Genomic DNA, 288,358 nt, shown 5'->3' on the forward strand with positions numbered 1-288,358 from the left:
ATCCTAAGGGTAAGTTCAACTGATCCAGTATATTCTATTTACAAGAAAAATTCAAATTCCTAAAAGGTGACAAAAGTTGAAAGTAACATACTGGAAAAACATAAACCACACAAATACCAGCCAAAAGAAAGCTACTGCTTTAGTTAAGTCAGGGTTAAAGGACCTTGAGGAAAAAAGCATTACCAGGGAAATTATTAGACAGAAAAAGTAGTCCTGAACTTTATGCACTTTATACCACAAATTCAGTATTGACGGAATTGCAAGAAAAAGACAAATTTACAATAAAAAGGGGAGAATTTAATGTGTTTGTCTCGAATTAATAGATGAAATAATAAACACACATACAAACACATGCATACGTAACTTTTCAAACACACATACAAACACATGCATATGTAACTTTTCATTAGAACACTAGAGAATTTTTTCAAACCCAAATGAAATATTTATAAAAATTAATGCAATGTTAGAAAAGGAAGCAGTCTCAATAACAAAAGAATTAATATCATTCAAACTTCAACTCTGACCATACTACAAAAATATCAAAAATAAATCTTGAAAATAAAACCTCCCAAAATGACTTTTAAATCTGGAAATTTAAAGATACCATTAAACAATTAATAGGTTAGAAATAGATTATGAAAAATTCCCAAATATTTTAAACGATGATAATAAAATGACCACTAAACATCAAAACATTAAAGACTTAAAAGAAAACCCAAGTAAATCGTGAAGCTCTCTTTTATTTTAAAACAAAGTATATTAATTTGCCCCAATTTTTTAAAATTCAGTGAAATTCCAAACAAAATGATATTGGACTTTTTTACATTTGTCAAATTAGTCCTAAAGATCATGGAAGAGTAAAGAGCCGCATAGCCAAGATGACGCTGTGTAATAAGAAATGCATACTCCCCGAACCAGATATCAAGACTGATCATGAAGCAAGAGCACACTTCAGATAGTGTGGTACTGGTGCAGGTAAAGACAAAGACATCAAAGGGAAAGAGCAGCATGTAGAAATACCATGGACATATACAGAAGTTTATTCATAGCCTAAGTGAACTAGTATTTGTTATAAAACAGTGTTACTAATCAGAAGTAAATAGATGAACTATTTAATAAATGGTGCCTGGGAATTAGACAAGTTGTATTGAAAAGAGATTAAACTTGACCCCATATTGTGCCTCAAATAAGCTAGAGATAAATAAAATATCTAAGTGCAAAGAAAGAAACCCATACACACAACTATAAAACATCTAGAGAAAAATGAACACGTGCTATAAAAGATTATTCATTTTTTTGGAGTTTCCGTCATAGCTCAGCGGAAACAAATCTGACTAGGAACCTTGAGGTTGCAGGTTCGATCCCTGGCCTTGCTTAGTGGGGTAAGGGTCCAGCATTGCCATGAGCTGCAGTATAGGTCACAGATATGGCTCAGATCTGGCATTGCTGTGGCTGTAGCATAGGCCAGCAGCTATAGCTCTAATTCAGCCTCTAGCTGGGAACCTCCATATGCTGCGAGTGTGGCCCTAAAAAGCAAATTAAAAAAAAAAAAATTATTCTTTTTTTAAAAGTATGTGTTTCATCCCTTTATTTCATGATATAATTATTGTAGATGAGCTAGCCACCTACCTAAAGCGAACATACTCACTAAAACCTACACAATTATGAAGATGCTGGACGAACATACATGCAGAAGCAATTAAAATACCAAAACCTGGCTTTTACTCACTAGAAATAGTAATACTAAGGGAAGCTCTATTTTCAGTGCTCCAACTTTGTCATTACCTTCAAAAAGTCAGAAAAAAGTAGAAAGCTGCCAAGAATCCAACAGCAAACTGTTTCATTTCCTCTTGTTACATGAGTTTCCTCCCACCCCTCTTTACTAGGTAAAAATATTATGGCATTTACTAACATCACTTAATAATGTGAGAAAATACACACAAAATACTGTAAATTTTAAACATCAGATTATAAAGCAGGAAATGCAATGTGCCCTCAAATTTTCATTATCTGTAGTATATGCATAAAAATAAAAAGTTATATCTGAAATTGTAGAAGACTTTCATTTTCTCCACCAGGCTCTTCTGCTCTCCCAAATTTTCTATGAGTATATATTATTTCCATAATCAAGGGAAAAGTAATTCAAAAAAGAAAGAAAAATTGCTGTTTAATAATAAGTAAAGTACAATTTAGGTTTTTGAGACATTAACATACTAAAAGTTACTATTTTCAGCAAAATTTAAAGATTTAACTTTGGGAGTTCTCACTGTGGTGCAGTGGGTTAAGAATCTGACTGCAGGGACTTGGGTCCCTGTTGAGGCACAGGTTTGATCCCCAGTCCCACACAGTGGGTTAAAGGATCCAGCAGTCCTACAGCTGCAGCTTAGGTCGCAGCTGCAGCTTGGATTTAATTCCTAGCCTGGGAACTTCCATATTCTTCAGGTGTGGCTGTAAAAATATAATTTTTTGAGTAAAGTTGCAACTTTAAATCACTTCTGGGATTAAATTGTCTTAGAGGAAAACAAAGGAGCATTTGCTCTGGTTGCCAGAGCCACTGGTACACCCTCTCAAAACGTTTAGGACCCAGGGGTTAAAGAGTACTTATGTGGCAGGCTGATTTATTATTGATACAAATTTCTAACATGAATTTCCATTGGAGATGAAAGCTTTATTTTTGGTTTGCCCCCCGACCCCAATCAGCTGTCATCTGGAATTGGGGGATATTTGCCTATGGATTCTAAGAGCATGATTATAGCTCAGAGAGGAATAATATTTGAACTAATTTAAGAAGAAATAGCTATAGCAACTTCTATGTAGACAGAAAATGTTGGTGAAACACTGGAAAAAAGGAATATTGAATAGAGATATTCATGCCTGCATTTAAAATGGCTTCCTTGTTTTGAAGACTATGGTCAATGGTCCAATAAAAAATATAGTCCAATAAACCATGTTACCTGTTTTAAGAGGAAAATCTGAGGATCCTATACTGATGCTTAAATGAGATAAGCCAGAGGTGAGTTGGGAGTAGTCATTTTTAGAAAGGAGAGAAGTGGGAACAAGGAATTTTGAGTGACTTGTTTTGTTTGAAAAAAAAAAAAACAGTGGAATAAATCATGGGAAATAGGGTATGCCGGATGAAGGAAATATCTTGGATACTTACGTACATCACTTTAAATTGACTGTTTCTCTTTATCATGGAAAATGAAAAAATAGCAGCCTACAAGTTCAGATTAAGCTAATATGCACCATGTATTCCCTCTGTACCAAGATCTTTCAGGTATGTTTTGTTAATCCTCACAACAACCTCAGAGTACTGTTACCTCATTTTACGTCATGCTCATGTGAAGTGTCCTACTCAAGGTTTGTGTGCAAAAACCACAGAGCTAAGACTGAATTCTAAGTCCCCTGACTCCAAACAATTGCTCTTTCAATTAAAACGCAGTAGTTCTCCATAAAAACACCTCACCAGTAATAAGAATAAAGCTGGAAGAGGACAAGAGCACAGTAGGCTTCCATGCCACAGTCCTATAAATGATTAGAATATGCAAGATAGCATGTTCTAATCTCCCCAAAGCATCTATTGCTCAGACAAAGGCTTCTACAAAGAGCTTAAATTTTCAGCTGTGTTCTCAGCAACAGAGAATTCCCCTTTGTACCCACACAGCAATGTTAGTTTAAAAACTTAGAATTCTGAAGACCATGTGGAAAAAAGAGAAGAGGATTTAATTTTAATTCCTTCAATATTGCTTATTATCAACTCCTTTTAGGGCTCCTAGAGGGCAATTTACTTGGACAAGCATTTAGGATCTCCTGCCAGGGGTCTGTTATACGGGAAAGACAAAGTGCTTATGAACAGTAGCAAAGAGTGGATGAAGCAGGATATAGAATGCAACAATTAGTGCTGAAAATTTCCACTTGAGGAAATCTTCCATGGTGAGTGTGCATCAAAAAAATTCCTTGGATTAATATTGGGGAATCTCAGTGTGTACATGTTCTTTACAAACCACTGCCCACTCCTGCCTGTAAACATGGGGAGAAGGGTGAATGCTTCATGACCCATATGCTCAGGCAGAGTTTGCTTTCTTTCTATAGGTGATGGCCAGTGGTAAGAACCAATAAGGACCAAGCCTTTGAAGAAAGATGAACAAAACCTGGAGATTCAAGAAATTCAAATTTGACCTCTTTGCTAAAATGGCAGAAAGTAAAAGCCTGAGGTAACAGAAGCCCCTGATGTTGCCCATGCTCCCTCCTAAGATCTCCTCTTTCCTTCTCTTGTGTGATATTGCTGTTACTTTACAGTGTATCCTATCTCCACTGCTAAGATTGTTTATATTCTAAATGGTGGGTTATGGAATCATTTTGGAATAATTCAGCCTGTGTCTCTTTATCTGCTGATGATGGATATATATGTGAAATGGACTGGCTGAATTCAGAACACCAAATGGCATTAAATCAATCTATGTGATATAAAGCCACATAAAGTCCCACTCTAATTTCCTCTTCATTGACTGTTTTACTTCCTAATTGAGTTTTAGAGGAAATTGAGGCCAAAGTTCTGAGTTTCTTTGCCACTATTCTCTTACAAGGAAATTTTTAAAATATTATTTCTGATATTTATAACCATGCAATATAGGTTAAGAATTACGTGGAAAATATCAAGAATATAAAGAAAATTATTAATGCCCCAAATCTCATATTCCAGAGGAAGACAGTTGACATTTGGGTGTATTTTCTTTTTTGTTTGTTTTCTTTTGTTTTGTTTTGTTTTGTAGGGCTGCAAGTGATATATGGGAGTATTTTCTTTAGTGCCATATATATATGTTATAATTACATTATATTAGTAATGTGAGTAAGTGAAGGAGGCTGGCAGAGCTGAAACTACAGGGTTCTGGGATAGCACATAGCAGGGACATCCTATTTGGACCAAGAAGCATGAAAATCCTCCTAGAAAAGTTCATACCTAAGTTAGGAGAAGTCCCTCCAGCTTAAGAAAACACCAGGTACAAATGAATAAAGAAGAAAGAGTGTTTGGAAGAGACTAAAAGAAATTCAGCATGGCCATTTCAGAGTACTGAGGATATCACTAGAAGCTTCAGAAGAAAAGAGAAAAATAGAGCATTAGAAAATTACCCAAAAAAAGTTGGGAAGAAAGGTAGCACTAAGTGACATATATTAAAGGAGGGCAGATTCCAGGCCTTGACTGCCAGACTGTTAACTTTTCAGATGGGTAACATCTATCCAGTTAAAACTCTGAGAGGCAGATTGCTTCTTGGATCAGAAAATATTCATGTTCCATAAGTTATAACCCCAAAGTTCAATCCTCTTGCCATACAATTAAAAAAAAAACCTAATTTTTTCCTTTTGAGTCAGTTAAGTAGATTTAAAAGTTATAATTTATAATATATATGAGCATATAAATACTTAATATTGTTAATGTTGTACTATATCTCTTATTATATTGTATACCACCACTATACATGTATAATTTTAGACAACATGTGGGAACAACCTTACTCTTTTGGACACTTAATATTTATCTAATTTATTTCTCAAAACAAACTGCCACATACATAGTTTTCTTCCCATTTGACAAGCTGAGGTAGTAGTTGATCTAGCTGAGACTAAAAACAGTTAAGTAGTTGAAAATAGTTATATTGAAGATAAGTGGCCTGGTATAGAAATCTATACAATATTTTAAATCCACCATAAGTAGAATGCAGTTTTATTTCAAAATACTCATTAATAAATTGATTCTTATATATCCAGATTTGAAAGTAGTTTCTCCTTAGATTTTATTTAATTAGAAGCCTGGAACTTTTCCCCACAATTCCAAGTCTCAGCTACTGTGTGAACCTCAGTAGTACTGATCTCATGGTGCCTATTTAATCACTGATGAAATTAAGGTACTATCCTAGCCCTTGCTAATTCCAGGGGCCATCCTAAGAACATTACAACACAACAAAAGTAAAAATGATTTGATAAACACATCAAAAATTCAAATTTCCCTGAGTCATGTTTTTTTCTAAACCCTGAAGGTGACACTAACACTCAGAGATGAGGAATTACTCAGCTGTGACCGAGTTCTTTCTGGTGGGACTCTCCCAATACCCAGAGCTCCAGTTTTGTCTGTTCATGCTCTGCCTCATCATGTACATGATAATCCTCCTGGGAAATAGCCTCCTCATTATCATCAGCATCCTAGATTCTCGCCTCCACACCCCCATGTACTTCTTCCTTGGGAACCTCTCATTCTTGGACATCTGTTACACATCATCCTCCATTCTTCCAATGCTCATCATCTTTAGGTCTGGGAGAAAATCCATCTCCTTTGTTGGCTGTGCTCTGCAGATGGTTGTCTCCCTGGGGTTGGGCTCCACTGAGTGTGTGCTCCTGGCTGTGATGGCCTATGACCGCTATGTGGCCATCTGCAACCCCCTGAGGTACCCCATCATCATGAACAGGGTGCTGTATGTGCACATGGCTGCATGGTCCTGGATCACAGGCTGTCTGAACTCCTTAGTGCAAACAGTCCTGACAGTGGTGTTGCCTTTCTGTGGGAATAACATCATTGATCATCTTACCTGTGAGATCCTGGCCCTTCTTAAACTCACCTGCTCAGATATCACTGTCAATGTGATTGTCATGACAGTGGCAAGTGTTGTTTTATTGGTGATTCCTCTGCTGTTGATTTTCATCTCCTATGTTTTCATACTCTCTTCCATCCTGAGAATTAATTCTGCTGAAGGGAGAAAAAAAGCCTTTTCTACCTGTTCGGCCCACCTGACTGTGGTCATCTTATTCTATGGGTCAGCCCTTTTTATGTACATGAAGCCCAAGTCAAAGGACACAAAAGCATCTGATGAGATCATTGGGCTTTCTTATGGAGTGGTAACCCCGATGTTGAACCCCATCATCTACAGCCTGAGGAATAAGGAGGTGAAAGAAGCTGGGAAAAAAGTCCTGAGCCGACACTTGCATTTATGGAAAATGTGAAAACACTTGAGGAATGTGACATCCTCAGTGTGGGGCCAGATCAGGTCATTTGCATTCTGAGATGAAGTCACAGAACCCAGTGTCAAGAAAACTTAACTGCTTATAAGTCCAAATATGGGACTCCTATTCCTTTTTGTTTCTTTGTTTGTCTTTTGTCTTTTTAGGGCTGCACCCACAGCATATGGAGGTTCCCAGGCTAGAGGTCAAATCAGAGATGTAGCTGCTGGCCTGCACTGGACGTGGATCTGAGCCATGTCTGCGACCTACACCACAGGTCATGATAACACCAGATCATTAACCCACTGAGTGAGGCCAGGGATGGAACCCGCATCCTCATGGATACGAGTCAGGTTCATTAACCACTGAGCCACAGTGGGAACTCCTCCTATTCCTTTTAACACAGAATATTCATGTAAACCTTCTGAACACTGTCCTGTTGGTTTCTAGTTGTTTTCAGCTGAGACAAATGTGCCACTTTTCCTCAAGATGAATCTCTCCTCTCCGCTCCCTTCTTTTTCCTTGCTCTTCTCTCCTTTTTTTCTCTCTTTTCCTTATCTTCCCTTCCTTCTTGTCCTTTCCACTTCTCCATCTACTTCTTCCTCTCTCTTTTTTCTGAGGAATGTTTACATGTTCCAGTTTCTGGTTTTTTTGTGCCAGACTATTGTTCTACATTTTTCCATAATTCCTCTCCATTAATCTGTATGCCTCTATGTTGTTTAAGCTCTCAATAATACATTTTTTCCCACAAATATTAGAGATAAACAATACAAAATTATCATAAAATATTGACTATATTCCTTGTGCTATATATTACATCCCTATGACTTATAACTAGTACTTTGTATTTCTTAATGGTTGTTGTTGCTTGTATCCCCATGTAAGTTATCAAATACCCTACCGAAGGCCTACTTATCCAAGATAATATTGACTTCAAAAAAAAAAAAAAAGACTAGAAATAAAATCTCCCAATACCCACATTCAAAAGGTCAGTATTTTTTAAATCTTTGGTTAGACTTTAAAATAATATAGAGACAATGACAATTAGCAAAAATAAATTGATATTAAATATCATTGTTCCTGGTATCTATTAGCCATTCCCCTTCACGTGAGCCCTCGTAAGTCCATTTTCCTATTTGGTTCCTGTCTTGCTACAAGATTGACAGTAGCACAAGAATAAGCACTTATCTCAATAAAAGGGAATGGATGCCTAACTCAAAGCACTTCTTAATATGATTCTTTCCAAAAAGGAGAGTGAATGGGCTTACCCCCAAAACAAACTGCACCTTTTGCTCTGAGAGCTGCAGAAAAGAAATACAGGGAGTTTTAAAAGAGCAGTTTCTTCACCAACAATGATTTAGAAATACTGAAGTCTAATCTATAGCACCTTGAGTAATGTGTTCTATTTGCGAAAATACATCAAACATGATTCCACTTTTGGTCTCCTATAATCTATTCTCTGCACAGTAACCAGAATGTTCTTTTCAGAAGAGTATATACTAAAGTTCAATAGTAGGTAAAATTAATCAATGGTCTTTTAAAAGTCAGAACAGTGGCCATCTATGTGGGGGAGTGGTCAGAGTAAATATCAGCTGGGTAGGGGCATGAAGGAATTTTCCTGAGGTTACGTTTATGTTCTATATGTTTTTCTGAGACATGTTAATTTTTAAAAATAGGAATGCATTCATTTAATTCAAAAACATAAAAATGTTTACAGTAAAAATACTCCTTCCTACCTTATGCCTCCATTTGCCTGGTTCCCACATCTCTTCTCCCCAATGTTCTATATCTTAATAGGGATTTGAGTGACACAGCTGTACATATGTCAAAACTGTGACTATTAAGATTTGTGAATTTCATATAGGTAAATTTTTAATTTTAAGAAAAAACTGTAAACACAGTTTTAAACTCTAGTTAATAACACATACACTGAAGTATTTAAGGGAAAGGATAATGATTTCTATAATCTACTTTGAAATGCATCAAAAATGACATGGACTTTTAAAAAATGATATGGATTTAATGGGGGAATTGAGAGATGAACAGACACATAGACATGAGATAAGTAAATCTAATAAATACTAGTGGTAGAATCTAGTGGTGAGTATTTGACATTCAAGGTAAAGTTCTTTCAGTTCTACTTTAAATTCGAAATGTTCCATAATACAGTGTTGGGAAAAAAATTATACAAAGCCTGTCAGAAATACAGCTCTTGAATAAATCTTGCATCAATGAAGGAGGCAACTATTTTGACACTAGATCAAAAATAGTGTCATTACAAATTCTCTTAATTAATTTGGGAACAACTTCCATGATTTTAAAAATGCAAAACTTTTTAACAGGTTATTTACATCTCTTAAAAGAGAAATAAAAAATTAATGTTAATGGTCCCTATGAAAGTTAATTTCCTACAGTGAACTCTTGTCAGGGTTTCAGTTGTTATTCCTGAGGGACAGTGCAAGGGGAGAAGAGAGAAAGAAAAGAAATACATCAGAAGATTTACCAGAATCAGGTTAAAAGGTAATAAGTAAAAAGAAAACAGCAAACTTTTTTGGTATGATGTGTTGTTTGCCATATTCTTTCAAGTGCTTTTGAGTATTTCTGATTCTCCAGGAACGTCAGATTACATAGATCTTAACAAGAGAGATTCCATTCTTTCTACGGTATTTATTCTACAAGTCCCCCCTTTCAATGCAATTAAGGCCATAAAATTTTCGAAGCCATTCTTATATATTCACATGATAATCATTTGTGTATCTTCTAACGTTGCTGCTCTTAAAACAATCCATTTACATAATCACTCACATTTCCCAGGGCCTTTTTGATCCAGAACTTTACTAAAAATTAAGAAATTGAAGTTCATTTAAACAATTAACCTGTAAATTCATTAAACTATTTCCTTACTATTAATTTTCCCATAACAGATGTGGAACAAACAACAATTATAAATGTGAAAAACTATAGGTTAAATATAACATACAGTAGTGGTTGTATTATAATAATGATTCAAGTTTTACAGAATATAAGTGTTGATGTGTATAACGTAATATACATACTATATAAAATGGAGAATGACACATTACTCAATGTTATGAAACCACGGGTATTAGTGATAAAATGACCATTGAAAATAAATCTTGGAGTTCCCGTCGTGGTGCAGTGGTTGACGAATCCGACTAGGAACCATGAGGTTGCGGGTTTGGTCCCTGCCCTTGCTCAGTGGGTTAACGATCCGGCGTTGCCGTGAGCTGTGGTGTAGGTTGCAGACGCGGCTCGGATCCCGCGTTGCTGTGGCTCTGGCGTAGGCCGGTGGCTACAGCTCCGATTCAACCCCTAGCCTGGGAACCTCCATATGCCGCGGGAGCAGCCCAAGAAATAGCAACAACAACAACAACAAAAGAAAGACAAAAAAAAAGAAAAGAAAAGAAATCTTATGGTTCTGATTAAAAGATTTAACTTTCAAAGAATTTTGAAAGATACCGTAAGTGTACAATTCAGTGACTGATGAACAAATGAGAGAAACTATTGAGGTAAATCAATCAAGACAATCAGATTACAAAGACTATGTATCATGCTGATCTTGGTTCAGAAGGAAATAACGTCCTCATAAGAGATAAGTGCACACAGATTTGAATATCTTTGTGTTTTATGTCTTTTATTTATTCATATAATAGATTAAAATTCAGGAATTCATGCAACTATGGTCAACTAATCTGTGACAAAGGAGGCAAGAAAATGCAATGGAGAAAAGACAGTCTCTTCAATAAGTGGTGCTGGGGAAACTGGACAGCTGCATGTAAAAAAAATGAAATTAGAACATTCTCTAACACCATACACAAAAATAAACTCACAAGGGATAAAAGACCTAAATGTAAGACTGGATACCATAACATTCTTAAATGAAAACATAGGCAGAACACTCTGAGTCATAAGTTGTAGCAGTATCTTTTTGGACCACTTCACCCCCAGAATAATGAAAATGAAAATAAAAATAAACAAGTGGGACCTAATTAAAAGTTTTTGCACAGCAAAAGAAACCATAAACAAAATGAACTCACAGAATGGGAGAATATCTTTGCAAATGAAACAACTGACAAGGGGTTAATCTCCAAAATATACAAATAGCTCATGCAGCTCAATATCAAAAAAAAAAAAAAAAAAGGCGGAAAATCTAAAGGAACAATTTTTCAAAGAAGACAATTAGATTGCAAAAAACACATAAAAAGATGTTCAACATCACTAATTATTAGAGAAATGCAAATCAAAACTACAATGAAGTATCACCTCACACCAATCAGAATGGCCATTATTAAAAAGTCTATAAACAATAAATGCTGGAGAGGGTGGAGGAAAAGTAACACTCCTACACTGTTAATGGTGCAACCACTGTAGAAAACAGTATGGAGGTTCCTTAAAAAAGTAAATACATCCTGTGAAATCAAATTGTTATGATCATTATACAACTACACATGTGATAAATTCATTTGAGTAATAACAAAGTAAAAAAAAAAGTAAATACAGAACTACCATATGATTCAGCAATACCATTCCTGATCATATATCTCATTATGTCTTTCTCTAAACCATAATTCAAAAAGATATATGCACCCCAATGCTCATTGAAGCACTACTTACAATAGCAAAGACATGGAAGCAACCTAAATGTCCATCAGCAGAAGAATGAGTAAAGAGGATGTGGTACATATATACAACGTGATATTAAGCACCATAAAAAAGAACAAAATAACGCAATTTTCGGCAATATGGATGGACCTAGAGATTATCATATTAAGTGAAGTAAGTCAGAGAGAAAGACAAATATAATATCACTTATATGTGGAATCTTAAAAAGTGATACTTATTTACAAAACAGAAATAGACTCACAGACTTTGAAAACAAACTTATGATTACCAAAGGGGAAATGTGGGTGGGTAATAAATTAGGAGTTTGGGGATTAACATATACACACTTCTCTATAAAAAATAATCAACAAGGACCTACTACACAGCACAAGGGACCTCTACTCAATATTCTGTAATAATCTACATGGGAAAAGAATCTGAAAAAGAATGGATATACATATAACTGAACCATTTTGGGGTACACCTGAAGTTAACACAACATTGTAAATCAACTATACTCCAATGTAAAATAAAAATTAAATTAAAAAAAGAAAAAGAAAATTAATAACTAAGAATCCAACTCAAAGATTTTTAAGAGGAAACAAAAAAAAATTGAAAGACAGGAAAAGACTGAAACAGTAATTTAAAATTTCACCAGGCCCAAACAATTTTTCTAGATATTCTAACACAGTTTCTAAAAACAGGTAACCCTTGTCTTACACAAATTGTTTCATAAAATATAGAAAGGGGATGGGACTCTCCCCCGAACTGTTTTTTATAAGCCTGAAGTAACACTGAAGTGAAAACTGAACAAGGACAATTTAAAAAGAGAAAAATTATGAGCCGGTCTCACAAACATAGATAGAAAAATTCTAAATAAAATACTAACAGAATCTAACAATGAACAAAAAAATAACACAACATCCAAGAAGGGTTTATATCAAGGATGCAAGGAATCTTAACATTATAAAAATATGTTAATGTAATTCACAACACCACTAATTAAAGAATAAAATCGACTGGAGTTCCCGTCATGGCGCAGTGGTTAACAAATCCGACTAGGAACTATGAGGTTGTGGGTTCGATCCCTGCCCTTGCTCAGTGGGTTAAGGATCCGGCATTGCCTTGAGCTGTGGTGTAGGTTGCAGACGTGGCTCGGATCCTGAGTTGCTGTGGCTCTCTGGCTTGGGCAGGCGGCTACAGCTCCGATTAGACCCCTAGCCTGGGAACCTCCATATGCATCAGGAGTGGCCCAAGAAATGGCAAAAAGACAAAAAAAAAAAAAAAGAATAAAATCAAAAGATGATTTCAGCAAATTCAGTAAAAGTTTGATAAAGTTCAACAGGCATTCATAATTTCTTAAAAAATTAAAAACTTAGCCAAGTAAAAACGGAAGAAAACTCCTTTAACCTGATAAAGGGTATTTATCAGAAGCTAATAACTACCAAGTTCCCCTAAAGTTCCAAATAAATTCAACATTGCACAGAACTCCTACCCATCATGAGAGAGGAGGAGGAGGAGGAAAGGAGAAATGAAGGAAAAAGGAAAGAGAAGGAAAGAAAAAAGTAAGAAGGAATGAGAGAAGAAAGAGCAGGAGGAAGAGGAGAAGGAAGGGAAGGAGAGGAGGTATGAAGATTAGAAAAGGAGAAATAAAATGGTCATTTTTTTTTACTTAAAATAAGGATGTCTGCATAGAAATTGAGAAAAAAAAATCTATAAAAGGAAAATCTTAAAATTTAAATGAATAAGAAGATGTAGCAAACCTGCTAAATACATAATCAATCTACAAAATCCACTGTATTTTGTGCACCAGTTACAAATGGTTAGAAAATGTATTTTTAAAAGGATCTCACAACACCACCAAAAGTATAAAATGTTCACAAATAAATCTATAAAAGCTATGTAAGGAATTTTTGAGAGGCGCTGAGGAGACGTATGGAGGAGCGCGCCCCCTGGCCGCTGCGGCCCTCTCCCCTGCGGTCACCCCGCTTCTCTGCGCCTCCTGCTGGACCTAGCCAGCCTGGGCGCTGCGCTGCCGCCGGCCGGCACCGGCCCTCCTGCAGCTTCCGGCGCCCAGGACCCTCGCCCGGCCACACGCCCGCCGGCCGCACTCGTCCGGGGAGCCGGGCCTAGGGCAGGCGGCTCGGCGTGCCTGAACTGGGCTCAGCGGCGTCCCCATGGCCGCGGCCGGCTAGCTGGACGGCTCCGGTTAGGCGAAGTACCGGCTCCTGGTGGTCTGTGGAGGCGGCGTGGGCAAGTCGGCGCTCACCATCCAGTTCATCCAGTCCTATTTTGTAACGGATTATGATCCAACCATCGAGGATTCCTACACAAAGCAATGTGTATTAAGATGACCGGGCAGCCCGGCTAGATATTCTGGAAACAGCAGGACAAGAGGAGTTTGGAGCTATGTGAGAACAGTATATGAGAACTGGCGAGGGTTTCCTGTTGGTCTTTTCAGTCACAGATAGAGGCAGTTTTGAAGAAATCTGTAAGTTTCAAAGACAGATTCTCAGAGCAAAGGATCGTGAACGAGTTTCTAATGATTTTAACTGGTAATAAAGTAGCTCTGGATCATCAAAGAACGCAGGAAGGACAGCAAGTGGCACCGCAGCTTAAAGTAACATACATGGAGGCATCAGCAAAGATTAGGATGAATGTGGATCAAGCTTTCCGTGAACTTGTCCTGGTTATAAGGAAATTTCAAGAGCAGGAATGTCCTCCTTCACCAGAACCAATACGGAAAGAAAAAGACAAGAAAGGCTGCCATTGCGTCATTTTCTAAGAATCCCTTGAATTTCAGCTACCAACTGCCAGGAAGAGTCCTCATCTTCTTCTCTCCTTAGGGTTTACATCATGTTGGTTACCTTTCTAGCCTTAGACAAATGATCACTGCGGTAGCCTTAGATCAAGATGCTGGCTAATCCTTTCTATGAAGCTAATCCAATGGTCATTTCAATAGAGACTTGAAGGAAACACTAAGGCTGCTTCAAAGATTATCTGATTCCTTAAAAAAAAAATATATATATACACACACACACACACACACACACACACACACACACACAGATACATTCTTTTTTAAGGGCTTAATTTTAATAGGGATGAATCAGTTTTGAAACCTAAGCTTTGCCAAGCTGAAGTCATAGGTTGTGAAATAACATTTAACTTCTGGAATCATATTGCCTGCTGTTGGTCTAAATAGAAACATAGGGAGTTTGTTTTTTTTTTAAGGTGAGTTTTTGCCTATCTCTAAAAATTTTGATGTCAATTTTAGTTAACCTTAAATACACTGAATTGAATCCATAAAAGTGAGACATCTCAGAACTTTACTGATGCTACAGACTTTGTTTTCCAGTGGCCAAGATACCAAATGCCTCTTGTATTTATAGATTAAAAATTGTGTGTAAAGCCTTTACTATTACTCCTATTCTTAAAGATAGTATTCTTCGTGGCCAAATATTTGGACTCATTCTGGACTTAGGTATTTCACTGTTCTTGGTTTCTTATTTTAACTCTTTGCACAGCCATGTTGAGAGTAAAAATAAATAATTTCTGTCTGTCTTCCTTTTCAAGTATTTCTGGATAAAGGATTTGAAAAACTAAAACTTTTTGTTTGTAATATAAAATATGGAATTGATCTTTCCAGGGTCAGGATGATTAATGTTTTTGCTATATATTTTTATACATTATTTTCTTATCTAACTAGTTAAGTATTTTTATATGTTTGAAAGCAAATATGCTTTCACAGCATACCTTGCATATATGTAAAGATAAGGATTTAATTCTCACTGTTCACTTTTAACTGACAAAGAAAAGAACGTGAAAACTACAGAAACTGTGGTAGAACCTTACTTGCTGTTCTGGTCCTGGTTGTACCCACCTTTAGCCAGTCACATAGCTACTCAAGAGACCTTCCCAATAGAGTACAATAGGATGAGAAGCTGAAATCACCTCCAAGAGCCCTTGCTAGATATTGACCGTTATGTCAAGTAGCAAGTGGTAAAACTTTTAATGACAATTAGTATAACTATGGATGGCTTCTGATTTTGCTTTTAATTCTGTGGATCGTGTTTAAACCATTCAAAATTATGTTCTTGACTTTGAGATACTAAGTGGTCTTGCACAGTTATCACTTTATTGAATGTGTACAACAGTCCCATGGAGTTTATAAAGCGTACCCTTGTATAGCTTCAGGTGCTAGAATGAAAACTGATCTGCTACCACAAAAAAAAAAAAAGGAATTTTTGAAGAAAATATAAACCTTTATTAAAACACATAGAAGAAAACCTCTTGCAAATTGAGGAGTTTTATATTGTTTACTTTTTTTTTTGTCTTTTTGTCTTTTTGCCTTCTCTAGGGCCACTCCGGCAGCATATGGAGGTTTCCAGGCTAGGGGTCGAATCAGAGCTGTAGCCACTGGCCTACATCAGAGCCACAGCAACGTGGGATCCGAGCCACATCTGCAACCTACACCACAGCTCACGGCAACACTGGATCCTTAACCCACTGAGCAAAGCCAGGGATCGAACCCACAACCTCATGGTTCCTAGTCGGATTCGTTAACCACTGTGCCACGACAGGAACTCCTATATTGTTCACTTTAAGAAATTCAAAAGTAACTATATTCATCCCAAATTTCTCTATAAAATTAGTGTAATTTTAATCAAAATGAAATTGGGATTTTTTTTAATTTCTGAAGTTTACTCCAAAATTCAAGTTGAATAGTAAGACCAAGAATAGCCAAGGCAGTGTTTGAATAAGAACTATAAATTTACTCTATGAAATGTCAAGATGGAGAGTTCCTTTTGTGGCTCAGCGGTTAATGAACCCGACTAGGATCAATGAAGATGCCATTTTGACCCCTGGCCTCACTAAATGGGTTAAGGATCCGGCATTGCGGCGACCTGTGGTATAGGTCACAGACACGGCTCAGACCCTGTATTCCTGTGGCTGTGGCATGGCTGGCATCCATAGCTCCGATTTGACCCCTAGCCTGGGAACTTCCATATGCTGTAGATGAAGCCTTAAAAAGAAAAAAAAAAAAAGCAAATGTCAAGATGGATGAATGATTAAGCTACAATAATTCAGATAGCATAGCACTGGTACAGGTAAAGACAAATATGTCAAAAAAAAACAAGAGTAGATAATTCAGAAATAGCCTCGGCATATGTGGAAGTTTATAGTCTAAATAAATGATATTTGATATAATATGGCATTGCAAATCAGTAGGGAATGGATGAAATATTTGATAAATTGCGCTTTGCTAATATTAAGGGAGGAAGATAAAATTACACTGCCACCCCACATTGTAACCAAAATAAAGTAAAAGCAAAACTATAAAATATCTAGAGGAAAATATAAGAAAATGTCTTCATGCACACGGATTGGAAAAATATATCTCAAATGAGCCAAGAAAAGTATAAAACATAAAGAACTACGAATTCATGCTACTCCACGCTTTTGTAAAGAGACTGCTCCAGTCTGTAACTGTCTGTCTTTTTCTTAACAACTTATGAGACTTTATATATATTCTATCATATATGTATATAAATATCAAAAAAAAGAACCACTAATTCAAATTTAGGAACATCTACATGGCAAAAATGCATCATTATAAAGATTTAAATATCTGTATATATGGAAAACAAATAAACCAAAAGAGGATTAGTATCCAGATTGTCTTTTTTTAAAGCTATCAAATTAATAAGAAAAAATAAACAACATAACAGAAAATTGGGCAAAGGATATTAACAGGGACTTCAAAGTAAAGGAAAACAGCATGGCCAATAAAATTATGAAAAGATGTTCAACTCATATGAAATCAGAGAAATGTAAATTAATAATATATTTCTTAGTCAAAAGATACAAAACTATTAAACTCTTAACAAGAATTGTCAAGAACATGGAGAAAGAGGAAATCCCATTCACTGTCAGTGAGGCTGTAAATCACTATTATAAAAAATGTAAAGTTGACTCATTAATTCCACTTACAAGTATAGAGCCAAGAAGATGCATACAGAGTTATTCAGTGAAGCATTATTTATTTTTAAAAAACATACGGGAACACTTAAATACCAAAATGGGAAAGAATAACCCAGTTATAGTATCCTGTAACCCTGATTACAGGAGAGCAATCAAAGTGAACAAACCAACTCTAAATAATTCATTTTGTTCCTGAAGCAAGCACTTAGATTCTTTGAGCTTCTTGTTTGCTGTTTTTATTTCAATCTGTAACGTAGAAAATCATCCTCCCAAGGTGAAATGGATGAGAATAAGTACATCTCTTTAAAAGTGAGAAAGGCAGCTAGGGAGGAATGAAGAAAGGAATTAACCGACCAAATGAGGGCTTGGCTCTCATTAAAGAGGTAATCATAAACAAGACTCGCCACATGAATCTACCAACATCCCTCATTCCAAAACATCCACAGGCTCAGGACCATTACTCAATGTAAAATATTATGAAATAGGAATTATACACACTTTGCTGTATAGTAGAAATTGGAGCAACATTGTAAAACAACTATAATTTTTTAAAAGATGGAAAAAAGAAAAAAAGGAATTATACTCAAGTAGCCTGTAAAGTTATGACTTTTCACTATTTTTAGTTTTTATTTTGTGCTGAGTGGGAGCTTCTGATGACTCCAAGGGTTGGAAAATCGGGAACCACCTTTCTTAATATTTAGCATCTATCTAAGAAGAAAACCATCCTGAATATGAAGCCCACTTCTAGGAGGCTATTAAGCTATCTTGAGAAGTCAAATTAGAACTTTTCTGGGAGAAATTTTAAACTAAGTAGTGCTGATTTCCCATAAACTATGAGTCTGTCAACTTCACAAGTGATAAAAGGACATATGAACTTCAATCATGAAGTGTGTTTGAGAAAATACTTGACTCTACTATAGCAGAGACTATAATGAAGGCCCTGACAAGGGGCAAAAGAAACAAGAGAACCCCTGGTTTGGACACAGCCTACAAGCCCCTTGCACTAATGCTCTGGCCATCAATACAATATTGAGAATAAATAAAACATAACAAACTATTAAGATGCTTCAGAAGCAATCATAATGGTCAAGTAAAGTGAAAACACATTAAAAAATGAGTTGATTACTCAGCTAACATCTATGACAACTTGTAGACGTGAAGAAAAATACATTGGAGAACATCAGACAAGGAGTGTTCATTTGAAGTAAAACATCATTTAAAAAAAAAGTGTCACAAAGTAAGTGCACTAGTGCCTAAAGCTAAAAGGTGTTGAAACTTATACCTAGGAAAGAAACCAACCATATTTAGTAACAAAAATACAAAACAAATAGCAAAAGGTCCAGAAATTCTTCCCCCATAACATTTCCTTCCTACTCCAGTTGTGAAGTACAAAAGATTATTCAAAGCAATAGACTTGCAAACCCTACTTTAGGAAATAATTGCTTTTATTATTGAGAGGTTTTAAATGTCATTGGTACCAGAATTCACTTTCAAAAGCAAAACATAAAGCCAATTAATATAGGATAACTAAAGAAGGATATAATAGATATATATTAAACTTGTATGTTTATGTGTTTTAGTAATAAAAACAATTTATTCTCTTAATATAAGCAATGTTAAATAAATTCATATTATATATAATATTGAGCTGCTCACAAGTCTTTCCTGTTAGTTATCCTAAGACTAGCAGCAAAGAGGCTGATACAGAAATATCAAGATGTTGAAAGCTCAAGAAGAGGTATCCAGTCTTATTCCTTCCCCAGAGCATTTAATTCAATCCTCAACACACAATAGGTCCTTAATACATATTCACTGATATGAGTAGCATACTTGTTAAGAAGCACTGAATGAAAATTTGTTAATGTATTACCACTTATTTTATGAATAATAATAAAGTACCTCATAAAGGTTTTAAATGTAATTCATCTTTACAGAAGTTTTTCTCTTCAATACACAATACTACATGACAAAAAAAAGAAGAAATGCAAGATAATTCCATTCTAAAGAAATATAGCTTAAGTTACAGGAACTCAAAAACAACAAAAAATAGCACACACTATTGGGGACCTAAAGAAACTAGTTTATACCACCACCTAGTGGCCATAGAACAGAGCACAAAGAAAGCACTTACCCAGGGGTGTCCTCCATAGTTTACATGTGGGGCTACTTCCCTCCTATGCAGCTCCGCCATCCTTGGATCCACCTCCCCTGCTTCCTTCTGCAGATTTGATGAGCTTGACCTATGGACAAAACCAAGCAGAGACATCATCAAGCAGACTGCTGCCTTTGCCTGCTTCCTATAATTCCCTCCATGCTTTAATTGATATCTATTTGTTCTGTGCAGTGTAAAATGCACTTCCACTGTCATGAAACAAGAGGGACGATAATTTTAAATTGTTCAGAAAAACCTCATACAGGATTACTAATGATATAAATTTATAAAACAGTTTGGTACCATTTAGTAAAGATAAGTATGATATATCTTACTAGGTACATACGCTAAAGCAGTGGTTCATAACCTTGTAACTGGAGGTTAGGGTCTATGGTCAGGGTCTATGGATAGAATTCAGAGAGTCTGATAACTTGAATGGGAAAAAGTTACATTTTTAATTAAAGCCATAAATTTTCTATCTGAAAATAAGCATCTCCTTTGATTATGAAGGTAGGCAACAACTCACAATATTATTAGCAAGACTAGTGACTCTGTGACCAATAAAACCATATTGTTAGATTCCATTAACAGATAAAATTTATGTTTATGATTATTACTAATTTAAAATTATATCTCATATCCACTGATAGATCTTAGTATCTTTTTTTTTTTGTCTTTTTGTCTTTTTGCCTTCTCTAGGGCCACTCCGGCGGCATATGGAGGTTCCCAGGCTAGGGGTCTAATCGGAGCTATAGCCACTGGCCTACATCAGAGCCACAGCAACGTGGGATCTGAGCCAAGTCTGCGACCTACACCACAGCTCACAGAAACACCGGATCCTTAACCCCCTGAGCAAGGCCAGGGATCGAACCCACAACCTCATGGTTCCTAGTCGGATTCGTTAACCACTGCGCCACGACAGGAACTCCAGACCTTAGTATCTTAATAAAGAAGGATGTCTATTTCTTTTTGAATAACTTGCTTTTATATTGTGCCAGCTTTTTTGAGAAATTATTGATATATAATATTGTATACATCTAAGGTGTAAAATGTGATGATTTGATAAACATATATATTGCAAAATGATTAAGGTTAGTTAACACATCCATCACTTCACATAGTTACCTTTGTGTGTGTGTAATGAGAACTTCTGAGATCTAGTCTGTTAATATCTTTTAAGTATTTAATATAATTCTATCTTGATAATTCTAGTCAAATTTGTTATCTTTGCATTTGTTTCTTCGTAATTTTTTCTCTGTGACCCTATTCATTTGTTGCACATTTTAAAACATTTGAAGTCTATAGATTCATAAGTTTTTTAAATGGTTTCTTGACACAAAAAAGGTCTGAAATGCAGGAAAGGATCAAGATGGCAGAGGAGTAAGACATCACACTCACCTTCTCCCACAAACACATCAAAAAAACACAATTACATATAGAACAATTCACAGAAGATCTACTGAATGCTGGCAGAAGAACTTAAACCTCCAAAAAGGTCAAGAAACCCTCCACATAACTCGGTAGAACAAAAGAAAAAAAGAGAAAGAAAAGGAATCAGGACAGGACTATCATTCCTGAGAGGAAGCTGTGAAAGAGAAAAGGAACCCACACCCTGGGGAGCCACCTAACTGACAGGGAGATCAGCCAAGAAGGAGGGATCTTAAAGTCACCAGGAAAGCATAGCAGCAGGTGGACTGAGGAGAGCAAAGCAAAATGAGAGCCGCATAGATCATATGCACCACAGCCCCTAATATCACAGCCTGAGATGCTCAGGTGGGGACTGGGCACTGAGACTCAGTCTCCAGAGGTAGTTCCAGGGAGAGGACTAGGGTTGACTGTGTGGAAAGATAGCCTGAGGGGCTGGGAAGCAGTGTTCCACAGCAGAGGGAACCCAGGAGGAGGTCTGGGCCTGCAGGAGAAGCAAGGCGCCATTGTTGGGGAGGGCGAGAGGAGGAGGGGTGAATCACCATAGGATCTCCCTGTACACGTGGGCTCTAAGAGGGCAGGGCACTTCTGGCATGGGCTACAGGTGGCAAGAGGCCACTTGCTTGTGCTATGGGAGACCAGGCACCTCTTGTGTGGCATAAGGGCAGCAGGGGACTAAGGGCGAATCGGCGTCTCATGTGTGATCTACAGGCAGCAGGGACAAACCACAGCAGTCATCTCAGAAACCAGAGGGAGGCATGGCCTGAGACCACTAGTGGTCTGTAAACAGGTTCCACCTGTACCCCCAGTCACCTCAGATGTCAGCAAAAAAGAGGACACTGCAACTGAGCAGCACCCATTGTTACTCTCACTCCCCTGGGAACACACTTGCCCTGCTGCTGCCACTGCCAAACACTCTGGGCAGTGCCTGCACATACCTAATCACTGTCACTTCCCAGGACCTTGCAACTAGGAGTAGCCTGTGCAGCACATCCTGCATGGGTTAAGCAGGACAGGGTGCCTCGTGCATGGCCTACAGGTGGTAGGGGCAAAACACTGCAGTTATCTCTGACTCCAGAGGTGGGTGTGGCCTGCAACCACTGGGGGTCTGTGAACAGGCTCTACTTACGGCCCCCATAACCTCAAAAGGAGGTCACTGTGACCAAACCCCACCCGTTGTTGCTCTCACTAGCCTGGGAACTCACACACCCTGCACTGCCACTGCCAACTGTTCCAGGCACCATCTATATCTGCCTGAGACTCATTACCACTTCCCAGGGCCCTATAATTAGGAGTAGCTTGCACCACCTCTCCAGCAAGTCCTTGCTACTGTCAAGAGCCCAGCAACCAGGCACTGACTACTAGCCCTGCCCGTTGCCTCCTTCTCCCTGGAAACACACTCAGGGGGATAAAAGCATACTCACCCAAAGAAAATACCAAAATCCCGTGTCAAAAATAAATATTAACCACCACCCTGCCCCCCGCAGTAAAATACAAAAGGTAACTCTTGCATAGAAATAGCCCTCCAAGACTACAGTAGTTGGTTTCCCTAAACTCACAGAAAGAGAAAAATATAAGTGAAATGAAGAAGCTCGGGAAGCATTCCAAGTTAAAAGAATAGGAGAATTCATCTGAAGCAGCAAACAATGAAACAGACCTCTGCAGTCTAATAGACACTGAGCTCAAAAGGAAGGTAATGAAAATACTGAAGGGATTAAGGATGAATATTAAGGGATTAAGTGCAGATATAAACAGTAATACCGATTACTTTAGAAAGGAAATAGAAAATATGAAAAGGAGCCTGGAAAAAATAGAAAATTGATTTGCAGAGACAAAACTAAGTTAAAGGCACTAAAGAATAGAATGAATAATGTGAAGGAATGAATTAGTGACTTGGAAGATAGAATAATGGAAATCACCCAATCAGGACAGCAAACAGAAAACCAAATGAAAAAAAAAAAAAAAACATGAAAGCAATATAAGAGATCCATGGGATAATATAAAGTGGGCCAACCTACACATAATAGGAATTCAAGAAGGAGAAGAAAAAAAAAAAGGAGATTGAAAATATATTTGAAAAAATTACAGCTGAAAACTTTCCAAACCTAAAGAATACAGATGTCAAGATACAGGAAGCAAAGAAGGCCCCAAACAAGTTGAATCCAAACATGCCCACACCAAGACATATTATAATAAAAATGGCAAAAGTTAAAGATAAGGAGAGAATTCTAAAGGCAACAAGAGAAAAACAAAGTGTTAATTATAAGGGAATCCCCATAAGACTATCAGCTGACTTCTCTACAGAAACACTACAGACCAGAAGAGAGTGGCAAGATATATTCAAAGTTCTAAAAGGGAAAAAAAAAATGCAGCCTAGAATACTCTACCCAGCAAGAATATCTTTTAAAACACATGTAGAAATAAAGAATTTCTCCAAAAAACAAAAGCTAAAAGAATACAGTAATCCTAAACCCATTCTAAAAGAAATACTGAAAAGGCTTCCCCTAAATAAAAAGGAAGTAAGAAGAAATAGGATGGAGGAAATCACAATTGGAAAGCAATCACTTAGGTCAGTGTACAGATCTAAAAGGGGAAGAAAAAAAAAACTATTGTAAAAGTAACAATAAACACAAGGAATAGCAAAATGAGAACATGAGGATGTTAAAAAAGGACTTCATGGGGGAGGAAAGTAAGAAAATCTAGATTCTTCTTTTTTTTAATAATGTGTTTGAGTTTATATGACTATCAGGCTAAAGCAAGCAGATGTAGGAAGGGGTTAACAAACTTGAAAAACAGGGCAACCACAAATCAAAACTAAACATTACATTCATAAAAACTAAAAAGTACACAAGCATAAAATAAAAGGAAATCATCCAACCAAAAAAAGAAAGGAGAAACATAGAATCAAGTGGAAAATAAGGTTTAAAATGGCAATAAATACATATTTATCAATAACTACCTTAAATGTCAATGGACTGAATGCTCCAATCAAAAGACACAGAGTGTCAGATTGGATAAAAAAAAGCAAGAGCCTACAAGACACTGTCTACAAGAGACTCACCTTAGGGCAAAGGACACATATAGATTGAAAGTGAGGGGACAGGAAAAGATATTTCATGCCAATGGAAAAGACAGGAAAGCAGGAGTTGCAATGCTCATATCAGATAAGACAGACTTTAAAATGAAGGCCATAAGGAAAGACAAAGAAGGACACTATTTAATGATAAAAGGATCCATTCACGAGGAGGATGTTACAATCATCCTCCTAATATAGGAGCACCCAGATACATACAACAAATACTAAGACATAAAAGGAGAAACTGTTGGGAATACGATAATAGTAGGAGACTTTAACAACCCACTCACATCAATGGACAGATCCTCTAGACAGAAAATCAGTAAAACCCCAGAGAGCCTAAATGACACAATAGAACAGTTAGATCTCATTGATATTTTCAGGATATTACATCCAAAAAAATCAGAATATACATTCTTTTCAAGTGCATATAGAACATTCTCAAGGATTGACCACATACTGGAGCACAAAACTAACCTCAACAAATTTAAGAGTATAGAAATTATTTCAAATATCTTCTCTGACCACAATGGCATGAAATTAGAAATCAACCACAGGAAAAGAAATGAGAAAAAACTGACTACATGGAAACTAAATAACATGCTACTAAAAGAAACCAATGGGTCAACAAGGAAATCAAAAAGAAAATTAAAAAATACCTCAAGACAAATGATAATGAAGACACAACCATTCAAAATCTTTGGGATGCTGCAAAAGCAGTGCTTAGAGGGAGATTCAGAGTGATACAGGCCTTCCTCTAAAAAGAAGAAAAATCTAAAATTGACAACTTAACCCACCATCTAAATGAATCAGAAAAAGAAAAAAAAAAAAAAAGGAAGGAAATCATAAAGATCAGAGAGGAAATCAATAAAATAGAGATTCAAGAAACAATAGAAAAAATCAATAAAACCAAGAGCTAGTTCTTTGAAAGGGTAAACAAAATTGACAAACCTCTAGCCAGATTCACTAATAAGAGGAGAGAAAGAATCCAAATAAACAAAATAATAAATTAAAAAGAAGGAGTTTCCATCGTGGCGCAGCAGAAATGAATCCGACTAGGAACCATGAGGTTGCAGGTTTGATCCCTGGCCTCGCTCAGTGGGTTAAGGAACAGGAGTTGCCGTGAACTGTGGTGTAGGTTGCAGACACAGCTCGGATCCCAAGTTGCTGTGGCTGTGGGGTAGGCCAGCAGCTACAGTTCCAATTGGACCCCTAGCCTGGGAACCTCCATATGCCCTGGGTGTGGCCCTGAAAAGACAAAAAGAAAAAAAAGCCAAAAATAAATAAATAAATGAAGAAGAAATCTCAATGATATTGAAGAAATATAATAAAACTATAAGAGTATACTATGAACAATTATATGCCAAAAAATTTCACAACCTAGAAGAAATGGTAAACTTTCTAGAGACTTACAGCCCACCAAAACTGAATCAAGAAGAAATAGATCAAGTGAACAGACCAATCACTAGAAACAAAATTGAATATGTAGTAAAAATGCTCCCTACAAATAAAAGTCCAAGACCAGATGGCTTCCCAGATGAATTCTATCAAACATACCAAGAAGAACTTAAACCCATCCTTCTTAAAATTTTCCAAAAAGTTGAAAAAGAAGAAACACTCCTAAAAACATTCTATGAAGCCACCATCACTCTAATACCGAAACCAAAGATACTTCCAAAAAAGAAAATTATAGGCCAATATCTTTGATGACTATAGATGCAAAAATTCTCAACAAAATTTTAGCCAACCGAATCCAACAACATATAAAAAAGATCATACACCATGACTAAGCGGGATTCATCCCAGGTGCACAAGGATGGTTCAAACACATGCAAATCAATTTACATCATATATGCCACAATAACAAAAGAAAAGCCAAAAACCACATGGTCATCTCAATAGATACAGAAAAAGCATTTGACAAATTCCAATATCCATTTATGATAAAAAAAAAAAAACCCAACAACCCAACTGAAAAATGGGCAAAAGACCTGAATAGACATTTCTCCAAAGAAGATATACAGATGGCCAACAAGCACATGAAAAAATGCTCAACATCACTAATTATTAGAGAAAAGCAAGTCAAAACTACTACAAGGTACCATCTCACACCAGTCAGAATGACCATCATTGACAAGTCAACAAATAGTAAATGCTGGAAAGGGTGTGGAGAAAAGGGTACCCTCCTGCACTATTGGTGGGAATGTAAATTGGTAAAACCACTGTGTAAAACAGTATGGAGGTACCTCAGAAAACTAAATATATACAACTACCACATGATTGAGCAATCCCACTCTTGGGCATATATCTGGACAAAACTTTCCTTGAAAAATATATATGCACCCATATGTTCATTGCAGCACTATTCACAATAGTCAAGAAATGGAAACAACCTAAATGTCCATCAACAAATGAATGGATTAAGAAAATGTGTTATACATACACAATGGAATACTACTCAGCCATAAATAGAACAAAATAATACCATTTGCAGCAATATGGATGGATCTAGAGACTCTCATACTAAGTGAAGTAAGTCAGAAAGACAAACACCAAAAGATATCACCTATATCTGGAATCCAATATACGGCACAAATAAACCTTTCCACAGAAAAGAAACTCATGGAGAACAGACTTGTGGTTGCCAAGTGGGAGCAGGAGGGAGTGGGATGGACTGGGAGTCTGGGGTTAATAGATGCAAACTATTCCATTTGGAGTAGATAAGCAATGAGATCCTGTTGTATAGCACAGAGAACTACATCTAGTCACTGATGATGGAGCATGATGGAGGATTATGTGAGAAAAAGAATGTATATATAAAAAGCAATTTCCCGAACTTGATGATGTTTGCCAAAAAAAACCAGGATGTTACTATAAATTTTCTAAACTTGTAATCAAATTTGTGAAGTAGGAAATCTGTACTTGGTTTCAGAAATATTGGAAACATACGCTTCAGGACCTAAATGAACTTGCTGGAATTAACGTGCAAAAAAGAAAAAAAAAAAGGAAAAAGTAAAGGTCTGAAATGCCTGGCTTAGAGAAGTTCTTCCACTGTAAACAGAAGACATCTACAAAGAAATTCAAATGGCTTTGTCCATAATGCCCAGTGGACAAAGAAATTAAGGTATGGAATACTAACAGCAGAGAAATGAATTAATTACTGTAATTGCTTAACACTGGTCCTTTTCAAAAGCCTAAAATTAAAGAATTATGTGTCAAAATAATAAAAACAATCTGATTTCATTTAAAGAAATTTCTAAAACAGACAAACCAAAACAATATATTGCTTAGTATATAGACAAATGTAAATTGAAAAAAAAAAACAACATAATGATCAACGCAAAATTCTGGATTGTGGTTACCTGAAAGAAATTATGGCTATGTATTGGAGGGAGGAAAGCATGATCAAGAAGGAATATGTATTGAGTATCTAAAGCTGTGGCAATATTTTATTTCTAAAACTTGGCAGGGGTACAAGCGTTCACTTTTTATTATTTTCTTTAAAGTGTACATAAATAAATACACTTTTGTATCTACAATAAATGCTCCATGTTACCTCCAATAGCTCATTTCTGTCTACCCACTCTATACAACCAACCAGTTTCTCTACATCACATCACATTAGCCCATTTTAATAATCCATTTTTTTTGGTATTATTTTTCTAGCTTTGGACTACCTGTTTTTTGGACTACTTGTCAGACATTAGGATATAAAACAATAATTTTCAAAATGCTTATCTTATTTATTTTCCAGGCATTTTAGGGATAAACAAGTAGTCACCAAAAAATATTCCTTTTTAAATGCTGTTTAGAGACTATTTACCACCACAAATCTAAAACTATCTTAGAGATCACACACTTTTTTTTTTTTTTTAATGGTAAACTGAACTAATTCTACAATCTGCCTTTAAATCCTGGCTGGACTACCTAGCAGGTATAAGCCTGAGAAAATAATTTAATCTCTCAGAATCTCACCTTTTTCTATTATAAAATGGAGATAAAGTTTAACTTATAGAATTCTGAGGATAATTAAATCCTGTGAGATACTAAATGGGAGATTGTCTTAGGCAACCAATGTATATCTATCTCTAAGTTGTAGCCATAAATTTTATTCCTATTTTGTAAGCATTCTCCTTTTGCAAATATTCTTGAAAGTCTCCTTTTTCTCTTGGTTGGATGAAATTAATGATGAGACTCTAGAGGATGGCAAAGCCACAGCATGGAAGAAATCTATGTCCTTAAGCTGTATAGGAGCGCTGCTTGTCAACAAAAAAACCCTACTTCAGATTCTCCTAAAAAATAAAATATGTTATGGAGTTCCTATTGTGGCTCACTGGTAATGAACCCAACTATAATCCATGAGGACATGGATTTGATCCATGGCCTCACTCACTGGGTGAAGGATCTGTCATTGCCATGAGGTATGGTGTAGGTTGCATACACGGCTGGGATCCCACGTTGCTGTGGTGTAGGCTGGAGGCTGCAGCTCCAATTCGACCCCTAGCCTGAGAACTTCCATAGGCCACAAGTGCACCCCCCAAAAAAAAGGAAAAATAATAATAATAAAATAAAATACAGTAATGTTTGAATTAGAATTAGAATTAGAACACACTTTTGGTGTCAATTTGTAACAGCAAATTAGCCTATACCAATTAATATATTCTTCAAAGATACTAACAAATACTAAGATCTCTGGCAAAAAAAAATAGTTTCCACCATGGGACCTAATCAAACTGAAAAGCTTTTGCACAGCAAAGGAAACCCAAAAGAAAACAAAAAGACAACTTTCAGAATGGGAGAAAATAGTTTCAAATGATGCAACTGACAAGGGCTTAATCTCTAGAATATATAAACAACTTCTACAACCCAACAGCAAAAAAGCCAATCAATCAATGGAAACATGGGCAAAAGACCTGAAGAGACATTTCTCCAAAGAAGATATACAGATGGCCAACAAACACATGAAAAAATGCTCAACATCCCTGATTATAAGAGAAATGCAAATCAAAACTACCATGAGATATCACCTCACACCAGTCAGAATGGCCATCATTAATAAATCCACAAATAACAAGTGCTGGAGGGGCTGTGGAGAAAAGGGAACCCTCCTGCACTGCTGGTGGGAATGGAAACTGGTACAGCCACTATGGTGAACAGTTTGGAGATACCTTAGAAATCTATACATAGAACTTCCATATGACCCCGCAATCCCACTCTTGGGCATCTATCCGGACAAAACTCTACTTAAAAGAGACACATGCACCCGCATGTTCATTGCAACACTATTCACAATACCCAGGACATGGAAACAACCCAAATGTCCATCGACAGATGATTGGATTCGGAAGAGGTGGTATATATACACAATGGAATACTACTCAGCCATAAAAAAGAATGACATAATGCCATTTGCAGCAACATGGATGGAACTAGAGAATCTCATACTGAGTGAAATGAGCCAGAAAGACAAAGACAAATACCATATGATATCACTTATAACTGGAATCTAATATCCAGCACAAATGAACATCTCCTCAGAAAAGAAAATCATGGACTTGGAGAAAAGACTTGTGGCTGCCTGATGGGAGAGGGAGGGAGTGGGAGGGATCGGGAGCTTGGACTTATCAGACACAACTTAGAATAGATTTACAAGGAGATCCTGCTGAATAGCATTGAGAACTTTGTCTAAATACTCATGTTGCAACAGAACAAAGGGTGGGGGAAAAAAATGTAATTGTAATGTATACATGTAAGGATAACTTGATCCCCTTGCTGTACAGTGGGAAAATAAAAAAAAAAGGAAAAAAAATAGTTTCCAAATTGAGGTGGATCTACTGAATGAGACACAATAGATGAAAAAAGACCTATTCCAAGGAATAGCATCATGAAATTTCAGAAAATCAGAGATAATGAGAAAAATACAAAAAATTTACAGAGATCAACAAGCCACATACAAAGGATCAGGATCAGAATGGGATGAATTACTTATTAGAAACTTTTATGCAATGGAGCAGTGCCTTTTAAAAAATGAGTAAAATTATTTCCAATGTAGAATTTTATATCTACCCAAACTATAAATTAAGAGAAGACATTTTTAGACATGCAAGTCTCAAAAGTTTACTTCCCACGTACCCTCTCCTAAAATGAGGAAAAGCAAAAAAAAGACATGAGATACTGGAAAGGAAAAGGAAGTCCAACACAAGGCAAATGGGATTCTGCAGATCAGTGAAAGGAGATCCAAGAATTACTACAGGGTCATCTTAAATGCTTAGTCGATACTGTACCAAGAGAAAGAAAAAAAAAAAAGATTCCTGAAAGATAACTCTACAAGATGAAATGATAAGCTGACTAATAAATTTAATCATTTTGAGTTTTGGCAAAGAATTTGGTGATTAATAGTGAAGACAAAAGGAAAAGAAGAGAAACAAATGAACAGAAATGAGTCATCTTCCCATTGATTAAGATCACAGGTGTGAGCCACATAGCAGTGACTTAAACTGGAAGGTGAATTCTCTTGTAAAAGATGTCCAGAGACAGGTACTCCAGGACTCCTAGTGTGGTATTCCATGGAGTCAGAACCTAGACCACTTCTCTCTGTTCTGTCATCTTTAGCATGTGGTTTCTACCACGTAGGTCAAGAACTCCAGCCATTATGTCCACATTCCAGCAAGAAGCAATAAGAAAGACAGAGAGGGCAACAATTCCTCCTACAAAATATCACTTACAGTGGGTCATAAATGCACTAACACATCCCACTGGCTAGGATTTAGTCACCTGGCTGCACCCAACTGCAGGGATTCTACTGTTAATTGTTTAAAAAGGTGGAGTGGGAGAAGATGGCTAGTGGGAAATAGCTAGAAGTTCCAGAGAAAGAAGAGTTCCCACTGTGGCACCTCCCTCCAGAACTTTCTTTTCTCCATATCCTACTTTTTTCCCCATGTATAATCCCAGATATATTTTTTCTTCAATTGTTTAACTGTTTCCCCTAACCTGGAAGTTCCAAGGAGAAAAAAACTTTGTCATTTATTCACTTCTGCCACCCCAGTTTTTGGAAAAGTGCCTGAAGCACAGAAGGAATTTAATTGATATGGGTTGAATGAGGGAATAAATTATTAATTCCAAGGAGTGAAAGTCTAAGAAAATAAATTTAAACATAAAGATCCAGGCTGGGTACAGATGATGCTTTGTTTTGTCTTCATTAGTTAGAAATGGATGCCCATCATAAGAAAAAAATGACTCATCCCTCTGGAATTACAAATTTTAAAAAGCCTGCTTTCCTCTGAACAGACGACTCAAGTCATTGCACAAGGCACAACTAATCCCCTAGTCCTAATAATATAAACAATATTACATTAATGTTTTACAATAATGTAACTACTGACAAGAATGTAAACATGATGTAAATAATGTAACTTAATGTGAATCAATTAATTGATTTTTTAGCGTAAATATTATTACATACATGCAGGAAGGAAAATTATTTGGGAATACTGCTATATTAGAGATTTATATCCTCTTCTTCCATAGAGGGAGTCACTATCGAAACCAAAAACCAACACACCAAGAAACAGTAGAATATGCCCATTACTTAAAAACACAGAAAACAGAACAAACAGCTCAAAAAGTTGAAGATGGATGTTCTGGTGAGCAATGTTCAGGTATAGGGAAGACTAGGTCAGAAGTTTTGCTTTCAAGGGGTTACAAATTTTTAAATTTAACAATGTATGTTCACCTTTGAATTTTTCATTATCTAGCTCAGTACCCCCATTCCCCTGAGCTCCTGGAAAATACGATGTAAACTATTAGGAGCCTTAAAATTCGCGCTGGAGGTAGTGAATTTCATGGGGAAGATGAATGCACTTAGAAAAGCGAAGGCTCCCTGGTCTTCAGCTATATGGACCTCATAACGACTAAAACTTAAGCGGCAAACGTGTCTATGATTTAAAAGCAAAGCACGCCGCACACGTACGCACGCTGCCTTCCCAATGGTCTCACACACTCGCATTCTACACGCGAAATTTTAGTGCATAAATGCTTTGGAGATGAGCTCACGGGCCCATAGAATTGGTACAGGAAGACCTCAGCATTCAGCTAATTCAAATGTCCCTTTTGACGTTGGGGGTAAGAAGGTTAAGAACGTTTGGGGAAACAGCCTGGGAGGAAAGGGCTGGGCTAACCTCCAAGGAGTCTGGGGCCCGGCCCACCACCGACGCCTCTAGGGCTGGGCGTCAGGCCGCACCCCCGGCAGGAGGAGGAGCCGAGCCTGGTCCGAGCCTGTGTTTTCCCCTGGTGCAGGCGCTGTTCCCTGCAGAACGGAAGCCATAGGAGGAGGAATTTAAGGTAAAAGACCGGCTGCTACCCCCTCAGCACTCCAAGCTGCGCCATGCTTGCTCTCCGCAGTGGCCTAACTAGGATTCTGTCCCCGCGGATGCTGGCTACTCAGGTATGGGCCCCTGGGACTCGCCCAGAACATTCCCAGGAGCAGGGAAGGGGAGGGGAGGGGCATCTGCGGGGGTAGCACGGGCCACGCATGCGCCTATTTCGCAAACCTGCCGGCCTGTTACAGACGTTCTAGCGCAAATCTTAAAATCCCCGAGGCGGGGACGTGGAGCCCGCAGGAGGAAGGGAGTCCTTAGGGGAAGACCTCCTGCCAGTGTTTCCTCTGGCGGCTGGAGAGCAACCATGGACAGGGGGCATTTCTAGCCTAGGTGCCTGGTGGTCCTAGGACACTCCTGAAACGCCAACTGCTGTGGCTTTGCCACCCCACGCGGTTACCATCACCGCACAGTGGGCTTTGCCAGGCCCTGGGGTACGTCCTCTCTTCGATTTGTCTTTTGACAAGCCTCAGGTCCCTCTAGACTGAAGGAGAGAGGAGTAAAAGGTCAAACAGCTGCTGGCTACGGAACACCCATACAGACACCACCTTTAAAAGGAAATACACAGCCTCTCAGCATTTTGCAGACGGAAAGCTTTAAAGAGGGCCCTGGGGCAGGTGGCAGAGCATCCGGCCCAGCTGCCACTGTCTCCTGCTCTTGGTGCCCAAGGCAGGCAGATTCAGAAATCGTGTAGGAAATATGATGATGACAAATTCATTTAATCAGGATGAGAAATGTACAAAATTGATTTTTGTGATTCAGCCTTACCTGTCAGGAATTGATCTATTCTGTGAATCTAACTTAGATTTTTTTTCCTTTTGATGTTTAGTCTTTTACCTCTTTCTCACAGGACACGATAAGGAGATTAATCTACTCGAGAGAGTGATTTTTGTAAAATCTAAAGAGACCGTTAAGGGCTTCTTCCCCCAAGATTAGCAATGCAGTCTTTTTGTTTGTTTTTCCTCTGTCCACTTTTTTAAAAATGATTTTTATTTTTTTCCATTATAGTTGGTTTACGGTGTTCTGTCAATTTCTGCTGTACAGCACAGTGACCCAGTCACACATATGTATATATACATTCTTTTTCTCACATTATCCTCCATCATGTTCCATCATAAATGACTAGATATAGTTCTCTGTGCTATACAACAGGATCTCATTGCTTATCTATTCCACATGCAATAGTTTGCATCTATTAACCCCAGACTCCCAGTCTATCCTACTCCCTCTTTATCCTGATTCCCTCTACTGGGACAGGGTCAAGAATTACTCCTTAGAATTTTATTCTCAACTTTGATGTTATTAAATGTCAACCAGATATTCTCTTAGGAGCAAACTGTAAGTCACTGCTGTCAAGAATAAGCGCTAATTTGGACCTAAGGGAGCCTGAAACATTGATGGTTCCTACCCCAGCATAGTTCCAGTAGCCCTGCAACAAAAATCACCTCATCTTCCCACAAACGCACACATCCTCTGCTGTTAACCTTTCCCTGAGCTTTCCTATTGTCTATTTCTTCTGCCAACAATGATAAAATGTGTGCTTCTGATCCCATATTTTGATCTCCAAATACAAATTCCCTGAAAAACAGCTTAAACAATTGTTACAAGTACCCCATTGGCCCATTTTGATATCTGATATATTTTACTTATAATATTTTTAAACTATAAATTCTAGGCAGTTTTTAGTTGTGTAACATTCTGTTAATAAAGTTTGGGCAAATGGCACAAAAAGAATGTCAGATGCAGGAGCAGCTGCAGTTGTTTTTGATGGCAGGCTTACTCGGGCAGGCAATAAGAATATTAATTCATCATAGACATGGAATGACCTCAAGATAGATGATTATAATTAAGCCTTATACACAATTAAGTAAAATATATACATTATTGTGTTTTGTAAACAAAGTATATAACGCTGCAAGAAGCCTACTGCTTTCCTTTGACATATCAGGTTGTTAGTATAAGGCCAAAATTCAATAGCTTTATAAGTACAAAAACTGTTTTAATAGATAACTCAGTGTAAACAGCTTCAGAAAATGTGCATGGGCTAACCAAACTTAAGTATGATGGCTATGTAAAACTAGAATGCTGTATCAGTGTATGTGTATACACTGATGTGTATACACATACATACAGAAACATATATTCCTACACAAAGGATAATATATGGCAAAGCATTTCCTACTGAAAGTTAAGAAGCAAATTGGAGAACCAAATTAGAAATTCAAATTGTGAGCAAATGACTATTGCAAAAATTAACTAATGGTTCTTCAGGGATACTCTCATCAGCCAGCTAGGATTGGGTGGATTAAATGCCCTTCTTCAGATGGCATCTGTAATTAAAACCTAAGAATTTTTCAGACAATTCTGACTTAATGATTTTTCCTTTTTCTAGCATTTACACAGGCTATCACTGTATCACAACTGGTTGGGTCATAGTTTCCTATTATAATAGTTATACTCCTTTCCTATTTTTGACCAGTGGTCTGCTTGATTAGATTTAGAAAATACTTGGCTCTGACCAGCAATGTCCGTTTCTTTAAAAACCTAAAAACCTAAAAACCTAAAAAAAAAAAAAAAAATCTTCTGCTAATAAACACACATTTTCATCATGCCAGCCAAAGTATCTCAAAATTTTACAAAACTGTTTTAAATGCTTGACTCTAACACATATACTATTCACTAAAGATGGAATAGTGGCTAAATAAGGGATAATAAACTTTTTGTAAAATTTATTAGGATCCTAATCATAGACTTTTGGTCAAGAATTGCCCCAGTGCCATCTTATGATCAACTTCTCATGAAAAAGTGACTAAAGGTGTACCCCCTGCTAGAAAACAGTAGCTACATATTTAGAATATTTAAAAGTAGTTATCTTTATTGACATACCTCTAAACAAATTTTATGGAGAGAGACCCAGGGACGTATAAACAGATTACGAGTCTAATGAGTGTCCCTTGTTTCCAGACTCAGATTTGGTTGTAATGTAATATTGTAAACACTTTCTTCCCCAAATATTTCAATTTGCCTTATCTTTCTTCAGGTATGCTCATCTTTTGCCACAGGACCCAGACAATACGATGGAACATTCTATGAATTTCGTACCTATTATCTTAAGCCCTCAAAGATGAATGAGTTCCTGGAAAATGTTAAGAAAAACATTCATCTTCAGACAGCTCGCTCTGAATTGGTTGGATACTGGAGTGTAGAATTTGGAGGCAGACTGAATAAGGTGTTTCATATTTGGAAGTATGGTATGAGTCATCATCAGCTTAAGTATTCAGTACAGATTTTCATTCAGTTAGATATTACATGAGACTTAGTTCTTGGATCTCCGTTACTATAAATACTTGAGGTTAAGTAAAACTTTAAAAAAGCAATACCAAAAAAACAAATTCAGTGATTACCACCCCCAGTGGTACACCTGTAATGGCCCATTGCTGGAACTTTTATATCATCATATGGAAAGTGATAGTGTGAAAATGCAGCGTCACACATTTCAAGTCATAAAATTTTAGTTTTCAGAAAAAAGTTTAGAATGGCTTTTTGTAAAGATTGGTTATGAAAAATGTAATGCAGCGATTGCAAGAACCCAAGTGGGTTAGGATCATAAAGGAACATGGAATTATTTTTCTTAATGTGGAAACCATAGTTGGATATCAGTGTTTTAGCAGAAATCATTCAAACATCTAGAGTCTTAGAAAAGGAGTTGATAGGGGATGATCTTTAACTTTGAAGCTCTCACCCATCTGTAAGATTTAATAATTCTGTTATGTTTCAAGACCACTTTTGGTTATTTTCTGCCCCCAGTGTTTCAAGGAATTCACTGCCATCATACTAGTCTAGGGAGATAAAGGAAAAGGAGTTAGAGTACTTCCCATACTGAGGCTGACCAACAAACCCCCCATTTAGGAGAAGAAGAACAGCTATAGGAATCTCTGGAATGTTTATTACTTCAGTGTCAAATCTTTGAGAAGTCGCATCAGGACATGATGATATCCAGAGAACTTTTAATAATTTCATTTAGCAACAGTTAATAGTCATAAAGTATTTTAATATGAAAAATTCGGAGTTCCTGTCGTGGCTCAGTGGTTAATGAATCCAACTAGGAACTATGAGGTTGCGGGTTCAATCACTGGCCTTGCTCAATGTGTTAAGGGTCTGGCGTTGCTGTGAGCTGTGCTGTAGGTCGCAGATGCAGCTCGGATCTGGCATTGCTGTGGCTGTGGTGTAGGCCAGCAGCTACAGCTCTGATTAGACCCCTAGCCTGGGAACCTCCATATGCCTCAGGTGTGGCCCTAGAAAAAGACAGAAAAGACAAAAAAGGAAAAAGAAAAATTCTCATTCTGCACTTAACATGGCCATAGTTTGGGGGTTTTCTCTATTGTAACAGAACTAACCCCATTAAAAAACAAGTTATGCTTTATTGTACCAAGTTGAATCATGTCCCATTAAGAAGATTATGAGTAAGATCCTGATATAACTTACTTAAGCTCTAACACAGGTGTTAATTCTTTATACATAAAGTAAATCCACAGAAAACTGTTTTACCGTTAGTCTCATAAGATCCTAATAGTAAATATAGTATACTAGGCCCCTGTGTTGGTAACATATGGGTAACAGAAGAGAAATAGAACTGGGTGAAAAGAATAGATGACAATATGTAAGAGGATCAGCACTATTTCTTTGCAAGCTCTGTTCAAAGGAGAGGCTGAGGAGTTCCCATCGTGGCTCAGCAGAAGTGAATCTGACTGGTATCCATGAGGACACAGGTTCAATGCCTGGCCTCGCTCAGTGGGTTGCCATGAGCTGTGGCGTAGGTCACAGACGCAGCTCAGATCTGGCATTGCTGTGGCAGAGCCAGCAGCTGCAGCTTTGACTCGACCCCTAACCTGGGAACTTCCATGTGGTGGGTGCAGCCCTAAAAAAGACAAAGAAGAGGCTGAAAAAGCAGATCTTAATTTCATTTATGTTAAATTGAATTCAGGGTGTACCATGACCTGACCATTCTTCACCATCACTACCAACATCAAAAAATCCTCTTTCTCTAAACTGGTACTATGACTTAAATGCCTCAGCTAAATTAATAAGAATAGTTAACATATATTGAGTACTCACTATATGCTAAATGATGCTACACACTGTTCGAAGCTCCTTTCATGTATTAATTCATTTAATCTTCATATCAGGAGGCAAAGATGCACAGAAAGGTTCAAGAATTTTACCTACATCTCACAACTACCTACTAAGTGGTAGGGCCTGTAAAGGCCATTACTATATGATACCATTTCTTGTTTACATTGCTATAACCCCTTACACCATGAACAAATTGGGGACAGATATCACATTTACTTATGTTGGTATCTCCAGTGATAATAACACAGTGTCCTTATGTGGCCTCAAATATTTGCTAAACTGAATAAAACCCAGAAAAAGTACAGGTGATTTGATTTTAAATCAAAAATTTTTATTTTTCTTACTCTTTTTCCTCCCATAGACAATTTTGCTCATCGAATTGAAGTTCAGAAAGCCTTGGCCAAAGATAAGGAATGGCAAGAACAATTTCTCATTCCAAATCTGGCTCTTATTGATAAACAGGAGAGTGAAATTACTTATCTGGTGCCATGGTGCAAATTAGAAAAACCTCCAAAAGAAGGTAAGTACTTCTCTCTTAATCACTTTGAGTTTTGATGGAGAAAATACTAAAGATTTTAAACTATGAAAGTTAAGGTTCTACTGGGAAAAAAAATTAATCTCTTACTTAATATAGGAACATATGTTGGTTGTTGAGACAAGATAAATTGTAACTATTAGCTTATCCTTAAAAAATAAACATTAAATAATGAAATGTTTTTCTAAATTGATATCTACTGATTCTTAAAGTATAGCTTCATTACAGAAAAAGTTGATATGGTTGGTAAAGATTGAGAAGTTGGGCTTTGGAAGCAGAGAACACATGTGGATAGATGAGGGATAGTGTATGCTTTTCTGTCATAATTAAAATAATATAAACTTCTAAATATTAAAAGTGTTTTTCCATAGATTACTACTAATCTCAGAGATGAAGTACAGATTTGCTTATGAAATTGGCTGTTTGGGGGGAATGAATGAATTGCAACTGTCAAGCTCTGTTACTGTAGTCTAACTTTTGTGTCTTCCTCTTTCTTATTTCTCAGTTTGAAAATAATTCCTAAAGATCTGTCTCCTTCCTGATTTCACTTCTTGCTGACTTAAAGAAATTATTACCTCAGTCCAGTTTTAAACAAAGGTCAGATTAGAAAAAGCATAACCTAATTTAAATTATATTTTATTTCCCCCATTATTCCTAACTCCATAATGCATTTTAGATTACAAGATATTTGAAAAGTCCTGTTTAGATCCTTATCCACTTAGATCCCCCCAACATACAACTTTTGGCATCATCTAGATGAACCTGTGGGCTTCAAAGACAATCTCAAATCTTGCTTTTCTTCCTCTATATTCATGATTCTTCAGTAACTTTTGCATGTTTTTCCTTTACTTCTGCAATCTACTTGTCCCCTAGTTTCTTTCACTCCACCCACCCGATACTTCCACCCAGAAGATAAAATGCTTTTCAAGTATTTACCTGAATATTTAGGAAAAATAAAACATCTTCTTTAGGCTTTGTTTTCCCTCGAAAATCCTGAGACAGTTGCTTCAGATCCAGTTTGCTTGCTGTTCCTGGTAGAAATGCAAACCTACAGGGAGAAATTATATAAAGCAAAAAGTAGTGGAAAGTTGGGAAGAACAGAACTACAAGAGATTGGAAAGTACTTCCTTACACATTTCTTTTATAAAAGTGTACACATAAGCAGCTAAAAAATCTTATTCCATTATAAATTCTATTTTATTGATAAATTTTATAGATTAAAAATATTTTATTATTATTATTATTATTATTTTTGTCTTTTTAGGCCCACAGCCACGGCATATGGAGGTTCCCAGGCTAGGGGTTAAATCGGAGCTGTCGCCGCTGGCCTACGCCACATCCACAGCAACACCAGATCTAAGGTATGTCTGTGATCAGCACCACAGCCCACGGCAACGCCAGACCCTTAACCCACTGAGCAAGGCCAGGGATCTAATGTCTGTCCCCATGGAGACTAGTCAGATTCGTTTCCACTGAGTCATGACAGGAACTCGCAGATTAAAAGTATTTTAGACAGTACTTTACCTATAGCTCCAGTCTCTTTTTCTTTGTTCCTTTATAAGCTTAACGACCAACCCTTAAACTAGGATAAGGACTTTCTAAACATAAAAGCATAGAAAAATAGTGCAAATTATTAACAAATATGTCTACATAAGCTTGCATACATGTATGATCTTCCAAATCTATATACGTAGATTAGCCTTCCACTGGAACCAAACTAGACAGGATTACAAATTGGTTGAATGTGTTCTATAAAATAATTATTGTTCTCTCTATTCTAGGAGTTTATGAACTGGCTACTTTTCAGATGAAACCTGGTGGGCCAGCTCTGTGGGGGGACCCATTTAAAAGGGCAGTTCACACTCATATCAATCAAGGCTATGCAAAATTAGTTGGAGTATTCCATGCAGAATATGGCATGCTCAACAGAGGTACAGTTGTCCTGTTTCTTCTTTTTTTTTTTTTTTTTTTGTCTTTTTGCCATTTCTGGGGCCGCTTCTGCAGCATCTGGAGGTTCCCAGGCTAGGGGTCTAATCGGAGCTATAGCCGCCAGCCTACACCAGAGCCACAGCAACGCAAGATCAGAGCTACATCTGCAACCTACACCACAGCTCACGGCAATGCCGGATCCTTAACCCACTGAGCAAGGCCGGGGATTGAACCCACAACCTTATGGTTCCTAGTCGGATTCGTTAACCACTGAGCCACGACAGGAACTCCTGTCCGTCTCTTCTGTGAGACTGCGAAGGCTATCTGTGATCTGCTGTTAAGTTCCTTGGGCCAGTTTGTCTCTCTTCTCATTATTAAGTATATTTCACTTTTTATTGCCAAACTTTTGTTTTTTGTGATTTTAAAGGTTGAGCAAACCTGTTTTACATCTTATTTATATAGAATATAATACCTTATGAAACCTTTTTCAAATAATGAACTGCTTTTTTCTTTGATACATCAAAATGATAAAATTTTGAAAACTGGAAAGAACCTCAAATCACCTATTCCTTTCATCATTTTTCTTTCCTGTGAATATATTTTCATCAATTTCTTTTTTTTTTCAGTTTTATTAGGATGTAATTGACATATAACATTGTATAAGTTTAAGGTATATAACATAATGATCTGACATGTGTTTATATTGTGAAACGATTACCACAGGAAGTTAACATTAATCACCTTACGTAGTTATAAATTTTTTCCTTGTGATACAACTTTTAAGATTTAGCAATTTATCTTATATGTGGAAGTGTGTACTGTTTGTACCTTTTGTTTGTGTGTGTTTTTTAAACAACATTACTTGATGTAGGGAAGTTATTTCTGGGTGAAAAAGTAATATATAGTTATTATTATAAATGTTAGAAACACCCATCTCTAAAATTACCCATTTCTAACTATATAGTATATATACCATAGGCTATATATTAATACATACAGTATATTAATTTATTTAATAAAATATCTATTTGGGATATTTAAAATTTAAAGTTGAAAGATATTCCCATCAGAATTTCACAGAAGTTTTTTTGATGGCAAACTCAAAAAATTCTTGTGAAGTTTATCTGAAAGGATAGATGACAAAGACTTTTAATATCTGAAAGACTCAGAATACCCAGTTGCCTCATCTTCTCCACTTCATGTCCAACAGACGTCTCAAACCTAACATCTCTAAAGCTGGGCTGATGGTTGCCCAGAAATTCAACTTCTAGTAATATATTATAAAAAAACAAAAAAAAGTTGAACTATACAAAAATAGATGTTTGTTCAAGTTGGAAAATACTTGAAGAGGAGAAAATTTACAACAATTATTAGATGTCTGTCTCACACCATATACTAAAATAAAATCAAGATGGGTTACAGATTTCAATTAAAAACTTGAATTCATAGAATTACTGAAAAAATATAGATAAATTTATTTAATAGCATACAAAAACAACATTTCTACACCAAAAGCAAATGAAGAAACTATAAAGGAAAAAAGAATCAACTGATGATTTTATTATACAAATACTCAACTTTGGTGCACTCCCAACAATAAAATGAAATCCTAAAGCAAAAAGAAAAACAGAAGCGTATGCATAGATGATACAGATGACTAATACATCTTAAAGAAGATGCAGAATAAAATAATAATGAGACACCATTTTTAGTGGCATTTTTATAATATTAGGTCAAGGAAAAAACAAGTGCTGTTGTACTGTGTAGGGTCCTATTAGCTTAGTCTTATCCCCCAGTAATTTGGCAAAAGCCTTGATTTTTCAACTGCTTTTGTCAATATTGTAGGAAATATGCATGTTTTTAGTTATACAAGAAAGAAATTTGAAAGGATATAAAATACAGTCATATTTGAATGATGAAATTAAAGGATTTTTAAGTCTAATTTACTTTAATGGATGTATATAATTTTTATTTAAAATAAAACTACTGAAAATGTGTGTATACACGTTTTAATCTTAAATTCATTCTCAGTGTACTGCAGTATGATAGTATGTTGAGTATAAATCAGTACTTCACATCTGGAGAACAGTGTATAATATATACACTATATATTAATAAATATATATGTGTGTATATATATATGAATGATATACTCCTTGGTTTGTTCAATTTAAATTTAGGAGTTTACATTAAGAAAATAATCAGATTCGGACTGCCTGGGTTGAATCCCAGCTCCACCACTTAAAACTTTGTAGCCCTGGGTAAGTTACTTAACCCCACTGTGCCCAAGTTTCCTTATCCATAAAATATGATGATAATAATAACCTACCACATAAGATCATTATGAAAACTAAATGAGTTAATACATACAGAAGGTAAAATCAAGCCTGGCATGTAGTAAGTATCCAATAAATATTAGGACTAGTTGTCACTGACATTGTTATTATATTATTATATTATTATATTATTATATTATATATTATTATATATATTGCTGCTCTAAGGAAGTTTATTTCAGGATTGTTTACTGTAAAGAAACTTGGAAACAATGTGGTATGACCTTCTTTACATAATACAGAAATAGATATAGGTATGTGTCATATATATTTATATTCTTATATGTGTTTATGTGTATAAATAAATAAATGTTAAAATATAAACAGGTATGCATAACTATGGAAGGGGATACACCAAATATAAAAGTGGTTATTTCTGGGTTATATAAAAATGCTTTGTATTTTCTCTTTATCTGATTTTTCCTACATAGCTAACATATAATTACAGAAAGTTTATAAAAAATTTATATGCAAGAAAAGTATCCCAGTATTTGATAGAATATTGAAATTTGGGGAATAATTTAATTGGTCAGTCATAAGGGATTGGGATAAAATGGTATATCCATAAGGAAGAATTCATATAACTATTAAAAATCAATGTCATTACCATAGAAAATACACTTGTGATTTTTTAAAATCTACTACTAAGTATAATATACAGCAAGGTCCTAATGTGATTTTACTCAAATTTTTTAGGAAGATACACTTAATATTAGTAGACATTCTCTCTAGGTGATTGACATAATACTACTCTTAGTTTTCTTCCTTTGTATCACCTATCTGTTCAATAGTAAACACAATTTTTTACACTCTTGCTTTTTTAAAATAAAATAACATGTATTAGGAAGTCATGAAATTTGGGTCTAGTCTTGATTGTGTGTTTAATCTGTGTTACTTGACTTCCCTTCTCTAGCTTTCTGTTTCTTCATCTACAAAACTACTTTAATTAATTTATAAATTTCTCTCTCAAATCTCTGACCCCTCTGAAATCACTAAAATACTTATTATTACTTTTTTGACACTCACTATGTTGATTTAAAAGAATAGGACTGCCAGCTGCTGATTCCTTATTTTAGTAATGGGCACAGGCTTTACAATCTATTTGTGGTTTCTCCCTGCAGTTCACGTTCTTTGGTGGAATGAGAGTGCAGATAGCCGTGCAGCCGGGAGACATCAGTCTCATGAGGATCCCAGGGTCGTGGCAGCTGGTGAGCTATTTCTCTAGACACGAATTAATCTTAGAACAGATTTGATTTATATGCCACCTTATTAATTTTTTTTCCAGTTCGGAAAAAAACTTTATATGCCTTATATGAATAACCTTGTATGCCTTATATGCCTTCTTATGAATTTTTTTTTTCCAGTTCGGGAAAGTGTCAACTTCCTTGGGTCTCAGCAGAATATGCTTCTGATTCCTACATCATTTTCACCTTTGAAATAGTTTTCTACTAAAATACAAAGCATTTCATGAACTGCTGCAAGATATGTCTGCTAATGGTGCTTGATTTTTCCTAAAAGATTCTCATTTTTATTTGAAGGAGGTGGTAAGCTATTGCTATGTCCCTTGCAGTTTTAAAAATCACCGCTGTCCACTGTCACCACCACCTCAAGAAACAGTCTATTCATTTTCCCCCTGACATTTTAGTATCTGCTAGACATTAAAAATAGTTGCTATTGGAGTTCTCCTGAGGTGCAGTGGTATAAGGATTTGGTGGTGTCACTGCAGTGGCTTGGGTCACTGCTGTGACATGAGTTCAACCCCTGGCCTGGGAACTTCCACTTGCCATGGGTGTGGCCAAAAAAAATAGTTGCCATTACTACAAGATCTTGATTTTTTTATTTGTTTCAGAATATCTCTTATACTCCATTTTGACAGCCCTCTATTTTTAAAGCATCTTCTAATATTCAAATGATCATGTTACATTTCCATACATGTGATAATATTTTTAAGTTATTTGAATACATTATCAACCTTTCATCATGTCGGTTTTTCTGAGATTTTAAGGCTTGATATTCATAAAAATATTAAGCATATTTCTTTACTATGGAAAAGTACAATATCATCAGTGTCATCTTATTAATTATAGTTTTTACATTAATAATCAGTTACTTGGAAAATAATACTGTTAGGTCCTGCTATTAAAAATCATTGATGACTCCTTGGTTTATATGCTGCAGTGTCATTACAGTTAATTTTACTAATTTTTACTTCATTTTGGATCACTGTTTAACAAAGGTACTTGGTCATCTGTTTGTTTTCATGAGTTATTTTTTGATATGGACATGTTTGCCCTAATAAAAGCCTATATATACAATCTGATTCTCTCTATTGTGTTTTATATTTTTATCCTTATCTCTGGAGCTGTTGTTGTGTTGCCAGAAGATAATGGGACAGTAATAATGTACTATCTTTATTGTAAACATTGTTATGTCAAGTAAATAGCCTGCTTACGACCTTACAAGGAGAATTTCTTCAGTGCTGTCACAGAAATACAAGGATTTTCCTACAAGACACTTTAGTTTTTGTTTTAGTAGTATGCCCCAGCCTTCTTAAACTAGGTTTGGTACTTCTAAGCTTTCCTGGTAACCTGTACTTATGCTATTTTATGTTTCTAACATGTTGCAAATACAATAAATTATCAGTTAGCTGTCTATGGGAAAACTGAAAAACAGGAAGCATGGTCACCTCTCCTTTACCTGGTCCTCAGGAGTTCAAAGGACGCATGAGTTCCTAGTGTGGCAGAGAACACCCTGACTCTGGAGGTTTCAATTTGCCAGACATGTTAGAGGCATTCATTTGAGTTTTGACTAGGAGTCTTCCACCTCAGTTTCTTTGCCAAGTTGTCACTCAGGGAATGAGGTGGTGATGGTATTAACTGCAGCCAGTGTGGACTGATTCTCTTTCTAATGTGATATTAGCTCTGTGCTCAGGACCGTCTTTAGCGACATAAAAGTATACAACTGCTTCTGCCTTTTCCTCTTTCAGTCTTGAGACCAGCTAGAACATTTCCTGGTAATAACCAGGAGCTCTTCCATCCAACCCAGAGCCCTGAGAGAGGTTTGTAAAGCAGCCATAGACCAGATTCCTACCATGTCCCAGACAAAGTTGGAGAGCCAGTAGAAGACAGGCTTCACTCTGCTGATGAACTGCAGGTACTTCTGTTTGCTGACCCGCTCCGGGATCAGAATCAGGACAAAGATGGCTGGGACGAAGGACATTGCAGGGAGGATACTGATGGACATAAGTATGTCCACTGACGTGCTCTTGCTGGAAAGAAAGTCAGTGAGACTCTGAGGGGTCACTGCTACAGTTGAGGACTCAGTGAAGGAGAACACACACATGCATACAAACACAAATGAATCTGAAGAATAGCTCAGGGGAAAACACTTATTCAAAAAATAAAATTACTATTTTTGGCTGCACCGACAGCATATGGAATTTCCTAGGCCAGGGATCAGACCTGTGCCATAGCAGCAACCCCAGCTGCTGCAGTGACAACACTAGATCCTTAACCTAATGTGCCACAAGGAAACTCCAAAACAAAATTATTGTATTCAGAGTTAGAACATCATTTTCAAGTCAAGAAGCCTGACAATTCAATTGCAAAACCAATTTCTCTGAGTTTGTAAGAGTCCAGAACGAGGAGTTCCTGTCATGGCTCAGCAGAAACGAATCTGACTAGCATCCATGGACACACAGGTCTTATCCCTGGCCTTGCTCAGTGAGTTAAGGATCCAGCGTTGAGGTGAGTTGTGGTGTTGGTCACAGACATGGCTTGGATCCTGCATTGCTATGGCTGTGGCATAGCTCCAATTCGACCCCTAGCCTGGGAACCTCCATATGCCGCAGATCTGGCCCAAAAAAGCAAAAAAAAAAAAAAAAAGAGTCCAGTACCAAAATTAAACTACTGAATTAATGGCCTAACGGTGTTCCTCTCTTTCTTTCTCTTTTGGCTGCCCTGTGGCATATGGAGTTCCCCAGGCCAGGGATCAGATCCAAGCCACAGTTGCAATCTAGGCCAAAGGTATAGCAATGCTGAATCCTTAGCCTTTGTCCTGGGCCAGGGATTGAACCTGCATCTCAGCACTCAAGAGATGCCACTAACCCCTTTGTGCCACAGCAGGGACTCCTTGGTCCACTGTTTTTGACCTTATAAGAGCAGCAGATTGTGAATTCTCACATACGCAATGGAATGCTTTGGCCTAAAAATGTAAAAATTGAAAAAATATCAGTGTAAAATTACTAAAATAAGTTAAATACTTCTAGCTGTAAATAAAATGGAAAACATCAATGTAGAGCATATTAATCTAATGAAAACAAAAATTCCAACAGATTGTTATAAGAACAGTCTTATATACCCATTAGAGAGGGTCTTGTAAAATTCCTAGTGACCTATATTGATATTCGGGAAGAGATAAGCAGAAACAATAATTGCCATTTTCCACATACAGGATCTACACTTTCAAGTATTAACTGTAGCGGTCTTGACAGGTATAAGACCATGAAATGCCAGTGATAACTTTGTTTTTATTTTACTTATTTATTCATTTATTTAGTTGTCTTTTGTCTTTTTAGGGCCGTGCTCGTGGCATATGGAGGTTCCCAGGCTAGGGATCGAATCAGAGCTACAGCCACCGGCCTAGGCTACAGCCACAGCAACACCAGATCTGAGCCACGTCTGCAACCCACACCACAGCTCACAGCAACACTGGATCCTTAACCCACTGAGCAAGGCCAGGGATCGAACCCACAACCTCATGGTTCCTAGTCGGATTCGTTTCCACTGCATCACGCTGGGAACTCTGATAACTTTGTTTTTAAAAGTCTTAATCAATAAACTTATGTAAATGTTCATCTGCCAGCCATTCCCATGTACCAGCAGCTCTGGGCCCATTTTTCTGACATGTCTTGGGATCCATACTGCACCTTGCCTAGATTTGAGTGTTCCTTCACCTCCCTGATGGCATCCTTAACTCTGACCGGAAGTGACTGACAAGCACTTGCATCCTGAGAAAACCCACCATACCTAAAAGATCAGCCTGACATCAAAACACTGAGAGTACAGAACACAGTATTTCTTTACAACAGACTCAGTGTGAGTATGTACATGTAGGTGAATTCCTTCTTTAATAAACTGCAGTGTTAGATTTGGGGAAGTTCTAGCTCAGCCTCCTCTATTGGGTTCTGACAACCTCTTAACTCCTATTGTTCCTGCCCAGAGTGGTAACAGAAACTAAATGGTGAAAGGGGTGGGTCCTGGGCTTTTTAGACAGTGAAACATCTGACATACTGAAGAAAGAATAGTCAATTCATCTCACAGATGCTCCTCCAGCCATGGTGGCTTAGTCCTGAACTCAGGTCTCAAGGCAAACAAAGGGGAATCAGGACACATAGTGAGGGACACTGACCAAAGAAGCCTGAAGGGCTTATACACACACCTTGGCTCTCTCCCAGCATGAGGGCCACTATAGGGGCCCCAGACAACTCCGCTCAGAGAGCCTAGCTTTGGGGCATCCATGTAAGTTAGCTCATTTTCAAAGAGTTATAAATGGATTTCAAGGATTCATCCTTCTTTTCTTCCCAAGTCCCACCCGTTCCTTCAAAACCCACAGGGACAAATGGGTTGAAAAGCAGGGAAAATGAATGGTTTTGATACCACTTCCCCCATCCAGATATTTCTTGGGTTCATATAAAAAGCCTAAAAAATCATCCTTAAATCCATAGGACCCTCTCGGAATCTGATGTGGGAGAAGAGGGTAACTAGGATATGAGACTCATACTTTGCATTAAAACAACTTAAAAACCACCATAGGACTTCCCACTGTGACTTGGGGGTTAAGAATCTGACTTTAGGAGTTCCCACTGTGGTGCAGTCGTTAACGAATCCGACTAGGAACCATGAGGTTGCGGGTTCAGTCCCTGGCCTTGCTCAGTGGGTTAAGGATCCGGCGTTGACATGAGCTGTGGTGTAGGTTGCAGACGTGGCTGAGATCCCACGTTGCTGTGGCTCTGGCATAGGCTGGCAGCTACAGCTCCAATTAGACCCCTAGCCCGGGAACCTCCACAGGCCACAAGTGCGGCCCTAGAAAAGGCAAAAAGACGAAATAATAATAATAAAAGAATATGACTTCAGCAGCTCTGGTTGCTGTGGAGGCACAGGTTCAATCCCCAGCCCAGTGCAGTGGGTTAAAGTATCTGGTGTAAGGGACAGCTGGGGCTCAGGTTCAATCCCTGGCCCCAGAACTTCCATATGCCATGGGTGTGGCCATAAAAAAAAAATAATAGATAAAAAATAAAACCCACCATATTTAATGAGATATGACTGAACTATAAGTTATTTAAATTTAAAAAGAACAAGCACATGTCTGTTTATGGGTCAAAATTGGAACAGAAAACAAATCAAGGACAACAATGACACTTGTCCCTCAAAACATGTACCACAGTGTGACTAGACTCTGCTCCCAGGGCCTAAGCACCTACATCAGCCACCACCAGGCCTGGCCCATTCTGCCCTCAGCATGGCCATTCACTTATGCCAAGCCAAGGGGTTCCCCAGAAAATTATTCTTAACAAGTAAGCAACAGACTAGGAAGTATCATTCTTCATGGTTACAGAAGGTTTTTAGGGAGCAGCATCAGTGACCATGCCTAGTGAATTCTTAGGTGCACTGGAGTTATACTGATGAAGAGATGTTATTTTCAGGAGAGGTAGCCAGGTCTACTTTAAGTTCTCACAACATTTAACATTACCTCTCTTCACCCTGCAACCTGGATGCTGGCAAAGCAGCAGAGAGACACCACAAGCAAGCCTCTTCCTAAAATCATTCTCAGAAAAAAAATCATGGCTCAGAATTGCTGCCGTCACTCAGAGTCTCAGGACGTCAGAGTTGTAAGACCCAGAGTTTCATTGCCCAGCTTCCCCAAATCGGCAGGGAGGAGACAGGCCCGGGGATTCAGAGTGGCCTGAACAAGGTCACTAGCTCATCTGTGGCAGAGGCAGAGATGAAGGGGACTTGTGACAGTCTGTCCTGTGACACTATCACTGTGCAAGAGGCCACACCGTGCGAGTACGCCTTCCACAGCCTACCAGTGCAGAGCACGGTGCTCTGGTTCTATCTCAAACAAGCAAGGCAAACTAGGCTGACTTCAAAATGTGTCTTCCCAGCCCACCCTGCACCCCCACCTGAACATGCATACCATGTGACTCACCCGTGGAGGAGGCACAGGCAGCATCTTCTTGATTTCGTCATGGCTACTATGGCAGGCAGGGGAGGGGTTCGCCATCGTCCAGTTCCCATTTTGGAAGAGGTCACTGATGGTCTGGGGAGCTGGGGCAGTGATCCACTCCTTCTCCCCCACCAAGCAGGGCTTGTCTCTGCCAAGGGACACCAAAGGTAGGATCACCCAGGAGGCCTGGCCTCTCCTGCTATTTCAGAGGACAGAACCAATCAATATGCATCTATCACCTCACCATCTAGTTATTTGATGCCCCCCTCCATGGGCTTCTAAGCTAAAATCTCATTTTACAGTTAAGGATGATGGAACACATATAGGGACTAAATGCTCATATTGGATTCAGTCAATCTAATTTACCACCCACGTCTTCACTCAACAAATATTCATTGAGCATCTACTATATGCCAAACACTGTTCTGCATATTTTAAAGTCTAGGTGAATAAGAAAAAGTCCCTGCCTTCAAAGAGTTTGCAGTACTATAGAGAAATTTGACATTAAACAAGTGTATCACTTAGCCATAAATAAAGCAAAATAAGGGGACAATGTATGGGGAGAAGAGAGACTACCCTCCCTGAAAGAGTGATAGCTTCTTCCAAGGCATAAATGATTAGAAAACAAGCCAGGGAAAGGTTCAGGGAAAGAACACTATGAGCAAAGGCAATAGAAAGAATAGGTACAAAGTCTCTCAGAAGAAATGAGCTTTCTATGTTTAAGGAACAACAGGAAGGCAATGGGGCTGGGATGTGATGAACTGTGAGAGTGATGGGAGATGAGGACCAGAAGGAGGGAGGAGCCAGAGGACACGGCCTGGGAAGGAGTCTGCATTTTATGATCGATGTGCTAAACAGTGATGGACAATTGCAGGATTCATTTTATGTCTTAAAATGAGTAAAGCAGTTCCCTTGTAGGACAGTGGGTTAAGTACCCAGCATTGTTATTGTAGCAGCCCAAGTCACAGATGAGGTACAGGTTCGATCCCTGGCCTCACTCAGTGGGTTAAGGATCTGGTGTTGCCGTAAGCTGTGGTGTAGGTCACAGACTTGGTTTCGATCTGGCATTGCTGTGGCTGTGGTGTAGGCTGGCAGCTACAGCTCCAATTGGACCCCTGGCCTGGGAACCTCCATATGCCATGGGCGCGGCCTGAAAAAAAAAAAAAAGGCTACAAATAACAAATGCTGGAGAGGATGTGGAGAAAAGGGAGCCTTCCTTTGCTATTGGTGAGAATGTAAATTGGTACAGCCACTATGGAAAACAGTTTGGAGGTTCCTCAGAAAACTAAGTATAGAATTACCATGTGACTCAGCAACCCCACTCCTGGGCATACATCCAGACAAAACTTTCATTCAAAAAAATATACACACCCCTACGTTCATAGCAGTACTATTCACAATAGCCAAGACATGGAAACAACCTAAATGTCCACTGACAATGGATGGAGTGGGAGGCTGGGGTTAGCAGATGTAACCTATTATACACGACGGGGATAAACAAAAAGGTCTCACTGGCAAAGCACAGAGAACTGTATTGTGTTCCTGATAAACCACAATGTACAAGAATATGTTTAAAAAGAATGTATATACATGTATAGCTGAATCACTTGCTGTACAGCAGAAATTAACACAGGATTGTAAATCAACTATACTTCAATTATTTATTTTTTTTCAGAAAATCACCATGCAGAGTTCCCATTGTGGCTCAGCGGAAAAGAACCTGACTAGTATCCATGAGGACACAGGTTCAATCCCCGGCCTCACTTAGTGGGTTAAAGGATCTGGCATTGCCGTGAACTGTGGTGTACGTCACAGATGTGGCTTGGATCTGGCATTGCTGCGGCTGTGGCGTAGGCCAGCAGCTACAACTCCAATTCAACCCCTAACCTGGGAACCTCCATATGCTGCAGTGCAACCCTAATTGGGAATGTCCATATGCTGTGGGTATGGCCCTAAAAAGACCCCCCCACACACACCAAAAAAAATCATGTAATTCTCTACTACATTTTCGTCAGGGCTTCAAATCACTAATATAAAGATGAGCAAAAAAAGTTCCCATTCTGGTGTACTGGGTTAAGAATCCAACTGCAGTGGCTAGGGTTCCTATTGAGGCATGCAGAGCAGATTATAAAGGAGCTGGTGTTGCCATAAGCTGCAGCGTAAGTGATAAATCAGCTTTGATTTGGTGTTGCCATGGCTGTGGCATGGGCCTCAGCTGCAAGTCCAGTTTGACTCCTAGCCCAGGAACTTCCATGTATCCCAGGTGTGGCTATTAAAAAATAAATAAATAATAAAGAGCACATAAGCAAAACTAGTGAAGTTGACTCAGTAACTCAATTTACTAGTTGTGACCAAAGAGAAATGTACAGTTACTCACTGAAACATTATTTATAAAATAAAGAAACACTTAAATATTGGAGTTCCCATTGTGGCTCAGTGGAAACAAATCTGACTAGTATCCATGAGTTCGCAGGTTTGAACCCTGGCTTGGCTCAGTGGGTTAGGATCTGGTGTTGCCATGAGGTGTGCTGTAGGTCACAAATGTGGCTCAGATCTAGTGTTTCTGTCGCTGTGCTGTAGGCCAGCAGCTACAGCTCTGATTGGACCCAACCTGGGAATCTCCATATGCTGTGGGTATGCACAAAGACAAAAACAAATAAACAACAAAACAAACAAACACTTAAATATCAATAGGGAAAAAATAAAGTTATGGTACAGATGTCCCTTGGTATTGGCGGGGGATTGGTTCCAGAACCCCTACAGATACCAAAATCTGCAATGATCAAAACCCATGCGTAGAACATTTTAGCATGTACATATAATCTAGGCACATCCTCCTATAAACTTTATCATCTTTGGATTACTAATAATACACCTACTTCAATGCAAATGATATGTAAATGGTTGTAAATAAAATGTAAAATGTAAATGCCATGTAAATTTGCCTGTGCATGGCAAATTCAAGTTTTTCTTCTTTGGAACTTTATGGAATTTTTTTTTAAATGTTTTTGACTCTCAGATAATTAAAACCTGAGAAAGTAAGTAGGAGATTGTGTTAGTCCCTACTAATGTCTTCCCTCTCTAAGTTATAGTCATGAATTTTACTCTTCACTATCTGGCAGGTGTTTCCCCCTCCCCTCAGAAATTCTCTTCCCCTTTCTGCTGACTAAATGCAATTGATGATGGGGCTCCAAGGATGGCAAAGCCACAGGGCAGAGAAGTCTGGGTCTTTAATTCACCATGTATAGAAGAGCTGCTTGCCAACAAAGATGTTCTTTAGATCTTCAAGGAATAAGAAATAAAATCCTATTGTATTTGAGATGTTTTGGTGTCTATTTGTTACAGTGGTTTAGCCTATCCTATTTAAAGCATTCTTGAGGTTAAAGCACATCCAGGAATACCAGATACAGCTGAAGAGGTCAAAACTCATCATAAACAAGAAAATTAAGCAAATGGCTCCCTACCAAACACTGAGTTATCTAGCCTTCTACCCTCCTCCAAGGAAATTGGCAATAAGGTTTATAACTCACAGATGGGGCCCTGGAAGTTTCCTCACCGTAGTAACTGAATAGGCTAAGAGAAATAATTTACAGGTGGTAACATATGGGTCTATTTCCCCTCAATGAAATACCCTAGGAAGAAAACTCTACAGTGAACCCCACTTTTTGACAAGCCCACCCATGCTTGAAGAGCTTTCCAAGTTCTATCACTCTTAAATGTTGGCTGATAGCCAAAGATCATGAAAACAAGAGTACTTTAGGAAAAACACCAGTATGAAAGCAGAAAAGAAATTACATGATAGAAAACATTAATAAAACTGTAAAGAAACAGAAATAAGAGAGGGAGAACTAAAATATTAATTAAAACACCTGTAATGAATGTTTTCAGAGAGAAATATTGAAACAATATTCAGGAAACAAAGAATATTATTTTTGAAAAGAGAGAAATAAAGAAATATTCTAAAGAAGGGATTTAAAAGAAAAGAGCTCTTGGAAATACTGTGGAAGTAGAAGTTTAAAATTAAACAGATGAGTTAAAAGACAAAACTGTGCTACTTTACCCCCTAGAAAACCTAGGCAAAAAAGAAATTACATGATAATTTGTAAATTACATGATAATTTTTACATGTATTGTAAAACAGTAGAAAGAGAAAATTAGAAGATAAAGTGGAGGCAGAATATCTGAATAATAGATGTTCCAGAGATTGCTAAGAGAAGAAAAAAAAAATCAAAGAAACACAATTTTTTTTTTCATAATTGCAGAGTGTCCAGATTAAGAGGGTATACTAAGTGAGGAACAATAGTTGGAAAAAATACATACTTGAGACACCCAATTGTGAAATTTCAGAACATTAGGAACAAAGAGAAAACCATAAAGATTTCCAAAGAAAGAGAAACAAGTCACAGACGAAGAAGCAGGAAGCAGAACACCATGAATTTCTTACTAGAAGCTATAATACATTGGAGAATTGGCTTTGAAAATAAAATAGAAAGAAAAACTCTTCAATGTAAAATTTCATACCCAACCAACATAGGAATCAAGAGTTTTAGTAGAACAAAACATTTTTAGACATGCAAATCTCAGAAGTTTAATTCCCATGTACCCTCTCCTGAAATTAGGTGTTTAAAAAAAGCTACCAAATCCTGGCAGCAGGAGTTCTAACACAAGGCAAAGGAGATCCCAGAATTACTACCATGTTATCATAGAAAATATTTAGTCCACACTGGAACAAGGGAACAAAGGACTCCCAAAAGATAACTCTAGAGGATGAAACTGATAAACTCATTAATGGGTTTAACCATATCAAAAGAAAATTTATTCTTTTAGTAAAGAATTTGGTAATTAATGACTGATAATGAAAATAGAAACACATGAAAAAGAGAAATTAAAAGAAACAGTCACTTTCCTATTGATTAAGAACACAGGTTTAAGCCATAGGGCAGTAGCTTAAACTAGAAAATGACTTCTCATGTAAAAAAAGAAATCCTGAGACAGTCAGTCCAGGACTCCTAGTGTAGTGTTCTGTGATGTCAGAACCTAGGCTACGTCTTTCTTGTTCTGTCATCTTCAGCATGTGGTTTCAAAGAACTCAAGCCATTACACCCATATTCCAGCAAGGAGAAATAAGAGAGGACAACAACCTCTCCTACACAACATCACTTATAGGAGGTCATAAATGCACTAACCCATATCACTGGCTAGGACTTAGACACAAGGCTGCACCAAGCTGCAGGGGGTCTATCGCTAATTTTTAAAAAGGTGGAGTGGGAGAAGAATGGCTATTGGGAAATGGCTAGCAGTCTCTGCTACCTCCCTCCAGCACTTTCTATTCTCTATACCCTACTTTCTATTCTCTATACCCTACTTTGTTTTTCCTCATTATATTTATTAATTTCTGATATATATTTCCTCCATTTGTTTATCTGTTCCCCCTAATCTGGAAGTTGCAAGAGAACATAAACTTTGACTTCTGTTCACCTCTGTATCCAAGTGTTTGGAAAACTATCTGAAGCATAAATGAACACAATTCATATGGGTTGAATAAGGGAATAGTTAATTCTAGAAATTAAATTAAATAAATTAAAACAAAGATCCGGTCCAAGTCCAGATGCTATGGACGTCCATGACCAAAAAAAACTTGACTCACCTTCTCAGGAATTACTAACTCTAAAAAGCCTCCCTTCCCCTGGATAGATGATTCTAAAGTCTTCACACCAGGCACAACCAAGACAACCACAATGGAAAGCCCTGTAATCATTCCCGTCTTAGTAACATAAGGAATATTACTTCAATTTGTGCATGAACGGGACTATTCTACAATTGGGTTTAGTTACATTATGCTTGTAGCTTTGTGTGTAAAAAGGTAATGCAGTTAGTAATAAAGGCGTAAACATCAATATAATTAAATTAACAATGTTATATTAATATTATTAATGTAAACATTATCAGATTGAGAAAGGAAGTGTATTTGAGGGGAGTGATATGTATCAGACTTAAATCCTCATCTTCCAAACAATCGACAAGATTTATAACTGAAAATATCAAGAAATGCCAGAAAACGCATACAAATTTTAAAAAGAAAAACAAGCACTACAAGAAACAGCTGAAAATGTTGAAAGTATTTACTCCAGGGCCCAATATCAGGAATAAGGAAGACAAGATCAGAGGTCTGCTATTTTGCTTTCAAGGCTATTCATAAACAATTTGACTCTGTGTATTAAATTTTGAATTTTCGAAGCCAGTTGGGGTGGTCCCCATTCCTCTGAGCCCCTGAGAAATATAATCTATATAATTTTTAGAAGCCTAACAAGGTCATAGCTAGCGGTGAAGCTAGGGAAAGAGAATGCACTTAATGCCCCAAAGTGAAGACTGACTGGTCTTTAGCCAAAGGAGAAGCACCCCCGAGCAAATAAACAAAAACACCAGCAAAACACGTCCACAATTTCAAAGCAAAGCATGACACAGGCACCCACCCTGCCTCCCCAGTAGGCGTACACAGTAGTATTCTACACAGGAACTTTTATCAATGGTAGGTAATACCACATGGAGATGAGGTGATGGGCCCAGACTGATGGTACAGGAACGACTCAGCATGCAGCTGATTCTAAAGTCACTTCTGACGCTGGGGCTAAAAATAGGTGGAGAAACAAAAAAGCACCTTAGGGCTGGAGGGGACACCAACCCGTCTGAGGCCCAGCCTTCTGCCGACTCCTGGCGGAAGGACGAGCCCGGCCACGCCCCTCGGCCGGAGGCGGAGCTGAGCCACCGAGCCCCGCCCCAGCCTGATCCGCCAGTCGCCGAGTCGCTGCGCCTGCCAGTCCGGAAGCCATAGGAGGAGGAATTTAAGGATGAATACTGGCCATTGTCCTTCTCAGACCTCCAAGCCGCGTCATGCTTGCTCTCCGAAGCGGCCTGGCTAGGGCCTTGTCCCCGCGGACGCTGGCGCCTCAGGTACTGGCCGCCGGGACGCGCCCAAAACGTCCCAGGGGGAGGGGGAGGGGAAGGGAAGGGCGTCTCGGTGGGTTTGCACCTTCCGGCTGGACCGCTCAGACGTGGGAGCCTTGTGGTGCTGCCCACGTTCTGTAGCAAGACCCAGAACCTGGAAGCGGGGACCATGGAGCCAGCAGCAGGAGGACGGGAGCCGTTGGGAGAAGACCCGCTGCTATTGTTGCCTCCGGTGGCTGGAAGGCCGCGGTGACAGTGGGTGTTTTTAGCCTAGGCGTCCTAGGACACCTGGAGCCCAGCTGCTGCGTGTTTGCGGCTTTGGCCTTTACACCCATCGCACTGGGGCCTCGACAGACTCTGGAACTCTCCATTGGTTTGTGTTTTGACCATCCATCCCACTCTAGTCCCCTATTAGAGGTTCTTTGCAAAATGCTCAGAAGTTTTGTAAATCCTTTAAAAGAGGGAGGCCAGTTCTGTTGCCGGAGACTGGCTGAACTTTTTTTCTCCTTCACCCTTCAGGATGGTCGCGCATCCTGCGAAAGGTGCCCACGTCAGACAGGGTCAGGAAGGTGCTAGCAAATGTGATGCAGCCTTTTTTAAAGTTAGATGAGAAATGTACAAAATAGATTTTTGTGATTCAGCTTTTTTTTCATCATTTGCTTGCCTTTAACTAGATTTAATCCTTAGGCTTTTACAAGTGGAATCAATCAGAAGGCAAGGGTGTAGGGGAATGATTTTCTAATACTTTTCTGGTAAACTCAATTTCTTCTTTGAAGTAGAGTAGGCTTTTATGTTCACAAGGTTATTTATGAGTTACGGAACAATTTTTCCTGTATGCCCCCATTCAATCTCAGCTGCCACAATCAGACAAACAGCAGCAGGACACTTTTTTCTTGCATCTGTAATGGAGTAATTCTTGAACTGTCTGGGCCTATTCTAGTAATCTAACCTAGAGCTTTGTTTGTTTAGGTCTAGGTCTGTACTTCTTAAGGGAAAGGATGAGAAGGGGGTTTACATAGACACTGACTTTCTGTGAAGACTAAAGAACAGCGATAAAGGCCCCTTTGTTGCCAAAGCCCAGCCTCTGTTCACCTAAGCCAAATTGAATCTCTTGGAGTCAGAGTTTAGGGCGAAAGAGAAGAGAATAGCTTCATTGCTTGGCCAGGCAGAGGGGTACAGGCATTTCAGGAGGATGTGGTAAGGAGTTATATATAGCAGTGGTTCAAGGGCAGGATTGCTGGTAAGGATCAGGGTTGCATGTAAGGCCTGTATTCCTTTAATCTGGCCTCAGATGTTCTCCTGATTGAGCTTTTGTAATTCTCAAGGTTATCAAATTGTGACATTCTCTCCCAAATGGAGAATGCTTCCTCAGGTAGTTAAAATCTTCCATTTTTTGGGGAGTTTTAATTCTGCAGAAGAGCTCCAATAGAGTATTGTTACCTGTATCCCTTAAGGGGAAACCAGGCCCCTGGCCCTAGGCTGCACTATTGTTTCTTGATTGCTCTCCCTTGTCTCTGCTGTCTTCAACCTTCCCTGATTAGCAGCTGCCCTCAGGGAGGGTCTTGGGGGAAGAAACTTGTTCCCTACAAACAAGAAAGTGAGAACACTTTGCCAGGAGCTGCACAGGGTCCTGCTTGGTTTTACCTTCACTCTAGATTAGCAATATAGTCTTTATCCTGAATCTCTGCTGGGGCAGGGCAAAGAATTGTTCCTTACAACTTGATTTTAAATTTTGATTTTACTAAATATCGATCAAATGCTCTCTTATAGGTGAATTGGAGGTTATTGCTGCTGAAAATGAACCCTAACTTGAAGATGAGCGAGCATGAAGCACTCATGATTCCACCCCAGCATAGTTCTAGTTTCTGGCTTGCAATAAAAATTGCCTCTCTCCATACACATAACAATTACCTCACTGCTGTTTAACCTCTCCTGGTTACTGTTTCTTACTCTTGTAAAAGATAACAAAATTATGTGCCTTAACCACATTTTTGTTTGCAAATACAGATTCCCTGATAATCAACTAAAAAAGCAGTTACAGTTAACCCACTGGCCCATTTCCTGGTATATTTTATAATATTTCTTAAACCATAATACCAGGCCGTTGTTTATTAAGATTTGATTAAAATGACACAAAAAAGCATGTCCATGAAAAGTAGGAGTACCTCTAGTTGTTTTAGGTGGGAATATCTGCTTTCCTTTTAAGCTTAGATACTTGGGCAACAGGAGCGTAACTCAAAGGGGCTCATTAATGGAATGACTCAAGTAGATAATTGTAAGTTTGACATACACAATAAAATATATAGGCAGTTGTGTGTTAAAACCAAAAACATGTCAGAGAAAGGAGCCTACTGGTTTCATTTGTGTATAGCTTTGACTGTACTGAAACTTGGAATAGATAATTCTGATTGATTAATATGCTTATATTGGTACATGACAACCAAACCTACCATAAAATGGGACTAATAAACACAAATGCCATAACACTGTGTGTGTGTACTTGTGAATATATGTATTTACACAGATACGCATAGTGGATAATTTCTGGCAAGGCATTTCTTTAAGTTCACTAAAACTCTAGAGATTAAACAGAACAAAAATTTACATAGTGAACATATATCTAAACAAAAAGAACTAATAGTTCTTAAGGGATATTTCCATCAACCTGGTATACATGGAGGGATTAAACACCGACACCACATTGCTTCTGTAATTAAACCTAATGATGACCCATTGATGTTTCCTTTAGAGCATTCATACAGTCTACCACCATGTTATTAGATTATGATTCTTTTATCATTAGTTACGTTCCAGTCCTATTTTGTATAAAACCAGTGATCTATTTCATTGAATTTGGAAAATACTTTGACCTGAATAGCGATTTCTGTTTTTAAAAAAGGTTTTTTTTATGGTAAATACATTTCCATTATTCCTGCCAAAACACCTGTATTTTTTACAGCATTCACTTAAATGCATAACTTTAACACATGGAGTGTTGACTAAAAATGGAATATGGGCTAAATAAGGTAAAGCATTTGTAATTTAGTAGAATCCTAATTGTAGTTCTTGGGTAAAGGACTCTCAGTAAGACCCGAGTGCCTTGTTAAGATTAACTTTTATGAGAAGGTGGCTAAGGGACTCCTGGTGGAAACAGTAGCTGTATATTCAGCACACTTAAGAGTACTTATCTTTATTAACATCTTTCTACACAAATTCTAAGGAGAGATGACAACAGAGGTACAAACATGGGTAATGAGTCTAATGAGTGTCCCTTATTTCCAGATTCAGATTTGCTTATAATATTATAAACCCTAAGGTCCCAACATATTTAAATTTTCCTTCTCTTTCTTCAGGTATGTTCATCTTTTGCTACAGGCCCCAGACAATATGATAGAACATTCTATGAGTTTTGTACTTATTGCCTTAAACCTTCAAAGATGAATGAGTTTCTGGAAGAGTTAAAGAAAAACATACATCTTCGGACAGCTCACTCTGAGTTGATTGGATCCTGGACTGTAGAATTTGGAGGCAGAATAAATAAAGTGTTTCACATTTGGAAGTATGGTATGATTTTTCCAGCTGAAGTATTCAGTATAGATTTTCATTCTGTTAAATGTTGCATGACCTGGAATCTGTATCATTGTAAATACACACAGGTTAAATTAAACTTTTAAAAAGAGGAACAACAACAAGAAGAAAAATGAATTCAGTGATTCCTCCACCTGCTGGTACCTCTAATTCCCCTTTGCCCAAATCCCTATGTATCATTACTAGGGAAATGTTACATCTCATATTTCAAGTCATGAAATTGTGAACTAGCCTTTAATGCTCAGGAAAAAAATATAGAATGGTTTGTTTCATAGATGATTTATGAAAAATTAAAAGCAGTGATTGCAAGAGCCCAAGTGGGTTAAGATCATAAAAGGAAGGGAGAATTATTTTTTCTTGTTGAATCTGTGGCTGCATATCAGGATTTCGGTAGAAACAATTCAAACAGGGAGGGGCTTTAAGGTAGTTGAGGTTGATGGGGATAAGTGTTAACTTATCATCCACCCAACTCTGAGGCTGAATAATCTGTTAAATTTAGGGAACAACTTTTGTTTCATTTGTGGACCCCGAGGTTTCGAGGAATTCACTGTCAGTATGCTGCGCTAGGGAAGTAGGGCAAAACAATCAGAGTTCCCCCCATACAGAGGTTGACTTTCAGCTGGTTTAGTAGATAACAAACAGGTTATGGGAATCCCCAGAATGTTACTCCAGCCTCTTGTCTTTCTGAAGTCTGTATAGGACTTGATGATGTCCAAAGAACTTTTGATAGTTTCATTTGGTCTCTGGTTGTCAAGTGTCCAAACTTGATAGTCATCATGTACTTTAATGTGAAAAGAGCTCATTCTGTATTTAGCATGGTCATAGTTTTGAGGGTTTCCCTCTTGTAACAGAACAAACCCCATGAAAACACAATGTGTGCTGTAATGTATAACAAGTAGAATTATGTCTAATAAAAATAACTACTAGTAAGACTGTGATATAACTTACTTAAGCTCTATGACAGATGTTATTCTTTATCCCCAAGATGAACCATAGAAAACTCTTTACCGTTAGTCTTATGAGGCTCTAATAGTAAATATATTATTGCAAAGCCTATAAGTTAGGAAATGTATATACCTGGTTGAGTAACAGGAAAAATAGTACTGAGTAAGAAGAATGGCTGACAATAAGTAAGAGAATCAGCACTATTTCTTTGGAAGCTAGTTCTTCACAGAAGAGGCTGAAAAAGCAAATTAATTTCACTTATGTTTAAATCAGTTGTACCTTAACCTGACTATCCTCCACCAGTATTACCAAATAAAAATAATCTTTCTCTAGACTGATATTATAATTTTAAGGCCTAAACTAATAAGGATAAATAATATATATTAAATATTTACTCGATAACCAAATTTTGCTCTGAGAGCCTTTCATGTACTAATTCATTTAATCCTCACAACAGCTCTGGATGTTGCACTGTATCATTAGCCCAGCTTTACAGAGTAAGAGACAAGCACAGAAAGATTCAGTAATTGACCTAATCTCAAACTACCTACTAAGTACTGGAGTCTTAACACCCATTATTAAATGACATTACATTAGTTGTTTACATTGCTACCCTGCATTTAGACCACAAGCAACTTAGAGGTAGGTGTCACATGTACTTATGTTGGTATCTCTAGTGATGTAACACAGTGTCCTTATGTATACTCATGAACACTTGCTGAATTGAATGAAACCCATAAAAAGTACAGATGCTTCAAATTGAACATCTCTTTTCTTACTCCTTCTCATAGACAATTTTGCTCATAGATCTGAGGTTCGGGGGGAAGCTGTGGCCAAAGATAAGGAATGGCAAGAAAAATTTCTCATCCCAAATCTGGCTCATATTTATAAACAAGAGGTTGAAATTACTTATCTGGTGCCATGGTGCAAATTAGAAAAACCTCCTAAAGAAGGTAAGTCCTTCCCTCTTTTTTTCTTTTTTTTTTTTTCTTTTTCTTTGCCTTTTAGGCACATATCCGAGACATGTGGAAGTTCCTAGATTAGGAGTCTAATCAGGGCTACAGCAGCTGGCCTACACCACAGCAACAACAACAAGGGATCCAAGCCACAGCTGTGACCTGTACCACAGCTCACAGCGATGCCAGATCCTTAACCCACTGAGTGAGGATAGGGGTTGAACCTACAACCTCATGGTTCCTAGTCAGATTCGTTTCTGCTGAGCCACAATGGGAACTCCCAAGTCCTTCCCCCTTAATCACTTTCAATTTTGATGGAGAAAATACTAAAGACTTTAAGCTATAAAAACTAATGTTCCATAATGGGGGAAAAAAGGGATATATTATGATTACAATGATAAAAATACATCTGAGCTCTTTGCTCAGTTCAAATTTATTATTTAAACAATGAGCATTAAATAATGAAATGTTTTTTGCAATTTCGGAAAACTTAAAATTTAGGTGTAAGTATACAAAATGGACATGGGAAGTAAAGGTTGGGAAGTTGGGGATTTGGAACATGGAAAACACATACAGGTAGGTGAATGATAATGTGTATTATTTTGTCATAGTTAAGTGTTTTACACAAATTACAGTTAATCTTAAAATCCTTAGTTCTGTCTTTGCTCATAAGACTTTCTGGAGGGAATGAATTAATTTAAACTGTTCAGCTGTGTTACGGTAGTTTAACTTTGTTATTTTTTATTTCTCAGTTTGAAAGTAATTATTAAAGATTTATCTTCTTGGGAGTTCTGATTGTTGACTCAGTGGGTTAAGAACTTAACATGGTGTCAGTGAGGATTGCGGGTTTGATCCTTGGCCTCCATCAGTGACTTGGGGATCTGTCCTTGCTGCAGGCTCCCACATAGGTTGCAAATGCGGCTCAGATCTGGCATTGCTGTGGCTGTGGCGTATGTAGGCCAGCAGCTGCAGCTCTGATTGGACCCCTAGCCTGGGAACTTCTGGCTGGAAAAAAGAAAAAAAAATGTGTTTTCTGGTTGATTTCACTTTCTTACTGACTTAGGAAATATTTACCTCACCCTTATTTTAAACAAGAGTCAGATTTTCAAAAAGCATAAACTAATTTCTTTTATTTGATTTCCCCCACAATCCCAACTTTGTACTGTATCTTAAATTACAAGAGATTCAAAAAGTCTTACTTGGATCCTTATCCACCTAGACTGTCCCCTCAGCCTTCACACTGTCTAAATGAACTTAAAGGCTTCTAGAACAGTGTCAAGTCTAGGTTCTCTGCCTCTGTGTTATTCATGATTTTTTAGTATTTGTACTTTTTTCATTTTATTTCTTTAATCTACTTGTCCTCTAGTTTCTTTCTCTCTGCCTGCCCCACACTTCTGACCAGCAGGTAAACTGCTTTTCAGTTGTTTGCCTGGATATTTAGAAACAACATGACTATCTCTCTCATTTTTTTTTTCCCTCTCAAAAACTAAGACATCACTTTGTATCCATTGTTTGTTGGGTATTCCTATTAGAAATGGAGTCTTATAGGGTGAAATTATACAAACAAAAAAGTGTTTCCTCTCACAATTGGAAAGAGGAAGGAAATACAGAGATCAGAACATAATTTTCTTAATCATTTCTTATCTAAAAGTGTAGGTGCAGGCAGCTCAAAAGTCCTAATTCTATCATATTCTCAATATTTTAAATGACTAATTTTATGGACTAAAATTCTTTTGGATAATAGTTGAATATAGCTTCCTTTTTCTTTGTTCTATATGATAAGCTTAACAACTCACGCTTACGGAGAAGGACTTTATAAACATAAAAGCAGAGAAAAATAATGCAAAGAAATCCTAAAAATGTATACATAGACATTTCTATACATTTGATCCTCCAAATCTATATATGTAGATTAACCTTAAACTGGAAACAGACTAACCTGATTAAAAATTTCTTAACTATCTCATAAAATAATTGTTTTTTTTCCCTACTCTAGGAGTCTATGAGTTGGTTATTTTTCAGATGAAACCAGGAGGGCCAGCCCTGTGGGGTGATGCATTTAAAAGGGCAGTTAATGCCCATGTAGATCTAGGCTACTCAAAACTAGTTGGAGTTTTCCACACCGAATATGGAGCACTCAACAGAGGTATGATTATGCATTTCTCCTATGAAGTTGAAAGCATCTTCCTATCTTGGTGATCTACTAATTCCTCCAGTCATTTTGACTCTGTTTTCCATTATGGCATTTATTTTAATTTTTTGTGCCAAATGTTGATTTTTTGTTATTTTAAGGGTTGAAAAAATCCATTTTACATCTTATTTATTTAGAAAGTTAACATCTTATGAAGTCTTTTCCAAATGCTAAGCTGCTGTTTTTCCATGATACATCAAACTGATGTTAAAAAGCTGCAAATAGCCTGAAGAAAATATCTATTTTTAAATTTTTTTTCCCTTTCTATATACTTTTACTGATTTTTAAAGATAGCATTACTTGGGGTTTAGAGACTGTCTCTGAATGAAACAAGAAAATATATTTTTGCAAATACTAAATTATAGGACATGCCCAAAGAGGGGAGCATTTTCTACTGAGATTAACAACTCTAAATGTTAATACTATTAACATTTTGGTCTTTATTTTCCTATGTCGTTTGTGTGTGTGTGTGTGAATAACATGAGAAAAAGGAGACCAAAACGTCATATATATTTATATATATATTATTTATATTATTTCTAATATATATTAGAAATAATGCTTACACATGATAATGACTTTCTAACACTTCAAATATATATAGCAGATAGATAAATTTATATACCTTTATTTAATAAAAATCTATTTGGGACATTTAACTTTTAAAGTTGAAAGTTATTATAGTGAGAATTTCAGACTTTTTTGTGTGGCAGATTCCAAAAAACTGCATGTGAAGTTAATCAGGAAGGATAAATGACTGGGAGTAGCTAATAAAATATTGAAAGACTCATTACATCCATTTGGCTCCTCAAACTTCCTTATTTGAATGTCCAGTGGCCATCTCAAACCCAACATATTCAGAGCTGAGCATCTGATCTTCACCCAGAAATTTAAAATTTCAAGTTGGAAATATGTATTACATTATAATTATTTTTAAATTTTAAAGAATTTAAGTACAAGAACATTTATTTCAGTATTTTATAGAATACTGTGAAATTTTAAATAGTATAACAATAAGAGATTGGGACACTTGTGGTGGAACATGATGGAGGATAATGTGAGAAAAAGAATATGTGTGTGTGTGTGTGTAACTGGGTCCCTTTGCTGTGCAGCAGAAATTGACAGAACATTATAGTAAATCAACTATAATAAAAAAAACTTTTAAAAAACATTGGGATAAAAAGTTATGTGTAAGGAGGAATTCACCAAGCCATTAAAATTACTATCAATGCCATAGAAAATGCTCATTGTTGGATTTTTAAAATCTATTACTATAAAATACAGTAAGACCCTAATTTTATTTTACTCCTCTTTTAAAAGAAATACACTAAATATTAATAGAGGTTTTCTCCAGGGGGTTAAGATTATGCTACTTTTATTTTCTTCTTTTTAATCAGCTAGTTTTCAGTAGTGAACATGTTTTTTTATAATCTTTTTTAAAATAAAAGGCTTCTGTTTCTTCATCTATAACATCAGTTTGACTAGTTAATTTATAAATTTCTTTCCAAAATCTCTGACCCCTCTGAAATCTTAATACTAACACATTCATGTTACCTTTTTGATATTCACTATTTTGGTTTAAAGAATAGGATTTCCAGTTGCTGATTAGTGTTTCTCTATTCCTTGTTTGTAGTAATGGGCACAGGCTTTACAATCTGTGGTTTCTTCCTGCAGTTCACGTTCTTTGGTGGCACGAGAGTGCAGACAGTCGTGCAGCCGGGAGACATCAGTCTCACGAGGATCCCAGGGTCGTGGCAGCTGGTGAGCAACTTCTCTAGATACGAATTATTCTTAGAACAAATATGATTTCATCAATAACCTTACATGCCGCCTTATGATTTTTTTTTCCAGTTCGGGAAAGTGTCAATTACCTAGTGTCTCAGCAAAATATGTTTCTGATTCCTACATCATATTCGCCATTGAAATAATTTTCCACTGAAACACGAAGCATTTCATGAACAAGCAAAGTGTGTCTGCTAATGGTGCTTAAATTTTCCCAAGAAAGTCTTAGTTTTATTTGGAGAAAGTAGTAAGTTAATTTGCTACATCTCTGCATTTTTAACGCTACCTCTGCCTTCTGTCACTACCACCTCAGGATAGTTCTCTTCATTTTCCTTACAGCATTTTGGTGTCTATTATATATTAGAAATATATATATTTATATATACTTACAGGGATATATAAGTATATTGCCACTACTTCATGATCTTGATTTTTCATTTTTTTCAGAATATCTTGTTCTCTATTTTAACAACCCTTTGCTTGAAAGTATTTTCTTATATTCATATGATGATTTACATTTCTGTGCCAGACAATATTTTTAAATTATTTATATACAATGTCTATCTTTTGATCATGTCTGTTTTAGGTGAGATTTAAAAAAAAAAAAAATTTGCCCAGTAAAATTTACTTCACAACATTAAATGGGATTCATCAGAATATTAGATCAAATGTATTTCTTTGCCTTGAGAAGGTACAGTATCACTTGTATCATCTGAATTAATTATATTTTCACATTAATTATTAGTCACTCATTTGGAAATAAAGTAACTAGGTCTGTGTTTTTTAAAAAACTTCAGAAGACTTGTATTTGCTGAAATATGTGCATTTATACTTAGTTCTATTAATTTTTGTTCATTTTGGATAACTGTTTAATGAAGATCCTTGGGACATTTATTTGTTTTAAAGACATCTTTATATTTATGGAAATGCTTGCCCTAATAAAAGCCTACATATGCATTCTGGGATTTTATTTGTGTTTTGTATTTATAGCCTCATCTCTGGAGCTTTTACTATGTTACTACAGGATGGTGACAGTAATAACTTACCACCTTTACTGTAAATGTTAAGTTACATCAAGAAAACAACATGATAATAATCCCAGGAGAGTTACTTTAGTATTGCTACAGGTATGCTAGGATTTTCCTTGAAATACCATTCATTTCTATTTTAGTTGAGGGCCTCTGCCTTATAAAACTAGGTTTGACACTTCCAAGCTCCTTTATTTCTATTTATTTATTTTTAATGGCTACACCCATGGCATATGGAAGTACCTGGGCCAGAGATGGAGTCCAAGCCACAGCTGCCACAACACCAGATCCTTTAACCCACTGCTCTGGGTCGGGGATCGAACCCATGCCTCCACAGTGACTTAAGGGACTGCAGTTGGATTCTTAACCCACTGCACCAGAGCAGGAACTTCTAAGCTCTTTTAATAGTTTACATTTACAGCTCTCTCATTTTAGGTTTCTAAAACATTTATTGTAAAATAGCAAACTATGAATTAGCTGTCCAAGGGAAATTTGGAAAACAAAGTTTGGTGTGTTACTCCTGATAGAAGAAATGTCTAAAGGATTAAAAAAAAATTCAGAAGGGAAATGGTGAGGTAGTGCCCAGGTACAGCCTATACTATTAACAGGCAAGAAATAAGTCCAAATGAAATTTTGTCATCCAAATCTTATGTGTTGTTTTTTTTTGTTTTTTTTGTTTGTTTGTTTGTTTGTTTGTTTTTTGCCTTTTAGGGCCGCACCTGCAACATGTGGAGGTTCCCAGGGTAGGGGTTGAATCAGAGCTACAGTTGTGGGTCTACACCACAGCCACAGCAACACTGGATCCTTAACCCACTGAGCAAGGCCAGGGATCGAACCCACAACCTCATGGTTCCTAGTCAGATTCATTTCTGTTGCACCACGATGGGAACTCCCTTTATCATGTTTTCTGTTTCTCTTCAAAGTAAAACCCTCTGTAGAGTTGTATATACTCACCATCTTCCCTTCCTTACTTCTTATTCTCCTGAACCAAATCCAGTTAGGTCTTCCATCTCTTGTCAATCTGCTGAAATAATTCTCTGAAGGTCACCAAAGTCCTTGTTCTTACCAAATTCAATGGCCTTTCACTGCCTTCACCTTGTTCATCTTCTCATTCGTATTGGACACAATTGACCACTTATGCCTTCTTGAAAGCTTCAATACATGGCAAAATACTCCTAGATGTTCCTACTCCTCACTAGTCAGTCCCTCTGTTTCCTTTGCTGCCTTCTCTTCTAAGTGTAGGTAGTGTCTCAGGCCTCAAGCATATTCTCTATCTTCCTTCTCTCTAGGTAAACTCACTCAGTCCCAAGGTTTAAACACCATATGTGTGTTGATGACTTAGATATTTTTATCTTCTTCCTCATCCTTGCCTCTGGGTTCCAGACTGAAATACCAACTGCCTTTTTTTAAAACACAACCATCTACTTAGTTTGGGTCACAAACTAGAAGTCCATTGATACCTCTCTTTCTCTCATCTCCTTCATGCAGTCTGTCAGCAGGACCTGTTGGCTCTCTAAGATAGATCCTGAATGTTACTGTTCCTTCTTAGATCTGTTGCCACCATTCTTGCTAAATCCATCATCATCTCCTACTTAGCCCCTCTTACTATCCTTTTTCCCCATAGAGCCAGCAAAGTTCGTTCTGAAACAAAGATTAGATCAAACCTCTAGGACTCTCCAGTGGCTCCTCATTGCACTAACAGTAAAACCCAATTACCTTTACCTGGCCTATGAGGCCCCATGGTTTCTGGTTCTTACCATCTCCGATTCCATTCCCTACAACTCCAGAGACACTGGAATTCCTTCCTGCTCCCCAGCTTGCCAGACTTTTTCCCACTTAGGGCTTTTGCACTGGGGTGTTTGTTTCTTCCTACCCACCTTTAATGTTGGCTCCTGTTATCTTACTCAGATCTGAGCTTAAATGTCACTCTGCAGAGACCTGACTCCCCTCCATGGTTATCCTTACTGTACTGTATTTTCTTCTTAGCACTTAGTGTTGTCTGAATTCATTATATTTGTTTGCCCACACATCCATTGCGAATATCAATATAACTTCTTCATTGAAACTGAAGTTCATTTGAGCAGGAATTCTGTCATCTTCAACACTGTATCCCCAGAACCTAGAAGGGTATCTGGCACACAACAGAATTCAGTAAGCATTTATTAACATTACTATATAATGATGCAGAACTAATTTTACAAGGACAATTTTAACTGATACCCGACTTCATCAAAAGAACCCTCTGCCAGTTACTAGCTGTGTCACTTTGGACAAGTTCCTTATTCTTTGAGCTACAGTTTACTCATATGTCAAATGTTACTACTTACCTTGTAGGGCAGGTATTGAGGATTCAGTGATGTGCTTGACACCCAATAAAACACTTTAAAAAAGTAGTTAATTTTCTCATTCTTTTTCATATTTAATGTATGCATTAGCATTCCAAAGGTCCCAGAGTTTTTTCGAACCTGTAAATGTTCATAGGGGCTTCCCCCCAACCCCAAATAGAATGATGTTTTGGTCAAGACTCATGAGTAACATCTTAATTAACTTGCCTTTTTACTTTTCCATATTTCCTTTTCTCCCTCATTTGCTATTTTTCATAAACACAATTTTCTGTCATTTCACTGAAGTGGCTGTAATGTGAAGTTGAAGAGAGACAGCTGTGATGCAGGTGCTGAGCGGTCAACCAGGCCCACTCAGAAAGCCAAGATCCTTCCACCCAAGATGTTCAGATCTGCACCTTATCAGAGGATTGCTTGCTACATGTCATGGCCATCCAGAAGAGGTCAGAAATAGAGCCACAACTCCACTGTGCTGCCTCAGAGGGCCTGTTTGACAGGGTTCCTCAAGCACCAAGATTAGCAGTCAGTCTCAGAAATAGTGTCTGCTTATGAAGTGTGAACAGTACTTCCACATCTCATCGTAGCATTACTTAATCTTGGCTGTGGACGGCACAGCACTTTTCACAGAAGGGAAGGCACCTCTACCATAAGGATCGTATCTCCGCCCATGTCTTCCTATTTTCTGCATACTCACCCAATACCACCACACCCAGGACCTTGCCGGTACACCTGCCACACTCCCTGTGTCTTGTGTTTTGGGCTGAATAAATAAAAGAGCACCGAAGGCTGCCTTTGTAGCTTCCTCAGTGCCAAATGAGGTAAGGAGGTTTTATTAAATGACTTAACTGCAGATTATTTGCAGAGATCTCTGCAGCTACATCATCATTAAGCAAAATAAATGTATCAAAAACCTCTTAAACTTAATATAAGTTACTACTGTAACTGGACCACCTAAGTGCAAAACACCCTTTATTTTTAAGTAGTCCCCTGGATTCTCTTTTCTAATTAACAGGACATTTTGTTTTTTCTTAATTTCTACTTTTGATCCAAATAGCTTCCCTTCTACAAGGAGACATTTCTTGCTTTTGCAATGATTTTATAAGCTTTAACAGTAGGTGGTGCTATGAACGCACGAAAATAATTGGTAAAGCCCACAACAGAACTGTCACAGCTTTATTTTGTGACTTTACAACATAGAAATATGCCTTTAATACTTCATATAAAGTTATTGACAATACAAAAAATTTTTTTCTTTTAATGAAAATGATTTAACTTAGAAATCTATTGTGAAACTTTTGTCTAGTTTTGCAATTCTCAGATATTCCAGTGCAAAAATAGATCCCATTACAGACAGCATAAAGTGCTTGGAATGAAGGGCCAATGATAAAGAAAAAGCATGAAAACCTAGTTTCATCCTAGGATACTGGAAGGGACAAAAGAATACTCAAACCTTATGAAGTATAAACATTCTATAAAAAGGGATGCAACATTTTTGAAGAGAATTAGAGCAGTATTACTATAGTACTATATTATTACTAGTAAATAGTAACAAGGGTAAAAAATAAAAATTACTATCTCAGTATCAAAGTAATTCTATATGACACATGGCTCTTTGGAAAAAAATTTTACCTGATATATACAACCACGAGAAGAAAACAGACCAATCCCTTTAGCAATGATTACAGTGAATGATGTGCAATATTTAATAGTCACAATGCATATGCTTTCAGCACAGATACTGAAATGCAGTCGTTTGAGGTCTGGCTATTTGTTATTTAAACAATGACCTATGCTGGGTATTTGTGTATAGAGGGCTTTGTTATTGTTTTCTTTTGTATTCACAGTTAATAAGGTTTAAGGTGTCCAAAAGAAGCAAAAGCTGAAGTCTTTGAACACTTGAGAATTTTTTGAAACTCACGATTATATTCCCACAGAGATTATACAGAAATTTTACATAACTGAGCAGAGATTTGGTAAAAATTTCTGCTATAATTAGGCTTACACACAAAAATTTTAAAAACTATTTGGATAGTCTAAAAGGTAACAATATTAATGAAGTAGATGAATAAATAGCTGTAGATTGTTTCTAGCTTAAGAAATCCTTTAAATCTGCATTGAAACATATTTTTTTTCAAAGTAGTTCACAGTGTCTTTTGATTTTGTTTTTAATATGGCCTTGAAGTAAAAGAAAGGAGCTGCTCATGGTTTATAGAAGTAGAACGTGATTCTAGGGAAATGAGAAAATAGAAACTTGATTTTGAAAAATATTAAGGAGAAACAATTATTCCATGAATTTTATATCATTAAAGATAGCATAAAATATAATGATCTCATGACAATAGGTATTAGGAAAAAAATGCCTTCATTACCTGTTTACTATTTTAGAAAATATTGGCATTAATTTCTAAAAGTCATTTTTTTCCGAACAATAAGTTACATAACATTTAGTAAATTTTAAAAGAAAAAAATAAAGACTTGGGATAGTTCTGAAATCTATATCTTTAGAGTTAATATTTAAATTTTCTTAAAGGAAGAGACATTAGTAATGATATTGAAAGATCATTTTAACTTCAAATAGTCATTCTCTCATATTTTTGTTGTCTCAAGACAGATGACATTAAGCACGAATGCAGTAACATTTTTAACAAGTGTTTACTGACTGAAAAAATAAAACTGGGTCAGAAAAGTCTGAAATCATCTTCGTGTGGGGGCATTTCCTGTGTTTTTTTCATGATAGGTTAAATGATTAAAGAGATGAAAAATCTAAGATTGTCAGAATCGGGTATCTGAGATCTTCAAAGCCAATTATCTGCAGGTACTAAATGCCGTAAGCACAGGTTTTGTGCTGTTCAACAAGTTTTGAAGCTAGCTGTCTTCTCTGTGAAAGTATTCATTGTTACTCTCGTACTTTTATGACACAAACTTTCTCGGCTTTTGCATTGTTGCTATTTTCAAAAAGTGGACTGCCCAATATTCTTTTAGTGGGTTCCCACAACCACACACACACACATACACACACACACACACACACACACACACAACTAACCTATATTTGTAAACCAGAGAGCTGAAGAACATGGCACAGGAAATCTACTGAGACTTAATTTCTCCCCACGCCATCCATACATACTCAGTTATACACTCAAAAAAATACTTGGTTAATGCACAAGATACTAAAAATATTCTAAACAAACTTACAGAAACATAAATATGATGTCATGAGATCTTAGCCATCACACTGTTTTCTAGTCCCCAGGCATTAGTCAGAAGATCCATTTGCAAACTTACATGAGAAAATAAAGCTAGAGAGGCAGTGTGGCCATATGCCTCTCTACCACAGGGTTCTATAAAGAGGCCATTCCAAGGTTTTAGAAGTCACTGACAGAACTTACAATTCTAAATAACATTAAAAGAACAAAGACTTTTGTCAAAATACAACTCTTATCTTTTCCTATCCTAGATTAATTCGAAAAGCCAGAAATAATACTACACTTGTATCAAATAACATCTTGAGGTGCGGGTACCGTGATAGTAGACAATCAGGACAAATGCACATAGGCCTCCCTCCCTGGCTTCCGCGGTTTGCAACCCCAACAATGTAGTCGCTGACTGTTCTTACCAGGATCTAAATATATTTCAAAAGCCCCAGAAAGAGAACCTTGGAGACAGATTCATGGTACCAAGCAAGGGACAACAATGGAACCAAATCTCACTTTTCCATGTTACCATGTAATTTGCATGTTAAAAGTTGCACAGGACCACCACCACAGCAGCTCGTCAGAGAGGGAATCAAAGCAGGGCTTACCCCACATATGGCACCATTTTGTCACCTGCTATTTGATGATGTCAGGTATAGACTCTGAGTAGAGCAGCTTTCATAAAAGTGTGCATGACATACCATGGTGCTTTAGCCCTTCCGAGCAACTTGGCACTCGTAATTCTGGTACACTCATTGCCAGCAGTGGCAGTGTCACCGGGAAGCCAGGCTCCTGGCATGGCACGGCTTAATGAACGAGGATGTGCATGCCTTTTGATTTTGATAAATAATCACTGGCCATGATTACTTGATGAATTATTGTTGCAATCCCAGTTAGAAGACAAAGGAACAAAAAAGTACGTCAAACCCATATGTCCACTGGGTTCCATACTAGCGTCTCACATGAGTCTTAAGGTAATAAACTAAATTCAAGTCTTTTTCACAAGCCATACAACACATAGGCTACAAAGGCACTGCCCTTGTAATGGAATTTTTTTTTTTCATTGCATTGAATTGCATTGCATTGAATAGTATCAGTACAGTATCCAGTTTGCTTCTTCCCACAAAATCTTCCAGCTCTTTCCTCTGGAACACTTCGCATGGTGCAAAGGAAGGCCTAGCTCCTCCTTTCTTTCAGTCGCCCCGTAGGAACAGGATTCCTCACACGTAACTTTCTTTCACTTTCTCATCCTGCAGAAAAGATGTGAGAACAGCAACGTCCACTACTGTCTGGTTTTTATGTAATGACAGGTCCTTTAAGTGGTCATCATCACTTTGGTCCTTGGCAAAGTTTACAAATACCTGTCAAAAGAAAGAGAGACCTTATAAATACCTCAGACTTGCGCTCTTCATTCTAGCTGTGTTTTTCTCCATATGGAAACTGGGTCAGGTAGGAGAACACCAGACTGTAAACAGATTAACTAGAAAACTCTGTGTGCGGGAAAGGGGAATACTTGAACAAGCACTGACCATTAAAACCTTACCTTCTACATTACCCCCCAAACCACCAACTGCTCGATCATCTATTTGCTTTGACTTATACAGCCCTGATTAAAGGGAAGAGGAATGAAAACTAGCATTTCCTGAATATCTGCTATGTGCCAGGACCTATTTGCTACCTGATGTTATCTAATTTAAATGGGATGAGGGGCCTGGCAAAATGCCTGGCCTATGGCGGGGACTCAATAAAGTGCAGTTTTTATGATGAGTATTGTAACTTATGCTCACAAGAACCCTGTGAAGTAGGTATTATCACCTCCCTTTTTGGATTCAGGGAGGTTAGGTAAAAAGCCTAACTAGTAGTAGAAGGTCAGGACTTTAAGCTCACTCAGTCTAACTGTTCCAGGGCCCTAATGGGGGAGGGGACACGTAAGGAGAAGGGGCAGGAATCCTCATCCCGAAAAGCCCATCTGTTTTGGACACTGAACACTTACTTGGTCAAGTGTTGTCTGAGAAACTGAGTAGTCTTCTATGTGGAGTCGCTTTTTGCTCTGGGAAAGGACGCTGAATATCCTGGCCAGGGAGGACAGGGACGAGGGAAGCTGGTACTGCAGCATGTTCCGGTGCTTCTCCTTCAGGACACTTCCCGGAAAGGCATGTCCAAAGAACTCCTGGACCGGCTGCAGGTCAGGGTTGGACCCTGCTATTCGTACAACTATCGTATAACCATCTCCAAACCTGAAAACAGGAAAAACAAAGTCCAAATGGAAGATCCTCAGGAAACGTCACAAAAGAACATTTGACTCTGAGAGCCTGACTCGGAACAGAAGAGAGGTCCCTGACAGACCCAGAAATAAGTTTCAGAGAGAAGGAACCAGTTACCGTACACCTGTTCTACATGACTCACCATGCGGCGTGCCTTGGACATGAGTTCATTGACTCCTCACTTGGACCTGTGAGCTCTGGCAGACATTACAGACAAACCAAAGCCCAGAGAGATAATCACTTGCTCACTGTACAAAGCTCAGAGCTGAAGCCTCAGGATGTGGACCTGATTTGTGTTTGACTCTAAAGCCTATGCTCTAACTTTACCTGGTATGTATAAATCTTTCCATTACATCTCTAGAACAAAGCTAGAAGGTAAAGCTATTCTGAGGACACTGACTCTCAGAGAGGTTACATAACTTGTCCAAGGACATACAACCATTAAAAGGTAAAGACTGGAGTCAAACGGTTACTTGCAAATTCTAAGCCCTCATTCCTTCCACTATACCATTTTGTTCCGTTTGTTTCCCTTTATTTTAGAACCACTATGTATACATTCACAAATGAATAAATACACCATTTCTCAGTTTGAGGGATCCCCCCCAGTTATCTTTGTTACCTATTTTTCAGATGTTGGACACTGCCAAGACATCTGAACCTCCCATTGACCATAATTGCCATCCTGGTGCAAAGAGCTTCACATTCTTCCATACTGTGGAAAAATAGAATGAGGTTTTAGTTTCAGAGAGATATTCCTATAACCATCAGAACATCACCATGACATCTGGCATTTCAAAGAAACAGATTCCTGGCTTCCCACGGCATAAGTGCATCCTGTTACAAATACATGAAGATGTGGGATAATGCTGTTCACTGCCATGCTATTTACACTTATGAAAAAAGTTGGAAACGGTCCAAATGTCTACACAAAAGAAGACTAGTTAAATAAATTTGGGTATATCCTAATGGAATACCGTTGACTAATAACTATAAGAAAGGATGACACAAATAAATTTAATGACTTGGAATAATGTTCTCAAGGTTGTTAAGTGAAGAAGAACTTGGCAGATATACTAAAGCTTGCATTTGCACTTGTTAAAAAAAAAAAACATACATTGTATATAGATTTGCATAGGAAAACTCTGCAAAGAAATTGCCCAATGATAGTGATGGTTGTTTCCTGACGATGACATTGTTAGATGATTACAATTTTTTTTCTCTTTGACTTTCTGCATTTTCTATTTTTACACAATGATCAAACATACTACTTGGAAAAATTAAAAATTACACAAACAAAGAAGCCAAAGCAAGTCCTTGCTACACACCTATGAGATGTAAGCAATACTGATCTTCCTTCCTTGACGATACTTAGGGCACAATTCCACAAGAATCGCCGGGCTTTGGGATCCATGCCTGTGGTCGGTTCATCCTGTAATTAGAAGAGAGTAAGTACTATTATATGGTAGAAAAGAATCAAAGATAGATTTGGTTTTAAAAGCAAAAGTATGTTTGAAACAGCCTAAGTTTTAACTTACCATTCTATTTATTTCTTGATGAACCAAAGAACCAGATCTTACATATAAGAATGTTTCATACTTGCAACCAGTTCACTTTTAGAAATCTATCACTTAAGGAGAACACTATTTTGTGTGTGTGTGTGTGTCTTTTTGTCTTTTCAGGGCCATACCCACGGCATATGGAGGCTCCCAGGCTAGGGGTCCAATCGAAGCTATAGCCACTGGCCTACACCACAGCCACAGCCACAGCAATGCAGGAGCCGAGCCATGTCTGTGACCTACACCACAGCTCACGGCAACGCTGGATCCTTAACCCACTAAGTGAGGCCAGGGATCAAACCCGCAACCTCAGTTCCTAGGTCGGATTCGTTAACCACTGAGCCATGATGAGAACTCCTAGAACACTCTATTTTCTTAAACCAATTTAAAATTCTCCAAATAAATAGAAAGGGAAGGGAAAAAGTCCTTTCATTTCAATCATCTTTTCATAACTGACAAATAGATACTAAAAACTATTTTTGACTGAAATCTCTACTCAAGTAAGTTTAAAATTTGGGTAAAACCCCTCTCTCTTTTTTTTGTTTTTTTTTGTTTTTTTTGGTAATTCTAGTTCAGTCTAGCTTAACCTGTTATAATGTTATATAATGTTATAACTTGCTTGTCTCAGAGTAACAAATTCCAGATTCAAATAGTCTGGAAAACCTTAAAGCCTCAGCCCAAGGCTTCGTCCTGTAATAACTTCAATGTTCTTCTCCTCTACAGAAGAAAAAGGGTCAAGGGCCACTGCCTAGTCTAACCGTCTATTTCCCATTTAACTATATGTAAGGAACTGTAACCCAGGTGCTACCTGGGGGATCTTGAAGCTGTATCTACACTCTCCATCTTCAGGGGATGAACACAGATGGCACATAGAATGGTCTGGAGAAAGATCAAATCACATATCCAGCCTCAGCCACACTTGTTGGGGTTCCCCATGCCAGAGAAATAAGGTCCCTGGGGTATTTCCTCTTCTGAAGCATCTGAGGGCATGGCCAAGCCACCCCAGTGTGTGTCAAGGAGAAGGTCAAAGGGAGCATCCCTCTGGTTCTCAGAGGCCACTCTGCTATCCCTCAGCAGGGGATGGGGGTTGCCATTGCCAAACCAGGCATGCACATCCCAGACATGAAGGACTTCAGAAAAGAGATGTCTTCCATTCAGGCCAGAACAAAGTTTTCCCTTCACAGTCACACTCACCAGAAAGACCACAGGGGGCCCACCGATCAAAGCCATGGCTGTTGAGAGCTTGCGCTTGTTGCCTCCACTGTAGTTCCCAGCATATTTCTCTCCATACTTCACGAGGCCCAGTTTCCGAATCGCCCACTCACCAACCTAAGAGAGATACAAAGCGCCTTGACTTTTGCTGCATTTTGGTAATTTAATCGCCCGTTCTTACACTTGCACATGAAAACTCTTTCACTGAGTAGGACCAGATTCTACAATTGTGACCCGGCAAGTGCAGAGGAGCCAACAGCAAGGGGAAGGGACTCTCAGAGTAGGAGCTGTGCCCTTCTCTGCCCTCTAGCATCAACCTGTCCACCCATCCCTGCCCCACCGCCCCCCAGATTCCCACCCCGAAAGTAGATGCTAAGAGCCCACGCTTCATATTGCTGCATCCTTGAGGAAGAAGAACAGACTGAACTGATGGTCATGTGTGCAAGTCACAGCCATAATGAATACTGTCGAGATGCCAAAGGAGGCAGGCCAGCTTTCTGGTGCCCACAGTACCTTGCCAACTTCTTTCTCCGGGACTCCTCTCAAGAGGGCAAAGAACTCCACATGTTCTCTTCCAGTCAGTAGCTCTGTGATGGCATCAAACTGAGGGCAATAGCCCATGTTCTGATGTACTTCGTGGATGTTTGATAAGATACTGCAAAGAAAAAAAAAAATTGGTCAGGTTTTAGGCATTTAGATACTCCCTGATCAGATAATCTTGCCTAATATTTCTATAAAGTGTGCATATGTGTGACAAAAATACCAGTGAGCACACTTGCTACAGCTTGAAGGAGGACCTTTTCTGCCCCCAGGATGCCAGCCCCTCCTGGCAGTCAGGGTTCCTGCCTCCTCTCTCCCCAGTCCCTGGACCTGGCCCCCCAACACCTCTATCTGCAGAGATGCATTTCTGTGTTTCAGAATTCCCAGGTCCATCCCAGTTGCAGCACCATCTTTTTTTTTTTTTTTTTTTGCTATTTCTTTGGGCCGCTCCTGCGGCATATGGAGGTTCCCAGGCTAGGGGTCCAATCGGAGCTGCAGCCGCTGGCCCACGCCAGAGCCACAGCAACGTGGGATCCGAGCCGCGTCTGCAACCTACACCACAGCTCATGGCAATGCCGGATCGTCAACCCACTGAGCAAGGGCAGGGACCAAACCCGCAACCTCATGGTTCCTAGTCAGATTCGTTAACCTCTGCGCCATGATGGGAACTCCAGCACCATCTTTATCAACCACCTCAGTCACTATCCTGGGACTTTACCCTTAAGTATCCATCCCTGACTTGAGTCTGTGGCCCACATATAAGCGCCAAGTGCTTTGTGGTCCCAAAGTCTCCTTCATGGCCATTCAGATCCAGGGGAGGCCCAGCTACTCATGGTGACCCCTTCTGCTTTTTGCTGCCCATTCACTGGCTTGGACACTCCATGGCCCAGACCCCCTGGTGCCACTAAATACCCAACCCAGGCACCCTCCTGCTCTTTAAGGTTTTTTTGATCACAGACCCTCTGAGAATCTGGTGACATCAAAAAATAAACGAACAGAAACAATTTTACATATATTGGTGAGGGCAGCTTTTAGGCCCTATGAAGTCAAGCTCAGGTTAAGAATCCCTGATGTAAGAGAAAGCTCTATGTTACATCTAATCTGATGGCTACACTTCAGCCACCTCTGGAGAGGAATGAGTTTGACCTGTCAGCAGTATTCATCCCTCTCTGCGTATCTGATAGTACTCCAAGGTCCAGCTTTTTCCAGAGTTACGGTTGTGGTGTCCACAGACACTGGGTATGCCTGGATCTCACAGCTACACAGCCCAAGCCACTTCTTAGAACCAGGCACTGTAGCCTGGGGTAGTTTTTGCTGCCTTTGCTGTGTATCCCAGGAGCTTGGGACTAGGAACAAGCCTGGAGAAGCAGCTGTGTAGCCTTAGGCCTGCTAGTCTAGAAATTCTATTCTCTTAAACCTCCTTTACACTGCTACAGAAAAAACTTCTAAGACGGAGAGATCATGGAGATCCAGCCGTGAGATCTCTAGATTTGCTCTTTTCAGTTTTATTGGCTAGTAGCTACATGTCCATTGTTTTCAAATTGTTAGTCACCCATTAGTGCATTGTAAAATAAATGTACTTTTTCAATGGCACAGTATAGAGCAGAATAAGAAACACCAGAGTGCTCTACAAGCAGCAGGAGTAGGTTGTGTTTTACAAAACTTTTATTTAAGCTCTATTGCGTTTTTGTGTATTTACTCGGTTGAGAGGTGAAATGTGTTTGCTATTACAGGTCGTGATCAGAAAGTTTGAAAGCCATTGCCTTGACCATTTCTGTATATAAATAGCTCAGAGAAGTCCCACAAATTTAGAGTATGATCTGTACATTCTCAAATAAATAGCCTAATGCTGATAACAGTAGTTGGCACACCCTTTAGAGAAGGCAATTTGGCAAGTATATAAGCTTTTACCTTGTAGGAATTTTCCCTGAGGAAATAATCAAGATGAATACGAGGGCATATTTAGCGAAAAACAGAATGTCCAACAATAAGGAATTGATGGAAAACTATAGGCGCATGTACACACACATTTTGTGCAGCAATGTAGAATTACACATCTTAGTGTATGTAGCTCATTAGGAAAGATTCATAATACGGTCATTAACAACAAAAAATTTAAAAATCTAGTTATAGTATGATCTCAATTTTGTACTGCGTCTATGTGTGTATATAAAGTAGAAAGATGTGAGGTGATAGGGATGTTCTACCCCTGTGTTGTTGACAACAGCTACGCGACTCTGTAAATTGCCTAAAAGTCAGGGAATTGTACTTTTTTTCTTTTTATGACCACACCCGTGGCATATGGAAATTCTCAGGCTAGGAGTGGAATCACAGCTGCACCTGCTGGCCACAGCCACAGCCACAGCCACCGCAATGGGGATCCGAGCCATGCTTGTGACCTACACCACAGCTCACCCAACACCGGACACTTAACCCACTGAGCAAGGCCAGAGATCGAACCCACCTCCTCATGGATACTAGTGGGGTCTGTTACCACTGAGCCACAATGGGAACTCCCTGCATTGTACTCTTAAAACAAGTAAACTGTATGGTATGTAAATTATACCTGAACAAAGTTGTTAAAAAAATAGAGTGAGACTAAAATGAAATGTAAATAGTAGTTATCTCTAGGTAGAGGGATTATAGATGATTTTTATTTTCTTCTTTATGGCTTACTGTATTTCAAAATTTAAAAAAAATTTTTTTTTGGCCACGCCTGTACCATGGCAGTGACCTGAGCAATGACAATGCTGGATCCTTAACCTGCTGTGTCACAAGGGAACTCCACATTTCAATATTTTTTCTTTCTTTTTAAGCTTCCCCGTGGCATATGGAGTTCCTGGGCCAGGGATGAGATCCGAGCCACAGCTGTGACCTATGCCACTGCTGTGGCAATGCCAGATCCTTTAACCCACTGCGCTGGGCCAGGTATCAAACCTGAATCCTGCAGCTGCAACTATGCTACAGATCCCCTTGCACCACAGCAGCAACTCCACATTTCAACATTTTTATAAACAATATAGTGCTGTTATAATCAGAAAAAATAACAATATATTCATTTAAATAAAGTTTTAAAAAAATCTTCAGGACAAAATACGGACTGATTTTCTCACCTATTTTTGTTAAGAAAAGCATCTCCTCCAGTAACAGTGGTATCCCCAGTTAACATCTTAAAAGTTGATGATTTTCCAGCCCCATTAACACCCAGAAGTCCAAAGCACTGAAAAAGATTGGGTAAGCTGTATAAGCAAACTACGGAAAATCTGAATATAAATATAAATATAAATCAGCTTCATTTTTATGTAACATGATCCTAAAACATCATTCTTAACAGAGTCAAATATTTACATGTTTTAGAAATCAGATAGAGATTTAAATATATGTTTTATAATGGGACCATTTTAAGTGATGGTGTATTTGTAAATATTATTTGAGTCATCAGGGTAAGGCCAAAGTTAATGTGTGAAGAAGCATGAAAGCCACCAAGTCAGATTTTGCCATCCATCTAATGTGGCTAAAGGGCATATAGGAATACAAACATGAATGAGAAGGGAGAAAAATCTATTTTTTTAAGTCTATTTGAATTTCCTTATCATCTTGAATGGATCATAAAATCTTTTTTTGGATGTGCATGCTTTTCTTAAATTGCCTGAGATTATCCAAAACCATTCACTTTTGACATCTGGGGTCTCCATCCTTTCAATGACTGATTGTGCAACATAGGTATAAACAGAGACCCCTTTTAAAATCACTTTAAACCCCTTATAGACCTTGTTGTTTGACTGGAGCAGAGACAGTCCGAATTATGAGGGGCAAATCCAACACAGACAAAGTGTCTTTACCTCGCCGGGAGGAATGCCAACGCAAATCCTGTCAACAGCAGGCTTCCTCTTCCTTCTATATATCTGCAACAAAAGGCAAAAATTCATGAGCCGCAGTCACTTACAACTGTCCCAGACAATGTGGAAGAGGGAATTACGACTTCAGCACACCATGAAATAAAACTCATCAGTAAGACTAAGTCACACATTTGATATGCTAAAGCTTTGGTCCACCTCTGTGGCAACTGGCTTCCGAATCACTCTGAAACTCAAAATACAAGTGAAATTTCTTTTTCTTTCTTGACCTAATACCAGCCTTTTAAAAAACATATTGGTTATTAATATCTACATAATTTTTTTGTCTTTTGTCTTTTTAGGGCCACACCCAGGGCATATGGAGAGTCCCAGGCTAGGTCAAACTGGAGCTGTAGCTGCCGGCCTATGCCACAGCCACGCATATCTACATAATTTTAAATTTAATATATAAAGATATTGTAGCTATTTAAAAAATTAAGTTCTACAGGGTAAAAGCTGGTTATTAAAACTTTGCAAATATTGAACATATCACAAAAAAGCGAATTGTTGGGATTCTGGCACCTAGAAAGGGCTGAAACAGACTCTCCTCTTAAGCAACTGAGATTTACCAGCTTTTTGGACCATGAAACTCAAAATCAATCATTTTATTCTCCCTACCTCAGCTTTGAGTTGATACACAATGTTAGTATGTTTTAATAACATATAAATGTGAGTGTGACTATTCACAATAGCCAAGACATAGAAACAACTTAAATGTCCATCACCAGATGAACGGATTAAGAAGATGTGGTATATATACACAATGGAATACTACTCAGCCATAAAAAAGAACAAAAGGAGTTCCCGTCATGGCGCAGTGGTTAACGAATCTGACTAGGAACCATGAGGTTGCAGGTTCGGTCCCTGCCCTTGCTCAGTGGGTTAACGATCTGGCGTTGCCGTCAGCTGTGGTGTAGGTTGCAGACGCGGCTTGGATCCCACGTTGCTGTGGCTCTGGCGTAGGCCGGTGGCTACAGCTCTGATTGGACCCCTAGCCTGGGAACCTCCATATGCCGCGGGAGCAGCCCAAAGAAATAGCAAAAAGACAAAATAAATAAATAAATAAATAAATAAAAATAAAAATAAATAAAAAAAAATAATGCCATTTTGCAGCAACATGGATGGAACTAGAGACTCTCATACTAAGTGAAGTAAGTCAGAAAAAGACAAATACCATATGCTATCACTTATATCTGGAATCTAATATATGGCGCAAATGAACCCTTCCACAGAAAAGAAAATCATGGATGTGGAGACCAGACTTGTGGTTGCCAAGGGGGAGGGGGAGGGAGTGGGAAGGACTGGGAATTTGGGGTTAATAGATGCAAACTATTGCCTTTGGAATGGATAAGCAATGGGATCCTGCTGTAATAGCACTGGAAACTATGTCTGGTCACTTGTGATGAAGCATGACAATGTGAGAAAAAAGAATGTACACATGTACGTATAACTGGGTCACCTCGCTGTGCAGTAGAAAACTGACAGAACACTGTAAATCAGCTATAATGGAAAAAAAAATAAAAATCATTATTAAAAAATGTAAGTGTGAAAAACAAATATACTCAAGAATGAGCATTCACATTACAATTATTCTCAGTAGGGTTTCTTTAATTACAAAGTCCCCACGGTGTATTTTAAATAGAATTAAATTGACAGAAGCCTGGTATAGACACACATTTTAGGAAGCATGCTCTTTTTACTAAGCAAGTCAGCAAAATGCTAGTTTCTAACACAGAAAGCTGAAAAAACTGAAGAAAAGTTGTTATAGCCTGGCATTGCCTCACCTTAGTCAACTCCTTGATTTCCAAGATATCATTCTGTCCTCCACCATCAAGAATTCTCTGTCTTTCCCGCCTCACATCTTCATCCTCATCATTCAGAGGAGGAAGCTTTGCCTTTACAGGTCTGAGGGGGGAGAAATTTTAAAAAAGAATCAACCTTTCAAGTCATGTTCCAAGTCACAGACCGTTTCTGAAGCGGTCCTATAAAATTCATGCTCCAGGGTTTCCAGGATTGGCAGTGTTGGGGGCCCACGGGAGGAAAATCGAGTCTGATATTCTGCTTTGAGTTCAAGTCAATCCAACTACCAGCAGCTGGGGGTTTCCCTGTGCTGCTCCTCCGTGACACTCCACCACCACTCCCTGAGCTCTGCAAGACAGCTCACCTGGGTCTGATGAAGAATCTGTACTGAATCAGCACCGTGATGAGGAAGAACACCACCCCTTCCACGGCCATGGCGAAGAGGTTTCGCCCCACCAAGTCCCAAGACAGGGGTGAGACAAAGCGATTCTCCCCTGGTGGACACAAGGCAGAGATGCGGTCTGAACAGAGGCACCAAAGACCACAGCCCTCCCTCAAATTCAGGCTCGAATTCACCTATGTTCCTAGAAACACCATTGGTTATTGCCCATGACAAGGAGGAAGAATAAGGGACTCCCTACTTTCCACTATCTTCTGATTTAAGATAAAGTTTTGGGAAAACATATTGCAACCCAGTATCAATTGGAATTTCGGAGCATGTGTGTATTCACTCTGCAGCCTCATCTAAGACATCTCATGTTTCCTTTTTAATGAGACACACCAAAATCCTTGGCAAAAAGGCAAACAATCTCAGGTAATTTTTAGGGTCAGTATTTTAACAAAAGTTTCACTAAGAAAGATCAGAAAGCACTTAAAAAAGATGCCCCTTTCAGTAGCATATATAATGTAACTTGATGACTCAATTCACCTGGTCTTACGTAAATATTTCTTAAGTTCCTTATACATCTCCTTTGTACCTCCAAGTTAAAAAAAAAAAAAAAAAAGTCCCTCTTCTATGCCCATTAAATAGCATAGCCCATTCTAACTGGCTCTAACTATGAGCCAGTCAATAAAGAATAGTAATGTGGCCGCAGGAGAAATATTTTTTAAAAGACTCTAAAGGTAGAAAGAGCTGCAGTAAATTACCTTTTCATAGACTGTGTAAAAGGTAATATTATGACCGCATCTGCAGGTCCATGATTTTCCTAAAAGAGCCAAAGTCTGCATCTTTCCTTCTGATTCTCTGGCCTGTATCTAATTCTTGAAGCTGTGGTTTGACTTTTCCAATGACTGACAAATCCCACCAGTGTTATCAGGCTCTGGGTCCAAACTAAAGACAATTTTTTCCTTACCTCCAAAACTACCCTCCCTCCGCTTGTGCCCAAGACTTGTGCCACAACCAGCTGTGTTGTCATGAGCCCTATCAGTGGAGAGATGCCCTGTGCCCAGTCACCAGCCTCTTTCTAAAACCAAGGCCAAAGTACCAAGGCTCATGCAAACGGCCATTGCTATTAAAACATCCAGCAACCCCTGCTGTCACTCACCAAACCTTTCCAAGGCATCAGCCATTGCCTGGTTTTTCACCATGTCAATGAGCCCCCGTCCCAGGCAAAAATGTGGGAAGATCAAGAACACAGACTTCAGGATATCATTGATGTTATTCAGCTTCTAAAAAAATAAGACAGAGAGAGATTGTATGTCTTTCGTGATTCAGGCTAAAAATTTATCAAAAGTGTAAAATATGGGAATGAAGAAAAAATTTGATTCCCTGAGGTCACACTGAACCTTTGAATTCAGACACCAATAAATAGCAGTAGCTATAGCCGATGATATATCACATAATAAAATGTTGCTCTTTAGAAAATTTGGAATAATGCTATTGGGTATGGAGAAATATGAGCAAAGTTTAGAAACATGATTATATTTAATCAGCAGCAAAACCATCATAAAATATTTGCTTAGCATTTTAATAGCAAATTGCTCATGTCTAGGTCAATATTTCAGTTTCAGGATTCTGTCAGAATTTTAAAAATTCTACTGGAATATAACACTCCAACAGTGGCCAAATAACTAACAATTGAGTAAGCGGCTCTGTGTTGGATGCACTGTGCTACGGCACAGGAGAGGCAAAGATGAACAAGAAACAGTCTCAACTCTGAGGAAGACAGACGTGGAAATGGGAAGTTACTATATAGTTGGATATGTGTTGTACTGGAGACATGAATTATGTGGGCTCTGGGAACACAGGGAAGAGAGAGAGCACCTCCCACAAGGCAGGAAAGAAAAGCTTCACATTCAAGCTCAACCTTGAAGGGCTAGTGAGATTCTACCAGACTGTGATGAAGGCATCACAGAATCCAGCAGTATCTCACAGGGTTAGTGAAAAGCTCCAGCACAAAAGTGGCCTCTCTGCCACTGATGCCCCTGAAGAGGTTCATGCTGGTGAGGACCAGGGAGGCTGATCTGGGGATCTTGAATCAGGAGTTACAAGGGTATGGAAGGCTTAAGGAACAACTCTGCTGAAGCTTACCATGCCTTGGGCAAGGGTATGGTGGGAGCTGTCCAGGAAGGGCTGCATACCTCTGAGAGGCCCTGTGTGCTACGTTCAGGTGCTTAGACAAACACAGCAATAGGAATGGACAAGGAACCTTCTTTAAGACAGCTGTAGGTGGAGGAACTGGGAGGGTGACCAACTGAATGTGAGAAATAAGCAAAAGCCACGCATATAAATGCTCTAATGCTGCCAGCTGGGGTGGCTAGGTGGCTGATAATGCCATCCAGTGTGACAGGAATGGCAAGAGAAATTCTGGGTTCTAAAGAGAAGATGGTTAGGACCTGGCCAGTCTGGAGTTTCTTTCAGTTATCTCAACAGAGCCATCCACTAGGCAAGTGAGAATGTGAGACCAGAGTTCATGGAAACAGTTAGGGCTAATGGCACCGGTCTGAGAGAGGACAATGTAAGACATAGAGAGGTGGTGGTAAAAGCATCCAGAATGAATGGATCATCCAGAATGAATGGATCACCCAAAGGCGGCATTTAAAGTGAAGAAGAAGATGGCAGAGGACTGAATACTGGGGAAAGCAACATTTAAACAGAAAGTGGTATGAAAGAACTTGCCAAAGGAAACAGAAAGGTTCGAACAGAGACATATAAGAAAAAGGGGAAAAGAGAGGTACTATGCAAATTCAGGGAAGACAGACTCTGCAAAAGGACAGAGTGGCCCATGGTGTCAACACCTCAGGCAAGTAGAGTAAGACCATGATTAAACACGATCCTCTGGCTCCCAGAGATGCTCATTCCAACATCTGCTCCCGCAGAACTCACGTTGTTGGTGAAGAGCTCCAGCACAAAAGTGGCCACACTGCCATTGATGCCGATGAAGAGGTTCACGCTGGTAAGGACCACGTAGGCTGTGCTGGGGATCTTGAACACGAAGGAGGCGGGGTACATGAGAGGTGTGATGGACCACCTGGTGAGGCACAAAGACACATGTCCACTGGGGGTCCCCTGCCTTCCCTCTGACATTGGACACCACTTGCCCCATCCAGAGATGCCTTACCCATACAGCAGAAGGAGAAGGGCTAGCACAGGCAGGTTGGTGGAGGATACATAGGACTTCTGCTGGAAGCAGATAAAGATGATAATGACCAGCGTGGCGGGGACCACATAGTTGCACTAAAAGGGAAAACAAGGAAATCGAGTTCACCCCTAAGACAAAGATACGGCCCATCTCAAGTCTCTACCATCATCAGACAAGAAAGGGCAGATAAAGGGCACATTGAAGAATAACTCTGAATTAATGAAGCCATAGAAACCATCAATCAAAAGACTGGACAATACATTTTGACAAGCATTTTCCCCCTGGCTGATTTTATAAACTGCATGTCCTTTCTGTCTTTCCAACAGATAAGCCAAGGTGTCACGCTCAGTAAACTTACTGAACGAAGGATTTTCAGTCAGAGTAATTTCAATTTCACAGGCAGCAAGTAAGCTGCTGTTATTCTTCCCAAAGATGATTGTGTCTGTTACATCATTAATGCTATATTATAGTCTTCCCAAGTTCAATCTCACTTGTAATCTATTTATGAGGTAAGCATTTATAACATGAATGTCAGAACTGTTTCATCATACCGAGACTAATTTTAAAGTCTGTCTCGACAGTGTCTCAAGCATTAAAATGCAGAAATAAAGACTTGACCACAGGACAATTATGAGGATTCACAGCTGGCAGCACAAAGCACAGGCAGGGAGCTGGTAGCGGGCTCGTCAGCTGTTAGAAGAATTTGTAGCTTCAGACCGCAGGGCTCTGCACCTCAGTCTCATCCTACTCAATTGTGTTTTTCAACAATTTAGATGAAGACACACTTACATCAAATTTCGGAGGCTCAAAAGCCAAGAGGGATAGATAATACACAGGAAGGTAATTCTGAGTCAGAGGCTTGATCCTTTACCTCTGAATCTCATATGCCTGGCAGAGTCATTCACATAGTGAGCATTCAGTCTATTTGTGCTTACTGAATAAAGCAATTATTGGATCAAAGTGAAAATAAAACACTACACAAAATTCAGTGTAACAGGAATAAACATAAAGTTTATTCTGGTTAATCATATATATATGTGTGTGTGTGTGTGTGTGTGTGTGTGTGTGTGTATATGACTTATATATAGGTTCAAAAAAGTCAATTGCATTAGTGTATGGTGAAAGAGACTTCTTTTAACAATACCTATGAAATAGAGGTTTCAGTTTACTACCAACTTGCCAACAAGACAGTGCTACTTCCACAATGGAATACTCTGGGCTGTGTGATAGAAGCATGGGATAAAGATCAACTCCCTCTAGACTCATAACCATTCAGACCACAGCCTGAACATAAGATGAATTCTAGGCTTTGCTTTTCAAAAGGCACAGGAGCCATCTGGAGCGTGGCCAGAGAGAGGCAATCAGGTCAGAACGGTGACGAGTCTGACAGGCTTGCTGTAACCAACACAGACACCATCACATCATCACCACTCACATTCGTACAGTGCATCAGAGATTCCAAAGTGTGCTCTCATATATCATCTCATCTGGGGAAGACTTAGGGTAAACGATAGTTGTCTTCGAATATCTGAAGGGCTGTTCAGCTGGAGAAGAATTAAATTTCTTCTACAGGGCCCACAATGAACAGAACTCATAGGGAGATATATTTGAACTCCACTTTACAAAAATTAGAACTTTAGAATTTTTTTGAAGTCTTCCATATTGGTTCAAACAGAAGCAATGTATTATAGCTGGCATGAAAATATACTTGCAATGGATGGATAAGCTTCTGGTTAATCTTTTAAATTTTTAAAATTCTTTTAAAATTTTTCAAATGACAGATAAAGTCCCTAGGAAGATAAAATGCACCCTAACTCTGCAGGTTTCAATCTAACAGACATGCTAGAGGCATTGGCCTTGAGTTTTGAATAAAATTCTTCCATCTCAGTTTCTCTGACAAGTTGTCACCTAGCGAATGAGATGGTGGTGGTATTAACTGCAGATAGTGTAGACGAATTCCCTCTCCCACGTGAGGTCAGCTCTGTGCTCAAGGCCATGTTCAGTGACATCAAAGTGTACAACTGCGTCTGCCTTTTGCTTTTCATTCCTCTTTAGAGACAGCTAGAACATTTCTTGGTGCTAGCCAGGGGCTCTCCCATCCATCCAATCCAGAGCCCTGAGGGAGGTTTATAAAGCAGCCATAGACCGGATTCCTACCATGTCCCAGACAAAGTTGGAGAGCCAGTAGATGACAGGCTTCACTCCGCTGATGAATTGCAGGTGCTTGGCTTTGCTGACCCGCTCCTGGATCAGGAACACAACAAAGCTGGCTGGGACGAAGGACATCGCAAAGATGACACAGATGGAGACAAGGACGTCCACCGATGTGGTCATCCTGAAAAAGACAGTGTAGCTGAGGACTCAATCAGGAGGATGGACACACACACACAAACATCTGAAGCATAGCTCAGGAAATGCAACCTGTTCATCACGCATAGTTTATTTAGGGTTAAAGATGATTATTCCACGCCACAACTACAGCAATGCAGGATCCGAGCTGCATGTGCAACCTATGCCACAGCCCATGGCAACGCCAGATGCTAAACCCATTAAGCGAGGCCAAGGATTGAACCTGCATCCTCATGGACACTAGTCGGGTTCCTAACCCACTGAACTACAATAAGAACTCCAAGATGATTATTTTTAAATTAAAAGAAAATAATTCAAGTGCAAAACTAATTCCACTGAGGCCAAAAAGCATCCACTGCCATAATGAAATTATTACAGGAAATCTAAGAGTGGCCTAATGGCATTCACTTCGTTCCACTATCTTTGATCTTCTATGATCAACAAGTTAAAAATTTTCACACATAGAGGACTAGTGTAGATTGAAAACTAAATAAAGCAGAAATAGGAGTTCCCATTGTGGCGCAGTGGTTAACGAATCCGACTAGGAACCATGAGGTTGCGGGTTCGGTCCCTGCCCTTGCTCAGTGGGTTGACGATCCAGTGTTGCCGTGAGCTGTGGTGTAGGTTGCAGACGCAGCTCGGATCCTGCGTTGCTGTGGCTCTGGCATAGGCTGGCAGCCACAGCTCCGATTCGACCCCTAGCCTGGGAACCTCCATATGCCGCGGGAGTGGCCCAAGAAATAGCAAAAAGACAAAATAAATAAATAAATAAATAAAGCAGAAATACTAATGTGAAATTATTCAAACAATAATTTCTGGCTGTAAATTATTATAAACAGGTTTGACAACAAAAGCACATGGCATATCAATCTAAAACATTGAAAAAATTCTATCAGATTCTTATTATGAGAAGAATAGTCTTACGAATCCATTAAATGGAGCATAATATAAACTATTTCTCTACATCAATTTTACATAAACTTGGTATAAAGATCCTAGTGACATATTAATATTCTACATGAGTGAAGCAGAAATTATAACTGTGTTATGCTCCATATCCAGGAAAGGAACTTAACGTATGTTGTATGTCAGCCATGTGCTGAATGCTGGACCTGGCAATTTACCTGAATTACCTCATTTAACACCATACATCTAGAAAATTTAGAAACCACATCAAACTCAGATCTTTATCATTTTAAAGGCTACACACTCCAAACTAGATCATACTGGCTTTAACTTCACACACACACACTCCAAGAATTAAACACACAAGCTGATTTAAAAAAAAAAAAAAAAAAAAAGCATGTTTCATCAAGTTTAAAAATAGTGGTTTCAAAATGAATGAAACTGATTTTTTTTATTAAATACTGTGTTAAGAGTGAGTTAAAATATATTAGAATTGTAGTAACAATTTACCTTACTTTCTATGAATTCACTAAATGTAATAATGGCTTTAATATATCAGTCATCTAATTCATAAGCTGATCATTTTCTGTCCAAAGCCTGGATCAACCCAGACACACCATAATGTTACTGTTTCCCCAGCTATTACTCTTCAGCCAGCATCATACTTCCTTCCCCTACTCCACAATCCCAAATACCCTCACCTCTCCCCACCGGATGCATCCAGACATTGCAACACTTACAGAGCCACTTCTGAGAGCTGCTGCTTGGTGAGGTTCAGGGGGTGATTGAAAGCAGTAATCCCATACTGGCTGGGGTTCTCTCCCTTCTGCAGGTTGGCCCGAAGAATGGCATTGTTGATGACATTCAAGAAAGAACTGATGGCATGCCAGCCCTTGTTATTGAACCACACCTGAAATGAAACATACCAGGTACGAGGGACTGCTCCCAAACTCTGCTCCCGAAGGTAGGGACACACACACAAAGCATGCATGTAAACTTCAGAAATTCCAGTCATACCCCAAGATAAAACATTATGGTCAAAGAATATGGCAAAGAGGTAAAAGCAGCCAGGCACTGTGCTGACTCTCTTGAACTCATCTAATCCTCACCACAGTTTTGAGGTAGCCATGATCACTGTCTCCGTTTTAGAGATTAGGAAACTGAGGCTTAGACAGGTTAAATAACTTGGTCAAGTTCATAATGGTTCCTCTGGTGCGGCTGGTGGCAAAAGAAGTTCTCTTCATCATTATACCATATGGCCTCCCTGATAAAATTGTCTTTTCTGTCACTGTCTTTTCTGCCTTGTCTTTTCTATCATAAATCAATGTTATCATGAGCTGAAAGTACTTTGGGGAACATAAGGATTATTGCTCATCAAGAAGCTATTTGGAGCAAAGAGCTTTTACCTTGACGTTATTTTTCGTGTCCAGTCCTGTCATGAACCTTCCCAAGTTGCTGAGAAATCGATCTGCAGAGCTGTCCTGTGAACAACAGAGACCTGCTTCAGCTGGGACCGTTCACAATGTGAGGGCAACAGGAAGTCTAGAGTCTGTGAATAATGGGACAACCTCGTGAAGGGCAACACCACCACTGCCTCGTTCACTGAAATGAAACTTAAGGCCACTGAATAACTGGCTCCTGAGAGACAAGTGACCAGAAGTCTAAAGCACTGATGTTGCCATGAGCCACAAGTCTTAAAGTAACCAGGGAGAAGCTCTGTGACTTCAAGTCCCAAGATGAAGATGTCTGATTAAAACTAGTGGTAAGGACTCTTCACCGTATTCCTCTGACGCCATCCTAAGACCCTAAATTACACTCAATGTGCAGATGTGTCCGATTCATGGGGTCTATGCCTCAAAGGCACAGACAGATACAGACTCCGGGACTATCATGCTGTCCATCACCCTAGAGTCTGTATCATCTGACCCCCTAAACTCCAACTTAGAAATGGGGAACTTGAGTAACAGATAAATGAAGTGAGTGTTTATCAGATTCCAAAGCCAGGTGCCAGCTTAAAGCGAATGATTCACTTCCTGTTTAACCAGGGATTGTATTAGAAAAACATGTTTTGAGTTCCCAGCGGTAACAAACCCAACTAGAATTCATGAGAATGTGGATTCAATCCCTGGCCTCGCTCAGAGGGTTAAGGATCTGGCATTGCCGTGCGTTATGTTGTTGGTCGCAGATGCGGCTCAGATCTGGCATTGCTGTGGCTGTGGTGTAGGCTGACGGCTGCAGCTCTGATCCAACCCCTAGCCTGGGAACTTCCATATGCCGCAGGTGTGGCCCTAACAAGAACACAACAAAAAGCCAGAAAAATATGTTCAATGCCCAGTTGATTTACCCACTGGCCAAACTTATAAATTTAGGTTATTCTGAGAGGTGTTGAATCTCTGCATTTGTTCTGGATCTGAGTCTTCAGACATTTAATACACACTGAGTGGCTCAGTCTTGTCTGGCCCAAGATCACTAAATGCCCAGTGATGGCTTTGTACTTGAACATCTTCAATAAGAAGCTGCCAGGTGATACCTGCCAACTACTTCCAGGTACCAGTAATTCACTTTCTGTCTGACACCTCTCAGGATAGATACCATACCTTGGCTACCTTCAAGTGTTTCTTCATTTGCTTGATGGCATCATTAACTTCTTCACTCGGAGGAAGTGACTGATAATTACTGGCACCCAGGGAAAACCCACCATACCTAAAAGAACAGCCTGGCATTAAAACACAGACAGTGTGGAGTACCATATCACTCAGCAGCAGACACTGCCTAAGTATGTAATGCTTCATTCAGATGAACTGCCTTGTCAAAGCAGGACGAAAGTTAGACAAAATTTCACCTTGGCCTCCTCTAATGGATTCTGGCAATCTCTTTATTCTTATGGCTCCTGTCCACGTGGGAGGGACCTGGGTCCGATTATTCACAGAGTGAGACATCTGAGATACTGAGGTAAGAATGCTCACCCATCTCACAGATGCTTCTCCCACTCTGGTGGCTCAGGCCTGAACTTGGGTCTTAGGGCAAGCAGACAGGGAGTCAGGATGAGCAGTGAGGAACACTGACCAAAGAGGCCAGGGAGGGCTTATAGACAGGCCATGGCTCTTTGCTAGCAGGAGGACCACAATAGGGTCCTGCATCCACTCTGCTCAGAGTTACTCAGTAGGTCCTGGCTTTGGGGGAAAAGGCAAAGGGGAAAGGTGGCAGACTGTGACAAAAGGTCAAGTTTTGAGGCAGCCATTTAAGGCATCTCATTTTTCATGAGAAAGATGAGCTTCAAGGATCCTTCTTTCTTCTCTTGCCAAGTTCCACTGCTCCTTCAAAACTCAAAGGGATATGAGCACGGGTTCAGGGTGGAGAATGGTGGGGAGAGAGCCTGATTACATCAGAGGACAGAATGATTCTTTCTATCTCCATGGAACTCTGGTTTTATTTCCTAATAGAAATATTGTTTCTAAAACAAAAAAACACTCATATGGATAAGTGAGCTGAAATACAATGAAAACAGATGGTTTTGATGTCTTTGATTTCATCTAAGACCTTCTCAGTTATTCCAAAGGCCTGAAAAATTGTCCTCGAATCCCTAGACCGCCAGGAATCTGATTTGATGAGTTTAACTAGCATAGGTATTCTCCTCACAAGAATTCCCGTCAAGTCCTGAGAGACCCAAGAGGAACTTCTGCCTCTCCTCAAGGAGATCAGTGTGCCAAATATTTCAAAGGCCTCTGAAGTGGCAGCTGGGCACTGAGCAAAAATGCTAAAGGGGAATCAATCCCTAAACCAACAGCTTTCCAGGATCCAAGACTCCTGCATCAAAGTCATCTTCCTAAACTTCAAGAGTCAAGGAAAAGTAAAAGAACGTACAGAGCCGTCAACTTACCTAAACTCATTCACCCAGATCTTGTTCTTTAAGCTGCAAAAGGCCAAAGACAAAGAAATCAGAAATCAGTTCAAAGAAACATTGATCCTATTCCTGATGATACAAAGGGAGTAAATGTCTGCTTGAGGATACAACAAAGGGCCAGAAATAATCCTATGATCAGGCTGGTGCTATAGGGTTTTGCCAATGTCTAATCAGCATGTCTTTTCTTCCCCTCCTACTAAAACCTTATTGTTTATATAAACATCAGACCTTATATTAAAACAATTCAAGGAGTTCCCGTCGTGGCGCAGTGGTTAACAAATCCGACTAGGAACCCATGAGGTTGCGGTTTCGGTCCCTGCCCTTGCTCAGTGGGTTGACGATCCGGCATTGCCGTGAGCTGTGGTGTAGGTTGCAGACGCGGCTCGGATCCCGCGTTGCTGTGGCTATGGCATAGGCCAGGGGCTACAGCTCCGATTGGACCCCTAGCCTGGGAACCTCCATATGCCGCGGGAGCGGCCCAAGAAATAGCAAAAAGACAAAAATAATAAATAAATAAATAAAATAAAACAATTCAAAACCCAACAGATGCGATCAAACGAGAAACTTTTCAAATTCAAAATGACAGATCAATTATGGATGACGTATGGAAACTCACAGTAACTGTCATTCAAGCATACACTTATCATGAAAAGCCACTAGAACTCCTAACTTACAAGCCCAACTAACCAAGCTGATGGGAAGGAAACCAAAGCAAATGTTTTCTGAACATCAACTAAGTACAGCAGCCCCCTTTATCTGGAGGGCATAAGTTCCAAGATCCCCAGCAGATGTCTGTAACCATGGATAATACTGACCCCAACATATACTGTGGGTTTTTTTCCTATGTCTCCTGTCAATTTCTGTGAAGGTCAATAGGGCCACTATTATGTAGAATAAGGACACAAGTACTATAATACTGGACAGTCGGTCTGATGATTGAAGAGAGCCAAGGCAGGTAGCACTGATGGTGTGGGTATGCTGGACAAAGGGACAATTTCATCCTGGGCCCCAGGAAGCTATGTGCTCTCCCAAGGCTCCACGGCCAAGACAGGCCACTAAGTCTGCCCAGGACTCACTTTATAACTCCACATGTTATCATCCATTCCATCCACAAAGGGTACTTTCTAAGTACCATTTCATTTAATCCCAACATCCTTACTATAACTAGTAAGAACAACATCCTTACTATATTTTACACAATCTAAGGCTTTCAAAGGATAACTGGCTGCCCAGGGTCGAACAGCTATTAAGTGGCAGAATTAGAATCTGAATCCAGATTTTCATTCTGGAAGCAGGCAACCTCTGTCTTGAAGCTGAACGTGCAGATTATTTCCCATCATCTTTTACAATTTGAAAGAATGTCCAAACTTCCAAAAGACAACATCAGGCCAAAGTGTGATGTTTCCCTATTATTCAACCTATCATTTTTAGACCTTTCATTCCTATGATCCATAATGACGAAGCAGGTATTGAGTTTAGTAAATAATGACCTTTTGGCTATGATCTGCACATAGGTCTTCACCAGGTAATCCGAAATGTTTCTTCCCGTCAGGTTCTGAAGGATGTCCGCGGTGTTCTGTTTTCTCTGTTATCACAGAAAACCAAGCACATGTGTCTTTATGGACCAGAATTGGGATAGGAAACAAATCAAGGACAATAATGACACATGTCCCTGAAAACACGTACCACAGTGTGACCAGACTCTGCTCCCAGGGCCTAGGCATCGCCATCAGCCACCACCAGGCCTGGCCCAGGGTCAGATGGCCCCCAGCATGGCCATTCACTTATGCCAAGCCAAGGGGTTCCCCAGCGAATTTATTCTGAGTAACTAACAACAGACCATCAAGCATGAGTCTTCATGGTTACAGAAGGTTTTTAGGGAGCAGCATCAGTGACCATGCCTAGTGAATTCTTAGGTGCACTGGAGTTATACTGATGAAGAGATGTTATTTTCAGGAGAGGTAGCCAGGTCTACTTTAAGTTCTCACAACATTTAACATTACTTCTCTTCACCCTGCAACCTGGATGCTGGCAAAGCAGCAGAGAGACACCACAAGCAAGCCTCTTCCTGAAATCATTCTCGAAAAAAAAAATCATGGCTCAGAATTGCTGCCGTCACTCAGAGTCTCAGGACATCAGAGTTTCATTGCCCAGCTTCCCCAAATCGGCAGGGAGGAGACAGGCCTGGGGATTCAGAGTGGCCTGAACAAGGTCACTAGCTCATCTGTGGCAGAGACAGAGATGAAGGGGACTTGTGACAGTCTGTCCTGTGACACTATCACTGCGCGAGAGGCCACAATACGCCTTCCACAGCCTACCAGTGCAGAGCATGGTGCTCTGGTTCTATCTCAAACAAGCAAGGAAACTAGGCTGACTTCAAAATGTGTCATCCAGACCTTCTTCCCAGCCCACCCTGCACCCCCACCTGAACAGTCACACCCTGAAAGTGACTCACCTGTGGAGGAGGCAGCCCCCCTGCCCCCAGGGGACACACCGGCAGCATCTTCTTGATTTTGTCACTGCTACACTGGCAGGCAGGGGAGGGGTTCGCCATCGTCCAGTTCCCATTTTGGAAGAGGTCCCTGATGGTCTGGGGAACTGGGGCAGTGATCCATTCCTTCTCCCCCACCAAGCAGGGCTTGTCTCTGCAAAGGAACACCAGAGGTAGGATTACCCAGGAGGCCCGGCCTCTCCTGCTATGTTAGAGGACAGGACCAATCAATAACAACTGCAAACATGCATCTACCCCCTCACCATTTGGTTATTTGATCCACCCCACAGACACATAAGCTACACACTCATTTAACAACTAAGGACGATGGAACACAGAGGACCTCAGTGCTCAGACAGTGAACTCAAGTCAGTCTAACTAGCAGCATTCAATCTCTCACCCATGTGTTCACTCAACAAACATCTGAGCATCTACTATGTGCCAGACACTGTCCTGCATATTTGAGACTCTGGGGTGAAACGACAGCTTCTGCCTTCATGGAGTTTGTGTACCCGTGAAAGCATTAGGTAACAAACAAATAAATAATACAATCTTTAGATGGCCAAAAGTGATGCAAAATAAAGAGAGAAAGGACTACCTGAACAGGTCAGGTCATAAACTTCGGCCAAAACCTAAATGATGAGAGAGAACCAGAACAAGCCCAGGCAGGGGTTGAGGGGGAAGAATATTATAAGCAGAAGCAACGGAAACAGATGAAAAGGTCCTGAGTTCAATGTTTAAGGAACAACAGGAAGGCAGTGGGGCTGGGATGTGATGAGCTATGAGGAGCAGTGATAGAGATGAGGAGGAGAGGGAGGGAGGAGCCAGAGGACACAGGCCTTAGAAGGAATCTGCATTTTATGATCAATGTGCTGAACACTGGTAGAAAATGTCAAGATGTGCTTTATGTTTTAAAACAAGTAGAGAGTTTAGGGGTGAACGGGGATGAGAGTTGTTGGTCCATGAAGAGCTGGGTCGTTTGCAAGCATCCCAGGGGAATAAGGAAGGACAGGCCTTTATGTCCGATTTGAGCTCTGAGTTACTATGGGAACATTAGTAGGTCACTTGCCCTCTCCCTCTCAGGGCCTATTTTCTCCACTAGTAAAACAAAAGTATCAAATGATTTGTTACAATAAGTCATATTTCAACAAGGCACTTCTAATATCCCTTCCAGTTTCAAAATTCTGCAGTTTACAGCAGAGCCGCAGTCTTGAGATGATTCTTACAGCAAACGAATAGTTTTGTGGATTGCTCTCTAGCTCTTTTTTTTTTTTAATTTAATTAAAAAAATGTTTTTAGAGCCATGCCTGCAGCATATGGACGTTCCCAGGCTAGGAGCTCAATCAGAGCTGCAGCTGCAGGCCTGTACCACAGCCTGTACCACAGCCATGCCAGATCTGAGCCGCATCTTCCACCTATCCTGCAGCCTGCTGCAACACTGGATCATTAACCCACTGAGCAAGGCCAGGGATGGAACCTGCATCCTCACAGAGACAACATTGGGTCCTTAACCTACTGAGCCACAAGGTGCTCGAAGGAGTCAGTCTTTCTACACCTTCTCAGGCTCTCCATAAGCCCTCAGTCTGTGGTTAACCAGCTCAGGTGCAAATTCTATCTGAGCCTAGAAACTTGAACCTGCCTCTGCCATCACTGAGCTTTCTCAGAAGCGCCTCGCCTCTCTGCCTTTACTCATAAAGCTCTTCAGACACACTTAGAGTCATATGGGTGTTTCACTGAATTTACTGACACACTGCCTACTTTTCAAAAAAAGAATTTTGGAGGAGCATATGATAAAAAATATGCTACTCTAAAAGAAGAAAATGTTCATTTCTATAAAAACTATGTTGTCTTTTCAGGGTGTTAGGGTGAAGAAGCTGATAAGCAGAACTGCAAATTATACATAATGGGAGCCCATTTCTGCACTTAAGTATAGGCACGCGGGGGAAGTGATCAGTAAGTACAAAGTGCTATTTAAATATTAATTTCTAAAGCAGTAAGAAAACAGCTATAGTGATTTGCCTGGCAGGATGCAGAAGACTCTCCTAGTCTATCATGTTCCTAGATGGTCTGATTAGATCATCACATTAACTTTTTTAAAATACAAAATGACTTAAAGGGCAACTGATAGCAGTCATAACGTGGCAAACAAGTGACAAATGCAGTGCAGAGATCACACAAGGTGACAAGCAGAGGAAGCCAGCCCCAGAGGGGCTCCCAGCTCAAGTGGCACTCACGGGATTGGGTTCCCTTCCATACACCGGGTCCCGAAGCCAGGCTTTCTGGTGAGGGCATTCAAGAGTTCCTGGGTGCCCACGTCCTCAGGCGCATCATTACTGTGGGCACATGAGAGGCAGCCAGCGCAGCAATTCATTAAAACCATGAATCAGGGGGAGGAAAGGTTTATTTAAAAAAGAAAATTAAACATTTTATTAAGTACTTCCTATATGCCAAGCTCTTAAGACAGAAATGAATAAAACACAGAACCACCCACAAGGAACTCAGCCTCTGGCCTGAGTGTATCTAGTATCAAGGCAACATACAGCACCCCAAAATGGAGCTTGTGTAAATAAGTTATACATACAGAAGCGGGTGCACACACGTGTACACACCCACCCACATATACACATTTACGTATATATTTTTTAACTTTTTTTTTTTTAATTATTTAGGGCTGCACATGTGGCTTATTGAAGTTCCCAGGCTAGGGGTGGAATCAGAGCTACAGCTGCCACCTACACCAAAGCCACAGCATCTGTGACCTACACCACAGCTCACAGCAACACCAGATCCTTAATCCAGTGAAAGAGGCCAGGAATCAAACCTGCATCCTCATGAATACTAGTTGGGTTCGCTACTGCTGAGCCACAATGGGAACTCTCTACAAATATATATATATATATATATATATATATATATATTTTAATGTGAAGTACTTGGATTCCCTGAAGATCAGTATTTCAAAAGTGCTTTCACAATTATCCATTAGGCAGAAACAACCAGGATTTTCTAGGAAAGGGCAGATTTTATTGGCCAAATGTTTACACAGACAACTGGAAAACATAAGCCTGTGTTCCATAATCCTGGGCAACACAAGGTTGGGAAAGGAAAGAAGAACATAAACCTGCACTAAATAGGAAGGAAGCATGGAATTTGAGAAAAAGAGACTATTCATATGTTTATACTTTTTTCCTTTTTTTAAAGCTTCCCTTTGACATCATTGGCACATGTCTCCCATTGAAAGGTCTGTGAATACCATGGGACTGAGGAAAATTCCTGCAGTCCCATGTGTTTGTAGCCTTGGATTGTTATGCAGTAGCTGGTATTTTCCTCATCTAAAGAAAAACACTAGCTTCCACATGTAAGTGATAGCATTTGATGTTGGTGTCTCATTGTCTGACTGACTTCACTTAGCATGATAACTTTTATGAACTTCTTTGCAGAACAGATACTGACTCACAGACTTTGAAAAACTTATGGTTTCCAAAGTTGACAGTTGGTGGGGGTAGCGGGTGGGGAATCCACTGAGGTTGTGGGATGGAAATCCTATAAAACTGGATTGTGATGATCATTGTACAACTACAAATGTAATAAATTCATTGAGTAATAAAAAAAAAGAAAAAAATAAAAGTTTACATCTTAAAAAAAAAAACAAAGAAACACTAGCCATTATCTATAACTTAAAAAAGACTAAATAATAAATACATGGATTGCACCATGCAGAAAACAAGAACCTGGAGGTGCGATGCTTTGACAGTGTGTGGAAGCCCCATGTTAATAAAGACGCAGTTACGTAAATCCAAATATATTATAGCTCAATCATAGATTTTGCAAGGGCAGATTATTTACATAAAACACCTATGTTCCTGACAACAACATATAAAGAAGAAAGAGTTCAGATGCAGCAAGAGGGCTGGCCCATTAGTTCAGGTTTGTTCACGGCTATCCTTTGCATCTTATATGAGTTCATATGAGGGCTGTAGCCACAGCTGATAAATCCAGGCCCCTTCCCCTTGGCCTTCAGCATAGTAAACACCCTCCCTGAGCTCTCCTCCCACCTTGGGCAGGGAAGGCCAACACACACCTGACAAATGTGTACTGTTCGTTGTACATCCAGGGCTGAAGTTCCAGGCTGGGGTACTTGCCAAAGGGTGGCACAATCAAGCTGAACACTAGGGCAATGCAGACAAACACAGCTGGCAGGATAATCTATAATCAGGGGTGAGGGGAAAAAGAAATTGCAGAAGGGAAAGGGTTAGAAAGAAGGCCATGGGCAAGGCCCTGGGAGTCCAGCCAGTCTCCCAGATCAGCCTGCACTCGGATGTGTACAGGTCTGGGCTCAGCTCCTCCAAGGCATTCTTGGCAGGTTGCAGGCCGAGACTGCAATCGAAACCTCTTCCCTCCAGGGCAATTCTGAAAGCTGACAACACAAGGCCAGAGTCTGTGGCCACCTGGCAGGGGCATCAAGCTGAGAACTTCACAGAGTGAACAGTGGTCACATGCCAGGGTGACTCAGAACACTGGATCCCTCTTTTCCCTGAAAACCCTGAAAGCTCAGCTCAGTTCAGGGTAAAGCTGAGAGCACAAGCCTGGACCAAGAACCAGAAAACTTGCAGCTTCATTTTGTCTCTACTACAAGTACATCTATGTGAAGTCAGGTCCCCTCTGGCCTCAGTTTTCTCATTTGTAGTCTGCAGACAGACTGGATGACCCATTGAGATCTCATACTCTGATAAAACCACTTTACAGCACTACTCTATTGAATGGGAATAGCAGCCACCACCATTCCACCCCCTTAGCCTCAAAAAGCATAATTAACCCAAAGCCTTGTTAAACCATCTTAAACACCTGAACATCTGTTTTATCTGAAAACAATGACTTGTACATACTTTTAAGTAAACTCTTTTAGCTTCTTCCATTTATTTAGGAAGACATTTAGCCCTAAAAAACTGATTCAAATGATGCCCCTGATTCTAATGTTCTCCAGTTTCAATGCAGAAAATTAACCACTGCGTGATTAATTCCATGGGAAAATATTGTATGAGCATCCTCTCATTTAATTATCATTACAACCCTAAGTAGTAGCATCACTATGCCTAATCAGCAAACAAGGTAACTGAGGCTCAGAGACTTAAGTAACTTGCCCAAGGCCACAGAGCCAGTAAGTAACACAACTGCAACTCAAATCTAAGTCTGTATGCTCCAAACTCATATTCTTTGCATTCCCCACACTGTCTGGGGGAAGAAACTCTGTAACCTCTTTCTTTACATCTCTTGATTTAGAGTGGAATAATTTCATCCCTTACCCAGCAAGTTCACACGCAAACATGGACATGCAGGCAAGAGTGGAAAGAGTCTTCTCTGTTTAGCACTTTTTTTTTTTCTGACCTCTGGTTATCTTTTCTATCAGTTTGCAATTAAACATCAACTTAGAGAAAAATCAAGTTTCCAATAAGTCCATATGTCAAGTGCATCTAGGCATATCCTCTTTGAAGTTAGCAAAGTTTAACTCATCCAGCCAGTTTTTCTAAACTTTATCCTAGTTATGCTCTCCTTTATGATAAAACTAACACATGGTAATTACTAGTGTGAGGCCCATTCTAAGCACTTACTCATTTTAATTTTCATAATAATATGTCAAGTTATTATTATTATTCCCATTTTATAGATAAGGAGATCAAGGTTTAGAGAAGTAACCCGTCAAAAGATATGAGTATACCAAGCAGAATCAGGATTGAAATACAGATGATCTGGCTCCAGCATCTATCTCATATTCATGATGATGTCTCTGCCTTTACTGGTCAGGGAGCCTACAGCCCATCAAGGGATCCTGCATCCTTGGCCTGGAACAACACCTCTCACCTGAGCAAAGAACCCCTTCCGACTCCGTCTGGCAATCAGCAGCCTCTTCCACAAAAGGGCCACAAACTGCTGCTGAGTGAGTTTCCAGCCCTTCACTTGGTAGGAGCCCTTGCCGTCCATACCGCTGAGCAGGTCTGTTTCCCTGGATTCTGAAGAAAAGCCAACACTGAAGGTCACCTATTCTGTCAGGCATTTTTGACATCTCCATGCTCCTCCCTCCAGCATCTTCAGCAACCATCTCTGCGGCTTGCATTTGAATGGAAAGTAAAGGTGTAAGGGCCTTCATGACACATACACGTCCGAGAAAAAGTTCTGACCCCCAAAGTGTAACAGCAGCAGCCTCTGCCTTTGGGTTCTTGTCTGATGAATACAGAAAATGAAGATGCCCTGAGACAACTGAAGAGACATGTTCACACATAATGAATGGTGTTACAGAAGCCGTTCAGATGGCGCAAGTCATCCTCGATTTCTTACACAATATTTTACAAAACAGACCATACATGCAGGCTGACACTCTTGAGAACCCATGATGGCACTTTGTCTCCCATCTATTCCATTTTTGGTAAAAAGTGGACACCTTTCAGTGCTCGAGGTACTGATGATGTATGAAGTTAGAGAGAACATGAGACTCACATATTCATGTGCACAGGGACGGGAGAGCCAGGGAGGTTTCTTTCCTAAAAATTTTACAGACATCCTCGGCTTCAATACATGATTTTTTAACTGCAGTAGCTTGACATCTTGCCAATATTTGCTTGATTTCTTGCCTCCCCTTCCCATCCCAGTCAGCCACAGGGACACACTCATCCAAAATAGCCAAGTCCAAGGGTGTAATTAATGCTAAAAGCAAAATCACCCTGTTCTTTCAAAACCGACCACCCATTCAAACAACATTTAACACCTAATGAACTAAACACCTAATGACTGCAAGAAAACTAGGACTTTACAGAAAAGATAATCAATGGATTCAGAAGACTGAGGGGCTGTCTTCTGAGGTGTATAGACAGAAAGGTCTCAGTGCGGTGACGGAAGTGACGAGGACAGGCGCTTTCACGTTTGACCGTGTGCACAGCACTGGAAAAGGGAAAGCAGCTTTTCTCATTCTCTCTCTTCCCTTTGGACCCTGTAGGTACCTATCATCCTAGTTCAAGGACATCAAAAGATAATACTAAGGAAGAACATAAGAGAGACATTCACTTTCAAGCAATGGAATGCATCACTTGCCCAAACGGACCTGGGTCTACGTCGGAATCATTTGGATCAGCAGCATCGTCTTCAGTGAATGGGCGAAGACAGCTCTGCTTGTCCCCGAAGACCCGTCTGTTTCGTCTCGCTGGGAGGGTGCCATCTGAAGACAAAGGGAAGGAACCCCACATTTTAGTTTATTTGTAACAAAACAAACTCTCCACATCTGTGACAGATCTATACACTAAGGAGTTCTCTGGTGGCTAGTGGTCAAGGATCTAGTGATGTCACTGATGTGGTTCGGGTCACTACTGTGGCACAGGTTTGATGCCTGGCCCAGGAACTTCCACACACCATGGACCAAAAAAAAAAAAAAAAAATTTAATTAAAAAAAGTAAAATAGAGATTGTCATAAAACAATGTGAAAGAAAAAGCATAAGCCAGGTGAGCTAAGACAGCCTAGAGATGGCAGAGCCAACAGTGTGCAGTCTCCTAGAGGGTTACCTGAGGTCTCAGCGTCCACCCCACTCTCTTCAGCCACTTTGAGGAATATCTGAAAAATAAGAGTGAGAATATTATAAGCACCACCTTGTGAGGGCAACTGCCCCATGATTTTTTTTTTAATAATTTTTTTTTATTTTCCCACTGTACAGCAAGGTGCCCCATGATTATTACATGACTGAATGGTAGGCTGGCTCCTGAAGACAAAAAGTTGAAGCCTCATTTATTAATAACACTTTTTCAGCATCACTTGGGAGAGAGAAGGTGTTTTTACTAGAAACATTTCCCCAGTGGTGAGAACTATCAATCCAGACAATCATTTTCAAATTAAAACCATGACATCAGGACACTACAGAAGGAGAAACTTGTCTTGAAGCTACAGGGAATGAGCCAACCCACTTCTTCCAAGTCTACGGCCCCAGATCTCTGAGTTGGCTAGCGTGGTGACAGAATGACCAGGAAAGGAGGGGACTCCCATCACTAGAAATGCAATGGCAGGACTCAAACATCACAAGAGAATCTGACCTAGACCAATGATTTCCAAACTCTGATCTACAGACAGCTGCCCAGAAAGCATACAATAAAAAGCACAGACATCAAAGCCTCACCTCCAGAAATTCTGATTCAGAGACCCTGGAGCTCAGCCTTGGAATTTTTGTCATCAATAATATCCTCAAAAGATTCTGCTGCACAGAAAACCTTGGGGACTACCGGGCCAGACAATTTTTATATCTCTTCCAGCCCTCAAGGCCCCTCTTACACAGTAACAGAACATGGGCTTTAAAGCCCCAAACCCCTGATTCTGAATCCATAGCTCAGCACCCCTGAGTGTCAACTTTCTCATCTTGTTATGAGGACTAAATGAAGTCACAATGATTTAAAACAAAAACAAAACACATCAAGGTCAGCACATGGCACAAGTAGATTTTCCAGAAATGTTGGAAATTATGCACGCATATGTTAGGACCTATGCATGGTTGTGACAGTCATACCAGGGGGCAATCCTAACGCTTCCTTCCATCATCCACTAGAATCTTAGACGGTTACCTGGGACCAACATTATCCAGGTGCCAACAACCTAAAGGCCCAATGCCTAGTGCCACGTAATGCTATCCCAGTGGAGCTGCAGGCCAGTGGTCTGGTCTCAGGGTTCCTGGCCCTGCTATATCCTGTCAGCCTCTGAACTTACTTCTTCCAGAGTGGTCTCTGAGATGCCATAACTGGAGATGCCCAGGTCTGAGAGCCGGTCGTCAATCTCATGGAAGAGTTCCACAAAGGCTCCCTCTCTGGCAGCCTCATAGGGCAGCACGTAGGTCAGCTCATGTCCAATGTCTTCCACCAGCCGGGCCTCGGCCACATGCTTCCTGATGAGGTTGGAGATAGCGGAGACGTCTGTAGGGACCAAAGTATACATAGGGTTCAGCCAACTCAGTAGCTCCAAACCCCTGATTCTGAATCCATAGCTCAGCACCCCTGAGGCCAGCCACTCCCTGCCTACTCCTCAGAGTCTGCCGCCTGCACTTGATTCTTGCCCCAGACACTGAAGTCATTCCACATATTCACCTGTGGCCCAAGAGTTCCTGGGGGCAGGGACTGTGTCTTACTCACCTTGTATCACCAAAGCCAGGCACAGTGCAGGTTCTTAGAGCATGGTGGGGGGCGTGGAGGGGGGAACACAGGCTGGATGACTTCTTGAGGTTGAAAGCCTGGTGTCTATTCCCTAAACTCTAGGATTCTTCCCTGGAAAACTTGACTAAAGAAACCTTATAAGATTCTTCACCTTTTTCTAACCTTTTAAAGGAGGCTCCTTCTACCTCAATAGAGCACTAACGCAACGGTTTATAGAAGGAGACGTCTTCCTGGGAAGAGCCAGCTGTCAGGACTGGGAAGACATGGCCAGGGTGACGATTTCTGTTCCACGTATGTTACTTTGATGCTGGCCTCCTGGGGCTAAATCCAGCAGGCTGTTCCTCTCTTGGGCTCTCACCCTTCCTATGCACTGAACTCCAATCCCTACCCCATTGGCGTGGCCCTCAGCTCCTCATCCCTGGCCTCCCGTGTCCAGTGTTCAGCCAGATCCACTCCCCTAAGGACTCTCCACCCCAGTCATCTGAGTTCTCTGGGACACTGCCCTGCCAGCTCCCAGACCAAGCCCCAGGCTCCCAGCAAGCATCAGGCCAATCCGCCACCAAGCTGCACCCTCTCCCACAGCCGCCCAGCCCCAGCCCAGCAGCAAACCTTGAGTCAGCGCCACCAGCCTCTGCACCTCTCCTCCTCTGCCTCCACTCTGCCCAGCTGGGGGAAGCTCAGGCACCACCTGAATAAGAAACCCCAGAGTCCTTACCGATGGTCAGTGTGTCACTTTCATGGTCGCTGCCCAGGCCAGCATCAGAACTGCTCTGAGAAACACTGTCCTCCTGATGGCAAAGAAGGAGGTGAGAACGGGTCAGGGACCGAGCAAGGTACAGCCACCACCACCTTCGCCAGGGGGCTTCCAAGAGGCTGTGTGAGAACTAGAGCAAAAAGCTTCTCCTGGGAGGCATGCAACTGGGCAGCCTTGGCTTCTGAAGCCACTGTCTGATCTGACATGTGGGTGCTGTGTGCATGACAAGCAGACCTCTCAAAAGAACTATGGCCTGCCAGGGAGTGCCAGAACCAGACACTCACCAACCATCTCAGGCAGGCAATTGCCTGCCTGGTTGTCTAGTTCAGTGCTTCTCAAGCTTTGATTTGTGTTCATCACCAGGGGACCTTGTTAAAATGCAGATTCTATTTAAGAAGTCTGTGTTGGGCCCAAGTTTCTGCATTTCTATCAAGCTCCCAAGTGATCCCAATGGTGCTGGTCTCAGACCACACTTTGAGTCACCAGGTGCTGGTTAAAAGGCAAGTGAGTGGACAGGAGGTCAAGGCCAAGATATAAGTGTTTTAGGCACCACTGTTTCAACACATAAATACATCTCAGGCATGTACTGCAGGACAGGGGAAAATACACCTGGTTATTGGGTTTTTGTTTTTGTTTTGCTTTTTAGGGCCTCACCAATGGCATATTGAAATTCCCAGTCTAGGGGTCGAATTAGAGCTACAGCTGTTGGCCTACACCACAGCCACAGCAACTCGGGATCTGAGCCATGTCTGCAACCTACACCACAGTTCACGGCAATGCCAGTTCCCTGACCCACTGAGCGAAGCCAGGAATCAAACCTGCAACCTCATGGTTACCAGCTGGACTCGTTTCCGCTGTACCACAACGGAACTCTTGGTTATTGGGTTTTGATCTCACCTCTGTTACTCATTTGCTGGGTGGCCTTGAAAATAAACTAAATCCCTATAGGCTTCTCACTTCCCTCATTTGGAATAATAACTGCAATACCTTCTTCCCAGGGTTGCTCTGCCTTTGAGGTGACAAGATGTAAAAAAAAAAAAGTTTGCAAATGACAACAATGCACAATGAATTAATTATTATTGTGATTTCCTTTTACACCCAAAGTTTGCTAGAGTGAGTGACTAGCATGAAATCGGTGCTCCATAAGTGTTGTTTTGTAGTTTAAAAGTTAAGGTCAACAAGATTTAAAGGTAATGAGCAGGCACATCACAGCATTCTGCAGCCAAGGCTCTTAACTCTTGGCAAGTCTCTCTTCAACAAAATAAAGTCCTCCAAGGACCTTCTCCATCACTCATCATGCCTCCACGTGAAAAAGGAAATGGGATTCAACAGAGCTAGAACAATGGGAATAGAAGTCTCCTGAGCTTTGCATGTACAAGGTATGACATGGTCTCGAAGAAACCAGAGAGCAGGAGATGGTGGTCTCGACATGGCAGAGTGGGACAGATGTGGACTCGACATTCACAGCCAATGAGTCCAGACTCCTCAGACCTGGCACCAGCCCAGCACAGAGACTGCAACTCACCTTTTTCGGGTACGACACAGTGCTACTGCTATTTCTGCACGAGCTGAGGGAGGACTCCACATCCTTCTTGACCAGGGTCAGGTAGTAGCCTGTCCCCAGCTGGTTCTTCAGGAACAGGGAGGAGCCCACGCAGCACAGCTTCCCATGGGAAATGATGGCAATCCTGTCCCCCAGGATGTCCGCCTCATCCATGTGGTGTGTGGAGAGAATGATGGTGCGGCCTGCCGGCACAAACACAGGGACGTGGGACAGGTGAGGCCCGCTGTGCTCACTGACCACTGGGGCAGGGACAACAGGACTGAGCAGGGTTAAGCATGGGAGGAAGACCCGGAGGCCTGAGTGCCCGCGACCCCTGGGATGGCAATGCTGTGAGGGTCGTTGCTGCATCCTCAGAGAAGAAAGGACAGGAATGTTTATTTGGGAGCTTGCTACGTGCCAGCAGTGCACTAGGTGGGCTACATCCATCCTCACTTAACTTCATCCTCTGCAGGGAGGCACTATTATTACAGATAAGAAACTGGGGCAAGTTAAATTTTTCCAAGGTTTTGAGCCAGCTTGAGCTCCTTGCACTGCACCACCTCGTGTTCCTTCCACCCCTCCAAGCTGACTGCCCATCATGTTCCTGCACCACTCCCATCCATGCATTTATTCATCCGTCCTATCGGCACACGAATGAAGTGTCCCACATAGGGTCAGAGATGAATGACAACACAGCCTCGGCTCTCAGGAATCTCAGTCTGTAGGGGATATAATTACATCATACATGGGAAGGTTCTATGCTGGGGGTAACCCTGGTGGTGCACAGAGGATCCCATTTACCCCATTTCTCTTATTCTTGCAGAGCCCTAGGGAATGAAGCATCAATCTGAAGTGTCTTATAATCGCGGCCTCCCACCCACATTCCAGAGCTGAGCTCAGAGGTCAGTTCCGCAGTCTTGCTGAGAAGCGATTCTGTTCCTCTAGCAAGAACGGCCATGATTCAGCCAGACTTCGAGAGCCTCTCCCCCTCTCCCCCTCCCAGCCCAGGAAGCAAAATAAATACACATCAGTGACCTTGTCGATATTTCAGCAGCAGCTCCCAAATTCCCCTGCGGGAGTAAGGGTCCACACCAGCTGTGGGCTCATCCAGAATGACAACCTTGGATCCCCCGACAAAGGCCAAGGCCACAGACAGCTTTCTCTGCATTCCTCCTATGAGAGAGTAGACAGGCTCCAGGACCAGCCACAAAGAGCGATGGCAGAGGTGGTGAGAGACAGATGGAGGTGTCCACCTGGGGACGAGCCAGGGACACATTTCCTAACCCACCTTCCAACCCCCTCTCCCCAAAGCTGGGGACCCTGAGTGTGTGGTTGGGGGAGGGGGAGGGGAGGAGAAAGGCAGCTCCAGGCCTCACCTGACAGCTGACTTGTTTTGCTTTTCAGTTTGCTGGGTGGCAAGCCGACATCCAGGGCCATCTGCTCCATCTCGGCCTTCACGTGCTTCTCCGAGAGCCCTTTCAGGCGGGCATAGAACCAGATGTGCTCTTCAACAGTCAGCCTGGGGACAGAGGCCAGGTCCATTCTGGGCCCCGCAGGATGAACCAGAACACAATCCCTCCTCACCCAGAACACAAGAGGCACGGTTTTCTCCCTGCCGCCTTCTTTATTTTTTTTTTTCAACTTTATCAATTTCTGAAAAATAATCTCCAGGAAGGACTTAAGGTGGAACAGCAGTGAGCAACTACATGAGCTGCTCAAGAAGCCAAAGCGGCAAAGCCACAGGTCATGTCCACCCTACTTCCTGCAGGTCCAGCCCCCAAGCATCAGGCAGCAGGTCCTCAAGGGCCCTCATGGCCCCACCCACCAAGGAGCTGGCTCAGCACTGACGGGGAGCAGCACCCCCCAAACATGAAGGCCCTCAGCCCTTAGAGAAGGGGGCCCCTGTGAAGGACACGAGCCTGAGCTGCTCACTGCAGGCAAGAGGAAACCAGGGCCCAGAAGGGGGACCTTGTCCAAGGTCACAGAGCTCAGGTCTCTCTCTAGTCACCACGGGGCTCCCTGCCTGCTGATGGACAAACTGAATGGGAGCAAAAGCTTTGAGCAGCAAACCCAGGGCCATCACACCAAGGGCCCTGAGGTACCGCCAGGTGAGATCGGCACAGGCCTCGGGGAGGGTGTGGTGGGAGAAAGGATGTCCTTACTCCAGAAGAACAGAAATGAGAGCACCAGTTCCCAAGCCCCCTCCCACCCAGCTGGACAGATGTACCCTCCCCTCTCAACAGATCTCTTACTTTTCCCAAACTGAAGGACAACCAGGTCTCAACATGTCCAAGAAGGTGAGGCCTGCTGCCCCCAAAGAAGGTAAAATGCTTAAGTCTCATCCACCCATGACTCACATCACACATCTGAAGAGGGTCAGCTGGTACTCACATGTCAAACAGCACGTTATGCTGGGGACAGACCCCCAGGTTCTGCCGGATGGTGCTCATCTCGGAGCGAATGTCTTTTCCCAGAATGTAGGCAGTACCCGAGGTGGGAGGGAACAACCCTGTCAGGATTGACCTGAGGACAAGAACAGTAAAGTACAGGAGGCAGGGTTAAGCCCTCTTCCTGGAGATGCTCCATTTCAGGCTGCAGAGTCTGAGCAGATGGCAGAGCCCTCCACCCCTTTGCTTCCTAAGGGACCCCAGCAGACCTCCACAAACCACAGGAGTCTTGGCTTTAGTGAACAGCTAGAAGTGGGTCTACTGGCTGGAAATGGCAATTTTAGCACTGGCATTTTTAAAACGAAGATTCCAATTTGCAATGGAAAGTACACTTTAAAACATTAGTTTTGTATGCATAAGATTATACTCATGGAAAATGGACCAATTAGAACAAATCATTTAAATATAAACATCATTTTTGTGTTAGGTGGTAGGATTTTTGTGCACCTTTTAAAGATTTTATGCGATATTCATAATATATTGATTTTGCATTTTAAAAATGTATGAAAGAAAAACAAGAAAAGAGAGTTACCTCCCCCACCCCCCAAAATATCCTTTGCAATAGTTGATGGACTACACTGAAAGCCACTGAGGCTAACTCTGGTGTTCTTATGGCCCCTGCTCCCTTCTGCAAACTACCCATTATAAGGTCCTTATAGGTCCCAGAAGGCAATCAGATAGTCAGCTGCCCAGCTGTTTCCCACATCTGCTTAAGACAGAGATCCTGGAAATGACTTCCTCCCTCCAACATAGCCAATCTTTCTCTCAACATTTTTGCCTCACAGTTTAGACCAAAGCAGCTCCGAGAGAGACCTTTTCTCAGAGTTGTCATAGCCTCAGGTTCCAAAACCACTACAGAATTCTGAGAACTAAATGGGAAACGTCATCAAAACGCCCCCAGCCTATTTGAACCTGAAGAAACATATCTAGAAACATGCAGCATTTGGAAAGCACTCATGATTAGATAATATTTTTATACTCATCAACCCCCCATGTGCCCTGCCCTGCCCCTGGTAACCAATGCCATGTCCTTCGGTGTGAATTTCTAACCATACAACAGAATCTTCTTGTGGCTGTTTCTGAGAGTGCCACCCCCTCTTCTTACATGGTGGTGGTCTTTCCGGCTCCATTGTGGCCCAGGAAGGAGGTAATCTGGCCTTCATAGAAATTCAGGGCTAGGCCGTCGACGGCCACCTTCATGCCATCTCGGTAAACCTTCATCAGGTTCTGAATGGACACACCCAGCTTCAGGTGGGTGGGCTCCTCCTCCATGCAGACTGTGAGGAGACAGAAGATGGAAATGAGCCCACAGAAGACACTAATCGGAGGTGTGTAAAGATACAGGGGGCGGGGCTTGTACTTTTACACCTGCCCTCTCCCCATGGCTATTTCTGATTTCTCAGGCAGGCAGACAAAATACTTATTTAGGACCTCTCTGGGCACTAGTGTTGGTGATGGGAATACAGTGATCAAGGAGCACTGAGTCTACTGTGGGGGAAAGAGCTGACAAGCAATCCAAGTGTAGAATACGGAAAGCTATCTAGAAAACACATCTAAAAACACCATGGAACTGTGGTACAGCCATCCCATGGAATACTACTCAGCCATGAAAAGAAATGAACTGCTGATACACATCACAAGTGGGAGGAATCAAGGGAATTACAATGAGTGAAAAAAAGCCAGTCTCGAAGATTAGATAACGTATAGTTCCATTTACATAACATTCCAGAAATAATGGTAAAGTCAAAACAGAGAAGAGATTAGTGGTTGAAAGGTGTTGGGGCTGAACCATGAACATCTTTCTACTACCTACAGTCAGGAGCCAGGAGAGGGTTCTCACTTTGAGAAATGAAGGGTAAGAAAATAAGAAGCACAGGATGAGCTCTGGCAACCACTTGGTGTCAACCTGCACAGGCTCATTCATCTGTCATCAGGATGCCAGTAAGGCAGGCAACGAAGCCATAACTCACACTGTCTTTCCCTCTTCTTTCTAGCTGTTAGGAAGGCATGACAAGTATGTGGGTATGCAGGCATGTTGGTGGGAAAGGGGAAGGGGAAAGCACAAAAAGATCAAGAGCCACATTTCCAGAAGCCAAGAAAACAAGGGAAATGTCCCTCAGGAACCCAGACAGTGACTCCCCGTTAAGTCAACAGCACTGGAAACAAATGCATGGGAGAATTTGGAAAGGCGCACTTCCTGTGATTTCTCTGCCCCAAGGGTGGTCTTAGACTCTTTGGTGGTAAGAGCCACCCCTTGTCCCTAATAGCCGGAAGGGGAAGCAGCACCATAGTTAAGGGGAGGGCAGGTCAGCAGCACTCACTTTCTGATGGTCCCTTCTGGCTGGAACCAGGGTGGCTCTTCTCATCACTCTCCTCACCGAACCAGTACGACTTAGTGCAAGGGAAATACCAAGGTCTGGGGATTCCATATTGGCCTGGAAGAAGGCACAGGTGTGAGCCAGGCTCTGCAACGTCCAAGCATTCCCAAGGTATCCGAGCCAGAGACAGCCTCCCTGAGGTCTCTGCTTGACACAGTCTTCAGAGACAGGATGGAACGGAACGGAGGTGGGTGAGGAGGGAGTTGACACCTGCTGAGATCTACCAGGCATGACCCACATCCTGCACCTCTGAATCTTCCCAGCAACCCCACGAGGCAGATACCATCCTTCCTTTAGAGATGAGGAAACTGAGGGATAAACAGCCTACTCAAAATCACTCAGCCCAAGATGAAAGGACCCAGCAATTGAATCCAGATCTGTAGGCTATGAAACTGCATATTCAATGGGAGGAGTTCATGTAGGCACAGGGAATGAACATTTCCCGTGTATTCTGCTAGAGGAAAATCAGAAAGTGAACTAGAAAGGGTTAAACCCCACTCTCTCAGAATTCAATCTTCTATAAAAATGTATCCAAGGCAGGTCTTGGTCAAGGAGATTTTTTTTCTTTAAGGGAAGTATCAAAATGAATTTTTATGAATACTAATGGAATGAAATCATAGGCAAGGGCTTACAGCCAATGTATCTTCTTAGTCACAAGCTGTACTTAGGAAACAGAACCTCCCCTGGTGATAATTTGGGGGTACAGAATTAGAGAACTGGGTCAGCATTGGGAGGAATCTTCTGGGCTAGCTGAGCCAACCCAGTGTAACCCATCTGGGTTCACCTCCCAACACCAACACCTGCCAGCTGTGTGGCCACAGGCAAGTTACTTAACTTCTTCAAGTCACAGTTCTCTCATTTGCAAAAATGGGTCAGAAGAGTAGGCACCTCAGAGTAGTCTTATGAGGATTAAAAGAACCAAAGTATATAAAACACTCTGCACAGTGCCTGGCACACCGTGCTTAAGAAACAAGAGCTATATCAGTGGTAAGAGTTGTACTTTAAGCATTGGCTGCCTCCTCTTGGACTATCTGCCATAGGTCTAAAGCCCTAACCCCTTTCTAGGGACACCCAGGCCCTGCAGAAATTTCAGCACAAAGAGAGGAAATCTCTACAGCTAGAAATTCCATTTCCCTGGCGGATGACTAAAGCAGAGTGGAGGTTCAGCATACCAGGAAACACAGCCTCGATGTACCAGGTCATCACCCCGTAGAGGAAGGTGTCAAAGAGCATCATGGAGACTGAGGTGGTGAGGTTGAAGCCATCTTCCTCCACGGGGCTCTCAAAGAGGTTGTCCCACTGCACCCCGATGCCCTGCTCCTCGAAAAGGGCGAAGTATTCACAGCCAAACCCAAAAGCCACAGGAGACAGCAGGCTCTGTGAGAAAGAGGCAAAAGTCACTCATCCATCTCCTTGTCTCTCATTTTCCTATCACTGCTAATGTAAATGCCACCTGGAGAAATGTGAATTTGCAAAATGGATCAATTACAAGATATGAAAATATGCATCTACAGATTCCCTTTAGGGGAGTGGGCTCTCTGGCAGCATATAAAGTGATTCTATTTATAACCACTCATTATGCACAGACATTTCACAAGTGCATATATGATAGAATGTAAAACTTTTAGAATTTTATGCTTCTAAAGATGCCTCAAGGGCTCAGCAATCCTGTAAAATGCACACGGACATCCAGACACACACACACACACACACACACACACACACACACACACACAATCATCAAGGTCCTCTCAAGCTCTCTGCTCAGCCAGTGATGGCTCAGTGTCACAGAAGCCTGTCTGGGGCTACCGATGTCTAAGGGGTGACAGAAACGCCTGGAACATCCTATGAAAAATTCAGGGGACAACTCACTCTTCTAGGAGTTTGCACACCTTCAAAGGCCTCTTCCTCTGTATAAGGGAGGGGAGTGGTGAAGTCATGGATTTGTGGGGAGAGGTGGCACCTGTTCCTCAATCATTAAGTTCAGAAAGTTTTACTCAAACAAAACCCTATACTGGACACAAGGAATACAAGAGGCTAGAAGAAGCCATCTCTGACCTCAAGAGCTTTCAGTTATATCTGTGGCAGTGACTTTGCAGTGAGCTTAATATGGCCAACAAAGCTGGGAGATAAAAGGCAATGGTGGCCTCGATGTTCCCCAGCACCATTTGCCTCGCTGTCAGATCATGGTGCAGCCTGGCTCCCTAAAAAATACATTCGGTTCACTTCAACCAGCTTTCACTCAGAGGACTAAAGATTAACAGTGTAATAAGACACAGTCCCTGTCTTCAAGGAGCATAGCATCTAGAACTAAGGTTTCAGATCCCAGTGGAAAGAGAATCCCTTATCTTCTGTTTTCCCCTTGGAGGTGAAATATAGGGGCAGCTGTGACTGCAGCTGCTGCAGAAGGGCCAGAGTCACTCACAGCGAAGATCTTGAGAGAGAAGCCCACGTAGTCTTGCCACGCCACACACAGGACGTAGGGCAGGTAGAGCGTGAAGTAAATGATACCCCCACAGGCTGCCGCCAGGTTGGCTCTGGAGAAGAGCGTGCTGATCAGGAAGCACTGCAGGATGGTCACCACGGCGAACACGGACAGAAAGACGAACACCACGCTGGGGTCGCTGTAGGGCAGCAGGTTTCCCAACTGGGAAGGAAGAGACCCAATAAGAGACTCAATGAGCAGTGATGTATGGGAAGCAGCCAGGGCTTATCCCCACTCATCGTATAGACAATATAGAGGAACAGCACTACTCATTTCTCTGATGACTGAACTGAGAGCTAGAGAAGGGAGATGACGACCCCCCAAAACTACACAGAAAAATAATGGTAGAGCCATAAACAGAACAAAGTCCAGGGTTGATATTCACCAAAGTTCATTTCAACAAGTTTGTTCTTTGCTTCTCCAAGAAACAATATCCTTTGGATTCTTTTATAAGGACTATGACTTTTGGCACCAAGAAAGAATTGGGGGAGATAGCAGCCCACCTGTCTTCTCCCTCCAAAAGCCAAGGAAAATGGCCAGACAATCTGAACATCCCATGTGATCACCTGCCATAGGTTCCTGATTCCCACAGTCTTCTAGACTCTGTAGATTTTCAAGTTTCTCTCTAGCAGATGGTTCTATTTTAACAGGCCCCTCAGCACAAAGCTGTCCCAAGAGGCTCTCAGCCACCCATCACAGGACCACCAGCCCACCACAGAGCTCAGCCCTGGCCATAAGATATCAGAACATGAGCAAGGCTTGATATTATCCAGAACTGCTCTGCCATACTGCCTCAGTGAAGTTCTTAACGTTCCTTGGCTTCATTTCCTCGCATGTTAAATGGGTTAGTGAGGCTGTAGGACAGCACATGTGCATGTTTTAAACAGTGCTTGGCAATCTGTGAGTGCTCATTTGTAATGAATAGTAGCTAGCATTAAATTAAATGTTAGTTCTTTTCCCTTTTTACTTCCCCACCTTTTAAAAACATTTACTTTTGGAGTGCCCATCGTGGCTCAGTGGTTAACGAATCTGACCAGGAACCATGAGATTACAGGTTCGATTCCTGGCCTCGCTCGGTGGTTAAGGATCTGGCATTGCCGTGAGCTGTGGTGTAGGTCACAGAGGCTGCTGGGATCCCGCGTTGTTGTGGCTCTGGCATAGGCCGGCGGCTACAGCTCCGATTAGACCCCTAGCCTGGGAACCTCCATATGCCGCGGGTGCGGCCCTAGAAAAAAATATAATTTAATTTAATTTAAAAAAATAAATAGAGACATTTACTTTTACATTATGCATTCTTTTCTTTCTTGCTTTTTTCTTTTTTTTCCTTTTTTTGGCCACCTGGAGGCAAATGGAGTTTCCAGGCCAGGGATCAGATGGGAGCTGTAGTTGCCACCTAAGGCATAGTTGGGGTAACACTGAATCCTCAACCCACTGTGTGAGGCTGGGGATTGAACTTGTGTCCCAGCGCTTCCAAGGCACTGCTGATCCCACTGCAGCACAGTGGAAACTCCTACATGATGCATTCTTAAATGAAACGATTGCGAAAGAAAACTGGCCTATAAAGCTATTAATGTAAGGGATAGACACAGACCTTCACTGTACAAGGTCTTCTTCAAGGAGAGACTTGTTGCCTGGCTGTTAGCAGACAGCCTCACATGTCACCCCTCTGGGTTCATCTCAGACAGCTACCTGGCCCTGGGGCACACCCTTCCAATGACTGATCGAGGTGCCTGCAGTATGGGGTGTCAGGGAAGGAGTTCTTGGGATAAACTAAAGGGATGGACATTCCAGCTCCATGGCCAGAGGACCCATGGGGTTGGGCCATGCTCACAATCCAACTCTTCCCTCTTCTCAATCCTGCATCCTCCCCATCCCTTCCACAGATGTGGACCCCTAATAAAAACCCAGATGCCAAACTCTGTCTCATCCTCTGCTTCCAGAAAATCCTAACCTGCAACAATATCCTTCTGATGATGGTTTTTAGAAATTCTGGCAGCATCACCACCTAATACATCTAAGAAAATGATTAACTTTCAGAGGCTGCCATGGACCACTGCCAATCAGACAACATGGCGGTGTTAAGTCTGTATGTTCATCTGGTAAACCAGACCCCTGGGTTCTAGTCCCACTTAGCTGCTAACCAGCTGGCTTGACCTTGGGCAAGTTACTGCCTTTCCTGGGCCTCACTTTCCCCAACTATAAAATGAGGGATTTGCAGGAAAAGGCATGTAGGACCCCTTCCCTCCCAAAGAGTCTGTGTTTTTCTTCTCCTCAGGCAGCCCATGCTGAGGAGGAGCTGTTGAGGAGCCTGCGGCAGGGAGGAGGGAGGGGCCTGAAAGGCGGTCTTACTTTCAGGATGACCACCAGCAGGCCGGCGCTCACAAGCAGAGGGATGAGGCTACTGATGAACCAGCTAAACCAGAGGATGCCATTGTCCAGGCCCATGATGCGCATAGTCTCCTTCAGCCGCGCCTCCTTCTCATACACGATGCCCTTGATGATCACAGCCACCGAGTAAATCCAGGCCAGGGTCATGAAGAGGGGCATTGACCGGCTCATGACCCGCAGGAAGCTGGAAGGGTGGGGGGATAAAGGTGAGCACGATCTAGGCTCCCGGGCCAAAGCCTCCGGGCCTGCGTGCAAGAGGAAGCACCAGGACTGAGCTGGAGCTGGGCGGACCCATGCACTCAGGCAGGTACGCCTGGTGAGCGAGGCAATGCAGTGATGCAGGTTCCCAAATAAGTGCTGCCAAAGAAAACTCCTTCAGAGGCCTGCTTCAGTAACTAGGCAGCTGGAAGATGTCTTTAAGATAAATGTGGGTGCTGATAAAGTATTCAAACCAAACAAAAGCAACAAAGCCAAAAAACCCAACTCCTTCTCTCATAAAAGTGCAACACCTTCAAGGTCATCTCACTATCAGCTTTTCTTGCACAACTGTTACAACAGATGGTGAAGAAACATACTTAAGGCAGCTCTTGTCAGTAATGTGTCAGATTCCAAAAGAGAGTAGGAAATGCAGTGAAGTAAAAGGGACACAGCATCTGGACTCTAAAAGTCAAGGTTCAGGTCCCAGCTTTACCATTTATGCACTTACTAGGTGGGTAGGTGATGAGAGGCAAAGGTTCTGAGAGCCTCTGAACTCCTATCATGTCCCCATCCTAAGACATCCTTTTTAGAGTAAATCTTAGCTTAGAGGGTCTTTAGAGAAGTCTTCCTTTGAAAAATACCAGCTAATCTTTCTGAAAGTGAAAAACAAGATAAATCCTGGTGACCTGGAAAAGCTAGAGTGAGCTCTGCAAAGAGGCGGTTCAATGCAAAGCAGGGAGAAATACAAGGAGAGGAACCATGTTCCTTCTGCACTCTGATCTCCACACACACACAACAGAGAATGAGAAAGTTTCCAAAATTTGGAAGAGACACAGCATATTTCAGATGCCTGCAATAACTACACCTCTGCCCCTTCTCTCTCTCACACACAAGAAGTCATTAGCTCCAAAGGCACAGTCCCCACACTGAGAACGTGGCAGCACAGTGACGAAGCACTAAAAGATTATCTAAAAAGTCTAAGATAGAAAGGGCTTTCTCAGTTTTATTTGCATTGTTTCAAAATGCAGTTTACCACTTAGCGAGAGGCAACAGACAAGTGGGCTTGAGGTTGGCTTTTACCAGTCTAGGGCGATGTGTCTCTGAGTTTGGGGGATGTGTGGATGTGTTTGGCACGTGCTCATCATGACACATTTGAAAACTGCAGATTGGGCTGATATTGACCAAAAGGATAAGAGTGTAAAAAATAAAAGGCTTTGAAACCATGGATGAGAAAGGAGTGAGGATTATTGGTGTGTGTCTGTGACATGGCTGAAACACTCAACTGCCTACCTCCAGTGTCTTATTTCTTGAAATCTCCCACAGAACTTCAAAACCAAATTTTTTTGCAGTAGCTGAAATCCTATTTTAGCCCATTCTGTGACCAGTATCCACAGTCATATAAAATAAGTATAACCAAAGCATTCTGTTTTCTCCCTTGATGTATGAGTGTGCATGTGTCCACGCCACCTGGGAACAGTATCAACCAGTTAAGTAAAGATGGTGGCTCGCTGGTAACTTACATGTCATCGACGTAACAAGGGTAGGGCATCTGCTGCATGTAGACGCCAGTTTTCTTCTCCATGCCCGTCAGCACTCTGATGATTGCCTGCTCCACCACATCCTGCAAGTAGGTGAAGCCCCCCCAGACGTACCGCATATCCTCAAAGGGGTCAGCCCGAGGACCAGGGTCCCAGTACCTAAAACCAAACCACGGATGAGCAAACATTCCTTGGAACCACAATACGAAATGTTCAAACACCACCCACAATCGTACCACTATTACAGACCCCCTATTCTTATTTCTATAGCTTACTTTCCAGTCTCAGCTGACACGTACACATGTTTTTAAATATATTAAAGAAGGAGCAAACCACTTGCTGGTGTGGTTTCCCACCCCCACCCCCAACTGGCAGCTTAACATTGCAACAAGTGGACATGCCGAAACTTATGTAACCATCCCTTCTATACTGGTTGTTTGCCCCAAAATAAATTGGATAACGCTAGCACAGGGAACCTCATGCCTTTTTGTTTTCTTTTTTTTCCTACTGATTTAGTTTCTTAGGACTACTTCCCTTAAACGAAAAAGCTGAACCAAAAGATAATGATATTTTATGACCTGTGAAATAGTTGTCTTCACAATGACTGTGCCAGTTACACAAACATCAATCTGAGCTCTTTTTTGTTTGAAATTTCCTCCAACTTAGTAGTTAAAATAAAGTACCTTTAGTCATATTAACCACTCTTGACTTCCCCAAGACTGGCTGGTATTATGGGATTCAATTTACCCATCCTTGATCTTGTTCGTCCTCTCCACATTGTCGATGTCCATCCGGATCTTATACTTGACGTGATGGGGCAGCTCGACACTGCCTGGAGTGATTCCAGGGAACACGATCCCAGCCCAGAACTTCCGCTCATCCAGCAGCTCCATAGACTTGTTGATGAGTCGAGCCTCTGTTGCGACTGGTTCTATCTTGTTCAGGTTCACACACTGAGGGAAGAACACCCATTGTAAGAACACTGATGCCCAGAAAAACAAGCAGTGGGCAAGGCAGACTCTGTGCTAAGAGGCAAGTGCCAAATGCGTGACTTTTTTAATTCTCTCTTTAATCCTCTCTCACGTCATTTTCTAATACTCAACTGAAAATGGATGGTTTTGGTTTTTAACTGCAATTTCAAAGAAATGTTGGAAGTATTTAGAGATAAGTTACTTAAGATTGATTCTTGTGGAGGGAAAGAGGTTTAAACAATGATCAGACCTTGTTTTCCTGTTTTCTTAGCAATTTTGAGTCATAACAACTAACCAAACAAATAGACCAAAAAACCCCTTTCATGCGTCCCTATCAAGTCACATAATTTTGAGGGTGACATTTTAAATCATAATCGGTCCTTTTAGATTTTTAGGTAAGTTTCATCGGTCCTTTTTAAGGGAATGCTTTTTTGTTGTCATTAGGTATCAAAACAGGAAAACCAAGAAGACCATGGCTAGAAACATTCTTAAGTGGGACAGAATAAAGCTAGAATTTAGGTCTGTTCATTTACTCATTCAGTCATTCAACTAACACTTGCTGAGTGCCTTTTTGTACTCCATGCCCTATGTTAGGTTTGAGGATTACTACTATGAATAAGACTACACATAATGTCTGAACTTGATGTATTGAGAAAGCCAAAGTCTTTTCTAAGGGGTCCACAGCACAGATCCTCACCTCCATGAAGCGAGAGATGGTCTGGACTGCCTGGTTGGTCTCATTGAAGGCTTCTCTCCAGGTGTATGTGGAGCCATTCGTGGACTGGACATCCTCTGGGTGCTTAGCCAGAAATGCCACGATATCTTTGGCCGTCCAATCTGAGCCTTCCAATCGCTGTTCCCAAAAGTGGTCACTGCCTCTGCTGTTCAACAGCGTCTGCCATTCCAATGACAAAGTACAAGTAATAAACACCAACTAAGTCTTGATAAGCACCATATATGATTCACAAAACCCTTTCACATAGTTGTCCTCATAGAACACTGTGGGGTAGGTAACAGTGTTGCCATTTTACATGTGAGAATACTGAGGTTGGGGGGAAAAAAAAGTGATTTTTACCAAGGATGAGTCATAAAGTTCATAGGCATGGGGTTGAGACTCAAGGTCAGACCAGTCTGAATCCACAGTCCATCTATTTCTGGCCTAGTTTAGTAGTAAATGGTACTAACTACAGTAAAAAATAGCCCTACTACTAATATGTATAATTACTATATTGGATTATTTAAATGTTTTACCTCATACAACTCCATAAGGAAGGTGTCTTTAATAGTTCTCACTTCACAGATGAGAACACAGGTTCAGGGAGGTCAAGTCCCTAACAAAAGGTCACACAGCTAATAGGTTACAAACCTAGGAGATGAGGCATGGGTTCTCTGATTCTATTCTATCTTCCCACTGCATTGTACATTATATCAGCATTCTCTCTTGGGACCAAGCTGATGACTCCTCATTGAGGCCCTGTTCTCTAGACTAAATTAACACAAACCTGCTTTTGCTGTTGAATTTGGGGAAAGAATGCTACTGTTAAACCAAGTAAAATATGATCTTTCCCAATTGCAGGACAAATGGGTCATGCTGCAAAGGAGGCCTTTCTCCCATTTCTTATTCCCTAACTGGTTGGCTCTCCATGTGGGTCTGAGTGGAAGGGAAGGAAAACCAGTAAGTGCAGAGGACAGGGCAGGGGCCTGCACAGATGTGGGTCTCCTCCAACCTCAGTGCATGGAAACAGAGAATCAGCTGCAACTCTTTTCACACCTTCAAAAAGGTAACTGAAACTCTACTGAAATGGTATCTCTAAGGCGCCACACTCTGCTATCTTTTAAGTCAGTCTTATTTCTACTAACGTGATAAGACTTTTTTTCCCCCATGTGGTTTCATATTTATTATTTTAATGGGGGCATATGGTTTTTATAGAGTATATACGCTATAATTTCATTATCCCCATACTCCAAAACATTTAGTCTCTTTCTAACTTCTCACAATAACAATTATTATAGCAATAACATTTTCCCTCATACAGTGACTTCTTCCTTGAAAATGATTTCTGTATAGGATGTATCCCTGAGGGTGTGTGGAATGGAGGTACATAGGACAGCACATTTTTTACCCTTCTTACAATTTTCATTCCAAATTGCTTTCCTGTATGGAATAATAATTCACAGTGTCATCAGTTAAGATATGTAAGTAGTTTGGGTAACAAGACAGATACAACATTGTACCTCACAATGGTTCACAAGGGTACCAGTTAGCAATTCTGGGTGACTTTGAGACTTAAACTGCCCAGCTAAGAGGTGAGCAGAAGCATGTGGGAGATGTCTGGGGTGAAGCCCACTCTGCTCAGTGTGTTCTAGGTATTATGGCCAAGGAGGGCAGCAAGGCTAGAGAGAGGCACTCAGTGAAATAACTGATCACATGACCATCCTAGGGACCAGGAGACTGGAGATCACTCTCAGGAGCAGTAACCAGGAACAAAGCAGGGCCTTGAGATGAAGGAGACGAACGGCAGCTCAGAAGGGAGAACAGTTTAGTGTCAATGGGTTTCCATGACTCAGAGAAGTGCCTCTGGACAATCTGCGAGGTGATGCAACAGGTGTAGACAGAGCCAGAGACAGCAGAAGATAAGAGCTACCACAGAGCAGAATGGCAGCTGCCAGGGGCTGGGGAAACGGGAACACCAAAGGGTACAAAGTTTGAGTTATGACAACCGAGGGCCTGAGAGCTATTTGGTTTGGAACAACAAACACATTACAGGAAAGGAAGCATCTGTCTGCCTACAGACCAAAGCTCATGGAGGCCCTTTAACAGGGCCCCTCATCATCCTCTGAGACTCACAACGAAGAGAAGTCCAACAAGTGGAAATGTAGATTCTAAGGGAAGGACTGGGAAGAAGAGGAATGAGACCACACCCAGCTCTATGGAGCTGTCTGCAGCTGGACCACGTGAATCCCTTTTAGAGGAGGGACTGGATCCAACAGAGACCCATGCTTGAAGAGTGTAAGCTGTTGTTATTATTAATCAGGAATTATTCAGCCAATCCAAACAAATTATAGTTCATGAGTAAAGTCCCTTGGTTTCCAAAGGCCTTCAATTTAAGAATTCTGCATATATAGCAGGACCAATGCAACAAAGATGGCACTAGCTTTCCCATCACTGGAAGGCCCCCTGGATATCGTCCCTCCCAGGGTTCAGGGGAGGGTCCTCAGCCTGGGAGAATGCCTCCCAGGGTAGACACTGCCTCTCACACCCAGCTGCCCCTCTGATCAATGAGATATCAAGACAAGAAACCTGGCAAAATTCATTCCTGCTTCTTTATAGCATCAGGAACAAAAAGAAGAAGCCTCTCTCACCATGGAGACAGGAAATAGTCTAATGATTCTGTGACTCAGCCCAAGGCAGGATGATGTGATTAAATGGCACTCAGGCTCAAGCAAGGAGACATTCCATTCTTGCTCAGACTCCTCTGCTTTTGAATCCAATTGTCTCTAGAGCACTTATCCCTCTTCAAGTGCTTCTGAAGCACTAAGTGCAATTCCCCTCCACGTTGTAACAGCGGCTCTGCACTCACTTGGTGCTGGGGGAGCCAGTATCTCAGACAGGTCTTCAGGTCAGACCGGGCCTTCGATCCCATACCTCCATCTAAGACCTACCAGGACATAGGAGGGCTAAGTAAGACACTGCGGTTGGCTCTATGGCAAGAAATGAAAATGATCAGGGTCCTGCAATCACCGAACTCTTGTTCTACTCACTAAGTTTCTTAGAAACCCGATTCTGACCACCAGATGCACTGATGTTGATGTGCACGAAACGGGGTTATCTGTGCATCATCCTGTATCTCTGCAAAGTGACAGTCCTTTGCCTTGAGCTATGTTCAATCTATCTGGACTGGTTAAATGAAAAGAATTCTACAATTTTTCTTTAATAAAACCAGCCAGAGCTTCTGGGAAAGTGGTAGGAAATTTACATCTCTAGTATCAAGCAAGCATGTAGTAATCAGAGGGAAACTCACCCGGACAAGGTCCATTTCTGAGCTGCTCTCCATGAAGGTCCAGATCTTGGGGCTGAGCTCTTGCCACATGCCTTCCATATCATGAAATACAGCCAGTTCTTGGAAGGTTTTATTCACCTGGAGTCAAGCAGTGAGCCAGGGGCAACAACACAACAACAAAGGTAGAGACAGGAGAAATTCAGTTGCAAAGATGCTCTCTTTGCAACTGAATAGACTGCTCTTTCCCAGTCCTTCCCATCCCTCAGAAGTGCCTGCCTGCAGTAGTGATTCAAGTACCCAGGGCTGGAGAGCTGGCCCTCCACAGTCAGCTCAGGCCTGGGGCAGACTGGAGGTTCTCACTCTTAGGAAATCCTCGAAGAACCATGAATGTACTCAATACACTTCATCTGAAGCTGCCTTTGCTTTTTTGTCTGAAACTCTAGGGGGATTTGTAGAGAGATTCTTGGGCCTGGGCAGCTTACCTCGGCCATAACCTGCCTTGTGGCTGGAGTGTCCGGTGTATATAGGATCTTTCCAACAAGCAGAGGCTTGAGAGCTTTCCATATGATGCGGGAAAGAGGACTGGACTCCAGATTCTTCATCAAATCATTGCAATAAGGAGCTATGAAGAAGACGAAAGGCCAATATTTGTATGCACAGTCATGTACCTGTAGGAACTAACAAGAGCTTTGGAGCCAGCTGGCCGTTCCTGGGCTCAAATCCCAGCTCTGCCACTTATATAACATCTTCACTTGTGTGAGCCCGAGCTGACTCCTTGGTAAAAATAAAGTTAATGACATCTACTTGGCAAAGATGTGGAGAGGATTAACTGAAATGCTATCTGTGGAGCTCCTAGAACAATGCCTGATAAAGAACCAGAAATTACTATAACACTGATAATGGATAACTCACAACTGAGACAATCTAGAATTTTTTTTTTTTTTTGCTAAGCACAAGCCTACATAACTCTAGATTCATAACTCTAAATGGCTTATACTAATCCTCACCCCTTTGTTTTCACTAGAACCAGAGGATTGAATTCAGACTTTAGTTTTTAAGTAGAAATAAAAAAGTTCCCTTTAATTAATAGGTCTCATCACAAGCATATGTAACAGATGTAATAAAAATCCCAAACTGTAACATCCAAAGTTAGACAATAGGGTTTGGTTATCCAGAAGGACTCCGGAATTTTTTTAAAAAATTCATTATGGGTTCTTTTAAATATCAAGTATCCTTCACATGCTGAAAAGATTTAAAAAAAAAAAAGGGATTTGCATTTTTGAAAATCAAGTTTCCCTTGGGTTGACTTACAAAGTGAGGGAGTAGGGGGGATGGCATTTCAAAAAAACTGCCTATAGCGCCATCCCCTTCAGGCTTGCAATGCAACCTGCCATGTCTGGAGTGCTTCACTCCAGAGAATAAAAGGTTCTTGTGTTACAGTAACACACAAAAAGCTCCCTCACTGTCTGAAAGACACACCTGTGGTTGGAAATGGAGAAAGGCTCACTCGCATCATGTTTTCAAAGAAAACGATGCTATTGTCTAAAACTGTAACACCGGCTCCTTGCTGCCATCAGACGGGACACACATCCCCACAAAACTGCCCGAGTGTGGGGAGCAGATATGGAGTTACAAGGTTCTTTAACACCAACTCGCAGCTAAGAACCAAAAACAAACATCAGATCGAATGCCCGAGTCTGAGGGCACACACACGCCACTGTAAACAGGTTATTTCTGAGGCCGCATGGTTTACTGGAGAAAAGCATGGAGCCAGGCAGATCTGGTTTAATCCTGATTCCTGTGGATTAGCTATGGTGTGGCTTTGACCAAGCAGCTGAACCTCTCTGAGCCTAAAAAATGCGGGGTTATAAAACCTTCCTTGCAGGGCTTTTGTAAGGGTTATAGGAGATAAATAAAATGCACAGTACATAGAAAATGTTCCCTACATGTTAGCTCTTATTGTTGTTGTTATTTAAAGTTTTTATTATAGGAGTTCCCGTCGTGGCGCAGTGGTTAATGAATCTGACTAGGAACCATGAGGTTGCGGGTTCGGTCCCAGCCCTTGCTCAGTGGGTTAACGATCCGGTGTTGCCGTGGGCTGTGGTGTAGGTCGCAGACGCGACTCGGATCCCACGTTGCTGTGGCTCTGGCGTAGGCCGGTGGCTACAGCTCCGATTCAACCCCTGGCCTGGGAACCTCCACATGCCGCGGGAGCGGCCCAAGAAATAGCAACAACAACAACAACAACAAAAAAGACAAAAGACAAAAAAAATAAAAAAATAAAAAAATAAAGTTTTTATTATAAAGCACACTGAGAGGAGAGGGAGATCCCTGATGACTCCAGGAACCACCCTCCCACAGCCCCCAGAAAACTGGGGAGACTGGCTTTCAATCATCCATTCACCTGACAAACACACTGGGTACCTGGGATGTGCCGGGCCCCATCCACAGACATGGCAACAGTTTGCAGATTAGAAGACTGCCTCTTCTAGGAGCTCAGTCTGGTGTGCAAAGAGCCACACACAAACATCCACTGCTGCCACCCGGGAGGTGGGTGAGCATAAGGGAGCAGGTGACACAGGGCTGAGTCTGGAACCAAGGGCAGCTGGGGCCGGGACTGGGGTCTGCACAGACACTCACTTGTGGAATTGTCATAGAAAGTGCCAGCATCATCCTCGGTGCCATTGCCTCCAAAGAGGGCTTTGTAGTTGTTGTCCTCATACCAGTTAAGGGACTTGATCTTCAGGCCCCCGCCCTCAGGATGGCCACAGACGATGCGGGACACCGCCTGGTAGATCTGGGTGGAAGAGCTAGAGCTATTCACGTTGGTCAGAAACATAACCTCCTGCCGCATGTCACTCCAGCTCTTCATGCTGAATAGCTGGTGGAGGGATGGGGTGGAAAAGGAGAGGAAAGAAAGGGAAAGGAGGGAGGAGAGAGAAGAGAGAGAAACAGGTTACTTTCTGACCTCTCCAAAATGTCATCCCAGAACGTATCTTGTCTGATGTTGCTTCCCAGAAGCCTTGTGATGGGACTGCCAGAGCCTTACTGATCCCTCTGTGGTCTAGGGACCAGTGTCATCAGCGTCATCTGAGAGGCCGAGATGCAGGTTCTGGTCTAACTCTCCACAGTGCAAACGTACATTTTCATGAGATGCCCAGGTGATTCCCATACATATTAAAGACCGAAAAGCACAGCTTAGAAGTGAGCGAAGGCCCTAGTGAGGAGCTTTGTTTCATCCGGATTATCATGAAGACGGGGATGCTTTCTTGGAACAGCTATGTGTTCATATGTGCACGTCAGGAACCACTCTCATCTTCAGTCACCAACTCATTTTTAAAACACCTCAAATTTCATCGTGGAAATTGAGGAGCCCTCTGGCCCCTGGCAGAAAAGGCACCGTGTGTGTAGTTTGCAATCTCAGCCGAGTATTAGGCAATAGAATGAGCTCATGGTGGGAAACGAAGTTTGAATCCCAGCTATTCTCTCATTAGCTCACAGCCTTAGGAAAGTCACTTCTCTAAGGGCCCAACTTCCCATCGAGATGATGAAGCTAAAGCAGAGTGTGATGAGGGAAAAAATCAAATGCTATCTGATATCCGAGAGTGCGCCCTACACAAAACAGCCCCTGCCCAGGCGAGCCAGACACTCAGGCAGCCAGGAGCTGCGTCTGGGACTCACACGTGACCAGCGTTTTGTCTCACACACAAATGTATTCCAGCACCGTGTGGACTTCTTGGCCCAGTAGCTCTTATAATTAAATATTTATAGCGTACTTTGTATTTCCACGCATTTCACAATAAATCATTAATAAATCCCTACATTCCTTGAAATGTCACTGCGTGTTCTCATTGCCTGGAAGGCTGAGGCTCGGGGAGAAGAGAGGAGGGGCCAAGGGACCTGCACTTGACCCGGAGGCAGCCTAGGTTCTGACCCCATGTGCCCAGTTTTCCATCGCACAGGGCCTGCTGGCCTCTACAAGTGACAGGGTCCAAGACCCACAGACCCTGCCTCTGCCTTCTGCCTCCGGAGGGGAACCAGGCGCTCCAGGGTGGTCAGAGGTCACAAAGATTTCTCCCTCCCAGAGTGGGGGCATCTAACACTGAGAGAACATGATTAGGAGGCCAGCTCTTCCTGACTTTAGCTTTTCATCACTTGTCAGAGAGGGCAGAGGCAGCCAGAATACATTTCCTTTTGTTGGTAGGTGAACAGCCCTGGAGATCGTTAAACAGTAGTAAAAGCACTCACTTCTCTTCCCACAGGCTGCCTTGCCACCACCATCCTATCATCGCCCAACCAAAAGGACAAGTGTCTTCCCACATAAAGCCAGCACATCTTTGGATAGAGGCTACATAAATGACAAAGTTATTTCAAACTCTTGGCTCTTCGTCCCAGAATCTATCTTAAAGGCAACCCCCTACTCACTCTTCTAAACCTCAGCTCACACACTATACCTCCTCTGCCAGGTGCTCCCATTCATGGGGAAGCAGGGCTGTTCGGCCTCCAGCCTATGGAGGGTGGGTGTTTGATCAGCGTCTGTGGCGTGAGTGACGGGGCTGTCTTACTTTCTCTTCTACTGCGATGGCCCCCTCCTGGCCTCATCTCCTGTTTCATCTCAGTGTAACAACCGGAATATAAGCAGCTTCATCCTCCAGGTCACACCATATGCCCAAGCTCCAAGCCCTCCTCAGATTTCCCTCAGCGTAAATCCGGCCTCACCAGGCCTGCATGGCATTCACCTCCTGCTTCAACCTCATCTCTCACCCCCTTTCATGTGCTCTCTTTGTTCTGGCCACGCCGGCCTCCTCCCTGGTCTTTAAACACATTCCTGGGTCATCATGCCCCAACATCAGTATCTTGGAATCTATGGTGTCTTCTGCGTGGAGTGCAGGCCCCACGGTCATTTTCTCCAGGTGCAGATGCTACCTAACCAGACAGTCAGGAATTACCCCCTTTAAAAAAAACCACCTCATGGCCCTCCATCCCTTCTACCCAGCTCTATTCTTCCTCATTGCTGGCATCCCTCCTGTCACATTAGACACTGACCAGTTTACTTCTGTCTCCTACCCCAGGTCAGCCCCATGAGAACAGGGAAGTTAGGGTGCTCCGTTCTGAGTCCCCAACCCCTAGCTGTGCCAGGTACCTGGTGGGTGCTGGACAGAGAGCTGAGATGCTGCTCCCTGCCCTGCCTCCCCAGCCCCACCTTCCTGTCACTCAGATGTGCAGCTCATGTCCACTTTGACTCCTCTGGTTCAAGAAGTCCCCATCCCTACCCTATGGCCAGGCCCTGTTAACCCATCTTTTCTTTCTTTGAAGTATTTCCTTTCTATTCTAGTCCAGTTACCATCAGGGTTCAGACCAGAAGTGGAAAAAGCAGCAAGAACATGGGCTTTGGAGTCCAACAGTTCTGGATCAAATCCCAGTTCTCCCAATTAATTTACTAGCTGACCGTAGGCAAGTTGTCCAGCATTTCTGAACCTCAGTGTCTTCTGAAATATGGACACAGTCAGACTGACTCACATTTGTCATGTGGATTTCACAGGGAAACTGGTGAAACTGCAAGAACCAGCGGAAGCTTACTTCCCTTTTCCTTTCAAAGGTTGTGCTTTGGTCAAAACAACCAACTCTCTTCCAAACATTGAACAGATCAACGAGTGCATTTATTTATCTTCTCCCATATGTCCCAGAGAAATGGCACGATAGACAATGAGACACTCATGAGGGAAAGTGACTTGAAGGTGTTCCACTGAGAGAAGCAGGTGGCCCTTTCTGCCCAGGACCAGGGAGCAAGCAAAGCACAGGAAGCAGCTGCCAAGAAAAACGTATATTGCTCAGTTGGAGAATTTCCACCACATGAGCAGTAGACACATCACCCGTTTTTGATTACGAATTACTTTTTTTTCCCAGAATAAAGGCAGGCTAGTGATGTAAGAAGAAAAAGCTGTAAGCAGACCCTGAGCTCAGAGGCAGCCGCCCACATCAAAGTACCTGCTTCGCTTTCTCCAAGGCTGGCAGGGACCTGTGGGAGTGGCACAGGGTGTGCCAGTGTCAGCTAACAGGACCCCAGAGAAGTGGCCATGGGCTTGCAGGGCAGTTTCTGTTTCTCATTCTGCCTCCAGGAAGAAGCCCAGGAGACCCAGCTTCTCCACCTACAGAGAGGTCACCAGCATTCAGAACGAGACTAAGAGCAGCCTGGAAGAGGGCTTCTCCTGAAAGGGACCCCAAAGCCAGGCCTCTTCGGTCAGACACACATGAGCAGAAACGGAAAAACGAGCAGAACCAAAAGCAATACACTGACGTGTCGACAGTGTTGAATCTTGGTGTTTTCTGTATTTTCCACATGTTTTGCATTTCCCATAGTGGACATGCAATACTTTATTCTTAGAAAATATAAAGGGAGTTTTGATATTTAAGAATGATACAAACGCCAAAAACTGAGCTAGCGAATCAACTCATAATAAGGTTGGACCAAGTCTGAGAAAATTTCCCCACAAATTATTCCTACCCAGTGTCCTATACGTTTAGGGCCTGACCACCGCCCCAAGCTTAGCTCCTTACACACTGGGTTCCACATGGTTCTTCCTTTCCAAGTCTAACCTGAAACAAAACTGGATGTCAGAAAGATGAGTACACGCTGACTGGGAGGCAGTGGAAAAAGTTAACAGGTTTTTTTGCAAGTTAAGCCCTCTGACCCTATGACAAAAGTTATCCTGCTACCTTGTTAACATGTGGACCTGAAAGGAAAACTCAACTTAATGTTTTCATCAGGAGACTACACTCCCAAAGTTGAACTCAGAGGCCAGATGTTTACAAGGGAAAGATTTGAATTAGGGGTATCATGTTATTCTTTTCAATCCGCCAACAAATGTTTCCGTAAATAGACTGCCTGGCTTTGCTACTGAAGAAATAAGGAGAAGTTGCTGGTAAGACAAATGCGGCACATGAGAGATGAAGGGGAATCACCCTCTTTACACATAAGTCATTAGCGAGGAGCTGAGAATAACGGTGGGAGGAAGTTCTAGGCCAAACTTCAGGCCTTTAGCCACTAGCTAATTAGCCCTGAGACATCTAGGAGTCTTGGTTTCTTCATCTCTAAAAGTAAGGAGGTCAAACCAGGTAATTTTAAGATCAGGAATGCTTCTAAAGTTGATTCTACATTTCCTCTGATGTTCAAATCAAAACAGACCCACTTAGCCCAACTCAGTAGAAAAGAGTGATAGTGGATGATGGGCTGCCTTCCACGACTTACCTCTTGGGCCAGATTCCCAAGACTATCCAGCAAAGCTTTCGTGGCTTCAGCCAGCTCCTTGCTCGGGAAGGGAGATGTGGAGTTTAGTTGTGTCTGGAATGGAAAAATAATAATAAAAAAAAGTATATATACACACACACACACACACACACACACACACACACTCATACACTAAACTCAATGTAAACCTGAAACTTCTATTAAAAATGAACAATTAAAACCATTCACAATCTTGAGTTTAAAACACAAAAGAAACCTACTCCTAACCAAAATATGACACTAAAATTATTCTAACTCTATGTTTGCAGGTTGTTTACCTAAGACTTACTAATTCTCCAATGAATGCTTTTAAATGGTGTAGGAATATATAAACTAGTTGATGTGCAATAGATAAAAAATATCTCATGCTAGTGTGTCTGTGTGTGTCTAATGCAAAACGGACCATAAATTCCCCACTCTGTCTAAGGTTCTGCAAGACCGGGAACATGGAAATGGCCTTGAGAAACAAAGTTTGTGATGGCTCACAAGAAAGGAAGAAAGTGTAAAGTTTAAAGCTGCCAAAAGCATGCGAAGAAGGAATTCTCCTTCATTCTAATCAAATCAGCATTGTTTATAATATTGGAAATTTGCTCATTTTTGATATAGTGAAACTTTATTTTAATATATTAAATTTTATCACTTTAAAAAATTAAGTTAAAATAATGTTTATGTCAAATTTGAGTCAAATCTTCATATTTACTCATTTGTATATATAACGCTAATATATACTACCTAGCTAATTACATGGAAAATATAAGAAAATAATTAATTTTGGCCCAAGAAGAAGATAAGTTAGCGCAGAAAGCATAAGCTAGAGGAAAAAAAAAATGATTTACAGACTCTGGGGCCAGAATTGGTTCTGAGTCTTGAGGCATCCAAAGAAAAAAGGACATATAGTCAGTTTCATCATTCTTATTTGTCAAATAGGAAAATAATAAAGTCTTCAGGGAGGAGTTCCCATTGTGGCTCAGTGGAAATGAAACCGACTAGTATCCATGAGGATGCAGATTCGATCCCTGGCCTTGCTCAGTGGGTTAAAGATTTGGTGTTGCCATGAGCTGTGGTGTAGGCACAGACGCAGCCTGGATCCTGTGTTGCTGTGGCTGTGGTGTAGGCCAGCACCTACAGATCCGACTGGACCCCTTGCCTGGGAACTTCCATATGCCATGGGTGCAGCCCTAAAAAAAAATTAAAAAAAAAAGGTCTTCAGGGAAAAATTCCTCTTCCCTTGACACTTTATAGTCATCACTTTATTCAATATCATGCCCTCAGAGATCCAGAGAAGGCTGAACTCTTTTGATATTTTTCTTATATCAGAGATTGCTGTGAGATCATAATGCAGATGATGTGGAAAATGGCTCAAAATAGACGAAGCTCATCATTATGTCTGGGAAACAGCAGCCTGGAATGTTTTCCTTTAAAAAGAACTCCAATGCAGAAGACTTAGTATCAAGATCATCATAACATCCGAGGATAACCCTGAAGGTGTTTTTCTGATAAAATCTATCTAAAAGTTCTGTGGAAGATTTTGTCCAGCCTGATTCATGAACTCTTCTAAAACGGCTCACTCACCAGAGGCCAGCCTTCCCACCCTCTCACTCCTCTGATGAGCCCATGGTTTCCTTTAAATGCTTTACTCAGGTGGGACTCCACGATACAACTCCCAGGCTGTGTTCAGGTGAGGTAATCATGAGCAAAAACAGGTCTTCATAAGTAATGATTTTTCCTTCAGGTCTTTCAATTTAAACGTCTTAACTTTGGGGCAAGCTTATTCTTCTTGTTTCAGAAGTTATACAATTCAGCAAAACTCCATGCTTATAGGAGCATGACTATCTTAATCCACAGATATAGTTGACCATGGACATAAACATAAGGACCTCATTAAATCTGCTGTGGGTATCAGACCTTTAGATATTCAGACACAGATGCAATGTGTATCTTACTATACAAATTTGTTGTCAATACTCTAGGCTTTAGTTGGTTTGTTTAACTGACTAATTTAGTTTTTGGTCTCTTAAGTGAAAAACACTGGCTCAACCCACCCATAAGTAATATGCAGAATGGTCAATGCTATTTATTAGGATCCTTTTTATATTAATCATTCCTTGAAATTAAATGCTCAGCATTCATTAAGGGAAGTATTGGCAACCTGTAATTAGTACAAATTTCCTTTTTCAAGGGAATTCTGGTTGGAGTTATACATACAGGTGTGAGTTGACATACAGGGTTAAAAACATACTATTCAAATTAGTTTCAAATGAGGCAACTGACAAGGGCTTAATCTCCAAAATATACAAACAACTTATACAACTCAACAGCAAAAAAGCCAACAACCCAATGGAAAAAATGGGTAAAAGACCTGAATAGACATTTCTCCAAGGAAGATGTACAATGGCCAACAAGCACATGAAAAAATGCTCAATGTCCCTGATTATTAGAGAAATGCAAATCAAAACTACTATGAAGTACCACCTCACACCAGTCAGAATGGTCATCATTAAGAAGTCCACAAATAACAAATGCTGGAGGGGGTGTGGAGAAAAGGGAACCCTCCTGCACTGTTGGTGGGAATGTAAGCTGGTACAACCACCATGGAGAAAAGTATGGAGATACCTTAGAAATCTATACATAGAACTACCATATGACCCAGCAATCCCACTCTTGGGCATATATCAGGACAAAACTTTCCTTGAAAAAAAGACACATGCACCCACATGGTCATTGAAGCACTATTCTCAATAGCCAAGACATGGAAACAACCCAAATGTCCATCGACAAATGATCAAATTAGGAAGATGTGGTGTATACATACATAATGGAATACTACTCAGCCATAAAAAGAAAAAAATAATGCCATTTGCAGCAACATGGATGGAACCAGAGGCTCTCATCCTGAGTGAAGTCATAAAGAGAAAGACAAATACCATATGATATCACTTATATCTGGAATCTAATATATGGCACAAATGAACCTTTCCACAGAAAAGAAAATCATAGACTTGGAGAACAGACTCGTGGTTGCCAAGGGGAGGGAGTGGGATGGATGGGGAGCTTGGGGTTAACAGATGCAGACTATTACCTTTGGAATGGATTAGCAATGAGATCCTGCTATGTAGCACTGGGAACTATGTCTACTCACGATGGAGAATAATAATGTGAGAAAATATAATGTATACATGTATGTGTAACTGGGTCACCATGCTGTACAGCAGGAAATTGACAGAACCAGTTACAATGGAAAAAATAAAATAAAAATAATTATATATATAAAAATTCAATATCAAATTTAAATCTGACATTATTCAGGTGTTTTGCTCAAGACTTCATTTTACTTTGCTATGCTTGAACATTACAAAATACAGACAGAAGACTGATAAATCAGTAGGCTTTTTTTTTCTTTTCTGGCTGCAATTGAGGCATGTGGATGTTCCGGGGCCAGGGATCAAACCCATGCCACAGCAGCGACCTAAACTGCTGCAATGATAACACTGGATCTTTAACCTGCTGTGTCACAAGAGAACTCCAAATCAGCAGACTTAATAATACAAATTAATGGGAAAACGGATGGCCTATTCAACCAGTGTTGCTGAGACAACCAGTTACTTATATAAAATAATTATTCTCTCATCTCACACCACTATTAAAAATTAAATGAACTTGGGGTAGGAAAAGCCTTCTTAAAATATAGAAGTCCAAAGCAAAACGGGGAAAACAAATTTGTAACCTTTGAAAGTAAAAGCTATGCACCAAAAGACACCATAAACAATGTAAAAGAAAAAAAAAAAAACTGAAAGCATTAAAAAAAAAATTTTAGTATAAAAGTGGAATACCATGCAGCATTTAAAATGAACCAGATGCCACATGTACCAGCACTGATAAATCTTAAAGTTGAGTGAAAAAGACAAGTTGCAGATCAACATGCACATTTATACAGCGCATGTATAATGTAATGTAACGCAAATGTAATGTAAATCACTAGAGTACACTGCTACTAACAGAATGCAAATACATACATGGTTGCGTAAAAATATGCAATCCCAGGATAGCGGTTATCTCTGAGGAAAGAAGGGGATATACAGGTGACATCGACTGTGGTGTTTTATTCATTGAAAAGACTCTGAAGACGGCATGGTAAAATGATGGATGATAGTACATGGGTGTCCTTTATGCTATTTCTGTACCTTTTTATATGTTTGACCTATTTCATCATTTTCTTTTTAATTCAATGAACGATAAGAGAGTGAGGGAAGAGGAAAGGAGATTGGCAGGAATGAAGGAAGGGTAAGAATATAAATTGGCTTGGGTACCTATCAGATCTGAAAGATGTCCAACTTCCTTGAAGAAATCAACCACAGGCAATAGGCCTTAAAAAGAGCCACATGATAAAGGCTGAGAACCTTGTGCCTGCAGCTGCTATTACCTAGGGTCTCCTGCTTATACTTACTTGACAAAGGCAGGCAAAGCTTACCAACAGTGTTTCCAAAGAGCCTGAGTAAACCATTCACACTTTGGAATTCCTACTACTATTTTTCTTAACCAAAAACATTCACTTGGGTATGACTTCATATAGATTCCCACTGACCACAGGAAGCCAGATTTTCTTGTGTGAAAGAAAATGGAGAAAACAGGGAAAATAAAAGCTTTAGTGAGGACTGTAGATTCTGTGTTAAGCTAACAGGAATTCATGTATTATTCAATATTTTTAGATCATAACTAAATACTGTACTTTCATTAGAGGAAGAATAGACAAATGAGTATTATATTACTCAAAAGCTCCTACCCATTTCTGCAAAATGTGTTAATCACAATATTGCAACATTTCCTAAAAGTACGACATTCTGGGTGCCCTAGAATGACAGAGGCCATTGTGCCATCTTTTCCCGGTCTAACAGACGACTTCATTATATTCCTTCTATGCTCACTAGCTTTTTCCTTCCACGTGAATTTTATTTTTTTATTTTTCTCTTTTTTAAAAATTCAGGTAACAATGGTTTATAACATTATGTAAGTTTCATGTGTACAACATTATATTCTACTTCTGTATATGCCACAGTATGCGTGCTGCCAAAATGTAAGTTTAATTAATTGAAAAAAAAATTTTTTAAAGCAGTAACCCAGCAAAGTTAATTTGACTTTACTTTTTGAGCTGGTGTTTTATTTCAGCTCAGCATCCAGCACAGTTCAATGGTAGATAATAACAAGGCACCCAATAAATGCGGAAGAAAAATGAAAAGCAAAGGGAAGAGAACAATAGGAGGGTAGAGATGGACTGGTGTGAGACCTGCTCCAAAAGTCTTTCAAATTCACAGATATACAGGTATATTCTGTTTCATGTTCACCTCATCAATCGCTGACCCCTGGAGCTTTCAGCAGCTTCCCTTGCTCTAAGGATGAGGTCCAAGAGAATAAAATCGTTCATCAAAGTTTCCCTCAGCACCATGTCTTACCTTCCTTCTGCCGTCAAACCCTCTACAGCTATATCTGCTCCACTCTGAACTACTGAACAATGTCCAGTTCCCTTAAATGTTATCTTCTCTTGTCCCTCGCCTCTGAGCAGTGCACAGGCTATGTCCTCTGCATGGAAGATTCTTCTCCTGTCTTTACATGGCTAACCTCTATTCTGTAGGTTCCACCTTTCCTGATTCTCAAAGACTGGATTAGAAGGCCCCATCTGGACGTGCACGGCTCCCAGCAGAGGGGCTATCATTCTGCACAGCATCACTCCCCTACTACCAGGGAAATACAAAGATCTGTACCTTGCTCACCACTGCCTCCCTGGCCCAGTGCATGGCATAAATCAGAGCTCAATAATTGTTTGTTGAATGGATAAAGTGAAGTGTTTGTTTACAGATGATCTCTACACAAAAGGAAGACCAGGACAGATTCCTACAAATGCATTAGAAGTCAGAGCCAAACAGAAATATAAGACAGAATATCTGTGAAATTAAAATGTAATTGAAAACTCTTTTCAATTTACAAAAATCTTATCCACACTCAAATTTTGCAGGGACTCTACTACTAAAGTGAGATGTGGATGTACACATATTTGAATAGTATTTTCAGTATAATACACAATTTTGTCTTCTTCCTGTCAATGCATGTTCCAATGTGTTCATTGGAACATTTCAATTTCCCTTAAACATGCTCATGAAGTAGACTAAAATCTCTACTTCACTTTGCCCATATTCCAAAAATACAACTCAAGGCTAGGATGTATATGTTTTAGTTTAAATTGAAAATAAGAAAGCCACATACCAGGTACAAAGACTATCACCACGTGGAAGCAATCACTCTTTCTTTCCAATGATTTACATGACAATTAAATTTTCCTCTGAGGAGCACTGTAATAATTTTTATTGAAGTTGGGAATTATAAAACTCACGTTTGAAGACAGTACTAATCTTTTTAAAATAATTCAACTTAAACATTAACTTTTAAATTCGATGTCACTAATGCATTAAAATAATACCTCGTTCTTTTTTTTTTTTTTTTTGGCTGTTTCTAAACATAGTTAAATACATCTACTACCACCTAACTCAGGATCAAAAATCAAACCTTTATGTTAGAAGTGGCAGCACTTTTCAAGGAAGTAATAGTATAATTAAGGCAAAACATGTCTGTCTAGATAGAGTTGAATAGTCATATTAACACACTACCAAGTTCACTAATTTACCGCCAGCAGTTCTGTGCTCCCCTTTTCTCATAGAATTAGGTAAACAGAGTCTAAAAGAGCAAATCCATGAGGTGTGTCATTCTACCATTTACCAAATGATGGGGTTACAATTGCTTGCTGGGCAAAAGCAGATGTTGTAAACAGGTGGACAGTAAAAACCACACAAAGCCAAACAAAATCTGACACTTCCTACAAATGTTTGAGTTCCAGGCAGGAGGAGAGGGAAAAGCAAGTGTTTTCTCCTGCAAAACACCCATACAGATGCTTTAAAGATGGCATGTGACCTGTTGAAAAGTATCAGCCTCTAAAGCCATGAGCCAAGCTAGGCCCTGTCTAAGGGTCAAGAAGATGCTAAATGAAAGCCCTTTAAGACCAAGATGACTGTTCCCCTCCTCCACCTCTGCTCCTTCGATCCTTGCACAGCCCAGCTGTGAGCTCACTGGTCTTCTGGGAACCTCAGGGCACCACTTACTGAATCCACCACCTTCGTCCCATGAACTGAGTTCTGCCTTTGTAAGAATGTACTGCATGTTTCAGAAGACCCAGGAACAGAACTCTACTATTCCACAGAAATAGAACTTTCACTTTTCAGGTGAAGGTATCATCAGAGGTCAAAACCATCTAGCCACAAGGTTGTGCTCTGTTTATGATGTTAGCAAGATGGAAGTAAATCTGTATCCCTGTCCTCACTAACTCGCATCAGACACTGTCAAGGGTCAGACACCATCTTCACATCACTAAGGCAGTGGTAAGCAAGGATGAGAGCCCAAGCCACGTAACCCCACAGTCTTTCAGTATGGCCCCCAGGGTCCCACAGTGGACAAGATTGTTGTCAGGGAGCTGCTGGGAGGTCACTGGTGAAACTGGGATGGGTGGGCAGCTCTCAGTTTACAGAACCCAGACCCTGTGAAGAATTCCTCAAGTTCCCAATCTCAGCCTTAAAGCTGGTTCTTGGTGCCCACTAAAATGAAACCTCCATGTGGACCCTGTCTGTCTTGTTCATGGCTGAGCTTTCGGTGCCTTAGAACAGTACCTGGTACAAAGGAGACATACAGTAAATATGTATTGGTTTTGTTGATGAATGTCTTATGCCTTGTTCAGCGATATTCAACTTCCCAAAGTCACTGCTCTCTTTGGTTTGTGCATTAAAAAACCTAGTAGGTAGTATTTATTATGCTTTAGAGTTACTCTCAGAATATGAGCAAGAGAGTACATAGGGCTGAAGAGGGACTAATTAAAAAAAAAAAAAAAGGCTAAGGGCACTGAGGAAACACTTCAGAGACAATGAAATATTTGTTCTAACCCAAAGGCAGTTGTGGCTGGATGAACATACTTCCCAAAGCTGCCAGACCCTAATCCCTGGAATCTGTTAGATACATCACACAGCAAAATGTACTTCACAGATATAAAAAGTCATTAATGTTAAAATAGGGACATTAGGAGTTCCCATCATGGCGCAGCGGAAATGAATCTGACTAGGAATCATGAGGTCGCGGGTTCGATCCCTGGCCTTGCTTAGTGGCTCAAGGATCTGGCATTGCTGCGAGCTGTGGTATAGATCGCAGACACGGCTCAGATCTGGTGTTGCTGTGGCTGTGGCACAGGCCAGCGGCTACAGCTCCAATTAGACCCCTAGTCTGGGAACCTCCATATGCTGCGGGTGTGGCCCTAAAAAGACAAGAAGACAAAATAAAATAAAATAAAATAAAATAGGGATATTATCCTAGATCATCTGGATGGGTTCACAGTCTAATCACAGGAGCCCTTAAAAGCAGAAAACTTTCTGGCTGGAGGCAGAGAGATGTAGAAGGGAAAGTCAGATTTAAAGCACGAGAGGAACACAACCCACTGTGGCTGGGGAGGGGTCATATGAAAAGCATGAGAAGGAATGCTGGTAGGGCAGCATAACCTCCTATGCTAGGAGCAAAGACCAGCCCCTAGCTGATATCCAGCAAGAAAACAGGGATCTCAGTCCTACAACTTCGAGGAACTGAATTCAGCTCCTACCCTGAACGGCCTCAGAAGCAGATTCATGTTTAGAGCTTCCAAAAAAAGAATACAGCCCTGTGAACACCCTGATGTGCAAGGTATACAAACTAATATCTTCATTTTATACAAGGCATAATGGAGGCATAAACATAAATAAGAATCTACAGGGTAAGAAGTCTTGGCAATATCTAAGCAAACAATGCAATTTTTCATTGAAATGTTCTTCAAGACTACTTTGCTAAGCATGATGATTCCTAACAATGATTTACAGAAGAAAATTTCTATCTCACCAGCCACTGTTTTCAGTATATAGTTGATATTACTCATAATAATTATCAACTTCTATGTATTGAGCATCTCATGTATACCAAGCCCTATGCCAGATTTTTCATATACATGAGCAGTAACCACAACAAAGGGTAAAGTATATTATCTATATGTAAAAGAAGAGGAAATTGAGGCTTACAGAATCTAAATAAAGTATCCAAGGACACACAGCTGGCAGAATGCTGAAGCAATATTTGAACCTAGATGCAGCTGGCCCCAAGCCCATGCCTTTTCTACTCTGCCACACTTCCCCCCTGTTGTCCAGAGGTCATCAGGGGACTGAAGGAGGCCCAGGGGAGTCAGAATACCTTGTCTGAAAAACAGAGAAACATCTGCAGAGAGAGACAGACAGACAAGACAGACAGAGAGAAAGGAGAGACATGTCTCTCCTGAAAATCTACTTTTAGTACAGAAACGCATATTGACAGAACAGTTTCTCTCCCCCTTCCCAGGCCACCCCTAGGTTGGCTGCTGCTGCTAATGCATTTCTTGGTGCAATTAACTGCCTGTGTGCCATGGGGTCCCACGGCACACCCATCTACCATCACCACTGCCAAAATTTCAACCAATGGCAGGGGCAAAAGGCTGCTTAATGTAAGTCTAATAGCAATCCCAGTGCTCCAGTTAAGGCCCTGCTATAAAAGTCACTGTCAAAATGTTTGGAAGTCATTTCATCCCAAAGGTATCCTCTAAAACACCTTTACACAGAGCCATCCCGGCCACTCACCATGTTCTAATTCAAAAGTCTCATTTTCTGAGTTAGGAAGAAAGATCTCACCACAACAGCTGACAGGCAGGAGCAGAACCTGAGATGCTCCTTTGCCCAAGGGATGTGCAGGAAGCATATGGCAGCCACCCTAATCAACACCTGGCCGTGAACCAACTGGGCTACAAGACACAACCACAACATGATGGGATGGGCTGTGATGTAGCTGACAGTTTTGACACTGCATTTCCATGTCCCCAGTCATACTCATTTTCACCACTAGAGAGAGATTTTCAAGTCTGTCGACCATCAGATTATGAAGGCTGTACTACCACTCGACTTAGAGCATAATTCAGACATTTATAACTAGAGAGACTTTATGGGTTGGGCACACAACATATGTTTAATGAATAAACAGAAATGAGACAATGAATGGGCACCAGAATAAACTGCTATAATTCTAAAAGCATCTTCCCAAAGTTTGAATCATCCTGGCTCAAAGGGTGAACATTTCTGCCTTTAAGGAGGTTAAAACAAAATGCCTAAACATTCCAAAGAAATGGTCCACCACTTGTTATAATCTTTGACCTTCTGTCTTACAATGCAAAAAGTGCCAACAGCCTGAAAATATCTTCACAAAAGAGCTTATCTGACTAGACCACTTATCTGGGACTTTAAACATCTCCATTCAGAAATATATCTCAATAAAATTATACCATAGAAACACTAACCAATGGACTCACAGACCACTGGGGGGGGGGGAAACAACTCAGTACCTTTTAAAATACTGAAACAGAAAAGACTATTTCTGGAATAAAACAAAAACAAATCTGGAATAAAACAAAAACAAATCTTAAGCATGAGGCCTAAGCCCTTCATACTGACTGGGTCACCATCAGCCCTGCCACAGAGGTATCCAAGAATTCAGTTTCACTACTACCTTCACCTCAAGCAGAAGCTGTAGCATCAGAAAGTCAGGCAGGACACAAGGACTCTGTGGTGGTCAGTCAAGAATGTAAACCCTGGGATGTGTTTCCAAGGTCACATTCTCGGGTGTGATCCAGGCACAGGGTCCAGAAACCGAAACTTCATAGTACCCCAGGAGGGTCCATCTCTCTATAGAGAAATCAAGGCGTGAAAAGTCCCAGAGAATTCCATTTTCTCTCTATCATAATGAGGAATCTCTATTTCCAGGCACATCCTTCCAGGGCTCTTTCCCTGGTTTTGAAAGAACCTATTGACAAATCAGAGAGATCTCTGGTGGGTAGGATACCAGAACACTAGATGCTAAAGGATGTTGTTGGAGGGGCAGCTCACCAAAGATCCCAGAAAACCCAAAGAAAGATACCTGTTCTGGAACTATACCTAACACTGACAACCAGAATGCTTGGACTCATCTGCAATGGGATCCGGAATGAACATGTATTCTCATGGACTGCTTCTCTGAACTACTGATTCCCAGATGACTATCAAACTTTGTTGGAACCATTTTTTCTGTGAATGCAATTTGTCATTGATTAAGCTAATTATTAACTGTGCTCCCATCCAATTTCAGGGTTTTTCCACTGAGACATCTCAGTGTCTCCTTTCTGATAGGCTTTTAAAAATGCACAGATATTCATCTTCCCACTAATGGTTTTGTGATTTTTTTTTAATCTAGGGGATTCTTTCTTCAAATGAACATTTACAATATTAAAAACCATAAAAAGGCAGCTCTTCTCAGATTGAAACAGGCACAAGGGACCTTAGACAAGGACTCAGAGCCACACCCAACTCACTCTTCCCCCATTTACCCTCAGGGAGATGGCCCAAAAGTTTGAAAGGACAGTTGGAATACCACTGAGCCAAATTTCATCTCTAACTCCCAGCCAGCCCAATATTTCTACAAAAACAAAGTCACATTGCCCAAGGACAGATTTCACATTCCAAAAGCATTAGTGCTTGAAGCTTCTCCACACCAAGCCGACTCACCAGGATCGGCTTCAGGATGTCCATGTTGGAACGCAGTACTTGCTCTGCTGCATCCAGCTTTTCCCTTGGCAGGCTGCAAAGCCTGGAGACTTCTTGGTCACCAAGCTGAATCACCTCTTCTAATTTTGATCCATTGCACAGGTTGGTCAAATGTAACTGGTAGCCTTGCAAAAATACCTGGAAGCATTTCATACAAAGAGAGAGAAGCAAAACTGGATTACGAAGATGGGAAGCAGGGTCCTTGCAGCCTGTTGGGGGACTTCACATCAATATAGCTTTGAAGAATGGACACCACTCCAATAGTCCAATGCATCGAGTCTCTACTGAACTTCAAGATGAATCGAGGCATGCTCCTACAGGACACTTAAAACCTGCATGTGGTGTTTGACTCATGATCTCCACACTCTTGTCCTTGTAAAGGGAAATTCCGAGTCTAATGCTTTTTATCAAAATTGCGACACCTGATTCAGCAAATGGGAATTTAGCGTCGGAATCCCTGAAACCACTTTTATTAGAGAAAGTAGAAAGTTCTCATTATTTTGGAATGCATGATATCTTAAACTGGGGTTGGACTGACTAGAAAAAAGAGGGGGCATTTATACTAGTTATTTGTAGATACAGAAACTTAACTGATACAAAGAACTATGCCCAATAATTTCAGAATGTGAAACTCTTCTTTTTACATATATCAGAGCAGAAAACTAGAAAGTCAAGCCCCTTATCCAACTGATAGGCCAGTTATGTCACTCTTATCTATTCCTTAGAGTAGAGAGACTTTCCTTGGCCATATCTTGTTTACTTAAATAGCTTTTCTGGACCTAAATAAACTGCACTTTGTCATATTTGTCCTTACTGTCCATCAGGCAGCAAGTTGAGTAAGATGAAGGGCCTTGTCTTTCTGGCTCCCTTTCTGTCCATAGTGCTGGAACATATGGACAGTATACATTTGTGGAGTGAATGAATGGATATTTAGACTCTTTATTACTCCATTACTACTTCCTCTGTCTCAATTAGTGTAGCCTGATCTGCTTGTAGTACAGCCTAATGGGGGTGATGGACCAAAAGCCTCCCAAGACCCATGCAGCTAACACTTGGTCTGCCATGGTTCCCAGAAAGTTTTCACCTACTGCCAGAAACCCAAGCCCCCTTCACTTTTCCTCCCTTCTCTAACTAGCCCTTGCTGCCAGCCTACTTTAATGTTTGTGGTCAAGAACACTGACTACACAGAAACTAATTACCATCCAAGGACCACCTCCGGGGTTAGGATGCCCCCTCTTTTTGTAAACTGATCAGATGTGACAGATATGAAATTGGCAGGGGGTAATGGAAATCATGCTAATGATTTTCATAAAAATGTAACAATTTTCATAAGCCTGCTGCTTTTGGCCCATCTCCCAACCACACAACTGGTAAACACAAGGCATATTTTCCTAGTTTCATAAAGGCAAGCAGTAAGCACATTTTTCTAATTTTAAAAATTCTAGATCACAAAAAGCGAAGATCTTATTTTCAGGCATAAACATCTCCACTACTTCCGCTTACTGAAAAGACAAGCTAGTATGTAGACACGAGACAGGGTAAAGAAGCAGTTCCCCCTTCTGCCAGAGAATACACTTGAGGAGCTTCTCTGAAAATCAATAACCAGGCAGTCTGGGTCTGCTGCCCACTTCACAGGGGCGGTTTGCTATCAAATGAGGCCAGAGGAAGTTTTTAAAAATCTGAGGTCAAAATTCTATATAAACACAACCATTACTTCCTGGTTTTATAAATTTAAGAAAAATAAACACTTTCTCCTTATATAGCTTTCTCATTTATCTTTAAAGGAAGCATTAAGTTTTTAAAATCTCCTGTCTTAGATTTTACAGACGGAAATATTCCAGATAATAATCCTCAACCCTGGTTATTGTCTCAGAACTGTGAAATTTTAAAGAAAGTGTTTAATTCATCTTAACTCAAATGCATCCCCCTGTTAGGGAGATGTTATCAACAAATGCCAATTGACAGGCAGGAATCAGTTTTATTTCAGCCAGCTGGCCTGTGATGCCAGGCTGTACATCCCACTCTCTGGACGGTTTGGTAATGTCAGCCTGAGCAGGGAGGTAAAAACAGGTGAAGCTGCACTGGAGCCAACAACTTCCTTCAGCAGCATTACAAAGATAGGAGTTTGTTTATTTCCTTCCAGGCGCTCTTGAATAATATAACTGCCATGGGCCCCACTAGGGAAGCTGAAGGTCGCAGCTTACCTTGCGGAGTCTGACATCAGCCCCCAGCATCTTGTCCACAGTAGGCCTTGGCAGAGAGAGGTTGTGATGCAGGAATTCAGAGAAGGTTTCATTGTCTGCCAGGAAGTCCCGAAGCTTCAAACCTGCTGGAGAAATGGTATTTTATTTTCATTTTATAAGCAACTTTTTTAAAAAGTCAGCATGATGGAACAAAATATCATTAATATTGATTGCCTCCTTTTAAACTGATTGACAGCCACAGGTCTAAGCACACAGAGAAACAAGGTTCGAGGAGCTTCACCTTAACAGCAGAGACATGAAAAGACTGCTTTCTGAAGCCGTGTAGCATGACAGTATAGAGCACACACAGCCTTTCCTTGCTTTTCAAGGAAAAAGCCAGGTCATTTAAATGAGCTCGCCCAGCCCACCTGAGATCTGTGACTCTAACCCCACAGCTCCTGTCTAATCAATGCCATGGCAGGTAGCTCACCTTGGAGATATTTAAAGCCTATGCCCACAAGCCCCGGGGGCTGTTTTTTTTCTTGATGCAGAACAGTGGTTCTCAAACTTGAGAGGGCATCAGAATCACCTGAGGGGCTTGTGAAAATGGACTGCTAGTCCCCTACCCCCAGAGTTTCTAATTCAGTGGCCTGGGAGGAAGCTGGAGAATCTGCACTTCTAACAAGCTTCCAGGTGATGCTGATGAGGCTGATCTGGGGCCCACAATTTGAGAACCATGGGTATACAGCATTAGGCACATCAAAGCGTTCACAGGCATGATCTCATTTTAATTCCAAACGTGGAACCCTTGATACAGAGCTTCAACACCCAAGCCTGCCATAAGTTAAGAAAACACACAGGCATGTATTTTTTAAAAATCAACCCTACTGAATGACTGGCTTGCTGCAGGGTTTCACGCAGAATCCCTTTAAATAATAAGCCCTCCAGGTACATTTAGAAGAGGCTCCAATCCAGTGTAGTGAAGCAGAAAAAGCACTGGCCAGAAATCCAATTTTAGTCCCCAGAGTTGGAAGCTGTGCCTAACGTTGTTACTTGGGTATTTCATATCAGCTATTTCTCTGCATTTCAGCTTCTCTATCTCCAAAATGTGAGGTTTCCAATCAGATGCTTGGTAGGGTTCCCCTTGACTGAAATGCTGTCATTTCCCCTGCCATATTTCATGTGAATGTCCACTTCTCCCTCTGCCCCTCCCTTTTAACAACCCACATTCTTTCAGTAAAGAGCAGGCCAGCTCATCAGGAAGCATGACGGGGCAGCCATCAATGGGAGACCACAGCCCACAAGCCCAGGCAAGAACCGACCTCTAGGGGGCAAAGCTAGCAAACCCAAATCACTTAACTGATGAGAAACAGGTTTGATCTGAAAAAGCGGGGCTGTGAAGTGAAGCTTAAAGAGGACAAGAGCTAATCCTGGAAGCGAAGGGGGTGATGTGTAGAGATAAAGTAGAAGGAGGGCTCCAAATCCAACCAGGCTTTCATCAGTGCTGCCTCATCCAGGAGTGTTCTGCTGAAGCAAGCTTTAATAACACAGAATTATAGACGGGATTCACCAAGCTTGATTCACATCTCTAGAGAAATGATTTTCTGGCTACGCCTTATGTAGCCAACTCCTAGTTATTTCTTATTTCACATTCAAGAAGCTGGTCCTTGCCAAGTTAGTGTCCCTCCTGAGAACGGGTGCTCCTGCAAGCTGCCACCTGCCTGGTGTTCCCCATCCCACATGATACTGCAGTCTCACCATCAGGTTCACTTCCCAGGTGCCAAACCTCAGAGCATCTAATAGTCACTTAGGGAGCATGCTAACATGCAAGTCCTTGAGCCCAATTCCCAGAGATTATGCAATAATAGATCTAGAGTAGAGACTAAGAATCCTCATTTTTAGTAAGCATCCCTAGCATTTCGAATACAGTGGGCCTGGGGAACCATCCTTATAGGAATGTTGTTTCATCTGCATATTATCCCCACTAGACTACACCTCCAGGACACGGAATATGTCTTTTATCCTTGTATCCTGGTGCCCAGATCAGGCAAGAATTACTGACCAGTGAACAATGGCTGGATAATAAATACTAGGACATGGGAGCAGGGCTGGGAAGATTTCAGAAGTATCTAAGCAGCATCACAGGAGATTTCCTTTCAGCTATGTAGCTCTAAGAAGAGACCAGAGATATTAGGATGATCCCCAGGTTGCACCCCAAGAATAAAGGGGACCCCAAGTCACTAGTACTATATTCCAAGAGGTACAGAATACCCAGGTTGCCCCGGTATCCCTAAGGTAGGGGTAAACAAGAAGAAGGCAGGAAAGCTAGTAGCTTCCACTGAGGTCCAGTACGGAAACTGACCGCTGTGGAACAGAGGAAAAAGCACCACAGCAAAAAGGTCAGAAAGCCTGGGCTCTGTATCCGCTATTTACCAGGTCATTTCACCTATGTGCATCGCCACGGCCTCACCGGTAAATTGAGGGGGTGAAAAAATGACCTCTCTGAGCCCTGGACAGAACAGAATACACACAAGTGCCGACCCACAGTGACCAGGCAGGCCCCACACCCCTCCCAAGAATGAAAAGCCAGAGCAGCACTTGACATGGTGCCAGCCAAGTCCAGAACAGCCTCCTCCCGCCTCCAGAGCAGGGTTGCTGAAGGAAGGGAGGTCAAGCCTGCTGCGCTCGCCACGGGTCTAGGTCACGAACCACACCTGAGGCCAGGGAGCATGTGCAGCAGCATTCTTAAGACATTTCCACTAAGTCAATGGACTCTATGGATGAGAGCAGCTGGAAGTAATCAAGCTCCAACCGCCTCTCAGTGAATCCCCTGGATGAGACAGAAGAACCAAGAGGCTGATTACACAGTCAACGACCTTTGGCAGTGCATGTGCACAGGGTGGTGAGGCTGCCATGCCAGGAGGCAGCAGGTAGGGCCAAGGATACCTGGCTGAGAAGACAGTGCATTCTGGTCACAAGGATAACACACATGTGGACTCGGATTCACACACCACCACCAACACAACCTGCAGCCAGTGTGGACGCAGAAAGGCTATGCTGTGTACTGGTTCTCAATCTCGGCTCGTTAGACTCCCACTGGGGGCTTTACAAAAATCCCAGTGCCCAGGCCACAACCCCCAACAACTTCTGCGTGATCAGAACTTCTGGAGCTAAGACCTGGCCATCAGAATTTTACAAAACTCCCTAGGGTGATTCTAGCCAAGTTTGGGAAACAATGGTATGGTGGAAAGATAGGGGCACAGGACCAAAAAAACCCAACTCTGAAGCTGGACTCTGCTGTTTATAAATGGTGTGGCTTTATGTATTTATTTATTTATTGCTTTTAGGGGTCGAATCAGAGCTGCAGCTGCTGGCCTACGCCACAGCAACTTGGGATCCAAGCCACATCTGTGACCTATACAACAGCTCATGGCAAGTCCAGATCCTTAACCCACTGAGCAAGGCCTGCATCCACATGGATACCAGTCAGGTTCATTATAAATGGAGTGGCATTGAGAAGCTCATTTTGTCTTCCTGAGCCCCAAATTTCTTACCTAAGAGGTAAAGATAACAGCACCCACCTTTCAAAGGTATGGGGATTAGAGATATTCATATGTAAAGCATGAATAGCAAGCAATGGGCTCACAGTAGGTGTTCAATAAGTGGTAATCAAGAAGGGTTTATTTCACTCAACAGTGTACCAGAAAGTAAGGACACAGGCACTCCCCTCGAGGACCTTCCAAGGCTGACAAGGGAGATGAAGAGGCAGATCAATAGAGAAAGCAGATGGAGGGATGAGAGGGCCAGAGGAAGGCAGCTCAGGGAAGCATCTGACCCAGATGAGGCTTATCTGCTAGTGTTTCCAGAGGGGAGTCAGAGGCTGAAGCGAAATTCTGGAAGAGGACAGAGAGCCAGAAATCTCCAGAGGCTGTGGCTGATGAGGAGAAGGTAAAGAAGGCTCCTGTGATGGCAGGGACCACGGCAGCCTGCAGTCATAGTGCTGTGACACACAGTTCTCAATAAATGTTTCTGAGTAAATGATAAAGGTATAAGTAGATAAAGAGAGAGAGAGATTCCTCAAAATCTGAAATTCAAGGAGTACAGTGGAAGAAGGAAGAGGATGAGGTATGGTGTGGTGTGAGGCCAGTGTAGGATGACTTTGCAACTCTGGTCTCAGTTTTCTCCATTTTGTTGTCAGCAGGAAAATGAGTGGAAAAGCCAAGAATGCCGAGATGATGTCTGATGTCTGAAACAGCGCTTCCCCTCTTGGCCTGGCTAACTCTACCCCTTCTTTATGATTTGGCCCATGAGTCATCTCCTCCAGGAAGCCTGCCCTGATGTTCCCACCCTCCAGCTGAATCAGGTGGCAACCTTCCATGCCCTAATAGCCTCCTATGTGCGCTTCCCCTGAGCTGCAGTTCTCTGAAACCACATCTTTCTCCCCAGAAGAACACCAGTGCCTGAGGGTCGGGACTTTGGAACTCCAAGGTGTGGCAGTGCCTGGCACAGCGGAGGTGGGTGGGGAAGGAATGGAGGAACACAAGGGAGCAAATCAAGTCATGAGCTGTAGTGATCTGCTGTGGGACAAAACAGGACATGCGTGTGAAACAAACCCGTCAAGAGAGCGCTCAGGTCTCCGGAAGTTCCCCCCACCCCACAGGTGCATCAACCCAGGTCAGGAAGACAGTCAGGAGAGTGGGAGCTGGAGGCAGGGCATGGGGACATGTCCATAACAAGACAAGTGGGGATGACAAGAGCATCTACCTCACGGGGCTGAGCTGGAGGTTAAATGAGGTCCCAGTAGGAAGCCTGGAACCAAGAAAAGGTCTCAATAAAGGATAAACTAACACCATCATCACTTTCAGAAAAGACACCTCAGTGGCTTCATTGCTAGTCTGACCCCAAAGCATATGCTTTCAGAATAGATAAGAACAGAGGAGCAACTGTGTCAAGTAAGTCGATGCTGAATTTTTGATCTAAGATATATGTGTATGTGCACATGCACGCGTGCGCGTGTGTGTTGTGTATTTGCCTGGCTGAGTTCCTGCATCAGACAAAAGGATTGAATTTTTTCTGCTGATACTGTCTATTAGGGGAAGAAAAGGTTGAATGTGACTGATTTGTCTATTCAGAACTTTAGAGAATCAACGGGAATGATCACCTCTATAGGATCACTGCAAGGACGGACACAGGAGGAAGATGACAAGTAAGAGCAACCAATGGCTGGGGGCAAGATAGAGAACACTTAATGGAAAAGACAACCAGTCCTTGGCCATTTACCCTTGCCCACATGACCTTATCTGTAATGGGTGGGTGGGTTGTAGACAATGATTTCAGAGGTCTTCTTATTGTTGGTACTGAAAGGTACCCGTGGGGTAAAACTAAGTCAGCACTCAACAGGCATCAGAAGATCTGAATTCAGGTCCCAGCTCTGCTGTTTCCTAACCATGTAACCATTGACCTCACTCTTCCCCTTTTCTGAATCTCTCTGGCCTCCTCAGTTTCCTTAGACGTAAGATGGGGTAATAATAAAAGGCACAGGTTGTTGTGCAAACCCAGATCAAGAAAGTACAAGTACCCTTTTGGAGGCAAGAGTCTCACGAGCTTCCGCGGGTCACTGAGAGGATGTACCTGCTGTCAGAGAACACGGTCATCCAGTTGCTGGACCAGTCACTAAATAAAACGTTGCGTCCCTGCTGCCCTGCAGACAAGACAGAAAGTCCCCATCCAGCAAAAGGCCCCGAGAACCTCCCTGCTGCCATCTCTCCCATGTGGACCAAAATACTTGATCCCCTGAACTCAGCCTCCTTAGTTTTGCCTGGAGGAGCCCATGATACATGTCCTTTTCCAGAGAGTTTTACTTTGGGTGCAGGAGAGTGGGGCAAAGAAAAGGAGAAAAAAACAAAAAAACAAAAAACCGATTCAAGAGCTTAGAGTCTAAAGAACAAAAAAAGTGAAATGTGTGTTTGTGGGCTGAGGACAAACAGGACAGAATTCTAAGTCTCTTGCCAGTCCTCTGGGCAGGCTCTCAGCACAGTCTAAGGAAATTCTTCTGTGGGAGGCAGAGAGGGGTGGGAGGGCAGGACTCTTGCACCAGGGGGATGCTTTCATCCCCAGAGTGTTCCTCCTGCTTCTTCCCAGCCTGCCCTGAGTGCAGTGGAGGAGAAGCGGGGAGGGACGGGGGGGGGGGGGGGGGGGGGGGGGACGGCAGGGAGGGCAGCCGCCCAGGAAAGCAGAGGAGGAGGGAAACCCTCAGCTGAGCTGGCGGTGGCGGCAGGGTTACTCTCGGTCAATGCCCTCCAGTCCCCAGCTCAGTTTCAGGATCGCTGTAGTCTCTTTTGTTCAACATAAAAAGAAACCACAGCGATCAGCTGCTTGAGAAGTAGATGGAGGAGGCAAAGGAAGAAAAAGGAGAAGCAGAGAAAGAGATCATGTCAGCATCTAAGGCCCAGATACTCTTCTTAAAAGGACACCCAGGGGGTCTCCCAGCCCTGACCCATCACACCAGCAGTGGCCTGGAGGGTTCTCAGCCAGATCTCACTCCTGGCTTTCCTCAGCCTAAGCCAAGCCTTATAAACAAGAAGGCCTCAAAACATTTCTCTGCCAGAAGAGGGCTGGGAACAAACATGCTCAGCTTCTTCTGGGTGTTTGCTGTTGTTGTTGTTTCGGTTTGTTTTCCTGATGTTAGGGCTCCACTTTCTTCAAGAGTAGCTCCTGCCTGCTTCTCTGAGAGGGGTGCAGCCCTCAGAGAAAACCAGGGCCTCTCTGGGAACGTCAGGGCTCTAGAGAAGGGAGTTAGGCAGAGTGACCTGGCTGCTCCCTGAGGTGACTCCTCAGAGCAGGTGGGAGGAGGCTGGGAGCCTGGGGTCAGCACCTCTCCCTGCTGTTCATCTGGGCCCCAGCATCCCAACCGAGGAACAGTGCAGGTTTGCTGAGGGATCCCAAGACACCCCTGAAAGATCTAGAGTCTGGCTAACGTGGTTCCTATCTCAGTTCCAGAAGTTTTCAGTTATGGGGCCTTGAAGAAGTCACTTGGGCTCTCTGATCCTGTATTTCTCTCTAAACAAAGGCTGATCATACCAGGGGAGAGGGTGGCTTAAGTAAATACTAAAGACACTAAATGTCTTACTGACTCACACATATTGTAAGAAAAAACATAAGCTTAGAAATCAAACAAGCTCAAAATAATTGTTGATAAAGTCTTGGATGACACTTATGTGAAGGGTTCCACAGAGAAACCAGAATATGTAGGCTTCTGCTTCCTGAACCCTTTGTGGCAAGTCCCAGGGAAGCCAGATACTTCTCCTGAGACCAACAGGAGCATCACAACTTTAGGAACCACATATTCTTTATTCTACATGGAATGGAACTTGCATTAGTTCAAACTTCTAAATGGCTGCTGAAGCAAAATACCAGAACTATGATTTCAAGTGGCAATAGTTCTTGGAGCTCCTTGAAGGCAGGAGCCTGTAATAAAATAGATGCTGTATAAAAACAGGATCCCTGCCCTTGCCTTCCAAGAGATGGACAGAGGGTCAGGTGAGCAGAGCTGGGAGTCTCCAGCCTTCTCTGCCACTGTAGAATCTGTCAACACTGAAATGGAGGGATGGAGAGAGACATGACATGTCTTTCCCAGATCCATCTATGAAGGCAACAGTATAGTTGTGTCTTACTGAGAGGTGGGCAAAGTGGGAGAGGTTGTCAGGAGCCCCTGGAACCAGGACTGACATCAGCTAATAAGAAGCTGAATGGTAACCAGGTCCTCAAAGCACGAATGGAGACTGTGCCCCAGAGGGAGAGGGTGACCTGTTCATACTGGCCAGGACCTCTGCTAATGCAGTGGAGGTGGTGGCACAGTCCAGCTGGCTTGGGAAGCCCAAAGGGAAAAGAAAGGCAACACTGAGGAGGTAGCACTAGTCACAGTGAGTTCTGGATCTAAAGAAAAAGAGAGAAAGAGTCAAGAGCCAATATTAGACAAAGCAAGAAAACTGCTGGGAGAACTCTTCATGGAGAACCCTTTGTGAAGGCCAGAGAGGTGGAAGGTGAGGAAGGATGTCCAGAAAAGGCAAGAACTTCAAGAGAGAAGGTGAGATCAAAATAGGGGGAAAGAGAGTCTAGAAACAGGAAAGACCAAGTCAGACAGAAAGCACAGAGAGAAAAAGAGCTGGGAGGAAAGAAGAGAGTTTGAGGCATTCAACTCTTGCTCATGAGCTGGTCTTTGAAAATGAGACTAGATGCTCCTAACACCATGACTGAGGGATCAGAATCAGCCTGCAGAGCCCTGAGAAGGCCAGGAAGATGGGATGGACGCGAAGATGAGTTTATGAATTAGGGGCTGAAGAGAGTTCTTCCTAGTGCTGAGCTAAGGAAGAACTGTTAAAATATATATATTTTATATGGTATAAAATACCATGGTGTGTGTGTGTGTGATATAAAGTGCTTAATTTGTTCTTTTAAATTTGATAAAAATGTATTAAGGGACATAGCAGTGCTTTATCAGCAGAGGAAGGGGATTAAAATGTACCGAACATCAAATACATTATATGTACTACAAAGCTTAAAAGAAGTTTATGAGAAAGATATTATTTTTTCCGTTTTTCAAATGAGGAAACAGATCCAGAGATGTTAATATCCTGCTCAAGGTCACAGAGCAAGCAAGTGGTAAATGTGAACCACATCAGCTCTGGCTACAAAGCTTTGGCTCTTTCCACAATATAGGAATTAAACAAATCATTTTATTCTTTTAAAATGCTTCATAATGATTTGGGCATCAAAAGCTGGTAATGTCACTCACACTTCCTGGTACAGGAATAAAGCCACCTGGCAGCATGGGATGGCAAAGATGCTGAGCCTTGAGGTCAGACCAACACGGATTCAATTCACAGCTTTATTCTGTAACCTTGGGCAACAGACGTAACCCTTTGAACCTCGGTTTCCTCATCAATAAAATGGGGATGATAATACCAAGCTGGTGCTGCTTTAGAATTTAAATGTAAAAACGTATTTAAGTGTAAGATGGTACCATTACGTGGTGCAACTCAGTCCGCTGGACAATCTCCAAGATGCCTCTTCTGTGCCTCAATGCAACAGTGGTAAGAAGGCTAAAAATGGGATGCTTTCAAGGAGAAACAAACTGGACTCCCAAACTGCTCTTTGCCCTCTACAGAGTAAGTAAATCTCATACTGAAAAAGCAAGAGACATGAAACACTGTTGTTGATGTTAACGATCCAAACTCTTTAAAGGCAGTCTGATATTGTATGGTACATGCCGTCCTACAATTGAGTTCAATTGTGTTTTCTATTCTTGTCTGGGTAAAGCTGACCTTTGATTTGATTTAGCTCAAGCAATGTTTCAACACATGAGTGCAGCACTGCATCCCCGGATGGCAGCCCAGCTGGGGCCAGGCCCTACCCTGGATGGAAACCAACTCTCTGGGCTTTAAGATACTGCCTGGCTTTGACAGGTCTGGGAGACTTTCAAAAGATGAAACTCTAAGGCTCTAAATTAGAGTTTTTGATAAGTGCACATGGACGTGAATTGCAATCACCCAAAGATTTCAAGGAATTTCCAGTCTGATGACATAATGTTGACACATTTGTCATCTGATCTCCCAAGATGACCCTTGGGGGCCCACAAGGACAGAAAACAAAGTTTGAGGCTATAGCTTCAACTTCAGCAGCTGCCCAAATGGAAGGGAGGGGTTCAGGCACGCAAGGAGAAGTGACTGTGAGTCACAGGCTGTTCTTTCTACACAGACCTTGGGGAGCGGCCCACTCGTGCCTTTACCCGTGAAGCCAGGAAATGGAAGTGGAAGAAGTCTGCCATTTCTCTCAGAAGCCCTCCTATCTCCTCTCTGACCCCAGCCCATCCATGCCCAGTATCCTGTGACCTGGGAAAATTTCTGACTAACCTAGGCTACTCTCTTTGGGCTCTAATAACATACTGGCAGAGTATGAAAGTCTGGAGTTCTAATCCTATTTCTGCCCTTTGCCAGCTGTGCTTCCTTAGCCAAGTTACTTAGCCTCTCAGAACTTCAGCTCCTTCATGTGCACAAAAAGGAATAAAATTCCCTACCTCACATGATGGCTTTACAACAAACTGAAATACAAGCTTGGTGCTCATGATGTGCCAGACAGATTACTAAATGCTTTATGCTTATTATCTCATTATTCCAAACAACATCCCAAAGAGAGGACTGTTAGCTCCATTTTGAAGAAACTGAGACACAAAGATGCTACAGAATTATCTAAGGCCACACAGCTGGTAAGCAGCAGGGCCAGGATCTGAACCAAGGCAGTCTGGCTGCCAAGTATGTTCTCTTAACACCAAGCTACACTGCCCCAGTGGATGTTTACAAGATGATACTTTTACAAGCCCTTTCCTCAACTCCATGCCACAGCCAACTACTCTGCCATGTCACCGAAGCCTGTCCTCAGGGGATCAGGTGCTTCCAACTTTCAAAGATCAAAGCAGAATCAAAGGTCCATATAGTGAGTTCTCAGTATTACCTGTAAATCCAATATCCAGGAAGTTATGACCCATTTCCCAAAGTCCAGCACAACCCTCAGGACTTATTTCATAAAAGTCTTGGTCAGAGTCACACCAAAAAGACCAAACAAGCCAGATTTGTACCATGATTATATAGAAAAAGACCACCATGCCAGTGACACTCAAAAACCCAGCCTAAGGGATGCAGAAACACAAGGTCCGAGTCAGGGTCTCCGGTTGCAAGCTGCACTGCCCTGGCTCTCTCCTCCAGTTCCTCCCCTTTCTAGCCCTTGACCTCAATGATGTGGGATGTCTTCCAAAAGGACAGCTCCAGCCCAGTGACAAAATGCCCAAAGTTCTCCCTTGTTCTTTCCTGGAGGAGTTCTCCTAAGCTTTAGAGGACACTGCATTCTGGAGAGAAGGCAGTTGTAACCCTAGTTCCTGTCGAGGGAAGCTGAAATAAGGTACCCAGTTTCAGGGATCACAATTCTCATGAGGGGTGTCACTTGTGTAGACTGTGGTGCACATGGCATCCTCAGACATGTGTGATGTGGCAGCCCTTAAGTGCCCTATCTACCTGGCCCAATCCATCAGGGAGAAATGATCTTCTGAAGGCCACAGAGCACCTACTGGGCATCTATTAAAACCACCACTGGTATGGCTATAATTTGAGACAGGGCCAGATATATAACAAGCTAAGGTCTCAGCTGAGAAGGAAAGTTGCTCAGTCCGTGCACAGGGGAGCTTGGGATCTGGCCTCCAGCCACACCGCAGAACCCAGGTCTTCTATTGGGCCAGGCCACAGCTGATACCCATAGAGAATTCTCACAGTGCTCCCACAAGCCTAGGAATTGTCCTTGGACCAGTATAAGCCATGGTGAGGCTGAGGGAGCTGCTATGGGATACAGCAGGAGCCAGGAGCCCAGCCACCTACACGGGAGGTGATGGCCCAGCCCAGGCACCTCCCAACTCCCAGCCAAGCAGAAGCCCCAACCATTACATAAGGTACAAACTCACAAGGGGCCTAGGCCCATGTGCCACCTAGAGATAAAGGAGACCGGCAGCTGGATTCCATGGGAAGGGAAAGAAGCAAGATGCTGGGGCAAAGTGGATGTTTGACAGAAACATTAAGCAGGAAGCCAGCTAATGAGCCCCTTAGGTGGCACCATGCAATGCATTTAAATAGCTCTAAAGGAAACAAGCAGTAAAGACAAAGAAAAAAGCAAAGAGACATCTCTTCAACTGGCCCAGTCCTGATCTGAGCAGCACTGGCCTCATGGGGAAGGTCCAAGCTCTGGCCAGTCTGCTGGTCACCCCACCAGAGAATGCCAGAATCCCCAAAGAGGGAGCAGTGGGCTGGAGTGGTGAGCAAGCCTTAAGGGCAGGGTGGAGGAGGAGATTGAGGAAGGAGGCAGTCCTTCCTGTCCCCCAGGCCTTGGGCAGGGGCAGATGCAGGTGTAGAAGGTTTGAGCCTGACAGTTTTTTTTTTGGGGGGGGGGGCTCTCTTTAACAAAAAGAATAATTTTTAAAAATCCTACTTTGGCAATTTTGGATTGCTAAAGTCCCTAACAGAGCCATGGAAAGAGGCTATGAAAGTGAAATTTTTTAGCTTCTCAGTAAATCCACTTCAAGCCTCTGGGTTCAGGGCAGCCCTTCCAGTAAAGTTCTGGAAGGTAAACCTTGCAAAAGAAAGAAAACAAGATTGTTCTTAAGAACTTCTGCCACTATTGTTAATTGAGACCCCTGTTGACTTGGGTTCACACAGGGGATGAACTTGAAAATGACATGTGCTGGGATTTTTATCATTTTCATTGCTTTCATTTGACTTTTAAAATACACTGTAAAAGAGAAAGGGCACGTATTTTATCTCATCTTCATTTCACAAAGGGTCACTGGCTGCTTACCCCATGCCTAATTATACTGTGCTGCGTGCCGATGCTTGGGACAGCACCACAAACAAGGCCCAGCCCTGCCCGCCCCCAAAGGGCTACAGTCAGGGGACAGCCCACATAACCGGGCAGTCCTGGGTGACTCCCATCCATGTACTGACCAAGTTTCCAAGATGAAGCATGTGCAGGTTGTTTCACCTAAATCCCAATTTCGAGGCAAGGACAGCTGAGGCCCAGAGAGACTGAACACATTGTCGAAGCCAAACAGGCAGCCAGGAAAGGAAGGAAGGTAAACTAACTCAGATTAATTGCATGTCAACTGTGTGCTGTGACCTCAGTATCAGTCACCAACAATGTCATCTGATTTAACACTCGATGATGGGCAGGGAAGCTAATTACTTTTCAGGTAAAGAGGGCCCAAGGCTCACACTTAGTGAGGGACAGAGCCTGAATTTGCCCCCCAAATGCATCTTCTTGTGAGGGGAAGCAAAGCCAACAAAGACCTATTTCACCATCTGTGCGACGCCACTCCTGCCCGAAACAAATCTTAATACAAAGCCCCAATGTCTTTCTCTTTCAGGAGCATTTTCCAATCTTCCATCATTTATAAACTACTCTTACAAGTTTCACCATATTCACATAAAATGATGTCTTCTTTAAATTGACTTTAAGCAATTTTTTCCTATTTAGCATCCTCCTAAGCAATAATACCCATGAAATTGCAATTTGATACGGGCTAACATTAGAAGTTGTCATCTACATACTGCTCAAAATCATCTCAGATACCACCCAAGATGCAGAGAAACACTCTTTCTGGCCAGCCTCCATCTCACAGAGACAGAGGCTAGACCTGTCATTTTTTTCTAGAGTTTTTGAGAATTTGTGCAACTTTTACATTTCCATTGGACTGTAGTCATGACAGGGACTTAAGAATGAATGCTCCTCAAGTCGACTCCCAAACATTAATTTAGCCCCTACTCAACCTGGGCAGTTGTAAGTTCAAGACAATAAAACATCTAAAAAGCTCCAGTGATGAGAATACTGGGTAAGGCCCCCCTGTAAATCCTCTTTTTTTTTTTTTGTCTTTTTGCCTTTCCTGGGGCTGCTCCTGAGGCATATGGAGGTTCCCAGGCTAGAGGTCTAATCGGAGCTGTAGCTGCCAGCCTACGCCACAGCCACAGCGACGCGGGATCCGAGCTGTGTCTGCAACCTACACCACAGCTCACAGCAACGATGGATCCTTAACCCATTGAGCGAGGCCAGGGATCAAACCCACAACCTCAAGGTTTCTAGTCAGATTCGTTAACCACTGAGCCACAATGGGAACTTCCCCCCTGTAAATCTTCTTATGTGAATTTCTTTTTAGGATGGTTTCAAGGATAGCAGACTTATCTATGACTTAACTCTTAAAACTGGAGGTCTTCCCAGCTGGGAGATTAACAGAACAGCACAAGACAGCACTGCGGAAAGAGCACTGCACAGGCAGCAGAGGTTGAGCCGTGTTCTATCCCCAGAATATCCCTCCAGGGGCTGTGCAAACTTGGGAAAATCTCCCCCACTGGATTAGAGTCTTTTCTAGACTAGAAGGCCATCTTTGTTTTGTACACCTCTGTGTCTTAGTACCTAGAAAAGTAGTTGGGACATATTAGGTGTTCAATAAATACTGGCTGAATGTTTGAATCAATCAACCCATTTATCTATTAATGAACTAAAATAGCCTCTAAGGTCTTGTCTAATAAGTAGAAATAAAACAATGCCCTAGCCTAGCAAAGCACAGGACTAGAAGAGAGTATTTGAACACAGTCTCCTCTCTCCACAAGTCATCTGTAGACAGTTCAATGGATTTAGCAGGTGCAAGTGGAAGGAAAGAACAAACTTAGTCCTCTAATCAGATCACAGAAGCAGGGGCCAGGTGGGCCAGCCCAGATGACAACATGGGTTGATAGATCTGAAAGAGTCTGAATGGCACAATCCTAAGGGGTTGTTAGACTCTGGCGGTCTGATCCAAATCTCAAGCCTTGACCCACGGTCATCAATGACTCGGATGAGAACAAAGAGAGCTATTTATCAAATTCCTACACAACAGGCAACAACAAGCAGCAGCAAATAAAACACATGGAAAAAGTGAACTCTAAAATGGTTTGGGTTAAGATGAGATGACACAGGGAATCTAAAATACAAAACAAACAAACAAAAAAAAAGATACTCTCCCTTTAGGTTCAAAAAGCCAAAAGCACAATTCAGAAATGGAGAACAAGTAACTTACAATACTGTGTATTTAAAAGGCTCTGCAGTTTGGGTTGACTGCACATGGAATATGAGTCAACAGTGTGACGTGGATGCCAAAAAGCCTCATGCAATCTCAGATTGCATTAACAGAAATATGGTGCTCAGAGCAACGGAGGCAAAAGTCCCTTTCTACTCTGGGCTGGAAGACTGTTGTAATTTCTGATAAACTTCAAGAAGGACACAGACACATTAAAACACAACCATCCAGAAAGAGGTGGGGCCAAGATTGTAGGGGGAAAGGAGAACACTCCAAAAAAGGAATAGAGGACATTTAGCCTAGAAAAATGAAAGACTTCAAGAAGAGGGGAGTGGGGTAGAAAGAAACAACACAAGAGCTGTCTTTAAACATTTCAAGGGAAATAGATCAGCCTCTTTCTCCAAAAGGTACAGCAGATCGGTGAATATTTTCTGATCATTAGAGCTGCCAATACCCAAAATGTGCTGCTGTGTGAGAGGCAGGTCACCACCACCTTGGGCAGGTAGAGAAGGCTGAGGAGGGCAGGGCTCTGGCCCTAGGATTCTTCCCATCCTGAGAGTGACGGTGCAAGAGTGCTGAGCCCAGGGGTGTCAGTGCAGATAAACAGGGTCTGTGTTGGCGTTCCCCAGCTTCAGACTCTCTCTGAAATCTCTAGATTTCAATTTTGGCCAAAAGTTACTGATTTCACCTTGGAAGAAGCAGCATGTCTGTGCATTTCCCTTGGGACTAATGCCAGGTTCAATGCTCAGTACAGGCAAAGGACGATGGAAGCAAGTTGAAAAGCGGCTGCAGGGCAGATAAGGGAATGTCCTGGGTGAACGGAGAGATAAGCATTGATAGACAATCAAAATCAGAGTTCTCTCTTCAGAAATATGTAGAGCAAGATTTCTGACTGCAGGTTGGACTTCTCTTCTCCACCCTGACTCACCCTGTGTCTAGCTGCTCTATATCTAAGGAAGCCCCAGTGAGATTTGAAGCAACCCTCCTCTCCCCCCATGCCCCGTCTGTTTCTCCAGCAGAGCAGAGAAGAGGCAGAAGAGTAGGCAGGTGCGCAGAAATGCATCACTGACACCCGGGAATAATATCAGTTCCCATTTACTGAACATCTACAATGTTCTAGACACCGTGTTAGGGTTTACATTTCACATTGCAAGTTACCTATTATTTATAGCTGAAGAAATTAAGGCTTTGAGAGGTTAAACGTCTTGGACAAGATGGCATTACTCCAAAATAATCACAGCTCATATTCACTAAGAGCTTCCTATGTGCCAGGGTTTTTAAATAATTAAACGTTTCATATCCTAACTCCCCACAGCAGTCCTATGAGCTAGGTTCTCCTATGGTCTCCATTTTCCAGCTGAGAATAGTGGCCAGAATGGGCCTAAAGGACTTATTCACAAAGTCACCAAGCTACAAAGGAATACATTGTAGCACTCTTTCCTCTGGGTCTCATTTCAGTGAGAAATAACCCGGCTCTGCCTCTGGTCTACCAGGCAGGGCGCCCCCAACCCCAAGCAGATCAGGGAAGGGTGGATGCCCTGATCTGTGATTGCTACCTCTCTGTGTCCTGTGCTGTGACAGACAAGTGTACAGAACAGGTGCCTACAGGGCAAGGAAACAGCATCCAGATGGCCTGGCCATGCCGCCAGGAGTGGTCCTGGGAGCTCCTCGAGCTGACCCAGGAGCCCCATCACACCTGCCTCTGATACGAAATGACACCTCCCCCGCATCACACAGCTTGGCCTCCCTTTCTTGTCAGGTCCTACGCTGCCCAACTGCTTTCTTTTCCTTCCCCGGGGAAAGTACAGTCCGGCTGCCTAAGAGAAAGCTCCAGTCCAAGTCTGGTTTAAACTCTCTAGCACTTTACACCATTTCTTCTTTTGCCAAGTGGATTACAAACTGGGAGGCCTCTCAGAAAAAGCCAGTGCACCCTATCCCTCCCAAACATCGAACTGAGTAAAATGGACTTTCCTGGAGCAGTGTCAACAGCTGACTCGTGATGGAGCAGTTTATCACTGACACTGTTTAGAACCACCAGTGCATGGAGATGATAAAAAGCAGACTGACTCTTACTCTGCTTCATTATTGTTTTTAAAGTCTTTAAAGACCATGCATGCCGTCATTGCCTGCACCCGGGGGCCTGCTTCTATTGCCCTCCACCCCCGGGCCACTGCCTAGGAGGTCGCTCTGTGGGTGATTTCTATAGCCAGTGCCTCCTTGGCCAGCAAGCTGCCTGCTCTCAGCAACTTCCTGGATGGCACACAATATACTGCCTGGGCACTCACCAGATCAGAGATAAAGATTTTTTTTTTCGGTCTTTTTCTGGGGCCGCACCCGCAGCATATGGAGGTTCCCAGGCTAGGGGTCTAATCAGAGCTGTAGCCGCTGGCCTACACCACAGTCACAGCAACGCCAAATCCTTAACCCACTGAGTAAGGCCAGGGACCGAACCCGCAACCTCATGGTTCCTAGTTGGATTCGTTAACCACTTAGTCACGACAGGAACTCCAAGACGTCATTTTCTAAAGATCAGGGTTCAAATGCCCATCAGACTAAATCAAATAACTAAAGAGAAGATGAATTGCATTTTCCTTTTAGAAATGACTGCTTAACTTTCATTTATCCATATCAAGTTGCAACTTTAATTGCTCACACATGCACAAAAGCATCCCCTGTCTATGAACTTGCCCATTCCCTGCATAGGGTCAACTCCAAAAAAATGAGGCTGGCAGTGACCTGCACCCCTAACTGTCCTAACGCCAGGCCAGCACCATTCCTCTCTAGTGGTTTTTCTTCTGTGTCCCCAAAGGAGGCCAGCACACTCTTTGTCTCCCTAGTTTCTTCTCAAATACTCCCTGCAGAGAGTCCTTACAGCCCAGCTGCTGGGGAGGACAACCGCACAGGGAAGAGCTCAAAAGAACAAGCCACCTGGGATGCTGACTCTCCCTGGTGCAGTTAATTTCCAATTATGAACCAATTCATAGAAGGCTTTTGCTTACCTGATCTGGATCTCTCCATCTGGTATAATGTCCTCAGAACTTTGCGTATGTCCTTCATGCTGGTGTCTCTCTGGCTATACAAAAGAAGCCGCCGAGCATCTGAGAACAGGCGAGACACACTGCAGGGGGTGCAAGAAAAATAGAAAAACCCTGGTTAGGCCAGCTGCCTCTCCAGTTTGAAGACAGTAGCTGCCAGGAGGACCCAGCCTGGCTGCAGGGTCCTTCATGGGCCAGTGCCGACCCATTCCTGCTGCCCCTCTCACTCAGCTCCACTGAGGGCCTAAGTTCCCACCCACCCTGCTCCAAATGCTCTTCCACAACTGAATCTTACCAGCCTTCAAGGCCCAACACGCCTCCTCTCCAGGAAACTCCATGTCTCTCTGTCTCTCTCTGTCTCTCTCTGTCTCTCTGTCTCTCTGTCTCTCTCTCTCTCTCTCTCTCTCCCTCACACACACACACACACACACACACAGAGGCCCCCAGGACCAACTTATCGATGAGACACAGCAGATACAGTGCCTAAGGCCCAGGATACACTTAGGAGGTCCATAAAATTTTTTAAATTACTTTTAAAATCAGAAAAGAAATTCAGAAATTCAGAATGAATGCATATGACAATGAATCCAGTCTGGATTATACTCATTTTTATACCAATGCGGTTATAAAATGATATTTTAATTATTTTTGCATGGAAGATGGGGCTCATGAAAACAACAGAGCCTAAGATCCATGAACATTAATCACATGACCCTGACTGCCTGGAAGTAGCTTCCTCAGAGCTGTCCTGCTCCATCTCCTTGCAGTCCTTAGGTGAGGCCTCTCTGATCCACACCAGGGTTCTGAGCATTCTGAGAATCTGAAGTGGCTTATTTGGCAAACACTTATGCAGTCCTACTTTTATCCATAGTTGGAGCCAGGAGCCAGGAATACAAAAGGGTAGAAAACAGCACCCCTCCCTCAGGGAGCTCACCCCCAGGGATAGGAAAGTTCTACAGACAGAAGGACAATGCACTACAATAAGGGCAGACGACTGAGACAGGTGATCTGAGAGCAGAGGGGCCAAACTCTCCCAGCTTTGGCTGGGCCTCCGGGGGGCAGGCCCCTCCCTCTGTACATCTTTGTACCCCAGCTCCTAGACCTGCCATTTCCCATACACAATAAATATTTGCTCACTGAGCCTTTGCTAATTAAAGGATAAAGTTGATGTGCTGTTGTCTCCCTTCTCTACTGACCTGCCAGTTTGGAGAGGAACGACCCCCAACCACAGGACTTTTAGCTACATAACATTACTCCTAAAATGTGCCAATGTGAGGTCACAGAGTCTTCTCTCCTGGTGGAAATTCTCCCTGCTCTCATCCTTTTGACTTTATCACACAAACCTTCACAAAAGCAGCTTCACTCAAACCAAATTAGTCAAAATTCCCCAGAGGTTGAGAAGGGAAGGAAAAGTATGAACTGACAAGTTTGGGAAAGAAAACCTGATCTGGTACTTACATGGACTTGTTAAAGTTTCCAACAACCCCAGGAGCCTCACCAGGAGTCGGATAACGGAAGCAGGGGTTATTGGCATTGCAGATAATCCCCTGAACCCAAGGAAGTGTTCCTGCAGAGGGCATGGCTTTGTTTGGAAAGTGGCCTGTTGAAATTGAGGAGAAGGAAAACACAAGGAGAAACATTAATTCTCTGAAGGATTTGGAACTTGATAGGAAACTTTATCACTTTTGGTTCCACGCAGATACTGTTCCATCCCAAATCTGTCCGTCCCATTCCGCATGTCCCAGAGACCTGGGATTAATCTGATCCTCAGCTGCAAATGTGCCATCAGATAGTGCTTCTTAATCTACTTGGCATCATCTGCACAGTGAGATTCGGGACACCAGCCTTGGGAAAGTGACGAGAGGGGGGTAGATGAGACCATGTACAGAAAGTGCCTGGGGGGCCGTGCAGTATGTGATCAGCCATCATCAACTTATCTTCTACCCCGCACCCCACCTTTCAAAGATGGGGGGGGGCGGGGGCAGGCAACAACCTAATCCAATTCCTTCACACTTGAAGGAGGAAACCACAGCAAGATAAAGAAGGATTCAGGGAGTCAGTGGGCGGGGCTGGGAGCAGAAGCCACCTTTACCTGCAGGCTCTTCTCAGTCCCTTCTCAGTCCCTTCTGGGACTGTCCTCTGGACCTCTGTTCACCTTCTGTGCCAGCCCCAAGCTGCTCAATGGCACCTAATGAACATGCTGACTTGGGGTCAGATGCCATCTGCAAAGCTCCACTAGTTGTGGCTGCTGCTTCTCCAGCATCAGAACACAGAGCCCCACCCAACAGGTCACCCTCAACTCTGCTTTCCCTTCATCATGGAGGAGCTTCTCACCAACAGCCAGACTGGATACATAGGAGCTGGTCTGAGGCATCAGTTTGGTTTGTGGATAGGAACCATGGGGCTGCTTACGGGAACCAAGATAAATGTGCCTGGGAACCAGGGGCTCTTAACCTGACCCCAAGCATGTGTGGATCCTGCAGACAGAAAGGCTGAGGCTCCAGGGCTCATTACATTTTCAGGGTTATCTGCAACCCAAGAGTTAACAGCCATTAGGAACCATGGCTCTTGGTGGTAAAGAGTTGTACAGCTTCACAGTCTTTAGTGTCAGATCACATCCAGTCCCTGCAACTCAATTATCAGTGACTTTGGCCAAGTCACTGAACCCCTACCCCTTAATTTCCTCATCTATAAAATGGTGATGAAAATACAATCTATTTCACAGGGCTGTCATGAGTATTATGTGAGTTTTTACAGGCAAAACATGTATCAGAGTCCCTGGACAGGGAAAGGCTCACTGCCTGGGCTTGTTAGGGTGACTGAGGCACTATGCTGGTGAGCCTACAACACACTTACTCTGCCCTTGTGCCCCAAAACACTCCTTCCATCTCATAGCTGCCACCTCCCTCCAAGGTGGCAGCCCTGTTTTATTCAGTTTACTGTTTTCATGCAAATGGGCTAAGAGCGGCTCCCCAGAAGTTAACCCATAGCCAGGACTTGCTACACTTTGCATTTCACTATCTAGGTCCTTCCATCTTTTTCTTCTATCCATATTCCAAACAGAGAGGCAACATCCAAAGCAAGGATGTAACAAGATCTGGTCACTGTGGCCACCCTCTGCAAGGACTCTGGCCTGTTGAAAGTTTACTCAGTTAATCCCCTTATCTCCCTGTTAACAGTTCAAGGAAAACCAAACAAGGTCCCTCGCCCAAGTCAGCTGCTCCTCATTCAGGGGAGGTTTATGTAACCCAACTAAATACTTGCAGAACCAAGGGAGTTTCCCCTTTAACCTCCAGGAAACATCAAAGACAGGGTGGTGCTGGTCCAGCACACCAACAAGATGCTTCAGGCTATACCTTGGTGAGCGAAGCAAAGACCCTTCCCTGTATGTTGTTCCCCATCTGACTTGCAAAGAAAGGCAGGATGAGGACTTGGCATCAGGTGCATAGGATGACAATCAAATAGCTCAATGGACTGTCACCATCCAGGGAAGTAATAAGGAACTTTTGTTTGGGTCTGGGTCAAACTGGAAAAGACTTATGGAGAAGAATCATATACCTATCCTTTGTTTCTAGAGGAAAGACACCTCTGCAAGCATCACCATAGCCCTCTCCCCTCCACCTAGGTCCCTAGAAGGTGGTGAACACAGGAGGTAAGACAGCAAGAAGTACATAGATGGAGGGCAGAAGTTTTATCTGCCTTCTATAGGCACAGGAATTTCACAACGTTGCTGAGAATTGATCGTCCAGATTCAGAGAGATCTGGGTCGTAATTCAACAACTTGCCCAAGATCACAACCTCAGCAAGTGACATAGCCAGGATCCAAACAGCCCCAATTTGTCTGATACCAAAGTTTGTGCTATTTCCACTACACCATCTTGTTTGCTTGTGATAATCCCAGAGATAGACTAGTCTAGCAAATGAAAAAGCTGTGTTTTCCCTAAAATGTGTACTTCGGTAGAGCCTAGGCTAATGCTTATATAAAATCAAATATGCATTTGCTCAACAATCTTTGGGGTTCCCAACAAGAAAGCAGAATTATGTCCCAAGCCCAGCTGAAATATACAAACTGAGTGTATATTTCAATGTATGCACTTTTCCTTTTGGGTGAAATCAGGAAATCACATCTGGTAGAATGTTTTGAGGTTTCACGGGGTTTTGTTGTTGTTGTTGTTGTTTTTTACATGTACACATTCTTTTTTCTCACATTATCATGCTCCATCGCAAGTGACCAGACACAGGTCCCAGTGCTATACAGCAGGATCCTGTTGCTTGCTGCGGGTTTTTTTTTAAACTAGAATATGGGAGTTCCTGCTGTGGTGCAGTGGAAATGAATCTTACTAGTATCCATGAGGATGTGGGTTCAATCCCTGGCCTCACTTAGTGGGTTGGGGACCCGGAGTTGCCATAAGCTGTGGTGTGGGTTGCAGACCTGGCTCAGATCCCGTGTTGCCGTGGCTGTAGTGTAGACTGGCAGCTATAGCTCTGATTCAACCCCTAATCTGGGAACTTCCATATGCCACAGGTGTAGCCCTAAAAAGTGAAAATAAATAAATCAATCAAACAAACAAACTAGAACATGTATAATGTATATTAGCAAATTAGCAGGTAAATAACTGCTACCATGTGCCCAGAGAGACATGGGACCAGACCAAGAACACGATTCAAAGGTGACACCGTCTCTTTCCTGAAGAATTGTATCCTGCTTGTCAGTGGGGCTGGTTGATGACAGGAAAAGTCACTGGAGCCCTGGAACAGAGGTCCCAGCTAAGCCTCCCCCATAAACACTGATCCTTTAGACTGGAACATTTCTGCAGTGTCAATCCATCCAGCAAGCCATACCAGGTGAGAAAGACTGTGACTTGACAACATAGCAACATATGGGGTAGGTATTACTATTCCCCTTTTATGGAGATGAGGAAACTCAACTACAGAGAAGCAAAGTCACTTGCCCAAGGTGACATTCCTGTGTTGAAGCAAGGATTCAAACCCAGGTAACCTCACATCTAGAGCTTGTGTTCTTAGTCATTACTGCTACTCTGCTATTTTCTACTCTCACTGAAAAGGCCATCATCAAAATATATGACTGGGAGTCAGATGACTTGAGCTCTATTTCATTGCTGTCATTTATTAGCTATGTGACCTCAGACAAGTACCTGCACTTCTCTGATCCCCAATTTACGTATCAAGAAATTAAAGCAAGTGACAACAATGATAAAGTCCAATCTACACAGTTGTTGTGAGAATCAAATGAAGTATTAGTCAATCTGAGATGTTCTACACAAACGCTGCTTCAAATTATACTTCCGTGATTTGCAACTGTTAAAAGACATTATGCACATAAAAAAGTCTGGCCGGGACCAGGTGATAGTGGTGATAAGGTACTGCCTTAGGGGGCTTTTTTAATCTCCTCTTTCATGATCTAAATGTATGAAACATATATTGGCTATTATTGTAACTACTTTTATCACCATCCACTAGGACTGAAAATGGTTTCCTGAGTTAACGCCTTATCAAACAATTGAAAGCCTAGCTTTCCTGTTCCGAACCTTTTGTGGTGTTTCAGAAAGATAGTATCTTGGGAAAGGTCACATTTAGCCAGTGCCCATTGCCTGGATGTCAATGGTCAGTGGTGAGGCTCAGGCAGGATGCTCAGATACTCACATTCATGTTGTTCATAGGGTGGGTAGCTCAGCCGCACAGAGATCAGGATCAGGAAGATAAATAGAGGCCAGGCCACTTCCAGCAACAGCTGACACTGAGTGGGAAATAAGACAGAGCACTGTGAATTAAACAAACAAAGAAACATGGATGCCTAATGCTATTGGGCTTTGGGAAATCAACAAAAACGTTAATTAAACAATTGATCAACCTCTCCCACCACTTCCAAAGCATTAATAATATTGAATTGTCCGCAGTTCTCACTTTCTAACCTACTATTCCACACTTCTGTGTTTTCCCTAAGAAAGGAAGATACTTCCCATCCTAGTCCCTCTGGATCACTTCCACACATTCTTCAAGACTCAATCAGACACACCCAAGGCAATAGAAATAAAAATAAAAATAAACAATATGGGACCAAATCAAACTTATAACCTTCTGCACATCAAAGGAAACCATAGACAAAACAAAAAGAACCTACAGAATGGGAAAAAGTAGCTGCAAATGATGCTTAATCTCCAAAATATACAAACAACTCGTAAACTCAACAAAAGTAAAACAAACAACCCAATCAGAATGTGGCAGAAGACCGAAATAGACATTTGTCCAAAGAAGACATACAGATGGCCAGTAGGTACATGAAAAGATACTCAACATCACTAATTATTAGAGAAATGCAAGTCAAAAGTACAATGCGGTACCACCTCACACTGCTCAGAATGGCCATCATTAGTAAATCTACAAAAAAATAAATGCTGGAGAGGGTGTAGAGAAAAGGAAATTGTCCTACACTGTTGGCGAGAATGTAAATTGGTGCAACCACTATGGAAAACTGTATGCAGGTTCCTCAGAAAACTAAATATATAACTACCATACAATCCAGCAATCCTACTCCTCGGCATATATCCAGACAAAACTATAATTTGAAAAGATATAGGCACCCCTATGTTCACTGCAGCACTATTCACAAAAGCCAAGATATGGAAACAACCTAAATGTTCATCACAAATGTAAGGATGAAGCAGATGTGGTACGCATATACAAAGGAATAGTACTCAGTCATAAAAAGAATGAAATAATGCCATCTGCAGCAACATGGATGCAACTAGAGATTATCATACTGAGGGAAGTCAGAAAGAGGACAAATCCCATATGATATCACTTACATGTGGAATCTAAAATATTGCACAAATGAACCAATCTACAAAACAGAAACAGAACCACAGACATGGAGAACAGACACGATTGCCAAGAGGAAGGAGAGAAGGGATGGGATGGACTGGGAGTCTGGGGTTAGCATATGCAAACTATCACATTTAGAATGGATAGATAATAAGGCCCTACTCTATAGCATAGGGAGCTGTATCCAATCCCCTAGGATAGACCTTGATGGAAAATTATATATATATAGAATGTATATATGTATGACCGAGTCACTTGGCTATACAGGAGAAATTGGTACATTGTAAATCAACTATACTTCAATTTTTTAAAACATCAGGTTGCCCTGGTCCCCTACTTTCAATAAATGGCCATAACATACCCAACACCGCACTACAGCTGGGGCTACAAAGAAGACTTAATCCAGTGCTTGCCTCAGCTCTAAAGGAACACATAAATTTGTCCCTGGTGGGGCAGAGAAGAGGGCTCCAAAGGACAATGGAAATTCAGATGCAGTTCCATAGTGACCTGGGTGCACCCAGGGCTGGAAAGATCCGGGAAGAGTGCAAAGTCCTTCCGCATCCATCAAGACCTGGTCACCATCTTCTCCAACAGGTTAGGAGATCATTAAACACGTACATAAGTGTGATCCACTGGGAAAGCAATGCGGTTTCTCAAAAGGAAAAACCTGCCTTGGTGCGCTACCAGGCGGTCAATAAGCACAGGGACAGGATGGAAATCACAAGACATAATTTAACTGATCCTGGGGTGTCCGGACAAGCAGTTCCATGGCCTAGAGTTTCACTTCTTTCATTCCTTCTGATTCTGGACTCTGTCGTTCTAATTACCCAGAAGAGTCACAGGGTCTTGTGGTTGAGAGTAATAACCGCTGGCTTCAGAGCCATAAAGCCAAGAGAACAAAGGTGTGAAATCCCTTCTTTTCTTTTTCTTTCTTTCTTTCTTTTCTTTTCTTTCTTTTTTTTTTGGACTTTGTTGTGGTTCTAACTTTGTGGAGCTAGAACTTTAGGGTTCTAGGTGAATTTTTATTTTATTTTTTTTTGTTTGTTTTTTTGTCCTTTTAGGGCCACACCAGCAACATATGGAGGTTCCCAGGCTGGGGTCTAATTGAAGCTGCTGTTGCCAGCCTATACCAGAGCCACAGCAACGCCAGATCTGAGCTGCATCTGCAACCTACACCACAGCTCATGGCAATGCCGGATCCTTAACCCACTGAGTGAGGCCAGGGATCAAACACACAACCTCATGGTTCCTAGTCGGATTCGATTCCACTGCGCCATGACGGGAACTTCCCCTCCTTTCCTTTAAAATGATTTTTTTTAATCCCAAGCCCGTGTATTCTTATTGTAGAAAATTTTAAATTAAAAAAATACAGAAAAGTAGGAAAAGGTAAATATAAATCACCCTTCATCCTCCTCCCTAGAGATAATCCCTAGTATATTAGGCTAACAATGGTTCTCCATTAATATCTTTGGGCTTTTTTTCTATTCATACCTATTTTTCCCTTAAAAAATGAAGATTATACAGCATAAGTAATTTTATATTTTGCTTTTTCATTGGAAATCGTACTGGGAGTGTTACCCATGACATGAAATATTCTCTTAAAATACAGACTTTAATGGCCACTTGATAAACCACACTGTGACTAGCTCAGAATTAATTAAACCTTTCTGCTGGTGCTTCAGGTTGGTTTTGGAGTTTTTGTTTGTTTATTACTTGTTGTTGGATTTGGGGTATTTTAAATTCCAAAGACCTCTGATATGGTTCTACATTAAACTCTTTTCTAAATCTTTTTTTTTTTTTCAGAAGGAAATAAATGGGTGAGAATAGTGGATGTCCTAGGGTTGATAAGAACGTGGGTGATTTTTAAAATACTTCCCCATGTTTTCTAAATTTTCCATGAGCATGTATTTCTTCTTTAATAGAACAAAAAAAAAAAAAAAACACTGTTATCGTATAACTAGAAAGAATAATTTGCTATAGATAGCACACCAGGAAAAAAAAAAAAAAAGATACTTGGAAGAAAGAATGCCATCACTGGGGGGTCTCCAAGACCAAAGATGGGGCTGGTCTTGCTAAATATTTCTATAAGTAATCCCACAGAGGCAATGCACAGTGAAATCTCCAAGCTTTCAAATGACATTCAGCCTTCTCTACTAGATGAGCTGGAAGCCCTCCTCCTCAGGATCCCCAGGTACTGGGCCTCCATCAGCACTTGGCACAGCAGGGACCTCTTAATATAGAAGCTTCTTCCCCGGGTGTCGCTTTCTTCTCACTAAGCCTGCTGCAGGATAAGGGCTTTAAAAATGTGTTTTGAGTAAGAGAATGAAGTGGAGTTTATAAAATAATAACGATGGAAATGTCAGTCAGTCGAGCCCTTTGGGAAAGCAATTGGGCCATATGTATTCAAAAGATATGTTTATCCCCTTTGACCAAAGAATAGTCCTAGGATTTCATCCCACAAAACTAAATTTAAAATATCAAAAAGCTATATTCATGAAGTTATTCATTCAAACACTATAATTGCAAAATATTGGAAACAACTTAATTGCACAGCAATAGGGCAATGATTAAATTATGGCACTCTACTCAACAATACATTATGCAGTATTACCACAATGTTTATGAAACACAGACATTAGTAACCATATAATACTAAGTGAAAAAAAGCAGAACACAGAATTGTATGCATTTCAAGCTTACAGCTAAATAAAATCACTTACAAATATTAACAGATGGGAGTAAGACCTTTATAAAATGGTTTAACTGTGAATGAATTCAGAAAAGAATAATGAATTCAAAACAAAAACAAAATTAAATGAAGAGCATGAGTAAGACAGTCATCAGCCTTGAAGCTCTGAAGCTACCATGTGTACTTTGGGGATAAACAGTAGCTACCATTTATTTACTTAGAGTCCAATGTGTAGCAGGCACATTGTATATGGATTATTTCATTTAATCCTCCCTACAGCCTTGAGACATAGGAACCATTATTGTCTCCATTTTAAATGTGGCAAGGCTAAAGACTCAAGGAAGGCTAAGTCACAGAGATGGTAAGGGGTTGGGTTGGGATTAGCGGCTAGTTCTGCCCAAGTGGCCCAGGTGGGAAATGACCCCACTAAGTGGCACAGTCAAAAAATATCAACAGGTTCCACAGAGGTAAGCTGAGCTCACAGCCTATGCATTTATAATAGTTACAACCAATACTGAGCATCTACTGTGTACCAGGGATTTATATATATCTCATCTTTAATATTTAACTTTCACAATAACTCTGTGAGGGAAGTGGTATCGTTAGACAGTGAATCAACTAAGATTTGGACGGGTTCTGAGCCTGCACAAGAGTGCACCAGAGTTTGAGCCCAGATCTACTGACCCCTGCGTGCTCTCGCACCCATCACACTTAAGTGGTCTTTAAAGACAGCCACTTAAGAGGAAGCTAGCACGCACCAGCTCTCCTGGGCACTAATCTGACCCAATGAATCAAGCCTTATGTTCCTGGACATCCCAACAGCCCCACATCTAGGACCCCACATCTAGGACATCTCAACAGCCCCACACCTAGGGCAGCAGATGCTCAAAATATACTGGTTGATTGAAAAAAAAAAATGAATGGATCTTTCCCATGACACTGATAGCAAAGAGCACAAAGAAAATCTTGTAAATCATGTTCAGCAACTGAAGCCAGTGGGTGTAAGCAGATCAGGGAAAGAAGTAAGAAAAAGGCTGACAGTAATAATGATGGCTAACACTTACATAGATCTTACCATGTATCCATGTTCTAAGTGCTTTACATAAACTCATTTAATCTTCAGATAATCCTGTTAGTGCCATTATAATACCCATTTTACAGATGAAGAAACTGAGGCTCAAAGAGTTAATAATTTGCCCAAGTATGCAAGCTTGGTAAATGACGGAGGAAGAATTCAAAGTCAGTGCAACTCAATGGCCCTCATTCTTAGCCACTATGCACCTCAACCTCTTTATACCCCTGCCCTATTACCAAAGCATCTAGATTCTTAATCCTTATAAGTCTCACTGGGCTGAGACACTAACATATCTGAATGAATGAAGAGACACTGTTTCCAAGAGACAGCACCCAAACCAAAGAACTCATGAGAGATACAATTCAACTCATGCACTTTTACTCTGAACCTCTAAAATTATTTCTGTCATTGAACATAGAATTTGTCTTACAATCTCAGGGAGATGGTCTAAGAGCCTCTCGCTAGAAATATAATATGACTTCTGCCAGGAATGCCATTCTGGCTCCACTTGTTATCAAAATCAGATTTCTCTGCCATCTCTAAGCTCAGCACTTCTCCTTCAAATAGGCGCTCATAAATAGCTTGGAAATAAGACTGATGCTCTACTGCTATACGCTCCTATAGATAACTAGAAAACTCTCCTAAATCTTACTCTGTTACTTACCCACCTACCTCCACACCTGTCCCCGCTATGAGGTAGAGGAGATGGAGAGAAACACTGTTTTCAAAAGGGGTTTCACACCAAAGTCAGAAACTCAGAAGCCTTCCTTTAAGTTGAGTATTAAAATAAAAATTTTGATTTATCCCCACCCTCACCCTACCATGATTCCCCTTTGGTAACCATAAATTTGATTTTTGAAATCTGTGAGTCTGTTTCTGTTTTGTAAATGAGGCTTTTTGTATCATTTTTTATTAGGAGTTTAGGATTAACACCACTATATATAAATAGATAACTAACAAGGACTTACCGTATAGCACAGGGAAACCTATTCAGTAGTCTGTAATAACCTAAATGGGAAACTTATCTGAGAACAAAGGAATATATGTAAAACTGATTCACTTTGCTGTACACCTGAAATGAACATATTGTAAGTCAACTATACTCCAATGAAACTTTTTAAAAAATAAAATAAAAAATTCTGATGTTTAAGTAAAGTCCTACATTGAGCTTCTGTGGGGACGTTCCACCTTGTTTTCCTTAGCAACAACATGGGGATCATATGAGCAAGCATTTCTAGAGCAGGTTTTTTTCTCAACAGCACTACTGACATTCGGAGCCAGATGATCATAGTAAGGGGCTCTCCTGTGAATGGCAGGATGTCAACTCCATCCCTGGCCTCTACCCACTAGATACCAACAACACCCACCACCTCTGCCAACCAACCAAAAATGTAACAACCAAAAAACGTCTCCAGAAACTACGCAAAGTTCCTGGGTCATTAAAAGAGTGCTAGACTACTTTTTAGAACTTGCTAAGATAGCAAGATTCAGTGGAGAAAAGAAACAGATGAAAATATGAAAGACTATTCCAGAGGTAAAAAAAAAAGTCACCATGAGATGAGCTGCCCCAAGTCATCAGGATGTTTGCCAACGCAAGAGCACATTCTAGGCTTTATCAGCATCACAATTAAAAAATACTTTTCAACATATACCTCAATTGGGTGTGGACAAATTAAAGTGAAATGTGAATGATCCAATCAGAGAAATGCTGGAGGCAACAATAAATCTGAAGACCAGGCCTGCCCTCCCAGAATTGTAAAGCCTCATGCAGGTGGATTCTTAAATTGGTTTGAACCTTTGGAAGGACATCTGACCATATATGTCAAAGGCCGTTTCCCTTTGACTGAGGAATTATACTCCTGAGATTTGGCCTAAGGAAATAATACAAAAATAAGAAAGGGCTATGTGTATAAAATGTTTATAAGTACTTTAGTTAGCAAACATGGGAAACATCTGAATGTTGGCAATAGGGTATGAACTTATAAAATGAAAATGGCACTAACGGATTACTGTGTCAACGGCATTATCCCACGGCAGATTTGGGGCCCAAAGATCCAGCCCCTCCTCTTACTAATTTACTGACTTACAACACTTTCTTCACCTGCAAAACAGATGTTGTAATTCATACCTCTCAGAACTGCTGTGAAAATCAAGATGATAATGGACATAAAAGTACTTTCAAAAGTACAAAACACAGCCTACACATCAAGAATCATTATTATACACATTATTTGGAAATATGGGAATATAAATACCAAATGATGTTAAATGAAAGAGAAAAACAGCACAAAATGGCACATATATACGTAATAATTTAACTGTCCCCTTAGCCTATCAGTGCCAGTGACCACACTATCTGACCCTATCATCATGACCCATCTACCTCCGGGGCTACTTTTGCATCTAAAATAAAATTCAACTGCCTTTCTGCAGCCATGGCGACATGGTCTGGCCCTGCTGACTCCAGCCATTCTTTAGTCAGTGCCACTGGCTTTCCTCTTCCTTGACTCCAGAACATGCATTGGGCCCATGACCTTCACACCCTCTGTCTCTCTGCCTGGAATCCATTGTTCCTGATGGCCAAGCTCCTGTTCTTCCCCTGGCTAACTGCTGCTTGAACTTCAAGACTCTCAACTTAAACATCATGACCTTCCATCCCAAAGTAAGTCCCTATCCACAGCCTGGTAGTAACTAACACTGGACAGTTTGGTCTTTTCCCTTCATAGCACTTACCAGAGTTGGTTACATTTCTACTTATGTGATAATGTGCTTCATCTCTGCTTCCCTAGCTGAACCGTAAGCACTAATTAGGCCAGGGATCCTGCCTGTCTACTTCACCACTGCATCCCCAGCTCACTGTCCCATATGCAGCAGATACCCAAGAAGTATCTATGCAAAGGAAACATTAAATGACTTTCCTCATTCCATAGATGGGCCAACTGAAACTCAGGAAAAATGAGTTTCCCTAAGCCATTGAGATATACAATGGCTCAGCTGGAATTAGAACTGAATTAGAATTAGATAATAATAATTATAACTCTTATCTGGATTTGAACCAGCACTACCAGGCAAGGACTAAGTACAGGGGAGAAATGTATTATGAAACTGGAAATTGGGAAGGGATGCAGAAAGTTTCCATCTATGCTGTAAAACTCTCTGGTGGCTCTTAAATGAGGAATCTTCATTTTAATCTGTTTGATAGCTTATTCCTTGTCATTAAACAATGCCCAAATATTGATACTCTAATATATGCAAAAACTAGAATTATCTATTTTCCCAGCCACATGGCTAGAAAGACCTAAGTGAGAACATTAATAGGAAAGGCATACGGCTGTACTCTGTCCCATCTGTTCCATGGGGACCTTGGCCTCTGGCTCAGCCTAAAACCAGATGAGGATCCTGAGAATTCTGAAGCCCCTCGCCCTTCCTGTCCCGAGCCCTGTTTGTGCTCAGTCACTGCCACCCACACAAGTTAACCGTTACTTTGGACCCAAACTGACCTTTGCACCTAACTTATGCAATTCAATTCCAATGTATTCTTTGCCCAACAGCAACAGCGGAAAGCTACTCCTGGCTGACGGTCCCTATGAGTCTGCACAATGAGGGCACAAGAAAGAGGTCCCCAGGATTCACTGGCAAATGAGGACACAGGGTAAAAGGGCAAACAGACACCTTCCAATGTGGTTGCTCTGGGGTGTACTGCATGGCACCCAGGTTTTACATATTCCTATCTTCTTGCACACAAGGCCTCTGTAGCAGGGGAGCCTCCCTGAGATCTGCCAACTCATGGCTCACTTAACACATTTAACCCTTGTCAGGAAATATGTATGAAGCCATATGCCAGGCTCTGGGGCCAAGTGTGTACATCTAGGACCTCAGAAGGAGGGAACTGAGCAATAGTTTTCCATACACTGTGGGCCAGAACTATCTTGGAGCTGCTAACTTCTTCCCCTATCTAGTGTGCAAGGCCGGTTCTGACTATGTGAGCTAACAAAGTGGTACCAAAACCCTAAACAGGATCCATTGTTTAAACAATGTATCTAGAGATCCAAGCCAGGTGGGTCAAGAAGTAGCTATAGCCAGCACATCAGATCCCTAGGCATTAAACCTTTTGTGCAGATAAAGGAAAGCTTGCTAAAAAGGGCCTATGCCCTCAGAGACACCAGGAAATTGGTTGTGGTGCTACTGACACAACTGACCTACCCTGGACCCCTGTCCCATCAGCTGCACAAGGGGCAGGCCAGATCTTTCCAGCTCTGACCGTCTAAGCATCTGCAACCTGAAATAAACCACCTTAATTTCTGGTTCAGCAAAATACACTTCCTGTAGGAATCAGGAAGGGAGATAAGGAGCAAAAGCTAGCAGGCAGGAGGTATATCATCTAGAAAAGCCCTTTTGTGTCAGGATGTTGTGTCCCTCCTTCCTCCTTCAATAAGAACTCTGCTATGAGGCCAAAAATTGTCTTTTGACTAAGCCTGCCTATCTCTCTAATCTTAACTCTTTTTAAACAGATAAGCAATACTAAGCAAGAGCAACAGGGCTAGTAGAGATTGGTGGAGTCTGGATGGTCCAATCCCAAGTCCTTCTTTTGAACCCTGTACTCCTGATTTCTTGGTTGACCTTGGGGAAATCCCTTCCCTGCTTTGAGCCTCAGTGTTCTTATCTGTAAAATGACAGGTTTGGGTTGGACTACCCTTTAGATCTTGTATCATAAGGTGTTATAGTTCTTTCCGGTACTCACTGGCTAATGGACATAGCACAACAGAGGCAGTTTCCCATGACATGGGCTACTGCCACCATGAAAAGAGGCACGGGACCTGGACCACACAGCAGCTAAGAAATGAGATTAGGAGATGAACTTTTAAATCTTGGGGAACACCAGGACCTGGAAATAGCCATGGGAGGTTGGGGCAAAGGCAAGACAGAGATCAAAAACTTTAATGATACCACTGAAGAGCAATGTGACCCAGTGGTTTAAATTATTTACCAATTCTAGAGTCAAATTATTTCTATTTAAACCCTACACGTGGACTTCCCTTGTGGCTCACAACATAACCACACAGCGTTGCTTCTACAGTGGCTGTGACTCAACCCCTGCCTCAGGAACTTTCATATGCCGCAGGTGCAGCCATTTGTTAAAAATAAAATAAAATAAAATAAACCCTACCAGTGCTCCTGACTAGCAGTGTAGACTTCAGACAAATGACTTAAACTCTCTCAGTGCTTTAAGTTCCCCAGTTATAAAACAAGGAAATAAGAGTTGTTTGTGGATCTTAAAGGGATTAGCCCAGTTAACAACCCACTTTTAGTGCCTAGGACATGGAAAGTCATTCTAAGTTGTTTGCTTTTATTATACTATATATTATATAATATTTTATTTTACTATTATTATTATTACCAAGACAGGTAGAATATGTAGATTCTAGTTCCTACTTTCTCACTAGTGACCTTGGGATTCAGCTCCCTATCTGTAATATGATGGACTGAAAAAGTGTTTCTCAAACTAGTATGTATGTGTATATATGTGTGTGTGTGTGTGTGTGTGTGTGTGTGTGTGTATATATATATATATATATATATATATACATATATAAAGGATTATATATGAGTTCTCTGTAAGGATTTTTAGTATTTTGTGTTTTCATTCATTTCAATAATCATCTAAACAAATGTGAACATATCTGGATTTTCTGAATGCTTACATTTTATTTTATTTTATTTTAGTCTTTTTAGGGCCGCACCTGTGGCATATGAAAGTTCCCAGGCTAGGGGTCAAATCAATCAGAGCCGCAGGTGCCAGCCTACACCACAGCCATACCAATACCAGATCCAATCCACGCCTGCAACCTACACCACAGCTCACAGCAAAGCCAGATCCTTAACTCACTGATCGAGGCCAGGGATCGAACCCATGTCTTCATGGATACTAGTCGGGTTCATTACCCCTAAGCCACGACAGAAACTTCTGAATGCCTACTTTATACCCAAGTCCTGGCACAAGACTTCAAGCCTAGGTTAATATCTGTGTTTGTGATTGTGTTAGCATCAATATAATTGTGGCAGACTAATGAGAAAGGCGCCGATGCAGATGCTATTTGTGAATGATCAGATTGGACCAAATGATATCAAATGAAGGTCACTGGAAAAAATGATTGGAAAATTGAATCATTAGCACATAGTAATATAGGCTGTCCAAACTCAAACGAATGAGCATTTGCTACTATAGTCACATTGCTACCTATAATACAGCTTTAGCTACACAGTGTCAGCTGTCTTACTACATTAACAGTGTTAATCTGAACTGTATTGGTTTGGCAATTTTGTTTGCTTTTAACATGTAAGTTAGTATGGGTCATATGGCTGTATAACAGCCTATAAGAATAAGGAGTTTATATCTAGTTTCACATGTATACATAATTAACATTACAATAAAAAATAAATTTAGTGACCATAAAGGGACCTTGATATTTTTGTTCTTTTAAAGAAGGGCCAAGCATTAGTCTAGTTTCAGAAACACTGAATGAAATTATCTTCAAGAACCCTTATAGTTCTTTGAGTCTAAGAAAGATGATCATTTTGGTTACAGATGTGTTAAGATTCATGAGGACAGCTAAATGTGGGTGTAGGCTTAGAATTCAGCAAACAGGGCTGGGCAGGGAACAGAAACTTAGAAGCCAAGTTCAAAGAGGTGCAGTTAAACCCAGGAGGCCAGACGAGCTCTCTAGGAGTATTCAGAGAGGGAGAAGCAGAGAGCTGATGTTGGAGCTGAGGGAAGATCACCCGGCCCTATAACCTTTACCCTCTCATGGCAAATACCATCCACCTGAGCATTAAAGATGACCTCAGGATTACTGGAAGGATTGTTGTCCCATCCAGAAGTTAACAGCTTAGACCCCTCCTCAGAAATACTACAAATCTGTTTTATATTCCTCTAGGCTTGCAGTCAAAGCTAAAAGGAGAGGGTCCACACTGACACTAAGATATCTGGGCCACACACTCACTTCCTTCCCACTCACCGGGCAAACAATTAGTGCTCTCGGAGAGCCTGGGAGCCCCCACGGCTGCAGCGAAAGGAAGAGTAAGATGGCCCAGGGGCAATTCTGTGCCAGATTCTGGAATTCAGAACTCAGGCCTGGGCGCTAGCACAAACCAAAGCTGTCATTTCTGTCTGGGTGCAAATCTGCCCCCTATGATAGGCAATGGGGCTGGATCAGGACCCCACACACAGTCCTGTGTCCACTGGGGCCAGATTCAAACCATTGCTTTAAGAAAATCAAGAAGACTCCCCTTTCCCCCCTCCTCCAGCCTGCAACTCAAAGTCAGGAAGCACAGAGAATCCCAAAGAACCCCAGGCTTACTGTTTGTCTTCTTCTGAAAGTGAGGTTCTTCCACAGCAGTAACCTCAGTTGAGTCCAATAAGCCATGTTACCTCAGCTGGCACCACAGCAGCCTGCGTGTGGCTCCGCTCGGGAGCCCCGTGGAGGAAGTGGCCAGAGCTCAAGCAGGGGCGCTGTGGCTGGTCATTAACTGAAAGATAAAGCAACAAGGGAGAGTGCTGTCAGTTTTTGCTGCAAAGCTACACTCCGGTGAAAGCTGTTGCTCAGCCCTCTCACCTGAGCTCTCAACACCCAGGTCTGCTTTATGATGGCTTCTCCATAAGGCACAAGTCCCTCACTTCCAACCCTGGGGTCTAGTAGACAGGGATTCTGGAGGTTTTCTGGAAGCAGACTGGGAGTGAGTCGTTATAATCCGAATCATTTGAGCTCCACTACTGTGATCATTTGGGAATGAAAAATGCCCTCAAGAAAGCAGACCTAGGCAAGCAACCTTAGGTGGGCAAAACACTGAGGTTTCGAAAGGCACTTGGAATCCCAGAGACCTGCCTCCTTCCTCTAAGAAAATGCCTCCCCTCTCAGAAGATGTCAGCAGCATTTACAAACTTTGCCTCCAACCTGGAGTGACTTAGTATTCCTTGAAATTTGCCAGAGACTACATTTTCACCTGGCCACAAAGTTGAGCTTTTCCAGGGATAAATGACACTGTTGATAAAGCAGTTTCTGAATCTGGAAAGCCACAGGAGGTCTTAGACGACTGTGAGTAAACACCAAGGAAATGCCACGGACACCTGGCTCCCAGGTGATGAGGACAAGCCTGGTGCTGTGTGTCTGTGTGGAAAGAAAACAATATCCTGCGGAGAAACAAGGCAGCTGAGGCAGATGGAGAGCATCTCCTGTGAAACTGACAAGCTCCCACTGTCCGGATACATGCACGCTTCTGGCTTGCTCCACTTGCACCTGCGCACAGGGCCCCGGCTACTCCTTGTCAGGTGTAACAGGGGCCTCCTTTGGAGACTGTTTTGCCAGGCTGGGGGGAGGCAAGGTTCTCATAAACTGGGGATACAACCTTCTGTATGTCCCGGCTGCCCCTTCAACAATGGCTGTCATTTACTGCTGGAATAATCTTAAGTCATCATAATAAAAATAAAGGTGGAAGAGGGCAGAAAATGAAAACCGGAAGAAGGGAGGGATATACAGGTTAAAGCTGCTGCCACTTCACAGTCATGAACCTTTAGCAGAAACCAGAAACTAGCTTCACCTCTAGAATGGCTCATTTAATCATGGTGGCCTCTGGTGGAGTAGAGGTGGGGGTGGGATACCAGGCATGAGGAACAAGCAGCAGAAAGAGCAATGAATGTAGTGAGCACTTGTGGACATGAAACCAAGTTCTGGACTAAAAGTCTGTGAGTCCAAATCAAACCTCGATACAAAGGTCAACCCCTAGCAGGATTGTACCCTCATGGCCCCCACCCCACAAGGACGTGGATTAAAACTCCTACAGGAGCAAAGAGGATGGAGGGAGCCTGCCCTGTCTAAGAAGAAGGACTGATTCTACTACTATGGATTTTAATCCATGCATTGACAAGCCAACAAATCAGGAATTCCTCTGACACAGTCAAGCCTTAGGACCTATTTCTTTTGTCATTTGTTCAGCAAACCTTTAGATGGACGCAGCCCCCTTCCCCCAAATTCTCACTCCAAATAGAAGAATAGTTAAACGGGCAGCGCTGTGTCCATCTACAACTTGTTGTTTAAAGACAGCAATTGGCCTCCAAGTGCTGAGAGCCAGAATTCGATTGTGAGACACATGCTTGTAATCCCAAATTATTCTCAAAATGGTCTGGGACAGGGCTTGCACTCCAGAAACACTGTGATAAATAATTAGCTAGATTTTTCTCATGCAAAAGCTGCTCTCCAGGAATCACTTAGTTGATTTAGAAGCTGTAAGAATCTTTTCAGATCCCCAAGGTAACAATGAGAAGGTTGGAACACAAGTTTGTAATTAAAAAAGGAAAATTAACTTAGCAGAGAGAGAGCCTAGATGGGAACTAGGCCCAGCTTCCCAATTATCTGCCCTTGGCCAAAGCTTTATGCTCTCTGAGCATCAATTTCCTCATTATAAAATGGGGTGAAAACACCTACCGTGCATGATTTAACGGATCTAACAAGATAATATAAACAAGTCCCCAACAAAGTACATGGCACCCTGTTAGTGCCAAAGAAATGAGTTCCCTTCTCCCCACTTTTCTTTCTCTGATCTATCGGTTCCCTCGAACGGAGAAACAGTTTTATATCCTGTCCAAACACTCTTTTCTACTCCATTATCTCTAGCAAATCCCTCGGGGGTTTCCAGCAAGGTAGGAGAGGCAGAGGAGGAAGAATGAAACCAGTATGGCCTAATGTTAGAGATCTCGAGACCCCCAGGCCCAAACCAGGACATCAAATCACCTAAATTCGAATGGAGAACCCCAGAAGAAACAAGACACACCTCTATAAGATGTTCACAAGAAGAGAAAGGCCAGGAGAAGGCTTTTGGGAGAGTATCTTCCTAAAGCAGAGTTTCTGGGCCTCCAGACATGGATCCTAGCCCAGGAGACCCTCCAGGAGATGTGCAGATGAGTTAGCAAGTAGCCCAGGGCAGCAGTAGAGGGTCCTGCTCAGGCTTCACTGGGTGCAAACAGGCAGGCTTCCAGCCCCACCAACCCTGGCACAGCCCCAGGCCCCTGCCTGACCCTTCCTCCTACCTCAGGACACAGTAACCATTGCTGGGAGCAATTTCACCCAAAGAGGAGAGTTTGGCAATACCCGAATTCCTCCGCTCAGGTAACTAAAGCCAATGGGACATTTCTATATCAGTTGTCCAAGGAATTGAACAAACAAACCAAAACAAAAAGAAGGCCGTATTCTGTACTAAATTTCTCAATGTTTCCAAGCTAGTAGCACACACACTTCTGCCCCCGTGCACATTTCCAGTTACTGGCTGGAAAGGGTCCTACTTCACAACCATGGCCAGTCAACAAGCCACTCTCTTCTGGTTCCTGGGTGACCACACCAGCCCCTTCACTGGGCTCCCTGCTTCTCCCCCTCCCCCATTTATCACAGGGCAACCAAAGTTATTCCACTAAACCAAAGATCCAAATATGTCACTCCCCCACTTAAAACCCTGGGCCAGCATCTGACTGCCCTGAAGATAAAGTCCAGTCCTCACCTCGGTTTTGCTGGTCTCCTCCAAGACTCCACCACTTCCTACCTCCTAAACCAGGGCCCAGAAAACTACTCTTGGGCTCTGAATGGGCTGTTCTCTCTTCTAGCACTGGGCCTCCTGGGTGCTCCTGGTCCTAAAACCCCTGCTGCCAGCACTGTCAGAATGGCCAACTCTTTCTCAACCTCAGGACCCTGTCCCGACCACCTTCCCTGCACTGACATTGGTGAGGAGCCTCTGCTTGGCGCACCCAGGGCAGCCTCTGGTTTCCACCGCATCGTTCCTGCCACACTGAGCCTGCGGAACCACTCCTGTTTCTTCAAGGCAGTTTTCCACAGCATACAAAACAGTAGCAGGCATGGAGTAAGCCCTCAGGGAATATTTGCTTAATTAATTAACTGTGAGTTGGACATAAGAAATAGGGTTTCAGAATGGAGGGGTGGTGTGGTAACTGATTTCTCAAGCTTGATTAACCAATTCAAGCAAATTGTCCCCAGTGAGGGGGCTCTGTGTTCACTACACACTTGGGACGACCACAAGGGCTGCTGAGCTTCCCAGGTGACTCCTGGGACATCCGGGAAAATGTCATTGAATCTAGGTCTGCTTCCCACAAATACCAGGTTTGGCTAAGGATGGAGCAGGCCCTCCCAAAGCCAGAGAAGCCATGGCACCTGCTCTCCACCCCCTTCACAGCAAGTCCTTGGGTGCACCCTCTCCAGGTCTCTGCATCATCACCCAGGTGGACCACTCTTTACCAAAATTTAACATTCCTTCCATACTCTCAGCTTTTCTGTATAGTGTGACCTCACCGAAACGACTCTTCAAACAGTTGGCCAATTTTTTAAAGACGCTTTTACATCAAATGTCACTGATATTCTAAAATTATCTAGAGAACACCACAACCTGCTAAACCCCGGCCTTCTCAAATAAGCAAAGATCATTAGTTGCTGAGAAATGCAAGCTAAAACCGCAATGGGATACCCCTATATACTCTCCAGAAGTACTAAAAAATTTTAAACTAAAAAGCATTAGTATGTGGAGCCACTGGAGTTCTCATACACTGCTTGTGGGAATGAAAAATGGAACGGCTACTTTGTAAAACACTCTGGCAGTTTCTTCTAATGTTACGTACAAACTTACGATGGAGCCCATCCATCCTGTCCCAAAAGAAGTGAAAGCATATGTTCACACAGAGATTTGTTTGTGAATGTCTACAGCAGTCTTATACAGAATAGCCCAAACTGGCAGCAATCCAAATGTCCATCAACTAGTGGATAAATTAAAATGGAATACTACTCAGAAATAAAAAAAGGACAACACTATGAATAGAGGCAACAGCATTGGTAAATCTAAAAAGGCTTATGCTAAGAGAAATAAGCCAAACAGAAAATATTACACATTGTATAAGTCTATTCCTATGACATTCTGGAAAGGTGAAACGATGGGTAGAGAAATCAGATCAGTGGTTGCCATTGGCTGGGGGAAGACGGCCTGGAAAGAGCATTGAATGACGGAAATATTCCACATCATGACTGTGGTAGTGGTTATACAACTATTCACATTTATCAAAGCTCATCAAACTGTACACATAAAAGACTAAATTTAACTGTATGTAAATTATACATTAATAAATTGACCTCCTCCCTCAAAGAAAATTTGTGCTCTACGATAATAATTAACATACTCTAGGAGTTCCCTGGTGCATCTGCAGATGGAAGATATGGTGTTGTGACTGTGGTAGCTTAGGTCACTGCTGTGGCATGGGTTTGATCCCTGGCCTGGGAATTTCCACATGCCACGGGTGATACTTAAAAAAAAAAAAAATACTCCACAAGTTAAAACACCCCTTGGAAGGAGTTCCCGATGTGGCTCAGTGGTTAACGAATCTGACTAGGAACCATGAAGTTGTGGGTTCGATCCCTGGCCTTGCTCAGTGGGTTAAGGATCCCAAGTTGCTGTGAGCTGTGGTATAGGTCACAGACGCGGCTCAGATCGCTGTGGCTCTGGCGTAGGCCGGCGGCTACAGCTCTGATTCAACCCCTAGCCTGGGAACCTTCATATGCCACGGGAGCGGCCCAAGAAATGGCAAAAAGACAAAAAAAAAAAAAAAAAACCACTCCTTGGAAGACCTAAGAACTGCATCATGAAAAGACTGATTATAATGTGATTCTCTAGGAAGGTAAACAGTGAATAAAATCTTCACCCCTGATCACTCCACAAACAACTGCAGCCTTAACTCTGCAAGGCTCCCATTAACCACAGCAAATATTTGCTGAGTGCCTATGACGCAAAGGTGCTGCTCTAGAGAATGGAGATTCAGCCATGGACAAAAGAGGCCAAGTACCTGCTCTCATGGAACTTCTATTCTAACAAGGAGATGGAACACAGACAAACAATAGTGTGTTGTTAAGGCAGTGGCTAATAGCAGTAGTGAAGAAAAATAAAGCAGAATAAGGAGCAGAAAGTAATAGGGGTGGGGAACTCCCTTCTTTAGAAAGTTTAATGAGAGTGGGCCATATGCCACTGGCAAAAAGGTCACCAGGTGACACCTGGGATTGTGAGTTCTTCTAACTGTTCCCTAAACCAAAACCTTAAATGCCAAAGAGTCAGTGATGCTGGCAAAAGAAAAAATACAGGTTCCCACCTGGTGCCAAGGGAGAAACAACCAGCCCAATCAATATTGCCCCCACTGCCCCCAACCCTCTTCCTCACTAAAGCATTTGGCCCCTTTGACCGTCACATGTAAATTTCAAAGAGAGGTAAGAAATTTTAAAAAGAAAGGAGGGGAAAGGAAGAGGAAGACAAACTAAAAAGATAAGGTGAGAGGGTTTTTTCCCCACATGATGAGGTCAAAAGGAAACCAGGAACTACTTCCCAAACTGCCTTCTACCCTTGTAAAGCATTAACCCTACCTATGGAACTGCAGTAAGGAAAAAACAACAAATGTTTGCGCTGCTACCAGAAACTCACAGTTTGTACCGTAACAAAGGGTTGGTTGGTCTTTTTCCTTCCTGCAAGGACACTCTGAGGCTGGGCTTCCATCTAAAGGTGGGATTCAAGCCCTTATCTGGGGCCACTTCCAGAAAGGACAGGCCCTACTCCTTGTGTGGTGGTAGGGTACACACAACCACCATTTCTCATTGGAGCAGAGAGGTTGGCCCTTCTTGGCAAAAGAGGACAACCTTGTACAAGGCCATCTTCTGGCTGATAGAAAGAGTTCATTGCAGCTTTGAAGACCTGCACTCACCACACCCCAAACTTAGAGAGAAAAGGGCCCCCCAAAGCAAGTGGCTTGCCCAGACTCACCCTCAAGAGTTACAGCGGGCCCTTAGGTTTCTTGAGAAATAATTCTGTCAACGACTGTTCCCACTTTCCCACTACTATATTCCTCCTACACAATTATGTTTGTTATTCTGAACACATTTCTATGAATTCTACCCACATAGTTCATATACCCAGAATATGCAGTCAGCAACTGATTTTCACCCTTTGAAAACAGTGGTTTTGTGACAGCTATTTCCCTAAATTTTAAATAAAAAGACAGATAAATAAATATGAGTGTTTGTTCTGCACACAAATCTCCACATAGTTACCAGAAGTGAGATAGAAACTGAAATCTGTGACAACGGCTATCACCCACTCTCCTGAGGAGACTGTTTCTGGATGTCTTATCTCAATAAATAGCTAGCCGGTAACCTACAAAGCAGGGGGTGGATTTAAAACAGGACTTGACTACATCCCACAGGAACTGTAAAGATGATGGCACTAAAATTCAACCAGTGGCCTCTTCGTGAAACGTGGATGCAAAAGCAAGAATCACAGGTGCTGATGCATCTCATCTCCAGAGGATGTAGACGATCCTGTCGAATGAGGATGTGAAACCTGTAAGCCCACCAGGCAGAGCACGCTTGCTTTAGAAAAGGACTATTCTTTAACTGCCTCTCGGACCATCTGTCTCTAGACCAGTGGCCAGAGTCAGGGCAAAGTGAGGTTACTGACAGCCAGTGGAACAGGTTCACTGCACCCATGACTGAAGACAGGGTATGGCTGCCATGGTGAAAGGGGGGGATTTGGAATTGCCCCGTGATCTCTCCCAGGCTGACCCATCAGCTTTACTAAGCCTGAAATTAATTTGACTGCCTCAGTTTCCTTTCTGGCCTCCAGATGCCACTGAGCACTCTACCTGCAAGTTCATTCATGCCAATCTTTATATTCTATCCCCTTGCACTCCCCAACTACACTGCAGATCCACAAATTCAGTGAAACTGTCCTTAGTCACCATTAGACCCTTAGAGGCCTGCAGAAAGGCCATGGGCTAGTACTCAGCAACCCCTGAAATTATGTTCCTATTTAAACCATAACATTTTAATACTCAAGTTTAAGGAGGAAAAAAAAAAGATGTTAGAAACCCTCCAAGATAAAGATCAAGGTTAAAAGGAAGCCATTCTATCATTCTAAACGATTTCTATCATTCTAGCAGGTTTTTATCATTCTAGAAGATTCCCATCATTCTAGAAAGGTTCTGCTATCACAATACCTACTTAAAAATATATAGATCCAATAAATTTTATCAATATTAACTGTAGAACTGTACGTAAAATTCCCTGTAACTCAAGGGAATTTTTTTAAAGTACCAAATGTATTGTACTTCCTTGATTATTAGTAACAATAAGTGTATAGATAACTATACATTCTTCTTTCACCCTGGGATACATATTTAATTTCCTGAACAAAGGTATTTGCTAATACCTAATTTTCAAAAGGAGGGTTATGGCATGAATACATAAAAACTGAAAGGTAGGGAGTTTCCATCGTGGCGCAGCAGAAACAAATCCGACTAGGAACTATGAGGTTGCGGGTCGATCCCTGGCCTTGCTCAGTGGGTTAAGGATCTGGCATTGCCGTGAGCTGTGGCGTAGGTCGCAGACGTGGCTCAGATCCTGCGTTGCTGTGGCCCTGGTGCCGGCTATTGGCTGCAGCTCCGATTTGACCCCTAGCCTGGGAACTTCCATATGCCGTGGGTGTGGCTCTAAAAAAAAAAAAAAAAAAAAACCCTGACAGATAGACAAGGTACATGAATATTGTACAAATCTAGAATAAGCTTCTAAGAAGCATAATTCCTCATGCTGTCAACAATTCTATTTTTAAAAAGATTTAAAAGTTTTAAACCTATTTCCATCATTTCACTGATATTTGGAGAACCAAAGATCCGCTGATCACTCTCAATGTTCCACAGTTGCTACCATCTGAAACAATCTCAGGACGTGTAAAACTGACATGAGCCAGGGTTTCTGAAAGCAAATCTGTCCTGTACCCTTGTTTCATCGTTGTAGAATTATGGAGAAACTCTGACGAGATATTAGAGATGGCCCTTCTTCCACTGCTAATTTCCACTAAACAAACAGAAAGCAAATGTCAAAGAAAGACTTCAGTAAACAAATCAGCTATTTGCTTTTTCCCTGTTAGCAGGTATATAGCATATAGGAAAAAGGAACTTTTCCCCTAGAAATGAAATACTTGTCAATATTACACGTCATAGAAAAAAACAAAAACAAAAACAAATTTTCTCAACCACAATCATAATGTCAAAGTAAGAGGTACCTGCAGGGGAGGAACTATCCAAGAACACAAACCCTGAGTTATACAGAAAAACAAGGAAGCCAGTCTCCATAAGCAATCCTTTATCTGCTGACAAACTTGACTGGATAATGTTCTGTCTTGTTGGAGGAGGGTTTTCCAAGAGAATTTTAGGATATAAGGCTTACTGCCTGGACGAGCAAAAACCATTTTGTTTGGTTTACATCTCCGAAGAGTCAACATCTTCAGATGTTCAATCTTCTCCCAGCCTAAAAAGTTTATTTTTATAGAAGTGCTCAAAGGACTTGGGGACAGACAAACCCAAATCCCTCCACTGCCTTCCCCTTCCTGTGGGCCTATGCGCCCTGTAGCAAAATCCCTCAGACGTTCTTTAACTCTGATTTTCTTGGGCTTCCCGTGAGGCTCACAACATAACTCTGATTTTCTTGAATTAACTGGCCCAGGAGACAGAAGGGAGGTTCTGGAGTCAGAGAAAGCAGAGTTTGAATTCTGACTCTGCTACCCACCAGCTCTGGGACCCTAAAGGAATCTGAGTCCTGGATTCTCTCCATAAAAGAGAACTAATAATGAATATAAAACATTTGGCCAGTTCCTGGAACAAAGTTAAGTATCCAGTAAACGGCAGCTCTTATAATGATTAGTGCTGCTGACTTCACAGGGTAAAGCAAGCATTCATCAAGGGTGGGGCACCAAGCAGGCAGAATGTTAAAGAATCTCTCTTCTCCCTTCTTTGTCCACAGATGGAATAGTACTATTCCCCCCACAAAGCCTTTCCAGAACACACTAGAGCTCTCTGCAGTGCCCAGCTCAGCGGGAGATGGGAAAGAGTTACACTGGTATCCTGGTGCCTCTTCTACCATCATTTTGCCAAAAACCTCCCTTTTAGGGCCCCTACCACCCTCTTACACTCTTCTCCCACACTGGGGGCCATCCGCTTCTCTGTTCCATGCAGGCACCATCCCGTTCTCCACGTCTCCAGCTCCTGGCTCAGTTTTCCTCTCCAGCCCACTTCCTCCAGCTTCCAGGTCAATTACCTATTTGCAACAATTCCTCCATGTCTTTGGCTTTCCCTACCCCCTTCTCCAGTGTACCAGCTGCTCAGGCAATCCCTGCTAAATCTGAATGGCAGCATCTTACTATCCTCCACAACACTGAGCCCAGGGCTCAGGACACCTCGGTAATCATAAACATTTGTGGAATGAAGCCCTCTCAAATCAGACCTCAGGGATGAGGAAAATTAGTAAAAGCAGGTTCACTACAGGAACAAATCAGAAATGTCACTGAAAGTACAGGTTCAGGTAGCTCAAAAGCATGACAAAATTTCCAGCTATGCTCAAAGAAACAAGTTAAATGGAAGTGTATTTGATTTGGTTTTCCTCAAAGCTGCTCTCATTTGTTGGGAAGGACATTCATTTTCATTGATTTCACGTGAGCAAAGGAGAATCTGTAGTTTACCAGCCTGAGGCTCGAGCCCCGGTAAACATGCCAACCAACAAGAATACCACCCTTAGGGGCTCAACACAAATACATGACTGTCAGCATTGGTCAGGAGCCTTGACTCTAAACCTACAGGCTCAAGTCAAGAACTCACTCAACAAAGCATAGCAACATCTGGATACAATTTTTCCACCTCAACACTTAATTCCTTTTACTTTTGCCCAAACAAGTTATCTCATCTCTAGGATCTCTTCCAGTTCTAGTTCAGGGAAGTATATGACCAAACCCAGCAACCTTCTTGAGAACATCCTCTTTCTTTCACCAGCCAGCTGCTTAAGGCAATGCAGGCACATGTCATGTGTCTGAGATGCTTCTGTCCCTGCAGCCCGGCAAGGACCAGCTGACCAGGTAGTCAGGGCTCCAGGGAAGGTGCAGAGGCACAAGGTCTAAGCCCTGCCCTCCCAACTTCATAACTGAACTTCTCTCTAACAACCAAAATAAACCTCTTTGCTGGCTGTCTTGCTGAATTAAGGAAGAATAAGATCACAATTTTAATTTCACATACTTATGATTCTGGGGTAAAAAAGGATGTTGGCTCTTAAAAAAAAAATGCCATGAACTCCATTATTTGAGGTCTGGGTGGATCCTCCCAGAAGAACTCAATCTGTATTATTACAATATCATTATTCTGAGTATTCCTTCTAGAAAGTGCCATTCTCATTAAGATCTTTTTACCAATCATTTTATGTGCCAGATAAAAAAGTGCTCTAGGAAAGATGAAACTAAACTATTGGGTGGACATTCTACTAGCCTCTTCTTTCAAATGCAGTTTACAGTGGCATTTAAAATGCACACACTCTCATCTCACAATCACCAAGGGCTAAATGTTTACACTGGGTGAACACAGTCCCCAGTGAAGTTCTACCTGAGGACAGAGAACCCTGCTGGTCTCTGCAGCCTCCAAGGCCACATCCCCTCCCCTCAATGGAGACCACGGGAACCAAGTATCAGACAGCCAAGGAGAAAGTCACTCTGTGATCATGTGAAATGGGACTGGAGTTGGAAACTGAAAAATGGCACTAATTCCACTAAATTTGCAAATCCTGCAACAGACGGACAACTGGATAAACACTACTTAACCAAAGGCTCTCAAAGTCCTTTAATTAACACAATCATTAAAGTAAAAAACAAAAACAAAAACTATCTTTAATCACAATCCTAAAAGGCTAAAATTAGCACACAGTTTTGTACTTTTGTATAAAGGAAATGGTACCCAGGAAAGACTCAACCTTCAGGATTTCTGTGGAGGTTTCCTTCTGATTCAAACTTATAACCAAAGAGCAATTTTCTCTGAGAGAAAAAAAAAAAATCTAGTTGAAGAAGCCATTAAGATTCAAAATGGACCAAGAGACAGAATAAATGAGACTGATCAATTATTCAAAGATCCAGTGTCCACTGTAAGTTGAAAGGATAGACATATAGACACAATTGCTTTTTCTCTCCTAAATACTGTGAACAGTACTTTAAATTCTGGTATAGTAGTGAGAAGTCTGGATTAAACAGGCAAGAAGCTAAGATTTTTAGTTCCAGTTGATGACAGCCAGAGAGTGATAGATGCCATTCTATCACTTTGAGCCACAGAACAGAAAACAAGCCTTTATGGTCAACAGACTGGAGTATATCTTCGGAGTCTAAGAAAACTGCCTGGAGCTTGGGTTTCAGACTCCAGTTTGAATCCCCAGCTCTGCCATTATTGAAATAGGTGAAACATAAACACATTATTTAACGAGACTCTGTATCGGGTGCACCAACTGAAAAATGGGGCAGCCTCAGTATTTCCCCAAATGTAGGAAAGTTACACAAAACGAACTTAAGCAGTACTTAAATTCCATTTAGAGGATTTCAGGGGATGGACAGGCACAGTATTAAACACTCAATCACACCATAAGAAAATGTTGTTCTTTTCAGCACTTCTTTAGCCTCCTTTATAAAAACCGTATTCATTAAGGAGAAACTTTGTGTTTGGTCTTATCTTCAACATGTGCTTAATTTCCCTTTTTTTTTAACATAGTGAGAGCAAGTCTCAGAGTCAGCACCTTTAGAAAGCAAGTTTATTTTATAGGTAGGGTATTTAAAAATTAATTGGTTTTTATTCTCCTTGTTTTTAAAGTGATTTTTTTTTATTTTACAAAGTTTTGGGGTTTTTTGAAATTGTTAAATTATAGTTGATTTACAAAGTTCTGTCAATTTCTGCTGTACAGCAAAGTGACCTGGTTACATGAAAGTGATCTTTTATTTGAGAAAATTGGTATTCATTTTCAATTTAGAGGACCAATATAAGGTTAACATTTTAAAGTAGATGTACTCTATTCACAGTAGCCAGGACATGGAAACAACCCAAATGTCCATCAACAGATGACTGGATTAGGAAGATGTGGTATATATACACAATGGAATACTACTCAGCCATAAAAAAGAATGACATAATGCCATTTTGCAGCAACATGGATGGAACTAGAGAATCTCATACTGAGTGAAATCAGCCAGAAAGACAAAGACAAACTCCATATGATATCACTTATAACTGGAATCTAATATCCAGCACAAATGAACATCTCCACAGAAAAGAAAACCATGGACTTGGAAAATAGACTTGTGGCTGCCTGATGTGAGAGGGAGGAGTGGGAGGGATCAGGAGCTTGGGGTTATCAGACACAACTTAGAATAGATTTACAAGGAGATCCTGCTGAGTAGCATTGAGAACTATGTCTAGATACTCATGTTGCAACAGAACAAAGGGTGAGGAAAAAAAAAAAATATATATACATGTAAGGATAACTTGATCCCCTTGCTGTACAGTGGGAAAATAAAAAAAAAGAGGAGGAGTTCCCGTCGTGGTGCAGTGGTTAACGAATCCGACTAGGAACCATGAGGTTTTGGGTTCGGTCCCTGCCCTTGCTCAGTGGGTTAACGATCCGGCGTTGCTGTGAGCTGTGGTGTAGGTTGCAGACTCAGCTTGGATCCTGCATTGCTGTGGCTCTGGCGTAGGCCGGGGGCTACAGCTCCGATTCGACCCCTAGCCTGGGAACCTCCATATGCTGCGGGAGCAGTCCAAGAAATAGCAAAAAGACCAAAAAAAAAAAAGGAAAATAAAATAATAGAAACACTAAAAAAAAAGTAGATGTACTGATGATTATAAAAATGTGAGTCAACTGAAATAATGAGTGGCTTACATTCTGCCTGTTTCAGAGTTACAGTGAGGAGTAAGTGAGGTAATGGACAGGAGAATGAGCCCACACGTGCACATCTACCCAGAATCTGTGAGTAAAATTTCAGTCAGTGAGGAATAAGAGTAGAGGGTACAGTGCAAAAGGATGGATGTGAGATTCCAAAATGACAAGGAGCCAAAAAACAGCAGGAAGGGGTTCTTCAAGAAAAATCAGGGAAAAGAGGAAAACCTTGTAGAGAGAGAACAAGTTAACAAATACCTGCTGAGCCAGACTACATGCTACTCATCGGTGAGAAAACCAGGTACAGTGCATGCCTCTTAAAATCCAGGAGAAAGCTATCAAAATGGTCAGTCTTATTTCGAAGAGCCTTGAACACCAAGGTAAAGACTATTGCGGTGCCAGGCCCTTAAAGTCTTTTGATATTTGTTTAGCACCTAGAACATTAAATGGTGTTTGAAAAATATTTGCTGAAGAAATGTATTTCAGTTTAATGGTATTTTTTGGTACCTTAACAATAGACAGATACACACACACACACACACAATTATGTCTTCCTCTTCCCTTTTTTTTCCAGTCCCAGAAATCACTCCAGCTAAGGTTAACTGTCACTTACATCCCAAGGCCCTGCATCAGGAGAGGAGAAAAGTCTACAGATCAATCTAAACTCATTAGTCCAGGCCTTTACATTCTCTCTGCCTTTCCATGGAAAGCTGCCACTTCCATCAGTGTTGACTTTATGTCAAGCTTAGATCATCTAAATACCAGATCCAATCGAATTCAAGCTGGCATCCCCTTGGGGACTTGTTTCCTCAAGAAAACAAGCTCGGCTTGACTCCTGGCAAAAAGCAATTACTCCCGACCTGGCATTCTACAGAAATTTTGCAAAGCAATTGTAAATGGGGATATGAAAGCCAACAACTTCTTAGCAGTTCCTTCCCATGCCCACCTCAATCCTGAATCCTCTTGCTCCTTTCCCCTCTTCTTTCTTCCTTCTAGTCCTAATCTATTATGACCTCCGAAACAACAAACTCAGGGCAATGCTTTGAAAACTTTGTGTCTTGCCCACCTACTACCCTGAGTGAAAGTCTTCTGAGATATTTAGAAATACTTTATAAAGTTAGTCCACATCTCATCCTTTCTCAGAGGATGAATGAGTCTTAAAAGTCAGTTAGCTTTTTTTTTTCCCCCTACCATATATTTATTGGCTTAACAGGTTTGCAATACAAGAAGCAAAACCTACACCCAAAATGGAGACATCCAGAGTGGAGATTCCAAATGAACATTTCATTTTAGAGAGCTTCTCCAGATGGTGAGTTGGAAATGAGACAAATGTCTCACTGCGTCTCGCTAAATCCATGTTTGTTCCACTGAAATGTAGTGAGATAAACTAACCCCTCTTTCCTTTGCATGTCAGATGAAACTCCCCTTTTGGTTCTATGATTCAAGTCTTTGTCCATGTAATGCAAATAAATAGGCAATTCCAAAGCTTCTCTCTTCTATCTTCTTCTCCTCCCATCATCTTCTTCCCTTCGTCACTCATCAAAACTCTCTTAAGCATTCTCTGGGTGTTTCCACTCTACCTCTCCAAATCCACAGCTCTGTTGCACAATGCTGAGCCTGTCACTCAAAACATTGCTCTGGGCAGTTCCAATCAAAGACACATCCTTTTTCCTAAATACAGACCTAGAGTTAGAGGACATAAAAGCTTGAAGGGCTCTTTAAAAGCCATGTACTCAGCTTCTTTCATTTCATCAACGAAGAAACTAAATCTCAGAAAAGTAAGGTGACTTGCCCAGGGTTACATGGCTAAGGAAGTGGGTTTTCTGAAATTATATGTAGAACATAATTACATGTCAAATTATATGTAATTATACATAAAATTTGGAGTGTACATGCCTGTGTTTATTTTTTTTTCTGAAGCGAGAATCCATAGCTTTTATCACATTCTCCATGTAGTCAAAAAATCCTCTTCCAATAAACAAAAACCACTAGTTGGTTTATATATACAAACTTCTTCCTAGAAGTGTCCTCCTATTATAAAACATCTTGAACTTCAGGACTAGCCAAAAAAAAAAAAAAATGCTTTGACTTTCAAATGCTTCTTGGAAGTTGGATTTGGCATAGAAAACGTTTCAGTTCCAAACAAATACTTACACACAGAGAGACACAAAGAATGAAAGAAAAGACTAGATCCTATACATAAAAGGTTGTTTGGGGGGTTTTAAGTATTTAAATTCTCAATTACTTACTGAACTATCTCATGTTAAAAAAATAAATTAATGTGCAAATAAATGTACTTTAATGTGAAACATCACAGGCTACAGCATTTTCTCAAATCAAGGCTTCCTCAAAGAGAAATGAAACTGAATGGAGTCAGAATTGTCTACTATACAAAAAGAAAGCTAGTCTTAACTAATTTAAGTACATACTAGTATTTCTCAATCTATCATAAACCTAACCTCAACTATTCTCATATAATTCTATTCCTAAAGTTTTTCTATGATTATCCCACTATTTTAATTCATCTTCTAGAATTTAGGAAACAAACATAGTTTCCCATTCTCTTTGACTTGTTCAAGTCAGCACTTATTGAATCCCCTTCTGTATCAAGGAGGGTGAATTAAGGACCAGAAGAAAGAATCAAAGACTTCCTCCTGGAGAAGCATACCTTCCAGAGGAAGACAAATAAATGTTAACTATAACAACAACAACAAAACAATTCAACACATGACATGAATAGGACTGTGATCCAATCCTATGGGAGCAAAAAAGAAGAGGATAATTAATTTTAACTCAGTGTTGGCAGGAAGGTGTGAATCCAGGCAAGCTAATGAGAAGGATGGCATTTAAATCAGATCTTAAAATAGATTCTCAAAATGGAAAAAGACAGGACCTCAAACTTTATTTTGTTTTAGGAACCATATCTGATGTGCCTCAGAGTAAATGCTCTTTGCTGTAATACAGTTTATCATCTCAACAGAATGTACAGTTGAGGCTCCATTTGAAAGCATTTTCACATAACAAGATTTTTTCCCTCTGCCTTCAAATATTTCTAAAATGCACCTCTCTAAGACCACACTTATGCTGGCTACCTATCCAGTAAACTATTTTCAGGTGGAACTATCCAAATGAAAACCAAGACTCACTCTTTGCCTTTTACTAGTATTTCATTTATTAACCTTTGATTCCTTCGTGAAGTCCTTACCCGGTATTGGTAAATTCATGGAAACCAAACTGCCTGTGGTGCAATCTCAGTTCCACTGCTTACTTGGTAGGCTACTTAGTCTGTCTATACCTCAGTTTTCCCATCTGTAAAATGAAGATAATAGAGCTCATCTCATCTGGTTCTCGTGAGAATGAACTGAATTATAACATGTCGAATGCTTAAAACAACTTCCAACATACAATAAATCAACAGTAAATGTAATTTTTTACCAAGAAGAAATGTTTCCTAAGAGTCTATTTCAGATGGGCTACATCAATTTAGTAAGCAAGAGGGGTTCCCATCCAATTTCACATTTATAAAGCCGACTTTAAAACTGTATTTACTTTCAGAGAAATATGCCTTAAGAAAAGGCTAAATTTGATGCCTGGACAGTAATGGCAGTAACAGAACTAGCTTATTTCAGAAGGTCCATGGCATAATCAGGAATAGAACAAGCACACATCATATTGTATTATAACCAATTTTTTAAAAACTCATCAAAGTTAGGATTGACAGCTCAACTCACAGTTTTCTTCCCCTTTTCTTTTGTTCCTCATACTTTTACAGCCAAATCCTGTCACTCCATTTTCTATTTATCACACAAGAAAACATTTCAAGATCATCACAGACCTACTCACAAATATTTGACTAAAACAAAAGCAAATCTTTCATTTTAAACCAAGTAAAGAATTAGGGTTGAGTAAATTTTATCATCTGTCCTTCCCATGGTGTTGCAATCCCTACACAATCAATGTCCCAACAAGCTGAAGAGAATTTGGCTGGCCCACTCAGAGCAACAAGGGAAACTGATACAGGCTGTAGATTCTGATAAGAACCAGAGCAGATGAATATACCAGAACAGGGAGCATCCTCAAAATGTCCTCTGCTCACAGCAGCTGAAATCATACCACCTCACTGCTTAGTGTAGGAGTCAAAGAACTCTGAGATTCAGGGTTGGGTTTAAATCTTAGCTCTGGGAGTTCCCATCATGGCTCAGTGGTTAACGAATCCGACTAAGAACCATGACGTTGCAGGTTTGATCCCTGGCCTTGCTTAGTGGGTTAAGGATCTGGTGTTGCCATGAGCTATGGTGTAGGCCAGCAGCTACAACTCCGATTAGACCCCTAGCCTGGGAACCTCCATATGCCTCGGGAACGGGCCAAGAAATGGCAAAAAGACAAAAAAAAAAAAAAAAATCTTAGCTCTGACACTTGCAAAGTGTGTCGCCAGACACTTGTTAGTTAACGTCTCTGTTTTTTAGTCTACAAAATAGGGATACTGAATCAGTTCATTGTAAAGATTAAATTAGTATTTGAAAAGCATCTGGAATAGTAAGTGGCACAAAGTGCTATTTAACAGTGTCTATTAAACAAATATTGCAACAACTTTGGCACATATGATTATTTCCACATGCGGGTATGAAGAAGGTTTCGGTTTTAGTGTAGATCCTCACCCAAAACAGTTAAAACAAATTTTCAGAAAGATCTTTAAAATCTGACACCCAGGTAATTGACCAAAACAAGCATTATATTTGCATTATTTCTTTAATATCAGATAGTAAATAAAAATATATGTGGATTTGAGAGTACTTTAGAAATTCAAGAAAACACATATCTACTGGTACTTTCTAAATTCTCAAAAGGTCCATAATTGGAGTCTAAGACAATGACTACGTAATTATTTTAGGAGCTGAAAACTGAAAGAGCAAAGATATTGGCTATTTAAAATCACTACAAACATAGCATAAGCAACTTGATTTATGGAAAGGAAGAGCCCTAAAAAAATTTTTTAGTGGAAAAATATTCCAACTTCTCTCCATATAAGGTAAATATTACGGAAGATAAGAAAAAGCAGCCTGGCTGAGTTTCATTTGGTTTTATTCATTTTTAATAATGTAAGCATTAAGACTTCCTAGAGCAGAGGTTGAAAACAACCAAGTCCTAATCACCCTTTTCCCATCTTAAGCTACTTTCTCACATTAACTGTAAATATGTTCTAAGCCAAAATGTGTCCAGGGCCCATCACAGGCCTCGATTTGGATATAAATTGAAATACTTGTAAGGATTAAGATTTCAAAGGTTTATCTGGAGGGGAAACACATAACATCAGAGGAGTCTCCTTAAAATCATACACATTATTCTGGAACACCAGGCTTGGTCCCTGAAAAGGTGCTCATACTTACTCTGACTACAGTAGCAATTCTTATCCCTTAAATGGACTGTGATCACTGAAGGCTGATCACTTTGATTCTATTGCTTTTTCTCAAGTAAATACCAATGTGCTCTGCATATCCAATGTTTTCCCCAAATTCTATCAGTTATTAATTAAACATTTTACAGGCTGACAATGGAAACTTTGTACTTGAAAATTATTATATTATCAGAAGAGGGTCTACTCTGGAAGCTTCCCTATGCTTTCATACTTTCTTTGGGAGCGGTGGGAGAAGTGCCTCAAGAGAAAGATATGAACAACAAACAGTGGCCACTAATTTTGCAGTAGGCATGAGGAAATGGGGCCAAAATTAAAGGGGAGATGAGAAATTAAGTACTTTTTTAAAATTAGGATTTAAGTTTTGTCTGAAAAGAAGATCAAAACTTAGAATTGAGTCCCAAACTACTGTTAAAAGAACCAGTAAAACTCTGTTTTTGAACCTGGAAGATTTGTTGAGGTGTTTGTGGGGAGGTGGGGATTAGGCCTTAGAAAGTGACTTACTGATTTTCATCACCAAGGAATTTTTTTTTTATCAATTTTGTCTTCTATTATATGAATGTATATATACCACTCACTCACTCTAACTGTCACTAAAAAGTCTGTTTTTAAAAGCTAATGGTACCGATGTTGCAAAAGACAAGGGCCCATTATTTCTAGCGTCACTTTTCTTTCTTTCTTTTTCCTTCTTTCTCTTTCGCACTCTCTCCCTTTTTCTTTCTCCTTCTCTGTCTCTATTGTTTTTTATTTTGTTTACTCTCTTCTTTCTGATAAGTACTGAAAAAAAGGCACCCACACACAACCCTGGCACTGACCCACGCCCCTAGAACCTTTGGTTTAGCAACGCTCAGGGAATAGGAAACCATTCTAAGAAAACAACCAGATGAGCTTTCGCCTCATCCCCCAGGTTTCCTCCCAGTCTGCAACCATCAGCCTTTACCGGATCTCAGTCGGAGCCCGAGAGCGACAATGCCTCCTAGAGCCCGGCTCCACTCCAGCCAACCGGCCCATTCCCAGGCGACCCGGCCAGGAGGCGCTGTGGGTCAGTCCCCCCATGGCCACTGGCAGCCGGCGCCCAGCCCTCCCTGCCCCCACCGCGAAGCCCAGCCGGCCGCCGCGCTCCGAGTTCTGCACCGCCCTCCGGGGTTACTCTCGGTCATTCTGCTGCTCCATCTCGCCCCAGCTTCCCCATCCTTGCCCAGTCTGAGGCTGCCCCCCAGCAGACAAGCAGCAAAGGGCAGGAAGATGGGGGCGGGGGGCAGGGGAATGGACACCTCAGCTCCCGGTTTCCACAGGCCCTCCTCTCTTAAGCCTAAGGTTTTTAAAAGAAACGAAACTCGTCTCCCGGCTGCGCCAGGGATTCCAGCTCCAGAGAGCGTGCAGAGACCGTTGGCAGACCCCCAGGTTAAACAAAGCCCCCGAAGCCTCAAAGGAACAATAGCGCTACGAACCCGGTTTGGGACACCTCCCAGACGCGTTCTTGCGGGCAAAGAAAGCTCAGCTCCAGTATCGGGGTGCACGGGACCGACTCCCAGGTCAAAGCCCAACTCAGACCAGCTCCTTAAGAACTAAGGGCGGACAATTGTCCTGATGTGCGCCGTCCGACCAGCAGCCGAAGAGGTTTCCAGCCGGCTCAGGCGCTTCTGAACAAAGGGAAGAGCTCAGTGCCAGACCTGCCACTCTCCCGATTCCGAGCGCAGCACCCCCAGCAACACCGGAAGCCCCCGATTCCACTGCCCCTTAAGTACTGCTCCCTGGTCTCCGCGCTCAGAGATGCTCCTTCCGCTCCACCGCCCGGCGAGTTCTGAGCGTAGCGGCGCCGCGTCTTGGGGTCGCCACAGCTCATCCTAGGACGCCTTCCCCCATTTACGCTGCCCCCGCCCCATTTGCCCTGCAGGAGGTGGGAATGTGGGGGTTCGGACTAAAGTCTCCGAAACCCAGAGCTTCCCAAATTCCCCTCGGCCCCGAAACAAAACAATAACGCCCAAGTTGCTGAAGAGCGTCTTACCTGTTTTCCACTTTTGTGTTTGCGTCTCTTGCCCCTACCCCTTGAAAAATCCTTCCCGAGAAGTGTGGGAAGAGGAGCAAAGCGCCTGGAGAAATTGGCTGTGGCGGCGCTGGTAGCGCGGAGACCCCTGTCCAGCCAACCTGCGCCAGGGGAGAGAAGTGTCCTCAAGGCCCCGGCAGCACTCACTCTTCCTCGGAATTACCCGGGTTTTGCCGCGACTAGTTCCTTTTATAGATTCGGCGGCGCTGAGCACAGGGGTTACTATCGGTCAAAGCCTGTTCTCTCCCTCCTTCCCCGCCCGTTTTCCCGGCCTCTGTTTATGTAGTTCAGTCACTCAGTAGAAAGCACGTGGAGCTGCGCCCCGCCCCTTAAATGGGCGACAACCCGCCTCTCACGCCCACTGGGGGCGGAGGGCGCAGGTGGTGGTGCAGCCCGCCTTGCCCCGGCCTGGGTCTGAATCTCTCGCCCCTGCTGGGCTCGTCTGCCCAGGACCAGAGGGAAAATCGGGGCAGGGGGCTGCGCCCGCCAGAGACTCTCCTGCAAGTTCAGGGCAGCCAGAAGCACTAGTAGAAATCGCTTCCTCTAATCTCGTGCTTTCAGCAGTTTTTGTTCCTTTGTTAACTTTTTCAGTCGGAAGGACCTGGGGGGAGGTGGGGAGGGGAACAGAACTCTAGGCCCAAACCCCTCAAGATGCTAACCCTTTAGTCTTCTCCTTTCAAATGCCCAGGATGTGGGACAAAGTGGTCCCCTGGACAACTGGCTGGGTGTGTTTTCCACCACCAACCCTGGCTTTGGAATTCAATTCAGTATTACTTTTAGGATTCCCAGGGAGGACCCCTGAAAAGTGGTCTTGTTCCTTTTCTTTGCAAACTGGGAGGAGGAGGGAGGCCACAAAAAACAAACAAAAACAAAGAATGTGGACCAACTCCCTTTTAATTTTCATCATATTGGTCAGCGGCTCAGTGACAGATGAATACATATGGCTTGTATTTTGGTTTCTACAAATTCTCAAAGTGCAGCTGGAGAATCACAGTCTTGTAAAATTACATAACCATTCCAGTTCACCAACTTCTTCTGGCATTGGCTTTGATAGGAGCAAGACGGCCCATAACATTGGAGGAACAGAAGCAAGTGTACAAATGGAGGGCCATATACTTTAATTATTTAACTCATAAAACAAGCCAACAAACTGTAAAAGTGTCTTCTACCTTGACAAAGATACCTTTGGAGCAACCTGGATTCCTCAGGCTGTAACTTGGGTTTGGCAAAATATGGTGGAGTGGAAGAGCTGACCATCCCTTTCTCTTCCCTTTCTCTTCCCGCCCCAGCTCCATCATATTCCAGAATAACCTCCAGCTATGTATGTGGACCCCAAGCTGCACAAGCCCCTCCACACTCAATCAAGGCCATGATTTGAACTCAGGTACACATGTCAGTGGTTCTGTTAACACTCAGGATGGATCCTTTGGGAAGGCCCTGGCAGACTCTGGAAACATACTTAGAGGCCTTAGGGTATGGAATTCTAGGGTCCCACCTATTCATAACTCTGGTGGCATGACCCCTGGGTCCTGTGGACTGCCCACCCTTAGGAAAGGATGAGGTGCGAGGCTGGCCAGAGCCAAGCCTTTTGAGGCCCAGAGCCCAGAAGAGGAGTCCCTCTTGTCTAGGTCAAAGGACAGTCCTAGCCAAAAGACTGGGTTTGGGGTCAAATTGACTGTACCACCTGATCCACAACTTTCTGCCCCCATTTCTTCACCTATAAAATAGAATATATATTTATTTCCCTGCCTCACAAGGGTTTTCTGAAAGTGAATTTTGTTCAGCTGAGCTCATGGGAAGAATGAATATAAGCAAAGAAGGTGTTGGTAGCTGACTAATGAGGTCATTTTTAGGTATCAGCCATGGCCTATTAAAATTTTCCCATGTCATATCCAGATAAAACTTTCTTTGAAAAAGACACATGCACCCCCATGTTCATCACAGCACTATTCACAATAGCCAAGACATGGAAAGAGCCTAAAAGTCTATGAACAGATGAATGGGTTAAGAAGATGTGGTACATATATGCAATAAAATACTACTCAGTCATAAAAAAGGACAAAATAATGCCATTCACAGCAACATGGATGGAACTAGAGACTCTCATACTAAGTGAAGTAAGTCAGAAGGAGAAAGACCACATGATATCACTTATATCTGGAACCTAATATATGACACAAATGAACCTTTCCACAGAAAAGAAAATCATGGACATGGAGAACAGACTCATGGTTGCCAACGGGGTGGGGGGGGAGGGAGTGGGAGGGACTGGGAATTTGGGGTTAATAGTTGCAAACTATTGCCTTTGGAATGGATAAGCAATGGGATCTGCTGTATAGCACTGGGAACTATGGTCACTTGTGATGGAGCCTGATAACATGAGAAAAAAGAATGTATATATGTATATGTGACTGGTCTCCTAGCTGTGCAGTAGAAAATTGACATAACACCGTAAATCAGCTATAATGGAAAAAATAAAAATCATTATAAAAATAAATAAAATTCACGGGGGGAATTTTTCCATGTCAAAATTTTAAAACTCCAGGCCTAGAAAAGAGTGCAGAGTAATCTCTTTGATTCTCTAGATATAAAGGGAAGCTCTGAGGAGGTGCTACCCTTCCAAGTGTGATTTGGGGGAGTGTAATGTCTCTCTGTCTCTCTATCCCCCACCCCACCACCCACCACCTATCACATTGCTTAAAATTCCACCACCAGAATCATTCGTTTTGGAACTGAAGGCTGTAATTCCCAAGAGCACCCCTATTAATGTAATCCTTCAGATTGTTCTCCTGGGGAATGAGTGACCAGAAGTCTTGTACAAATGAGAAAAAGGCTGTTGGAGAAAGGAGGTGAGACCAAGATGGAGCTGACAGCTCCAGAGGACAGCCATTGATTCTAAATATACAGGTCTATGGCCCCAAAGCCAAATGTGATCATTTTTAACTCAGAACAACCTGTGGTATCAGGAATCTGCTCACCTCTGAAATGAATACATGAACACACTGCAATGCCTGAAGTATGTTCATTACTTGTGTTGATGTCTACCAGTAAAAGAGCTCAACCCCCCCAAAGAGGGATATGGCCAGGGGACACAAGGACCTAACTCTGCTGACACCAAACCCACATTTTGCAAATCTGACAGGTTCATCTGAACAGAAATACTGAATTCCAAAAGTCAGAGGCTAAGAGAATGTATAAAATGAGAATTTTCTCTCTTGAATGTCACTGGTTGATTTGTTCATAAGTATGCTTCTGTGAGCTTTCCTCAAAATCCTTCAATTCCTCTAACACCAACACCAACACTCCAGGTCCCCACCTAGATGACTCTTCCCAAACCAGTAAAATGGCCCTTTGTTGCTGTGGCTCTGGAGAAGCTAATTCTATCAATATACCCTAGGTGTCTTGAAGTTCTATTCTAAGATGACCCTGGCATCTTCTAATTACAGAAATGCCCTTTCAGGCAGCTGTAGCCTTGGAGACCCTGCCAGAGGTCATGGAGCTACAGATTATCATTCTATCAAGACATTTAAATTGGGATTACCTTAAAGACTTTGCTTGGCAATTGCTTTGATACATAATATCTATTAACTGGTCACCATAAATGTACATTTACAAATTGTTTAGAATATAAATGATTTTCACCACATGTGTTTTAGATTGGGACACATCATACTGTTTGGTTCCTGGAAACTCTGAAAAAAAAAGAGTATTACAGGAAGTCAATGAAGAATAAAACAGAAACTATTGTAAAAATAATTTCTCCGGCAGAATTTGTTACAATTAAGAAGATGGAACAACTGGGCTTTTTGAGAATCCCTGGAGAACGACAGGTGCCTCAGAATTTTAAAAAATAGGTAATTCTTCCTTCATATAGGTGGAATAACCTTATATAAACCTATAGTTTATATTTGAGTCAGTTTAATTCCAATATATGGTTAGACACAGAAACAAATTCTCAAGCTATAGAGTTTAAACAAACAAAACAAAATTACAAAGGATCACCGTTATTTGTGGAGTAAACTATGTACTGTACAGGCTTTCAATACCTACAAATTTAATTTTATTGGACCAATGCAATCCCCTTCTTTATTAATGTGACTCTTATTGACATATAGCAAGATTCAAAACCATTACTGCTTCTGGACTTTAGTAAGATGCTTGTTCTGCCTGTCACTGGTATCGACAAGTTAGCCTGGATTATAGACACTTATAGCCCCTGAATTACTAGTTGATCAATGAGTTACAATTTTTAAAAGCCACCCTTTTGTACAACTATAAAGGTAATAGAATTCATTGAGTAATTAAAAAAATAAATAAATTTGGAGTTCCTGTCTTGGCGCAGCGGAAACGAATCTGACTAGGAACCATGAGGTTGCAGGTTCGATCCCTGGCCTCACTCAGTGGGTTAAGGATCTGGCATTGCCAGGAGCTGTGGTGTAGGTCACAGATGCGGCTCGGATCCTGCGTTGCTGTGGCTGTGGCATAGGCCGGTGGCTATAGCTCGGATTAGACCCCTAGCCTGGGACCCTCCATATGTCGCAGGTGCAGTCCTAAAAAAGACAAAAATAAATAAATACATATATAAATAAATAAGTAAAACCACCCTTCCAAACTTCCTCCCTTTAAGCTCTCCTGCCATCGAGAGCCAAGCTGCTGAAAAGATTTCATCTGTAATCCCTCCCTTTCATTCACTCTCCAGCCGGTTTCAGGCAAATTCTGGCCCCTACCACTCTGAGCTCATGCTGTCCAGATTCATTAATGACCTCCTTAAAGAGTGAGAGAGGGGCATATGTGCTTTCTTATCATTATAAAATATTTTCATGTAGGCAAATAGAAAAATATCTCAAGCACAGAAAGACCGCTTAAGGTGTAACACTGATGACCTCCTTTAAGTCCCTGGGCTACCTGATCTCTGGTATTTGACACTACTGACCACACCTTCCTTCCTGAAACTAGTTCTTCTCTTGTGTTTCCTGAATCTGGTTCTCTTGTGACTTTCCTGCCTCTTTAATCCCTCTTTTCCTACTCCTCTGTCCTTGTATCTATGTCTCCTAAAACTGGTTTTCTTCTGTTTTTACATGATCCATTCCCTAACTTCACCTAAACCCTGTATGGCCAGCTCTTAGCTCCTTGCTGAGCTCTGGGAAGGTGTCAAGACTCCTACCCCCACCCCCATGCCTGGTGTAGCAACCAGCAGGACCAAAGTGTGCTTGCTTCAGCTCAGAACTGCTGACTGCATATGTATATCTCCTCCCTACACTGCAGTAAGTGACTTCCATGGGGCAAACCTAAAATGAGCTCATGGAGGGAATATTTATGCCATCAAATCTGATAAAAATCACAGCTTTTCTTTCTTTCCCTTTTTCTCTCTTTCTTTCTGTTTTTCTTTCTTTTTTCTTTCTCTCTTTCTTTTCTTTCTTTTCTCTCTCTCTCTTTTTTTTTTTTTTTTTTGAAAGCTAGTTTTAACATTTATCAGCACAACACTGAATAGGACATTCTGCAACTAAACCCCAAAACAAATTTTTAATCTTTTCTTTAAAAAATCCCTCCTCAAAAAAAGAGAGGACTCAAATCAATAAAATGAGAAATGAAAAAGGAGACATAACAATGGACATCACAGAAATACAAAGGATCATAAGAGACTACTATATGAAACTATACGCCAATAAAACAGAAAACCTAGAAGAAATGGACAAATTCTTAGAAAAGTACAATCTTCCAAGACTAAACCAAGATGAAATAGAAAAGATGAATGGACTAATCACAAGAACTGAAATTGAAACTGATTTAAAAACTTCCAACAAACAAAAGTCCAAGACCAGATGGCTTCACAGGAGAATTCTATCAACCATTTAGAGAAGTGCTAATACCTACCCTTCTGAAACTATTTCAAAAAATTTTAGAGGAAGGGACACTCCCAAACTCATTCTATGAGGCCACCATCACCCTGGTACCAAAACCAGACAAAGACTCCACAAAAAAAAAGAGAAAACTACAGGCCAATATCACTGATGAACATCGATGCAAAAATCCTCAACAAAATACTAGCAAACCGCATCCAACAATACATTAAAAGGATTGTACATCATGATCAAGTGGGATTTGTCCCAGGGATCCAAGGATTGTTCAATATCCACAAATCAATCAGTGTGATACACCACGTTAACAAACTGAAGAATAAAAACCATATGATCCTCTCAATAGACATAGAAAAAGCCTTTGACAAAATCCAACACCCATTTCTGAAAAAAACCCTTCAGAAAGTGGGCATAACGGGAACCTACCTCAACATAATAAAGGCCATATTAGACAAACCCACAGCGAACGTCATTCTCAATGGTGAAAAGCTGAAAGAATTCCCACTGAGATCAGGAACAAGACAAGGATGTCTGCTTTCGCCACTACTCTTCAACATAGTTCTGGAAGTCCTGGCCACAGCAATCAGAGAAGTAAAAGAAATAAAAGTTATCCAAATTGGAAAGGAAGAAGTAAAACTATCACTTTTTGCAGATGACATGATACTATACCTAGAGAATCCTAAATACTCTACCAGAAAACTGTTAGAGCTCATCCATGAATTTGGCAAAGTTGCAGGATACAAAATTAATACACAGAAATCAATAGCATTTCTATATACTAACAATGAAATATCAGAAAGAGAAATTAGGGAAGCAATCCTGTTTACTATCACATCCAAAAGAATAAAGTACTGAGGAGTAAACCTACCTAAAGAGACAAAAGACCTGTACTCTGAAAACGATATAAGACCCTGATGAAAGAAATCAAAGATGACACAAACAGGTATAAAGACATACCATACTCTTGGATTGGAAGAGTCAATATTATCAAAATGACTATACTACCCAAGGTAATCTACAGATTCAATGCAATCCCTATCAAATTACCAAGGACATTTTTCACAGAATCGAACAAAATATTTTAAAGTTTGTTTGGAAGTACAAAAGACACAGGATAGCCAAAGACATCCTGAAAATGAAAAATGGAGCTGGAGTAATCAGGCGCCCAGATTTCAGACTATTTCACAAAGCAACAGTCATCAAAACCATATGGTACTGGCAAAAAGACAGACATATAGATCAGTGGAACAGGAGAGAAAGCCCAGAATTCAACCCACGCACTTACAGCCAACTAATCTATGACGAAGAAGGCAAGAATATACAATGGAGAAAGGACAGCTTGTTCAATAAGTGGTGCTGGGAAAACTGGACAGCCACATGTCAAAGAATGAAAGGAGAACACTCTCTAACACCATACACAAAAATAAGCTCCAAATGGATTCAAGACCTAGATGTAAGACCAGACACTATCAAACTCCTAGAGGAAAACATAGGCCAAACACTCTCTGACATAAACCACAGCAACATCTTCTCAGATCCACCTCTTAGAGTAATGACAGTAAAAACAAAAATAAACAAATGGGACCTAAGCAAACTTCAAAGTCTCTGCCCAGCAAAGGAAACGCTAAACAAAACAAAAAGACAACCCAGAGAATGGGAGAAAATCTTTGCAAGTGAACCAACTGACAAGGGATTCATCTCCAAAATTGATAAACACCTCCTACTGCTCAATACCAAACAAAAAAACAACCACATCAAAAAATGGGCAGAAGTTCTCCAAAGAAGACATATAGATGGCCAAAAAACACATGAAAAGATGTTCAACATCACTCATTATTAGAGAAATGCAAATCAAAACCACTCTGAGGTACCACCTTACACCAGCCACAATGGCCATCATCAAAAAGTCTACAAACAATAAATGCTGGAGAGGGTGTGGAGAAAAGGAAACCCTGTTACCCTGTTGGTGGGATTGTAAATTGGTGCAACCACTGTGGAAACCAGGATGGAGATGCCTCAGAAAACAAAACAGAGAACTACCATTTGATCCAGCAATCCCACTCCTGGGCATCTATCCAGAGAAAACCATGACTTGCAAAGACACATGTACTCCAATGTTCATTGCAGCACTATTTACAATAGCCAAGACATGGAAACAACCTAACTGTCCATCGACAGAGGAGTGGCTCAAGAAGAGGTGGTACATATACACAATGGAATATTACTCAGCCATTAAAATGAATGAAATACCAGCATTTCTAGCAACATGGAGGGACCTAGAAACTATCATGCTAAGTGAAATCAGCCAGACAATGAGACACCAACATCAAATGCTATCACTGACATGTGGAATCTGAAAAAAGGACAGACTGAACTTCTTTGCAGAACAGATACTGACTCACAGACTTTTAAAACTTATGGTTTCCAAAGGGGAGAGGTTGGGGGGTCGGAGGATGCGCTGGGGGTGTGGGATGGAAATACTATAAAACTGAATTATGATGATCATTGTACAACTATAAATGTAATAAATTCACTGAGTAATAAAAAAACAAAAATATCCCTGGTCCATCTGCATCCTATGTTTTAATTTCATTTAATGACATCTTCATCTACATGTTGACTGTTGGAAATCATAGTCACACTTGCTTAAATTTTCATGCCTCCGTCCCCATCTTCCTCTTCTCATTCTAAAAAGCACCCTAAACTTCTCAATTGAATCTCTTCAGCATCTCAGTCTGTCCTTTCCTCTCCATCCCCACTTATCTAAATTCAAGCCAAAGTTTTGGGTAACCTCCAAATTGCTATTCCTAACTTTTGTTTCTTCCTCTTCCTATTTATCTCTCCCACCACAATGGAGTGATTTTTTTCTTGAAGGGAAAATAGCTACGCAAACCAACATAAAAACAAGAAGTATCCTGTATCTCTCTCGTCTGCCTTAAAACTTCCTATGGTTCTCTATTGCTTATAAAGAATCAATCCCTCAAAGTTCCCGAAGAAAATCTAATAGACCTTTGCAAACACGACATTGAAGACCCTTGAAGCCTTCTCCATCTCCCCATTCCTATCTGCCCATTCCCCATTCCACAAACTTTTTGAATCTCTGCTCATGGAGCTTCCTTACCTAGAAATCTTATCTCCACCCTGTGTAAAATTAGTGAAGGAGAGGGATGAGAATAAATAACTCTGTTGTGCTATTATTCTAGAAGCAGGAGGCAAAAGGGACAGAGGAGAGAGAGTATTAGAAACTACTTCCCTCATTTGATAAAAAGGTATGCGATAGAGGGTAGATGAAGGAGAGAACTATATTATAGTAGATATTTCTTAAGTACTCAAATTAATAGGCAAATAATACCCTCAGCTCAGATCCAATAGTAAGTGTAACAATAGATTCAGAGGGACAACACTACCCTTAAGTTTGAAAAGAAAATAATTGGATTCTGGGGATTAAATGAAATCAAGCATGTATTATAATAAAAGTGATATATCTGCATTCTCCTTTCCTTACTCAGAGTGCTTTTTTTTTTTTGACACTTGTTAAGAATTCATATTCCTGCCTGTGATTTCTAGAATAAGGGGCTGTTTTATTTCTTAGCCAGGAGTTTTCCTTCTCTCTGACATATTAATAAGAGAATAAGTCACTAAAAAAAAAGAAATTCTAGGAAGTGTTCCAGATTTCCCTTTTTCTATTGGGCTGCTAGAGAGGCAAGTCTCTTTTCTTCCTTCAGCATTTTGGAGATGATTCCTTCAGAACTGCTTGGTCTTTCCTTTGTTATCCTCTTGGTGGTCTTGTGTTGGTTTGATTCATCGTTGCACCAACACCCTTCATGGCTTCTGAAACTATCTAGACAGAATGAATGTTAGGGCCTCTTCAAACACTACACTGGCCAGACACTGTGCTGTGACCATGTCATGGAAGCAGGCCTTCATTTCCCTTCTTTGTTGCCATGCTTTCAGTGACTGATGTTGTCCAGTGAAATCTGAGTAATTTCTTTCCTGGTTATTTGTCCTGGAAACCTACGTGTGCAGAATCACCCAGAAGTATGTAAATTACTGGGGGATGGGCTCCATTCCCAGAGGCCTGGGGCTTCCCACAGAGCTGACCCTAAAGCTCAGCAGGAAGTCCCCAAATCTGTCTACTTACCACTGGGGATGGGAGGACCCAGATAGGAAGATGAAAAAGAAAGCTAAATGGAGGGTCCATTCCTAACATCTAACGAAACAAGATCAGAGGCTAAGGAAAGAGGGAAATGATGTAAAAGTGAAGATCATAAAAACTGAGAGTGTTAGTGGTGTATGAACTGTTCCAACATTTTGACAGGCACCATAGCAACATGTGTTAAAAGCTTTTCACCTACTAAATTACTTGGAAGAATTTACCCTTAGGAAATATCCAAAAATATGGTCAAAGACTTATGTTCAAAGTGTTTGTCACTATGTTATCTCCAGGAGTGAACATTTTAAAGATATATAATCAACTAAGGGTGAAAAATTCTAAAATAAATTCTGATAAACTCCTATGAGAGTATTTTACGTAGTTATTAAAAATACAAATAATGTTTTCAAAGGTAATGATATGGGAAATGGCTCATGATAAATGTTAACTGGAAAGAGTAAAACTATAGTTAGTGTACTATGATTTATATTCAGTAAAAATAATGGTATATTTATAGACTTTTTTATTGAATATAAGTGCATAGGAAAAAAAAATGGAAAGAATGCTGCCTGAGAGTCAATAGCTATTTTCTGTGGATGGTGGGATTAGTAGCAATTTTTTTCATACATGTCCATATTTTACAAAATTTCTAGGAGAAGCATATGCTATTTTTTACCTAAGAAAAATGGCATTAAGAACAGAGCTTGCAAGAGTTCCTGTCATGACTCAGTGGAAACGAACCCAACTATTATCCATGAGGATGAAGGTTCGATCCCTGGCCTTGCTCAGTGTGTTAAAGAGCCAATGTTGCCATGAACTGTGACGTAGATTGCAGACACTGTTCAGATCCTGCATTTCCGTGGCTGTGGTGTAGGCCAGCAGCTGCACCTCCAATTTGACCCCTAGTCTGGGAACTTTCATATGCCTTAGGTGGGGCCCTAAAAAGACGACAAAAAAAAAAAAAAAAGAATAGAGTTTGTAGATAACTGCAGAAAAGCAAACTGCAAAAAAGCAAACCATAAGTTACCACATGGAAACAGTAAACTCTAATATATTTTATTTATTTACTTTTTGGCCACACCCGCAGCATGTGAAAGTTCCACGGACAGGGACTGAACCCATGCTAAGCAGCGACCCAAGCTGTTGCAGTGATGACACTGGATCCTTAACGTGCTGCACCACAAGGGAACTCAACATATTTTAGGAGAATGTATATATATAATGAAGAACAGAAGAAAAGATGGAAAGATGAGATGGTTAAGACAGCTAGAACTTTTTAGTGAATAGGTTCATAAATTTTTTTGAAAATGACATTGTAAATCAACAACTCAATAAAACAAAAAAAGAAGAAAAGAATGAGAGGATTTTAAATCAATCCTAGGGATCTATTGCTAAGTGAAAATTCCTTATTTGTATCACATGTCTGTGTGTTCTTGGGCATGTTGCTTCACTGCTCTGTGCTTCAGTTTACTCATTATCAAATGTCAGTAATAGTAAACCTACCTCAGAGGGGTTTAACGGCTATTAGATAAGACAGTACATGTGAAGTGCTTGTATTCTGCCTGGTAAGTGCTCAATAAAATACAGCCATTGTTATTATTAATGCCATTTACTATGCTAATGCTATTATTATTCCAAACAATAACACAGCTTTTCCTCAATGTCCAATAATGACTTAATAAATATGACTTCTTTTCACAATTCCAATTTGCGGAATTTAAGTTGATATTTTCAATTAGATTATCTAGTATAAACTACTTTGCCAGCCTAGAGTTCAAATATGGTCATATCTCTTTTTTCATCTTTTATTTAATTACTCAAATCCCCACTTGCCTATTAGCAGGAAGTCCAGTATCTCTTTCCTGAGATTTCCTCCCTCCTTTCCCTCCCCCAGAATTGCCTAAGAACCCTGGGGGCTTCCACAGAGGTCTAGAGAAGCCAGTAAGCTAATTTTCAACATCTAATTGCCCTGTCACTGAAGGTACCCAATTGGAGCCTCAGAGTCCCATGTAGCCTTGTTCACTGCTGGAATTATGTCCATGCTGGTTCGGACCTTGGAACAGCCTCCATCATACCCTGCTTTTTTGGACTCCCAAAGTTTATGCACTTTAGTTTTTATCAAAAGTTGCACACTGGTGGCCCATGGCCACATCCAGCTCTCTGACACATGGTTTGGGCTAAAGTGTTTTGGTATTTTATTGGAAATAGTTGATGAGATTGGAAATATCATACGAAAATCTTTATTCTTGCTTCTACTGAAAGGATGGAAGCTCTGACCACCGGAGGCCTATTCCTGCATAACAACAACTGGCTGACGCTGAACAGAGGTTCTCTCCAGATGGAACATGCTGCCTCTACCTTGCCCAAGTCCCCACTAATCCCTGCTTTTCTGCTCCAGCCCCCATAGTTTCTGAATTTGTGGCTCCTTGGCCTGGAAGTTCTTGAGGGAGTGTGGTGGTGGGGAGCCATTAGTCCATCATGCTCCCTGAGCATGTGTTGGGAGAAGTGGCTGAGTGTGTGAGTGTAGGAGGCAATGAATGACCTAAATCTTGGTGAAATCAAACCTAGCTAACAGTTCTTGTTCATTATAGCTGAACTCTCTTCTCTACATCAGTAATAAGAATCACATCATTCCTTGAAGATCATAACCCTGGGTTTCTACTTCTGCTAGTTTCATTTTGATTTTTTTAAGACACACTTTCGTGACTGTAACTAAACACAACTTGAGTCACAGAGCAATAAAAGGCATTACCACTTCTAACAAAAGCAATACCACATCCTGAAAAATCTCACCCTTTACTATTATCAAAGGCCTGGTAAAATCAGCAGGGGACAGTCAAAGAGGTCAGGAGCAACACTCCCTTTTTGGTAACTAAAACTGAGACCAAAGAACACATCCGAACCCAAAAGAGCCCAAAGTTTGATCCAAGCCACTTTGTTTATTGAATTAATCCCTAGAGATAAACAAAGGAAGCAAGATGAAAAAAGCACTTCACCAGGGGTGGTCAATAAGGCAAAGTTGGAAAAGAGATGGATCAGAAAAACATGTGGGCAGCTGGGGAGACAAACACATGCCCAAATGAATCTTCAGTGTGGGAGACAGTTCTGAATGACTTAAGAGTCAATGAGATAATGACAATTATTTCTTCAGCAGACAATTTGTTTGTCACCGTATATTTCTATAAAATGATTAGTGTGTCATAGGAAATATGATACAGTGAAAACTAAATTTGCAGTTTCATACTCTTCATTTTTTTAAAACCACACAAAGGCAAACAGAAATGTGAGACTATGAGACTTCAAGGAAACTGTAGAGTCATAGTAATTTGAAGCTTGACAAGAAGTTATATTTAAATCAACCATCAATCTATCAGGACTTAATTTCTAAATTTAGTAATAGATCACCTTTCCATTTTATCCTCCCAATCTCTATATGCATAGAATCATACTTTAAACTAAACAAAGTGCATTATTCGACTTTTAACCATATAAACACCTTGAGATTATGTTCTCTCAGTCCAAGAATTACATTTACATATCAAAGATACCTCCTCAAAAATGAAGAAATGTGTTAATAACCCACACATATTGGAGGGTGAAAAGTCAACAGTGGAAATAATACTTCTGGTCTCAGCAGTCCTAGAAATACACAGCTAGATGCTCTCTTTGATAAAAGATTTGAGCAGGATAAATTTTTTGGAAAATGTAATATTTGAATTATTTTGACTTGGGAAATTTTTGTCATGGTCTAAAACTCAAACCTTCAAGCTTTGTGTGGGTTTTTGCAAAAATCAAAATAAATTTTAAAAATACATGCTCATAGTCAAATGTCCAGACTATAATAAAGTTATAAAGACTAAAAGACTATGAAAAAGGTACAAAGAGGAAAATTAGAATCCTGTATGCCCATTATGCAGAAATGACCTCTGCCAGTGTGTCTAGTATACATCAATCCAGATTTTTTTCAGTGAATAAATAAGCATTTAGACATATACTTCTCATTTTAAAAAACAAGTTCATGCAATATGTTACTTGTAAACTATTTCTATATATTTATATATTTACATAAACATATTGAAATTATTCTCACTACATAATATATTATGGACATTTTCCATGTACACAAATATAGATTTATATCATTTAAAATGGGTGCATGTATGTTCCACTGTATGTATGTATTATAATTTGAAATCGAATGCCCACAGATGGACTTATAGTTTTTATCTCTTTTTCTTTTTTTTTTTGCTTTTTTTTCAGGGCCACACTCAGGGCATATGGAGATTCTCAGACTAGGGGTCCAATTGGAGCTACAGCTGCCGGCCTACGCCACAGCCACAGCAACTCAGGATCCAAGCCTTGTCTGTGAACTACGCCACAGCTCACAGCAATGCCAGATCCTTAACCCGCTGAGGAAGGCCAAAGATCCAACATGCAACCTCATGGTTCCTACCATGAGAACACGCTGGATTCGTTTCCACTGCGCCTCAAAGGGAACTCCTGTATCTCTTTTATACAATCATAAAAAATGTAGCCATGAACATGAACTTACACTATCTTTGCACATATGCCCAAAAAGATTCCTTAGAATACTTTATAAAAGTGGGATTGGTAAATAATAGAATACATTTTCATACATAAAGCTGAATTTCCTCCATAATGTTGACACAAATGTATACTCTCATGAACAAGAGGTAAGAATACTTAGATCTTTTCCTTAATTACATACAGTAACATTTACATTTCTTTCTTTTGATACACAGCATTGTGTTACCACCACCATTAATCAGAATGCAGAAATGTTTGATCTCCCCTAAATCTCCCTTGTTCTATTTCTTCATAGGAATACCTCCCCTTGACAAGCACTGACCTATATGCTGACCCTACAAATTTTTTTTTCCTTTTCAAGAATGTCATACAGATGGAATCATAGAGTATAAAACCTTTTGAGATTGGCTTTTTCTTTCACACAGCATAATGCCTTTGAGGTCCAGCCAATGATGATTTCATCGTTATGATGGGTTTTTTCTTTGTTTGTTTTTGCTAAGTAGTATGTAGTATTTCATTACATAGATATACCACAATTTGTGTATTCATTCAGCCACTGAAAGTCATTTTTTCCCAGTTTTTGACAGTCGTGAATAAGCTGCTACACAGTTTTGTGTGTGTGTATAAGTTTTCATAAATACCCGGGAGTGAGAGTGCTGGGTCATATGGTATGCATATGTTTAACTTTACAAGAAACTCCCAAACTGTCCTCCATGGTAGTGTTCTATTCTACATTCTCACCATCAACGTATGAGAGTTCCAATTGCTCTGTATCCTTATCAGCACTAGGTATCATCAGTATTTTTTACTTTAGACTTTCTAATAGGTGTATATTGGTATGAATATGCCTAGTTTTTCATTCTTTGATCAACATTCTTGTCTGGTTTTAAATTATGTCCAATCTAACTTATTATTGTTTTGATTTATATGTTCTTTTATTACTAAGATTGAACATTTGTTCATCTGTTTATTAACCTTTCATCGGAGCATTCATCTTTTTCTTTTTTATTTGTTAAATTCTTGTAAACCAAATGTTTAAACTCCTCAAATGTTACATGTGTTGCAAATATTTTTCCCAGATTGCTATCAGGTTTTTTTTCTTTGTTAAATCTATAAATCTTTTCCTTTTGGGTTTCTGGCCTTGATGTTTACAGATTCCTTCTCCATTTCAACATTATAGAAATATTCAATAAAACCTCTTCAAGCACTTGCATAAATTAGTAACCATTCGATTTTATTTTTACCAGTTGCCTCCACCCCAGCCCAATGGGAAGAGAGGCTCGAAAGTGGGGTAAAGGTCAGGGCAGCCAGCTTACACTCATTGTTTGAAAACTAAAACTTTTTTCAAAAAGTGTTTCTCTATCAGCAGGGATCAATTTTCTAGAACCACATCAAAACATTATGTAAAATGTTTTGCTGATCTTTAAAGTAAAACAGCCAAGATATTTGATGGGCAGGGAGATCGTTCTGATTGGGGAAGAATGGAGGTGAGAGTGGAGAGAGACTCCCTGGTGAAACTTTGCTAAGAATCCCATCTCTTTCTCCCAGAGAGCAAGAAAATGACCTTTCTAAAAATCAAGTGTTAATTACTAGAAGTCCTGAGTTAGCTTTCACACAACCCAAAGAATAGTGTTAGTGAGTAAATAGGATTAACTGCTGAGCTAAGCAGAGAGGGCCCTAAAGGTGATCTGAAGGATAAACATGGAGAAAGAGGGCTCCAAGGCTGGGGGTTGAGTGTTGAGAGAACCAAGAAAACAAACTACAGAAGAGAAAAAGTTAATATGCCAGAGAGGAACTGGAACAAGGGGAAAGAACATAGAAAAGGAAAACTATGAGTGAAAAAGGAGTCTGTTAAGGATCTGCAGCAAAGCAAATGACAGAACGTAAAAGCTCTGCAGCAGAAGGTGGTAAGCTCCACGAGGAAGGAGGATGCAAGATAAAAGAAGTTGAGGGGCCTGAGCCACCCTGGGCTAGGCGTCCTTGACAAGGTCAGCAACAGTTTAGGGAGGAAGTAGAGCTATACATGGAGCAAAGGTAGAATTTGAAATCAGTTGTAATTTTCTCTCTTTAGTAAAATCAACCAATGGTTTGTCTATATTATATAAATAAATGGTTCTCAAACAAATCCCATTTTTAAAAACTCAGTTTAAGAACCTCTGATGCTGGAGTTCCCATCATGGCTCAGTGGTTAATGAACCTGACTAGGATCCATGTGGACATGGGTTCGATCCCTGGCCTCGCTCAGTGGGTTAACGATGGCGTTGCCGTGAGCTATGGCGTAGGTCGCAGAGGTGGCTCGGATCTTGCTTTGCTGTGGCTGTGGTGTAGGCCGGCAGCTATAACTCCAATTAGACCCCTAGCCTGGGAACCTCCATTTGCTGTGGGTTCGGCCCTAAAAAGACAGAAGACCAAAAAAAAAGAAAGAAAGAAAGAAAGAAAGAAAGAAACTCTGATGCTCATTAGTTACATCAAAAATTCCAAACTCCTGTCATGCCTGGGATAGGAACAACATATCCTCTGTCAGGATCTCCCTGCATATCTGCCTACCTGGTAGAATGAAAAAGGAGGGTATCAGGATTGGCCCCGAAAATATGGTGTTAACTGTGTGTGTATATACTCTTTATCATCGATATCATCATCATCAGAGTGGTTTCTTAATTCATATGTTAGTATTATCTCATTATCAATGAATCAAATATTTATAAAGTGTCAACAGTTTATGCAAACAAACCAAAATAAGTGAAAGGATTGAAAAAATAATCAGGACAATTAGAACCAAATATAAAGTTCTTTACATAAGCTTGAAGACCAGCATCTCTGAATGCTCATAACTGTTTAATGATGGGAATGGAATGTTATCTGAAAACTGGGTTTACCTCTTGGTGAGTTTCAAGCCAAAAAATACAACCAAACCAAAGATGGGGAGGAGGATGAATTTATTACTTGCAGCAAGTAAGGACAACACTGGGGATCTTTCCCAAAGCAGTATCTCTCCCAGCCATGTAACTGGAGAAGATTTAAGCTGAGGGTACCTGAGCAATTCATGAGGGGGTTTGGGCAGTATATGCATATTCATGAAGAGGGCTGAGCAGAGAATTCAGCACAACATTGGGGCAAAGGTTGACAGGGTCCAAGTTTTAGTTGATTGAAATCACTGAGGGTCAGAAAAGGTTAACATCATCATTCCCTAGGTTCCAACCAGTCTGGGATCTCAGCATGTAGTTGCCACTCTCCACCTGGGTAGGGGCCTTTGTTCCCACAGAACTCAAAGATCTGTATCAGATTGTGATGTATATCCCTTGAGGAGGAACCAGGACTTTGTTTTATTGCTGAACTCTGGTTTCTTGACTGTTTTTCCTTTGTTCCTGCATTCCCTCATTTCCCTTAAGATCATTAATTACCGAGACTTGTTCAAGGCCAGGCTTAGATCACAAAATGGCTTAGGCCAAAAACCTCCTCCCTTATGTAAAGAAAGCTATGCCTAGTTGTTTTTCTCTGTGAATCCTCTACCCTATGTGCTTACAGGTATACTTGTTTTAGGCTTTTTTTTTTTTTCTCCCAAGAAATTTATGGAGTACCACTTGGGTGCCACATACTCTGCTAGATGCTACCAGGCTTTGAAGGAGCTCACAGCTTAGTGAGGAGAGGGGAAAACAATCCCAATATTACCTGAAACAAGCTGTTAATTAAAAAAAAAAAAAAAATCACAGGCCCCAAATAGCATCACCTGTGCTAAAGCCTGTGCTACCAAACTGAGATTTAATACCTAACCTAATTGCAGTTTCGACTTACACCAAAAATGTAATCAATCAGCTGGTCCTGAATTTTCCATTCAGCACCAATGGTAACCTACCACTTGGGTCCTCTCCACACTCCAGAGGAAGCAGAGTCAGTCTGCATGATAAAACCTTGGTTGTTCCTCCCTGCTCCAAAAAAAAGATGTCCTGGACTAAAAACAATCCTTTCTGTTCTTTTGTTAATACTTCCCTCGCCCTGACCTTCTTCAATTTTGTACAGACCCTCGGAGAACCCTTGTCCTTGCTAGATGGGATGCAGTTCCATTCATGAATCACCCAATAAAGCCAATTAAATCTTCTAATTTACTCAGTTGAATTTTTGTTTTTTAACAAAGGTACAGTGAAGGGATAAGCCAGGTGTTGGGGAAGCGCAAACAAGCAAAAACCCAGCATGAAAAGTCTGAGAATGTTTTAAAGAGGAGTTAACGTTTGAACTGAGTCTAAAAAGCTGATTGTTTCTCCAAACTTAGATGGAAGAAGAGATTTCCAGGCAGGGTGTGTAAAAGCATAAAAACACAGGGAGTTGAACAAGTCAAGATGAGTGCGAACAAAGTCCCCTATTGTGACTGGCGCCCAGAAAGTCACTCAGTGGGGGTGGCAGCATTGAGGGTGGAGAGGCTAGCCAAGGTCCCCTCAAGAGGGCTGAGAAGCCATGTCAGGGTTTAGATTCACTGTGGCCCCTCTGCCTTTTTTTTTTTCCTTCTTCTTTCTTTCAGTTTTATTGAACTATAATCGACATAGAATGCTGTGTAAGTTTAAGATGTACAACATAATGATTTGACTTACATATATCGTGAAATGATTACCACAGTAAGTTTAGTTTACTGCTATTATCTCGCATTCAAAAAATAAGAAAAAAACATTTTTGATTCCTCATGCCTCCTCCACTTCTAAATTGGCCTGAAATACAGTTAATGATGTTCCTTTCTACACTAGCCACATAGACAAAAACATCCCTGCTCTTAAAGCGGTAGATCGATTAAGTGAACACTGGAACTAAGTGGTCTGGTTTCAAATCCAGCCTCGACCCTTCAGTAGCTGGGCGGTCAAGTTAATTACCATCTCTGTGCCTCAGTTTTGTCATTTATAAAGCGAAGATAACAAAAATACCTCCCACAGGTTTGTGGTAAGGATTAGTGAGTTAACATATGTAGAAAGACTTAGAACATGGCTGATAAATAGTCAGCATTCAATAAATATTAGATATTATTGTTATTAGATTGCATTGGCATAGTCAGAAATTAGTAGTACGCTTTTAAAAGTTTCTCTCTCATCATGTGCTTTCCCACTGACCCTCTGATTAGACCACATGTGGTTTTTGTTTTCTTTCGACTGCCCTGCTGGGCACCCCCCAGACAACATCCTCCCTTAAAAATTACTTCTGAAACAGAGCAGCATGTTGTATTGTCAGACTGGTCTTGTTTGATCACTGTCCAGCCTGGCTGCCAATTAGAAATGAATGGACAGTTCACAGGCAGTTCAGCTGTGTCACCCAGACCACAACTGGAGCCAGGAGAGGCTGCTCATTTGGAGAAGTCTTGGCCAAGGGCCCCCAGATTATGGCACTGTGGAGATGGACTTTTCACTCTGGAAAGCAGGGACACCATGACGTCATACTTCCCTGGGGGTGTGGCATTGACCTTTCTGAAACAATAATCTACCAGCTCCACGGGGAGTAAAAATAATTAAAAGGTGGAGGAGTTCCCATCGTGGCACAGCGGAAACAAATCCAACTAGGAACCATGAGGTTGCAGGTTCGATCCCTGGCCTTGCTCAGTAGGTTAAGGATCCATCGTTGCCATGAGCTGTGGTGTAGGTTGCAGACATGGCTCAGATCTGGTGTTGATGTCACTGTGGCATAGGCCAGCAGCTACAGCTCCGATTGGACCCCTAGCCTGAGAACCTCCATAAGCCGCAGGTGTGACCCTAAAAAGACAAATAATAATAATAATAGTAATAATAAGTAAAAGGTGTCACTTAGAAGTATGGGAGAGAAATCAATCAGAGGACAGGGAATAAGCAGACAGCTGCAAGAAGCATTTTCAAATTTGTTCCAAACTAACCACAAATGGGTACACTTAGTTGCCAGTTTGGCAATCTATGTCTCATGTTCAAATTTATGATTTACAACAAACTCAACAAAGGTATGGTGTCTCAAGGATAATGAAGCGTCAATTTAAGAGTTATCTCTCAAACATTTAAGATAAAGCCCCAAAATGGACATTCACAAAAGCCATTGCTATCCATAGCCTGGCATTTTCTCCAAGAGCACGGTAACAGAAAGCAGATCCCAGGCAGGCCCACGGGCCACTTTTGAAGTCCAAGGGAAGCCACATGGTGGGACATTCTCTAGGCCTCTGTGTATTCAATAACAGTTTCTAGAGAGAGAATTCTGGTTATCTTAATATTAAAAAGAACCTCGGTATTTATCTTGCCCAATGAGGCGTCATTATAAGACAAAGGAAACTGAAGTACAGAGAAGTCAAGTGACTCACCCAAGGTTATTATTAGTCACAGAGCTAGAGCCCAGGATAATTGACTCCCAGGCCTTTGCTCAACAGGTTGATTAAATCACATGGGTGCCAGCAAGCTTAGAGCAAACATCCCTTAACTGAATAACCCAGGTTAGACCTGCCTGTGAATACAAAGTATGTCACATGGACAAAGTCTCCTAAACTTTGTCATCCGTGTGCCTCTACCCCTCATTCATGAATTTATCCCCTGCCCAAAGGCTTCCCTACCTAGGGTCTTTGCTTCGTCCTGCTCAGGGACAGGCTGCATCCCACTGGCCCCTTATGGGAGATGCAGACTCTCTGTTAGTCTAGCTGCCATTACCTGCCCTGGGTCTTCCCTGATGCTCCACTGAGTTCTATGCATTTCTGTAGCCTAGCCTCTGAGCCTCAATGAACACTGCGGTCAGGGGACCAGGCTGGGGCTGAGGTGGGAAAGGAGGGCACTGGGCATATGTCACACATTGTCCGCTGCCTTTGGCCACCTTTGGCCTGAAGCAGGACTGCGTGTACCCTAAGCTTCCCTGTCTGTCTGAACATAGACTCTGTTAACTGCCCTGGCACCATTCCCACAGGGGTCACAGCCAGGCCCTCAGCAATAGGCCGAAGTGCGTGGAAAATCTGAGGCGATTATCCAGCCAATTCTTGTTTCGTATCCTTCCCTCACACCTCCTAAATGCCTCCCCACCAAAAATAAAGCAAAACAAAACAGAAGGAACAACATCCAACACCTCCTTTCTCAACCACCCCAAAACAAAAAGTGCCCAAAGAGGTCTTTGGAAGGAAGTAATTGCCTAACCCTGAGCCCCAAAACATCAAAGTTCCAGATCTGTCTCAGTGAAGATAAAACCTGACGGCCAGTGGAATCATATCATAGACTGTTATCACAAGCCTGAATCACAAGCCTAAATCGCGGGGAGAGGAAACACCATTTCTAAGCAATGCCTGTCTTAGCTTTGGTTCCCTCAGGGGTAGAAGCTAGAAGGAAATGGATGGAGGTATTGTATTGAGAGGCAATCCCAGTTCCGTCAGTGAGAAAGTAGGAAAAGTGTGACAAGCAAAGGAGAAACACCAGTAAAAGGCATGTTACTAAGTAGGTCATTAACTGTGAGCTACTAGGCCTCAGTCCTGCTGGAAACCCTTTTAGGATCTGGGAGAAACTTACCCCAGAATCAGAGTCAGGGAGTTCCCATCATGGCTCAGTGGTAACAAATCCCATCAGTATCCATGAGGATTCGGGTTCGATCCCTCGCCTCACTCAGCGTTGCCGTTGCCCTGAGTTGTGGTGTAGGTTGCAAACGTGGCTCGGATGCCATGTTGCTGTGGCTATGGTATAGGTCAGTAGCTGTAGCTCTGACTTGATCCCTAGCCTGGGAACTTCCATATACTGTGGGTGTGGCCCTAAAAAGCCAAAACACAAAAGAATCAGAGTCAGGAACAGGGTGCAGGTAATGAGGCAGCCAGGGTGCAAAATGCAAGGGGGCATTCACTCTTGTTGAAGAGGACTATTTTTCCTACATCTTTCTAGGTTCTTCTGGTTGACCTAATAATGAAATTGACACAAGACAGAGTGACAGGAGTTCCTGTTGTGGCACAGCGGAAATGAATCCGGCTAGGAACCATGAGGTTGTGGGTTTGATCCCCGGCCTCGCTCAGTGGGTTAAGGATCCGGAGTGGCTGTGGCTGTGGCTGTGATATAGGCTGGCAGCTGTAGCTCTGCTTGGACCCCTAACCTTGGAACCTCCATATGCCGCAGGTGCAGCCCTAAAAATACAAAAGACAAAAAAGAAAAAAAAAAAAAAGAGTAACAGGAGAGAAACCAATTTATGTATTTACATGCACTCCTTAAGAATATGGGCCTGAGGACAAGTTAGGCAATTGGGACTTACATGCTATCTGAGAGAAGGAGAAAGGGGTAGGGAGTTAGGACCTCAAAGGGAAGGAAAACAGAAGATTTATAAGAAGATGGGGAGAAAAAGGGTTTGGAAAACAAATGTTTGGTATGCCACACAGAGGCAATGGAACACAGAGAGGATTTTGATCTCTAAGCCCTGCCAAGTTCCCCCTGCCACACTGAGCCCATATTCTGGGTAGATGTCTCTATTGATAGTGCTCTTCCTGCACCAGGCCCTTTATCTAAATTCTTTTAGGCAGTTAAGGGGGAAGTAAAAAGAAAGACTTTCTGAGTTTTCTGTTTCTTAAAATAACCAACCTAAAATAATCCTCCTGCCAAAGAGACACATTTTGGGGATGGGGATGGGGGGCAGGGGCAGGGAGAGCTAATTTGTTCCCCCAAAGTCCCGCCATTGAAAATTTCCCAAGAAGGAGTTCCCGTTGTGGCACAGGGGTTAACAAATCCGACTAGGAACCATGAGATTGCGGGTTCGATCCCTGGCCTTGCTCAGTGGGTTAAGGATCCAGCGTCGCCATGAGCTGTGGTGTAGGTTGCAGACATGGCTCAGATCTGGTGTTGCTGTGGCTCTGGAATAGGCCAGTGCCTACAGCTCTGATTAAACCCCTAGCCTGGAAACTTCCATATGCCACAGGAGTGGCCCTAGAAAAGACAAAAAGACCAAAAAAAGGGGGGAAAAAAAAAAGTTCCCCAAGAAGTTTCACAGTTCAGAAGTTCAGTCAAGTCAGTTTCTTAGTTCTGACAGTAGGTTAGTTTTAATTCATTTCAGGAGGTGGTGATACAACTAGACCTCCCAAGTTAGACCTGTGGTAGAAGCAATCAGGTATTTAATTGGAAGAATTTCTATGGAAACGAAAGGAAAACAATGGTTAGTGACTGGAGTAGACCATAATCCCATTTTCGGTTATGAAGGCAGCAAGTTCAGAAGATTTCTAGATGTCCAGCCCAAAGCATTTTAGATGGCAATCAGATTTTCCTGATTTTTAATTTAAATGTCTCTGATAGTATCATCAGCTGTACTGATAAACTTTCTGCGTGGCCTATACAACAACAGGCACAAAAAAGATTATCTAAACATTAAGTGTTGTGATGATTTCTCTCAAGTTCATATCAAGTCATCTAGGTTCAGCTTGCTGGGATTCAAGAAAAAAAGCAATTTTATTTCTCAATGATTTCTAGTCAAAAAGATGGGAGATATTGGAAATCTTAGCTGGGAGAGTTGTAGCCAGATATGTGGAAACTAAAGGAACTCAGGATCTAGAACAATTTACAGGAATAAACCTCAAAGACAATGGACAATATTAGAATCCAATATCCACAGCGTATTTTTTCCTCTCTAAAATCAACCACATTTTTACTAAAGATAGCCAAATAAAGACTAATTTGTTTGCAAAAATAGATCTAGTTTCAATAAACTTGACCTGTTTATTTATACAAGTGCAGTAAGAATAATAACTGACCTTATAGACTCCTTTATATCTGGTTTGCTGGAATCTTTCATAAGGAATTTCACATTGGACTTTTAAATGCCTCTTGAGGCGAAGAAACCAAGCTAAGAATTTGCCATTAGATTTGCCTACAATATCTGTAGATGTGTATGAATTTTTTTTTTGTCTTTTTTGTTTTTGCCTTTTCTAGGGCCGCACCTGTGGCATATGGAGGTTCCCAGCTAGGGGTCTCACTGGAGCCTACGCCAGAGCCACAGCAATGCAGGATCTGAGCCGTGTCTGCAGTTCATAGCAACGCCAGATCCTTAATCCACTGAGCAAGGCCAGGGATCAAACCCGAAACCTCATGGTTCCTAGTCAGATTTGTTAACCACTGAACCATGACAGGAACTCCTGAATCTCTTCTTGAGATCCCCAAAATAGGTTCCTAAACCTGCCAGGAAGTGACCTTCCTACTCACTGGGTAAGATCGCTGGGAAACCTAAGCAAGACACTAGGCTGTTTTTCCAGGGGTCTTTATTGGCTCCATAAAGTTGACCATAATTCCTGAGTGCTATCTAGTCATATCTGAATCTATGCGTGCTCTCTCAAATACAACATTAAGGTCAAAGCCTTAGTAAAATAATCAATCTTTCCAATTGTGTTCTGTTCCAAGAAGGACAAATTCCTACTGAATTTATGCAGATAACTACACTGCCATGAAAATAGGAATACTGATTGAGAATGTCTAAATTCTAGAGGAATCAGGGCAAAAAAAAATCAGCGTTTCAGTTCTATTTACAAAAATATAATTTACCAAATTACTCTAAGTCAGAGTAAGCTTAAGAGGAAAGGCTTCTTTATATCTGGAAAACAAATTATTTTTTTATTTATTTTTTTAGGGCAGCACGTGCAGCAAATTGAAGTTCCCAGGCTAGGGGTCAAATCGGAGCTAGAGCTACTGACCTACACCACAGCCACAGCAACACATGATCTGAGCCGTGTCTGTGACCTATACCATAGCTCACGGCAATGCTGGATCCTTCACCCACTGAGTGAGGCCAGGGATTGAACCCCGCATCCTCATGGATACTAGTCGGGTCCGTGACCTGCTAAGCCACAACAGGAACTCGTGAAATACTTTTTTAATAAGCAATGTTTCAAACAAAAACAAATCACACAAAAAAATAATCATTCTGTCCCATGTAATTAACTCATATTGATCTCGATCTTTTGTTGGCAGTTTTATGAAGCTATAATAGTTTCACCATTGGGTTCTATAATTTCTTATCTAGTTCACTTATACAATATGAAAGTTTATCAAATACCTGTATTCTAGAATATGTGCCAAGAGTCTTTTCTATGAATCTGTTTGAAGATGAAACATACTTTCAAAATCATCAGAGTAAAACAATAACTAAATTACAAAAGACAAAATTTCTATGTTAGAGTTCATTTGATAAAGTGTAGTTATTTTTGTGATATACGACTTTTTTTTTTTTTTGTCTTTTTAGGGCTGCACCCATGGCATATGGGGTCAAATCAGAGCTGTAGCTGCTGGCCTACACCACAGCCACTGCAACATGGGACCCAAGCCGCATCTGCGACCTATACCACAGCTCACAGCAAGACTGGATCCTCAACCGACTGAGTGAGGCCTGGGATCGAACTTGCGTCCTGTTGGATACTAGTCGGGTTCGTTACCTCTGAGCCACAATGGGAACTCCAACAACATTTTAAGATAACCAAAATTATGATGACATTATACCAGGACATATCAGATATTTAGGAATTTCATACAATTTCTGGAACACTTATAATGTGTACCTATACAGGGACAATGTAAAAAAGACTTATTTTCTTATTTGACAATGCTTCCCAGGTAATTTAACATATCGACTAAGACCAATTAGTTTAACATCTTCCTTTTTTATAAAGAGAAAGATTACATCTTTTGAAATGTTCCAGAGACCCTTGGAACATTTCAAAGTTTTCATTTAGAATTTGGTTTTGGGAAGTTTGTCAAGAATATCAAAAGGTTTTAAAACAACTGGTCAAATAGAATCATAGATCACTATGAAAAATACTTGTTATCCATTTAACCATAGTGAAAGTTAAAGATTTTATAGGCAAATACAGAAAGTTACATAGTTCTAAGCAAAACTTAACTCTTTTAATATCAAGATTTAGTTTCCTTAAGGAATCAAAGACCTGATAAAAACATAAAACATACGAAATTATTATTATTATTTTTTTTTGTATTTTTAGGCCCTCATTTAAATTTTCAAATGAACATTTCCCCCCTTTTGTTTTTCTTCTCATAGGAATTATCTCCTTGAAGTTCGTAGAATTTTTACATCTCAGAGGCATAGGGAAGGAATACAAGTTCCTCCAAGAAAAACTTGGATTTCCTAAGATCAGAATACATATATAAGCCTTTTGAGATAAATCTTTGAGGTGTGTTGCTTATCAAAGGACTGACATATCCATCCACTTATGTTAGAAAGTTTTTCTTTCTCTCTGGGTATATTTAACTTAGGAGATGAGGCCTAGTTTTTTTATTAAGCTCTGAATATCAGCTTTGGTCATGAGTTCAGTCAGACCAATGGTCTCCTATCTTATTTTATACCTTTTACAACAAATCTTTCAACAAAGCAATTTTGGAATTTTGAAGCCTTTTGGAGTTTTTTGCATACCAATTAAAATAGGTATTCCATTCTGTTTGTTTGATTTGGGAGCCCTTGCTTTTAAGTGCACTCTTTAAATGTATCTAATTGGAATGTTCCCCATAATGGCCATTGTAATTCTAGGTTGTAATTTCCTTGAGGGCTGGCTACATTTTGTTAAGGCAATAGTTAACAACTGAGGTTTAATCCACATTTTCTATTCAGCCATATCTAGTTGCAAATGGGGTGGCACTCACTTTTTTGCCTGGCCATCTTTTTTTTGGAAATATTTATATGTTTTAAGACCACAGGTCTTAACATTTAAAATTATTTTTATTTGCCCAATTTCCAAACAGTACCTTTTGTTCCTTTTTCTCCTTCTTTTTTTTCCTTTTTAGGACCTATCTGCAGCATATGGAATTGGAGCTGCAGGGGCTGGCCTACACCACAGTCACAGCAATATGGGATCCAAGCCACATCTACGACCTACACCAAAGCTCATGGCAAGGCCGGATCCTTAACCCACTGAGTGAGGCCAGGGATTGAACCCCCAACCTCATGGATACTAGTTGGGTTCATTGCCACTGGGCCACAATGGGAACTCCGTTTTTCTTCGTTTTCTTAAGTGCAGAATAATTGTAATTCCAATGTCTGATTTGTCACAGTATCTGCAAATGTCTGAAGGCAAATAGGAAGAGGTCTAAGAAATTTTGATTTTTCTTCTAATTTCTGTCCTTCCATCTTTTTAAGGGAGTCCATAAGCCTAGCAATAATACAATTGTTTAGGATGAGAGGTCTCTAAAAAAATTTTTTTTTCTTTCAAATATAGCCAATTCAAAGGTTCCGCCATCTGGCCATTGATGAGTAGGATGTTATATTAATCTATAGCAACTCAAACCAATAAACCTTTTTTTTCTTTTCTTTTTACAGTCACACCAGTGGCATATGGAAGTTCCCAAGCTAGGGGCTGAATCAGCTGCAGCTGCCAGCCTATGCCACAGCCACAGCAACACTGGATCCCAGCCACACCTGTGACCTACATCACATCTTAGAGAAATGCCAAATCCTTAATCCACTGAGTAAGGCCAGGTATCAAACCTTCATCCTTACGGACACTATGTCAGGTTCTTAACCCACTGAGCCACAATAGGAACTCCTATGGTTTAACCAAAGACAGCAGGCAGGCACTATTGGAATAGGGCTTTTACAGCCCTAAGAAGACAAGGTTGAAACGACAAGGTCCCCTTTTGGATTTATGATAAATTCCATGAGAGCTACTACAGTCGAACAAAGAGACACAAGTTGTAAGCCCAGGTTGTTACTTGTGCTTTTGACCAACTGGCTACAGTTGTTAGTCTACTAGACTAACCATGAAATACATGCTGGTATGTTTACCTTCCAGCTGATGGAGATCAGAGAGAGTATTCTCACTGAACATGTAGCTAAGATCTCAATATATACACCAAGACAAACAGTACAACAGATTGAGACAGCAAAAATCGGTGACCATCTTTCAGAGGAAAAGAATCAATAAAAATCAAAAGTAGTCATTAAACAAAATGTTACTAGAATCACTGTGACCTAAGGAGCTAGTTCCACAAATATTTTTGCCCGCTAATTTACATTTAGAGAAAGAAATATAACGACTCTTACCGCTCTGGCTTCCAACAGACCCTGCTTGGCCCTACCAAGCAATGTGAAAAGGGGAGAGAGAACAAGATAAGAAAACAGTTAAAATATTGGAGGGTGGCAGTACTGAAGAAGCTGGAGAAAGAGGCTTGTGCATAGAGAAGAGATAAAGGAAGAGAAATTTTGGTAAAATAACAGAGATGGGTAAAGAAGATTTTCTTTTTTTATTTTAAATTATTTTTATTTTTTCCATTATAGCTGGTTTACAGCATTCTGTCAATTTTCTACTGTACAGCAAGGTGACCCAGTCACACATACATATATACACTCTTTTTTCTCACATTATTACACCCCATCATAAGTGACTAGATATAGTTCCCTGTGCTATACAGTAGGATCTCATTGCTTATCCATTCCAAAGGCAACAGTTTGCAACTATTAACCCCAAATTCCCAGTAAGTCCCACTCCCTCCCCCACCCCACCCCTTGGCAACCACAAGTCTATTCTCCACATCCATGATTTTCTTTTCTGTGGAAAGGTGCTTTTGTGCCATATATTAGATTCCAGATATAAGTGATATCATATGCTACTTGTCTTTCTCTTTCTGACTTACTTCACTTAGTGTGAGAGTCTCTAGTTCCATCCATGTTGCTGCGAATGGCATTATTTTGTTCTTTTTTATGGTTGTATAGTGTTCCATTGTGTATGTATACCACAACTTCTTAATCCATTCATCTGCTGATTCAAATTTTAGGTTGTTTCCATGGCTTGGCTATTGAGAATAGTGCTGCAATGAACATATGGGTGCATGTGTCTTTTTCAAGGAAAGTTTTGTCTAGATATATACCCAAGAGTAGGATTGCTGGGTCATATGATAGTTCTATATTTAGTTTTCTGAGGTACCTCCATACTGTTTTCCATAGTGGTTGTACCAATTTACACTCCCACCAACAGTGTAGGAGGGTTCCCTTTTCTCCATACCCTCTCTAGCATTTGTTATTTGTAGACTTATTAATGATGGCCATTCTGAGTGGTGTGAGGTGGTACCTCATAGTAGTTTTGATTTGCATTTCTCTAATAATCAGTGATGTTGAGCATTTTTTTTCATGTGCTTGTTGGCCATCTGTAGATCTGGTTTGGAAGAGATTGGTAAAGAAGATTTTCATCAAGTTTTGCTAGGTAGTATGCAATTACACCTCCACCACTCCACAAAGTCTTCAGTTAAATTCCATAATGTTTATTGGTGATATTGGAGTCCATTTTGACCATTACTTGGGAGACCCCATCACCTTGAGATTAACCTCATAAAGGGTACAGAAAGAAACAGAAAATGTCAGGGCTCAGCTGTCTTCATTACCTAAGAATTGCTTCAATTCTCAAGTCACCCTTCTTCTCTACAGTCTCTCTCACTGTTCACTATTCTCTTCTTGAAACAATCTTCCCTGGGCTTCCACGATGCCCCACTTCCTGGTTTGACTTATTTACCATTCATTTAGTGGGATTATTTTCCTCTTCCCTATTCTTTAAATACTAGTGAATCTCAGGGTTGCTCCTTGGGTCTTTTTTTACTCATTCACCCAGGTCTGCAAATGCCATCTATATAATCAATATGCTGATGAATATCAAATCTTTTTTCAAACCCCAGTCTTCATACATAACTTCTTTTTTTCTTTTCTTTCTTTCTTTTTTTTTTTTTTTGTCTTTTTAGGGCCGCACCCTCATAGGATATGGAAGTTCCCAGGCTAAGGGTCTAATTGGAGCTGCAGCTGTTGGCCTACATCACAGCCACAGCAATGCAGGATCTGAGCCACATCCATAACCTACGCCACAGCTCACAGCAACAGCAGATCCTTAACCACTGAATAAGGCCAGGGATCGAACCCACAACCTCATGGACACTAGTCAGATTCATTACCGCTGAGCCAGGGTGGGAACTCCCCTACATAACCTCTGTTCACATATGCAACAGCCTTGAGAATGGTTCCACTTGAATGTCCCACAAGCACTCCAAATTCAAAACAGAATCCATCAGCATCCCATTACCTCATCCCTCAAAACTGTACTTCTTCTTGTGTCCCAGGTATGAGGGAATGATATCACTTGCTTACTCAAGGCCAAAGTCTTGTTCTTACCCTTGACTCCTTTTTCTCTCTCCTACCAACCATTAGTCATCAAGTCCCATCAACTCTAACTCTTAAGATCTCCTGACTTTGTCATTTTCTTCCCACCCCAATCAACATGACTTAACCCATTCCATCAACATCATCTCTTATTTGGATACTCCCACAACCTTTGAACAGGCCATTCACTCCAGTCCTACCCCTGCCCCTCCTCTATGCCTCATACCTTGTCTCTCTTTCTCATACTTTACATTTGGCTCTCCCAAATTACTTGTAATTATGTAAACTTGCCAGGTTTTTTGCTACTTTCTTCTTTTCTCATTGTAATTGTCTATTTTCTTGCAGTAGTTTCAATACATGTCTACATATTGACCCTTGTTCAATGAAGGGGTAGAGTCTAATTCCCTTCCCCTTGAATACGAGTGAGATTATGTCATTGCTCAAAGGAACAGACTGCACCACAAGTGATGCTGTGTGACTTCTGAAGCAAGCTCAGAAAAAGCCATGCAACATCTGCTGGTTTCTCTTGGGTTATTCATTCTTGGACACTGATCATCATGCAGTGAAGAAGTGGGAGGACTATACAGATGGGCTATAATGCAGCACTGTGGCCCCAGCGAAGATGTCAGCCTACAGCCAGTATCAACCTCCAGATAGGTTAGTGAACAAGCCTTCAGGTGATTCCAGCCCCCTGGCCATTGAACTTCCCCAGAAGATGTAAAACAGAGGGGATCTTGTGCTCTGACCCCTGCCAAAATTAGAGATTTCTGAGCAAAATAAATTATTGGGTTTTTGTTTTGTTTTGTTTTTTCAGCATTAGGTTTGGGTGGCTTTTCAGGCAGCACTACATAGAAAACCTTGTCCATTTTCTCAGGACAGTGTCTGGTTAACACATATCTGCAGAACCTGGCATATAATAGGTGGTACATATGTAATGAATATGGATGAAAGAATAAAATATGGCTCAAACTTTTGAAAAGCAATTTCAGAGGATGAGATTTCTGAAAAGACAGAGGCCTTATTTGAGACTTGGAATTTGTTTTGAGGAAAACAACTACTATTGACACAAGTCTCATGGCTAAAAGTGAGTTTCTGCTCTCTGCACCATTTCACATTCCTGGGAGAAGAAACAATATGCCTAAGCCACACTTGACTAAAGGTCTGTCTCATTGTCCTTGGCACTTCAACTCAGTTGCCCAGAATGAGGAAAATCACATTCTCTTACAGACGTGATCTCAGAATGTATGAACATGTGTCTGAGGAACAATTTGTAAAATACTCCATTCACTCTAAATTAGAGTGGCAGCCTTAAAAAACCACATATAGTTTCAGAGTTATGCATTGCTAATCAAAAGCAGGATCCTTAATCGCTCCCATAGCTTTTGGAGGCCTTTTCTTACTTTTGGGGGATAACTCATAGGTATTGCTTATCAACTCCCTTCTGAGAACATCACCCCTCCCTTCGTGGTCTGCACATAAAATCTTGTCATCTGTTCTTTGCTAAAGACTCTTTTCATGAATATGTCAGTGGTTGTCTCTGGGCAGGGGGGCAGTGCACATGCACATGCACTGGTAGCAGCTTTACAGGTTCACACTTTAGGTAAAACTGGAAAACACACCCTCTCCATGCACATCTAGTCATGTTGTCTTTGTCACACACCCAACAGGCACCTTCTCTGAGGAGAATCCACAATGTCCAGGTTTCAGTTTGGCCAAGACCAAGCCAGACAGTCATCGCTCGGTTGGTTACTGAGTGCCTCCAGGTGTGTCTGAATGCTTCTCACCTACACTCAAAAATGGCTACAGGAATCCTGAAGATTTTATATTTGCCTAAAAGTCTGACCAGAAAGAACAAAAGCTGTTGCTAATTGGAATTCACAAGGGTAGCTGTTTAGTTAAGTCAGTGTATCATAGGAAAGGAAGATCTATATCCCTCCTGGGAGAAATATCTTTGGCAGAATTTTATCACTATTTATGACTTATGTTCTAGGATTCACTAAGAAGGGGCAGGGGACTGTTGCTCACAGATAAAAGAAACGACACTGCTTTAGCACCAAGTGTTCAGTCTTCTCCAACACAAATCAATATGTAATTTGATTGCTAGAGTTACCGCTAATGCAGTAAAATGAATATATATATACATATTTTTTCAGTTTATTAGGTCAACAAAAATCAAATAAGGTTTCAGAATTTTATTTTTCTATAATCAGAACAGAAGATCTGTTCTTGGGCCAATTTAGATATTATTTTAATTCCTCCCTCATATATTCAATAAACATTTGGAAAGCTCATATATATCAAGCACAGTGTTATTCGCTTGAGAGACAAAAATGAGTAGGGCAAAGTCCTTATTCAGGGCAACTGTAACTTGTGTTCTGGGGCCACTTCTTACACATTTAACTATGTAAACCCCTAGGAAGCTCACCTATTCTTATTCCATCCTCCTTTTAAATTCCAGCCTTTTCTCCTTTTTTTCTTATGCTCAAAGTACATGTTGCTTCCTTCAGTCATGGTGGTCCTTTCCCCCTATTCTCCCCATGATGGCATCTTCAGACTCACACCAGCATGGTCAGATCCTCAGAACCTGCTCCAGTTTGTCAAGGTCTATCCTAAAATGAGACACATGGTTCTAGAATCAGGACTACTGATGGGTGTGACCACTAGAAAGCACAGTGGGATGGCCATTTCCATCTGATACAGACACTATTCTTCTATTATTCAGCAACCGTCATTATACAGTTAACTCACATTACATTTGAAATTGACTAAAATAGCCATGTCTTCTTTTCATGAACACATAGGAGCAATTACCCTCCTTCTATACTTGCGCATTTGTTATGGCACAGGCTTGGGACTTTATGTTTGTCTTTACTAAAAATCTTTTATTACTTGGGGTGTTGCTCTAGCCTGCTTTTTTCCCTTCTTAATCTTGATTTTGATATTCGTTGTATTCAGTATCTCTCAAAGTATTTTATAAAGGTGTGTACACGTTTCATTCAAGTTACTGACAAAACCAGGGAACAATTAAGAGTCCTATGACACACCACTATATACCTCCTTCAATGCTGCCCTGGCCCATCAGCCACTTGTTTAGCAACAAATCTACCACATTGCCATTCAGATGAGCTTTCTCCATCTTATTCTCAAAGAAACGCTTTAACCTTACTGAAATCAAGATTCACTTATTTTAAGGAATTTCTCTATCAGTGTCAACCCTATCATAAATGGAAACAAGGTTAGTTTAGCATGGCTTGCTCTTTGTAAACCCATGCTGTTTTCTTTGCTATGTGCTTACACACCATCTGTTTCACCATCTGATGCCAGGGATTGAACATCAAACACGTCATTTTCATGAATTTACTTTTTCCTATGTCAAAAGTTGGATATATTTCCCATAGAACTGAATTTTATTTTTTATTAATAAATCACAACATATTTGGGTAAGACTTTGTATACAGGGCATTCACAGATAAAAATACATATTAAGGTTTTGCCAGAACCCCATTTTATCACAACTGGAGAATTGAGAAAATACAGGAATATTAGGCATATGTTGTCCCCATGAGTCACGGTGCCACTATCTCCATCATTGTGTTTATATGGTGTTACCCTTGGTGCCCTTCACTGCTCCTCTAATACTGGTGGTAAACACAATGGCAGAGCCCAAACCAGAAGACACACACAGTGGTTTGACATAAGTGATTTAATAATTGGTCAGGAAATCAAGATGACATAAAGTTAACTACACTAAGATAGAACTAGCCAAACAGCAACTATCCTTGACTGGAATGGAAGCACAATAAATACTACCAATGAAGCTGGAGGAGGCAGAAAGCAGCCTATATGACACCCCATTTTTATCCCCAATAAGTAGTGTTATCAATTCCACACTTCATGAAATGGAACAAAAGAAACCCAGATCCCCAAATCCATTAAAAATAATAATAATAATGGCTAAGGGAAATTTAAGGTAAAATCCAGCTCTCATGGCATTTTCCTTTATAGTTAATGTGTTCTGGATCATGAAGAGCAGGAGTAGAAAGGGTGATGGAGAGTTAGACAATTAACTCATGCTGTGCCTAACGCTGGTCGATCTGCCTCATGATGTTTGTGGTAAATCCAAACAAACCCACAGACACTGGTTTTCCTCTGCATGCGTCACAGTTTCATGTTTCAGGAATTTCATGGGCCTTTATATACAAAGTTGACTTTCATAAAAGAGGACCCTTGAGTTTTTCTAATTTTTATGTACTTCAGTTTTTCTAATTTTTATGTACTTCACTGTGCTTCCCACACCCTTCTTGTCTGCTCTCTTTCAGGAAAATCCTAAATGACATCATCAAATGAATTCCCTTCTTTACTGCAGACTTGATTTATAAAATTTCTAGAAAAACACAACATTGCCTCTCCCAAACAGACTATTGCAAAGCAAGTCTCCTCTGTAGAGTCAAACTCACTATTACCCCCACACAGGAAATAATTGCAAAGCTATCCCCCAAATTCCTAAGCAACTAAGGATTAGAACCAAGGAAAGAGACACAAAAGTTGCTTCAATCAGGAAAACTCTATTGAGAAGCCTAAGGAAGAAGTGAAGAGTCTGACACAATAAATTTTACTTAACTAGAATATTCAGGGAGTAGGCTCTGTTTTGTTGTTGTTCTTGTTCTTGTTTGCTTGCTTTGTTTTAAATCTCCTAATCAAAAAGTTGCTAGGCTACTGTATAGTTCCATTTGCACGTCATTCTGGAAAAGGAAAGACTAAAGATACAGAGGTGAGATAACTAGTTTCCAGGGTTAAAGGTGAAAGGTAGGGCCAGCACAGGGTACCCTTGTGGGTGATAGGAATATTCTGCATCTTAATTTTGGTGATGGTTACAGGACTCTATGCATTTTTAAGAACCTATAGAACAGAACACTAACAAGAGTGAATTTTCCTGTATATAAAAACAAATGAATTAAAAGTTTTAAGTTGCTTTATGAGGTAGAAGAAAGACTGCTGGATTGGGATTCCAATGACTTATGTTCCACTTCTGCTAGCTGCATTCCCCTTTCTAGTTATTTTTGCTTTTATTCTCATTACTAGAAATCATTCTAAAATTACTCTAGGAGATGTGTCTGCCTTAGGAAGCAGAACATGCAGGGGGAGAATGTCAGCTTTCTTTGGCAGGCATCAATGTCTGTGCCATTTTTTGGGACAGAATATGTAATGGCCAGGGTGATACCACAGCTCTTCCCAGCTGAATATTCTGCCTTCTCTGTTCTCCTCTGGTGCTTTGCACCTTCACCAGCCATCATACTTTAATAGATTTTACTAGAGTATTAATGCATTTATTTATTAATGCTTTCATTATAAGCAAAATGAACAGTTATGTTCTTAGATACACTTAATGAGTTCAATAATCAGGCTCTAGAGAGAGCAACATATGGTTGTTTGTGATTAGGCTCAGCCACATAGAGATGTCTGTTCTGAGTTGTCCTCCTGTGCAGTCTCTGCAGCTCAGAGCTCTGCCCATGTCTCCTGTAAAAGCTCTTGTGATAGAGTAGGTATCTCAGAGGATCCAGAGAAATCCTCCTACCATGACAAACTTTACTGTTTATTTTTAACTTCTGCACCGAGGTCTTTGTAATAACATTTTTTGTAACGCCTCTCTGGGTTTCTTCATGAATTGCCCTCAGCATTTCTATATGATTAGCCCCAGGGCATTTTTAATGTGTCTAATTTCCAACACCAATTTTTCTTATATGATTTTTAAGGGTCAAAAATTTATTTAAAGTTTATACCTTTCAGCGATTTAAACTTCTTATAACTTTTAATTATGTTAACTGATGCACAATCACTACTTGGTAGCATATTGGTTCACCACAGATAGCAAGTGAAACCTTACCCAGCAGAACCTTGGGGTGGCTTGTCTAAGCATTACAGATTTTATATATAGAAAGACTGCAGGACTCACCACATTTTGTTTCTTTCTGGTAGTACTCAAGTTCCAGAGTTTCTGGCAGAGATTGTGGAACTCCGCAAAATGGGGGTAAAAAAGGCTTCTGGTCAGGAGTTATCCTTGGTTCCTCCATCGTCATCCCTCACCACCTAATGGTTGTCGTGTCTTGTCAACTCCTTCACATTTCTGCCCTGCCCTTGACTAGCCCTCCACCCTCTCTACTCCTGGACCATAGGTACTGGTCTATTAGCTTGGCACATAGAAAATACTTAGTAAATATTGGTGGAAGGAAAGAAGGAGGGAAGGAAGGAAGGACATATGGATGGATGATTACATGAACGTGAAGGAGGGAGGGAGGGAAGTAAAGGAAAGAGAAAATAGAAGAAAAGAAAGAAGGAAATAGTTCTTTTTGTTATCATATGAATAGAGTGCTTGCAAATCAGAAATGACCATGCAGTGAAGCACATTTAATTTCCAGCGCTCTAAATGGGAGAATGAACCCAAAAGCATACATTCTCTCCTCTCCTATTCACCAATGATTCTACTATGCATGTGGATAGCTGGCATCTGATGATTAATAATACTTTACATTCCACCAGCAAAAGGTAGAGAAGTAAACCATATTCTCACATCTCCCAGGGAAGATGATGAGACATCGGTGCCTTTTGCTGACAGGCCCCCACCCCCATAAAAACTTTCAAACTAGAGAGCCCCACCACATCGGTGGGGGTGGGGGGAGCACAGGCATGCTAAGCCCTTCTCCTCACTTGCCTGGGAATCTGAATCCATGAAAGCTGTGCTCACCAACAGAGAGGCAGCCTGGGCTATAAACTGATTAACTAAAATAATCAGCTGGAAGATAGAAACCCCCTCTCCATCACTCTCCGTTTTTGGTTGAAATTGACTCCTCACATAAAACCATGTTGATCATATCTCTGCTGACCATGAAATTTTTTTCTCTGAACTGCTGCTATTTATTTCAGTTGTATGATACTAGAACTTTATCATGTTTACACAGGTGAATACTTTTTGGCTTTACTACTTATAGGGAAAAGCCCCATAAAATGAATTCAAGTGTGTATGTGGGTGGGTATTATTAGGTCTGGGTATTGCCTCTGTGACTTTTGCTTGGTGGAGCTCTATACTGTGATCTAAAATGGACTTTTTTCCCTTCCCTGGGTGCAACTCTATTGAAACAAGAGATAGCTTGCTTTTATCTGTAGAAAACCATGTGATTAAAACCAGATGAAAAGGTTGAAGGGGCATAGGGCAAAACAGGTAAAGGGGATTAAGTGGTATAACCTTCCAGTTATGAAACGAATAAGTCATGGGGATGTAATGTACTGAATAGGGAATAAGGTCAATATTATACTAACTTCGTATGGTGACAGATGGCTTCTAGACTTGTGGTGATCAATTTGTAATGTACGTAAATGTCAAATCACTATGTTGTCCACTTGACACTATATATAATATTGTCTATCATCTAAAATTTAAAACTGAAAAGAAAAAAAAAAGCAAAAACAATTAAAAAGAGGAAAAAACCAAACAGCTGAGAAGGTAAAAAGCCAATTGCCCATGGCAAAAGCTTAGTAGACTTTCCCTAAAGATAGAGAAACTCTATCAAGTTCAGCCAAAGCATGTAGTGAATATCCACTGCATGGCTCAGAGAGGCAGTGAGGACCCTACAGTCCTGGCCTCAAACATTTCCAACGATCAGAGTTTATGAGGGGTTGAGCACTGACAGTGCGGCCAAAGAGTAAGACTAAACGGCCTATACAACTGGTCCTACTTTAGTTTATAAGCTCTATGGGACAAAGACAGTGTCTTTTTAAAACTTATCTAATGGGTGCTCAATAGAGCACTGTGCCAAGGTAGAGGTCTAACAAATAATCTTTGTTTGCTGATAAATAGAAAAACATTCCAAGGTCATATGCATCATTTGGGAATCCAGGAGGACCTGTGAGTCAAGGTATAGAGGTGAATAAGAGCCAATATGTCCCATTAAGTGTTCATTCCAAATGTTCTTGTTTGGGGAGTTCCTGTTGTGGCACAGAAGAAACGAATTTGAATGGAAACCAAAAGTTTTGTTTTGGGGGAAAAAATATTGGATACATTTTTCAATAGCCAAGGATATTAACTATGTGCTACCAAAATAATAAGAAAACAAGGATTAAAACTTTCCAACCAAATAGAATTTTCGCAATGATGTACCTTTAGTAAATCAAGATATAAATGTTCTCTGCTGGTAGACTTCTTGCCATTTCAGTCCTTTAAAAAATATTAAAACTACCTTTTCCTTTTTAAAAATGAGATGTAATTGCCATATAACATTGTATTAATTTGGATGTACAACATCATGGTTCGATATATGCATATGTTGCAAAATGATCACCACAGATAAGTCTAGCTAATATCCACACCATACATAGCTACAAAAAAAATTTTTTTCTTGTGATAACCCTTAAGATCTATTCTCTTAGCAACCTTCAAATATATAATACAATATTATTAGCTATAGGACCTAGGCTGTACATTACATCCCCAGAACTTAATTATTTTACAACTGGAAGTTTGTACCTTTTGACCACCTTCACCCATTTCTCCTACCCCCAAAAGCACTCTTTCTAAAATTGAAAACCAGTTGCTGAGGGAGAAAAAGAGACCCTCAATCACAAATTTGGCTCAGATGCCATCTATCTGGGTTCCCAATAGATTAATTCGCCCATTTCGATTGGAAGATGCCTACAGAGAGATGAAGTGTTTAAGTGCTTAAAACTGCAGCTTTTATCGGCATCCATCCAAGATCAGTGGTAGAGAGCCATTCTCTTGGCCTACACCCTTCCAGCTCTTAGGATAAGGATTCTCAGCCAGATTTAAACTCCTCAGTGCCAGCTAACCATGTTATCTCCACTAGTCCCACTGTGTTGTAGAAATGTAGGGGAAGAAAGCTGGGCAGATGGCCGTCAGCAAGATCCCTACATGCCTTAGTCCTCAGTGCCGAGGGATCCTACAGAGAGAGAGAGTGATGGCTCATTGGATTTCATTATAGAGGAAACTCAGAAACTCATTTGAAAATGTAAATGTAACTTCAGTTCACTAAACAGGTCAGTCCATCTTTGCCTTTCCTTTTTTTAATGGATAATTTCAAGAAATAGGGAAATAAGAATGTATACATGTACGTGTGACTAGGTCACTTTGCTGTACAATAGGAAATTGACAGAACACTGTAAACCAACTATTATAATGGAAAAAATAAAGATCACTAAAAAAAAGGAAATAATATCTTACAGACATTTGAAGATATTATTTAAAGCCCCTTCCAATTTTACTTCCTTCCTTCCCCTTGAATTTGGTGTTTATTAACCCTATGCATGTTTTTCATATTTTCTCTATGTATGAAAGTGTCCATAATCAACAAAACCAATATTGTTTTGTATGTTCCAAATGTTATGTAAGTGGTAACATGCTGACATTGAATATATCATTTTATAACTTGTTCTTTCTGCACAATTTATGTTTTTGAGATTTATACATGTTGATAATGCAGTTCTAGTTAGCTCATTTTCACTGCTTTATAGTATTCTATTGAATGACTTCCTCTTCCCTGTCCATTCCTCTTTTGAGGGATATTTTCATTGTTTTCTATTTTGGGCTATCATCATCACTGCTACTAAGAATATTTTCCAACATGTTCCTTTATGCAGACACACAAGACTGTCTCTAGAAAATGTGTCCAAAGTGGAATTGCTCTGTAATCTTGACTTTTCATGATATTGTCAAACTCAACCAATTTATGCTCATATCAGCAGTAGATGAGAGTTCATGTTGATCAACACTGTTGACAACAGTGGTTACTATTTGCCTTACTAACTTTTCCAATCAGATAAATGTGAAATGATGTCTTCCTGTTGTTTTAATTAGTATTTCCCTGATTACCAGGGAGGTTGAGCATCTTCTATCTGGAAGCCATTCAGTTTTCCTCTTCTGGGAATCACCAAGTCACATCTTTGTTTATTATTATATTGTATCACTTGTATTTAAGTGGTTTTTAGTAATTAAATGTTCTGAATACTAATCTTTTGTCTCTCTGAGTTGTAAATGTCTCCCTACTATATCTTGCCTTTTTCATTTGTGTTTTCTAATGTATAGAAGTTTGTTTGCTTACTTGCCTACTTATGTTTAATATAGTCAGAATTACCTACTTTTTCCTTCACAGTTTAAGCTTTACCTAGCTTGGGAGTCCCCATCATGGCTCAGCAGTAACAAACCCAACTAGTATCCATGAGGATGCACGGGTTCGATCCCTGGCCTTGATCAGTGGGTTAATGATACAGCGTTGCTGTGAGCTGTGGTATAAGTTGCAGACACTGCTTGGATCTGGCATTGCTGTGGCTGTGGTGCAGGCCAGCAGCTACAGCTCTGATTCAACCCCTTGTCTGGGAACTTCCACATGGCACAGGTGCAGTGCTAAAAAGACAAAAAGAAATAAAATAAATAAAAAAATAGATAAACTTTACCTAGTTTGTTTGAGAAATCCTTCCCTAGACTAAGTTCATAAAGACATATAGAAGAACATCTAAAAGTTTTAAAGTTTTGCTTTGTATATTTAAGTCTCTAATTCATCTGGAATATATTTAGTTTTAGTTAGTTACTATGTTCAGAGGTAGAGGCTTTTTTTCTCCCTGTGGTTAACTAATTATTCTAAGCACCATTTATTGAATAGTCCATCTTCTCTCAATGACCTCACATTAAGTCCTCGTATATGCACAGGCCCTGTTCTATTCTCTATTTGCCTATTCCAGGAACCATACCACATTGTCTTATTACTACAGTGTTATAAGATGTCTTGATATGCCATGGGGCCTCCACCCTATTCTTAAAAAAATACATTATGAAACATTAATCTTCCACACACACTTTAGAATAAGCTTGTTGAGCCACACACAGAATTCTAAATACACTAAATATTTATTTATCTACATATACTAAAACACAATGAGAATTTGATTCAGGTTCCATTAAATGTGTAGATTTGCAGAGATTGATAGTTTTATAAAATAGAGTCCTTTCATCCTAAATGAAATGTACCCATCCATTTACTTAAGCGTTTTCTTAATGTTTTCCATAAAGAGTTACACTTCTCTTCATTAAAATCCTGCATTTTTAAAAAAGATTTATTCTAGGTTCCTGATGACTTTGTTGCTACTGTAAGCGTTTGTTTTGTTTTCTGGGCCGCACCTGTGGCACATGGAAGTTCCAAGGCTAGGGGTCAAATCAGAGTTGCAATTGCCAGCCATAGCCACAGCCAGATCTGAGCCATATCTGCAACCTATGCCACAGCTCGTAAAAATGCTGGATTCTTAACCCACTGAGTGAAGCCAGGGATTGAACCGTGGATACTAGTTGGGTTTTTAACCCACTAAGCCACAAGGGGAATTTCTAAATGGTATCTTTTGTCAAACAGATACTTGTCCTTTGTTATTGATAATGGGAATAAATTTGACTGCTGTATATTGCCCTTATTTCCAGCTGCCCTCTCAAAAGTGTTAATATTTTGTAAGGTCTCTTGAAATTTTCTTGTACACAATAACATTGGTCCTATATCTTTTGCTTTCTTGTCTTACTCTGCTTACTCTTGATAAACTGAATTTTTAGCAGAAGAACTGATAGCCAGAAAACATTTTCTGTTCAAGACTATAAAGAGAACATTTGAGAATTAGGAGAAATTTTAAATATTACTAAATATCACGAGTATTGCTTTCTCCCCCATGTAATGTGTCTGTGTGGGGGATATGTTTAGAGTACAATAGCTACTCTCTACTCATCTCAAAAAATGACTGTACATCAACTATTATTTGCAGCTTTCAGTATGCCTATTGCTGAGCTCCCACACACAAAGAACAAATAAAAAATTGTATGAATTGTTAATTTTTGGCAAAGTTAGCCAATTTCGTATTATCCGCAAATGCCACACTAAACAGTCTAAATGCATACATAGTCATAAATCCCAGCAGACTAACGTCGAGACATTCTGCCCCCCCCCCAAAAAAAACCCACTAAAACTATTCTGCATTCAAGTTCTGAATTGATTCCCTTTGAGGTCTTTAAAATGTATTTGTTTGCAAAAACAAAATTTCATTGTTGGCATCTGGAGGTGGCTTATTAGTGGCTATGAGAAATTAGGGTTAGGATTTGAGGTAGAAAAATAAAAGAGAAGTTCTTAAATTTTAGTGCCTTAACCTAGTAAACTCTTAAGTCAGTTCTTAACACAAGAAACTACTTTGTTCACAATACCCAGTATAGTCATGAGGATCTAGGTCCCCACCAGCACTATTCTGGTAGCTATTCTTCATGTCATAGCACAATCATCACTTCCCTATAGCAAGAAGCAAAGAGTAGCAGTTTTAAACCTCACACTTCTACATTCTATTAAAAGATTACTTTACAATTAAAAGTAGATTTTAAAATCTACATCTTAAAACAGAATTTCAAATATGCCACATTTTAAAGACCCTTCATTACAAAAGTTAAAACTTAGAATATTAAAGTAGAACATTTACCAAATCAACAAAGAATGATTTACTGCAAGATTTCTTCTCTTTTTAAAGACTCCTTTCTCATTTGCTGTGTTGTGTGAGACTAAACATCGGCCACTGCCACCTGCAAACTAGAAAAGAAAAAAAGGTTGTTCCTACATGGTAGGGAAAATAATTCACCTTACAGAAATTTAACACACAAGCGATTTTTAAAGTTTTCATTTGCTAAATAGACAATTCACAGTTTGTTCAAGTAGGAACAATAAGCTGCTGAACCTAAGAGAAGCCTCTAAAACGCGCTCGACTATAGTTTATGTGCTGTGCCCTGTTTGCTAGCTCAGTTACAAAGAAGCAAAAACATAGACCTCAATGCTCCCTCCCACTTCCCCACGCCCAGTTCGGGGTAACAAGCCCGAGTTCACAGAGAGGAATCCAAGCGACGGGATCTCGCCGCTTTAAGCGCAAGGGCCCCCTTTGGGCCCGCCCACAGGCAGGAGTGGCTAGCGCGACATCTGCTGGGAATTGTAGTTCCAGGCCCAAGCGTTTCTGGACTCCTTTCTTCCTACCCTGATTGTACCCCTGCCGTCTACGTACTCTGATGGTGCTGTGGAGTGAGCCCAAGGCACAACCGGAGATAAAAGGAGAAGACATGCGCGCTGAGTGTCTAGAAAGTGGCGGCAGCAGCGCGCATGCAGGGGTGGCCGTCCCTGCTCTATCTTCACTTCGAGGGGAACAGGGACAGAGGTAGGGTATTAGGCCAGTTTGCGGGTCGTGGTTGTTAGCCAGGAGATGGGGGAAGCTGTCCAATTTCCCTCTCGCCCTACTTCATCTTGCCTTTCGGGACTCTCCCACTTCCCACCCTTACGCAATTTGCAGAATCCTTACCCCCACACACCCCCGCCCTCTCCTTGGGAAGCCTTTCTCTGCTGTGTTGTGAAATCTGATAGAGCTTCTCAGCCAAGGCCTTTTAGCCCTCCTGGAATTCAAACTGCCCCCTCCCTGCGAAGTCCAGGTCATGTGAGGCAGCAAAAGGCTGCAGGCGGAGGCCCCACAAAGCAATGCGCTAGTCCATTCTCTGAAATTTACAGTCACCCTGTCCTTCTGCAAAGCTGGAACCAGTTAGGCGATAGATTAGATAGACGGATAGATAGAAAGATGACCTGCTTAAGTTGAAAACGGCTTTCATATCTTCCTTTACTATAGAAGGTGGCATCAATATATGAAAAGACAATGAGTGGCCCAAGAACTCACGAGTGTAGTGTTGACAAAGCCTCAGGACCACAGCTTCCAAGAGTTTTAAATCCACTGCTTTTTCCACCAATTCACAGATGTCTCAGAAACAGCTAAAGGAAGTGAACAGCTGAACCTGATGCAAGCTGGCTTTCTGAATGGTCAGGCTCTGGTTCACCATAGCCACTCTTAAATTAGTGAGCAGATGCCCTCAGTGAGTGAGCCCTCCGGCAAACATGGAGGATTTTACTGAGGGAAATGTTTAAGATTGAACACATGCTTTGTGCTGGGCCCTGGAAAGATGTATATCACATTTTAGCTTAAAAGGTGCCCTTCTCCATGACCGGTTGGACTGTAAAGCACCCTGTATTTCCCAGAGGATAGCATTAGGCATGCTGCATCTTGTTTGTCTGCCTATCATGAAAGTCTGCCACGCGGCTTTGTCCACACCGTGGTGTCTGCAGTGCTAATACATGGCAGTCTCTCAGTAAATGTCCCATGATGGCATGCATGAACCCAGGGTCTGCCTTTCATGTCTGTACTCAAAAGTGTGTTGGTAAAGGTAGAGATGAGATAGAGATGCAGATACATACAGAACTTTGGGACCGGGAGGAAGAAGCACATGGAGAGGTCCCTGAAGCCTGCATGGAGGAGGCAGTATCTGCTAAACTTTGGAATTACCCCTCATTGGTTTAGCAGATAGGAAGTATTCACACCAAAGCTTCTCTATGAGCTTTGCTTGAGAGAGAAAGGGACTGATTGTTTAAGAGCCAACCAGGACAGAACACAGATGTTACCCTCTTCTAGGTGGTCATCTGGAGAAGCTGTGCTTTCCAGGGACCCTGCCTTTCTTTAAACATCTTTGGAATGCCCTTTGTGGAAATGCCTTTTGAGTTTACAGCACATTCTTTTGGATCTCCTCAGCACTGGAACATATCGTTCCTTCAGGGATTTGATATTTGGGAACAGCCAGAAGTCACTTTGGATGCAAGTCTAGAGGATGAGGAAGACAATCATGCCATGTAATCATTGTTGAAATTTGGGGAAGGTGTTTGTTTGTTTACAGGAGTTCTCATCCTGGAGTTTTAGGTAAGTTTTGAGTGTGTGTGTATTTTCCTGAGGGATCATGTGTTTTTGCTTTTATCAGATTCCTCAAGTACTATGATTTTTAAAAGATTAACAGGTACTGCTACAGTGTGAGATCATTTCTTCTGTGGCTTGAGTGGCTCTGAATTAGAAGCACATGGTAGGAGACCAGAGGGCAGGTTTCAGCTGCTCCTATAATTTGCTGTATGGTCTCAGTGGGTTTGAAAGCTCCCAGAGCCTCAGTGTCCCCACATACAAAGTGGAACAATAGCAGCATCCCTGGACTAGTGCAACCTTCCCCGGTGTCTCCTTCAAATGATAGCTCTAATTTGGATGTATGTTAGTGCTATTGTGCTTATTCAACAAAATCAGCCTCCTGATGTCAGAAGCAAGGATTTAGTAACAACAAACCAGCCACCTCAGGAAAGGGAGAGGCTCAAAACCCAACAAGACTGCTGAGAATAGTACAAATGGTTAAGAAAGGGCTTGTCAAGAAGTGGGGGTGCTGGAAAGAGGGGAGAGGGTGCTGGAGCATCATACTACCTGGGGCAGGAATCAGCCCAGACAAGCAGCAGAGGAGGCCAGAAGCAAGGATTCTGCCATAAGAGTGAAGGTTCTGGTAGAGAACTTAATCTCCAGAAGGGCCAATTGGAATAAACAATTTAAGCAAGACATTTACTTGGCAGGGACTGAATCCCAGGCAGCAGGAGCCCCATTCTAGGAACAGGATGACCTGAGACTAGGCCAGAGGGAGCCATGACCCTCGGAATTGTTCCCAAAGCCTGCAGCCAAAGTCTCGGACTCCAGCTATGGAAGCAGAGAGCCTGGGGCCAACTGGAGCCAGAGAAAAGCTGAGGAGCCAGTCACTGAGAGTCACCACCAGCCTAGGGCTACTCTTTCCTCCCACCTTCACCTCCTCTCTCCCTCCCTCCCTTCCTCCCTCCTTCCTTCCCTTCTCTCTTCCTAGTCTGTGTGAGAGGGAAGAAAGTTTTTTTTAAATACCACATGATGCTTTCTGACTTTAAGGAGCTTGCAGACTTGAGAGAAAGATTCCCCACTTAGAGGTAAATGACTAAGTGCTTAGTCGGGTGGTAGAAAATAAAAATCCTACAATGAAAAGCAGGTAAAGTTAGTATGAGTGGTACGATGGGGGTCCATGGTTACTCCTTGCTTTTCACATTCCTTGGAAAGAAGAGAATTTCCAGGTTACTTCCTCAAAATGGAAAAGTGTGGAGGACCTCTCCGACTTCTCCCGGCCCCAAGTGAAGAGGTGACTTACCCATCTGATGAATCTGCCCCTGCTTTTTCTCTCTGTGTGTCCTTTTAGAGTCAGCCTGTCCACAGGACAGTTGCATTCTGGTCTGCCATGTGGTGAGTGTGGCCACGCCGGCTTTGCAGGGTAAGCAAAGATCAGAAGGGACATTTCAGGAACCCATTTGGCTGCAGGTCAAGCCACACTGTTCAGGTCAGCTTTATCAATAAATAAAGCTGATATTTAGATCTCCAGTGGTCTGTCTCTTGGTCTTATTTCTCAGTCAGTTCCAAACTCAGAAGGAGAAAACAGGCATGTTCCTTTTTGGCCTTCCCAGCCCCTAACAGGGCAGAAGGCCTTGGTGCAGTTTAGTTTGGAAGGAGGAGCCAGGCCCAGTGGTCAATCTGCATTGGAGCCTTGAGGCCCTTTCTGTCACAGGGCTCTCAAACCATGTGATCTTGGAGATCTTAAAAACAAGTTTGGTCCCTTAATGTCAAAAATACTCTGACTACCTAAGACTGAACCTTGAAGAAGAGAGGGGACTGGATGGGGAGTATCCTTGCTGTGTTAATTTCTTCAATGATCAGAGTCAGGGCCAGACATGTGGTGTGAACTGAAATTGTACACACAGGATAAGCTGCTTCCAGAGGCTTTCACTACTCTCTTCAGTTATATGTATGTGCGAGTTTTCTGCCTTTGGCTCAAGCTGTTTTCTCTTCCTAGAATTCCTTCTCTTCATTATTTGCACCTATCAAAAGCCAAGAAAAGGGAACTTTTCCCTGAGGAATGCTCTCTTCCTAATTGAATGCTTTTATCTTTCTGGTCTCCTAACAAGTTCTTTGACATTCCATCCTTTCAGCTGCAGGGCTTCAAAGCTCTCCACAATCTGGCTTCTATCTCTAACACATCTCTACTGCTGCTGCTTTTTCTAGCCGTGTTGTACAACCTTCCACCTCTCCACATCTACCTGGCAAAGTCCTTCATCCTCTAATACCTCCTCCACTGTGTTCCCCTCAAATGTCTCTGACCCCAGAAAGAAGGTGCTCCTTCGCCCTTCACCTTGTAACTTTGCAACTGACCTGATAGTCAAATCATGATAGCTCACACACTGTACTGAAATTTTTTGTTTTTATTACCCCTGAACTATATTACGAGTTCTTTTACCAGAGGAACGGTGTTTATCTCATCCTTGAGCTTGGGACTTAATAATGTTGAATGAATGAATAAATGGATGAATGATACAAGCTTTTCTATCTATGTGTCCCTCCCACTTTACTATTAAGTCTTGGAGGTTAGGAATGCTGGGTCATGTTTCTCTTGTTCTTAATAGCTAACTTAGTACCTGGCTTATAATAAGTACCATAATATTTTTCAATGTATGTGTGAATGGAGAAGTGAAGTCTTTTTGATATCTCCAACCTGATATATCCTTGCCCTCCATTTCTATGTTTCTCTTGTGGCGTTTTCTCTACTTATAATTATCTCTATGTCTAATTCCCCTTCAGTGGTCAGCTCCTTGAGGGCAGGAGTTAAACTCAATAGCTGAGCTCCTAATCCCATTTCACTTAGTGTCTCCTAAAGTGTCCACCACCGTTTCGGGCATATATCAGGAGCACAAAATTGAGCTTTTCTGAGAAAAATTAAAGTACCTGTTACTCAGAGCCCCTTTCCCAGCAATAAGATGCCCAAATACATGAGTGACACCCATTCAGTCACCTAACCCACTACTTTACCTCATGCATGCTCAGCATTGCCAACTCCTGGGTGTTAGAAAAGCCAAGTTGAAAACACCATGTTTTTAATATTGTGTTAGCTGTAATTCTGTATACTAGCAGTTGCTCAGTGAGTATAATTTTCAGATTAATAGAGGATATGAAGCCCATCAAAAATGAATGAACCCAAAGATACAAAATAGAAGTTGAAAGATGAAAATCACATCGGCAGATAAGGAAACTTGGAAAGGCAGGTCTGTGCATTCTCCCTCAGGGTAATGGCTTAAAGAGAATAAAAAGTATGTTTTTCTTCACAAGAGATAGAACGCAATGGAAGAATTCCAGCTTCAGGATGTTAAAGTCCCTCTAATTTTACCATAGCTAAATAGAGAAGAGCAATCCATTAACAATGGTAGGGGGGGAGTTCCTGTTGTGGCTTAGCGGTAACGAATCCGACTAGTATCCATGAGGATGCAGGCTCAATCCCTGGCCTCACTCAATGGATTAAGGATCCAGCATTGCCGTGAGCTGTGGTGTAGGTCACAGATGTGGCTTGGATCAGGCTTTGCTGCGGCTGTGGCGTTAACCGGCAGGTGCAGCTCCCAGCCCTTGCCTGGGAACATCCATACGCCACATGTGCAGCCCTAAAAAGTAAAATAACAAAAACAGTGGTGGGAGTTTTTCATCTGTTCACTTTTTGCCTGGGTCATCACTCCTCTTCCCTCCTCTCTTTCCTTTTTTATTCCTTTCCTTCTTTTTCTTCCTTCCTTTCAACCTATCTTTATTGAGCATTAACTATATCCTCGGTACTCATTCTTCTAAGAGCTTTATATTCATAATTTCTCATAACCCTATGACAACTCTAAAATGTAGGTATTAGTATTATCATTTAAAATGTGACAAAAGTTGGAACTGGGCTTACTTGCCTGAGGCTTCACAGCCGGTAAGTGCTGGGATCATAATTTGAATCCAGGCTTCATGAACTCTGAGGCTTAAATGTTGCTGCTTAATTCCTACATTATAATGCTTCTCTATACAGTTCAGTGGCTCTCTTCTCCTATAGCTTACAAAGAACTGGAAAGAAGTAAAAGTAAATCAAGTGCAGGGTCAGAGTTTAGCAAAGGATAAGACAGAGAAGGCATTTATGTCAGGGGGAGGGAAGGAAGTTCAGCAGGGGCTCCTCAGGAAAGGGGTCACGAATTGACAGCAGGATAAGAGAGAGTCCACTGGATCAAGCCAGGAGCATCACCTAGACAGAGGTACTGCAGAAGCAACCCATGGCAGGTGGAAAGCAGCCTGATACAGTAAAGGAACTATAAGTGTTTCTTTGGGTAAATGTCTTAGTCATTCTGTTTTCTAGAGGGTGGTTTTGTTTTGTTTTGTTTTTGTATAACTCACAATGGCTAATTGTCTTTGCTTTTGTCTAAAAGTGCTGAAGTGTGAGGGTGAGTGGTCATTGGAATGAATTAGGGTTTTCATGTTGATTTCAATGCTCTGGAGGGGGCCAGCGCACTCTGACGTCCAAATAACTTAGTGACGTGGTCAATGCTATGTGCCCAGCTATTCCAAAGAAATCAGATAGCTGTGAGAGTGCACTGGGACCCTTTAGGGACTGAAAAGTCCCAAATATGAGGGCTTATATTATGCTTTTTTAAAAAAAAAAAAAAAAGAATGATCATTTATCATTCCCATAGAATATATAAATGTAAATCATTTTATTTTATTCCAGTTGTGAAATATGAAGCCAATTTAAAAAGAAAGTAGGGAGTACCTGTCGTGGCGCAGTGGTTAACGAATCCAACTAGGAACCATGAGGTTGCAGGTTCGGTCCCTGCCCTTGCTCAGTGGGTTAAGGATCTGGCTTTGCCCTGAGCTGTGGTGTAGGTTGCAGATGTGGCTCGGATACCGCATTGCTGTGGCTCTCGTGTAGGCTGGCGGCTACAGCTCCGATTTGACCCCTAGCCTGGGAACCTCCCGTATGCCGCGGGAGCAGCCCAAGAAATGGCAAAAAGACAAAAAAAAAAAAAGAAAAGAAAGTATTTCACTAATCACCATTAATATTCAAATGGTACTAAGATCTAAGGTGGTAGATCAATAGGGATCCACTCATTACACTACCCCCTCCAATTTTGTATACACTTGAAATGTTGCATAAAAGCTTAAAAAACTTTAATAGACTTTATTTTTTAGAGCAGTTTTATGTTCACAACAGAACTGAGTTCAAAGTAGGATGTTCTCATATACTCCTTGCCCATTCCAACTCCTAAACACACAGCCTCTCCCACTATCAACATCCTGTACCATAATTTTTAATCTAGTCCTTAAATCGGATGTATATTATAGATGCTTTGTTTATTTATCAAATGCATAGTATTTCACCATTTGCTTGGCATTTTGCTAGGGTCTAGGGCTACAGCAGTGAGAAAAACACACAAAATCCCTTCCCTCATGTTGTTTATATCTAGTGGGAGAGTCATTAAAGAAATAATTTTATAAGAAAATCTAATTACAAACTGTGATGAGAAAAAGCAGAGGGTACTACGAGTATGTGTACTAGGAGAACTCCCTTACTGGGTGGTCAGGGAAGGCTTTCCCAGAGAAAATCAACAGGTAAACTGATATCTGAAGGATAAGTAGGAATGAGCTAGGCAATGATGGCAGAGGAAAGCATTTTGGGCACAGTAGTGCCTACAAAGATCTAAGAAAAGAAGGAGTCTGGCGTATTTTAGGAGCTGAAAGTTGGTGGACAAGGACAGAGAGCTGAGGCTAGAGAGGCAAGTAGAGGCTAGAACACACCATAGACTGTGTTAAAGTGTTGTCTGTCTTTAACCTGAGCGATGGGAAACAGTGGATGGATTTTACATAGAAGACATAAATGGATTTCGTTTTTTAAAAAAGGCCCTGACTGCGTGGTTAGGAATAGGTGGGAGTAGAGGAAGAGTGGAATTGGGGAAACTCACTGAGAAACTATTGGAATAGACCCAGGAAGAGTGGTAGTGTACTTAAGTGAAGAGACAGAGAAATGTTAGATGCCATAATACTTATGAGGTGGAGTCAACAAGATTTGGTGCATGCTTTGAAAAGCTAGGAGGATGCTGGGTTTCTAGGCTTGCAAAACTGGATAGATTATGGTGCATTTACTGATACGGGACTAGGAGTGAAGAGAAGATCAGGTCTTTACAAGAGATTTATAGCTGTTTTTTTCTATTGCAAATAATAACTACCCTGTGTTAGGGATCATGCTAAGTGATTTACATTCGGTATCATAGAAGTCCTTTTAGCTGATGCAATAGGGACTGGCAGCAAGTGGGTTGATTCCCATACAACTTCAGCTCAATGCACCTTAAGAGACTGTATGTACTGTCATCTGTTATCATTTCAATTGCATGTTGTTTATGATCTGTGCACATCCCATTGGCATATGGATATGTGAAGCTCTAAGTATTGTTTCCAACTCCGTCCCCAATTATTTTCTCATGTGATTCATTGGGCAACTCCCACACTTTCTTTCTTCTCTCAATAGTATATCTACCCCATGTAACTTGCTTAACAGGTTGATCTAGGCATTTTCCTCTCCCCTACCAGGGCCAGTTTAAAGTCTTCTTGATCAAGGAAGGTTGTCACTGGGCAAACATGTTCACAAACCTTACATTGATGTTAGTTCATCTTTGATTCACTATCTCAAATCCTCTATCCCACTCAGCATTACAATTCTTCTTTTTTTCTTTTTTTTATCATTCATTTATATATGTACATTATTTTCTACTGTACAGCATGGTGACCCAGTAACACATACATGTATACATTCTTTTTTCTCACATTACATGTTCCATCATAAGTGACTAGACAGAGTTCCCAGTGCTACACAGCAGGATACCATTGCTAATCCATCCCAAAGGCAACATTCTGCATCTATTTACCCCAAGCTCCCAGTCCCTTCCACTCCCTCCCCTTCCCCCTTGGCAAACACAAGTCTATTCTCCAAGCATTACAATTCTCTTCCCCTCTGGCCTCACTTCTCTTCCTCAAGCACTGCCACAATTTGCTCAGTGTTTTGGGTTTGTTTTTGTTTTTGTTTTTGGTCTTTTTTAGGGCCGCACCCATGCCATATGGGTCAAATCAGAGCTGCAGCTGCCAGCCTATGCCACAGCAACAGCAACGCCAGATCTGAGCCACATCCATGACCTACTCAGCAGCTTGTGGCAACAGTGGATGCTTTAACCCACTAAGCAAGGACAGGGATTGAACCCACATCCTCATGGATATTAGTCAGATTCTTAACCCATTGAGCCACAAAGGGAACTCCTTTTGCGTGTGTGCTGTTATAGGGAGCATATTCCAAGTTCTCACCTTCCATTTTAGAGCCCTTATGAGAACAGACTATGGCATCACTTCCATCTTCTCCTCATTCCAGACTGCCTCCTCTGTTTCTCTGAGGCCCTTCTGTTACTGGTTCTCTTGAGTAGCAACCAAGAGTGTACCAGATGTTTTCATATCTGTTGTGCCATTCAATCCCTACAATACTTTTCCCTAGTTCCTATCTGCATGCCTGGCTGATAGTAGTCATCTAACTATTTGTTGAATTAATGAATGAATTGTGTTACTGGAAAAGCAAAGAATACCTTATTTGGAGGGAGATCAAACCCTAATTTCTGTCTTTTAAAATGAATTTTAATGTTTTTAAAATTTACATAAATGATAGCTCATCTGTAACCTCTCAATAATTTTAAACTATTAATTTATTTATAATAGTATAATTTATCCTGTATAAATGACTATAAATATAAGCCTGATACTCTCAAGTGAATTATTGCTTAAAATCAGAGGTAAAATGATACCAAAACACCACTAAAAAGTAATAAAAATGAAAAATTAAAGTTTTTAAAAACACGATCTAGATTTTTGGCTTTGAGTGTCCATTAAATATAGCTAAATGACTGTTTTATAAGATTTCAATGCCTCTTCTAGAGGTGCACCAAACAGCATGTTTCAGACAAACGGTGCCATATTTTTGTTTGTGCATTGTGGTAGCACTTTATACTTGTAATGTGCATGACAGTCATATTCATTAGTGTTTCTGCAAAGCCCTCCTGTGAGGTAGCTTAGCATTACTGAGGCCAAGCATAGCAATAAGTGTACACTTATTGGAAAGATGCTGATAGCATCCAAATGAAATGACAATGACCACTAATGCACACTATCCAAAATGGCACAGTTTGCTAGATACAGTTCAGCAGAACTATAAAAAACCTCTTTCCAGTATCATTTGAATTTCCAACCCTAAAATTGAGCCCTAATTTTGAAGGAAATAAGTGATTATCATATTAGATCTTTCTTTTTTTTCTCACTGTACAGCATGGGGACCCAGTCACACATACATGTATTCATAATTTTTCCTCCCATTGTCATGTTGCGATGTATCCAGATATAGATATAGTTCTCAGTACTACACAGCAGGATCTCATTGTAAATCCATTCCAAGAGCAATAGTTTGCATTCATTAACCCCAAGCTCCTGATTCCTCCGACTCCCTCCACTCCCCCCCCCCCCCCCCGCCAGGGAAGTCTATTCTCCATATTAGATCTTACTTTTTTTTTTCTTTTTAGGGCCACAACTTCAGGATATGGAATTTCCCAGCCTAGGGGCTGAATCAGAGCTTTAGCTGCTGCCCTATGCCACAGCCACAGCAACACAGGATCCCAGCCGCTGCTTCAACCTAAACCACAGCTCATGGCAACGCTGGATCCTTAACCCACTGAGCAAGGCAGGGATTGAAACTTTTATCCTCATGGATCCTAGTCAGATTCGTTAACTGCTGAGCCATGAACGGTGAAGGGAACTCCAGATCTTAGTTTTGAATGTTAGGGTTTATGTTGCTATTTAAAGCTCAAGTACATGGAAGTTTAGGTTTATGAAGACATTGTTTAAATCAGTATTTCAGATACAATAATTCATTTGCATTCTTGACCAGAGCTATTTTCTAACAGTCAGATTAAGTAAAAATTAGAATATCTTGTGGCTGAGAATCTGAATTGCTAAATTAAATGGTTTGGGGATGGCCTCAAATTGCCTGGAATCTACCATCTTAAAGATCAAATTTTAGTTAACTTGGCTAATTAACTATCATCACCTATCATCAACTCTATTCATACCAGCATACTCCAAGACTGTTCTAAGAGAGCTCTAGTCTATAAAAGACAAAGAAAGATAAACATGAATAAGTGAAGTGAAATTCTTAGCAGCAGTTGTGGATTGTATTTGCACGAAACAGAAAGCTGACTATGAAGGCTTAATCAAACACAGATTTCTTTCTCCTGTGTAACCAGATGCCTTAGAGGTGGGCACTAGGGGTCTTATGGAGGCTCCACATGCCATCAATACTCAGCCCTCCCTGTCTTTTTGCTTCACCAGACTCCACAAGTGGCCTTGGTCTCAGAGGTCAAGGCAGGGACGCTCCATCCAGGCTTTCACCCTGGTTTCAGACAAAAAAAGGGGTTGGGGAGGAGGAGGAAGAGAAGGAAGAGGACAGCACAGGTATCAAGGAAACAAGACTTTCCAATAACTGCCCAGAAGACTCCCCAGAAGATTTCCACCCCCACCCTGCCCCCAACCCAGCTGCAAGGGAGATGGCAAGTAGAGTAATGTGTTTGTTTTTTTAAAAACTGGGCATGCTGCCATCCCAAACAAGACTGATGTTCTGGTAATAACGAAAAGAGGACAAATGGATGTGAGGCAGGAACTAGCAATATCCTCCATGCCGGTTGTTTTCAAAGTGAATTATAGGGACACTTTAGTGTATGATGCAGAGGAAAACATGTTTGCTAAGTGGTGATGAGAACAATTGGAGGAAGATGTTAGAAAGGTTTTGTGGAGGTTGCCTCCCTTCATGTAGGCTCTTGGGGTGGTTATAACATTTCAAGGTAGAACCATGTGTTTAAATTCCCTTTTATAATTATAGTGATTTAAACTTTATGTACAGTGTATTTTAAATTCCCCCCATAAAAATATTAAAACATAAACAATTCCCCCAAGTGTGAACAAGGAGCCATATTCAAGAATGTTCACTCTAGAATTATTTCTAACAGCAAAAAATTGGGGGGGAAACACCTAGATGTCCATCAGCAGAAGAATAAAGTTTGGTTTATAGATATAGTGTGAAATACTTTACAACAGTTAAAATTTGACAGAGCTCCATTGCAGGTTCTAAAATGTTTGTTATATTATACATTTCGATTTTCTGTATGGGATTGAAATATTCCATAATTTTACAAATTAGCAAAATAAAACTTGGGCAGTGTTTCTCACTCTTGGTCCACAAATGTCCTGCATCAAAATCACTGAAAGCATACGTTAAAATGCAGATTCTGGAGGGCCCTTCCCAGGCCTAGTACCAGAAACTCCAGGCCCGAACCCAGCAGTCTATTTCCATCAGGCAATTCTTTTTTTTTTTTTGTCTTTTTGTCTTTTTGCCTTTTCTAGGGCCACTCCCATGGCATATGGAGGCTCCCAGGCTAGGGGTCTAATCAGAGCTGTAGCTGCCAGCCTACGCCAGAGCCACAGCAACGTAGGATCCGAGCTGTGTCTTCGACCTACACCACAGCTCACGGCAATGCCGGATCCTTAACCCACTGAGCAAGGCCAGGGATCGAACCCGAAACCTCATGGGGTTCCTGGTCGGATTCATTAACCACTGAGCCACGACAGGAACTCCCCATCAGGTGATTCTTAAGAGGACCACTGATAAAGTTTGGGAGGGGAAAAGAGTTTAGTGGAAAACAGAAATGGAGAAGTCCTCTGGGCTGGAGATACTTTTTTTTTTTTTTAGGGCCGTACCCACGGCACATGGAGTTCACAGGCTGGGGGTCAAATCAGAGCTGCACCTGCTGGCCTACACCACAACCACAGCAACATGGGATCCAAGCCGCATCTTCAACCTACACCACAGCTCATAGCAACGCTGGATCCTTAACCACAGAGTGAGGCCAGGGATTGAACCTGCAACCTCATGGTTACTAGTCAGGATCGTTTCCACTGCACCACAACAGGAACTCCTGGAGATCTGACTCATATAGAGTCTGAAGAGGGGCTGAAGCCACCATACATCTCAGAGGCTGAGATGGAGCACATCAGCTGCCACCCCTCGACACAAGCAAGGAGGGAAATTTACCAGTGAACAAGATCTAATAGGATTGGACTGTGACAAGTGAAGAATAGAAATGCCACTGGCTTCAAGAAGCGAGCTTTGCATCTCCTGCTCATGTGAAAGAAATTGGGAAGCAGTCAGCGCAAAGTGAATGTAGCTCTCCAGGGCATCAGGAACTCCGGCTTGTTCTCTGCTGTTGCTCTACCACACTCAGCAGGTCATACCTGCCTCATGGCCTAAGATGGCTGTTGAACTTCAGCTGCCGTGACGACGCTGCAACTAACAGGAAGGAGGAAAGGGAGAAACGTGGCATATCTCCTCCCTTTAAGGATTCTTCCTGAAAGAGGCACACAACCCTTCTGCTTACATCCAGAATGTGGTCTCATGGCCATATATAGCTGGAAGGGAGACTAAGACATGTTTATCCCAGGTGGCCAGGTGCCCAATAAAGATAGAGAGGGAAGATGCTGTCACATGGAGACAGAGAAATGGACAAAGGAGCCTCTGTCATAGAGAGCCAAGGATTAGGAGTCTAGAGCCCAGCTGAAAGGACTCAGGAAGCTGCCGTGAAGGCTTCCTCAGGTGATTACTGGGGAAGCTCACAGGCTAGATTCTCGCTTTTCAAGGTGTAGTCCTTGGGCCAGAGCAGCATCAGCATCACCTGGCAGCGTGTTCCAAATGTAAATTCAGGCCCAACGGAATCAGAATCTGCATTTTAACAAGCTGGGGAGCTAGAAGATCTCAGAGAAAGGCCAGAAACTGGGGAGATGTGTAGCACAAGACAGGAATTAGAGGTGAGAGTATTCTAGGTAGAGTGGTGGCGGGGCTCCTGTGAGTCTGCGACCCTCTTATGCAAGTGAACTCAGAGGCAGGTCAGAGAACTGAGGGTCCAGACTTGACTTAGGGACGTGAGTGGAAGAGACTGCCAGCACAGGAGAATGAGGAAGGAGAAGAGAAGAGATGCGTGAGAAACTTGGAAAGAACGTGACCTTGAAAACACGCTCTAAGAGAATTAACAGTGAAATACAGATTTAATTTCTGCGTATTGTGGGCCAGGCACCTCTTAATCCTCACAACACCACTGAGTGGTAAGAATTTTGATTCCCATTGGAGGTGATGAAACGGAGGTTGGGAGATGTCAACTTGCCAAGGTCACACAGTTGGACATTAACACAGCTTACAAGAATACTTTGTATAGATCTGGCTGGTTTCCAAATCACTTTTATATGCATTATCTAATTTAACCCTCACAATTACTTTGTGAGGAAAACAGAAAGTGATTGGTATTTTTAATTTTGCAACTGAGGAACTCCAGGACTTTGGATTCTGGGTCTAACTTTTAAAAAAACGCAGTAACACATGATGATAATAAAGAAAAGATGGGAGTGAGGGAGTTTACCAGACTTGAATTTAACTGTGTGAGAGTTTAGCCCCATGGTAGGCATATAGAAGACCCTCAAATGTTGTTATTATTATAAATTTCCATTGGTTTTGTTCAAGAGGAAAACAGTATTACAAAAGTAGCTTATTGGAATAAGGAGTACAGCCCCAGATACCAAGGGGGAAATTGAAGATAATGTGTCAGCAATAAGGGAAAGAATTCTAAATAACGCTGTAGAGCAGAGACTGTAGAACCAGACAGGCCAAGTCCACTTGCCAGCCCTGCTGCTCACGAGAAGGGTGATGTTGGGCAAATTACTTAACATCCCCTTGCTTCCACTTCCTCATTTTCAAAATTGAGAGAAATAATACTTCACTGGGGGATGTTATGAGGATTAAGTGACACAGTCTGTAAATAATAAGCCTAATGCTCAGAAGAAAACAAATGTTCAATGATTTTAGCTATTATTAAATTGGGTTATGGGAGTTCCTGCTGTAGATCATCTCTGTGCTGCCAGGACTCAGGTTTGATCCTCAGCCCCACACAGTGGGTTAAGGATCAGGTGTTCCTCAGGTGTGGCTTAGGTCACAACTGAAGCTCGGATCTGATTCCTGGCCCAGGGACATCTGGTTATGAACGGAAGATTTGTGATCCCGGCATCTCCCCTGCCAGGTAAGTATTGGATGGAAGATTTGAATGAGGGGGAAGTTAAAGCAGTAGCAGTTTAAAGTGGTCACTAAAGTGAAAAATAAAACTACATTAACTGATTAGAGTGTTTATCAGTTTATAGGCTTCATATCAACTTTTTTTTTTGTCTTTTTTTTGCCATTTCTTGGGCCGCTCCCGAGGCATATGGAGGTTCCCAGGCTAGGGGTCGAATCGGAGCTGTAGCCACCGGCCTACGCCAGAGCCACAGCAACTCGGGATCCGAGCCGCGTCTGCAACCTACACCACAGCTCACGGCAACGCCGGATCGTTAACCCACTGAGCAAGGGCAGGGACCGAACCCGCAACCTCATGGTTCCTAGTTGGATTCGTTAACCACTGCGCCACGACGGGAACTCCCATATCAACTTTTAAAAAGCACACTCTCTTTTCCTCAGGCCCACAGTCTTTACATGCTGCTTACAATTAATTTGCCTTCTAATGATGCTGCATTGAATGACTAATGCCTCCAAGCTGTGTATTTTTAAATTCCCGTATTTCCCACAAATGTATTTGGTAATTCTGAATCTAGGAAATGAATACAGAAGTACTCATTTCTTTACCTTAAATGTTCATGAAGTGAAAGAAGTCAAGGGAAAATGCCACAGAACTCTGATTGTCTCATTATGAGAAGCTTTGGCACAGCTTATGAAAGTGACAGATGTTCTGCTTCCTAGAACCTTTTGTTCCACCTGGAAATCTATCTTTTCCTTTAGTATATTGATTTCTTGTTATAGAGTGAGAATGGCTATTAAATATCTTTATTTGAGAGTTGGGGGTGCCAGAACGTGAGAGGGGAAAGGCATCAGTACTTAAAGGAGAGTTGATAAGATGGGTGGAGAAGGACTCAAGAGAAGGTAGTCTGTATCTGGGAAATTATTCACAATTTGACCTAAGGACAGAGAGACTTGCCAGAGGAAGGAAATGGGGAATGAAAAAAGCATCCAATCACAGGTGAACCTTTTGATGGATGAGGAAGATACTTTAATAGATGAGAAAGCACTTTCCCCAGTGGCCAGCTGGCTCTCCACATCTCTTTTTGGCTTGTAGCACAGTGGAAAGATTCAGTGTAACAAATTACAGAATATAAGATAGTGAGACAGCTGATGCTACTGATTTCTCTTTTGGGGTAAGGTTAGATATTCACTGCCAAAATAGAGCTGGAAATTGAGTTGACTAATTATGAACAATGCCCAAATAACAGTTTCTCAGGGATAGAAATAACATTTCTGTAGTGTATTTATAGTTTCAAAACATGCTCACCTGCAATGTCTCATTTTATCTTATAAATAACCCTGTGAAGTGTCATTATCTTCATTTTATACTTGAGAAAACTGAGGCTTAGCGATGGTAATTAACAGCAGTATCCACACCTGGGTCTGTCTTACATACTACCTTTCTTTGGCTCCTCCTATAAATCTCAATCTATGGTTATAGTTCCCACTAAGGGCTTTGGGGAGAGGAGAGTTCATCTCTGCCAAGCACTCCCTAGGTTTCAATAATGTTTTTCTTCCAGGTCAATTCCATGGCCCTCAACAATCCTCAAAGTCCTTAAAAGCCCACTTGAGGTGGCCTGGAATGAAGAAGGGCGCTAGGAGTGGGACAGAGCAGTGCAGTCCTACCAGCAGCTCAGCGACAACTTTCTTGGGCTTCAGAGGACCTTGTGTCCTTCGTGCCTCACTGTTCCTCTGCAGCTCACACCTCCTGTAGCACCCTCTCACATGCCCCCCAGAGTCCCTGGGCTGCCTTCCAGCAATCCTTAGCCTCCCATCCCTCCTTACTTCTACCTCCTTTGGACATTTTAGCCAGTGTTTGAACCACACTCACTTATTGCAAATTACCATTTCCTTGAGAGAATTTCCTACATGAAGAACAAACCTCTGGGGACAGAGGGTCTTCCTTAACCATACCAATACATGCTCCATCACCTGTGGGCAGAAAGCCTCCAGACTTGAAGCTACTTCTCCACTTCTTCCTCCTCTGATCATTTCCTGATCTGAGGGAACCTATTCAATAACCAGTGGTCAGTGGGCTCAGAACTGTGCCTATACACAAAGAAGCAGCAGCCGGGCCTCAGCTTGGCAGTGTAAAGTAAAGCCAATTTCAGCTGGATAGACTTTGATAGTTCTTTGGATTCCCAAGGATACCTTATATTTCTTGATTATCTCAGGCTCTAAATACCAGCTTCTTCAGAATCATTCTGTTTGAGGACTATTTTTTCTGTGCACTGTGTCCCCCAAACATTTAACTCAAATTTACATCCATATAAAATTCATCAAGGTGTTCCCATATGCAGCACACTTTACTGAACCTTTGGGGAAAAAGAGGTTTATATTACAACATCCAATCCGTCTTAAATTCAGTATCAGTCATTCTTTATAAGGCTTTTGACCACATCCACATTTCAGGACCCAGCCTTCTGCCAGGATCCTTATTTGTCCTCTTTTCCTTTTCCCTGCTATCTCTCCTCCTCAATCCCTCCCTCTAGCTTGCCTGACACTTCAAATTCTTCCTTGTCCCATTACACAGACAAATCCACTAAGTTATTTCCAGCCCACTACTCTTTTATTTTTACTTTTTATTTTCTTTCGTGTTCATGACCACAGCATGCAGAAGCCAGGGATTGAACCTGCACTACAGCAGTGACCTGAGCCACAGCACTGACCCACTCAGCCACCAGGGAACTCCAGCCCACTACTTTTTAAAAAACCTGGCTAAACCATTAAAGTCCACCATTTCAGCCACGTAAAGACCTTGCTTAAGATTTGAAATTATCTTTTTTAAGGACCTCATTAAATTGTTGGCCAAAGATTACACTCATCCTTGCTCTGTGTTTATATACAGGTGGGAAACAGAGGATGGTTACTAAACATACATTGTCTCAATAAGTTCTCCCAGCAATGCCTCAAGGTAGGGCTGATTCTCCCCCACTTTATAACTGGGAAACCAGAGGCTCAGAGAAGTTAAAGAATGTAGTGAAGATCATCCAGCTGGAAGGGAGAAGCAAAGTCAAGACTATGTAGGTCTGGCTTAGAATCCCTTGCTGTTATAACTATACCACACAGGTGTTTTGTTGTTGTTTTTATCTTGGCTGCCCCTGCAGCATATGTTAAGTTCCCAGGCCAGTGTTCAAATCCCAGAGGGAGATGCAACCTACGTCCACCACAGCTACAGCAATACTAGATCCTTAACCCACTGGGCTGGGCCAGGGATCAAACCAGCATCTCCACAGAGACAAGCCACATCATTAACCCACTGCGCCACAGCAGAAACTCCAATACCACACTGCTTCTTATACTGTATTTGGCCTTAGGAATGTGAAGTGTCCCAGGATGGTAGGAGAGGTCAGAGGTGCCAAATGCAACTCCTCCACAGGCCCTTCATCTTGGACAGCCCCTAGCTCCTGGCTGCCCTGTTACAGTAAGTGTCCACATCTTCATAGATGCTGCCCAGATCTGAGCTCAGCCTTCCAGCTGGGCTCTGATCATCACACAAGAGAACAGGCCCCTCCATTCTTTACCATGGATTTCTAGTCATGCAACTTGATGTCCCTGTGACTCCTTGAACCCACAGTCATTGCTGATTCATTCTGAGATTTTAACCAACAGAAACCCCTAGAACAAAGGTCCTCCTGTGGAGTCAGTCCCAGGGTGAATTCTTGCTTCACCACTCTCTTTTTTAGGCCCAGTTTCTTTAGCTGCTAGCAAAGAGACAGTAATATTATTTACCCTAAAAGGCTGTTAAAAGAATTAAATGAATTCATGCATGCAAGATGCTAACACAGTAAATGGAACATAAATATCAGCTGTAACAATAGTAATAATAATAAATGCCTATCCTCTCCCTCACATCCAGACAAATCTGGTCTTTCCACTTCTCCACACCCCACCTCCATGAGTTACAATACACACACACACACACCCATTATTGGAAGGCACTCTCATAAAGAGAAGGCCTGGCCTTAGAAACCCTAGATTTCATTTTTATCACATGCTACTTGTGTGACCTTGGGCCAGATATTCAATCTCTTTTGGTTCAGTTTCTTCCTCAGAAAAATGGAAACAATTGTTTTGTACTCAACTCATTGTATCATTATAAGCATTACATAAGGTAGAAATATAAAGAAGCTCCATATTTATTAGTACCTCATTTCCATCCTCCTTATAAAGTATGTTAGTAATTTTTTTAACTAAGTGCAGGATTTTATACTAATCTGTTAAAATGTATGGACTCATTTAGGATTTATCAGATTAACATTTTTCTAAATGGTTTCTCTATGTTCAGCCTTCACATTTTTTCTCATGTGATATATTTATCTGCTCACGAGTTTTAAAAATCTATTCATGTTAAAATGAAAGCATAAGACCCCTATCCTTGCTAGTCAAAAATTTTCCTCTATTCCTTAAGAGAATAAACTGGCTGTACTACACACTGTGTTGGGGCAATGGCATAGTCAAAGAAATATAATTTGGAGTGGGTGGGTGCCCTCATGTCTATTAGGACAGTGGGGAAATGACCTATATACTTAACCTTAAATGCAATGTCTTGAGACAGTTATGCAATCTTTCAGAGAAACCTAAAAAACCTCAAATTGTCCAATCATGGAACAAACTTGTAACTCTGATGGTAATTCTCTTTAACAGCATTCCCTGCTGGCCATGCTGAGATGGAGGCGACATGACATTATAGAATTGAAAATCTCACGTTTAAAGGCCTGAAGGATCATCCAGACTAACCCCTACATCTTACAGATGAGGATATTGATCCTGGAGAAGGAAAGGGACTTATTCTAAATCACTGGGATCGGTGGTACAACCTGGAAGAACCCAAGTCGGCCTTCTTTCGTGTAGGGTCGTTACTAGATTGCAGGAACCAGAGGAAGGAAGAGTGGGGAACAGCACACAGAAGGAGAGGGTTGTCTGCACACAAGTGGTTTTTCTCCCCCATTCTAGATCATGTTCCCGGCCCCTAATTCGGTCAGATGTCAGAGAGGGAGGACCCCTAAAGAAGAGATAACAAGGACCCCCGATAACAAGGGGTTTTGTGGTTGGGAACTGAAAACCTCGCCTGACAATTAGAAGCGTCTCTGCGACTGTGGTTTCTGAGAACGAGGAAACCTTCCCTCCCCCAGAGCCGCGCAAGCCCCGCCCGGTGCCCTATAGTAACCCCGAGGAGGCCTCCGCTATCTTCAACGTAGCCATTGCGAAGTGAAAAAAAAAGAAAAAGAAAAAAAAAAGAAACCCAGAATGTGCTTCTTTTCACGTCAAAGCTGTCTTTAAGTCCGGGCCCCTCCCTGACATGAACAGGAACATTAACTTTGTGCCCATGGGGCTTTTCTGCGGGCGCGTGACCCATTCGGAAACCCGGGGCTCCTTTCCTAAGAGCCTTTCGGGTAAAAGGATATGCGGAGAGGGCAGAGCTGAATCCCGGCCAGTTGTGGAAAAAGGCGGAATGTGAAGACAACAGAGGGGCAGGGGGAAGACAAGCAAGGCGAAGTCTGAGGCGGAGGGATGCGCGGGGGTGACGGCTCAGGGGGCCTGGATCGCCCCACCGTCCTGAGAGTGTGCCCAGCCCCGACAGACCCAGAAATTAGGGCACATCTGCAAAGCCCACACCCTTCATTTTAGAGGGGAACCAAAACCACCAAAAAATAAACGCTCTGGCCGCCCGGGAGCGGCGGGGAGCGAACTGCGCGCAAGCGCTCTGGGCTCCGAGTCTGCCCTCGAGTTACCCCGCGCAGCTAGCCGGCCGAACTAGGTGAAAGGTAACTAGCAGGCGCCGCTCCGCGCGGTGGCTCAGGCACGCATGCGCGTGCGGGCGGGCAGGCAGGCTCGGGCCTTGACGGGTGGTTTTGTTCTTTGCAAGTTTCTCCAAGTCTGCACTTCGTGGAGCCTCGGGTGTGGCCGGAGGCGGGGCAGAAGGCCTTTAGGCTGGGGGCATCGAGCGGTCTGGGAAAACGCTGTCACATAGTCGTCAAGCAGGAATGAGGTCCCGGAATGGTGCGGGGAGGGAACCACCGACTGAGTGCTGTTTTTATGCCTGACAAGGTGCTGAGGGTGCCACTGCGTTCTTTTAAATCATGCTTTCCAACAGACAAGGTGTTCTTCTATGTAAACAAGAGGAAACTTGAGGTGCAGCGAGTTTATGTAATTTGCCCAAGATCACCCAATCAGTAAAGGGCAGTTACCAGTTTCCACAAATGATTCCCTGATTTGAGGTGGGTTTTTTGGCCCTAGTGCTAATAACTGACAGGCTAGGGCATTTTACAAGGCTCCACTCATAGGCCTGCTTCCATCCTTATCTGAAACCTATAAAACTGTTACTGTTTCCCTTTTGCAGATGGGGAAACTGAGACTGAGGAAAGTTGTTCTGTGATCACACAGAGACCAGCAGAGCTGAGATTTTGTGCCCCATCTTAAAGAAATAAAAAGCTCAAAGCCCAAGGTCAGGTTCCCCCATCCCCTGACCCACAGACCTAATGTGAGAGCTTCAAGGTCTATGGGATGAGTGACCCATGCATGAGGAAGGTAAAGATATTCTCCTAACTGGAGGTTTCCAAAGTTCCCCTTGTGGCTCATAAGAAACGAACCAGACTAGTATCCATGAGGATGTGGGTTCGATACCTGGCCTTGCTCAGTGGGTTAAGGATCTGGTGTTGCCGTGAGCTGTGGTGTAGTTTGCAGAGGCAATTCAGATCCCAAGTTGCTGTGGCTGTGGCGCAGGCTGGAAGCTGTAGCTCTGATTCAACCCCCAGCCTGGGAACCTTCATATGCCACATTTGGGGCCCTAAAAAGCAAAACATAAATGAATTAATAAATAAATAAATAAATGGAAGTTTCCATTGATCGCAGGTTTCCATTAAAGAAGTAAAAAAGACCACCCCTTCTAGGAGATAGTTGTCTTCTTAGCTCATTGAGGGCAAGGACAGAGTGCACTGCTTAGGGTTTGTTGATAAGGTGTTTAATGGTTGAATTTATAACCAATTGAACACATTTTCAACCCCAGACTAGCCCAGCGAGAAGCTGCAATTGTATCTGGCAGTAGACTAAGTGAATGCTTTCTTATGACTTTTCCCATATGAGGGATCTCGCATTCATTCAGCAGACATGCTTAGCACCCACACTACTATGCACACAGGTGGAAACAGGATAGGAGCTTCAAAGGGCAGGAATGCCTTGCTTTCCTGAAAATTCCATTCTCAGTCCTACATATCTGGGAGTTGGCCCGCATCCATGTTTATAGAAACCATAGGGTTTCCTGTGAGGCAAAAAAGTGCATCTCCTGGGGAGGTGCATGGAACCAAATCACACTCCTCCTGGCTCCACCTGCCCCTCAGTGCCCCAGCTGTTCCTCAAAGTCACAAAAGCAAAATCAGCTCTGCTCCCCTCCTGAAGAGGCCCGGGAAACAGACACCTACCAAAAGGGAAGTGCACGGGGAGCAGAAAAGGCTGCAGGTCTGCCAGTCAGCCCCCTCCCAGCCTCATCTCTTTCCAAGACTCCCCTCCCTTGAGTGTCCAGTCAGGGACACTGCCTGGTGTTCCAAGTCTGTGTTGCTGCTGGAGCTGATAAAGACAGACCATGATTGGACTGTTTTTGCCCTAATGTAACCCTGCCTCACAGCCTCCCTGAGGTGACTAAGGGAGATCATGTGCTGCGGATGCTGTCAAGATGCCTCTGAGTCGCCTGCCTGGTGGAGTTGGCAGGGGAAAAGCTGCTTGGGGACTTACCTCATCATCTCGTGTGTTGAGAACGTTGGCCACAGTGAGCCCTTTGGTAGAAGAGACACTTTTACTTGAATTCCCATATGGTCCTCCACAGCCCTATGCAGTAAGTGGTGTGATCAACGTTTTGCAAAGGATAAAGCCGAGACTCTTGAGAGGGTAAGTGGTTTCCCCACATCACACAACCAGTAAAGGCATGGCTGAAACTCAACTCCTTTCACTGCTGTATGCATTTGAACATAACCTGCCCTCCCCCAATGGGACAGGTACTTGGAGCTGGTTAGGAAACCTGCCACTAAATTTCTCACTTTCTTCTCTAATTATCCTGGAGTTATGTCAAGACAAACGTAGAAAAAATAAAAATCTATGCCTTACACACAGTTAATAATAAGGGACTTAAAGGAATGAATGGATGAATGAAGGTAGAGGATGAGATGGAATGAAGTGCCTAGAATTGTGGCTGGCACGTGGTAGACACTCAATAAATATTTGCCAAATGAATTAATAAAAGAAGAAGAAATCAAAGTATAAGCAATAGAAGAATTTCAATCTGGGGTGCAGATATTTTAAGAAAACAGTTTCCCAGCCTTAAGATCACAGATAAAGTTTATAGTCCTGTTGGAATTTGAAATTCCTCTTTTTGAATTATTGGTGAAAGGTTTACTGGCCCCAGAAGTTATCAGTAGATATACAGAAAATGGATATAGTCAAGCCCTTGTCCACAACCCCCTTCATACTGAATCGCCTCTCATGGTATTTCTTAGGTGTAATTTGTGCTGCTGGCATCTATCAATAAAAAGGGCCTTTCATTCCATCCCTTAACGATAGGACTCTTCATGAAGCACTGTATAGGTTACAAAGTGCATAAAATATGGTCCTTGCTCCAAGTGGAGAAAACATGAGATTTGGAGTCAAACATCTCAGGTTTGAGTCCCTACTCTTACTAGGGTGTGTATTTCAGCACATTATTTAACCTTAGCAATCCTTGGTTTTCTCATATGTAAAATAAGTACAAAATTACCTCACAGGATAATTTTAAAGATAGCAAGAAATTTTAATAATTTATAACATATTTTAAAGGGGAGGACTGATAAGTGACAAATGCTATTAATTTAATTTTATTCAAAGAGAATATGGCAGATATTGTCCCAGGCATCAAACTTAGCCCTCTCAAGGGAAGGGGAACGGAGAGCCATATAATTGAAACAAGAAGGACTGAGGTTGGAGGGTTTCCAGGCAGTACAGAGCATGGAGAAGCAGAGTTGTCCTGCTCAGGAATAGAGGAGGAGCTAGGCAAGTGCCTCCAGGGTCTTGTGCCTGAGCCCTGGGCCTGTCTACCTCTTCCCTATTGAGCTATGGATATGCTACGTGGAGCTGGTGGCTGCAGGAGAAAAGAGCATCTCAGAGCAGCTGAATCCATGAGAACTTTGCTGTCTCATGGTGCTCACCATACCACTGCCCTGCTCAGGTCAGCCTGAATTCATGACAGCCAGCATTTATCGAGCCTTTACTAGATGCCAGACCCTAAAACATGCAGAGCAGGCCTGAAATAAATGTAGAATTTGTAAACATGGAATGATCTGAACATTTAAGAGGGGAGAAACCTAGCACACTAGGGAATGAGAAATTCCCAAAGAGGTGGCCTTTGGCCGAGATGGGAAGCTTAGAGCCTATTTTGCCTGGGATAGGAAAAGACAAAACAGATTTACATATTTTGGCAAAACAACAACAAGATAGAATCCTACTTTGGCCATACCACATGCTTTCTTTGATTTATCGAGAGATTTTAGATAGTTAGAAAGAGAGAAAACACTAGGAAATGCCTCTTGGTCCCCTTGGAAGGAAGTAAACACCTAAGGTTTTCTGGCCCAGGTTTGAATTGTTTCCAGCTCTCTAGCCTTGGCTAGTCACTGCCCCTCTATGCATGTTTCTTTGTCTATAAAATGAAAACTCTCATCGCTGTGGGGAGCAGATGAGATGATGAAGGTAAAGTATCCATCACAGTACCAGGAAAGTGATGACTCTGGAAAAAATGGCAGCTTCTTTCTCCTTCCCCTCCAGATGGAAGGTCAAAGCTCAAAAGGGCTGAGCTCATTCATTTGCATTTAGCCACACAGTCCTCTAAAATTATAGGCCCAAGAAAGACTTTCAAATATCCTCCTTGACTCAGAAATATCTGCTTTCTTCCTTCTGATCCACAAAAAAGCTGTGCAAGTTTCAGCCCCTTGGGAACCAGCAGTTCTGTTAATTAAACATAACTTTATTCTGTCTAAAGACTATAATTACCCTTACCCTTCCATGTCAATGTCTTGCCTTGAGAATCCCACTGCTCCCTTGAGACAAGGTAAACTGTCAGAGCCCAGCCTCCTTAGGGTGAAGATGCAGAAGGGCTGGGATCTTACAGACCATCCACCAAGGACAAACTCTGGTCCCAGTGGAAAGTTGTTGTAAATAATTAGTGTGAGCCCTGTTGCTTTCCCTGGCCTCATGGCAATTCCAAGGACAATAATACAGAGGAAAGCCAAGTCTCTGAGGCATTTCCTGAATAATTCAAAATGCTCAAGTGTCAAGGAATTTCCCCACCCAGCATCCAAGTCTAACCTGTTCTGCTCTTTGTCCCACTTCACACTTGAATACACTTGTAGGGGTCACAGAAAATTTTAATTCCCAAACTTGCTGAGGTTTTTCCATAGAATTAATTGTTACTGGGAAAAACAAAACAAAACAGTCAAGGCTATAAAAGAGAGAGAGAGAAAAAATAATAAAACAAAAGAAACAAGTTTTAATCCAAGCTAAACCCATCACAGTGGTTTAATGAGCTTTGTGAGAACCAACAATCAGTCATTTTGAGAGCTTAAAAAGGAAGTCAAGCGACTGGGGTCCAACCCTGTTTCTATCTCTAACAACATGCAGCCTTAGCTAAGCCACTTCCTTTCTCTTAGCCTCAGTTTCCACATCTTAAACTTAGATTTGGACAAATGGAACCTTAGATTCCCTGCTAATTATCAGTTACCTCTGGTATGTATTTGGAGTTATGCTACTTGCTGCCAAAGCAGGGAGAGTTTTGAAACTAGGGGCCAGTATTTCAGAAACCACAGAAAATCTGCAAAACAATGGCATTGGGGCAGAGGAGCTGAATAGATATTTTTCCAAAGAAGACATACGGATTGCCAAGAGATGAATGTAAAGGTATCCAGTATGACTAATTATTAGGGAAATGCAAATCAAGGCCACAGTGAGATATCAACTCACATCTGTGAGAATGGCTGTTATCAAAAAGGCAAGAAATAATAAGTGTTGGTGAGGATGTGAAGAAAAGGGAACCCTCCTACACTGTTGGTAGAAATGTAAATGGGTGCAGCCACTATGGAAAACAGTATGAAGATGCCTCAAAAAATTAAAAACAAAACTACTCACTTCTGAGTATTTATCCAAAGAATACAAAAACACTAATTTGAAAAGATATATATATATATATATATATATCCCATGTTCATCATAGCATTATTTACAAAAGCGAAAAAATGTTAACAATCTAAGTTCCCATCAACAGTTAAATGGATAAAAAAGATGTGATATATATGTACAACAGAGTACTACTAAACCAGAAACAGAGATGAAATCTTGCCATTTGCAACAACATGGGTGGACCTTGAAGGCATTATGCTGAGTGAAATGTCAGACAGAGAAAGATAAATACTGTAAACAAACCAAAATCCAAAATAAATGAACAAACCAAACCAAACAATTAGATACAAAGAACAAAACAGCACTAATCAGATGGGAAGGTACTAGGGGGCAGGGAATGGGGTAAAGGGAGTCAACTGCATGGGGATAGACGGAAGCTAAGCTTTTGGTGGTGAGCACACTGTAGTGTATACAGAAGTAGAAATATAAGGTTGTACACATAAAATATATGTTAAAAGCCAATGTTACCTCAATGAAAAAAATAAATATTAAAAAAAAAACACTGACATTTGTCAAAATTCAAGCACAATCACCAATCACAATCCAATAACAAAGTCCAATTCAGGAAAATATGTACTTGAGAACAATGAAAGTATTATTTAGCTCCTTGCCAAAAGTTAGACTAAATTTAACCTTTTTTTTTTGGCTAAATTTATTTTATTTATTTTGCTGTGTGTTGAATATATTTTTTAAAGAAAGCAAACACATTTTATTAAAAGATAATAGTCTGCCAGCTTTTATTACTTAGGGGAAATGATGAATTTGCTAACCTTTCTGTACATGTATGTATATTAGAATCAATAGCTAGAAAGAACAATGGGTATATTTATAAATTAACAGTTTTGTGCAAAAATAGGAAACAGTTGAGTTGGTGTAGTGGATTCTCTTGGTGCCTATCTATCCTCCAGCTGCTGTGAATGTTTAGTACTAATTGTTCACAGTAGTTCCTTTTTCCAGGAATTGCCCCTGCTGAACAGGAGCTGATTGTCCTCAGAGATTTTGTTCCTCTCATTCTCAGCCTGAATCCCAAAGCTGATTGATGAGGGGTTAAAATATCTGGTACCTCACCTGAGGATTGGACCAACTCTGTGGTTCCAGACTCCCCTGAGGTCGGGCCAAGCCTAGACTTTACCTAAAGTGACATCTTTACCTGACTGCTTGCCTGTCCCATCCTGTTTCCTCATTCCCTTACAGTCAGGGTGGTGAGCACACCCTCAATAAGTCCCTCACACCCAAATCCCTGTCTCAGGCTCTGCTTCCCAGACACTTAAGAATGTGCTGTTATTATGGTGGCCAGTGATGAAAACTCCATTTGAATTTCTTTCATTCATAAATTTATCCCATCAATATTTATTGATTTACTTAGTATGTGTCAGACACCATTTCAGATACTGGAGATTCTTATAATAGGCAAGATAGACATTGCCTCTGCAATAAACAACAAGTGCTATTTATTTTGTAGGGGGAAGACATCATAAATGAAACAAATGAAATAATCCTATTTTTAAATAAATAAGATATTTCAGATTATCATATTTAGGGTTTTTATAAATTGTTTTGGGATCATGTGCTATGATCATTAAATAAATGCTTAAAATTTGAATATTTACTTTTGCTGTTGTATAAGCCTTTGACTCGATGATTTTATATCAAGGAGTTCACTGTATAGACATATATGTACTCGTGCTTAAAGACATATAGACTAGGCTGTTTATGATAACATTGTTTATAATAGCAAAAGATAGTAAACAACTTAAATATCCATAGATGGAGGATTGATTAAACAAATCATGTTTCATTCATTCTAGGGAATACTACACAACCATTAAAAAGAATTAAGCAGTTGTATATTCACCAGAGTGGAATAATCTCAAAATTTATTGCCAAGTGAACAAAGTGAAGTAGAAAACAGTGTTTGTAGTATTCTTCCATTTCTGAAGGAATAAATGTGCATATGCGCCCCCCCCAAACACAAACCTACAACTCCTACACCATAGAATCTCTGGAATGATACACAAGAAACTGTTAGTAGTGTTGTTTCTGTAAAGAACTAAGTGTCCGGTTTCTTTTCAGTCCATATTTAATTGTATAAATATGTACATATATTATTTAGTAAATATAGTTGATTTATAGGATATTATATACTAAGCATAGAAACCATATAAATATAGAAAAATAAAAATCATTTGTAATTGTACCTCTAAAATATGACATTGTAGGTAGTTCCCATAGTGGCTCAGTGGTAACAAGCCCAAATAGTATCCATGAGGATGCAGGTTCAATCCCTGGCCCCAATAAGTGGGTTAAGGATCTGGCATTCCTGTGAGCTGTGGTGTAGGTCACAGATGAGGCTTGGATCTGGCATGGCTGTGGCTGTGGCATAGGCTGGCAACTGCAGCTCCGATTCAACCCCTAGCCTGGGAACCTCCATATGCCGTGGGTGCAGCTCTAAAAAAGAAAAATAAATAAATAAAACGTTTATAGTTGGTGTATTTCCTTTCAATTTCCCTTCTATTTGGAGACATAAAATTTTTCATATAAATGGGATAATAATGTGCCTATGTAGATTTGTATTCTGATTTTTTTGACTCAGTGTTATATCCTAAGTATTTTCCCATATCGATAATTTTATCCTATATTACCATTTGTAATGGCTGTTTAGTTTTCCACTTAGAAATGTTTAATAATTTTTATTAGTTTCCTTTTGACGGCTACTGAGATTGTTCCTTATATTTTGCGATTGTATAATCCTGCTAGACAGCTGTGAATATCCCTTTGTTCATGTGTCTCTAATTGCTCCCTTACAATAGATTTCTAGATGTGGATTTACTGACTAAAGAAAATAGCTGTTTTTAAAACTTATAATAATGAAATATTAAATTTCCTCCCCAAGGCATGTATCCATCTATAGTCCTCCCAGCAGTAGACATGAATATTAACTAGTACAGAGTACAACAGACCCTTGGTATTCTTGGGTTTATCCTTCTCAAATCTCCACTCTACAGCAGCTTCCCAGAAGGTTCATGAGAGGTAGTTATTGGTAGTTGGTTGAGACAGGACTGGGAAACTGTCAGGACTGGTTGAGAAAGTCACTCAGCACCCAGTAAGTCTAGCTGAGGGCCCAGAGACTACAGTCAGTATGGGGGCTCTGCATAGGGCCTTGCCGACTTCATTCTGCAGTGCGGCCACTTCTGGTCATTGCTCCATCCATCAGCGCTTTCCCAGGCAGCAGCAATCATTGGCATGCATTGTAATCCCTGAATTTTTGCATATTCAGGTAAGTTCATGGTTTGTTTCTTTCAGTAATGAGATCAGAATATAATGTCAAGTTTATTTCTGTGGCAGAATTTTTAAGGTCTAGTATTTAGACTTTACTAAGGATTTTATTGGGTTATTTCATTTCCTCAGTTATTCTTTAATGCATTTTCTAGAGGAAGTTATATTCTGCAGTGATATTTGATAATTTGGAATCTCCAAATCCTGGAGATATTCCTTATAGACATCATAGGGCTTCTGTTATTCCAAATGAAATGGAATTTTAAAACTTGGTTGATTTCAGTGTATACAGAACCCATGACAATAAGTGCTTGCTTTTTTTTTCCTCTCTTATTTAGTTGCCACATGGCATATGGAGTTCCCAGTCCAGGGATCAGATCCCAGCTGCAGGTGCAACCTACACCACACCTGCCACAACACCAGATCCTTAACCCACTGTGCCTGGCCAGGGCATGAACCTGCATCCCAGTGCTGCAGAGAAACTAGTGCTCCAGTTGCACCACAGTGGAAATGCCAGTAAGTGCTTCTAATGTCCCCATCCTATATCTGTTTCACACCATGTGATCTGGGCGCATTTGTGCATTTGTGGTCTGGGCACAAATGCGCCCTTTATGAACAAGCTTCTAATTAGCCTGATAAATTCATAATCCTCTGATCTGTAGTTCTAGGTTCTAGTGCAGGCCTGGCCCTGACCAGGTGGGAGTTTTTGGGCAGCTCACTTTGATTTTCAAATTCCTCATATTTAAAAGAGAACTTTGTTCTAAAATAGCAATTTACTAGAAACTCACTGGACTCTTAAAAGGTAGTAATGAGTATTCACAAGCTAGAGTAATTCTAATGTTCCATGAGAAACCTAATATTATACAGAAGACCTTTTAGGACTGACAGGATAACAAAGGGGGCTCTTTTTGTTTGTTTGTTTGTTTGGGCTGTGATAATACAAGCATTCTCGCAATTCTATGAGGTATATAATATTGCTATCACTCATGTACAGATGAGGAAACTGAAACACAGTGAGTTAAAAAATTTGCTCAGGATGGCTCAGCTAGTTAGTGGGAGAGAACATGCAAAACCAAGTAATTCTGGTTCCAAAATCAACAGCCATATTGTCTATTGCTAATTCTAACTGCCTCATACTACTTGGAAGCCCTGATTAGCGGTAACATCTTTAATGAAAATAAGAAAAACAGGATATTGGTAATTAATAATGAAATACAGTTTGTTTGGTATGCAAAAATTTATCAGAACCTCCCATCTTCAGAAAAGAAGCACTTGTTAGGTGGTGACTGTACAAAATGAAACCCAAAGCTTTAAGACAAAAAATAGCTGGAGAAACTGTTAAAATGTAACAACATAACTTGTATCTTCCCTGTTTCTTACTCTATCACAAACCTGTGCTAAAAACAGAATGTACTAAAAATAGAAACTAGCCCTTTCCCTATGTAACTGCCTGATCCCTAAACTGTGGGGAGCCTGAGTTCTCTCTGTTCAATGCTCCCCACCAATCTGTTGGTTGATAAACCTGCTTGAGATCTCATTGCTCCAGTCTCTGCCTCCTTCTTCCCTTGACTTTTATAACAGCACTTTCAAATGCTTTGACAAGAATGGAAATGTCTGACTAGCATTGGATTAGACTATACCCAAGTTCCCTTCTAGTTCTAATGTTCTTTGAGATCGAAGAGGAATATGGATATTAAAGAAAAACAACTCTCTGAAACATTACTCGGAGTAAAACATTTGTATTCTAAAAGGAATCAAACACTATTCCTCTGTTTAATGGTGCAAACAAGCTTTATTTTAAAGATCGATAATCAAATGAGAGTCAGTGGACTTAACTATTAACAAATATTAAAAATCAAAGCAAAAGGGCCTTAGAAATGCAATTTCATGGTTGATTTTTAAGACATTAATATTGTGCTGGAAACTAATCACATGGAGTTCTTATGCAGTGCCTATCAAAACATCTGAACTGCTTTATAAACATTCTCTTCATTCCCCTCAGCAATTCTACAAGTTTTGTGACCAGGATAAATACAGTCTTCTTGGATTACTTAACAGAAAGAAAGGAAAAAAAATAAGAGCAAGGGAAGGGTCTGTCATAATTTACCTCTCCATCAGCCATTTCTAGCATAGTGCTGGCACATGATAGAAGTTCCGTAAACATTTGATCAATGGATTAAAAAATTCACCAAGTTGCTACCAACTCTGGCAAATCTCTATTCAGCTGTCCTATATCTTTAGTGTAAGTTTAATATAATGTAATGCCAACCAATGCAATTAACCTTAAATAGCCATGTAGTAGTACAATGTAATTGCAGCTAAAAGTCAGACAACTTTTTAAAAAATTCTATGATCATAGAATCTATAATCCTATCATTGTATTCAAATTTTATCTTCTCATCAGTTCCAATAATCCTTGTCCTGCTCAGAGTTTGCATTATATTTTGCATATATATAATGATTCAGTTTCTTATCATGACATTCTTGGTAAAATAGAGTGGCCTGGATTTGAAGTCAAGTTGTGCATTAATGTTTTTTATTCAGAGGTAGGTGAATGACTCCTGGTAACCGCAACTGATTTTAACACTAAAACAGCCTCACCCTCCAATTCATTGAGCAATGGGGAAGTGGTTTGCTGAAGCGGCTATGTAAAAAAGGATAGAACTGTATTGTACATTAAACATTTGAGTCATATCCCTTGTTCCTTGCTCAAGGATTAAATCTTAAACAAATGATGGAATGCATGGACCAGACACTGCTGGGTTCCAAAGATGAATAGGATGCAATTCTAGCAATCATATGACTGGGGCCTGCATGAGCAAGTGGGAGGGTAAATTAAAAAAAAAAAAATGCTCACAAATAACTATGATTCAAGGCAGAAAGTGATCAGAGTACTCAGTTCTCACCAGAGGGAAAAATTATTTCTAGTCAGAGGATCAAAAGATTTTGTAGGAAAAATGTCGTTAGAATTGGAATTCCCCACTTTCTATAGGCATTTATTGAGCTCTGCTGTTCACTAGACTGTGCCACGCATTGAGTATCCAGAGATAAAAGTGGCACATCTGTGCTCATGGAAAAGTTCTCGGCCTAGCCAGGGAAGAGAAACTTATAAAAAGAAAAATCTCAACCCACCCTGGCAAATGCTCTTTTATGAAAAAGAAGAAAAAGCCACTGGAGCACAGACGATTAAACAGCTAGTTCTGCCTGGGGACCACATGGATGTCAGAAAAAGGGGTAAATAAGAGTTTGTAAGAGAACTGATATTTAACCTTCACAGTGAAGTGGGTGCTTTGCCTGAGGTCTTACAAGCATCTGCCTCCTTAATTCTCACAATAACCACTCGAGGGCATCACCATTTTCCCTACTTTATGGATGGAAAAACTACAGCTCAGAGTTTCAATAACTTAAAAGTTGCCTAAAGTCATACAACTAGTAAGCAAAGAAGCAATGGGAATTGAACTCTGGGTTCTGTTGGCTATCTCCAGTTGCCCAAAAGGAAAGGGAAGAAAGTTAGAAGAAAGGCGTTTGTTCTCTGAGGCATATGGAGGTTCCCGGGCTAGGGGTCCCCAGTCAGAACTGTAGCCCCTGGCCTATACCAGAGCCACAGCAATGCGGGATCCAAGCTGCAACTGAGACCTACACCACAGCTCATGGCAATGCCAGATTCTTAACCCACTGAGCAAGGCCAGGGATCGAATCCACACCCTCATCATTCCTAGTTGGATTCGTTAACCACTGAGCCATGAAGGGAACTCCAGGAATTTGTTCAAATAGCTTGACCATGAGCCAGGAAGCAGGACAGCCAAGTTCTTTTTGGGAAATAACACATAGTACAGATTTTCCAAAGTATAGACTGCCTAATAGTTCAGAATATAGTTGTATCACAATATATGTAATCCTTCCTTGAGACTGGATGTTTGTTTGATTGTTTCCAACGTTTTGCCATTAAAAGAAATTGATACCACTGATCAAGAAAAAGGACATAGGAAGTGTTGGGGAAGAGGAGAACGTCTATTTCGATGTAATGATAGACAATATGTCTCTCCGAAGAGGTCAGTGGGCATTAAAATCATTGGGCTTTATTCCAAATAGAGCAGGAAGCCAGAACATTCTGCAAAAAGAAATAATAAATTCAAACAAATGGGACCTAATCAAACTTACAAGCTTTTTCACAGCAAAGGAAACCATTAAAAAAACAAAAAGATAACCTACAGAATGGGAGAAAATAGTTGCAAACAATGCAACTGACAAGGGCTTAATCTCCAAAATATGTAAACAATACATACAACTCAACAGAAAAGAAAAAATCCAATTGAAAAAAAAATGGGCAGAAGACCTATATAGACATTTTGCTAAAGACATACGGATGGTCAACAGGCACATGAAAAAATGCTCAACATCACTAATTATTAGAGAAATGCAAATCAGAACTACAATGGGGTACCACCTCACATGGGTCAGAATGGCTATCACTAATAAGTCTGCAAATAACAAATGTTGGAGAGGGTGAAGACAAAAGGGAACCTTCCTACACTGTTGGCGGGAACATAAATGGGTACAAATACTGTGGAAAACAGGATGGAGGTTCCTCAGGAAACTAAATATAGAACTACCATATGACCCAGCAATCCCACTCCTGGGCATACATCTGGACAAAACTTTCATTCAAAAAGATATATGCACCCCTATGTTCACTGCAGCACTATTCACAAGAGCCAAGACATGGAAACAACCTAAATGTCCATCGACAGCTGAATGGATTAAGAAGATGTGGTACATATACACAATGGAATACTACTCAGCCATAAAAAAGAACAAAATGATATCATACGCAGCGACATGGATGCAACTAGAGATTTTCATACTAAGTGAAGTAAGCCAGAAAGAAAAACAAATACCATATGATATCACTTATATGTGGAATCTAATAATATATGGCACAGATGAACCATGGAATCTAATAATATATGGCACAGACGAACCTATCTATAGAACAGAAATAGACTCACAGACATGGAGAACAGACTTTCAGTTGCCAAGGGGTGGGGGAGGGACTGGGAGTTTGGGGTTAGTAGCCGAAAACTATTACATTTGGAATGGATAAGCAATGAGGTCTTGTGGCATAACACAAGGACCTGCAGGTTCTCTTAGTTGTACAGCAGAAATTGACAGAGCAAGCACTGTAAATCAACTGTAATAAAATGTTTTAAATAAAATAAAATAGCATATTATAAAAGGAAAATTAATTAATTTGGCAAAACATTACAAAAAAAAGAAATAAGAAACTTTGCAATAACCCCTAAAATTTAAATGGGCACATAACCATTGATAGTATTATGTTGTATTTCCTTCCCATTTTTTCCTATGTATACAAATAGGTAAATAAATAAATTGTTAATGCTTTAATCTTGCAAAGTGATGATCATACTACACAGGGGTTTGTACTGTATTTTTATAGCCTTTTATTTTAACATAATTTCAAATATTTCCTACAGAAAGTTTGCAAGAATGTTATAAGGAACCCTTACATACCCTATATCCAGATTCACCAATACATCTGATTCATCTGTTTTATCATTCTGTATATGTGTATTTATATTTATGCATACTATTTGATATGACTCATTTGAGAATAAGCTGGAGAAATCAATGTGTATTCCCTAAGAATAAGGACATCGCTTCTCTTATATAACCACAGTACAACTATCAAAATCAGGAAATTTAACATTGATGAAATTCACAGTCCATAATCTTTATTCAAATTTCATCAGTCCCCTCCATAAATGTCCTCTACAGATTTTTTTTTCTTTGTTTAAAATCAAATTTTAGGTGCATTTAATTCTCACAAATTTCAATCTCCTTTAATTTGGAATAGTTCCTCACCATTTTTGTGTGTTTTTCTTGACCTTGACATTTTTGAAGAGTACAAGCCAGCTATTTTACACAATGTCCTTTGAGTTGGATTTGTCTGATCAGATTCAGGTTTTGCCTTTTTGGCAGGAATACCACCAAAGTAATGCTGTATCCTTCTCAGTGCCTCTCACCAGGGGACAAAATTAGGTTTGTTAACTCTGATTACTTTGTTAGAGTCTGCCAGTTTTTTCCACTCTAGCATTACTACCTTTCCCTTTAAAATTAGTAAGTGATTTATAAGGAGCTGCTTTGAAACTACGTAAACATTCCATTCCTCATTAAACCCACCAGTGAACCTCATTCGTCCACTAGTTTTAGCACCCTTTAATGGTTTTCTCTCTCCATCATTCCTTCTACATTTATTAGCTGGCATCCAACTGAAAGAACTCCCCCTCTTTCTCATTATTTATTTACTCACTCATTTACTCGTTATTGACATAAATATGGCCTTTTATATTTTAATTTTACCTAATGGGTTATAATCCATTACTATCATTATTTATTTCGATGCACAAACGGTTCTGTATTTAGCCAATGGGAGCTCTTCAAGTTCGCTTCTATGCCCTTTTTATATGTTCTTGCTGTTCATCTTGTACAAGATAATCCAGACTTTCTTGTGCTTTCCGTGACCCAGTCCTGGAATCAGCTGTTTCTCCAAGGAGTCTTAGTTCCTTTTATTGGAAAGCAATATTTAGAACCCAAGTTCTGGGTGCTAGGTGTGCTCATTGTTACTACTTAGTCATTTCTTCTAGGCCCTCTCATCAGACAGCTAGAAATTATCTATATGTATCTATATATCATTATTTGTATACCCATATAGTTATAATTTTTCTTCTATCTATATGCTATACTAAAAAAGGATGAATTCAAACTAACACCTCCAATTCAAATGCAACACTTCAGAGAACACTTTCAACTTCCACTTATTCACACTTGTAACTCCCTTCTTCAACAGTGAAAAAACTGGCTTTCATTATCCTCAATATTTCTACTCACTTGCTTAAGCCTAAGATACACAGAAAGTAGTTTTCAGAATTGCTAACTCATGCCACTACAAAAGCAAATCTATTGACTAGAGTTCAATATCTGTTTAGAGTTCTTTTTTTTTTTTTTTGAGGTACATTCAGTGTATGACACAGACACAGAAATGCATGAATCTGGCATGTACAATGTGATGAGTTCTAACAACTCCCATATCCTATTTTCAACACAATATGAGCAATTTCTCATGTCATTAAAGGCTTTTCAAAATTTTTTAGCTGGTTATTATTCTATAATATGGATGTATTATAATTTATGTTGCCATTCCTCCTTATAATTAGATAATTAGTTTTCAGTGTTTTCTATTAAAAGCAGTGCTGCAATAAATATCCTATTAATACTGTTAACAAGAGAATGCAATATCGCTATGTAAGTAATAGTTATGTTGCCACTCTTTTACTGAAAGAAGAGAATGTGTTGAATGAATTAATCAAACTTTCAAAATTCTAAGATACTCCAGCTGTTATTCCTACAACTAAATTGGTTCTGGCTCAGTGTATTAATTTCCTAAGACCACTACATCAAATTACCACAAACTAGGTGGCTTAAAACACTAGAAATTAATTTTCTCACAGTTCAAGAGACCAGAAGTCTAAAATCAAAGTGTTAGCAGGACTGGTTCTCCCTGGAGGCTCTGAGGGAGAAACTGCCCCCATGCTTCTCTCCTAGCATCTGATATTTGCTGGCAATCCTTGGCATTCCTTGGCTCATAGTTGCATCACTCCAATCTCTAACTCCATTGCCCCATGGCCTTCTTCTCTGTGTGTCTTCACTTATAAGGACACCAAGTCATTGGATCTAGAGCCAACCCAAATCCAGTATGAACTTATATTAATTAAACTACTTACATCTGCAAAGATCCTACTACTCAATAAAGTCATATTCTGAGGTTCAGGTAAACATAAATTCTGGGGGAACACTATTCAACCCAGTATTCCCAATAAATGGCCAGTCCTCTTTGCAACTCCATAACCTGAACTCTTGAGAGTAAACATTTTAAGATTTAGATTTTAGAAAGTATAAATACCTGGTATTTACTATATATCACATAATATTCCACTCTTTTTTTTTTTTTTTTTGGCTTTTTAGGGCTGCACCCACATCATATGGATGTTCCCAGGCTAGGGGTCGAATCAAAGCTGCAGCTGCTGGTCTACACCACACCTTGTGGCAATGACGGATCCTTAACCCACTGAGTGAGGTCAGGGACTGAACCCACGTCCTCATGGATACTAGTCAGATTTGTTACCACTAAGCCATGACAAGAACTCCAATACTCCACTCTTAAGTCCAAAGCAGCACCCCATAATCAACACATTGCTGTTTCTACAGTGAAATGTATGCATTTCATACAGAGTGGGAGAAACAAAGACAATAGTTTCACATCATTTCATGTCAATACTTGCTGCCAAATAAAAATGTTTTTTTAAAATTTTCAGAACATTGGAAATTTCAGAATTCTCTGGTCCTAAATTTGAGCCCAATTCTAAGTGCCAGTGTTAAAAGTCCAAATCACCCATTGTATTAGTACAAAGCAAATGATCCAATTACATCAACCTATGAGTATAAATACGGTCATTATCATTCATACATAATATTCAACAGTTCTAAAGCCATTTCTACTCAAGTAGGATTTCCAATACATTAGAAAGCTCTCTACTCCTCAGGTACTTCTGGAAACTCCCAGAATAGGCAGGGAGTACCCACGATGCTATTCTAGACCCTTGTTCATATAGCAACTGAGTCAGGAATCTTCAGCTGAGCATCAGCATGTAAAGGCCCTCCTCTCAGATGACCTCCTGCTGTCTAATCTGCAACTGTTCTATGTTCCTGGAACCAAAGCCCACTCCCATTACCATCACTCTGTTTCCTTAGTGCCTATCCCTGGCAATGTATTCCAACTAACAATGCTTCTATAAAATAAGAAGGAAAATGTGACCGCTTCCTGTGAAAAGCTCCATTGGAGGTTGTCCCATATGTAGCTTCCAAAGTATTACAGGGAGTTCTCATTGTGGCACAGTGGAAACGAATCTGACTAGGAACCATGAAGTTTCAGGTTCAATCCCTGGTCTTGCTTAGTGGGTTAAGGATCCGGTGTAGCTATGAGCTGTGGTGTAGGTCACAGATGCAGGTCGGATCTGGCATTGCTGTGGCTGTGGTGCAGGCTGGCAGTTGTAGCTCCAATTAGACCCCTAGCCTAGGAACCTCCATATGCCATGGGTGCAGCCCTAAAAAGCAAATTAATTAATTAATTAATTTAAAATAAAGTATTACAGATTTTCTCAAAAGAATTCTTTCAGTTTGTCCTCATAATTCTCTCTCTCTATAAGTAGAACTTGTGGTTCAGGTAGATTATTCAGTGTTCAGTGTATTCTTCTCCTGTAGTTGCTTGAACAAATAACTACAAACATCATGACTTAAAATGATACAAACTTACTACCTTTCACTTCTAAAGGTCAGAGTTTGAAATGGGTCTTATGAACTAAAATCAAGGTGTCCACAGGGTTGTTCCTCTCTAGAGGCTTTAGGGGAGAATATTTTTTCCTTTTTCACTTTCTGGAGGCTGCCCTGTTTCCTTAGCTCAAGAACTCCTCCCTCCATTTTCAAAACACCACTCCAACCTCTGCTTCTGTTGTCACATCTCTCTCTGACTTGGATCTTCGTACCTCTCTCTCAAAAGGACTCTTGTGCCACCCCTAATAGCTTTCCCATGTCAATATCCTTAACTTATTCACATCTGCAAAGTCTCTTTTGCCACGTGAGGTAATATATTTGCAGATGCTAAGGATTGGTAATGTGCATATCCTTGGAGGTCCATTATTCTGTCTGCCACATTAGGAACACCCTTCATGCCCATCCTAGAGCCACGTTGCCACCACTGAGAAAACTTCCTCTCAGCAGCCCACCATGCATCCTGAAATTTCCCCTTCAGTTAGTCCACCTCTCCACCCTTCATTGTGTCCAATTTATCAGAAATAGATAATTGAACATAGAAAGAACAGCAAATCCAACCTATATTTTATATTTACAGTACATCTCAGTTCGAACTAGCTGCATTTCAAATGCTCAATAGACACATGTAGTTAATGGCTACCACATTGGATACTGCCGTTCTAGGGTCCAAGATATTCTAATTGTACCCCTTTCTCTGTTTCAATTTGACTTTTACTCTCATCTTTCCAGTTAAAACTATAATTTTAATTTATAGTTAATTAAAAGTTTAATTTTAATCCTTTTGTCTAAGACATCTATTAGCAGCTCTAACAAAAATAATTCAATAAATGTATGAGTATTTGTAATCTTCTCTTTGTATAAAGGCATCTATGTTCTTTTCCATTTAGTTTCTCCTTCTCTCTTGGCTGGGCCAGTTCCTGTGTTTTGAAATGCAGAAGCTGTAGAATGATGACTAAGAAGCAAAGAAAGAACTTAAGATATTGACCTGAATTACATAAGAGCTGGAATATAGTGGAAAGAGAGGACATAGAAGAAAAGAGACCTTGAGGACATTATTTTATGCGAAATAAGCCAGTCAAAGAAGGACAAGTACTGCATAATTCCACTTATCTGAAGTATATAAAGTAGTCGGATTCATAGAAGAAGAGAGTAGAACAATGATTGACAGGAGATGAGGGAGGGGGAAATGGAGAGTTGATTTTCAATAAGTATAAAGTTTGAGTTATACAAAGTGAAAAAGTTCTAGAGATCTGCTTACAACATTATGTTTAATGTTAATAATTATGGTTATTAATTAGTTAATAACATACTGTACACTTAAAAGTTGTTAAGAGGGCAGATCTCATGTCATGGGTATGAGTGGGGTTTTTTTTTTATCACCATTAGGAGGAGGAGGAAGAGAAGAAGATGGAGCCAGGGATAAAGGAGGGACATTTATCCCTGGGAGGTGGAGAGACTCCAGAACAGATTCAGGGTGTAGAGAATTGGGATGGAGGAAGTTTTTGAGAAGTGCAGTTCAGGGCTAGGAACTGGACCCCTTCAATATTCCGTAATAGACTTGGATAAAAAATAGAATTAATTTTTAATAACTATCTAGAAAGACTCTTGTTTCATCTTTAAATATAACTGTGGACAGAATGAGCTACATGGACTTCAGGGATTTATTAGGTTTACATATGTTTTGTCCTATATTAGAATTATCATAGTATAATGAGGGGAAAAGTGCAGGCTCTAAGTCAAGTTTTACAAGCTGTAAGTACCCCTTCCACTTACTAGCCCAGTTCTCTACACCCTGAATCTGTTCTGGAGTCTCTCCACCTCCCAGGGATAAATGTATTTGGACTTATCTTCTTTCAACTGAAACCTGGAGGGTTATAATACCTACCACAAAAGGCTGTTAGGAGACCTTAATGTAAACAAGATTACATACATGAAAGCACCTACAGAGGAACTGACACATAATAGCTAGTCAATAATTATAATTTTCTTTAGAATAAATTCACACCAGAGAACTGTTAAGGTTGCAAGAGTCCAAATTTTAGAGATCATTCTAAAACTTAGGGAAAAGGACTGTATTAACTGCTTCCCCAAAATGAAAGTAAGCCATAGCTCAAGTACTACAAATTTCACAATCTCACTCTGTAGTTCAATCCCCTAAAGCTTTTTAACTTTAAAAGTACCTTTGTGCAAATTAAAACTCCAACGAGTTACTATTTTTTCATCCATCGGATTGGCCAAGTCGAAAGACTAATAACACACTATAACCAGGAGTGTGGAAAAATACGCGCCTTCATACATGGCGGTAGGCAGTACAGAACAGCACGTCTGTATATGGTAATTTGACAAGATCTGTCAAAATTTTAAATGTACATATCTCTGACTGACAGCTTGTTTCTAGTAATTTAGCGGAGATGGACTGCCACATGTTGAAATGATATGTGAATAAGGATATTTATTGCAGCATTGTTTGTGATACCAAAAGCTTGTAAACAACATATATGTTATTCAAACTGAAACTAGGCAAATAACATGTGACACCCAGACAATGGATTCTATGCAACATTTAACAAGAATGAGGCAGCTCTGTATACACCAAGGTGAAATATATTGTTAAAAACCAATCAAGGTGCTGTGCACCCATACGAGCTACCATTTAAGGGGGTGGGGCTGAACAAATACATATGTACACATTTCAAAATGCACAGACAATCTCTGAAAGCACACGACAGAAACAGGTAATAGTAAGTATCTTCAGAAAGAAAAACTGCGCAGATAGAAGACTAAGGCAGGGTGGGGTGAGGGTCTTACTTTGATTTTCATGCACTTTACCTCTTGGATTTTTACCCTCTACATGATGTACCTATTCAAAAAAAAAAGCAACGTTTTTACAAAAAAAGGTGTGGAACAAAGTATAATTTGGAGTGAGAGAGCCGTACTCAAACTGCTATTTACTGCCGGGATGATCTCAAACAAGTGATTTTTCCCTCTCAAAGTATTTGTTTCTTTAGAGAAA

General features: G+C 41.2%; 4 protein-coding genes, 1 long non-coding RNA gene and 1 pseudogene across 12 annotated transcripts; 4 read left to right on the plus strand and 2 right to left on the minus strand.

The window, feature by feature from the left end:
• The first annotated feature begins 5,995 nt into the window (after window positions 1-5,995).
• LOC125121327 (olfactory receptor 13D1-like) lies at window positions 5,996-7,014 on the plus strand. Its single transcript, XM_047769575.1, has one exon. It carries the CDS (start codon window positions 6,058-6,060, stop codon window positions 6,994-6,996), a length of 939 nt encoding a protein of 312 aa, XP_047625531.1. The 5' UTR covers window positions 5,996-6,057; the 3' UTR covers window positions 6,997-7,014.
• Window positions 7,015-13,793: 6,779 nt separating this feature from the next.
• On the plus strand, window positions 13,794-14,416 carry LOC125121328 (ras-related protein R-Ras2-like; annotated as a pseudogene).
• A 3,267-nt stretch (window positions 14,417-17,683) lies between these two features.
• On the minus strand, window positions 17,684-56,509 carry LOC125120204 (uncharacterized). Its single transcript, XR_007133274.1, has 5 exons — window positions 56,448-56,509; window positions 49,772-49,937; window positions 39,234-39,345; window positions 19,733-19,841; window positions 17,684-17,923 (listed from the first exon to the last, which is right to left on the minus strand). It is a non-coding gene; the product is annotated as an uncharacterized LOC125120204 (long non-coding RNA).
• Window positions 32,486-44,877, plus strand: NIPSNAP3A (nipsnap homolog 3A). 2 transcript variants are annotated; one of them, XM_047768076.1, is made up of 6 exons: window positions 32,486-32,697; window positions 35,670-35,880; window positions 38,124-38,282; window positions 40,079-40,228; window positions 43,684-43,770; window positions 43,927-44,877. In XM_047768076.1, exons 1-6 carry the CDS (start codon window positions 32,638-32,640, stop codon window positions 44,001-44,003), a joined length of 744 nt encoding a protein of 247 aa, XP_047624032.1. In that variant the 5' UTR covers window positions 32,486-32,637; the 3' UTR covers window positions 44,004-44,877. The 2 variants fall into 2 exon arrangements, with proteins under 2 accessions (XP_047624032.1, XP_047624034.1); XM_047768078.1 differs by having other exon boundaries at window positions 32,486-32,594.
• Window positions 56,510-56,547: 38 nt separating the features above from the next.
• Window positions 56,548-67,161, plus strand: LOC125120202 (protein NipSnap homolog 3A-like). Its single transcript, XM_047768075.1, has 6 exons — window positions 56,548-56,740; window positions 60,088-60,298; window positions 62,059-62,220; window positions 64,220-64,369; window positions 66,089-66,175; window positions 66,266-67,161. Exons 1-6 carry the CDS (start codon window positions 56,681-56,683, stop codon window positions 66,340-66,342), a joined length of 747 nt encoding a protein of 248 aa, XP_047624031.1. The 5' UTR covers window positions 56,548-56,680; the 3' UTR covers window positions 66,343-67,161.
• A 3,560-nt stretch (window positions 67,162-70,721) lies between these two features.
• ABCA1 (ATP binding cassette subfamily A member 1) lies at window positions 70,722-203,106 on the minus strand. Of its 7 annotated transcripts, none has more exons than XM_047768081.1 (51): window positions 202,827-203,070; window positions 199,137-199,199; window positions 181,960-182,128; window positions 169,659-169,752; window positions 165,453-165,594; window positions 163,959-164,077; window positions 146,337-146,461; window positions 144,094-144,270; window positions 132,389-132,481; window positions 127,780-128,020; window positions 125,622-125,761; window positions 125,161-125,277; window positions 121,836-122,033; window positions 120,915-121,120; window positions 120,150-120,326; window positions 118,393-118,615; window positions 115,984-116,205; window positions 114,731-114,935; window positions 113,502-113,615; window positions 112,286-112,457; window positions 111,125-111,256; window positions 110,110-110,252; window positions 109,769-109,906; window positions 108,716-108,936; window positions 107,152-107,224; window positions 105,997-106,199; window positions 104,811-104,859; window positions 104,356-104,469; window positions 103,122-103,270; window positions 101,344-101,468; window positions 99,497-99,595; window positions 97,227-97,416; window positions 96,262-96,356; window positions 94,748-94,780; window positions 93,465-93,570; window positions 92,274-92,348; window positions 91,608-91,777; window positions 89,770-89,947; window positions 87,592-87,707; window positions 87,357-87,501; window positions 85,576-85,699; window positions 84,396-84,525; window positions 84,016-84,136; window positions 82,178-82,240; window positions 81,449-81,555; window positions 78,309-78,450; window positions 77,778-77,912; window positions 76,353-76,456; window positions 75,647-75,739; window positions 74,757-75,000; window positions 70,722-74,124 (listed from the first exon to the last, which is right to left on the minus strand). In XM_047768081.1, exons 3-51 carry the CDS (start codon window positions 182,023-182,025, stop codon window positions 73,984-73,986), a joined length of 6,789 nt encoding a protein of 2,262 aa, XP_047624037.1. In that variant the 5' UTR covers window positions 182,026-182,128; window positions 199,137-199,199; window positions 202,827-203,070; the 3' UTR covers window positions 70,722-73,983. The 7 variants fall into 7 exon arrangements, with proteins under 7 accessions (XP_047624037.1, XP_047624038.1, XP_047624039.1 ...); XM_047768082.1 differs by lacking the exon at window positions 202,827-203,070 and adding an exon at window positions 202,270-202,809; XM_047768083.1 differs by lacking the exon at window positions 199,137-199,199 and having other exon boundaries at window positions 146,337-146,458; window positions 202,827-203,106.
• Between the last annotated feature and the right edge of the window lie 85,252 nt (window positions 203,107-288,358).

The sequence above is a fragment of the Phacochoerus africanus genome, chromosome 2 (genome assembly GCF_016906955.1).
Source record: "Phacochoerus africanus isolate WHEZ1 chromosome 2, ROS_Pafr_v1, whole genome shotgun sequence".
Classification (NCBI taxonomy): domain Eukaryota; kingdom Metazoa; phylum Chordata; class Mammalia; order Artiodactyla; family Suidae; genus Phacochoerus; species Phacochoerus africanus.

What these genes read in the sequence shown, in the direction of transcription:
- NIPSNAP3A (XM_047768076.1), top strand. Translation starts at nt 32,638, where the DNA reads ATGCTTGCTCTCCGCAGTGGCCTAACTAGGATTCTGTCCCCGCGGATG. An exon ending in AGAAAAACCTCCAAAAGAAG is followed by an intron (nt 38,283 to 40,078) that starts GTAAGTACTTCT and finishes TCTCTATTCTAG; the next exon opens with GAGTTTATGAACTGGCTACT. An exon ending in ATATGGCATGCTCAACAGAG is followed by an intron (nt 40,229 to 43,683) that starts GTACAGTTGTCC and finishes TTCTCCCTGCAG; the next exon opens with TTCACGTTCTTTGGTGGAAT.
- LOC125121327 (XM_047769575.1), top strand. Translation starts at nt 6,058, where the DNA reads ATGAGGAATTACTCAGCTGTGACCGAGTTCTTTCTGGTGGGACTCTCC.
- LOC125120202 (XM_047768075.1), top strand. Translation starts at nt 56,681, where the DNA reads ATGCTTGCTCTCCGAAGCGGCCTGGCTAGGGCCTTGTCCCCGCGGACG. An exon ending in AGAAAAACCTCCTAAAGAAG is followed by an intron (nt 62,221 to 64,219) that starts GTAAGTCCTTCC and finishes TCCCTACTCTAG; the next exon opens with GAGTCTATGAGTTGGTTATT. An exon ending in TCCCAGGGTCGTGGCAGCTG is followed by an intron (nt 66,176 to 66,265) that starts GTGAGCAACTTC and finishes TTTTTTTTCCAG; the next exon opens with TTCGGGAAAGTGTCAATTAC.
- ABCA1 (XM_047768079.1), bottom strand. Translation starts at nt 182,025, where the DNA reads ATGGCTTATTGGACTCAACTGAGGTTACTGCTGTGGAAGAACCTCACT. An exon ending in CTGATGTCAGACTCCGCAAG is followed by an intron (nt 144,271 to 146,336) that starts GTAAGCTGCGAC and finishes AAATGCTTCCAG; the next exon opens with GTATTTTTGCAAGGCTACCA. An exon ending in CAGAGACCACTCTGGAAGAA is followed by an intron (nt 104,860 to 105,996) that starts GTAAGTTCAGAG and finishes CTTATTTTTCAG; the next exon opens with ATATTCCTCAAAGTGGCTGA.